This window comes from Pelobates fuscus, chromosome 2 (genome assembly GCF_036172605.1).
Source record: "Pelobates fuscus isolate aPelFus1 chromosome 2, aPelFus1.pri, whole genome shotgun sequence".
In the NCBI taxonomy this organism is placed as follows: Eukaryota; Metazoa; Chordata; class Amphibia; order Anura; family Pelobatidae; genus Pelobates; species Pelobates fuscus.
In genome coordinates, this window is record NC_086318.1 from 41352451 (window position 1) to 41640808 (window position 288358).

Here is a 288358-nt window from a genome sequence, read left to right on the forward strand (position 1 = left end):
TTCACTATCATAGTGTAACATACATTATTCACTATCACAGTGTAAAATGTAATAATATTCACTATCATAGTGTAACATACATTATTTACTATCACAGTGTAACATGTAATAATATTCAATATCACAGTACAACATATAATAACATTCACTATCATAGTGTAACATACATTATTTACTATCACAGTGTACATGTAATAATATTCACTATCATAGTGTAACATACATTATTCACTATCACAGTGTAACATGTAATAATATTCACTATCATAGTGTAACATACAGTATTCACTATCACAGTGTTACATGAATCATTCACTATCACAGTGTAACATGTAATAATATTCACTATCATAGTGTAACATACATTATTCACTATCACAGTGTAACATGTAATAATATTCACTATCATAGTGTAACATACAGTATTCACTATCACAGTGTTACATGAATCATTCACTATCACAGTGTAACATGTAATAATATTCACTATCATAGTGTAACATACATTATTCACTATCACAGTGTAACATGTAATAATATTCACTATCATAGTGTAACATACATTATTCACTATCACAGTGTAACATGTAATAATATTCACTATCATAGTGTAACATACATTATTCACTATCACAGTGTAACATGTAATAATATTCACTATCATAGTGTAACATACATTATTCACTATCACAGTGTAACATGTAATAATATTCACTATCGTAGTGTAACATACAGTATTCACTATCACAGTGTTATATGAATTATTCACTATCACAGTGTAACATGTAATAATATTCACTATCATAGTGCAACATGCATTATTCACTATCATAGTGTAACACATGATTTACTATCACAGTGTAACATGATCTAGATGAAATCTTAAATAAGTTAACACAAAGTAGGAAGCTTAGGGCATTTTTTTCCCCACCCTTCTAACAGGGACTTGGATCTAAGACTTTGAATTTTTGTAACTTTCTTTGTACTTTGTGTTAACTTATTTAGGATTACATCTCGATCACGTGTTACTTATGAGGTCTGTGAGTGTGTTCTGTACCATTTTGCATGTTTTTTAATAAATGAGGTACTTTTAAGGATCCACCTTGGGGAATGATTTGGATCTTACTAATTACAAAGTGTGGTTCTTTTTTGGAATTGTGGTGAAGATGGAGTTGTGGTATAAAGGCTGAGCGCAGAAGAGATATTCTACTTTTCCGTATGTTTTTTGTTTGGTTTTATATTCGAAACACCACACAGATGAAACTTGGTCATCCGAACCAATTTTTATTTTTTGGAGGAGGGGACAAATCAATTGGGACAAAACAAAGTTTTTTTGCTGTGCACAATTCTAAAGTTTATATTTCTAACTGCTCTTGAAGTGGTTGATGTGGGCTAGATCATGTAGGAGGGTGAGGAAGAGAGAGACAAGAAAAAAACTGGGAAAAGAGATATACACATGTCTGTGGGGACAGATGAAGGGACAAGGAAGGCCGAACGTGTACGATTTTCTGGGATAGATAGACAGTAAAAACTGGATGATGGATGTGTCGGAATAAGTGAGTGTTGGAGAAGGGAGAGAAGAGAAAAGCGGAGAAGAAATGAGCGCTCCTATGCATCATGGAATTAGAAAAGAGTAAGTGTCATCCCTATAGAAGTGATGGTAACAAGGGGAGGTGGAGTCTCCAGACAGCCAAGGATCTCACATTTTGTGGAAGGCTTTGGGTGTGTCATGTAATTGAGCAGAGTCTATCCATCCCTATAGCCTCGTTTATTCGCGTGTGACCATGTTAATACTTGGAATGTCATCTTTGCCCATAATTCTCCAATGGCCTTACATATTGATAGTGCGACTCTCGCTGCTAGTTTGTTCTCTGCCCTTAGTAAAGAAGTCAAGGGGCTTACACAAAACCAATGCAAAAACAATGCCCATGGGTCCATTGGATAGGGTTTTCCCAGGACTTGAGTAAGTAGAGAAATGACTTGCTTCCACAATGGTATAATGCTAGTATAGGACCACCAGCAATATAGAAAGGTCCCTGGCTCAGTTTCCAGCAGAGGTTATTTCGATGCATTGCAGTTGAGCAAAGCTGAACTGCTTTAAATACCAATGAAATAGCATTTTAAAAGTCTGTTCCTTGTGAGTTATGCAAATGGTGAAAGAGGGCACGGCCTCCCAGATTTTCAACCAGTCATCTGTTTCTTTTTAAGCACGTTTCATCCACATTAAAGGAACACTATAGTCCCCTAAATTACTTAAGCTAAATAAAGCAGTTTTAGTGTATAGATCATTCCCCTGCAATTTCACTGCTCAATTCACTGTCATTTAGGAGTTAAATCACTTTGTTTCTGTTTATGCAGCCCTAGCCACACCTCCCCTGGCTATGATTGACAGAGCCTGCATGAAAAAAAAAAAAACAGGTTTCACTTTCAAACAGATGTAATTTACCTTAAATAATTGTATCTCAATCTCTAAATTGAACTTTAATCACATACAGGAGGCTCTTGCAGGATCTAGCAAGCTATTAACATAGCAGGGGATAAGAAAATCTTAATTTAACAGAACTTGAAATAAAGAAAGCCTAAATAGGGCTCTCTTTACAGGAAGCGTTTATGGAAGGCCGTGCAAGTCACATGCAGGGAGGTGTGACTAGGCTTCATAAACAAAGGGATTTAACTCCTAAATGGCAGAGGATTGAGCAGTGAGGCTGCAGGGGCATGATCTATACACCAAAACTGCTTCATTAAGCTAAAGTTGTTCAGGTGACTATAGTGTCCCTTTAATACTTTTTTGTAAGTCTGCAGACATAGAAATAAGATATATAAAAAAGCCCTTTAAAAAACACTATAGTTCCAAAACAAAATGCTAATAAAAAGGAGAAAAGAAAGGCAAGAAGTAGGTTTGCACAATATATATATATTAAGTGGATCTCACCACTAAGTAGTCTCTGTGACCTAGGTTAACAGTTTTGAAAGTAGAATCTGTCCCACAGACAGAACGTGGTATGGCGACTCTCAATAATGGTTGACATAATGCCATACTTTAATTCAGGTAAGAAAACGTGCCACGCTCTGTATACGGGACGAACTCTACTTGACGCAGATGACGTAGATCCATCTAATCTATATTTTGTGCCAGTTGTTTTTGTTTTGTCTTTTTATTTTTTGCAACGATATAAGATATCACTATTCCTAACTAACCTGGTGAGTTGTGTGAAGGGACACTATAGTCACCAGAACTACTACAACGTAATGTAGTGGTTCTGGTATTTAGAGTCTGTCCCTGCAGGCTTTTCAATGTAAACACTTTACATTGGTGCCTAGTGAAACCTCTAGTGGCAGTCGCTCAGATGGCCACTAGAGGTGCTTCCTGTGTCAGAGCTGCAGCACTGGCATTCAGCGTCTTCACTCTAAGCATGGAGACGCTGAATACTCCCCATAGAGATGCACTGATTCAATGCATCACTATGAGGAGCTATGGGAAAGCACTGGATTGGCTGAGATTATCAAAACTGAGTGTAGCAGACCACGGGTAACCCGACTGGTTACGTCCGCTATTACCTTCCTTCAGCCACTCTGGAACAAGTAAATACCCATTCCCCCAGTAACTACACGAAACATAGTCCTGGGAGTCAACTGAAGTTTATTGGAACACACACGGCTTTTATGCACAGACCACTACATGGGGTTTCCCATACAATACAGGGCTTTTCCTCCCAGGATCCTCTACAGAAAAATATACAATATTCTAAAACCCTCCAAAAATACATTTTCAAAAGGGGCTTATTTAATAGCATGGGAGGTCAGAGCTTACAATCCAAATTCCTCTTTAAAGCTGGGACCCCAACTGAGCCACTCTGCAAGGTGTGCGAAGTCACACACAAGTGGCCTGGAAGTCTGGTTTCAGTATACTAACTCTCTCACTTGCCATATGTCCTGATTTCCTCCTAGATAAGGTGTCCTTTGATATGAATAGTCATCAGCCCTCAAGAAAACCCCCTGTGCTCCAGTATCATATCCAAAAGAGACAGTAACACTTACCCACAGATTAATAACTACGCTGCCTCATTTCTATTACATTCAGAATGCAACAAGCACAATCTTCTAATCAAGCCCAAACATGATTTGCGAACAAGGGGAAAATCATACGAAGGAGTAGTAGTTCTGCCACACCGCTCTCCCTTAACCACAAGCCGGCATACACAGTCTGATCCCAACGGATTGGTTTGGGGATGTCCGGGGGAGTACTCACAGATTACTTTTCCAGTTCTGTCTGTCGTGATAACCCGTTGGCATTCCCATTTTTCTTACCGGGTCTATAATGAATGGAAAAGTTGTATTGGTTGAAGGGCCAGGCTCCACCGCAGTAACCTAGCATTGTCTTTTTTTTTTTTTTTTTTTTAAATTCTTTATTTTTGTTGTGCACGTTTAACAATCGCAAGACATTGATGCCACAACAGCATTTTTAGACAACGTTCACATACAAGAGTGTATACTGTTATGTAGCATTTAGAAGGTACGCACATATTTTTTGTATTGTGATAACAAAATCAAGCTGGGTACATGTTGGTGAGCCTTAATGACTTCTTCTATCGTTTGGTTACATTAGCGTAAGGTAGACTGTGGCAGGCGTGGATATAACGATAGCTATACAATCAAAAACAGTGCCCGGTAAATTTTCGTGGTATACAGGCTATGGCTTCAGCATTCATCATATGGCAAAAGCCAGTTGTTGCAGACTAGTCAGCTATTCTGAGAATACATTACATTAACTGTGAATGGAATCCTGTGGGAGTAATTTCCACACTAAGCAGTATCAATAAGGGAGATCAGATATTGGTATCCAAATAGCAATATTCAGGCTTAGTCTAGGGAAGAGGCAAGATTGTTACACTGGCCCTAGCTATCCTCATTGCTATGCTCTTACTATGTTAATCTCAGTAGCAGGGGTTAGCAAGGTGTAAGAGGACATAATACATAATACATGACATTCAAGCTTCGGTGTGTGACTTTTAAGGGCTAAATTAGCAAACCAGGTCGTTGAGGAGAGAGTCCAGACCAGTATCAGTCCCACATGTTAGCTTAGCTGATTCCGTCTGGTATGGTGTTCTGCTTGCCAGTAAAATCGCTGTGTATGGTTCTGTCCCTGTTCTTGTCCCAGTTCACAGAGTGCTGCAGGTTCCATCGGCTTTGCAGTGTCACTGAGTTGCTTGGTGTTAGTTCGTGCCTCGGTTAGCGGTGTCTAGGTGTGTGCGGGCGTTGAGGGTAGTCGATGGGCGTTGTGGCTGTGGTGTCGGCTCGGGTCAACAGGTTAGCAGGGTTACCGCCGGTGGGCCTCTTCAATCGGTCCTTGTCAGATCCGACCACAGGGACATAGAGTGGGTGAGTGAGTGGAGCTTCTGAGGGCCCCTCCAGCCAGCGCTACCCTCCACCTCCAGCCCCAGCCCGCCCGCCTCGCAGTCGGAAGGCAGGATTGTTTGGGTGATGCTCAGCTAGGTGGTTCCGTCTGCATACAGGCGAGGCCGCTTCAACCATTGTGGGCCGCAGCGCCGCCATTTTAGCGCCCTAGCTTAGTAAGGTGGTGTGACCCTCCGCTGGGGACCGGGATAACCCCCCCGGTCCATGGGGGGGGAGGCGAGGCCCTCGAGGCGCATCCCAAGGCTGTCACAGGGTGGCCAGGTTCGCAAGCAGGACGGCGGCCGTCCGTCCCGCTCTCCACCCCCGTAGGCCGCAGGCCCCAAAGTCCCATATCGCTCCCTGGGGGCTCTGGAACTCCCGATCTCAGGGACTGCGGTGGCTCCGGCTTCTGCCTGGGTGCTCATGACTGCCTCCGGTCACTCAGATTTCGGTGATGGAAGAGTTTTGTGCCATTGGGGACCAAAGTAGCCAGGAGCCTCTCCGGCCTGCGACCGGTCAGCATGGCGGTCAGGCCCCGCCCCCTCTCCCTAGCATTGTCTTTTACATGGCCAATAGTCCTTGGGCAGGAGGCTGGCCAGCAGGCTCCTCCAGGAGCTTGTGGCAAACGTACGGGAAAAGGAACGTTTGCCACACTGAGGACCTCAGCAACAGAGGCGGAACCAACCGCAGTGTAAAAAAAGTAAATTCACCTTTTTTAGAGTGATCTAAGGGTGGCAGAGACTTAAATGGCCACACAGCACTATAGTGTCAGGAATACAAGGACTTTGCTTTGTATTATACACTGGGAATATACTGATTATCCTATCTCTGTTATCTCTGTGGCTGACAGATATTTTGCATGGTGTGCTTATGCCGTAAGCGATCTGGGTTTTTAGTCTGTATTTTTCCTATGTGCTGATTTAATATTTTGTCTCTATAAAATAAAACTTTTTTGGTATACGGTTTTTATATTTATTTTTGAGTTTAACCCCTTGGAGATTGAGGATTTCTCCATAATACCTGTACCATAAACATGCTCGTTGGTGCCACTCAAACTTTGATATATTTTTTCTTATAATTTGAAGTCCTAAACGTTGTTACTGCAAGGTTTAGCATACTCACCAGGGGTAAATTTCCACTTGCCTATGGCTAGTGACAGGTTGATATTTTGAGCCCTGATTTAATATCTGTATATAAATGTGTGCACGTTGATGTATTTTTGTAACAATGAATACACTGCTTGTATACAAAGTGCTTGCCATGACATTTTAAATGACAATTTTATTACCATGGTAACCAGCACAGGCCTTTTCCTGGCAAATGACCTATTCGCAAGTGAATACACTGTTAATTCAATCACTTATCTCACCCATTTTCTCATTTGTTGGGAGTGTCCCTTTAATGATTTTTAAAAAAGATTAGAGATTACAAATTGTATTTATTTATTTTTTGCATAAAAATATTTCCAAGAAAAAAAAAATAAGTCTTGAAAGTCAAAGAAATACACATTCTGATCACCAGAAATGTAATTTATAATAAATAAGAATATATTTCAAACAGTTGGTAAACAAGGGCTAAATTCAAGATTAAGCGCTGCGGAATTAGATGGCGCTATATAAATACCAATAATAATAATAATAATAATAACCAAAGCTTGGAGCCAACCAAATATGGGAGCGACACACTATAATACTATAGCATAACACTATTTATAATTTTTCTCTTTGTTCAGTAAAAGAAAGCTATTAACCCCTTAAGGACACACAACGGAAATATTCTGTCATGATTCCCTTTTATTTCAGAAGCTGTGTCCTTGAGGGGTTAAAACATACCTGAACACTTAAACTTGGCCTGCCTGAAGACTTCAAGCACCATAACCACTGAAGACGTATGTAGTGCTTATAGTACTAGAAGTGCTCTTGTGCAGTAGCAGTCAGGGCTGCCATCATGGGGTGACAACCTTGACGGTTGTCACGGGCCTGGCGGTCCTGGGGGGACCGGATCTCACTGGTAATCCTCTGCATGTCCGGGCCCCCCCGCACTCCAATGTGCATCTACACATAGCTAGTACCGCTCTACATATATGCCCCTGTGGGCCCTGCTGACTTCCAAGTGGGGCCCAGGATATACTGACCTCCCTCTCCGGCACTCTTCCGAGCTGCGGCTGTAAAGCATTGCCGCAGGTTGCCGTGACAACGCTCACGACTCGCAATGCATGCTGGGTTCGCTACAGAAGTATAGACTGCTGAGCCCCTCTTTGCTGGCCTAACCAGCCCAGCTGAGCCACCCAACCAACAGGGAAAACAGTGCCCCGCCTCCCTGACTACAGGTAAGAGGCAGGGAGGGGGGAATTTTTTTTTAACCCCTTAAGGACCAAACTTCTGGAATAAAAGGGAATCATGACATGTCACACATGTCATGTGTCCTTAAGGGGTTAAAAAGATTTAATAAAAATTTAACAGTAAAAAAATACCCCCAAGCACACACACACCATCAAACAGACAAAGTTCATCCACTACACAAACACACATACATCAACAAACAGACAAAATGCATACAATACACAAACTGCATCCACCACACACACAGCATCCGCCATATATCATGAAAACAGACAAAATGCATCCACTACACAAAATGCACCACCACATAAACACACACAGCATCCACTACATACACACACACACACACACACCATCCACCACATAAACACACAAAATGCACCACATAAACACACAAACTGCATCCACTACAAAACACACACACACACATCATCCACCACATAAACACACACACTACATCTACTACACACACACACAATCTGCAGTCACTGTGTACACACTAATTCCACTACACAAACATTTATTAAAAACTCTGCATTCACTATACACACAAACACTACATCAACACACTCTGCATTCACTATACACACACTCTATCCACTACACATACATACAATCTGCATCCACTATAAACACTGCATCTACTTTACTCATGCACTTTGCATCCACTACACACACACCAAATTCAGTACACACACACTGTGGTAGACTCAGGATGGGTCCTGTGGGTGGATCTGGGGGTGGGTCATGTGGGTGGACTCAGGAGCAGGCCCCGGGGGCCCAGACCTTGGGCTGCATCAGGGGCCCTAAATTTCTGATGGCAGCCCTGGTAGCAGTGCCCTGCGGACCCAGGTAAGCTTTGAAACCGCACTAAAATGTTAATATAATTCCGCATTTCCTATCCTGTACAGTGAAAGGAGAACCAAAATTGCAGAATTCAGACTAAAGTCAAACCATGTGGACATTTTCTAAATTCACCAATGTGACCTGATTGTTTACCTGGTTAGTGAATTAACTTTCACGTTTGACACCCTTACCCAGTACTTTTGGTGCATTGTGTAGGTTGGGTTTCAGTTAGCTATGTTAAAAAGAAAAACTATTCGGTTTGCTCCATTGTTTTACCTTCCATCCTGCAATGGATTTTGGCTGCAGTAGTGCTGCTGTACATGAGGTCATGAGCTGGAATGGTCTTCCACTTTCTACTGTAGAAAGCCAACATCAGAACTACGACACCTAGAATTCTTACTGATTTGTACTAAAACAGTCCATATCTATTTCCAGTTCTACTTACTCGACAAGAATAAAAAGATAAATTATTGCTCTCTGACATACAATTCATTTTTATAGCTAATCCGAGATTACCAAAGCATGTGGCCACTTATGTGTTCTTCTTAGGACCTAAAAACCATCTATCTCATCAAATACTTCTTCCAACTTAACAAGAGTTTCCAGTAGCCGATCCACATAACACTACCGTCACTCACTACCACTTGCTTGTTCCTTTTAAATGGATTGTACAAACCATCCCAGCAAACGTTACAATCAAAATATCCACTGTTAAAGAAGAAAGATACTTTTGCTTGTAACCCTATACGCACACACTTGTCTCACCCGTTCTTTCAAAGGTACACTATAGGGTCAGAAACAGAAACATGTATTTCTGACCCTATAGTGTTAAAAACCACCATTTAGCCCCCCTGCTCCTTAAATATAGTAAAATCTTACCTTAATTACAGTCTGCTGCTGCTGGCTCTGCTCCTGATCTGCCTGCTTGGCTGACATCATCAGAAGTTATGTTCAGAGCCAATCACAATGCTATCACATAGAAAGCATTGGATTGGCTGAGCTTGTCAAGTATCAAGGGCAGAGCCAGCACAAGTCAAACATAGCCCTGGCTAATCAGCATCTCATCATAAAAATGCACTGAATCAATGCATATCTATGAGGAAAGTTCAGTTTCTGCATAGACACTGCATAGACTATGATGCACAGTGCATAGCACTGCCCCAGGAATCACCTCTAGTAGCCATCTGGGGAGTGGACAGTTGGGGTGTCCCTAAGCTGTAATGTAAACACTTCATTTTCTCTGAAAAACAGGGTTTACTGCAAAAATCCTGAAGGGTATGATTTTATTGTAATACACAGAGGTTCATATCGGTTATTCCTTTCTTTACTGTCCACCAATAGCAGCAAAGAATACAAAACATAATGAAAAAATAATGCATTTGTAATAACATAGGCCACTCCCAGACCAAGTCCCAGTATTATAGCAGGCACCTCCCTAAGACCTTCCTCTTTCTTTGCTGCTGCACAGTGAGATAAGCACATATTTTCTATGTTCTGTGGGTTTTAGATTTATTATGAGTTGTTTGCTATTTTGCATGTCTTACTGATTGTTGTTTGCTAGTGTTTATGATAGCCTCAGGGTCCCAGACCAGGTAAGGGTCTCTCTCCCCTGTAATGTTGGGTGTTTTTTGTTTCACCCCATGTCCTTTTCCACATTTCTCTGTGTTTTGTCCCTGCTTGCACGTCTTTTGTCCTGGACCTGTGTTCTATCACTTTTCTTTGTTAATTCTACTGTCTTCCCCTGTTTCCCTCCATTTTTGCGGCTCCCTCTGGTCCCTGACTGTTTTGATGCCATTTGGCGCATTTTTCGTACCGCTGTTCGTTTCTTTCCGGTCATTTCGGGACAGGTGTTCAGCAGTAACCTTGCACGAATGCCAGAGACACTTGGTTCGTAGCTGCATTTGAAAATAGTTTTTGGTCCGTTCGCGTGTTTTGCCACACAGGCCGCGTTTGGTCTGCGAACACGATTAATTCACGAACTGAACGTTTTAGGGTTTTTTTGTGCTTTACCTTTGTTTTTTTTTCTTTCCCCTCCTTTATCTTTGCATTTCCTGCCTCGTGTAGCTACTGCTGGTCTGGGCCCTGGTGAAATCTTTTCCTATTTACACTTCCCTGGATTGTTTAGTTTGGGTGATTAACCCTTACTATTCTGTTTTGCTTTGCAGCTATTTAGGTGTTAGTTCCTATAGCATTTTCATTGTTTTGCTGCATAGGGTGGGTCATTCTATCATGCCTAAACCTAAGGTGCCTACCTGATCCACCCTACCCCTGGGGGGATGGATACCCCACTTGCACTGCAGGAGACCCAAGCTACCTTGGGATCCCCGCCCCTGTTGGTGGACCTATATGGCCATGCTGAGGGTGCTGAGGCTTAACATAGAAACATAGAAACATAGAATGTGACGGCAGATAAGAACCATTCGGCCCATCTAGTCTGCCCAGTTTTCTAAATACTTTCATTAGTCCCTGGCCTTATCTTATAGTTAGGATAGCCTTATGCCTATCCCACGCATGCTTAAACTCCTTTACTGTGTTAACCTCTACCACTTCAGCTGGAAGGCTATTCCATGCATCAACTACCCTCTCAGTAAAGTAATACTTCCTGATATTATTTTTAAACCTTTGTCCCTCTAATTTAAGACTATGTCCTCTTGTTGTGGTAGTTTTTCTTCTTTTAAATATAGTCTCCTCCTTTACTGTGTTGATTCCCTTTATGTATTTAAATGTTTCTATCATATCCCCCCTGTCTCGTCTTTCCTCCAAGCTATACATGTTAAGATCCTTTAACCTTTCCTGGTAAGTTTTATCCTGCAATCCATGAACCAGTTTAGTAGCCCTTCTTTGAACTCTCTCTAAGGTATCAATATCCTTCTGAAGATAGGGTCTCCAGTACTGTGTACAGTACTCCAAGTGAGGTCTCACCAGTGTTCTGTACAATGGCATGAGCACTTCCCTCTTTCTACTGCTAATACCTCTCCCTATACAACCAAGCATTCTGCTAGCATTTCCTGCTGCTCTATTACATTGTCTGCCTACCTTTAAGTCATCAGAAATAATCACCCCTAAATCCCTTTCCTCAGATGTTGAGGTTAGGACTCTATCAAATATTCTGTACTCTGCCCTTGGGTTTTTACGTCCAAGATGCATTATCTTGCACTTATCCACATTAAATGTCAGTTGCCACAACTCTGACCATTTTTCTAGTTTACCTAAATCATTTTCCATTTGGCTTATCCCTCCTGGAACATCAACCCTGTTACATATCTTAGTATCATCCGCAAAAAGACACACCTTACCATCAAGACCTTCTGCAATATCACTAATAAAAATATTAAAGAGAATGGGTCCAAGTACAGATCCCTGAGGTACCCCACTGGTGACAAGCCCAAGCTTTGAATATACTCCATTGACTACAACCCTCTGTTGCCTGTCACTCAGCCACTGCCTTACCCATTCAACAATATTGGAATCCAAACTCAAAGATTGTAGTTTATTGATAAGCCTTCTATGTGCAACAGTGTCAAAAGCCTTACTGAAATCTAGGTAAGCAATGTCTACTGCACCACCCTGATCTATAGTTTTAGTTACCCAATCAAAAAAATCAATAAGATTAGTTTGGCATGATCTCCCTGAAGTAAACCCATGTTGTCTCTGGTCTTGAAATCCATGTGTTTTTAGATGTTCAACAATCCTATCCTTTAACATGGTTTCCATCACTTTCCCCACTACTGAAGTAAGGCTTACTGGCCTATAGTTGCCCGACTCCTCCCTATTACCTTTCTTGTGAATGGGCACAACATTTGCTAACTTCCAATCTTCTGGGACTACTCCTGTTATCAATGATTGGTTAAATAAATCTGTTAATGGTTTTGCTAGTACACCACTAAGCTCTTTTAATAGCTTTGGGTGTATTCCATCAGGTCCCATTGACTTATTTGTCTTTACTTTTGACAGTTGAAATAGAACCTCTTCCTCTGTAAACTCACGTGTAATAAATGACTCATTTATCCTTTTTCTTAACTGAGGTCCCTTTCCTTCATTTTCATCTGTAAATACCGAACAAAAATATTCATTGAGGCAGTCAGCTAGACCTTTATCCTCATCTACATACCTTCCTTCTTTTGTTTTTAATCTAACTAATCCTTGTTTTACTTTTCTTTTCTCATTTATGTATCTAAAAAAAGTTTTGTCCCCCTTTTTTACTGACTGTGCTATTTTCTCTTCTGTGTGGGATTTGGAAGCTCTTATAACTTGCTTAGCCTCTTTCTGCCTAATCTTATAGGTCATTCTGTCTTCCTCACTCTGGGTTTTTTTATAATTACTAAATGCTAACTTTTTGTTTTTTACTATTTTGGCCACATCTGCGGAGTACCACAGTGGTTTCTTGAATTTTTTGCTTTTACTGACAAGCCTAATGCAATTTTCTGTTGCCTTCAGTAGTGCAACTTTTAAATAATCCCATTTCTTTTGGACTCCATATAAATTGCTCCAGTCTGATAATGACTCCTTTACACATATTCTAATTTTAGAAAAGTCTGTTTTTCTAAAGTCTAAAACTTTTGTTTTTGTGTGGTGTGACTCAGTCACTGTTCTTATATTAAACCACACTGACTGATGATCACTGGATCCTAAACTTTCACCTACAGTAATATCTGATACCAAATCTCCATTTGTTAACACTAAATCTAGTATGGCCTCTTTACGAGTTGGCTCCTCAACGACTTGTTTTAGAGACAATCCCAGTAGGGAGTTTAGAATATGTGTGCTCCTGGCACAAGTAGCTATTTTTGTTTTCCAATTCACATCAGGAAGATTAAAGTCACCCATGATGATAACTTCCCCCTTCATTGTCATTTTAGCTATTTCTTCAACTAGTAGATTATCTAACTCTTCAATTTGTCCTGGGGGCCTATAAATCACACCTACACGAGTTACTGTGTGATTACCAAATTCTAACGTAACCCAAACGGACTCTATGTTCGCCTCACTAACCTTTATTAGGCTAGATTTTATGCTATCCTTTACATACAGGGCCACCCCTCCCCCTTTCTTGCCTTCCCTGTCTTTTCTATATAAAGAGTACCCTGGCTTCAGTGCTACAGTGCTCGGTGACGGGTACCATTATGGCTGCCATGGGTTACATGTCATCGGCCCTGTCTAAGACTAAGACTAAGACTAAGACTAAGACTAAGACTATCTCCAAGGCCCTGCTCATGCGTCTTTGGATACGCAATTTGATGGATCCACAACGCTCCACTCGCATCCTGTAGTGGACCTTTTAGGTGAGGTACCCAGGAATGCTTAGGTACCTTAGGTGAGGCACCCAGGAAGGCTCAGCATAAGTCCAAACATACCTCCCCCTCTGCCTCCAGAAACCCTATGACTGGCGTGCCGTTGGTTGCCCCAGAAAGCATGTCCCAACCACGCAAGAGAGCCTTTCTGCGGCAGGAAGAATGGGTGCGGTGATGGAAATGTGCGAGAGCACAGCGAGAGAGCGACTCCTACGCAGAAATCGGGTCTAGTGAGGAGGCTTGTGTTGAATCTGATAGTGACTCTGAGAGGAATTCTGCTGAGTTGGGCCTTGACCTCTTTTCCTCTGCTCTGGCGGAGATGTCCAGAGGCGATCTTGGGGCTGCTTCTCCGGCGGACGCGGGGACTGCCCTCATGGATCCGATCGGTGAGCCCTTGTTCGACCCGGATGTGGTGTCTAGTAAAGTGTGTAACACCCCAGATGTAGACCCTAAAATTGGGTTCAAACCCACGCAAACCGTGGCCGAACCTTCTCAAGATCTCCTTCGCTTCCGTTGGATAGAATTTGTCGCTTTACAAGTCTTCCTTTTGGTCTCTCCTTGGCGCCCTGGTGCTTCACAAAGCAGCTGCACCCAGTGATGCCCTGGCTACGCAGTCAGGCCACATGCCTGATCGTCTACCTGGACGACATACTAATCATGGCTCAGGAGCACTCCATCCTTATGTAACACCTACAATGGACCGTAGATCTACTCTCACGATTGGGATTCATCATCAACTGGGAGAAGTCCTGCCTGACTCCATCCAGGCGCATGGAATTTTTAGGTTTTCCTCGTGGATTCAGAGGAGGAATCGTTGAGCCTTCCGTCCGCCAAGAGTTAGACGTTTCGCAAGGAACTTCTGAGGGGCGCTTTCCGTCCGCAAATCACCCTATGTAATTTGGCGTGGTTCGTTGGGCTACTGGCCTCATCTATCTAGGCAGTGTTTCCGGCCCCTCTCCATTACAGGGCCCTTCAGCGACTGAAGATAACTCACCTTCGATAGGGCGCGTCTTACGCGGACCTGGTTACTCTGGATGGCAAAATGAGGTACAAACTGCAATGGTGGATCCTAAATCTGTCTGCATGGGATGGCAGGGCGATTTTTCGTTTGCGACCGGAGTTCACCATAGACTCGGATACGAGCCTCCATGGCTGGGGTGCCCACTGCGAAGGTGTGTCGACAGGAGGTCGTTGGTCGGAATCTGAATCCCGGCTCCACATCAATGCGTTGGAACTCCTGGCGAGTTCCTTTGCGATCTGGAGTTTTGCGAGGGAACACGCACATGCATGCATTTGCCTCCGCATGGACAACACCTCAGCAGTGAGGTACGTCAACCACATGGGTGGCACCCTGTCGCCGGTCCTAGCCAGATTGGCAAACAAATTTTGGGAATTTTGTCTAAACTTGGTGGTCCAGGCGGTATATCTACCAGGTCTGCACAACGTCCAGGCAGATTGGAGTTCACAGTATCTCTCAGACAGCAGCGACTGGAAATAGGACGTGTTCTCAGCTGTGTCGTCTCTGGGGTCCTTTTGTTATCGAACTATTCGCATTGCGGCTCAACACCCAACTCCTGCGTTTTTTCAGCTAAAGACCAGCCAAGACAGCGGAGGCAAGGGACGCTTTCCTGCAGGACTGGCAATGGGACCTCCTGTACGCATTCCCCCTGTTCTCCATGATTTCCTGCACGCTCATTTAGGTCCACCGCCATCAAGCCGAACTTGTCCTAGTGGTTCACTTTTAGGGGATGCAATCGTGATTCCCTCAACTTCTGGAGATGTCGGTGGATTGGCCCAGACTGTTACCATCTTTCCCGGGTCTGCTTCACAATCCGTCGGGAAGTTGTCACCCTCTATTGGTGGAAGCTCCCCTCCTTGTCATGGCGGATTTCAGGGGACCCTGGGAGGTCCAGGTAGTTTCGGAGACTACTCAACGATTGTTGACGGACGCATGTGCTCCCGGCACTAGACTATCACATGGGTCAACTTGGCGATCTTGGGCTGGCTGGTGCCTGGCTAGGGACATGAATCCCGTTTCAGCACCTGTGACAGCGATTCTGCAATTCCTGACTTCTCTATTTGAAGCCAGCAGGTTTTACTGGACTATCAATCTGTACAGGTCGGGGATATCTTCGACCCATCATGGTTTTGATGGATGCCCCGCAGGCCGACATCCTGTGGTGTGTTGCCTTCTATGAAGTTCCCATCTCTCTCTCGTCCGCCTAGGCCTTGTTATTCATCTACTTGGTTCTGTTGTTCTGTTTTTTTTAACACTGCCTGGCCTTCTAACCCGGATCTCTCGTTACGCCAGTTGTCGGCTAAATTGCTTTGTCTTTTTTGCTCTTGCAAGAGGGTGTCAGATGTCCGTGATTTGGATTTTGATGCCAAGTCCTACACCCCGAAGTGTGTGACTTTCAATATTTCTAGGAGTACGTAGATTTCTATTAAAGCCGGTGTCAAAGAGAATGCTGGATATGAAACCGACTTATGTCTAATGGCCTGCTTATGCGAATATGAGGAGCGTACCATACCGCATCGCTCCATGGCTACACCCCAACGTTTCTCATCCACCCTTTGCTCCGGTAGTAAGCGCAACGTTGTTCTGCTGGTTGAAGTGGAAATTGGGTCAGGCTGGTATCGACACTTCTGTTTTTGGCGCTCATTTTGACAAGGGTGATTCTGCCTCTTCGATTATGGCATCAGGTGCACAATAGGAAGATCTTATGAGGATGGCCGACTGGTTGCGGGAATCAACATTCAATGAATTTTATTTTCGACCTGTTACTCATGTGTTTTCTGTGGTAGTTGGTCAGCTTTAAACTTGCAATATGAGCCTCCGTGTCTTGCAATAAAATTACGTGATTTTGCCATTACATGATGAAAAGTCATGATTTTATCAAAGACACAGAGGCGAGTATTGTCCCACCGGATATGTAAATGTTGTCAGCTAGTATTTCTATGTGTTTTTTCCCCCACCCATGTTGCTCGTTGTATGTGATTGGATGCAAATGTCTGGTAATTTGGGGGTTGTATTTATGGGGGTTTGGTTCTACCTGTTTGGCGTTTTGGAATTTGACTATTAAACATTTTGGGAGGTAGATTAATTCCTGTAAGTTACCTGGCCTTGATGTTGGTATATAGTACCAATTTAACCCTTGGGCTCCTGTTTTTTTTATGTTTTCACAGCCTGATCCCAACCTGTTTGATGTTCATTTATCTGCCTTTGAGGAATGTCTTCTTGGTTGGAGCGGTCCAGGATTTGTTTCCTGTTATTGGTTCTATGGTCCAGTGTTAATGGTTATGGACTTCTAGGTTTCATTTCCTGACGGATTACATCTGCTAGTTTCCTGTTTTGCAGACTTTCTGTTATGGTGTGTCGCATCATGGGGTTAACGCTCCTCCGGTATACCTCATTATTCGAGGCAGAACCGCGGCACCTGATAGCGCTGTCCCTGCAGCTGTGTTTGCTCTGACAGGCTGTCAGAGCGAGCACATGTGCTGCAGAGACTCCTGGACCGCCTCCCTGCACTTCTGTGGTCAGGGTGAAGTGCAGAGAGACGGATCAGTGCTGATCTACTCCGTGCAAAAAAAAAGGTAAAATCGCACCCCCCTTCACTGCCATTTGCTCACTGACTACAGTGGTCAAAATACAGATCAGGGTATTTTACTATGACCTGATTTTTTTATTATTATTTTAACCACTGAGGGTTAACTTAGTTTTTTTTAACCCTCAAAGTTATTTTATTAATTAATTTAAATATTTTAAAATTAGATATATAGTGAGCTGGGGTGAGTGGAAGTAAGTGGGGAATTGGGTGTTAGGCTAGCTAGGGGTTAACATTGAAAAAAGTTTTTTAAAAAAAGCTTTAAAAACAAGTTTTAATCACGTTTAAAAAAAAAAAAAAAAATTGAAACCCCCCCCCCCCCCCTTTACCCAGTCCTAAAAAAAAAAAAAAAAAAAAAAAAAAAAACTTAAACCTTTCCCTGGCAGTTGATCACTGCTTACGGTGATCAAAGTATAATACTGTGATCTGTATTTTTTTTTTTTTAACCCCCTGAGGGTTACATTTTATTATTTTTAACCCTCAGGGGTTTAATGTATTTAAATATTTTAAAATGATATATTTTGCTAGCTGGGGTGGATGGGAGTTATGGGAAATTGGGGGATTTACGGTTAGTGCTCCTTACTGTTGGTAAGGGGTTAACATTAAAAAAAAAAAAGTTTATAACAATTTTAAAAGTGTAAAAAAGTTTTAAGAAAGTTTCAAAAATGTAATAAGTAGACAAAAAGGTTTAAAAACAAGTTTTAAAAAGTAACAAAACAAACATTAAAATATGCTCATTACCACTACACCAGGAACAAGCAAAAAAATGATCCCACGCTAAGGTTCAAAATATGCCTTTTGAATTACCCCGGGGTGTATTTTTTTTTTTTTTTTAATTCTTTATTTTTGTAGTGCAGATATATGGTACAGACTGACGAGCGGTACCCCAAAGGCAATCCTCTGGTCTTTCCCTCGCGTAACATGCGGGGCATATGAATAACATGCACAATTTTTTATTTTACTCAGGCTTATACATTTGGGTTTAAACACGGTTTCCCGGGGTGTATTCTTTAAGAAATAGTATGTGTTTGTGGGGAAGTTTGAATAACCAACCAGCTAAACTACTCCGAAATGAAATACACACAACGTAAAACTTCAAAATTAGAAAAAAAACCTGAATGGCTGCGTCTAAAATGTGCCCCTTCAGCATCCACATATACCTGGCAAAGGTACATACAGGGGTATTGTTGTACTCAGATGACATATAGCTGAGCAACATATGAAGTATTATACAACTGTAGCACACATAAGGTTTGTAAAATATACTGTGCAAACTCACTTTGTGTGTCAAAAAGGCAGAATAAATGCTTGTTACCACTACACTTGGTACAAGCTAGTGGAAAAATGGTCCCACGCTAAGGTTCAAAATATGCCTTTTAAAATACCCTGGGATGTCTTCTTTAAGAAATGGTATGCCTTTATGGTGTAATTTGAATATGTCGCTTGCTGAAATGCTCCAGAATGGAATACGGAGCCATCAAAACCATCTATGATAATTCACACTTAAAAATCTGAACTTGTCACGTCTCTTTTACAGCACTGTAACTTCACAAAATAGTGTCTAGGTCCGACATTGAGCATATTGTTTTACTCAGAAGATGTAACTGAGCATTATTTGGGGGATTTTAGGACAGTGGCACATATCAAGTGTAAGAAATACTCAGAAAAAACATTTAGACATTAAAAACAAAGTAGTATCTAGTAGGGATGCACCGAAATGAAAATTCTGGACCGAAACCGTAAATTCAGAATGCCCTTGGCCAAAACTAAAATAAGTTTCTTCCTAGAATTTTATTAATATTGGACTTTGTATCAATTCTTCCCTATGGGGATTTAGCAAACGCAGGATGTCCTCCTGCACATCGTGAGGACGTCCAGCATCAGTTAGGCAACTTTTGGTCGCCTAACCACCCGGAAGCCCCTCAAGGTAATTATTGCAGTTTCTGAAGAAAAAAAAAAAAACGCAATTTTTTTTCTCCTCACCACAAACATTGACATAAATTGTTGAAAAAAATCGTGACAAATTAAGGCACAATATACACCATATAAGATACCCTGTGGTGCCTGCTCTCACAAATGGAAGCCCTTTGTAGGTTTATTATAACATTTAAACTGCTATAATGCCACAAAAAGAGACATAGGCCCGTCAAATCAATCTATGAAAATTCTAACTATAGAAATAGCCTTTCATGGCATTGTAGCTTCACAGAATAGTGCTGAAGGTATACAATGGGGGTATTGTTGTACTCCGCAGATATAGCTGAACACAATATGGGGTTCTGTACAGGAAGAGCACACACCAGCTTTACAAAATACACATTACAGACACAGGCAGACCCAGAGGGCATTGGAAAGAGGCCCCGGGGGGCGGCGAACCTGGAGCGGCGACGGGGGGCGCGAACCCACTGACCCACGAGACCTCCCCTCCCCCACACTGACAGACAGACAGAATACAGGGCAAGGACCTCAACCGCCTATTACGACCCAGACACACCACTGCACTACCCTAACCGCATTTCAGCGGGACCCCAGAATTGAGCTGGGAGGAAACATACCATCCACAGACATTTGACAAGCCACTAACACCGCAACACATACAACCAAGACCCACGGTCGTCCACATCACCACACATGATCCAATCACCGACCAACTACAAGATTCAATCCGGACAACCCACACACCCACAACAAAACCGGGTCGGAATAGGACCCAGTAGAGTAACGAACAGCACCCTGCCACCCGGACTATTAGATGCAGGCACACAATGTAACCTGCCCCCACTGCCCAGACGTCCCACACGACACGGGAGCAGACACATATCCAGCACCCGAATTGCCACATCCCTACTCGACACATGAAACACAGACCAACACACGCCAATGGCACCTAACTCCTGAACAATAGGACCATGCCCGCACAATAACGCCTGATATCCTACTGGACGCCATCCCTCACAGACACCGAGGCGTGGGGGGGGGGGGGGGGGCAGGGAAATCATACACACCAACAAGCACCAAAAAAAAGCTACGAGGGAAGACACCGACTGGCCCCAAACCAACCAAACCCAACGAACGAAATACCAGGGCACGCGGCGCAACAAGTCCTCAGAGTGCCAAGGCTCACCAGGCCAAATAATGAACCTGACGACAACGACACCTCAGACTGCTATATTACACCGAATAGTGGAACTCAAAAGGGATCAAACGCCCAATCAGAAAGATCCCGGGAACTCATACACTCAATACCATAGATCTTCCAAACACCACACGCCGACCCACACATGACTATATAAGAGTCAACCATAGCTGCGTACTGAAATAGGTCAATGTTGAAAATAACCGAGTTAATACGCTGATAGCACATAGAACACTACGAAACTGTAAAGTATAGCTAACAGTTAGCCTCTGCGTAGGCGCTTTTCCTACTACCTTTGTTACACAAGCAGAGCCTCTGCGTAGGCGATGATGCAGTAAAAGTTTGAATATGATGTATGTACACCTAACTTATGCAAACGTAATAAAAACAATTCAACACAAAATACACATTACAAAAACCTTGTTACAGGTGTATATGCCAAAATAAATAAAAAAAAAAACACAATTATACTCCAATATTTAGCAGAGATTAGCGATGAAATGGCTACGTAAAAAGTGTCAAAATAACCTGTGATGTCTACTTTATATAAATATATACTTTTGTGTGTCAATTTAGTTTTTTCTGAAGGCTACTAAACTTACAAGACAAACATACCAACTTCTAAAATTGCTTCCCATTGAAATTTTATTTTAGTCCTTGTATGATCTGTAGCTTTCAAAATAGTCTGAAATCCTATACATATTATGCACTCTATAAATCAAGACACATAAATTAATTGATTTTAAAATTACTTTTCCTAAGCTGGACATATTATGCACACGCTATTAATGCCTAAACTGTGGAGGGGAAAAAAAAAAAAAGTGTGTGTATGTATATATATATATATATATATATCTCACCTTAAATTAAAGCCCTTTTTGTCCTCTAAAAATGGTATATAATAAGTGCAATAAATGAGAGAGAGATGCAAATTGTGGTTGAACACAAACAACAAAAAAATGCAAAAATTGCTTGTGTCCTTAAGGGGTTAAAATGACGCCAGAGACCAAAAACATAAAATTGCTTTTAATATATACATATAAAAATGAAACCAAAGAGATTTCAGTTTTGCAAAACATACTGTAAGATATCATGCAAATATGGTCTGATCTATAAAAAAAAAAAAAAAAAAAAAGCCATTGTAATAAAACAACTAGTCCAGGGAGATGAACTTTTAATGACTTTGGCAGGGGCTAAAGCACCAACACAAAACTGTGCGCCCATTCTTGGGAATAAGTTGCTTCGTCTTTTCATAAAAACTCAAAATGCCCTGAATTAAAGGGACACTATATTCACTAGAACCATTACAGGCTCAGCAATGAAAACACTGCCTTTTCAGAGAATTGCTGCATGGGAAAACCTCCAGTGACGGTCACTCAGACGGCTACTAGAAGTGCTTCCTTATCTATGTTCTACGCTGTACATGGAGACGCTGATCGCTCCCTAAAGAGATGCATTAATTCAATGCATCCCCCACGAGATGAAGATTTACGCAGAGCGCCATTTTGCCACGCATGCATGATAACCCCACAATGCTTTCCTATGGGAAAGTATTGGATTGGCTGAGCTCATCAAGATTGATGATCTCAGCCATGGAGGCGGGGTTAGCTTCGGTAAGATTGGTGCGGCATTGGAGAAAAAGTTTAATACTTTTTCACTGAGCTGAGAGGGGGACGTTCACCTAAATATCCACTCATGTTTGTATTCCTATAATTATAGTGTTCCTTTATATAACAATACTTAAAATAAAGTGCAGTAACGTTTGCATCATGATATGTCTTAATTAAAACTTCCACTTAAAGGCGTATTCACTAAACTGGAGATTTTGTAGAACTGACAAGGGGATTCTACATTTTAAATGCGCTGGAAACCGGCCGTTGAAACCGGCCATCCTGGTATAAAAAGTACTATTCTTATGTCAAATGACTTAAATTTAAGTAATAATTTAATAGGCTGATAAAAATCTCCCCACTCTTATTGCCTAATGGGACAGTATGCACCATACTTCCTACACTAAGTTTTGGTGGTTGTGGTGCATAAACAGGCTATGCCATTCTACAAACCATTTTGGATCACTGGGCTCTCCAGCCCCCTGCGCTTACAGGTCATCGCTGAACTTTAAGTTGAATAAAATGGATATTAGTAATTTAGTAGTGTCAATTATGTATTATTTATGTGGCTGAAGAGAGGTGGCTTATGGGTGTCGGAAAGAGCCCTAGGTTTTGTCAAACTGCTGCAAAATGGTTTGAGTCTAGGCAACATAATTACTACACCAAACTGTAGTGTGTTTGGTGCTCAGCCTGTCCCTTTAACATATGTTAAAGGAATTCTCTGAGCACTACAACAACTTCATCAGAATTAAGAAGGTTCAACCGTCTATAGTGCTGTTCAGCTTAGCCGAGTCCGATGATTGAAACAGGAAGTTTCGAACTGGGCACAATCAATTGTCCGAAGGCATCAATTGATGCTCTCAGACTAGCAGCGGCTCCCCATTCACAAAACTGCTTGACAAATGAAGTTGTTTTGGCACACGGAGTGTTACTTTAAAATAAATAAAATTTCAGTTTTCCTTTAGGCTTCCAAGGGATTCTAAAAGCCCTTAATTTATACCAATAACAGTATTCTATAGAAACAGCACACTGGATTATATAACACACAAAACAAACAAACAAAAACAGACTTTGCAAACAAACAAAATGTTCCTTTTTTAGGGAGTGGGAGGAGTAGATGAAAGACAAGATACAGGGAGATTTAAAGGAACCTCTTTCTTATTTTCTTCCCACTAGTAAAACAAGTGGAAAAAAATGTAAAAAACTACAGAACTAAGTAGTCAGTGCCATAAAATACCCAGACATCACTGCAAATAGCAATAGTCAGAAAGGCTTGAAAAGGGGGCTTTCAAAAAAAAACATCATTTAGAAAAGAAAAGGGGGTCCTGAGCAAAATCTCCAAGAGGCAATTTAATTGGCTGTTACAATGTCTTAGGAATGCACCCCACTGCACTCACCAGAGCTCTCGGAGTTTATCTAAGGCAGTATTGCAAGTTTCAATCCCTTCACACATGCCTCCAAAAACACAAAGAAGGCGTGCTACTAATCTAATGGGATACTACAAGTCCATTCACAGTGCTTTTTCATATTGACAAAATTAAATAAGCGCAACATATACTGGAACTCCAAGGCTCAAATCGCCGTCTGCTACATGGTTTCAAGTTCAGCATTTTGCAGAAAGCTAGGAGTCTCTGAAAGGCTCTGTGTTATTTTGTAGTTTCTGCACCAGAACGCTGTTGTGCAGGCATGCCTCCTGGAGAGTCATGGCCTCATCCAACAGCTCACGTAAAGGGAAGGAGGTTGCCAGCGTGAAAGCCGCGTTCCCGGGCTTACGGGGAAGTCTCTCGAGAAAATCCCGTACATCACTGATCCTGTGGAAATAAAACAATATAAAATTACAATCTAAGATTCTCGGGGAACATGGGTTTATCAAGATATTTCAGTGTTGAAAAAATACTAAATAAATTAATACAGCTTAAAACAACTTTTCTAGAAGACTAGATTTTATCATAAAAATGTAAGAATTTTTTTTTTTTTTTTAATGTTGCACATTAGGAAGCTGTACATCTGATGCCTTTTTACAGGGCAAGTTATAGTGATCATGGTGTTAAGAGGCAGCAAGCATAATCCCGTGGTTCTTTATCAAAGAACTTGAACAGTTTATCTTAAATCAAGCCCCTTTCTCACTGGATTTTTAATGCAGAGGTCCCAATTCTGCAATGACTGTTTCATCCAATGTTGGACAGCACTGACCCACTGAGCATGTCAGCTGATTCTATCAGCAGATCAAAGCGGCCCAAATTTGGATGAAAACTAACATCGCTAATGTGGAAGTGGAACTATGCATCAGCATTCTGGCAAGAAAGGAGAAAGGACACAGGCACCTGGGGAACCCTTGGTTTGTGTCAAGCTGCTCAAAAATGGTTTCACAGAACGGCAGGATGGTACTTACAGCCTCCAAGCACTATAACCATTTCAACATACATTAGTGCTATGGTACTTATGAAAGTGCAACATAAAATACAAGGTAATACCAGTGTATATCGAATGTCTCCCCAATCCATACAAAGTACAATGTCAAGTGGTGCACAAACTCAATGGTAATAAATGTCCATACTCCGAAAAAAGGGATCGAGAGAACTCAAGCCCTTTGGCACCAAGTACCAGAGAAAATAAAGGGGCAACTGTGCCATCTCCATCAATTATAGTAGAGATGAAGAGAGGTCATCAATAAGAAGCATGAAAACAAAAACACTGTAAAATATTTTTACAACTCACAAAACAATATCTTCGTCTTCTGCCCAAGGAAAATTGCGTTCTTTAAAAATGTAAAGTCTTAGAAAAATAAAAATGTAAAATATAAAATAAAATCGGGAACGGACTGAATATGACATTTTGGTAGGAAATAGATTTACCAAAATTAAAAAGACAGAGTGCAACACTGCGCATTTCTTGTACTCAAGTACAATTGTCATTGTGAAACATCCGGCCACTGTGTATGGTGACGTGTTGTCAGTACTTCTCCTGGAATGCAGAGGATGGCACACACCTGTATTTCTGCTTCTCTAAAGTATGACGGGATGGAATAATTGCTTCTCATTATAATGCCCGGCAGTGCCTAGTGGTGTCACACACACAATGAACATATTGCAGTGCCTAGTAGCAAGCGGGTTAAACAGTCACCACTGCTCAGATTATACAGTAATGAAAACCTTCCTTTAATACACAGAATAGGTTAAAATGGCATCTTTAGGGGGTCCAAAAAGGCGAGCCAAGACAAGTCTAGTTTAAAATGACACAAATACTTTGGAACCATTTACAAGTTTGCTGGAGTTTAATAAGTAACCTGCTGATTAAGCAAAGTGCGTACATCTAATCAAACACAATCAGTAAAACCATTCTCCGTGTCATTAAATAGACAATAACAGCAATTGGGTGATTAATGGGCCATGAAACAGGAGTCTGGAGGATTTTACATACACAGTGATATCTCTGCAAACGCTCTGCATTCCTTCCAATCAAGCATCCTCAGGATGAGACCAATATATCAAACGAATCCTCAAAACAAAACTCGGATTTTATTGAAGGCATCGAGAACAGGACTGCCGGCAAACAAAATCTCTCCCAAATTACAGCAGGACGTACAGACGGACAATATAATTGCCTCGACACTGAATCCCCATATTTATTAGCTATTAAGTAGCCTTGTTAAATGTAAAGCTGTATTTTTGTTTGTGTGTGCTCTGTTCCTTTAACTGGAATTTGGGATTAGGTCATAGTCACAAGCTGAATTAGGGGGGGGGGGAGAGAATATAAGACTTCCTGCCTCACTCCCATTGTATTTACTTATTTGTCGTTATGGAAGCAATGCGGGCAGAAAGGCCGCCTCAAGGTCAAGTTCTGAGAAAGTATATAGTGGTAAATGGTTTTAAATAAAAAGGTGGTCAGGTCGTCCAAAACTCACTGGCAATTTGGTGGTGTTTAGCAAAATTAAGCTATGTAAAGCATGGGTCGTCAACCTGGTCCCTACCGCCCACTAGTGGGCGTTTCAGGATTCCAGGTGGGCGGTAGGGATTTTCAATTTTTTTTTTACAAATTGGGCAGGCAGGCGGGCGGGCGCGAGGCGGCGGTACCGCTGTGACAGGGTACCGCCATCACCACTTGCGGCCCCCGCGGCAAACCGCCAGGGCCGCATATGGAGGGGTCCATCGGGTGCCCCATGCTGTCAGGGCCACCCGATGGATGTGGATTGTGAGGGGGCCCGGTCAGCGCTGGGCGCTTTAACAGCGCGACCGGGCCCCCTGTGATGACATCACAGAGCTGGGAGGAAGTGATTCCCCGGTCACTCCTCCCAGCATACAGAGAGCCGCGCGGGAGGAAGGAGGAGGAGGGAGTCAGAGTGGGGACTCTGACTCCCATCCACCTGAGCCACCCCTGGACCCCAGGGAAAGTCACCCTCCTGCACTTTAAAGGTAGGAAACAGGAGGGTGACTTAAATATAATCTGTGTGTTTGTTTGTGTATGTGTCTTTGTATGTATGTCTTGTGTGTGTCTGTATGTGTATGTCTGTATACATGTGTCTTGTCTTTGTATGTATGTCTTGTGTGTGTCTGTATGTGTGTCTTATGTATGTTGTCTTGTGTGTGTGTGTATGTCTGTATATATGTGTGTCTTGTCTTTGTATGTCTTGTGTGTCTTATGTATGTGTGTGTGTGTCTGTATATATGTGTGTCTTGTCTTTGTATGTATGTCTTGTGTGTGTCTATGTGTGTCTTATGTATGTGTCTTGTGTGTGTGTGTATGTCTGTATATATGTGTCTTGTCTTTGTATGTCTTGTGTGTGTCTGTATGTATGTCTTATGTATGTGTCTTGTGTGTGTGTGTGTATGTCTGTATATATGTGTGTATGTCTTGTTTGTTTCTGTATGTGTGTCTTATGTATGTGTATGTCTGTATATATGTGTGTCTTGTCTTTGTATGTATGTATGTCGTGTGTGTCTTTGTATGCATGTCTTGTGTCTTTGTATGTATGTCTTGTGTGTGTGTGTCTTTGTATGTATGTCGTGTGTGTGTGTGTCTTTGTATTATGTATTGTGTGTCTGAATGTATGTCTTTGTATGTGTCGTGTGTGTGTATGTCTGTATATATGTGTGTATGTATTTGTGTCTGTTTCTTGTGTCTGTATGTGTGTATGTGTCTTTATATGTATGTCTCGTGTGTGTGTGTGTGCCTGTATGTATGTATGTGTGTCTTGTGTGTCTGTATGTATGTATGTATGTATGTATGTGTGCCAGTCTGTTATAGTGGGATACCTAGCTCAGCCTGCCTACTGGGCATTGCTATAAGGAAGGTAAAAAAAAAGGGGGGGGGGGGGAAAGGTGGGGAGGGGAATTGAGGAGGCAGAAGAGGGGAGCTGACGCACAGATGAGAAATCATATTATGCGCAAACAGCGAAGTCGTCTGAATATCACCGAAAGAGGAGACCTTCGTTTGTTCATTAAGAAAATCGAACCAGATATCAAATATTTAGCCTTGCAGCATCAACCTCAAGGATCTCATTAATCACTAGTAAAGGTAATTTCAATTTACTTTGTTTTCTCATTAAACTTTATAAAGTTAAAAACATTATAAACATGCATTAATTGGAAATTAAAAAGGATAAATGTACGTACATTTATTTTTTTTTTTAAAACACCCTCCTTTCGAAAAAAATATTCTGCACTTGCGCGAAAACTGGTGGGCGGTAAGGAAATTTTTTCAACCAAAAAGATGCATTAGTGGGCGGTAGGTAGAAAAAGGTTGACTACCACTGATGTAAAGGGTTAAAAGTTATAGGTTTTAAACGTTTGAGATTTATGGTTGTAGGCCACTTATGCGTAAACACCACAACTTAGCCTGCTCAAACGTTAACAATTTGTGTCTGTTTTTATTGTGTGGTAGAATATTGCCTACTCTACATATCTTTTATCCACACGTGTCAGAATGGATATAAATACATGGTTCTATGCAAAACAAAATAAAAATATGCTCCCTGTCTAGTACAATGCAGAGGATTCTCCCCACCACCAGGCATTCCAGACACGGGCTCCCTTTTCCAGATAGTCCTCAAGGCATATTAAAAAAAAAAAGGAAAGAAAGAAAGAAAAAAAGAATAAAAAATGTCTTCAAATTTGCAAAAACACTTTTTAAAAAAATGTAACAATTGATGACAGAAATGTTGAGGTAAAAGTCCTGAAAGAGGAAAAGTCACCATGGAAACAAATTGAGTGCTCTTGCCAATTGCTCAACTTTTTCAAAAACAATGTGTCAGTGAAATTTACATTCAAAGCCGTCCAGTACTAGAGGTCTGCATTTACTGCGTAGCAGCAAAATCTGATTTATTAGGGGATTTAAAAAAGAAGGAACATAATCTGACGGGCCCTGCCACAGGCTGCCAAATCATATAAAATCCTAAAACGTAATGGGGGAGAAAAAAACCCAAATATAAAATAGGAAGGTGTAACACCATTACAGTGAGACTGAACTTTAACACTGGCATATCTCCACTAGGTGGCACTGTTTTGCCTTACAAAGACATTGTAAACAAATAATATTTCTTAACCCCTTAAGCACACATGACGGAAATATTCCGTCATGATTCCCTTTTATTCCAGAAGTTGTGTCATTAAGGGGTTAATCACTTACCTAATAAAAATGTATTAAAACAAATGCCTCCCTTTATAAAAAAAAAAAAAAAAAAAAAAAAAAGGAAAAGAAAGGAAAGACACTAATCAACAAAACAATTACATCTTAATGTAGTGGTTTTGGTACCTAGATTCTGCTCCTTTTTCTGGCAATGTTAAACACTGTGGATGCAGAGAAATAGCACTACTGACATTTTGCCTAGAACACGTATCTAGTTGTCAGACAGACCGTCACTAGAGGTGCTTCCTCCTTAAAGGCCAACACTCTCAGCCAGCGAACACGGTTTGCCTGGTATGATAATGAGGAAGCATGAATGTCAACACAGATCAGAAGAGCCACGGATGCCTGACACAGCAAGGTAAGGGTCAAATAGTTATTATATGTTTGAGAGATTGTGGGTAGAGGTGCCCAAAGACTGCTGGCACAATAACATCAACAGTGTGCTGTAGTTATGGTGCATAGAATATCCCTTTAAGATCTTTGATTGTCGTCTCCTTCAGAGGCATCACACACAGGACAAGGATTCCAAACATTGTTAATATTTCTCGCATAGAATCCTTGGATGCATTCTTTCAATGGCACGTGTGTGGCCAATCCAATGCTTCTCCTATGCTATGTGTGATGAAATCGGACGTGAAGACTTTCAAGGTCTTAAGGAGGAAGAGGATCTAGTGTTCTTAGGAACAGCAATGTTTTACACGGAGAGAGAAAAGGGATTAATGCTCCACAACCACTACTACGAAGTTAGAATGTTTTTAAATCTAAGAGAATCCCTTAAAATGTAAACAGCCAACTGACCAATTCAAAATGATTATCTGCATAAATGAAAACGCTTCTGTAAGGTTACAGGAATGAACGTTCTCCTGGGCCGCTGAGGTCACAACCTACCAATGTCAGGCTGCTATTGTAGTGGGGGAAGGTGAGAAAGCAGAGGTGGTTAGGGAAAGGAAGAGGAAATGCTGCTGATCACCATAGAGATGCAGGTGGAGAAGCTCATACTGCAACTCCCGTCTGGCTCACAAGACAATTTGTTTACATTGCTTATAAATTTAATCTAGATCTAAATGATCAGTAATTAGATGTAACTGTAAGTATTCCATTACCTATGAGATGTGTTGAACCTCTGCACAATCTGCTTTCCATCTGCCAACCAAATCTTTAGGCTGGTCAAAGGCTCCAATTCATTCACTTCGACAGATGGCAGAATATCCCCATTTTCCAAGCCATTAAACTCTTTGGTGATGATCTTGGGAGTGGCACTGTGACAGAGAAAGTAACAAGAAGGTTTCTACCCGCCGGAAAACAGTTTCTTTATCTCTTTGCGCTTAAATTAAACAGCTTATTGGTTTTGTACAATATGACTTTTGTATGGGTGAGAAAAATTCAGTTAGTCCAATTAAAAAAAAATAATAATAATAATTTGGCCAAGCTGAATTTCATCCATTGAGAGATTCGGATCATGTGAATTCCATCCAATAAATGTCGTTTTTTTGATTAAGACTAATAGAATTACATGTTTTCCGGCTTTACTTGTTAATACTCTACTTACAGACTATCCCACCTCTTTTTTTTTTTTTTTTTAAACCTGCTACATTCTGGCTTCCACTCCCAACAATCCACTGAGACCGGTCAGACCAAGGTGACTAAATGACTTAGCGACAGCTAAATACAAAGGGTATTCCTTATTCTGCTCGATCTTTCTGCCACTTTTGACTACCCGCTTCTCCTTCTTAACCTTGTCCATGGTGACACTGTTCTTGTTTGGTTCTCTTCCTACCTCATTGACTTGACCTTTAGGTTTCTGTACCTCTCCTGTTTGGAGTGCCTCGAGGCTCTGTTTTCAATTTAGACTGCATGCCTTGGTGACCCAATACCATTCTATGGCTTTCAATATCACGTGTATGCCGATACCCAAATCTACCTCTCCGCATCTTTCTCTCGATATTCTGAATCGTGTCATAGACTGCCTCTTCTCTATATCTGACTGGATGACTTACCGATTCTTAAAACTCAACCAATGCAAAACTCGCTCTAAAGCTACGTTTGTGCCCGTTTTCTTAAAAGGTCAACAAATCTATCATAACCATTACCCTGCAGGCAGATTGCCGTGGTCGGTCATGATGCAGAAATTTCCTTTGCTTAAAAAAATAAATAAATAAACTGAGCCCCTGCTTACAACGACCTGTTACTGTTCAATTCTCACACCAGCACCCCAGACTCTCTCCTGCAGGGTTGTCCTCTCCTTATGGAATGCCCTCAGTCAGGACATCTAACTGTTCCAGACACTGCAGTCCTTCAAAAACCATTCCTAAAAATACACTTCTTTAGATAAGGTTCCTTAACTCCTCATCCCCTACAACCTCGTTCTGCAGTCTCCCACCTACTGTGCTCCCTCCTCATGAACACCTTTTCATCCTCAGGAACATTCAAATCACTTTATTCTCATATCTTCCTTGGGTGTTTGTCCCTCATCCCTTTACATTGTGAGTGTAATTGGACAGAATTAAATCTTACGTAAAATGTTTTTCATCGATAGGCAATGTCTAGAAATTACTTTTATATTAGGGGAAGCCAACATTTTGTCTTGACTAATTAGGGGGATGTTAGCATGTTGTCTAAATAACCAGGGCAGAAGCTTGCATAGTGTCCAAATACCTGGAGGAAGCCAGCATATTGCCTTAAAGTGTCACGGTACAGGAGTCGTTTTTTTTTTTAAACTTAGACCCATCCCCCACCTGTTATGCCAAAGATTTGAACCACAAGTGAAAGCAGGAGAACCCTCCTACATGAATGTCCATTGCTCCCTGTTACTGCAACCACACTGCAATACATATTGCCTTAATAAGCAGGGAAAGCCAGCATATTGCCCGTAGTACTACATTCGGTCGTGTTTTTACCTTCCAAGTCTGTGACCCAGACCAGAGAATGGATTAACTTGCAGCTTCCATAAAGAGTAGTCTTCAGTTTTCCTGTCCTCAACATTTACAGCTAACTCTTCTTTCTCAAATGTTCTCTGCAGCTCAGTGGGCAACTCCCTGGATATTGCCAAACACAAAAAGTAAAACATATTACTGACACAGTGACATTAGAAGACTTTTGGGTAAGTGATCACAAGGATGTGATAAATGATTAGTTCCAGAGCATCACTGGGATCAAAAAAAATAAAAAAATAAAATAAAAAAGGGACTAGGTTTGTGTGCATTCTAATTCTCAACCTTTGTTTACAATCATATAACTTTACTTAGCATTATAGTTACATTGGCAGCTGTAACATAATATCACCAGAATATATATATATCAAGCAATTTGAACAGGTGCATCTTTTCTAAACAAGGTTTTCAAAAACAGCCATTTTCTGTCCCGCTATATATTCAAGTGATTTTGTAATAAACATTCAAATTAAGTAACCAGTAATGTGCTGTCAATCACAAATGGCATCAAAACATCCTAAACCCCAGTATTACACATTATGCCTAACTGTTCACTCCTTATTGCCCTGCCAATAAATATCTTACTAACTGCAAGAATAGTTCTGTTATCTTCAGGGTTCTTGATGCATTTTGTAAAAATCCCCAATAGTGACTTCCATGTTTGGGATATGGTAACCACAGGCACCACCATCTTTTTTTTTTTTTTACCTCGTGGAGGTTCCATCAGACATCTGCCAACAGCCAAATCAGTTGTTTAATCTTGTGCATTTATGAAATTAGAACAATGATGTTTATGACAGATTCTATGAGACTGTGGGAGCTTCCAGAGAGCAATTCTCATGACGAGTGAGAGGAAACCTGATTCCTACAACTGTGGGAGTGGACAGAGCTTGAAAGTGGAAGCTACACTTTCGTTACGTGTTACATTTTCAATGACAATGTTCTGAGTTCCTATCAATTGTGTACGTTTTACTTTTGGGAAACAGGTCTAAAGCCATGGTATTACTGCTGCATTGCAGAGTCTCTAAAGTATAATTCATATATTATTAATTTGCCACAAGAAGATATTTTGTTCCACTTGCCCTTTCCGCATAGCATCCATGAACTGGCGATTTGCAGAATCTCCGTAGTCCCTGAGTTGGCCATCATTGATAGTGAAGCCGTTTTTCCACATTTTGATAACAACATCTACCTGTGGGAAGAAGAAAGGGCTTAGATTTAAAGGAAAACTTCAAACACCTAAAGCACTTTAGCTTGTTGTGTGCTTTATGTGTGAAGAGCATACAATGGTTCGAACAGTATGTCTTCCAATAAATTAAATTTACTCCTTAGTCGATAGTCTTAATTCTGCACAATTTGTATGTCAATCTCTCAGTTTAAAGTGAGTCTACACTTTGATTGGCTACAATACATATTGTTTAGATTGGACTGGTAGGGGTGGTTATGGCTGTGTCTTGCAAACCACAAAATGCATTAACATCCCTCTTCTCAGTCCCCCGTCTCCCCTGCACATTATGTTCAAGTATATATTTGTTTTTGAATAAAGGCTGATTTTAATCTGATTGATGGAATAATGATGGAAGTCCGGAATGCAGAATGCCGTGTTAGTGATGTATTGTTTGTCTATTTAGAGGAGAACCCACCTGTCTGCACTCACACAATAAGACCATTTGTTTTTTTCAAAATGCTCTGCCATTGCACTATTTCAGGAGAATATACATCCAAGGTAGCAGAAATCAGGTTTATCGAAAAAATTGGTAAACTGCACTTGAACCCGAGAAAAAAGAAATTGTGAGATATCACATCACGCTTCCTGGTAGACAGGAATGTGGGACAAAGAACAGACACCACCTTAGGACAGGCATCAGCAAGAGGTGGCTATGTAAACACTCAAAGAAGGGATAGTCTTTACATTGGTCCACCTGCTGATTAATTCATTTGTCCGAATGCATAAACAGCAGGATTCGTATTACAGATTGCAGAGCATGACCTTCTGGAGCAATGCAAGGAGATGGACAACTTTCTCGGTCCTAACAGAAATCATTTTTATTTAGTTATTGTTAAGGGAAGGGCAACGTGAAAACACATTTATAGTAATATGGACACAACAATGGGGTACTTCATAACGACAATACTTTTATGAACAACTCTGGCAAAGAATACATATAGCAAAATTACAACCGATTCCAAGACAGAGCAAAGCAACCAGTGGCTTCCAATAAGAGGTCTATCCATCACATGGTCTACACAGTAAATTCAGAGAGCCACAGACTGACACCACATGTCTTGCATTAAACGAGGTCCAACAGCAAGGAGTTAAAGTGGCTCTGTCACAACAGACTTTCCTTTGTCCCATTGTTTCCTCTTCTCTTTTGGTTTTTCTTAATTTCTGATCTATTCCTCTTGACAAATCTTGAAAATGGGTAGAGCTTAAGGAAGCTTCATGGTCTTGGAAATGGAAGCTTTACTATCTTGGAAGTGGAGCTTGTCTTATGCCTTAAGCGCCACCTTTTTCAAGACTACCAAGCATAGGAAAAATAAATACATAAGGCAAAGTGATCCCTAGATCAGAAATGAAGAAAAGAGGAAGCAATAGAAGAAAGGTAGGTTTGAGGTAACAGTCACTTTAACAGAACACCTTCACTGTTTCAGAAAACACACAGTTCTGGCACTTTATGTCAGGGATTAAAAAGAAATAGGAAAGGGGTGGGGGCGAAGGATAAATAGCTATAGTCTGGTATTTACAGTTAGCATGGCTCACAATTTCCACACCCAACGAGTTGAGAACCAGCAGTGCTGGGCAGAAGTTCAACCCTGGTAAATGTGTCTCTCCAGGCTTGCTGTGGTGAGTACCTTAAGCCTGTGTAGTAGCAATTTTGTTTGTGGATTATAGAATAAGATTAATAAGCTAACGTAAATTATGCGGTGTTCTTACATGACTCTCAACATCTTCTGGAGAGGCATTTAGTCCGCCACCATCTTCTGCTTCTTCAAAGAGGCTGTTGATAAACGAATCGCAACGTTTGCGTTCAATGCCCCTGCCCCCCGATCTGGACATCCTTAGAAAGGAAATTACAAATATGGCATAAGAAATTCTGTAATATGAAGACTTGTAGCATTAAAATCAAAAACAAAATGAAGGCTCAGAGAGGGTTTACTTTCATAAAAGAGTACTCCACGTAGTAAATTTATTTATGTTTAGATAAATAAGGAAATATATTATATGAGAAATATACAACATATATCATAAGCAGCCTTCCCCTGAATGACTAAAGATTTTCACAAACATTTATTGACCAGAATACCATACAAAAAGCCACATGGCCAGTGTAAAGTTTGTGCTGTGTAACCTAGCAAACCGTATTGCACAATGAAACACATGGTCATTGCTCTTTGGAAGATAATAAAAGAGTGTTGGGAAAGTTATATTGTTGCTATTTTACAATTATGTTTCTGGGAACTGTTTTGGTTTGTTTTTTCTTCTTGTTTTAAATGTCTCTCTAATTTTTGTTTTTCTAATTTTGTGCCCCATTCTTGAGTTTTTGCTATTTTCTGTGTCTCCTTTTTGCAAGTCCAGACCAGTTTAAAAAGAGTATTCATAAAAAAAAAAGGAAAATAATGTTGATCAGGAAAAGAAAACATGATCACAGTTTTCCTTTAAAAACAGCTTACATGACAACACAATTTCAAAAATAACATCTTTTGAGGTACATGAAGTGCAGTAGAGCACCTGGCTCTCCCCCAGCACATTCTGTTTTAGAAGGACACTCTAGAACCCAAACTGACAGTTTATAAACGTTTATAAACAGCTTGACTCTCACCTTGCTGTATGAGGTGTCCAGGGTTATTCCGGTCTGATAAAAATCAAGTTCACCAAATCATACAGACTTGGCTGAGAGCACGATGTAATGGTCATGGTGCTTAAAGAAACATGTGGCTTCCCATGTGATCGCCCTTAACGCATACTGAAAAGGCTCTGACTCCATCCCAGACAGATCAAATAGATTTGCTGGAGAGGGCATGGTAAATCTTGTGAGCCCATTAATAACTATTGCCTACTGGATTTCAACACATTTAATGCACAATGTTTTTATGTTTTTGTTGATTTGTTCGTGAAGAACAGTAACTTGGTATCTAAAAGAATATTTTAGAATACAAACACACACAGGTGATGATAATTGTAGTTATGGACATGTATAGTATGTGGTAAATGGCTATAAACTATGGAGACACTTATTTTAAGGGTCAGCAAATAATGAAGAAGTAATAAAATCGGCAGTCACATACTATACTGCAATTTGCATTTTAACAGCCATAATAAAAAGAATCTACCTCTCATGGGACTTCATAACGTCTCTTCTGCCAGCTTCCCTCATTGTTGGACCGGTTCTTCCTGTTGCAAATAAAAGGAATATAAAAACCACATTAGGCATGAGGAAAATTAACATTGTTAGACTGGCACCTTAGCAAAACAGGCAGTGCTGTGTAACTTTTAAAGGGAATCTATAATCCTACAAATAACAATAATTATTTCTGGACTATAGGTTCCCTTCAGCGCTTCTTCCGAATTTTACTGTTTGAGACCTGGCCAGTAGCATAGATCTTGAAATGTTAAAGGAACACTATAGTCACCTAAATTACTTTAGCTAATAAAGCAGTTTTAGTGTATAGATCATTCCCCTGCAATTTCACTGCTCAATTCACTGTCATTTAGGAGTTAAATCACTTTGTTTCTGTTTATGCAGCCCTAGCCACACCTCCCCTGGCTATGATTGACAGAGCCTGCATGAAAAAAAAAAACTGGTTTCCACTTTCAAACAGATGTAATTTACCTTAAATAATTGTATCTCAATCTCTAAATTGAACTTTAATCACATACAGGAGGCTCTTGCAGGGTCTAGCAAGCTATTAACATAGCAGGGGATAAGAAAATCTTAATTAAACAGAACTTGCAATAAAGAAAGCCTAAATAGGGCTCTCTTTACAGGAAGTGTTTATGGAAGGCTGTGCAAGTCACATGCAGGGAGGTGTGACTAGGGTTCATAAACAAAGGGATTTAACTCCTAAATGGCAGAGGATTGAGCAGTGAGGCTGCAGGGGCATGTTCTATACACCAAAACTGCTTCATTAAGCTAAAGTTGTTCAGGTGACTATAGTGTCCCTTTAAGCCCCATTAAACAGGTAAGAAGATGACAATGACTGGCTGTAGGGTAGAGTAAAAGTAACACTTACAAGGACCATAAGCACTACAGCACACTATAGTGTTATGGTGCTTGTAATGTTCCTATAACTGGAGGCCTCCCAACCAAGTATTCAAACCATTTGACTTCTTATCTGGTGTCCACTTAATGCCTCTCTCTCCGCCACTATAGCCAGCAGATAACCAGAAGCTCTCAGAGCTAAGCCCAGCTGACATGGTCAGCCAATGAGTTAGCCCTGCACTGCAGGTCTTAGGTCAGGAGAGTTAACGGAAGCGACTAAGCAGGAGCTTCTGATCCTCTGGCGGATGTAGTGGAGGCAAAGAGAGATAGAGAGACACGCTAAGCAGAACCCAGGTAAAAGATCAGGCCGTACTGAAAGCGATCAACAACTTACAATGGGGTTGCGCCAGGGAAAACTGATGTGGAATTCACTAAGATTTTAAATGGTTCTTTAAGCCAGATACTTTATTGGAATACATTTCAAAGAAATCTGTACAAATTAAGAGGCAGATAAAACATTATAAATGTAAGCCTGCACAAAAATGTATGACGTTGAACCCAGCTGAATACACAAATTGTTTAAAAAAAATAAAACCACACACAAATAAAAAGGGACAGCAGCGGCCACCACTGTACGCCTATTGCCAGCGTGCTGATGTCAGACGTCCAACGTGCACAGAACTGACACTTGTCATCCGGAACGCTGCTAATGACACCCAAATGGTGCTGCTGGAGATAGAGTGGTTAAACTCTGTATGTGCACTGAAGTGGTTATAGTGCTTGGAGAAACCTTTTAAAGTTGCATGCTTTTCCAATGCAAAATAGATTTTAAAAAAAACAAACAAAAAACATTTTAATCTTATTAAAAAAAAAAAAAAAAAAAAAAAAAAAAAACAACACACCTTTTAGCAAGCTTTTACAAACATTTGTAAATTGTTCTAAACCTTGACCTCACTGTCACAGATTTAGAAGGAAAAACAAAATCCACCACAAACATGACCTGCATTGGAAGGGTTACACTGCACACTGATTAGCAAATAAATCCCAGGACAGTAATGAGTGGATGACACACTGTGTCCATTAAGCAGTGCACAGCACAGCACATCTATATTTACACACAGCCGCCTAGGACAACGCAATAATATTTAGACATTTTACCACCAGGACAAACAGTAACAACGTCAGAGCCACGAATAGTATGATGGGCGTTTTCATAAAATGCCAGGCCTAGCAAGGGCACCATTACAAAGCATTTATATTATTAGCAGCATTATATAACACTAATATTTTCTGCAGTACAATTAAACAATGGGGTTATTTAACAAGTTACTAATGCCTCGTTTCCACTGAGCGGATCGGTTCGGTTCAGTTCGGTACGGTTCGCTATTTTGGGTGTTTCCATTATGAAAGTAGTCCATACAAGCGAACCGTACCGCACCATTCAGGGTCCTGCTTCAGATGTGGGCCATAGAAAATGGAACGGTTCGGTTAGGGCGGAACTACTATACAATCCATTGATTGGTGGACAGGAAGAGCATTTTTTCTAAACCCTGCATGGTCCTGAAGGTCTGACTTGCAGTGGAAACGCTCACCAGAATGGGCTGGCCCATTCTAAACCTTCCAAACTGTACCAACCCGAACCGATCCGCTCAGTGGAAACGAGGCATAACAGACACAAGAGGCGAACAAGGACCTGCTCATAAGAGCTTGCAATCTGGGATCTGGTTGTACTGAGAAATTACCACGATAAACCCACAAGAGACGTTGCTAAATAAACCATGTAAAAACAGAGAATTATTATGGTTAGTGGTTTTATTTCCTTTCTAAACATTGACACACCGAACAACAGAACAGCATTACAAATATTACATGAAATATAGTATTCATAGGATTTGGGCTGGGGATCTGTGTTTTAGCTTCATCTTTTTGGTACACAAATAAATGTATAAAGCGTCATAGATCCCAGGCTATTATCTGCAGCTAAATGAAAGACAGGTACTGGGCTGGCCTTATGGATGACCCGTTACCTTCTTCAATGCATCACTGAAAGCAAATCCTGCAGGTTAAAGCCCCCACTCCTCACCTTGTACCATTATCCTCTCCACTTCTCCAGCTTATTAAACCATTGCGCAGATGTCTGTGTTGTACAGTTGCTCGTACAGACAGGAATATTTCTCATACCCTTTCCAGGAAGTGCTTGGTGTCAAGTAACATGTTCTACCTGCATGACTCCACCTCCATACCACAGTTACAATTCAATATAAAGTACACTCCTTCCTCTGGCTAATGCCAAAATGTATTAACACATTCACTCAATTGCTTCACTATGCCAGCTTTGTTTGTAGGGATCATTCTAGCTCACACCAACCTACTCAAAATTATGGCAAGACCAAGAATTCTTCTGCATCAGTAACCTCTGTTCTCTCCCAATGTATACCTTCTATCTAGCGTATATCTTGTTGCATTGTGTTTGTTGTAGAATTATTAGCCCCTTTGTTTAAAACTATACCCTTACTGGGCCCCCTTTGAATCTATACTCTTATATTCCTTTCATAGGCCTCATAGTTTAAATCTTACAAGAATGCTTTGTTCATAGAAATAGTGTGTCAGCAGGAAATGCTAGGATCCTGTTAAGTGAAACATTGTAGCAGATAGTCTTAATAAAATGTATAATTGCTAAAAAGGCCTCGAGAACTAACCTTGAAGAGACTAACGTGACAGTTACTCAAAATGGTTGCTAAAGCCCCCTCCCATCGAGTGAGCTCCTCGTGCTGGCAAGATGGTGCTGGAATCTGGAGGAGAACTTCATGACGACAGTAATGACATAAGATGGCACGCCCAGTAGGGAGGGCATTTGAACTAACCACTTAACCAATTAAGGATTTATAATTCTATGTTATCTTGAATTCTGTAGTGATGTAATAATGCCTTTATAAGGGTCTGCGCACCCATTTTCTGTGCTCTTGCCATTAAATTTCCTGAAGTGCTTTCATTTAACCTGAACCTCGTGTCAGTGTGAATTTACTTCTGCGTGCACGCAATTTAATTATTTCTAATTTGGTCAGGAACAGATAGTCATTCAAACTTATTGGTTTGCTGAAAAGAATACTATATCATGTTCAAATTGTACTTACCATCCAGGATTAAAGGAACACACACTATAGACCCCCCCAAGCAGGTTTATATTTGGCTCAAATAGTTACAGGGTCGTTTTGATTCCAGTGCACGCCTTTTTAGAAAAATAAAAAGACCTCTAATTCTGCGCTGAGATAGCCTCTTTGCAGCACTGTAAAGAAGCATTGTGGACATAAGGCACATGTGTGGCAATTACCACGGTCCGCCTATCAAGCGATTTTCAATGTCATGTAGGTGTGCTCACATGAGAGCTGCATTTGTTGTACTGATAGAACGTTCAATGTCTTCTAGCAATGCAAGAAAATGTTGAACATCAAGAACAGAGTCTGACTTGTTTCTAGTGGGTGACAATTGGTGAAGGTGTGTTTAGACCCGCAATGTAGAAATTGCTATATTGAAACACTGACCCAAGAAACCCTGCATCAATGAAATTAAAGTGGTCTGGATTCTTAGTGTCCTTTAAATCCACAACCTGTCAATATGTTCAATCTAGAGGGCAATGAGGCCAAGGGCACTAGTCTAACTAGCACCGGAGCTCTTATGATAATGTCAATAAACATACACCTGTAGTACAGATGTCATGAGTTCCTTAAAAATCTATATACATTTTAAATTATAATATTGCTGGATTTTGTATAATAAAGTGTGACGCTGAGATTTATGCAAGTTATTTGAATGTTCTCTTTGTTGAATCTATAGCTGGATACTTGCATTGGGATTTCTACAGAGTTATTTACCAAAGTGAGTATTGTCAGGAATTCAAAGTGAGTTCAACGTGAATTCCACATTTTATACCAAAGCAGCTGATCCACATGGAGAATTTTTCCAATTGAGCTATTTTGGCCTTAAATTTGAAATTCACTTTGAATTCCCAACAATGAAATAACCCTGATTATGTTTGGAGAGGACAAGCATAGAGTCCGCCCTACATATAATGAACAGTTATTGTTCAATGTTACATAAAAATACAAGTCGATCTCTGCTAATGCAACCACAGGTATGTCATGCGCAGTGACTCACAGGCCAAGAATGCCAGTACCGGTAAGTTTCAGTATGGAGTATGATGCATGCCATTAAAATTATACTAGCTGAATAAGAAGTCTGACTCCTTCTTTACCTGTAAAGGTAACAGACTTTATATTAAAAACAAACATTCCAACCACCATTACTAGGATTTCTCCTTGCATGGGTTATGGCAGCTTTGCCGACAGTCTCTTTTTAGCAAGTATAATTTAATGATTTTCAAAAAAACTGTTAGCTACCACATCCACACTCAAATACCAAAGAAGATCATGTTTTCCCCTGGCTGTTCAAGTACTTGTATGGAGTGTCTATTATTAGATCAAACAGATTAATTCAACTATAACCCAGAGTGAGTGGTTAAAGACGGTATTCCACCTATTATTCTGAATAACTGCAATTTTACTCAACGTAAATTCCTTTTTCCTTAATATGGTGGCAGTACAATAGGGATGTACTCTTCCCATAGGCAAGCATCTGAAAGAAATCAATTAACATAAAAAGTTCCTCCCCTTACCAGGTATAAGAGACCCTGCAGCCTTAGGACCTCAGTACGTGTCAAGAAAACCACAGTGGAAACACAAAAGCCTAAAAAAAAAAACTTTATTAATTAGATAAAGGGAGGGTGTGCTGTACTGCCACCATATTAAGGAAAAAGGAATTTACGGTGAGTAAAACTGCAGTTTTTCCTGGCATATGGTGGCAGTACAATAGGGATATATCGAGATCCCAAGTAAGGGCGGGAATTAGTCCAAAACAGATTGTAACACCTTGTGCCCGAAATCAGCGTCAGAGGCAGATAATACGTCTAGCCTGTAATGCTTCACAAAGGTGTTGAAAGAAGACCAGGTAGCCGCTTTACATCTCTCTTCCGGAGATGCACATGCTTTTTCGGCCCAAGACGTAGCCATGGCTCTAGTGGAATGTGCTTTCAAGGAAGCAGGTATAGGAAGGTTCGATGAAGAATGAGCCAACTTTATAACCTCTACCAACCATCTTGCCAAAGTGGCTTTGGATGCTACTTGACCTTTGAATTTTCCAAAGAAATTCACGAAAAAATTATCCGTTTTCTATATGTAGAGGAGCGTTCTAAGTAGATTTTAAGCGACCTCCCTACATCCAGTAGGTTCCAATCAACTTCACAATCCGGCTTAGCCGGACCAATGAAGGAAGGCAGACAAATAGGTTGGTTGATAACTTTGGAGGAGATGACTTTCGGAAGAAATGAAGGCTTAGGGAACATAACCACTTGATCCAGATAAAACATAGTAAAGTCAGGCGAAGAGGACAGCGCCTGCAGTTCCCCAATTCTCTTAGCTGAAGTAATTGCTACTAGAAACAGGGATTTTAGGGATACCTTCTTCAAAGAGGCATTTTCTAGCGGCTCAAAAGGTTGAGAACAAAGAAATGTTAAAACTAAGGACAAATCCCAAGAGGGAAAGCAGACTTTTATAGGAGGCCTTAAGATCCTTAATGCTTTTTAAAAAAAAAAAAATCTAATGAGAGGATTAGAAGCCCAATTCTTTACCAAAAAATGACTTGGAGCAGAAACTTGGACCTTGAGGGTAGACCGACTAAAACCCTGTTCAAGACCATCTTGCAAAAAAAAAAAAATGAAGGATTGTGTCAGCAGACGGATGGGATCTAATGCAATCTTTAGTAATGCACCAGTGAAGAAATCTTGTCCAAATCTTCAAGTATATAGAAGAGGTAGAGCTACTAGTGGAGTTTAAAAGCAATTGAAACCTCTTTTTTTAATACCCTTATGATGCAGAATCAGCCTTGCAGCAGCCAAGCTGTCAATTTGAACATCTCCAATACTTCCACTGGGACATCCGCGTTTTCCAGAAGATCCGGTGCAACCGGAAGAGTCCAGTACTTTAAAGTCATATTCCTCAAACCCGAGAACCAGCTGCGATTTGGTCAGTACGGCAGTATGGCCAGGAGACGTGCCTGATCCGAAGACACTTTGTGTAGAATTCTCGGAATTAAGCTTACCGGGGGAAAAATGTAAGCAAGGGGAAATTCCCACTGGATTGAAAGACCGTCTATTACCAGAGGCCTGTCTACCCTGAAAAGGGAGGCAAACGCTCTTACTTTTGCATTTGATCTTCTTGCCATAAGGCCTAATCTCCCCACCAGCTGAGCAAAGACTACTTGATTGAGCGACCACTCGTTCTGGGACCATTTTGATCTGCTCAAATAGTCTGCAACAATGTTGTCTACCCCCGAATGTGAACGGCTGAAATGTCTTCCAGATGGTACTGAGCCCAGGACATAATTCGAGAGCAAAGAAGGTACAATTTTTTTTACTTTTGTACCGCCTTGTTTGTTCAGGTAGGACACGGTAGTCTGATTGTCCGACTGGATCTTTACAGCTTTCCCGAAAATGAAAACTTCGAACTGTTGAAGGGCGTAGAAGACTGCTAGCATTTCTCTGAAATTTGACGATTCCTTTGTTTCGTCTTTTGACCAAACAGTCTTAAGTGATAATCTAGGTGAGCTCCCCAACCTGTTTTTGATGCATCTGTTGAAATTACTACCCAGGATCTTAGGTGAAAGGACCGGCCTTTTGTAAGGAATTTTTCCTGCAGCCACCAAGAGATTCTCTCTTTTGTATGATTTGATATACACATGATTGCATCCAAGTCTTCTTCCTTTTTTGACCACTGCGTAAGTATTTCCCATTGTAAGGGCCTTGATTCCGCTCTGGCCCATTTTACTGCTGGAATCGTAGAGGTCAGATGACCCAAAACCTGCATGGCTTTTCTTACGGAACATTCTTATGCCTGAAGAAGTTTCGTTATCAACCTCTATCTTTGTCTTCTTCTTGCTTGAAAGATGAATTGACAGGGTATCTGACTTGATCAAAAACCCTAAAAATAGGATGGACTTTGAAGGGGTAAGATGTGACTTTTCTAGATTTATCATCCACCCATGTTCTTCCAGGATTTTTAGAGTGTAGGCCACAATCCCCCTGGCAGCAACCCATGTGCCTCACCACTGCTCTCCATCTTCCAGATGCCGACCGTTCCTGTTGGAACAAAAAAAGAGAACGGAGGTCCTAAGGCTGCAGGGTCTCTTCTACCTGGTAAGGGGAGGAACTTTTTATGTTAATTGATTTCTTTCAGATGCTTGCCTATGGGAAGATTACATCCCTATTGTACTGCCACCATATGCCAGGAAAATAAATGTTACAGCAAATTACTGCATTGATGGTAAGCTCTTTAACATTCTTCAGAGCCCTTACCTCGAAATAGTTATTTATATAGCTCAAATTTGATTAAATATCTTCTCTATTTCTGCTTAAAGGGACTTTACAGACCACTGAAGCATTTCAATTTGCTGAAGTGAGTTGTGTGAGGAGAGTGTGTCCTCTTTTTTTTCTTTTTACAAGAAGTGCAGATATCAATATAAAATTGGCAAGATGGCAACGTTAAATTAGATTACTGTGTTCATCATAAGAAAGCAATGTTAATAATAATTCAAAGTCTCATTAGATAGGACAAATAATTGGTAAGATCATAAAATCTGTTCTGAACGAGATCTTTAATAATTTAAACAACATTTAAATACTTAGCAGTTCATGAGAAGGTACTATAACTATCTGGCGAGCAAGAACACTAGGAGCTTCAGAAATTTGGAGTGCAAAAATAGTTACACACTCAGCAATTATGTCCACATGCAATTAATTTACAGGATACAATTAATTGGAGTTTAGTGAATAAATCCCACCTTGGTTTAAGTTTATGAAGTTTTTAAAAGGGCCATACTGTGCCCACCCCCCCATAGCTAGAGCAGATATTTCCATAGCAGACTGTAATCCCCCCACCCCCCATGGAAAGCATGGACACTGCACACCTGGGGGAAACAAACACAACGTCATCAAATAGCTGCCCCTGTGACGCAGCCAGCATGACGTCATTTGACGCTAGGCACCCAGTCCGCACTCACCATCATCGCCCACACACTCGGCAGCGTTCGCTCAGGCTCCTGTCTCTCCCTTTAGCTGCCAGACACAGCGATGACGTAAGAGGGGAGGCTGCTCATTCATCTCCCAGTGCGCCTGCGCCCGGCAGCCACGGCTCTCGCGAGATCATTGCTGGTGATGGCGGAAGCTGGAGACGCCATCTTTGTTGTGGTCATACAGGTTTCATGGTGGTGCTATCCCAGAGCATGAACTCTTGGGAAAATGTCATAAACAAAAATAATAATAATATGAGGCTTGCAAGCCTCTATTAAAAAAAGGGTTTCTTATAATAAATGTGAATTATATATTTAATATATGTTATATATTGTGTATGGTTTACTATATATTGTGTATGGTTTATTATATATTTATTATATGTTATATATTGTGTATGGTTTACTATATATTGTGTATGGTTTATTATATATTTATTATATGTTATATATTGTGTATGGTTTATTATATATTTATTATATGTTATATATTGTGTATGGTTTATTATATATTTATTATATGTTATATATTGTGTATGGTTTATTATATATTTATTATATGTTATATATTGTGTATGGTTTATTGTATATTTATTATATGTTATATATTGTGTATGGTTTATTATATATTTAATAAATGTTATATATTGTGTATGGTTTATTATATATTTATTATATGTTATATATTGTGTATGGTTTATTATATATTTATTATATGTTATATATTGCGTATGGTTTATTATATATTTATTATATGTTATATATTGTGTATGGTTTATTATATATTTAATAAATGTTATATATTGTGTATGGTTTATTATATATTTATTATATGTTATATATTGTGTATGGTTTATTGTATATTTATTATATGTTATATATTGTGTATGGTTTATTGTATATTTATTATATGTTATATATTGTGTATGGTTTATTATATATTTATTATATGTTATATATTGTGTATGGTTTATTGTATATTTTCCATAAGAGAAGCAACACATTACTATATTATTAAATCCCAAGTGTTTTTATTAAGACATCAAATTCCTTATGTTTTAGGTATACATAAGGGATGATCATTTTCAGTGGAAACTTATACTTAACGCACATTCAAGGTTTGGTTTTGTTCAGAATTTGGACAATTGCCTCTGTCATTAAGGAGTTAAACTACAAAAACAATGTGTTTAGAAAACAGTCTGTGCAAATACCATACAGTCTTCTTGTTCTAAATTACATTTTAATTGCATAACGTGTAATTGGTAAATGACCTCAGAGCAGCCCGCCCCTGGCCACCACTCCACTCACACCCCTAACATGAAAGTGTCCCTCTTGATCAGTATAAAATGTTGGAAATTATGGGATTTCAAAAATGTGTTTGTAAATGAATTACAGTAGAGTATAGAATAATACACAGCAGCAATTCTGATTTCTTAGAGGAGCGTCACATCAGAGTTGATGATCTCAGCCAATCCATTTAAACCCCCATTTAAAGAGCTGTACGCGGCGCTCTCTTTGAGCGCTGAATACAGCTCCTCTGTCAGTCTGCTAATCTCACTTTCACCAAAGCTGAGTGCCATTTTTTAGAGCTGGATACAGCTCATCTGTCTAGGACAGGGGTTCTTAACCTGTGAGTTGTGCCTCCCCTGGGGAGTTGCAAAGGTGTTAGTGGGTGAGGTGTGACATTTTCTTTTAGAATTTAGTTTAGATACAGCAGAGTCGCGATATCCGGATAAAAAAAAAATGTCAGAGGCATCCGGATAATCAAAAATCGTGTATTCTAAGCGTTGCTTTAGTGTTTGGAATACAAAACTATATTCCTAATACTATAGTGTCCCTATATTATTAGTGCTTCTGCGGCCCTTCCCCCCAGGTTTCTCCCCATTGAGATGAAGTGGTCTGGTGCCTGTAGTCTCCCTTAAAACACGTTCACACACCAACAATTTGGAGCTCCTAGAAAGGGGACACAAAGGGATTTAGACCCAGTGTGACCTGACAGGTGTGTTTCTACAATGAGATTAGTAAACTGCAAGTTGTGTAATTACAAATGACAGTATTTGTCTGGCTGAGGATGATGGGAGTTAACGTCATTGAAAATTAATCTAGGTCGTAATTTGTCCCATCCCTTACCCACAGCACTGATGAGATTTGCCTTCTATTTTATGTTTTTGTTCTAAAACAAAATTGCATAACCAAGGCCACAAACGGTGAAATAGCCAAAGAATTCTGCAAAAATGCTTAGCTGTGCAACTGCTGAAAAACCTGAAACTGCAGATATTAAAACAGGGTTGGGGAAACCTACTTCCTGGAGGGCATCTCCCGCCTCCCTTAGATTATCACAGTTGGATGAGCGTCATGGGAATGGCTGTCCACAACAGCTGCGGGGTGAAAGGTTAACCAGTAGCCATCTCTGATTTATCTGTTCCAAGAGGAATCTAGAGCTTTATGGTGTAAGAACAGATGTTCCGCTGATTCTCCTTATATTCTGGAATCAGTGAAGTTTTAATCATGGGAAAATGTAAAGCTTTTTGTTTGTCAGAAAGCGCAGAAATAGGATTCCTATAGCTCTTATCTTTTTCTGCACTCCTTTTTCCCATTGGGATAATAATGCACTTGTTTGCATATAAAGCTTGTAGAAATTCAATCTGCCAGGCGTCAGTGGGCAATTTTAACCTCAGTGACAGATGTAGTGAGCTGAAATTACACATTCCATGCATGTCAGGAGCAACATAAACTGTATGAGCTGCAAAATGCTTTCTATACAGGGTTTTAGACAGTATGCATTCCTAGATCCACAAGCTCTGTGTCTGTGAGTTTAGTGTATGTGTAGTGGGTGGGTAAGTGTAGTGTATGTGTAGTGGGTGGGTAAGTGTAGTGTATGTGTAGTGGGTGGGTAAGTGTAGTGCATGTGTAGTGGTTGGATAAGTGTAGTGTATGTGTAGTGGGTGGGTAAGTGTAGTGTATGTGTAGTGGTGGCTAAGTGTAGTGTATGTGTAATGGCTGAGTGTTATGTTTGTGGGAAGCAGGATGTGTGTTCTGGCTGAGTGCTATGTGTGTGTCATAGCTGAATTTTGTTTGTGGAGAAATCTGATTGTTGTGTGTGTTTGGGTGGAGAAGAATATGTCTCAGTGTTGTGTGTGTAATGTCTGAGTGTGTTGGGAAACAGGGAAAGTTTTAGATTTTCCCCCATCTTGCTTACCTTATGGCTGTCCTGGCACCCAATCAATGACTTAGAATGCTGGCTATACATAAGTGTGGCCACACTTTTTAAAATTTTCATTGTGATGTGATTCCATGTCCCCCTTTTTTTTTTATAAAACTAATGTATTGGCAAAAAGCTGTAGATTATTCACTTTAAACATTTGAATTTAATCTGAGAATCAAAGGATCAGAGAAACTCAACTTTTATAAAAGTTATGATTATTTAAATATTCTCACGACCTATTTAAACCAGCACTATCACAGTAGAAGAATTAAAGCATCTCTGTCACCTTCTTGGGACTTTACCTATTTTGCAAATGTGACAAAGTGCCCTTCGCCACTTGGGCCTGGAGAGGACTGCTTGCCAGCCTCTTGTCATGTGATTATGGTCCCTGGGAGGTTTGGCCCTTTAATAACAAGATTTGGGCACAATGGATTTTCGTTGTGCTGCTGCTGGCCCTTTAACTTCCAGAGGAAGGGTTTGTACTTTTAAATTGGCACTTCGGATGCAGTCGAAGTGCCGAAGTCGTCGAAGTGGCCGCCATTCGAAAATCAATCACGTGGCGGCGGCCATTTTAATTTAGTCGAACACGGTCAGCGGTGCGTGCTAGTAAATCGATGGAACTAAAATCGTCTACGTTTTTGCACGAACACCGCTGACCCTTACCTTCTCAGGAACTTCGACACTTCGGCTTGAATCGAAGTGCGTTCAACAATTCGAACACACTGTTAGACATTTGTACGAACAGCCTCGTTCGTGCATTCGAATGGGACTTAGACATTTTTCTCTGTGAAATTGACCGATCACACAGCCCAACTCTATGGAACTCTTTCTGGGCATGAAAATGTGCTTGAAGTCGGTCAAAAGTGACTTATAACTATCTCCCGAACGGCTGAACGGATTCAAATGATTTTTGGGTATGTTTTTATTTGGAATGTGCTGATTATGAATATTTTCATTTTATTAATATTGGATGTATAGTTTGAGAGTTATGAATGTTAGGTAAAAATGTTAGGTAAAAAGTATGTTTTAAACGGTACGTATAATTGGGTTACCTCTCAGGCTAAGAGGAGGAGATGTGTGGGATGTAACCATTGTGTGATTGGGTAAGTCATAATTGTCTGTGGGCGTCTCTCTTGCATGGGAGAATTGCATAAAAGCAGAGTGTGTGTCTTGTTCCAGCATTAAGCTTTGGCTCATGTGTGGATTATTTGGCGTTACCAGCGATTTATTACTCTGTGGATTACTTGGTGATTTTATTTTATGGGAAGAAGGGAATGCTTGACGTAGTAAAGGATTGTACCGTCACAGCACAGCCCCGATGGTGGCATTGCTGCTTGGTGTGCAGTGGCCCGGAGTTTTAGGAAAGGTTTCACTTACCTGAAGTTGTTCCTCAAGGACATGTCTGTGGCAAAACTAGCCACTTCTGGACTGTAGTTATTAAAGGTTGTCCGTAGGCTGAATATGTACTGTGTATTTTAACCTGTGTATGTACCGTATTGTGGCCGTTCGCATGCTGGCCGCCGTATGCGGCCAGCGCACCAAGCATTCATACGACAAAACACGGCTGTTCTGGCCGTTCGCCGTACGAATACGGGCTCCCCAGGTCGACCACACATTCCCAAGTCGTGTGATACCAATTCACCGATTGCAACATTGTTGCAATCGGTAATTAAGGGCTCTCCGAGGTGGCCGTCGATCTACTACCGACCATGCGGCGGTCGGCCATCTTGGATCCTTTGTCCCTGCAGCGGTGTTCGGTCGTCGAGAGCCTGGAACCGAAAACGGCTACTCGATGATTTGAACGCTGCTGGACTTCCAGGACGTTCGGGAGCCCCGCGTTCGGTCCATTGTATGTCCCGTACTTATTCGGTACTTTTAAACTCACTTTAATGTTTTATTGTATTATGTGCGGCGTTCGGTCAATTCAGCTGGGATCGGAGCGGTATTCTCCCAAAGTGTGCGCTCCGACCCCAGCTATCTACCGAACGTTCAACTATTGCAAAGTACCGAATATTGTGTAATTTCTGTATTTTAATGTCAATTGTCGGTTTCGCTGCACGAGGAGATAATCCACTTAGTCGTCCATTTTAGTGGGAGTATCTCTCTCGTGCAGCAAGGCCTGTTGGGAAAGTCACAATGCATGGTGGGAGAAATCCCCTGGAATTACTGTCTGGAAACCCCTTGCATGGGGAACTGTATAAATATACTGCCTGTGAATAAACCGAGTGAGTTGACTCCCAAACTGTGTTTCGTCCGGTTATTGGGAGGATTGGGAATATTGCCTTGCTTTCTACTCTGACTGTGGATTTCCTAGATGTACCAACGGATATCGTATGCTGATACATTGCATTCCGTTACAATTGGTGGCAAGCGACGGGATCCGAACCTTACAGCCGAAAAAGCAGCGTTCGTGGAAACTGGAACGACCGAACAAGGAAAGCAAGGGCAATTCGTATGGAGATTGACTATACCATACTAAAACGACAAACTTTAAAAGAGCTACTGGAAGCCAGGGGTAAGATAGCCAGCAACAAGTCTAAGGCTGTGCTGATCGCTGAACTGATGGAGGGAGACCGAGCCCGCAGCGCTACACCCCCACCAGCCAAGGAAGAGACCCCATTCCAAAAAGAGCTGCGAACCAGATTGGAGTTTTTACCGCAACCAGTACCGCTGGAAATATTGACCGTGATGGTATCAGATGTACAGGATTATCTGATGGCGACCAGCACACCAGCAACCCCGCCTAGGGCAGAGTCTGTTACTGCCTCCACCTACGGACAGGTCAAACCCAAAGTCCCACATCACGCCTTTAAAGCGTTTTGTGAAGAAAAGGACGAAATCGATGGGTATTTGCAGGACTTTGAGCGGCTGTGCGATCTGCACGATTTGGAGCCCGCAGTATGGGTGCCGCTGCTGGCAGGCAAATTATCGGGTAGGGCAGCTGAAGCCTACCGTGCTGTACCCCGAGAGGACAGTAAGGATTACCCTAAAGTAAAGAGGGCAATCTTGGAGAGGTATGCTATTACCCCAGAGGCATACCGGCGGAAATTCCGGGGCTTGCGCAAGCCTGAGAAAGATTCTCATGCAGAATGGGCGCACAAGTTGGACCAAGCATCGCTAGGCTGGATACAGGCCAGCAACGCCACTAACATGGAGGAGTTGAGGCAGTTAATGCTGCTGGAACAATTTTTTAATGGTTTGTCCCCAGAAGCACAAGAATGGGTGAGAGACCGGAAACCACTCACCCTACCCGAAGCCGCTAATTGGCGGATCAGCATTTTGATGCCAGGAGACATCACGGGGCCCAAAATAAGACTCTCCCTCGGATTACAGGGCCACCCAATAATTTTACCCCTACCGGCCCCACCGCACCCCTGCACAGACCGGCACTGAATACTCCACCAGCCCCCTCCCGATACAACGGCAGGGCTAACATTCAGTGTCACACCTGCAAGCAGTGTGGGCACATTTCCCGAGAGTGCACCCAAAACCGGAGCCGGCAAGCTTGGAATCAGGTGCGACAAAATTTGGCACCCAGGGCTGCTGCGCACCATTATCAGGTAGCACCCGCCACCCAAGACGTGCTGAGCGCTCAAATTGAGGAGCCTCTAGGGGTGCTGCACGAAGTAATGTCAGTCCGAGCCACCGACAACCGACAGCACCATCGGCAGCTAGTGACCCTGGAGGGAAAAGAGGTGCAAGGGCTCCGGGATTCGGGAGCCACTTTAACTTTGGTTGCACCACATTTGGTACCAGGCGCAACCCACACTGGCGGCTCCGTGGCAGTACGGGTGGCCGGGGGAGCAGTATACCGGCTACCTACTGCCAAAGTTCATTTGGATTGGGGTGTGGGAGAGGGGACCGTAGAAGTAGGGCTGATGCAGAATTTACCTGCCGATGTTGTACTGGGGAATGACTTGGGCCAAATGACTTCCGCTTTTATTCCCCAGACTCCGTACCAAGAGGCCCTTCCCGTAACCACCCGGCAACAGGCTCGCACCACGGCTACACCAACGCACTCTGAGGCTCAGGTAAGAGACCATGTTCCCCAACTGACCCCCATGTCCTGGGATACCCCGACTACCTTTGCGACTGAAGTCCAGACCGATCCCACTCTCCAAATATATAGGGACCGGGCACAAACCGACCAAGCAGGGTTAGAGGGGGAGCGGTTCATCTGGGAGAGAGAGCTGCTATACCGTGTCACGGCCAAAGATGTGGGGGGGTCTGTCACCTTAACTAATAAGCAACTAGTGGTACCCCAGAAGTATAGACAGGAGCTGCTGCGAATTTCTCATGACATCCCCTTGTCAGGACACTTAGGGATGACCCGTACCCGGTACCGTTTGACCCATGCCTTCTTCTGGCCCGGGATCTCTCAGGACGTGCGCCAATATTGCACCTCCTGCGACGTCTGCCAGCGGGTAGGTAAACGAGGGGATCGCCACAAAGCCAGATTATGCCCCCTGCCCATCATAGCCGAACCCTTCAGCCGAGTAGCAGTGGATATCGTAGGACCCCTGCCAAAACCCAGCCCCTCTGGCAAGAGGTATATCCTAACTATAGTGGATTACGCCACCAGATACCCCGAAGCCGTGGCCCTCTCTAATATTCACGCTGAGACCGTAGCCGAAGCATTAATGAAGGTATTTTCCCGAGTAGGTTTTCCCCAAGAGATAATCTCGGACCGAGGTACCCAATTTACGGCCGAAGTTACTCAACATATGTGGAAGGTGTGTGGCATTAAGCCAATCGTTAACTCCGCCTACCACCCCCAGTCCAATGGACTATGTGAGCGGTTCAACGGGACGCTGAAGCAGATGCTTCGGACGTTCGGGGAAACCCACAAGGACTGGGAGAGGTTTCTGCCTCACCTACTCTTTGCCTAGAGTCGACAGGCTTCTCCCCGTTTGAGCTATTGTTTGGGAGGAGGGTGCGAGGACCCTTGAACTTGATTAGGGAACACTGGGAGGGAGAGAGTACCACCAGCGAAACCCCTATCGTATCATACGTCCTGGAGTTCCGGGACCGTCTGGAGGCGCTGACTCAGGCTGTACACACCAACCTCCAGGCGGCCCAACAACGCCAGCGACGCTGGTACGATAGAGGAGCCAGGGACCGCAGCTTTCAGGTGGGACAGAAGGTTTTGATCTTAAAACCCGTCCGCACAGATAAGCTGCAGGCCATCTGGCAAGGCCCATACCAGGTAGTGGAGCAGCGATGCGACACTACCTATGTGATCGGCCCCTGCTCAGGGGTAGGGAAGAGACGCATGCTCCACGTGAACATGCTCAAGCCCTACCATGAGAGGATAGAGGATGTGACGGCAATCTGTGCCTCCTCCTTAGAGGATCAGGAAAATTTACCCTTACCCGACCTACTAGAACCCGAGGAGCAGATAGAGCCCTCCCGGGGAGTTCAGCTGGGGGAGCGGCTAAGCCCCCAGGAGCGTGCCCAGGTACAGGCGCTGATTGTCGCCAAGGGGACTACCTTCTCCAATTTACCTGGATACACTCCGCTAGCCACCCACCGAGTGGAGACCCCGGGGCAGCTCCCTATGCGCCAGGCCCCATATCGGGTTCCAGAATCCGTCCGTACCCATATGAAAGCCGAGCTAGACGAAATGTTACAGCTAGGGGTTATCGAACCCTCCGATAGCCCCTGGGCATCGCCGGTAGTCCTGGTACCTAAAAAGGATGGCACCACCCGATTCTGTGTTGACTACCGGAGGCTAAATGACAAGACGGTGTCTGACGCCTACCCGATGCCCCGGATAGACGAGCTGTTAGACAAGATGGCACGGGGCCAGTATCTCACTACCATTGACTTGTGTAAGGGATACTGGCAAATTCCCCTAGCCGATGATGCCATTCCTAAGTCGGCGTTTGTCACTCCGTTTGGCCTGTACCAGTTCAAGGTCATGCCTTTCGGAATGAAAAACGCTCCGGCTACCTTTCAGCGGATGGTAGATCGGCTACTGGATGGTTTTCAGGAGTATGCCTGTGCCTATCTCGATGATATAGCCATTTTTAGTCAGACCTGGGAAGACCACATACACCACATAGGGGCGATCCTAGATCGCATTGGGGAGGCTGGGTTAACCCTAAAACCTAGCAAGTGCCACATAGGTATGGCCGAGGTGCAGTATCTGGGCCACCGTGTAGGGTGTGGGCAGCAGAGACCCGAGCCAGCCAAGATTGAGGCCGTAGCCAAGTGGCCTACCCCCAGGACGAAGACCCAGGTGCTGGCGTTCTTAGGGACAGCCGGCTATTACAGAAAATTTGTCCCTGACTACAGCACCCTCGCCAAACCCCTAACCGACCTGACGAAAAAGAACCTTCCCCGACTGGTTGTCTGGGCCCCAGAGTGTGAGCAGGCATTCCAACAACTCAAGACTGCTCTCACCAATGCTCCTGTGTTAACTGCTCCTGATCCAACTAAAAGATTTCTTGTTCACACAGACGCTTCAATGTTTGGATTGGGGGCAGTACTGAGCCAAGTGGGAGCCGATGGCGGAGAACACCCCGTAGCATATTTAAGCCGCAAATTGCTGCCTCGTGAAGTGAGCTACGCCGCCATCGAGAAAGAATGCCTGGCCGTGGTGTGGGCCCTTAAAAAGTTACAGCCCTATTTGTACGGACAACCTTTTTCCTTACTCACCGATCACAACCCGTTAGTGTGGCTAAACCGTGTGTCTGGAGACAATGCCAGGCTGCTGCGCTGGAGCTTGGCGCTGCAGCCCTTTGACTTTACTATCCATTACCGGCCAGGAAAACAAAACGGTAACGCTGACGGGTTATCTAGACAGACTGAACTCGAGAAGTGATCTGTGAGTACTCTCCCGGACATCCCCAAGCCGATCCGTTAGGATCAGACTGTGTATGCCGGCTTGGTTCTGGGGGAGCATTGTGGCAAAACTAGCCACTTCTGGACTGTAGTTATTAAAGGTTGTCCGTAGGCTGAATATGTACTGTGTATTTTAACCTGTGTATGTACCGTATTGTGGCCGTTCGCATGCTGGCCGCCGTATGCGGCCAGCGCACCAAGCATTCATACGACAAAACACGGCTGTTCTGGCCGTTCGCCGTACGAATACGGGCTCCCCAGGTCGACCACACATTCCCAAGTCGTGTGATACCAATTCACCGATTGCAACATTGTTGCAATCAGGGCCGGACTGGCCCACCGGGATACCGGGAAATTTCCCGGTGGGCCGTCGGCACCTGGGGCCGGGCAGACACCTGGGTCTGCTGGCGGCCGCTGGGGGACTTGCACTGGCGGCCGCTGGGGGACTTGCACTGGCTCTGCTCTCCCAGCGTGCAGCTGAATGAGACCGGTGCCGGAATATGACGTCATATTCCGGCACCGGTCTCATTCAGCAGCGCGCGAGGGCGGGAGAGCAGAGCCAGCGCAGCTTCCCCAGCGGCCGCCAGTGCAAGTCCCCCAGCGGCCGCCAGCAGACCTGCCCCAGCGGCCGCCAGCAGACCTGCCCCAACGGCCGCCAGCAGACCTGCCCCAGCAGCCTCCTGCACTGCACGACCCCCTGGCAGGTAGGAGTAATGTGTGTGTGTGTCTGTCTGTTTTATGGTGTCTGTCTGTGTCATGGTGTCTGTCTGTATGGTGTGTGTGTCTGTCTGTGTTATGGTGTCTGTCTGTGTCATGGTGTCTGTCTGTATGGTGTGTGTGTGTGTGTGTCTGTGTCATGGTGTGTGTGTCTGTATGGTGTGTGTGTCTGTGTCATGGTGTGTGTGTCTGTATGGTGTGTGTGTGTGTGTGTCTGTGTCATGGTGTGTGTGTGTGTCTGTATGGTGTGTGTCTGTGTCATGGTGTGTGTGTGTCTGTGTCATGGTGGGTGTCTGTATGGTGTGTGTGTGTCTGTGTCATGGTGTGTGTGTGTGTCTGTGTCATGGTGTGTGTGTGTCTGTCTGTGTTATGGTGTCTGTCTGTGTCATGGTGTGTGTGTCTGTCTGTGTCATGGTGTGTGTCTGTCTGTCATGGTGTGTGTGTCTGTGTCATGGGGTGTGTGTCTGTCTGTATGGTGTGTGTCTGTGTCATGGTGTGTGTCTGTATGGTGTGTGTGTGTCTGTCTGTGTTATGGTGTCTGTCTGTATGGTGTGTGTGTGTGTGTGTGTGTATGTCTGTGTGTGTCTGTCCGTCATGGGGTGTGTGTCATGGTATATGTGTGTCTGTCTGTATGGTGTGTGTGTCTGTCTGTCTGTCATGGTGTGTGTGTATGTCTGTGTCATGGTGTGTCTGTCCGTCATGGTGTGTGTGTATGTCTGTGTCATGGTGTGTCTGTCCATCATGGTGTGTGTGTCCGTCATGGTGTGTGTGTCTGTGTCATGGTGTGTGTGTCATGGTATATGTGTGTCTGTCTGTGTCATGGTGTCTGTCTGTATGGTGTGTGTGTGTGTGTGTCTCTGTCATGGGGTGTGTGTCTGTCTGTGTCATGGTATATGTGTGTTTCTGTGTCTGTCATGGTGTATATGTGTGTTTAAAAATAGTGTTTTTGCTCACCTTTTTTTTCCCACGCAGCGAGCTGGTCTCCCCTCGACTGGCCCTGCCTCTATGACTGAGATCATCAAGCTTGATGATCTCAGCCAATCCAATGCTTTGCCATTGGATTGGCTGCAAAACGTTACACCAATCAGCCTCTCCTCATAGAGATGCATTGAATCAATGTATCTCTATGGGGAACGTTCAGCACCTACAGAGTGTGGAGGCCCTGAATGTACATGCACTGACACAGGAAGCACCTCTAGTGACCGTCTGAGTGACTGTCACTAGCGGTGTCACTTTGAAGCAATGTAAACACTGCCTTTTCTCTGAAAAGTCAGTGTTTACGTTGAAAAGCCTGTAGCGACATGCATATATATATATATATTACTCAATCATCTGTCATGGCAAGACATAGCCTTACATGTTACACGCAACAATATATGGCGCAGTGACTTATGGGGCTGGCATAAATTTTTTATCCAGGGCTGCTTTGTATCCCCAGTCCGGCCCTGGTTGCAATCGGTAATTAAGGGCTCTCCGAGGTGGCCGTCGATCTACTACCGACCATGCGGCGGTCGGCCATCTTGGATCCTTTGTCCCTGCAGCGGTGTTCGGTCGTCGAGAGCCTGGAACCGAAAACGGCTACTCGATGATTTGAACGCTGCTGGACTTCCAGGACGTTCGGGAGCCCCGCGTTCGGTCCATTGTATGTCCCGTACTTATTCGGTACTTTTAAACTCACTTTAATGTTTTATTGTATTATGTGCGGCGTTCGGTCAATTCAGCTGGGATCGGAGCGGTATTCTCCCAAAGTGTGCGCTCCGACCCCAGCTATCTACCGAACGTTCAACTATTGCAAATTACCGAATATTGTGTAATTTCTGTATTTTAATGTCAATTGTCGGTTTCGCTGCACGAGGAGATAATCCACTTAGTCGTCCATTTTAGTGGGAGTATCTCTCTCGTGCAGCAAGGCCTGTTGGGAAAGTCACAATGCATGGTGGGAGAAATCCCCTGGAATTACTGTCTGGAAACCCCTTGCATGGGGAACTGTATAAATATACTGCCTGTGAATAAACCGAGTGAGTTGACTCCCAAACTGTGTTTCGTCCGGTTATTGGGAGGATTGGGAATATTGCCTTGCTTTCTACTCTGACTGTGGATTTCCTAGATGTACCAACGGATATCGTATGCTGATACATTGCATTCCGTTACAATGTCCTTCTAGGGAATCCTCTTGCATATGCAATATTTATGTCTATTGAGGCTCCCGCATGATCACGGGAGCCTCCACAGACAGTGCCTTTTTCTCATAGTTGTCACCAGTGACAGTTTGGGGAACTAACAAAACTTAATGGTGGTAGCCGCACAGCATTCTCCTGCTTGGCAAGACACAGCAGAACAACCTTAAGTCTGTAACAATGCGTCTTGGCGTCCTTGCGATAGGGGAGACACTGCACGATACCCACTCTTCACTAAGGAAGATTGAGGCATCCTCGGTTTGAGAATGGGGCTGGTGCAGGCATAATTAAAGACACAGGACGCACATACACATCATTTTATTATAAAAATTACATACTGTGACGAAACCAACCTCGCCACGTGTCCTTGGAGGGGGCTGCTTGCCCACCTCTTGCCTTCTGACTATGGCCCGGGAAGATGTGGCCCTTTAATTACAAGATTTAGGCATAATAGATTTTTGTTGTGCTGTTGCTGGCCCTTTAACTCCCAGAGAAAGGATTTGTACCTTTAAATTTGCACTTCGAATGCTGTCGAAGTGCTGAAGTGGCCGCCATTCAAAAATTGAACACGTGGTGGCGGCGGCCATTTTAATTTAGTCGAACGCGGTCAGCGGTGCGTGCCCTTGAATCTATGGAACTAAAAACGGCTACACGTTTGCACGAACACCACTGACCGTTACCTTCAGGAACTTCGACGCTTCGACTGGAATCAAAGTGCGTTCTACAATTTGAACGCACTGTTAGACTGGGCTATTGGCACGAACACACAGCCCAAATCTATGGAACTCTTTTGGGCATGAAAATGTGCTTGCGGTCGGTCATAAAGGACTTCCATCTAACTTTTTAACCCCTAAACCGATTGCACTGATTTTTGAGTATGTGTTTATTTCCCGCATGCTGATTATGAAAATGTATGTTTTATGTTTGTGGCATGTATATTTTAGAAGTTATAGATATTGTGTAAAAACTGTATTCCTCTGCCTGTGATAATGAGATTACCCATTTTGTTCAGTAATCATATCACAGGGAGGATTTTGTGTGGGAGTGTCTGTGTGTATTGCACTGATTGATTGGTTGTTCTGTAAAACCCTGTGGGCTGTACTGTGTTGTTGATTGGGAATAAAAGAGGCTGTATGTGCCAGTACAGACAGATTCTGCTTGACCCTCAAAACAAAGTGTTGTCTCGTTATTGGGGGAATTGGATTGTATGCTGACTGCCAGGAGTGTAAACCTTTTGTATGTTTTTTCCTGTTCGGCTGTTTCCAGTGTTCCTGTGTATTTAGTTCGGGAGATTGGTGCTTGCAGTAGCTGTCGGTGCATCTGAAAAGGGGAATATCGCCTAAACGGTTTTTAACCTCTGGTGAGCAAAACGGTCCGTTACACATACACCATTTTATTTTTACTACCAGTGTTTTCTTTCATGACTGTGCATTAGTGTGTACATTTGAATGTATTGGGGTAATGGCATTGAAGGAATACAGCTGAGCACTGCATGGCATTTTGAAACTGTTTTTGGGTAGGTGGGTATTGGAATCAGTATATCAGTTGTGAGATTCACCATAAAAAATTAATTGGGGGTAGGGTATAGTTGCCCTTTATGCTGTAACATAGTCAGGGGGTGTTGTGTCAGATGGAGATAGGGTTTGCTGTTGGGGGCAGTAATATTTTAAGCCCCAGTACAAGCTGTATATCTGTAGAACACTACGCGACTAAACATCAGAAAAACAAAGGGCCACCCCACGTTTTCCAAGAAATCACATGCCCTTCTCCCTTTAGAACTTGACATATGCATAGTCGCCTTTTCCGGCATATGCTTAACAAACCCCAAACGCCCCCAAAGATACTCAGACACCTCTGTTTTGGGAAAATTATCACAGCTTTAATAATATAAATAGTACTTAAAAAGTTTAAAGGTCATTGTGGTCATTGTCCACATTAAACATAACATAACACCCAAACTCCTTTAACAATATTACCCCAGACAATGACCGACATCACAATAAGTAAAATCACTTTATAACATATAATTAACATATAAACATAACCATTGCCACCGAGGGCATGATTTCCCAGGTTTTTCCATGTAGGTATGGGTATACCGAAAAACACCACACATACACATGTTCTGGACCAAACTAAGTGTTTGTTTATTTGAGTATCTTCCCCTGTCCAGATTGTTTAAAAAAACTGCGTGCCCGCGGAAGTAAATCACACTGAGACACAAGTTTCAGGTTAATGAAAAACTTCGGAATGTTTACTTAGAGGGGCGGCAGACCCCTTATAAAGCAGAAAATACATCATATGCAAAACATGAGATAACAAAGAGTATACATCTTTAATTGGTCGAGTGATAAGTGTCTTATCTAATGCACTTTCTCCAAAGTGTGATGCCACCATCATCTCTGGATTTTACTCCAGATGGAGACGCCATCTTGTTGCACGAGGTGTTTGGTCGATGGGAGGGGGTGCTTTAGCAGCCATTTTGAGTAAATACTGAATACAGGTATACATAGTAAATAGACATTTTAACTAAGTGTTAGTTTCTATCCATTACACACGCACCAGGTTCGGAGCTACCAACGCGCTCGAACCTACGAAGCTGGCATGACATGTAGATAGAGGATAGCAGCGTCTTAAAAGGCAAACTACCCTAGAGTCCCACGGACCCCGTAGGAAATAGAATGGGCCTGACAGTATGGACTTAGAAACACAATTAGATAGAATAGCCTTTTCTCTTCCTTTGCCCCATGTGTGTATGGTTGGAAGGTACAAATCAGAAAGTATCAGCCTCCAAACCCAAAACATAGAATGAGAAGATAATATTTTATACAGTGGTTCCAAGCTCAAACACTGGCGTAACAGTTTGGGAACCCCTTTATCACCATTTATTTTCCTATTTGTTATTTCATATTTTGGAATTGATTTGAGTTGGTGAAAATATTGGATTACTAGCTGAACTTACTTACCTTATGAAGACCCACTGCTGCTTAACCTCAATAGATTGGGACTCTTGGTATTTGTATTAAAATGTGATATTAATTTTGCAACTTCTTATCAAGTACTACCGTCACTTTATTTGGCGCAACCTGTTTTTCTTTTTCTTCTTACTTGTATTTTTGGGTTGTTAGGGTACCCAACCCTAGTCAGGGCTGTATCTATTCCCCCTAGTGTTTAATCTGCTAATTAGCCTGGGCAGGGCCGGATTAACATAGGGGCTGATGGAGCTGCAGCTCCAGGCCAAGGCCCATGGAATAGGCCCATTTAAAAAAAAAAAAAAAAAATTGTTTTAGTTTTTTACATTTTTTGTTTTTGCACTCTACTCTTAGGTTTGCCACCTGACTGGTATTTTACTGGCACAGGTGGTATTTGAGGCTGCCTGGCCATGCCGAAATTGCAGTAATACCGGCAATACAAATGCAGATATTTTTCTCAGTATAAACAGAGATTACTCTGCAATACCAGCACCAACCAGTAGTGGTCAGTGTGTGTGGAGAGAGGCAGGGATAGGAAGTTACAGCATATCCCCCCTTGCCTCTCTCTACTCCCTAATCCGCGGGGGAGCAGCTACAGAGAGTCCAGACAGCAACTCCCAGCCTGCAAAGACAGCCTACAGCTTAGGGAAGTGAGGGATGAGGGGAAAGGCTGCAGGGAGACATTGGGACACTGAGACACTAATGGACACTGGGGACACAGACACTTGGAGACTGTAACGAGTATATACCCCTACACGCAGGATCCAGCCAAACAGAAGACAGCACAGAGGAGAGATACGTCTACCGGACCTTAGAGTGGCCGGACTCGACGTAAAGGAGAAGTACAGAGTCAGGAGCGATCCGAGGTCAAGGGCACAAAGAGACAGCGTAAACGAGAACTAGCCGGGGTCTGGTACACAGGAATCAGCAAGCCGGCAAACAGTACAGACAAGGATAAAGCGAAAACGAAGTCAGAATACAAAGCCAAGGTCAAGTACGTAGAAACACAACTGAATACAACAAGCACTAAAGGGAACTGTAGCAGAAACCACGATAGGGCAAGGAACTAAGGGAAAAGGGTAAGTATAAGTAGCCTTCAAACTAATGTGATTGGCTCCTGTCACTTCCACTCCCCCAACAGGTAAGTGTATGGGGTGATTGGCATGACAGGAGCCAATGGGAGCCTTTTTGCAATTTAGGCTCCCACTGTCTCTTTAAGAGCGCGCCCGAGTTCGCGGCGCGCTCTTAGCTGCAGGCGGGACACGTGACCGCTTCTTGCGGTCACTGCCCGCCTTCCTGTTTGAGCAGTCGGATGAGCCGCGCGCGGCTCGTGCAGCCGCAGGACCGCGCGCGGCTTGAAGAGAGGACCGCGGCCGGCCCCCGGATAAGGTAAGTACCGCTACAGTACCCCCCCCTGAGGACACGCCCTCTGGGCGGGCAGGACCAGGCCTGGCAGGAAAACGCGAATGGAAAGAACGTACAAGGCGGGGAGCATGAACAGCATCCGCAGAAATCCAACTGCGCTCCTCAGGCCCATAACCCTTCCAATGTACCAAGTACTGAAGCCGACCCCTGAGGAAACGAGAGTCAATAACAGCAGACACTTCGAACTCCTCATGACCCTCCACAGAGACAGGAGGGGGAGGGGGAGTATGCCGGGTATAGCGGTTGCGTACGTAAGGCTTCAACAACGAGGTGTGAAATACATTGGGTATACGCAGATTCTTAGGCAGACCCAAGGCATAAGAAACGGGATTAACCTTATGTATAATGCGATAAGGACCAATGAAGCGGGGAGCCAATTTCATAGAAGGCACCCGGAGGCGAATATTCCGTGTGGAAAGCAAAACCCTGTCCCCCACAACATAGGAAGGAGCCGCTCTGCGATGCTTGTCAGCCTGAGCCTTCTGGCGGGCAGCAGAGTCCACCAAAGAACGCTGAACCTGCTCCCAAGTATTACGCAAACCAGCCAAATGCTCATCCAGAACTGGCATGCCCTGTGAGGAGAATGCAGCCGGAAGAACAACGGGATGCTGGCCATAGACAACGTAAAAAGGGCTTTTGCCGGAAGAATCATGAGTGGCATTATTCCGAGCAAATTCAGCCCAAGGAAGCAGGTCAGACCAATTGTCCTGATGGTGAGACACAAAACAACGGAGGTACTGCTCCAGAGACTGGTTGGCACGTTCAGCAGCTCCATTAGACTGGGGATGGTAAGCGGAAGAAAATGAGAGGGAAATACCCATCTCCGAACAAAAGGCTTTCCAGAACCTGGAAATAAATTGGCTACCCCTATCGGATACAATAGATAAGGGAATACCATGTAATTGAAACACTTCTTTAGCGAAGATAAGAGCCAGTTCCTTGGAAGTGGGCAACTTGCGAAGAGACACAAAGTGAGCCATTTTGGAAAACCGATCTACTATCATTAGGATGACTGTGTTACCATTCGAAGGGGGTAATTCAACAATAAAATCCATTGATAGATTAGACCAAGGTCTCTCGGGAACGGGTAACGGATGCAACAGCCCACAAGGAACTCTACGAGAGGTTTTCATACATGCACAAGTAGTACAAGCACTTATATAGTCAGTAACATCCTTACGTAAGGTATCCCACCAGAAATACCGAGAAACGTCTGACACTGTTTTGGAAATACCAGGATGTCCAGCAGTCTTAGTATCGTGATACAGTGACAGAATATCCCGTCTCTCGGGAACGTCAACGAACAATTTATCATTAGGCCTCTCGCTAGGTGCCATGCTCTGTTTCGCTTGTATGGCTTGCAAGAGGGACGAGGAAATAGACAATATAGTAGTTGCTATTATCCTGTCTGGGGGAATGACAGGAGTGACATCAATCTCCTGTTTGTCAATAGTTTCGAATTGTCTGGACAGAGCGTCCGCTTTAGTGTTCCGGTCACCTGGCCTATAGGTTATTATATAATTAAAATGAGACAAGAACAGTGACCACCTAGCCTGCCTTGAAGACAATCTTTTAGCTTCGCTAAGGTAGGATAGGTTCTTATGATCTGTAAATATGAGAATAGGATCCTTAGTTCCTTCTAACAAATGTCTCCATTCTTTGAGTGCTAAAATGATAGCAAGGAGTTCGCGATTACCCACATCATAATTCCTTTCTGCTTTGGACATTTGTTTAGAGAAGAAGCCACAAGGATGCAATGGCTTGTCAGGAGACTCTCTTTGGGATAAGACAGCACCTACCCCTATATCGGAAGCATCAACCTCAAGTATATATGGCAATGAGGGGACAGGATGCTGTAAAATAGGGGCAGAGGCGAACGTAGTCTTAAGAAAGTCAAAAGCCTGAAGTGCCTCAGTAGACCAGACATGTGTATTGCCATCCTTTTTAGTCATACGAGTAATAGGCGCTACTATAGACGAAAAACCTTTGATAAAACGTCTATAATAATTAGAGAAACCCAGAAAACGCTGGATGGCTTTCAGACCTTGCGGCAGAGGCCATTCTATGACCGCAGCGAGCTTCTGGGGATCCATCCGAAAACCCTCAGCGGAAATCAAATACCCTAAAAACTGGACCTCGGATTGGTCGAATAGACATTTTTCTAATTTGCAATAAAGACCATTAGCAAGAAGGGTCTTCAGAACTGTCGTAACATGTCTGTGATGAGTGTGAATGTCTGTAGAATATATTAAAATGTCATCCAAGTACACAATAACAAATGAGTGAATAAAGTCCCTTAAGACATCTTTAATAAATTCTTGGAACACTGCTGGGGCATTGCAAAGCCCAAATGGCATGACGGTATACTCATAATGACCTGACCGAGTGTTAAAGGCTGTCTTCCATTCGTGGTCCTTTTTTATACGTATCAAATTGTATGCTCCTCTAAGATCTAATTTGGTGAATACCGTAGCATGTTTGAGCCTGTCAAACAATTCTGTTATTAATGGTATAGGGTAAGCATTTTTGATGGTGATTTTATTAAGACCTCTATAATCAATGCAAGGTCTTAAATCACCCTCTTTCTTAGATACAAAGAAGAACCCCGCTCCAGCCGGAGAAGAGGATCTCCTAATAAATCCCTTTTCTAATGATTCTTTACTGTACTCCTCCATGACACGGTTTTCTTGAACCGATAGGGGGTACACCCTGCCCTTGGGAGGTATAGTACCAGGCAACAAATCAATAGCACAATCGTAGGGTCTGTGAGGCGGTAATTTGTCAGCCTCTCTTTTATCAAAGACAGTCTTTAAAGTTAAATACTGAGAGGGTATAGCCGTAGATAAAGGAGGAACAGTAGGAACGTTAATAGAATTCACAGGCGTGACTTCAATAGTACATGACTCATGGCAGGCTTCACTCCATGATTTTATCTGCCCTGTCTCCCAGCCAAAAATGGGATTGTGGGCACGTAACCATGGATACCCTAACACCAACTGTGAAGAGGGAGAGGTGATGACCTGGAACCGAATGGTTTCATAGTGTAGAACCCCTGTGTACATGTGTAGCGGTGCAGTCTCGTGAGTAACAACAGGAGATATCAATGGTCTACCATCTATGGCCTCAACGGCCAAGGGTATCTCCTTCTCCCTGATGGGAATATTGTTTTTCTTTACAAAACCAGAGTCTATAAAATTCTCAGCTGCCCCAGAGTCAACCAGGGCGTATATGTTTTCAACTATACAACTCTCTCCCATATGTAAAGAAACAGGGAGAAGCAGTCGGTTAGGAGGCAATGTAGGAGACTTAGAAATCACACCCAAGGCCAGTCCCCTATAAGGTCTTAGGTGCGAGAGTTTTCCGGGAGCAGAGGACACTCCTTTACCATATGTTCTCTCCTACCACAATATAGGCAGAGTCCCTCCCTTCTCCTATGTAATTTTTCATTATCAGAGAGTTTGGCAACCCCTAATTGCATTGGCTCCTCTTCAGATACTTTTACACTCTCCGGTGTATTAACTCTGGGGTGAATAGGCGTAACAAAACGTCTATTCCTGTTCTTGGTATAGAGCCTGTCCCGAATCCTATTATCTATATCGATGAGGTAGTCAATAAGGTCCTCTAAGGCAACAGGAAGTTCCTTAGCTGCTACCTCATCCAATATAGAATCTGATAAGCCTTCCATGAAGGCAGTAGTTAACCCATTATTGGTCCAATCGACCTGTGAGGCAAGGGTACGAAACTGTATAGCGTAATCAGCCACAGACCTAGAACCCTGTTTAACCCTCATTAATGCTCTAGCGGCATTCTTAGACCTTTTCATAGTGTCAAAAGTTCTGCGAAAAGCTGTTAGGAAACTGTGAAAGTTATGCACCATAGGTCCATTAGCCTCCCAAATAGGGTTTGCCCATTCAAGTGCTTAGTCGGTAAGTTGGTGCATAAAGAACCCAACTTTGGACCTCTCTGTGGGAAATGAACGTGGATACATTTCAAAATGAAACTCTATTTGGTTAATGAACCCTCTGCATGTCTTAGAATCCCCTCCATACCTAGGAGGAGGCGTTAAATGTGCTGTAGCATTAGGCATAGTCGATACTTCAGGAAGCAGGGTTGTAGGAGGGTTAGGTGCGGTTGCTGGAATGGTTCTAGCTAAGAGCGTCTGGAGAGCCTGAGCTATTTGATCCATACGGTGATCCTGCTCTACAAATCTAGCCTCATGGGTCGCCATCTGTTGAGCTAAATCTGCGGGGTCCATGGCCCTATCGTAATGTAACGAGTATATACCCCTCCACGCAGGATCCAGCCAAACAGAAGACAGCACAGAGGAGAGATACGTCTACCGGACCTTAGAGTGGCCGGACTCGACGTAAAGGAGAAGTACAGAGTCAGGAGCGATCCGAGGTCAAGGGCACAAAGAGACAGCGTAAACGAGAACTAGCCGGGGTCTGGTACACAGGAATCAGCAAGCCGGCAAACAGTACAGACAAGGATAAAGCGAAAACGAAGTCAGAATACAAAGCCAAGGTCAAGTACGTAGAAACACAACTGAATACAACAAGCACTAAAGGGAACTGTAGCAGAAACCACGATAGGGCAAGGAACTAAGGGAAAAGGGTAAGTATAAGTAGCCTTCAAACTAATGTGATTGGCTCCTGTCACTTCCACTCCCCCAACAGGTAAGTGTATGGGGTGATTGGCATGACAGGAGCCAATGGGAGCCTTTTTGCAATTTAGGCTCCCACTGTCTCTTTAAGAGCGCGCCCGAGATTCGCGGCGCGCTCTTAGCTGCAGGCGGGACACGTGACCGCTTCTCGCGGTCACTGCCCGCCTTCCTGTTTGAGCAGTCGGATGAGCCGCGCGCGGCTCATGCAGCCGCAGGACCGCGCGCGGCTTGAAGAGAGGACCGCGGCCGGCCCCCGGATAAGGTAAGTACCGCTACAGAGACACTGGGAAACATGGGGACACTGAGACACTAGGGGACACATGGGCACACTGAGACACTATGGGACACTGGGAGACCTGGGGACACTGAGACACTAGGGGACAGTGTGAGACATAGGGACATTGAGAGACACATTGGGACACGGAGACACTAATGACACAGTGTCTCCATGTCTCCCAGTCAGTGTCCCTAATGTTTCAGTGTCCCCATGGCTCCTAGTGTCCCCTAATTTCCCAGAGACTGTGTTCCTATGTCTCTCAGTGTCCCTAGTGTCTCAGTGTCCCCATAGCTCCCAGTGCCCCCATGTCTCCCAGTGTCCCCATGTATCCCAGCCAGTGTCCTTAGTGTCTCAGTGTCCCCATGTCTCTCAGTATCCCTAGTGTCCCCAAATGTTTCAGTGTCCCCAAATGTTTCAGTATCCCCATGTCTCCCAGTGTCCCCAAGTGTCTGTGTCCCCACGCCTCCCAGCCAATGTCCCTAGTGTCTCAGTGTCCCCATGTCTCCCAGTGTCCTCTAGTCTCCCAGTGTCTGTGTTCCCATGTTTCTCAGTGTCCCTAGTGTCTTAGTGTCCCCAAATGTCTGTGTCCCCATGTCTCTGTGTCCCTAGTGTCTGTGCCTCCATGTCCCCAAGTGTCTTAGTGTCCCCTGGTATCCTAGTGACACAGGACACACAGAGACATGGGGACACTGGGAGCAATGAGGACACAGACACTGGGTGACATGGGGACACTGACACTTTGATACATAGGAACACTGTTGCCAGGCTGGCCTTCCAATTCTTTGGGCAGACATGCCCACTTTTGGGGCATTTTTGCTCCTTTTGGCAGTTCTGGTCACGTGATTCGTGTCAGTGGCCCACCCTTTTACACCGCCCATTGACTTCCTGCTTCACTGGACACTGCTGTTAGGGGGAATGGATTTACTTGAAAGATGAAAGAATTAATATGAGAGATTTTAGCATATTTTAAGAAAATCTGCATTTTCTTATTGCTGGATCCTATGAGTTTCCCTCTGGCACCATCTCCACCAGATACATAACGCTTGAGAATGACTGTTTTAGTGTTTTTGGTCTATAAGATTCTGTAATTAGGCCCCTCATAATTGTCAGCATCAGGCCCACTGGGCTCTTAATCTGGCCCTGAGCCTGGGTTGACATTTGACAATCACTTTCACATTTACCCAAAACTTTTGATCACAAAATCCTTACCAATCTATGGTCAGTAAATCACCGCTCCAGTTACGAAAAAAGTATTTGTAGTGTATTACTAAAAATATTACTGGGTGTAATAACATTTGAAATAGGCGTTGCTGGTATAAAGTCTTAGCAGCAGTCTTTTATTAGGTTACATTAGGTCTCTGCGATTTAATGGCTTGATTCGCTTAACTACAATAAACTAATATCTTTTTCATATTTCCCCCGTTTCTGGCAGATGTCCAAACCATTAGCAAAATCAACCATCTGCATGAAAATTGCAGGCAGCATCTGGGGACTAACATCATATCTGATTTTATGCACCTTTAAACTGCTCATTTATGTTACCCATTTCTTATTATTTTCATTTACAGACAGAGAAAATGGACTTAACGCTTAATACAACAGGTTATTATTAGCTCCCACATAAGGATAACAAATTAAGGTGCTATCTATTAAACAGCTGAAAGACCAAGATTAAGAAAAGCCCTTTACTTAATTTTAATATTTTAACTGTTTAGTAGATATATCCTAATTTGTTATTCTTATGTGGGAGCTAATAATAACCTGTTATATTAAGCGTTAAGTCCATTTTCCAAAATTAGGGAGCTATCTATTAACAGATAAAAGCTCAAAAACATAAGAGCTTTTTTTCCCCTTAAATTTTATATTTCTGCTGTTTAGTAGAGAACTCCCTTATAATTTGAAACCTGGCCGCATATTATCTAAACAAGTCCATGTTCATTAAACAGATGCAAATGTTTTTGGTAGGTGGGGCTACAATAAAAAAAAACGTATTGTTATGTTAAAGGGACCCTATGGTCACCAGAACAACTACAGCTTAATGTAGTTGTTCTGGTGAGTATAACATTACCTTAAGGTATTTTCATGGAAACACTGTCTTTTCAGAGAAAAGGCAGTTTTTACATTGCCTCCTAGGGACATCTCCAGTGTCCACTCCTCAGATGGCCACTGGAGGTGCTTCCTGGGGCAGTGCTGCACAGTGTGACTGGCATTCAGTGTCTCTACCCTCTGAATGAAGACACTGAACTTTCCACCGTAGGGAGCACAGGCCACATTCCACCTGTGTGCCACTATCCATCAAGTGCCAACTTCCAATATGTGCCCTGAATCCTTGGAGTTTACCAAGGGAACTAACACAGCATCTTCAATTCCTCCACACTTATACAATACACCATGGCCTGCTTTGTTGCTGTAATTTATCTGCTGAGTGCTGGTGGAGAGTGTTGAAATCAAGCCCTCCCACCCCCACCCCACAAAAGTATAAAACCTTACAATTGCACCTACAATTGCAATACTACCAAACTAAGATTATGTTCAAATTCCTATCACTCATGTTACTTGCCCTTGCAAATGATGTAGAGTTTAACCCTGGTCCCCCAACAGATTCCATTCCTAGCTTTCCAGCTAACTATCTGACCCCTGATCAATCAGGTTTTTGCCTCAAATGTACACATGTACGCAGACGACACAGTAATCTATGCAAGCAATTCCGATCTATCGCACCTTGAGGCTGTGCTCCAAGACCAGTTTACAGAGGTAGAAAGGTGGATCGCAGAAAACAAACTCTTCCTAAACACTGACAAAATTGTCACAATGATCTTTGGAACAGTACCTAAATTACACAAATTACACAAATCCTACCTATCCATCAAAGCAAAATCAAATAGCACACTGACCGCAGTCCACTCTATCAAATAATTGGGTATGTTGCTAGACCCCAATCTATATTTTGGCCTCCACATAGAAAAACTTGCATCTAAACTTTATCCAAAACTAGGTGCCCTGTACGGAAACAAATCCTGCCGTAAAGGAAAAGATTGTACAGCAAATGCTGATGCCCATCATTGATAATGGGGATGTCAACCCCCCTTAATAAACGTAATACATTGTATAACTCATTCTGCCGATTTGTGCTACAATGTAATTACAGGACCCACCATTGTGACATGCTAAAAGAACTAAACTGGCTGTCGCTGGAATCCAGACGCACCCTTCATCTTTCCAGCCTTGTGTTTAAAGGACCACTCTAGTGCCAGGAAAGCATACTCGTTTTCCTGGCACTAGAGTGCCCTGAGGGTGCCCCCACCCTCAGGGACCCCCTCCCGCCCGGCTCTGGAAAGGGGAAAACGGTTAAAACTTACCTTTTTCCAGCGCTGGGCGGGGAGCTCTCCTCCTCCTCTCCGCCTCCGATCCTCCCCGTCGGCTGAATGCGCACGCGCGGCAAGAGCTGCGCGCGCATTCAGCCGGTCACATAGGAAAGCATTCATAATGCTTTCCTATGGACGCTTGCGTGCTCTCACTGTGATTTTCACAGTGAGAATCACGCAAGCGCCTCTAGCGGCTGTCAGTGAGACAGCCACTAGAGGAAAAAGGGGAAGGCTTAACTAATTGATAAACATAGCAGTTTCTCTGAAACTGCTATGTTAATAAAAAAATTAGTTAACCCTAGCTGGACCTGGCACCCATACCACTTCATTAAGCTGAAGTGGTCTGGGTGCCTAGAGTGGTCCTTTAAGACCTTTTCTGGGAAGCTCCCTCCCTACCTGAGCAGAATGCTCTCCCCTGCTGTTCCCTCCTCCTATAACCTCCAATCCAGTACCAGCACTTTATTTAGCCTACCTCAATACAAGGAAAGCGGCCTTTTCCTACAGAGCACCGCAATTATGGAATGACCTCCCGCACACTTTGAAATCTTCCCCAAGCCTAAAATCCTTTAAGAGATTAATCTCTACATATCTCAAAACAGAATGCACGTTTCATGGTTGATTATATATTTCCCTTTGGGGCTAAACATGGCTAAAAATCATAAATTCTCATGATATCAGCAAGGGGGTTTGGCCATCGTCGACAGACCCACGCGGCGCTGCAAATAAGGTAAGTTTTGTTACCTTTTAAGGTGGTTAACTTGGGGTAAGCCACCTAAATGGTGGGTTTAACACTATAGATGATGTTCCTGGATAGAGGTAAACAGAGGTGTGGATTTCTGTACTTGATTTTAATTTTCAGGAATCACAAACACATTTGTTAAATATAGGTGATAGTTAAACCTAATATTTAAAATCCTGGGAAGTTGCAGTTCTCCTTCAAGGCAATTCTGTCACGTTCTGGGGTCTCTGCATATTTTGCAAATAAACACAATGGTGACATTGCTGCTTGGTATGCGATGGCCGCGGGATGCAGGTACAGGTGAGTTTTACTTACCTGAAGCAGTCGAGCTGCCTCCAACTTCTTCTTCTTCAGATCTTTTTAAGCTCCTGGCGCTTCATCTACCAGGTACCCAAACCAGTGCTCTACTCTCATGCATGTACGAGAGCACGACACTGATATCTAAAGGGAGGATCTCGTGAGACAGTGGACTGTGAAATTCCAACACAGTCAATGGTAATATTTCATAAAGAATGAATCTTTATTAAACACAATTTTTTTGGGGGGGGAGGGGTGACAGAACCACTTTAACCCCTTAAGGACCAAACTTCTGGAATAAAAGGGAATCATGACATGTCACACATGTCATGTGTCCTTAAGGGGTTAAAATCTCGCGGATGTACATTAATCCATGCTTCCTGCTGTTTCACTTCCCATATCCTCCTTTAGATTGTAATATTTCAAAGTACATTGTGTAAAAGTGTTATGTATGATTTTAGGTTCTTTTTTTCCTCTTGTTTCAGTTTTCTAACCATAAATTGTCTTCAGCCCCTACGTTTGGAGAATGTACCCAATGTGGAAATGTAATTTGATAAATAAAAATAGCCTTCAAAGAAATGGGGGTGACACACTCACATCCTTTACGTAGAGGGCAGTTTTGGGGAACTATCACTCCTGCGCCGCTATGTTCCTGTTCTCCTGCTTTCTATGTACTAATCTTTTCACACGATTTAAACAGAATTTCAGGCCCTAGGGAGAGTGCGCAGCTTAACGGACAAGGGCACATGTGGGATGCATGAAACCTGATTGGCTGTTTGTTATGTGTGGGAGTATGGTATGTGAGGAAGTGGGTGGTGACAAATCAAGCTGACCTCAGTGCCACTTAGGAGCCGGGCCAGCAACAGTTTGTAATTCCTCCTGTTGTTGAGACATGTAGGTGATTTCGGCATGTGGCATGGATGTTGAAGCCATCCTGTTAGCCCTCAGGGCTGAAGCAGCAGTGGACGGTGGTCGCCAACTCCGCTAGCAATTTGCTTGCCTTCTCCAGCCTCGGCGTTGCCAGTCGCGTAGGGGGGGGGGAGCAACCATGGGGATTTATAGGGGCCGACGGGTGTCGCGGATGTGGTGAAGGGGGCTGCTTATATGTGCTGGTCAGGCCCCCTGGGCTTACATCTGAAGCCGGAAATTAGGGAGAAGATCTGGAAAGTGTAATTTGTTGAGATATTTTCCCTGTTGCCCTTGGAGGACGCTCCTCCTCTGGGGGACAAGGATGGGAAGGAGTCGAATAAAGATAAGGAGAAATTTCGCTATAGGAAGATTCCCAAGACTTTCGAGAACTCGGTTCAGGCGTTCTCCATCTTGGCGACGTGATTGGGGTCAAGGCTCACCAGCATTGCTCGGCATTGTTCTGTTATCAGGGCACCATTTGGAACACCTGTCGTACTTATGGTGGCCTGGGTTGGTGGTGATATGACGAGCAATTTCGTCAATAGCTCGCGGTCCGCCCCTCTCTATCATGGAATCAGACCATTTGATGTCCCTCCACTGACCAATTTGCCATGTCCCATTTGGGCGTGGTGCCCAAGAAGGAGGCAGGGAAATTTCGCCTAATTCATTATTTGTCATACCCTCAAGGGGATTCGGTGAATGATGATATCTCTGCGGAGCTGTGTTGGGTGTTGAATTGGCTTTTCGCTTATTACCCGTTCACTCGGACTGCCATCACCCCCTCGGTTCTGTTTTCGATGGCCGGTATTACGTGGATATGTGCCTCCCGATGGGTTGTTCCATATCCTGTTTTTACTTTGAATGCTTCAGCACTTATCTGGAGTGGGTGGTGCGGCAAGCGTAGGGGATAGACTCGCTGCTGCACTATCTCAACGACTTTCTGTGTGTGGGCCGGCGAATTCCCTGGCATGTCGAATCTTGCTCGACACGGTGGAAAGGGTGTTTGCCCGCTTCGGGGTTCCCCTAGCTCATGATAAGACGTGCCTTAGCTTCTTGGGCATCGAAATTGATTTGGTGGCCATGGAGTGCCATTTGCCTCAGGATAAGGTGGAATGCTGTACTGGGATGTGGCGGTGGCTTGGGGCTTGCGGAAGATATGGTTGTGCCAGCTGCAGTCTCTTTTGGGGAAATTGAATTTCGCCTGTCGTATCATGCCCATGGGGCGGGAGGTCAGCAGGCACTTGGCAGTGGCGACCGCTGGGGTGGCAAGGCCTAGCCATTTTATTCGGCTCATGCAGCAGTCAGGGCCGACACCAGAAATTTTGGGGCCCCTGACAAAGCACAAGGTGTGAATGCAGAGTGTGTGTTAGTATAGTGAATGCAGTGTGTGTGTGTAAGTGTGTGTTTAGTAGTGTATGCATGTAAATGTAATCTGTCATTCCCCCCTCCCTGTTTCTTACCTGGTTCAGGGAGGGGGGAAGAATCTTTGATCCCTGGTTGTCCCTGCATTGTGGGCCCCCACCCCCCCCCCGGCTCCATATACTTGCAGAGGGGGCCCAGCGGACTGCAGCTGTACTTTACAGCATTTCCCTCACTCTCACTCCCGCAAGATGTGGTGTGCGCGCTGCGCGGAGCGTTGCCATGGTAACACATGGCAACGTTCTAACGGCCGCACGTCTCGCGGGAGTTAGAGCGAGGGAAATGCTGTAAAGTACAGCTGCAGTCCGCTGGGCCCCCTCTGCAGATACAGGGAGCCGGGGGGGCCGCGTCTGCACCTAAATATAGCGATCATCTCTATATATAGGTGCAGAGAGTAATTGTGGGGCCCTGGACTGCCAAAGCAGTCCAGGCCCCCCAGGACCGCCGGGCCCGTGACAACCGTCATGGTTGTCACCCTCTAATGGTGGCCCTGGCAGTTAAAATAAACCTAGAGGGAATTAACTCTCTTGGGCATAGTTGGGAAGAAGGAATTAGGAATGAGTAAAGAGTGCGATTCTACTAAACAACTGATATGAACAGCCCACACCCTAGGCTGTATGGATATAAAATGAAAAAAGAAAGGCAAATAAATCAAGTCCAATGCCTAAATCAGGAGTAAAAATTAACACTCAGACATATATAGAAGAGAAACATATATCAATAAAAATTCTTTTCTTTTCAGTATTTTTGCGGGGGTCCACCCTGCACTGTCTGGCCTGCTACTGGTGCACGAGGGGAGCTTCCTCTTCCATTTTCGTTTAGGGTTGGCTGCATCGGGCTTGAAGAGTGCGGAGTTTGGGCACTCTTTCCGAACTGGGGCTGCGACGGAGGCTTTTCAGCTGGGTATGCCAGATCAAGAGGTGCAGAGGATAGGGAGGCTTGTTTCCTATGTGCATCCTGCTGGTCTGCTAAGCTAAATGTTTTTCCTCCTCAGGTTCGGTTTCCCCAGGGTCTGGTGGATCGGGCACTCCTGCATCCACTGGTCACGGCAGCAAGCAGCGGTCCGACCGGGAGGGGAGCTTCTCGGTTTTACGCCTTCAACTTCGGTGGTTCGTGCCAGGGGCATGAGGTGGGCCTGGCTCCTACCGGAATTGGTCAGGCTGCTGGAGGCGCGGTCTGCTTTGGTCATCCATCTGGGGGCAATAACCTAGGGACCGTGCGGGTCGGGGGTTTGGTGGACATGCTCAAAAGGGACTTGGCCCAGATATTGATCTTGTTCCCTGACGTCTGTATCATCTGGTTTGAGGTAGTGGCTAGGAAATATTGGCGGCAGGCCCACAGCCAAAGTGCTCTGGAGCATTGCCGCAAGAAGTTCAATAGGCGGGTTTCGAAGTTTGTTGTAGGGGTTAAGGGTATCCCCATTCACCATCAGGAAAAGGAGGTGGCAAATTTATTTCGACCGGATGGGGTACATTTGACTGAGGTCGGGCTCGACCTCTTTAATTTGGCGATCCAGGAGGCAGTGGAACAGGCCTTGGTTGTTTGGGTGGGGCCCACGCTGATTTTAGGAGTAAAACAGCGGGGTTGTGGCGGGGGGCATATCCTTGCCAAATAGGGTGGGAGATGGTTTGCAGGTAGATAAGTAAGGGGATAATGGTCGGTTCTCATGCTCCCCTGTCTCTTATGGTGAACCCCAAGGGGTGCCAGGTTAGACGTGTCCCCACTGAGCTAAAGCCGGCTGGTGGGGAGCATTATGGTCGGGTTCCCACCGAGTTAAAAGACGGCTTGTGGGTAACTCAAAAGGGAAGAGGAATTTATTATGCCGAGGGGGGAGGTGAGAGCCTTTGAGAAGTAGTGTGTTAGATGGGCAAGGACGTTTTGGTTACATTACTGTATGACATTATGCAACGTTATTTATATGTTAATTTATGATTATCTTGGGTTAATAGCTGTTTGATCCAAGGAGACATCTGACTGCTATTTTGGGGTCAAGAAGGAATTTTTTCCTAATTTGTTGCAAAATTGGAAGCGCTTCAGACTGGGTTTTTTTTTGCCTTCTTTTGGATCAACAGCAAAAACATATGTGAGGAAGGCTGAACTTGATGGACGCAAGTCTCTTTTCAGCTATGTAACTATGTAACTATGATCGTTTTATTATGTACAGTTTTATATGTTTGGATGCGTTATAGAGTATTTGGTTTTTTTACTAAATGCTGTGGCCTTTTATATCCAAGTTTTAGTGTCTGTCGTTATTTGGGAATTCATGGTTAGTTTGATGGGAATATCTCATCCAATGCCCACTATGTACATGTGAGGAGTGCCCTATATCCCAGCCCCTTTGTTTTCATTTAGATACTTAGAATTGTCTCAGAAGAAATTTATGGTTTTCGTCAAGCAGGAGTCCTCTCAATGGGAGAGATGAACATCGCCATGTAGTGGTCCGATATAATTTAAAGGAATACTATACAGACAGACACACACACTACACACACATACACTCCAAAACACATACACTTACAGACACACATACACTTACAGACACACACATACACATTCAGACACACACAAATTATTAATATTAATATATTAAAGTGGCTCTGCCTCTGTCCCTGGTGTCCAGTGGGGCTTCAGTGCGGTGGGCGGCAGAGTTCCTGTCAGACGCGGCGAGGGAGCTGTGTTCTCTCTGCTCTGCTCCCTTGCAGGCTGTCTACTGATGACATCATATTCCGGCTCCAGGCATTAGTAGACAGCCCGTGAGGGAGCAGAGCAGAGAGAACACAGCTCCCTCTCCGCGTCTGACAGGAACTCTGCCGCCCGCCTTGGAGGTCCATTAGGTGGCCATCGGGCCACCTCTTGGGCCCCCCTGTGACAGGGGGAACACGGAGGGGGCGGCATCTAGGCAGCCCACGGGTGCAGGGGTTGTGGCTGCAGCCGGGCCCCCTGCAGTGAGAGGCCCGGTCGCAGCTGTGACCCATGCAACCGTGGTAGGTACGCCACTGATTGTGGTGGTATACTGTGTTACAGTAAAATAGAATTATTGGAAAGATTTATTTAAAACTTGACATTGGGAATAACAATTTGTATGATTATAATGGTGTTACTTTTGTCGTAGAGCAGGGAAGGCAATCTTCGGCAATCCAAATGTTGTGGACTACATATCCCTTGATGCTTTGCCAGCCCCTGGATGTTGGGCTAAGGTAACATCCCCAGCACGTACTTGAAAACCAGAGTAATCTGAATGTACCTTTCCTGGTTAAATACTTTGTTATTATTATTATTATTATGGCTGTAATAGCATTATGAGAGATGTAGTCCACAACATCTGAAGTGTTGAAGGTTGCCTACCCCTGGGGGTTTAGACCTAATTTGTGACCCATCTTATTCCATACATTTAATGAATAGGAAGATATTGGCAGAAGAATAAAGTTTATTTGGACTGAAACATCTAAACTATAAGAGGAAGCATAATGTTGAAATGTGAGATATAACAGAATATTTCATGTCTACCCAGTTTAAGAGTTGACACGCTTGCATTAAGGATGCAGCGTAATATTTTAAATTGGCATTTAAATTCTGCCTTTAGAGTGGGATCTGTAGAGCATGGCTGTGGGATCATAGACCATAAAGGGCTCAGTGGTTTGAAGAGGTCATTGTGCTCGGAGTCTGTATATGCAGTGTTTTAGTTTGAAATTTTGTATACTGATATTTTTGTGAAAATCTCACTTTTACATGTGGCTGAGCAGCCATGCTGGGTCATATTCAACTAAATTCCAAATTCGGCTCACTGCCCACAGGTTGCTTAATTGTATTTTTAACAATTTTGTTGTTAGTTGTCTACAATCCTGTGCTCACCCTTAGCCCATCATAATTTAACAAAAGTGAATTAGAAGATGCGGAATGCTTGACAATTGCGCCACTTATACTGCCCTTAATTTGCGTCATATTTGATGCTGAAAGATCCTGAGTAAAAATCACGTACTTGATCACACACGGACGAATAGAACTCAAGACTGGGGTGTATATACTTCCAGGTTTCCTATTGTTCCTTGTCCTGTCGTGGTTCCTGTATACAGGAGAGCACGCTCCTTGTGTCTATTGATTATTTGGATACTGCCTCTGGCTTGTTTGACTGCTCTTGTCCTCCGTTCTCTTGGCTTTGGCTTGTCCCTCGTTATTGTGTCTTTCTGTGCTTATTGACTCTGAATTGTTCATGTTCTGTTTGCAAACCTTATGTTTATCTATCCTTATTACTATCCCAGCCATTATAAGGGCCGGTACGCATTTCTGTCCTGTCTCTGCCTACAGTTATGTTAGCCTTGACAGCTACTTAGTATACCAAATCAGTGTACACACATGTTAAATAAAAAATATAAAAAGATAGAAACTCAAAATAATGTATAAAAAAAAAAAAGAAAACACACACACTGGAACAAAAATAACACCAGTATAATATTACAAAAGGGAAGGAAATTATAATAATAAAGCCAGTTGTGCCGTATGATCTTTGGTCATGAATTAATGGAGTAAAATCATTTTTTTCATGCAGTCCTCCAAAGGACATCATTTTGAATTAGTAAATCCATTTTGACTCTAATTCAAAAATCGTTAATTTCTCTATTTCTTAAAACGACAAAGTAATAGAGTCTGCTGCATGGTTTGTTCTAACATGTCGTACTACAGTATTGATGTAATAATATTCATATTGGTGACATGCTGAAATTCCGGTAGATTGTCCTTATTATTATTATTATTATTATTTTATTATTTATATAGCGCCAACAAATTCCGTAGCGCTGTACAATGGGTGGACTAACAGACACATAATTGAGATCAGACCACTGGACGTACAGGAACAGAGGGGGTTGAGGGCCCTGCTCAATGAGCTTACATGCTAGAGGGAGTGGGATATAGTGACACAAACGGGTTAAAGTAGGGGAATTAAATAGTTTGTTAGAGAAGGGTTTATTGAGTGCTTGGTAGGTCATTTTTGACAGTTGCAGGAAAGGAGTCATGGGGTGGGGGATGAGAAGCCTGCTGACAGTTTAATTGATACGCTTTGATGAAGAAGTGAGTTTTCAAAGATTTTTTGAAGGAGTGGAGGCTGGGTGAAAGTCTGATTGAGGAGGGAAGGGAGTTCCACAGAATAGGTGCAGCCCTAGAGAAGTCTTGAAGGCGAGCGTCAGAGGTGAGGATCCGGGCAGAGGATAGGCGTAGGTCTTGGGATGAGCGCAGGGGTCTTGACGGGACATACTTGTGTATGAGGGAGGATAGGTATGTTGGAGCAGCATTATGTAGGGATTTGTAAGCAAGTGCCAGAATTTTGAATTGGACCCTATATCTAACTGGAAGCCAATGCATGGACTGACAGAGCGTGGAGGCGTGGGAGGTGCGACCGGACAGGAAAATAAGCCTCGCAGCCGCGTTCATTACAGATTGCAGCGGTGCAAGCTGGGAACATGTAAGACCGGTGAGAAGGGGATTGCAATAGTCAAGGCGAGAGAGAACAACAGCATGAACCAGTATCTTAGCCGCGTCCGGCGTTAGATATGGGCGGATGCGCGCTATGTTCTTGAGTTGGAAGCGACAGGATTTGACTATTGATTGGACATGGGGAGTAAAAGAGAGGTCAGAATCGAAAAGAACCCCTAGGCAGCGAGCCTGCGAGGTAGAGGTGATAGTAGCGCCGTTGACTTGGATGGAGACAACAGGAGTAGCAGCACTTGAGGGAGGAAAAACTAGAAGTTCTGTTTTGGACAGGTTGAGTTTAAGGAAGTGAGCAGCCATCCAGTTGGAAATAGCAGAGAGGCAGTCAGAAACACGAGTCAAGGTGGGCGGAGAGAGATCAGGGGAGGACAGGTAGATTTGCGTGTCATCTGCATATAAATGATATTGGAAACCAAAGGAGCTGATGAGTTTACCAAGGGAGGCAGTATAGATAGAGAACAATAGGGGGCCGAGGACAGATCCTTGGGGGACGCCGACAGAGAGGGGTTGGTGAGAAGAGGCAGAACCAGAGAAAGAAACACTGAAAGAGCGCTGGGAGAGGTAGGAGGAGCACCAGGAGAGAGCAGTATCCCGTAGACCAAAGTTACGAAGAATGTGAAGAAGCTGTTGATGATCAACAGTGTCAAATGCGGCAGAAAGATCAAGGAGGATTAGGATAGAGTATTGGCCGTGAGATTTAGCAGCAATTAAGTCGTTGGATACTTTGGTCACAGCAGTTTCGACAGAGTGACCAGCGCGGAATCCAGACTGAAGGGGGTCAAGCAGAGAGTTGGATTCGAGAAAGTCTGTCAGTCTGGAGTACACGACTCTCTCGAGGATCTTGGAGGCAAATGGCAGTAGCGAGATAGGGCGGTAGTTGGATGGGGAGTTGGGATCAAGGTTGGGCTTTTTCAGAATCGGGGTTACGGTTGCATGTTTGAAGGGTGAGGGAAATGTGCCAGAGGAAAGGGAGAGATTGAGCACTGTTCAGGTTTGTTAGAAGTGGTCTTTTAAAACTCTGACTGTGGGAGACAGGGATGATAGGGTCAAAACAGGACTGCAATAAAATCTATGGAATGGAGATGCACAGAAGAGGTGAGGATTGGTCAAGCAAGACATTTGGGTGGGTATCAATAAAATAAGGGGGGGAGAGCAAAAATAACAGAAAGTCTTTAGAGATAAGCAGAATGTTAAATAACATTTAAGTTAACAAACCAGTGATGAGCAGGGCAGGGAGCAACTAGCCTTAGCATGCAGGGCAAGATAAACTGCAGAATATATGCATGTATGTATGAGCAAACACACACACCTATATATATATATATATATATATATACATACATCTATATATCTATATATACATACAAATACACATACAAATATTAAAGAACAAGCACACCCAGTTAAGATACAATGACAAGGAAATGGTGGTTAGAGATACATAGTTTAAAAGTATGCAGGTGGTTACAATTCAATACAATTATAGTGTCCAGTATTAAGAGTAGATAGTTTCCTCCATAGTCTACCTTGCAGAAACTAAGACATGCATAAGGCCTTTTCCTTCCAGCTGTAGGTGATCTGAGCACTGTTCAGGTTTATATACAGGTTTATATACTTATATACTGCAGTCCGCAGCTGCAGGTAGTCAAATAATACTGAAAAGTGCAGTTACAGTTGACAAACTTATCGATGTAAACATTTACAGAGCTCTGTGGACATGTAGGTCATGCAAATTCCTGCACCTCCTTGCAGTAATCGATGGAACTGTGGTGAGCACCTCTTTAAGGCTTATATAATGCAATAAAATGGGCAAACCTTGGAAATTACAGTTCTGACCGGATCTCAACCACAAACAGAGGTACGTATTGCACCGATGATGGGTCTTGGGTTCTCAAGTCTAATGATCTATCTATCTTGGTCATCTATCCCGTGAACAAGCCCGTTGAAATTTTTTTTCCAAAATCTTGTGATATCCATGTGCCTTCATATGCAAGCACAGGTCATTAGCTTTCTTGAGGCAGCCTCGAGAGAGTAATTCCGTATATGGGATGTCGGCTATTAATTTATCCGAATAATCGATTAAGAATAGTATTCTCTTTGGAGACTCATTTCAAGTTCAAGCTTCCCATTATCAGACAACAGAATCATGAGGTCCAAAAAAGACCCATTCATGATCATCGATAGTTAATAAATATTACTCTGGCTGTAATATTAATAGGCCTGGTACTATTTATGTATTTTATTTAAAAACTTACAATCATGGGTATTTTTTACATGATTAATAAAAATTAAGTTTTATTAAAGGTCCTGAGAATCCCATTTTAATTTATTCTGGTTTGAGGTTAGTTATCTCTATTTCCCAGAATCATATCTATATTATCTTTACTAAACTTTCTGGTAATTATAACCTATAAACATATTGTTTTACAAATAAATAGCTCAACCTATAGGCACACCATGGGTGATACACCAGGCAATAACTGTGGGGCAGCCATTAATTAACCAGGGAAGCTCTCCCAAGATTATTTTATTTCCCTCCTGCACACTATTAATATTTATTAGCACAGGGACACAGCTCCCATGAATTTCCCAATCCCTATTTAGAAGTGGTATCAGGCCAAGGTGGCTCTGCCCACTGCTCTGCCAGGAACAAAGATGGCGGCCCTGGACGTTACGTGCAGCGGCCATCGCTGACCATAGAGTTCGGTCCGGGGGTTAGAGCGTCTCCTAGCGGCCGCTGTGAGGAGCGGCGCGTCTGACAGGGCAGAGAAAGGGAAATGGCGGCCGGCGGCGGCTGTGCCTGATCCGAGGAGCCGGGGGCCGACGGTCAGAGCAGTTCAGGGGAGGCAGGGCGGAGCTCGGCCAGCGGAGAGCAGCGGGGAGGGAGCCGGTCACAGGATGGTAAACACCCGGCGGAGCGCAGGGAAAGGCCCGGACGGCAAATCCATCTCATCCCGAACCCGGGCTGGACAGAACCGGCTACGGAACCGGGCGGAACCGGCACAGGTAGAAACATACCGACACTATATAAATATACACTGTGTGTACTGACACTATATATACACTGTGTGTACTGACACTGTATATACACTGTGTGTACTGACACTATATAAATATACACTGTGTGTGTACTGACACTGTATATACACTGTGTGTGTACTGACACTGTATATACACTGTGTGTACTGACACTATATAAATATACACTGTGTGTGTACTGACACTGTATATACACTGTGTGTGTACTGACACTGTATATACACTGTGTGTACTGACACTGTATATACACTGTGTGTACTGACACTATATAAATATACACTGTGTGTGTACTGACACTGTATATACACTGTGTGTGTACTGACACTGTATATACACTGTGTGTACTGACACTGTATATACACTGTGTGTACTGACACTGTATATACACTGTGTGTACTGACACTATATAAATATACACTGTGTGTGTACTGACACTGTATATACACTGTGTGTGTACTGACACTGTATATACACTGTGTATGTACTGACACTATATATACACTGTGTGTGTACTGACACTATATATACACTGTGTGTGTACTGACACTGCATATACACTGTGTGTGTACTGACACTGCATATACACTGTGTGTGTACTGACACTGCATATACACTGTGTGTACTGACACTGCATATACACTGTGTGTACTGACACTGCATATACACTGTGTGTACTGACACTGCATATACACTGTGTGTACTGACACTGCATATACACTGTGTGTACTGACACTGCATATACACTGTGTGTACTGACACTGCATATACACTGTGTGTACTGACACTGCATATACACTGTGTGTACTGACACTGCATATACACTGTGTGTACTGACACTGCATATACACTGTGTGTACTGACACTGCATATACACTGTGTGTACTGACACTGCATATACACTGTGTGTACTGACACTGCATATACACTGTGTGTACTGACACTGCATATACACTGTGTGTACTGACACTGCATATACACTGTGTGTACTGACACTGCATATACACTGTGTGTACCGACACTGCATATACACTGTGTGTACCGACACTGCATATACACTGTGTGTACCGACACTGCATATACACTGTGTGTACCGACACTGCATATACACTGTGTGTACCGACACTGCATATACACTGTGTGTACCGACACTGCATATACACTGTGTGTACCGACACTGCATATACACTGTGTGTACCGACACTGCATATACACTGTGTGTACCGACACTGCATATACACTGTGTGTACCGACACTGCATATACACTGTGTGTACCGACACTGCATATACACTGTGTGTACCGACACTGCATATACACTGTGTGTACCGACACTGCATATACACTGTGTGTACCGACACTGCATATACACTGTGTGTACCGACACTGCATATACACTGTGTGTACCGACACTGCATATACACTGTGTGTACCGACACTGCATATACACTGTGTGTACCGACACTGCATATACACTGTGTGTACCGACACTGCATATACACTGTGTGTACCGACACTGCATATACACTGTGTGTACCGACACTGCATATACACTGTGTGTACCGACACTGCATATACACTGTGTGTACCGACACTGCATATACACTGTGTGTACCGACACTGCATATACACTGTGTGTACCGACACTGCATATACACTGTGTGTACCGACACTGCATATACACTGTGTGTACCGACACTGCATATACACTGTGTGTACCGACACTGCATATACACTGTGTGTACCGACACTGCATATACACTGTGTGTACCGACACTGCATATACACTGTGTGTACCGACACTGCATATACACTGTGTGTACCGACACTGCATATACACTGTGTGTACCGACACTGCATATACACTGTGTGTACCGACACTGCATATACACTGTGTGTACCGACACTGCATATACACTGTGTGTACCGACACTGCATATACACTGTGTGTACCGACACTGCATATACACTGTGTGTACCGACACTGCATATACACTGTGTGTACCGACACTGCATATACACTGTGTGTACCGACACTGCATATACACTGTGTGTACCGACACTGCATATACACTGTGTGTACCGACACTGCATATACACTGTGTGTACCGACACTGCATATACACTGTGTGTACCGACACTGCATATACACTGTGTGCACCGACACTGCATATACACTGTGTGCACCGACACTGCATATACACTGTGTGCACCGACACTGCATATACACTGTGTGCACCGACACTGCATATACACTGTGTGCACCGACACTGCATATACACTGTGTGCACCGACACTGCATATACACTGTGTGCACCGACACTGCATATACACTGTGTGCACCGACACTGTATATACACTGTGTGCACCGACACTGTATATATATATATATATATATAAATATACACTGTGTGCACCGACTCTATATAAATATACACTGTGTGCACCGACTCTATATAAATATACACTGTGTGCACCGACTCTATATAAATATACACTGTGTGCACCGACTCTATATAAATATACACTGTGTGTACCGACACTATATAAATATACACTGTGTGTACCGACACTATATATATAGTACACAGAGTGCACCTGTCATGGTTGAATATATTTATCACCTGTTATATGTGCAATATATATATATATATATATATATATATATATATATATATATATATGTGTTTCCATAAATCTCAGTTATGTTTCCATAGATCTCAGCTGGCGGTGTCATATCATGTTTATATACTGCCTGATCAGCTGACTGGCGGTGTGATGTCATGTTTATATACTGCCTGATCGACTGGCGGTGTGATGTCATGTTTATATACTGCCTGATCGACTGGCGGTGTGATGTCATGTTTATATACTGCCTGATCAGCTTGCAGTGTCATATCATGTTTATGTACTGCCTGATCAGCTATTGGCATCATATCCTTTTTATATACTGTCTAGATCATATTGATAAACCATGTTACTAATGTTTACATATCAGATTGGAAAGCTGACTTCTTTGAATGGTTGTTTATGTAAACTTTATCTGTTGGATGTGGTATATGTCCTATACTTTACTTTATACAGCGAATGAGCCTGAGCTATGGAATGTGATATGTTCAGTGTTATAAAAAAAGACGTATGCTATTTATTTAGGATTTAATTCATTTAATTTATTTATTACTGCTATTTATAAAGCGCCAACAGATTCCGCTTTATAAAGGGATTAATATATACTTTTTTATCTTTGTATGATGCAGTTTGTGTTGCAAAAAAATCTAGTAAAGTAATATGCGTGTACTGTATAAATATACTTTGTATGCAGCTTGTTTGAGTGTCTATTAAGTGACCGTTTGGGCCATTCTGATAATAACTGGTGTGTTAAAAACGCTTTAATTGAGCTTCAAGTTTACTGTGTTATGTGGGCACTTTAGGTAGAAATACACAGTACAGTATGTCTGAGCTGTTACAGGTGGTACAGTGTGTGACTGATGAAATTTGGCAGAGAGCAACCTTTCTGTTATTGGGCCCATACTAGCAGCTCTTTTGCAGATTAAGATGCCCTTGTTTGACACATTATTGGTTCTCTTCGCAAATTGACTTGATGCACATCCCCCCATATGTTGGAATATACACCGTCTTCTCAGACACTCCCTGCAACTTGAAGCTGAGCACAGATTTCCCAAGATATACTTTGAAACAGCCAACAAAACAATCCAGCAATTCAAGCCTAGCTGTCTTTAGCAGGGGTATCAAACTGCACCCTTTCATAGCTGCTGTTGGACCCCAGCTTTCATAAATCTGTCAGCCAGCACTACAGTTCCCCAAAATATTACAATTAACCAGTTTCAAGGGAACCAAAAGTTCAACACTCTGGGAAGTTATTTGCAATGTGTTCAGATCCCAGACCTTCTGATATTGAGTAATACAGTGGGTAAAGTCGACTTGTAAGTGACTTGTGAGTTTCAACATGTTATGTTGTGCTTTTCCGGAATAACCACCCTTTAAATACACGTCATGAACAAAGTTTGTGTGCTTTCACACGCACAGTAGCACCCACTGCTGTAATTGCTTGGTGAGGCTCTGAATTTAATGTGAAGTTTCTGATCAACGTACTTTTTAAAAGGACATTCTAGGCAGGCACGGGACAGGTTTTCTTTTTTTGTGCATAGTAAAGGCATGAAAAACAATAAAAATGCTGCTCATGCTGCAAATTCCCAGTCTCTGCAGTAAGCTTTCAACAACCTAGATTATTTGTAAATTTACAAATGCCCCCGCTATGGATTGGCTGAAAATAATTAAGTCCATCTGGAGGAATTTGGACACTGAAATTCAGGGTGTGATTACAGTATTCCTCACTGACAAGTTCTTGGCATTCAGCATCAGAATAGATATGAATGTCCACTAGATTTTCATTCTGGATACTGAATATGTGGAGCATTTGCCTTCTAACCGTGAGCATGCAGTTAAAAACAAACAAACTTGGAGATGCTATATTGATGGCTGGCCAGTTCTCACAAGCCAGCTGCCACAGTAAAATGTGTGAAAACAAAATAAAAATTCCCAATTCATGTAAGGGTCAATATGACCTCCCTATGTCTATTGTAAGGACAAAGTCTTCCCTTAATTAGAGCTGACCTCCCTACCAGGAAGAGCTGCACCATTAAGAAGTGTCTCATTATGGGTCTATTCATATGTAATAAACAGATGTCTTGCAGGACTTTTTGGGATACATCGATTATCACACAGCAGTTCTACTTTTTACTTAGGCAAAGTTGTGATGGTGCTTAGAGTGACCTTATAAAGGAATACTTTCTAAGAAATATAGCTTATTGTACAGGTTATGATACAAGTAGCCTTTTGTTGCTACAAAGGGCTCCCCCTGACCCAAAAGATCCGCATCTCTGTTGCTGTTCAGCTAATAAGGATCTCCAAATCTGTCCAATTTATACTAAATACATTTTAGTGGTAACTAACATTATAGTGTTGATCAATGTTTGCAGACTGCATCTATTGCTTCCTATAAGCTTGTTTTCTCCTTCACATTCCTAAACACAGCCAGCCAGACAGGGAGGCTGTGTTTAGGAAGTTCTAAAGATTAACACTGTACCGGATTGTTCTTGTAGGCCGGTACAGTGTTAATCTTCAGAACTTCCTAAACATCGAGTACTGATGAATTGACAAACACTTTGCAAAATTCACCAACTCTGCTCTTTTACATCTGCCGTTCTTGTCTAACTTTTTAAACTGTAGTGCCAAGCCATCACAACTCACTGTTTAGTGAATAACACTCTTTTAATACCCTGCAGGGCTAACAATACATTCTCACATCAGGTCCTGTAAAGTTTTTAAATACACAGTACTTTGTTCCATATACACAATGCAGTGGCTGGATGACATGCCACACTCCCTTTATTGTTGCTGGGGCTCATTATACTCTTTTGTCACAGTCATATAGTCTGTTTGCTGGCAGAGAAGTGCTTTAGGAGCCTTTTAATTGTCCTTGGCTGGACTGTGATAAGCAAGCAGCACAGCAAGTCTGCAGTAAGACACATCTCCCAGTTGTTTTGCTTGTTAATATGTGATCCAGCACACCATTCAAGTTCATCTGGGGGCAGCGCATAGTTCTCTGCATGGAGTGTAAACAAAGACCAGCTGGAGAGCAGACTAGCAGCATAGCTGGGACAGCTTCCTGTGGGGTGGGGAGACTCCTAAGCCGTAAGGGGAGCATGTAGGGTGTGGATTTATTGTCCGGACTAGGTTAAAGCTTTTATTTTTAATCTGAATGACATAAAGTACCTGCCTTTCACGTTTAACTATTAGATGATCTATTGCATGGTATATGCCTTCCGTATCAGCAGATTTCTGCATTAAAGATTACTGATGTCAGCGTTGGTTAAACACGTATTGGGGTGACTTATATTGTACTCCCTTTACATTAATAGCTACCATTAAGAAGATCCTGCAGACTTGTCCATTGTCGTCTCTCCCCATCTGCTAAAGATTTATATATATATATATATATATATATATATATATATATATATATATATCCGTGACAACATTTGTATGTAAAGAACATCTACAGGGCTCACTATCTTAATAAAACACAACAATTCCAACAGTCCTTAAATCTGACGCCTAGTTGGATGGGTTCTGAAATTGACAGTGCTGTCAACAGGTTACACACATTGCTTTAGCAGTTCTAAGTGTGCCATTCCCTGCTCCTATCTGGCGTTTACCAGGCACAGTTTATTCTGTTTGGAGAGTGAGCCTCTTGCCTGGCTGGCTTTGTTTAGGAATGTGAAAGTGGGTTGCTTAGTGAATTGGCTGTGCTTGCTTTATTTTTCTGCCAAACTATCTTTGTTGACATCACTTCTGTTTACATTTTTTTTTCTTTTTTTGTGTGCTGTCCTCATCAATTCACATTTGACATCTTTTAGCTTCTTTTCCTGTGTACAGCTGTCACGTATGCCTAGGTGATTGTACAATGGCTTGATGATTATCACTTATACAGTGCACTAAAAAAAGTATTCACACCTGTTAATTTTTTTTTATATCTTTTTTTATTCCCCAATTGTTTACATTATTTTTCATGTAAATCTACACTCAATACCCATAATGAAAAAAAACAAAACAAACAGATCTAACTGAAATATCTCTGGCATAACTATTCAGACCCTTACCTCAGTACTTAGTTGAAGCACATTTGGCAGCAATTATAGCCTCATGTCTTTTTGGGTATGAGGCAACAAACTTTGCACACCTGGACTTAGTTAGTTTCTACCATTCATCTCTGTAGATCCTCAGGCTCTGTCAGGTGGGATAGGCTGTCGGAGGGCAGACTCTCAAGTCTCTCCAGAGATGTTGGAAGAGCTGTAGGAAGAGTCCTGGTTGTTCCAAACGTTTTCCATTTATGAATCATGGAGGCCTTTTAAGGGAGCAAAATAAAACAAATAAAAAGTGGCCTTTCTTATAACTGTGCCGCGACATTCCTGTCTCTGAGCTCACCTGGAAGTTGTTTTGATCTCATGGCTTGGTTTTTGCTCTAATATACATTTACAGCTTTGAGACTATATATATTTAGTTAAATCAATTGAACTTGCCACAGGTGGACTCCAATCAAAGTGTAGAAACATCTCAAAGATGTTCCAAAGAAATGGGATGGTTATGAGTTTACGTTCATATGTCTTGTCAAAGAGTCCGACTACGTCAGTGTAATATTTCAGTTTATTTTTTTAAATAAAATTGCAAAGTTTTTAAAAATGTTGTGTTTTTTTTTGTCATTATGGGCTCTTCATTGTAGGTTGACATTAAAACAATGTAATTTAAACAATTGTAGTGTAAGGCTTCAATATAAAAAATGGTCTGAATACTTTCTGAATGCATTCCATACGGAGTTTTTGAGAGCTCGCTGTACAAACTGTAAATCATTATGGATTTGTTTCAGATGTAGGAATTTCAGGGGTTAGTATCTGTTATTTTTTAATTTCGTGCCCATTTTAAAAACATTATCTGTGCAAAGCTCCTGGATAGAGCCTGTACCTGTAAAAGACATTTCGGATGCGATCACAAGGTGTTCTCGTAATTGATAAAATAACCACATTGCAGTGAAATTTTTTTGTTCACTGTAACATTGTCATTCTTGGTATTTTGGTGAGCTGCACCTGATTGTAACGCCTCGGTGCTAAGACAATGCATTGATCTTAAACCTTGCCCTCCCTGATCTTACAATGTGAACACCTAACATGTTCCAGCATGTAGAAATGTGTGCTAGCTCCAGCAGCCGGTCTCTCAGCGAGTACAATGTGTATATACAATGAAATGGTTTTCCTGGAGAGTTGCAAGTTTTGGATTGCAGCCTGTGAGGTCATTTAAGGATATGCTTCTAGTGCTGTGTTCAGTGTCTGGCCGTAAATGCCCTACTTTAACTTGATGCAATGTATGATTGCATTGTTTAATATGTACATGCAGGGTACGGAACTGCTCAATATATGGATCAACGCAGCACCGATTTTAAATTAGTTTATAAGACAGATAAAAGGAAATATAAGGGAGGGTTACATGCATTTATAAATCTGTAAGGAAGACCCTGCAGTGACTGGAACTTGATTAAGACATTAACCACAATATTTTCTGCTATCCTTATTGGACCCTGTATTTTCTAGGCTCCTTTAATGCTACTGCAGTAATGGGTGTGATTAATCAGCTGATTATTTAGGTTTTGAAATTACTATTATTAGGATATCTTTTTTCTTAAAGGTGCAGTGATGCCTTATTTTTCAATAAAAGCAAAGTGAGTGCAGTTCAGATAAATATGTCAACTGTATGTTTGCTAAAATACACTCTATACTGTACTTTAGAAAAAGCACATGGTGTTTTTTGGAAGAAATAAACAATGGGGATAAAAAACAAACCGGTTTAAATCTTTGCAATATTCTTGTTAGTCCTACGCTGGTCGCCTAGGACAGTGCTTCTTTGGAAGTTTAGCTCCGTTCTGGCTGTCCAGCCAATGCTCCAGTGTGACTTGTAAATGACAATATTCTCATATAAGGATATGTTACAAAATGCAGACTTCTTTTAGTAAGAAAGGTAAAATTCATCTTTCAGTTTATTTCCTTGTTCCATTTAACTCTCGTCAGCGAATTAGCAATACCTAACCATAGCACTGTATGAAGTCTGCCCATTTATTAAAAAAAAGTGTGTCCTAGTGTACAGTTATGAAGAAATTATTGAGTTGTAGCTAAAATTGTAAACTTATTTTGTTTGTTTTGTATTTGTCTATTATACTTTTTTTTTTTTCTACAAAATAGACACATCTCTAGGGAGATTCTGAACCTAACATCCATATATGTATTACATTCTCAAAAAAGCACTAGTTAGGACAAACTGTTTGAAATCTTGGAATCACAATGCCACCCTAGCACCATAAACATCACAGTAAGTGGTACAGGACAGCTGATGTTAAATAAGCTGGCATGATACTGTTAAAACCAGATAGCTTTCATGGAAAACATTCTCTCTGGACTTTTAAGGGGTTAAACAAAACTCTTTTCATAGTTTCGAGTACTGCTGGAGTAGAGTTTTCTCATATAAATATAAAATGAGAAAGGAACACAATGTGAAATTGCTGTTCCCAAATCCTTAGTCATACAAGTTCATCTGTTTGGCTCGCTGCCACAAAACAATCTCTGGTTGAGTAACGAAGTGAAACTTGAACCAGATCAAATTATTAAAACACAAAAATACTTCTGTGTCATCGACCTACATTCATAGGAGGAAGAAGGGTTTGGAATGAGATCACACTGCCGGTCAACAACCGAAAGTCTGCTCAGTATTGATTGTCTGCTGAATATTGCTTATGTCTGAATTTTGGCGCGGCTAGTATGTCTACAGTTGACAGTTAAAAAAATAAATAAAAAAAATAAATAAAAAATGCTGGATTATAGAATGAAAACAGGCAGAAAACCATCATCTCCGACTCTCTGAAACTCATTTAAAATGTCTTTTCCCACTTAAGATGCAACATCCAAAATAATTTTCTTGATTTTTTAATCGCATCTTCATGCTACTGGCCAGCAAATGAAAAGTGTTGCCCTGTAATATGAAGCATTCAACATAGTTTGACTTCTTACCTGGGGTCTGCTGGACATCTTTTACCGCCCCACATCATACAGGAACAATAAGTGGTGCAGGGTTTAACTCATTGGCTGAGAGAGATAAGCTGACACTAATGTAGTGGAGATTGAGAGTGATGCCTGGTGGTCCTAGGTAATTAAATCCTTCTAAAATCGGTTAACTCGGGGCTTGACAAATTTGCTTGAAATCTAGGAGCCAGGTTTTTCAAAGTCAAAAATACAATTCTTAAAGGACCACTCTAGTGCCAGGAAAGCATACTCGTTTTCCTGGCACTAGAGTGCCCTGAGGGTGCCCCCACCCTCAGGGACCCCCTCCCGCCCGGCTCTGGAAAGGGGAAAGGGGTAAAAACTTACCTTTTTCCAGCGCCGGGCGGAGAGATCTCCTCCTGCTCTCCTCCTCCGATCCTCCTCTTCTCCTCCCCGTCGGCTGAATGCGCACGCGCGGCAAGAGCTGCGCGCGCATTCAGCCGGTCACATAGGAAAGCATTCACAATGCTTTCCTATGGACGCTGGCGTGCTCTCACTGTGAAAATCACAGTGAGAAGCACGCAAGCGCCTCTAGCGGCTGTCAATGAGACAGCCACTAGAGGACATAGGGGGAAGGCTTAACCCATTCATAAACATAGCAGTTTCTCTGAAACTGCTATGTTTATGAAAAAATGGGTTAACCCTAGAAGGACCTGGCACCCAGACCAGCTCATTAAGCTGAAGTGGTCTGGGTGCCTAGAGTGGTCCTTTAAGGGGACAATATAGTCACCAGAACCATTACAGCACACTTTTGAATGTAAACAGACTTTTCAGACTAAAGTCAGTGTTTTCATTGCTGTTTTGCAGTGACTGGGTGACAATCACTCAGACGGTTTCTAGAATTGCTTCCTGGGTCAGTGCTGCACAGTGTGCTCCGTTAATGCTCTCCATAGGGATGCATTGATTTAATGCATCTCTATGAGGAGAAGTTGATTGTGCAGCAGGGCTTTTTGCCTCGCATGTGCAATAGTCTTTCAATGTTTTTCTATGGGGATTGAAGATCTCAGCCATGGGGGTGAGGCCAGCCTCGGCATCACCAGCATGGCTTGGAAAAATGGTGAGCAAAAACACCTTTCCCATGTGATTGGATGGGGGCAGGTCATCTAAACATACACACGCGTGCACACACACACACACACACACACTGATTTGAGACACAGAAAAACACGCAACACTTACACTCACTCACAAATCATTACTTTTTAAATTTTAAATCCACCCAGCCTCCCTAACTTTGGGAGAGCTGGCGTGGGTCAGCTTTTCCTGGGGTCTAGTGGGGCAGCTGACATCTCCGTGCTCTGCTACGTAGAATGCTGTTTAGTGATGTGGGGCCGGATTGATGTAATAATCCAGCTACCGGCATCACTGGAGGGCGTTCGAGAAAGCAGAGCAGGGAGATTATAGCTCCATTTCCGCTGCTGCCACGCTCATTCAGCCGCCCGCCTCCCTCCCTGAGCTCTACGACCGTCTGCCTGCCTGCCTGAACCCTGCATGTGCTGACTGCCCGCCTCCAATGTCAGCCTGTCATCTTAGGGGCTGAGCAGGCTCACAAATCCCAGGCGACTGGACAAACTTCCTGGTTGCCAAGGCGACCAGGGGCTTGGGACTTGTTGAGCCCTGGTTTAACTACTTACAATGGAGATGGCAGCACCAGGACACTTGGTTCAATTCATATTCATGAGGAGATACTGACTGATGCAGCGTGGCATTTTGCTGTGCATGTGCAATTGCTTCACACTGCTTTTCTATGGGAAAGCATTGGATTGGCTGAGGGTTGAAATACAGTTCACTTTATAGTTTATTGTTAAAGGGACACTATAGTCACCAGAACAACTACAGCATTGAATTTGTTCTGGTGAGTAGAATCATTACCTTTAGGCTTTTTGCTGTAAACACTGTCTTTTCAGAGAAAATGCAGTGTTTACATTACAGCCTAGTGATAACTTCACTGGCCAGTCCTCAGATGGCTGTTAGAGATCCTTCCTGGGTCATGGCTGCCTAAAATGCATCCAAACATTCAGTGTCTCCACCCTCTGCATGCAGACACTGAACTTTCCTCATAGAGATTCATTGATTCAATTCATCTCTATGAGGAGATGCTGATTGGCCAGGACTGTGTTTGAATCATGCTGGCTCTGCCCCTGATCTGCCTCTTTGTCAGTCTCAGCCAATCCTATGGGGAAGCATTGTGATTGGATCAGGCTACCACTTCTGATGATGTCAACAGACTGCTTGTTTTTCTGAGTTTAACAGCTTGCAGAGTTACAGCTTCAGGCTTGAATAGATGGTGGTTTTAACACTATAGGGTCAGGAATACATGTTTGTGTTCCTGACCCTATAGTGAGCCTTTAATAATTACTTGGTTTGTCAAATAGTAAGCTTTGCATGTGAAAAGAACTTCCCTCCACTGAATGAATCAGTTAGTAATCGCCAACATCTTGTTGTTCTTTTCCCTGATTCATATGTCATTACATCTGTTATTCATTATACTACAAAGGTACTGTAAAAATAACACATAAATATGTGGTCTATGTTTCTATCTCTGTACTTGCAAATGTCTTAATATATATTTTGTTTTTGCAGAAAGATACGTACAGTGATGGCAGTTTGAGTGACAGCCACTTATCTCCTCCAGCCAAACGATCTCGTAAACATGCAGAACCTGTGCACAGTGAAAGCCCAAAGGCACGAGCTGGCAAGCCACGAGAGGGATGGGGCATTGCCACTCGTCGATCCAGGTAAATGAAATTTTTCCACCTTATGTACATGGTGGTTGCAATTCGTTGTTACGGATTATTATGTTAGATGTTGCAGTCAGTGTGCAGAGAGGAGATGTCAGCCTATTCCAGCAGGAATTCCCACCTCAGTCATGCGACAAATAAATTGCAGATTCTTAATTTATATTAAAGGAACTCTCTAAGCACCAACACAACTGTAGCTTAGTGAAGTGGTTTTGTTTTGTAGATGATGCCTCTATAATCTCACTGCTTTGTTCTCTGCCATTTAGCTGTTACAGCAGATGTCACTTTTTTTTTGTTGCATTATTTGTACAGACCCACCAAGGTGACATCGCCTGCTAGAGCCTACAACAGATTTAAATTGATTCAGCAGAGAAGGAGATAAGAACCTCTCAAGTAAACACATTGTGCTGTAAGATCCTATTGAATATGTAACACCCCCACCCATCACAGAGCCTGTGTGAGTCACAGCCAGCAGAGGAGGTGTGGCTAGGTCTGCATAAACAAAAGTGATTTCACTCCTAAATGGCAGAGAATTACGCAGTGAGACTGTACGGCATGATCTGTACACCAATTACAACCTTTATGTAGTGACAACCTATTGTTGTGCTGCACAGTAGATAAAAAAGACAAACATTCCATTCTAAGAAAACATGTCGGACATTCAGGAACAGCTTACAATCTACAGACACCAAAACTGTTTCACTAAGTTAAAGTTGTTTTGGTGTTTACTATACCTTTTAATGTGCCTTTAAGTTAGCTGTCAAAAGGTGAACTGGCAATATTTTGACTCCTAATATAAATTGCCTTATATTCTTTGTCTTATTCTGGTTAAATTATAGATTCATTTCACATTTATGTTATCCTTAAACCCTGTTAAATGTGGATGCCTATTTCACCTAATGGGGCTGCTTAGCCAATGTCTGCTTCACAGTTGTTGGTAAATTTCTGTGAATTTTGATTGTTCTTGGGCACGTATGGATAGAGATGGCAGGCAGAAGAACTTTATATAAACTATTAAAAAAGAAAATATTGGGCACTTGCAGTAATGTTCTACTACTGCCCATTATTAAATATCTCAGTCAGTGTGTCCATTAATCAGTATCTCAGTCAGTGTGCCCATTTATCAATATATACCAGTCAGTGTGCCCATTTATCAATATATACCAGTCAGTGTGCCCATTTATCAATATATACCAGTCAGTGTGCCCATTTATCAATATATACCAGTCAGTGTGCCCATTTATCAATATATACCAGTCAGTGTGCCCATTAATATATACCAGTCAGTGTGCCCATTAATATATACCAGTCAGTGTGCCCATTAATATATACCAGTCAGTGTGCCCATTTATTAATATATCTTAGTCAGTGTGCCCATTTATTAATATATCTTAGTCAGTGTGCCCATTAATAAACCTGTTAGTGTGGCCATTTATCAATATCTCAGTCTGTGTGGCCATTTATCCATATCTCAGTCACTGTGCCCATTTATCAAGATCTGTCACTGTGCCCATTTTTATTTATTTATTTATTTATAAAATATTTTACCAGGAAAGATACATTGAGATTTCTCTCGTTTTCAAGTATGTCCTGGGTCCACAAATCATTGCATTGTTACAGTTAGTGTACAATAAAATACAAAATTAATATACAATATATACAACATTTAACATAGAACAGGTAGGAAATATATAATCAACCATGACAGGTACATTCTGTTTTGAGGTATGTAGAGAAGGATCTCTTAAAGGACTTTAAGCTTAGGGAAGATTTTAATTTGTGCGGGAGGTCATTCCACAAATGCGGTGCTCTGTAGGAGAAGGAGGATCGGGCTGCTTTCTTTTTATATTGAGGTAGAATAAGTAAAGTGTTGGTACTGGATCGGAGGTTGTAGGAAGTGGGAACAGCCGGGGAAAGCATTGCGTTCAGGTAGGGTGGGAGTTTCCCAGAAAAGCTCTTAAACACAAGGCTGGAAAGATGAAGGGTGCGTCTGGATTCCAGCAACAGCCAGTTTAGTTCTTTTAGCATGTCACAATGGTGGGTCCTGTAATTACATTGTAGCACAAATCGGCAGAACGAGTTATACAATGTGTTGAGTTTATTAATGTGGGATTGCGATGCAGATGCATATACTACATCCCCATAATCAATGATTGGCATCAGCATTTGCTGTACAATCTTTTCCTTTACTGAAGGGCTTAGGCAGGATTTGTTTCTGTACAGGGCACCTAGTTTTGGATAAAGTTTAGATGCAAGCTTTTCTATGTGCAGGCCAAAAGATAGATTGGGGTCTAACATCATACCCAAGTATTTGAAAGAGTGGACTGTGGTCAGTGTGCCATTTGAAATTGTTTTATCAATATCTGTCACTGTGCCCATTTATCAACATCTGTCACTGTGCCCATTTATCAACATCTGTCACTGTGCCCATTTATCAATATCTGTCACTGTGCCCATTTATCAATATCTGTCACTGTGCCCATTTATCAATACCTGTCACTGTGCCCATTTATCAATACCTGTCACTGTGCCCATTTATCAATACCTGTCACTGTGCCCATTTATCAATACCTGTCACTGTGCCCATTTATCAATATCTGTCACTGTGCCCATTTATCAATATCTGTCACTGTGCCCATTTATCAATATCTGTCACTGTGCCCATTTATCAATATCTGTCACTGTGCCCATTTATCAATATCTGTCACTGTGCCCATTTATCAATATCTGTCACTGTGCCCATTTATCAATATCTGTCACTGTGCCCATTTAGCAATATCTGTCACTGTGCCCATTTAGCAATATCTGTCACTGTGCCCATTTAGCAATATCTGTCACTGTGCCCATTTAGCAATATCTGTCACTGTGCCCATTTAGCAATATCTGTCACTGTGCCCATTTAGCAATATCTGTCACTGTGCCCATTTAGCAATATCTGTCACTGTGCCCATTTAGCAATATCTGTCACTGTGCCCATTTAGCAATATCTGTCACTGTGCCCATTTAGCAATATCTGTCACTGTGCCCATTTAGCAATATCTGTCACTGTGCCCATTTAGCAATATCTGTCACTGTGCCCATTTAGCAATATCTGTCACTGTGCCCATTTAGCAATATCTGTCACTGTGCCCATTTAGCAATATCTGTCACTGTGCCCATTTAGCAATATCTGTCACTGTGCCCATTTAGCAATATCTGTCACTGTGCCCATTTAGCAATATCTGTCACTGTGCCCATTAAGCAATATCTGTCACTGTGCCCATTAAGCAACATAACACATTGTGCCAGTGTGATTAGGAGGGTTAATGTGAGTGTGACAGTGTGTGTTAGGGGTTACAGTCTGGGTGGGTGACAGTGAAACAAGCCTCCACACACTATACCTTTTTTCTTTTCATGCAGTAAAATATATCCTGATGGTTTATTGGTCTCCCTACCTGGTTTTCTGGTGGCTTTGCTACTGGTTTGCTGACCATGTGGTTGTTGTCTCGTAAGCTTTGGCACTGGAAGTGTCAGAGCATTGCCATGATAACATTTGGCAAAGCCCTGATTGGCCAGAGCTCACTGACACCTACCTGCAGCATACAGGGTAAGTCACCGCGCCCTTGGTCACAGACTGTGGACCCCAACGATCAGTCTGTCCTAAGGATAGTGAGGCGACCACAAGGCCTAAGAAGGCCACTTACTTAGAGAGTCGCCTCTGAGTTAATGTGTACAGGGTTGGCAAAATAATGCTTGGGGCTATTCTTGCCCTCAAGATGTTTGTGGCCTACAACTTAAAGAATCCTTGCAATAGATTGCCATAGAAGCATGGTAGTTGTATTTTGAGTTTGTTGCCTAATGTTTACAGTTTTAATGAAATATATTCTTCTCCTGTTTTAAACTCTACAGCTCTCCGTTTTTTTGTTTTTGTTTTTTTACATAAATACGTGTTCGAAATTTATTTTCATGTTCTTGAGAGCCTCTTAGACATACTGTTGTTTATCAGTGTTAAAAATGCTTATAATTTATTTTCCTTGTTTTAGGTTACTGTCTCAGACTGGTGCTACATTACCAAACAGCCACAGTAGTTTATGTGAGTATTAGAACTGGCTTACTTATTGGCTGGTGGAGTCTAAAGGCAAAATATATCTGACCCAAAGAAAGAATTTAACAGCCGATTAACCACCTATATTGTTGTATTTCCTACTAAATATTGTACAAAGCTTTATGTATGTCATTGAGTAGCCAGCAGCAATAATACCACAGCTTGGCAGTGAATGGTCCATGGTTCTTGAATGTTAGCATCCAGTAAACCTGAAGAAGAAATTTAGCCCAGCCATTTACAATACTTGCATGCGTGGGATAGGCATAAGGCTATCCTAACTATAAGATAAGGCCAGGGACTAATGAAAGTATTTAGAAAACTGGGCAGACTAGATGGGCCGAATGGTTCTTATCTGCCGTCACATTCTATGTTTCTATGTTTCTATGTTGAATAGTAGCCATCTCTCATGGAATCAACATGCAATAATTCCAGAATAGGAACATAATGTAACAATACACTCCCTAGCATGTCCGAAAGGTACAACCAACACTTTTAAATGAAAATAGAGAGTCAGCGCTAAGTAATGGATAAGGCAGCAACCACAATGGGAATCCCTCAAAGTCCCCTTCAAACACAACAGGAGAGAAAATAAAGAAAGGAGTCTGCGCCACACAAAATCAATATAATAGTATAACAATAGTATACGTATCCCCCCAAAAAAGTCTTAACTTGACAGTTCTTTCTTTAGGTCAAATGGTCTGTAACGTGCTTGGTCAGGGATAGTGTCCACGTGGGCCTTCCCCGGAAAGATCAAATAATATGCAAAGACAAAAGCTAGAACCAAAATCGTGCAATATATCCAATAGGGTAAAATAGAAGATAAAAAGGAAGATGGTAGTGCACTCACATGAGTAAGAGCTATAGCTAGCTCTAGTATGGACAGCGTACAGCGGTACAATCCCCGCTTATGGGATATGGTGCAGGTGTCTTGCTTCAAAGGTATGTTCAACACTCAAAGAGAATAAAAAAGAGACAACCAATAGTGCTCTCCGAATAAAACAATGGTGTTAGGATATATATAAAAAGGTACTCACAAGGGTGGGGCAGACAAACTGCCCACTGGTATAAGCATTGGTGGTTTAATCCCTGTGACGAACCCATCTGTATAGACTTGTATTGCTGGTTCGTCTGTTTGCCTTGAGTTCGTGGATTTCCTGTCCGTATGCCCTTGTTCGTATGTTTCCCTTAGTACCGATTGAAACTACCGAACCAACGGCCACCCAGGAGATGAGTGTGCGGCTTGTTAACACCTTGACCACAATTAGAACGTTGTGGTTAACACCTCTCCATTCCATTCGTACGGGTGGTCGTCGTTCGTATGCCGAACACGAGGCGGCGGCCATTTTGGACACGAGGCGAATCAGCAGTGTTCGGTGCAAAACCGATGGATCTAAAAACTGACTCTTTATCTACCGAACACCGCTGGAGACGGCCGCCCCCCCTTCTATTTTCCTTGAGGCGTACGAACACCGGTCAGTTCGGGAGTTTCTCTAATTCGTATGGACTTACCCAGGTAGCCGTCCCATGGAGTCATTCGTATACCGAAGGACTTATGAGAGACTTTGACTCCATGGCGATTGGACTATGTACATCGGACCTGAGCGCTATTCGGTAGGAATATGCCCTCAGATCCAGGCTATCTGGGGATACGTTGCACGAACACTATACAATCGGTATTTCTGATTTTATGTATTTTATTGTAGTTTTCGTATTATGTTTTAAAATGGCGATGGTCTCTATCCTCGGAGATAATTAGGTTTCTCCCTAATTATCTCCGGGATAGAACATAATGACTTATGGGTAAAATGGGAAGGGCTTGTATTGAAGCCACTGCGATTGGCTACTGTATAATATATTTTACAGTCTTCCACAAGGTCCCCTAGGGGAGTGTCTACCTTGTGGAGACCTGCATAAATACCGGGCAGGTAGCCCCCATTAAACACATTCCTGTTTGACCTTCAAGATGGAGCTTTGTCTCGTTTGTGGAGGGATTTACTATTGGGACAGCGTTTTCGTTTATTTCTAGCTGTCGAAGGATTTCGGATGAATTTCTGATCGGGAGTTGCCGTATTCGTATGCTCCGTTCGGGAGTTTTACAATCGGTTGGACTAAAATTGCATTTCTGGAGAAAGGGGATTCTCGACTAAACGGCGGCTTCATTCCCCTGGCGGTGAGTGTCTTAACAATCCCCACCTAGGATTTCTTGGAGTCCACAACGATAAAAATGCCAGGTAAAAAACAAAAAATATTATAGAGTGTATAAAAGATGATTGGCACAAATAAAACTAACCAAAAGATCTTTAATAAGTACCGTAAATAAGTATTGGAATTAGCAATTCCATATTGAGAAAGCCTTTTTAGGCGAAACGTGTTTGTGGATTTTATATTGTGGATTTTACTTATTAAAGATCTTTTGATTACTTTTATTTGTGCCAATCATCTTTTATACACTCTATAATATTTTTTGTTTTTTACCTGGCATTTTTTTATCATTGTGGACTCCAAGAAATCCTAGGTGGGGATTAAACCACCAACGCTTATACCAGTGGGCAGTTTGTCTGCCCCACCCTTGTGAGTACCATTTTATAAATATCCTAACACCATTGTTTTATTCAGAGAGCACTATTGGTTGTCTCGATTTTATTCTCTTTGAGTGTTGAACATACCTTTTGAAGCAAGACACCTGCACCATATCCCATAAGCGGGGATTGTACCGCTGTACGCTGTCCATACTAGAGCCAGCTATAGCTCTTACTCATGTGAGTGCACTACCGTCTTTTTATCTTCTATTTTACCCTATTGGATATATTGCACTATTTTGGTTCTATCTTTTGTCTTTGCATATTATTCGATCTTTCCGGGGAAGGCCCATGTGGACACTATCCCTGACCATTTGACCTAAAGAAAGAACTGTCAAGTTAAGACTTTTTTTTTGGGATATACTATTGTTATCCTATTATATTTATTTTGTGTGGCGCAGCCTCCTTTCTTTATTTTCACAACCAACACTTTTACCTGGGCTCTTTGTCTGAGAGCCTCCAGCTTACCTTTTTATATTGTAACCTTTGCAGGGAGACGGGTTGGAATTTAATAAAGAATATTGAAAAATGCTGTAATACAAGGGGCATAGAGTGCAGCATAAACAGGTAGAGGGGTAAAAAAAAAAATAGACCATGAATTTGTGGAAGAAATTGGAACTGGGGAAATCCATGTGGCTGTCCTATCAGTGACAGCACTGGGATGTAACAACTAACAACAAGCAAGTACCCCTGATTAGTGTTAAGGCTTCAGACTCCAAACATTGTGCATTGCTATGCCTATGTGTGTATCCAACTCCTACATGGGGAAGACCTGCCTAAAACAGCCAAAACTGGGTGGTTCCATGCATTGTAGCAGATCCCGAGACTCATGGAAAAGGGATATTGATGCATAATTTCAAGGTCATTGTGACAGAGCTCAGTACTAAGGCTCAGTACCTCCTTCTGAAGATCCTTTTTACAGGAGAAAGTCGAAATCCATCCAATCACAGTGCTCTGTGTCATTTTACACAGCGTGGGAAAGTTCTTTGGAATCTTCCCACGCTGTGTAAAATGACAAAGAGCATTCTGATTGGCTTAAACCAGCCAATCAGAGTGTTCTTAGCCTAATTGCAGGGCGTGGCAAGGCTTTATAAGCCTTCCCCCGCCCTGCAGAGCTCAGTCTGCGCGGAGCCCTCCATGGGTGAACATGGATTTTTTTTTTTTAGCGCTTTAGGGCCCCCACCCACCGCTCAGGGGTGGGGGCCGGGGGGGGGGGGACAGTAGGTCCCCCCCCTTATTGTTATTTTTAGAGCCCCCACCCGCCGCACAGGGGTGGGTGCCGGGGGGGGACAGTAGGCCCCCCCCTTATTTTAATTTTAGGGCCCCCACCTGCCGCTCAGGGGTGGGGGCCGGGGAGGGACAGTAGGTCCCCCCCCTTAGGGCCCCCACCCGCTGCACAGGGGTGAGGGCCAGGGGGGACAGTAGGTCCCCCCCCCTATTTTTAATTTTAGGGTCCCCACCCACCGCTCAGGGGTGGGGGCCGGAAAGGGGGAGGACAGAAGGTCCCCCCCTCATTATCTTCATGGCCCCCACCCGCCGCCCAGGGGTGGGGGCTGGGGGGGGGGGGGAGGAGAGTAGGTCTCTCCCCCCCCCCTTCAACCACTATTGTGGCCAGAAAGAGTCCCTGTGGGTCCTCCTCTTCGGTCTTCAGCTGTCAGCTGAAGCCACTCCCACAGCAGAGCTGACAGCCTCAGCACACAAAGCGCGTTCACAGTGCTTTGTGTGCTGATAGCCCATCTGAAGTATTCACCCATGCGTGAATACGTCAGACGTGAATGAGGCCTTTTTAGGGCCTCTGAACTCGGAAGTCCCTCTGGTGGCCGTCTGATTGACTGCAACAAGAGGTGTTCCAAGCTTCCAATGTAAACACTGTATTTTCTCAGAAAATACAGTGCTTACAAGAAAAAGGCTCCGGGAAGCTGTAGCACTCACCTGAACAACCTCATTAAGCTGAAGTTGTTCAGGTGACTAGTGTCCCTTTAATTATATTTGTGTAAATGCATTACTGTGCAGGATGGGGACAGAGAATAACAAGGGCCGAGGACCACATGGGAGATTTAAAGGAGTGGCATGGCAACCGCTTAAACTGATCTGGACGTGTCCCTGGAATAATGGAACAATGCCCTGCTGGGAAAAATAAATAAAGAAAAAAACTAGCAAACAAACGGTCCATCTTCCGTTCTAAGTGATGGTGACTACCTTCCCAGTTATATCCTCTGGGTTGAATAAGATCAAGGGTAGAATTAGTTAGCTCAGTTATAATAACACATGAGAGCTGCAATTTCTAGTCATTGTTGAAGCATAAAGGTGGATTACCTTTTATTAATTTATTAACTGAGTATTAACTGATGTTGCATTATTTGCATTGTCTGATTAATTTTGACAATGTTAGGGAAATAGTCTTTGTAATGGGTCAGTTGAACTGAAGGTGAATTTTGTATCCCCTTCCCCCATTCTATTTTATATTTTCTCTGGGCTCACAGTCCTCTTTGCATAGTCACCAAGAGGGATATTATTTTATCATTTTACAGCCATCCCAGTAAACAAATTTAACTTCACAACTGACTTCAGGTTTGACAATTCTGAGCATTTCAGCTCTTTTGGAGTGACTGTCTGTTTGCTCAAGGTCCACAGGAGGATTTGTCCATATCTGGAACATGCCCATTGCAGATTATCCTTACACGTGGTCATAGGTCAATTCTAAAACTTTAAGATTTGTTATAGACTACTTTTTTGAGAAACTTTACAAATCAATAAATATAGTGTAATATTTTAAGTTTATATTAAACTGTATCCACCTGAATAAAATACACGTAACAGAAATAGTTTTTCATTATTTATTTTATTTTTTTGTATTTTATTTATGAAAAATCTAAAATATCACATTATAAATTTTAACTGCAGAGATCTAGTAAATGTAATTTTTGCAATGGATCAAACCAACGTATTATTGGTTGATTTCCTGGTAAGACTCAATGCATGTAAATTGGAAACTGTCATTTTCCACATGCTGATGTGGTTTGCTTTCTTCCATTAGCTCTTAGAAGTCACCCACGTCATGTCCAAAAGGAGGGAAGCAATGACCATGCCTGCATCACTAGCGATCGTGAAGTTCGAAGAAGCTGTAGGTCAAAGAGTAGTCAGTTTGAAAGTTTAAACCAGAGCTTGCTGTTTGACCAGCTGGTTAACAGGTATGTAACCAGTTAGCCAGTATCTGGCCTGCCACCTGTCTAACTCTAAACAGTGCTTCAGAAGTCTTCCAATTGGTCTGCAAGCCAGGGACTTTATTGCCTTTCATCATATTAAAGAGATATGATCAGTTTGAAGTAGAACTATGGCTCATTGTTGTGCAATTAAATGGACTCTCCAGTGCCAGGAAAACAAACCGTTTTCCTGACATTGCAGGTCCCCTCTCCCTCCCACCCCAGGTTACAGGGAGACCTGAAGCGCACGCGCATTCTACATCCCCATAGGAAAGCATTGAAAATGCTTTCAATGCTTTCCTATGGGGATTTCAGCGACGCTGTTCTATAAACCCGGAAGTGCCCTCTAGTGGCTGTCTAGTAGACAGCCACTAGAAGAGGAGTTAACCCTGCAAGGTAAATATTGCAGTTTATGTAGGGTTAAGGGTAGTGGGAGTTAAAACCCAGACCACTCCAATGGGCAGAAGTGGTCTGGGTGCCTGGAGTGTCCCTTTAAGTCAGGAATTGTTTAGTGAATATTTCAGGGTTTTTTTTTCTCTCTATGTATTCTTGGGGCTTGGTATTTCTTCAGTTGGTTATGCATTGCAATGTTTGATAATTATATATTATCCTGGTGCAGAACATGGGTTAGTTACCTAAAATTCAGTTTATTAAACATTGCCAGTTCAGTTTCATACAATGGCATCTCTCATGAACTGGTACTTGCAAAATATGGTAAACATATAGAATAAAGAGCTAGCCTTGGGCAGATAATAAGGAGTTGGTTTAAGTGTGTGCAGTTACCAAATACTAAAGTGAGAATAGCTGTCTTCCCTTAAGGGGTTAGCGGTTTAACCCCTTAAGGTAAAACATTTCCCAGGACCTCCAGGAACCATAACAACTGAGATAAAGTCGTTTTGGTGACTGGAGTGTTTCTTTAATTTTTTTCATTTTATAGAATCTCATTTTAAACCAGCTAACCAGCAGTTATTCCACTTGGTTTGCAATTAAAAAATAAATAAATGAAACATATAAATGTTTGCATGTAATGACACACCTCTTTTTGATTAAAGGATCACTATAGTGTCAGGACATTTTTGTTTTTCCTGACACTATATAACCCTCAGGGTCCCCCTCCCTTGGTGCTGAAGTGCCATGACGCATTCAAACTGTCAATAGGAAAGCATTTCTCAATGCTTTCCTATGGACGCTGTGCATGCTGCACGCGCAAATCGCATCCAGCGTCGCAGAAGCGGCTGTCAGGAAGACAGCCTCTAGAGGTTGGATTAACCCCGCTATGTAAACATAGCAGTTTCTCTGAAACTGCTATGTTTACATCTGAAGGGTTAAAACCTGGGGGACCTGGCACCCAGACCACTTCATTGAGCTAAAGGGGTCTGGGTGACTATAGCGTCCCTTTAATTGTTTAATTGCACACAATATTTGCCTTTAGTTTTTCTTTGGTGCTTACAGTGGGGATATGTTAGTGTAATTACACATTTTATTAAACAGGGAAAGTTCTCTTGGATAGAATAGTTTTTTTAAATATTTTTTGTATTTATTTTAATAAATTAAACATTAAGTGGTACTTCCATTTTAAATTAACTTTACTATTATTTAGGTATGAAATAACGCAACTTTATAGTACACACAAAGTGCTGTCCCATTGCAAACATTTAAAATTGATAAAAACTCAAAGCTTTGGGATTATAATGGGGACTTGGTTACAAAGTAGAATTACGGTATACACTTTGTAAGAAATGTTCATTGTTTTAAGTAGTTCTAGCCTAACCTAATAACCTCCGGTATGAAATAAACCCAGTATAAGTTTTAATTATATATAGGAGACTGTTGTCTTTTTTTCTCTCACATAAGTAACCGTTTTCTTTACTTAAAACTGGTAAACATCAGCATTAGATGTCTCTAAACTACATTTCCTATGGTTTCCAGCTAGCCTTAAAACTGGTTGTGTCTTCGAACTCTGGTTCAGATATTCTGCATTATTTCTCTTACACGAGCCACACAATTCAGCTTTTGACTCTTGTAACCAAAGGATTTAAAATCAACATTGAAAGGACAATGTGCCATCCTGCTGTTTTATTAATGGTTGTGTAAATGCTGTACGCTTACTGGAGATTTTCTAACGCAATGTACCATTGTACCATCTCATTGAAGCACTGCTGAAGCTGTCCTACAGGAAATGGACAACATCAACATTAGACGAAGCGGGAAATCCAGGGAGGTGGAGCGGTTACGCATGTGGACAGACACCGAATTTGTGAGTATTCTTGTATTTGATTTTGCATCTTGTGAAACCGAGTTGGCTGCATATAAAATTAATACTTTTAAATTTGCAAGTTAAATGGAATCAACACCTTGGTCAAATACTGTCTTTGGCTATCAGGAGTAAAATGTTTTTGAACACTTATTCTGATCTCCCTGACATGCCCAGTGAGTTTAAATTAACAGAATAATACAAGTTTTGGGTGTTCTGCACATTGATCAGCCTTAACATTAAAACCCACACAGGAAGGTTTATAGCTATCGGGTGCTGATGAGGTTAAGGAGGCAGATCGACAACTCAGTCTGGAGTCTTTCTGGCTAAACTAGGAGATACTTGTAAGGATGGGTGGGAGTAGTGCTTTGAGGTGTCCTTCGATGGTATATGCAACAAGATAATGGAGAAGTATATAGTGTACTACATTGTTTTTTGAATGGGGTATGGAAAGAAGAGATGTACTTATAGGATATTGAGCTGTCAATTAGCTCTGGTTGATGCATATCTCTTGATCCAAGGGAATAGTTCAGAGTGTATGCAATAAAAACAAAATAGACACTACATGTGCAGAATGTCAGGGCAATATAAATTGGTAGAATAAGTAGATGGTGTTGCACGCACATATGATGGAGCCTCCTGATGGCTCATTTTAAAACATTGTGGAGTGGCATAATAACCACTCTATGATACATTGGTGTCTTCTCCATGAAATGTATACAACAGAACAAACCACAAAAGCATACTGCACACTGTATGGAAAATAAGTGCATATAAATGAAAATCTGCTTAAGAGCAAATGTAAGGTTTTGCTCAATAAACAGAACCTGGGTGGTACATTCCTAATGTTCCACCCAATTTCTATGGGTTGAGCAAAAGTAAGGTTTGGTAACGTACTAGACTATATACTCCTCCATTGTCCCATTGCTCTTGTTGCATAAACCATCTGAGGACACCTCAAGGCACTAATCCCACCTTTCCTTAAAACCACCTGCATAATATTGTGTAAGTCCCCCTTGTGCTGCCAAAACAGCTCTGATTCATTGAGACATGAATTGCACAAGACCTCTGAACTTGTCTTGTGGCACCTATCACTAAGACATTAGCAGCAGATCCTTTAAGTCCTGCAGGTTACAAGGGGGATCCTTCATGGATCAGATTTGTTGTTCCAGCACATCCCACAGATGCTCAATCGGATTGAGATCTACAGAATTTGGAGGCTTAGGCAACATCTGGAACTCTTGGTCATGCTCCTCAAACATTTACGGAATACTTTTTGCAGTGTGGCAGGGCGCATTATGCTGCTCTCAGGGAACTCCATTGACATGAAGTGGTGCACGTGGTCTGCAACAACTAAATCACAGCCTATCATTGCATGTAAACTCATGTCACACATGGCTGCCTATTGAGGAGCTGGAACTATTTCCTTATGACATCCTCAGGAGTGGAGCTAGGCTGTAGATGTCAGGACCATTTTATGTCAATGCAAATGATTTTACAAAAACTAAAGGGACTTTACTCATAGACTCATATTACCATACCCACTGCAATTATCTGTAAAGGTTATCCTTGATGGGACACTAGGCACCAAAGCAATTTAAGCTTTATGAAGCAATTTTGATGTATAGATTATGCCCCTGCAGTCTCATTGCTCATGGCAATTTAGAAGTTAAATCACTTTTTGTTAATACAGCACTAGTCACACCTCCCTGCGTGTAACTTACACAGCCTTTCTAAACACTTCATGAAAAATAAATAACCTAGATATCCTAGGTTCCTTTATTGCACATAATGCTTCATGTATCAATTCTTTTCTCCTGCTCTGTTAATAGCTTTAGACCCGACAGGACCCTCCTGTGTGTGTTTAAAGTAACTTTTACAGAGCAAGAGAATTAAGCAGGGAGTGATCATCTATACACCAAAACTGCTTCGTTAGTCTAAAGTTGTTCTGATGTCTATATTATCCTTTTTTGAGTACAGTGCTTTTTACCTAATTAAATGCAGTGTAAACATGTTGTTGAAGTCTTTTTTTATTTTTAGTACTTATGCTAATTATTTAACCAACTTTGTAGGAAAACATGGACATGTACTCCCGTGTAAAAAGGAGACGGAAAAGCCTAAGAAGAAATGGCTATCAAATCAAAAAACACCATGAAGAGTCCTCTGAGGGGGAGGAGGAGGTTTCAGAGGGTAAATGCTTGTATGTTCTATACGAATGATGGCTGCAGCCATCTAATAGAGCTAGCCCTGCACTGAGCAATCAAAATGTGTGATAAGCACTGCAGGATGTGGCAAAAGTATGTACATCCAGATAGATCAATACTATTTGTTTAATTAAAGGACCCGCCAAAGCTCACATCCATTTACTAACCTTAAAACCAATTTCTCTGCATGTTAAAAATAAATATTTTTTTCCTCTTCTTTGTATTTGTGAGTAATTGTAAAACATCATATTTTTCTTTTGTTTCTGGGCTGGACTGCTCTGTCTCACTCACAATGTTTGTTTGGTAAACCCACAATTCTGCCCTCTTCTCAAATCAGAAGCCTGCCCTTGATCTACCTTTTTTATTGACGCATAGAATCCTCTGCCAAGTCTCATTTTAAATCTTTGCTGGTTTGTTCACTAAAGTATAAATTCTTGGGAAATCAAATTGTAAACTCCAATAGCCGAATTTGGAAAACCTCCTCAAGTCCACTATGTTTTTAGGGTGCTGTCAGCATCATTAGTATTACCCTAATTCTCCCAATTCACACAGATAATTGTTACTGTATGCCTTAGAATGCTTACACAATGTCTGCATTTATTTCTACAATATTATGCTTCCTTTACAGCTAATTTTATAAAAATGCATAACAAGTAAGGAATCAGAAAGGGTCCATCACGGATTCTCTCTTCCAAGTCAAACTTTGTGCTGTATCTTTATCAAGAAACACACAAATAAAAAGGCTTGGTGTGGTTAGTTCTAGTGCCTCTGCTGCGATCACAGTGCGTTATAGGTGAAATGATATGACCTGGAATTTATTTATTTATTACTGGTATTTATAAAGCGTCAACAGATTCTGCAACGCTGGACAATTAGTGGAGAATGTACACTATACCCAGACAAATACAAGAGGTAGAGCGTGCCCTGTCCGTAAGCTGATAACTAGCAATTGGAGCTCTTTTATACAAAGTGCTTAGCTAGATAGCCCTATTATGCAGTCATTGTAAAAACACCTCTGTGGAACCAAAGAAGCGAGGAAAGTGTATTTTTAGCTTCTTAAATTAATGTCAGTGTTTGAATGTCGGTTTAATGTCAGTGTTCTTTCTTATTAACCCCTTTTCTGTGCCATTACTTACTGCATCATGGAATTATGAGGATCTTGTTCTTTAGATCCCTTACATAAAACACTACAGAATGTTTAATGTAGTTACATGCTGTACTAGACAGTGAGGACATCCCCATGCTTTATTGGGCAACATGGAAAGATCCCAAATTAATCACAAAGCAGGAAGCAATGAGGGGGGTAGGTGGGGGGGGGGGGGGGGGGAGGGTTCCTTCTGTACCTGCATGTCTAAATATCTACATCATTCTTTCTATAATTCTGAAGGTGGGCAAAATTACAGCTTCAAATAATATATTATTACATATCAAATCTTCAGAAGGGTACAAAGATGCCCTCTTTTATTAAAGAGGAGCTTTCACAAAAAAGCAAAGACCCCCTAAACTGATAAGTTTGTTTATATGGTGGCACTCCGAACAAGACGTTGAAGGTGGATATAATTACCAGAACCTCTTTGTCCATGGAGCTATTATCTTTTTTTTGTATTTTGTTTCAGCCTTCAGCAACTGTCAGTATCTGTCCACATGCGCAATAGCTCCACCTCCCTTGATCACATGTTCAACAGGGCTGCAATTCAATATTAAAAGGGTTTGAATCAATAAACTGAAGTGGTCTGGGTGCCTTCAGTGTCCCTTTAAGGATTCAAACCCTTGTAATATTGAATTGCAGCACTGTTGAAGATGTGATCAAGGGAGGTAGAGCAATTGCGCATGTGGACAGATACTGACAGTAGTTGAAGTGGTCTGGGTGCAGTGTCCCTTTTACACCTAGTGCTGCAATGTTAAAAATGTTTACATTGCAGCACTAAGTCAGCCACTAGAGGGCTTCCTGTAATGAAATGGACTTTTGGTCTGGTGTCTGACGCTGAACTTCCTCCCGTTCTGAATGAGGACCCCCAGCATCAGAATTTTCCCCATAGGAAAGCTTTGATTCAATGCTCTCCTATGGGAAGGTCTAATGCGCGAGCGACATTTGCTGTGCATGCGCATTAGCGCTCACTCATTGCGGGATGCCGGAGGGTGCGGCGCTGGAATCAGTCAAGTAAATAAAGTGTTTTCAATCCTCTATTTACCGGGGAGGAGGCAGGGGGAGTGATAGTGCCTGGAATACTACTTTGTATATTTGCCACTTTAGTATCCCTTTAATAGATGTGCTGTAAAAATACAATTGCATAACCACAGCCAAAATTATACGTGGTAGTGAATCTCTGCCAATTGACACATTTTTTTTCCATGAGATGGTTTACCACACCTCTTGATTGTGTTGAAATTTCAATGAATTCCCAATACGGCCTTTCTGAATTTTTCATAAAGATCCCATCTATATGGCTGCTTCCCTTTAAGCAATCCTAGTTGCAATGTGCTTTGTAGGCTTTTTTAGTTTCAAATATTGAATTTAAACTCTAAACGCAACTTTTTCAGAATCCCCAGAAGAAGGCGAAGATGGAGATGAAGAAGCTGAGGTGGAAGAAGAAAATGACCGACCGTATAATTTGCGGCAAAGGAAAACTGTAGACAGATACCAAGCCCCTCCTATCGGTTGGTAGTGCATGCTGTGGTTGTGTTATTGTAGAATGGTGATGACTATCTTTTGTGTTGGAAATATTGGCTGGATGAAGACCATATCGGATATAATTTCACAAACAAATTCCATGCTAAAATTTCCAATCAGTTTCCTAGAGAGTGCATTTTCCTAGGAAATGGTGCTCACAGCATGGTGCACCCTGCATGTCTCTGTACATTAAATTAAATTAAATTAACCAGAATAAGGTTTCTGGTGGTGTCCACTTTTCCTAAACGCCATGGCTGAAATAGGTCAAGTAATGTTATTTGAATTTCAAAACTAACTTATATTGTCTGTAAAACTGTGCTCAAACTGACAAGTCTTGTGCCACTAGGAGGCCTTAGAGTTACTTTCTGCTGAGTCTACACACACACCTCTCCCCCTTCTCCCCCCTCACTCCACTCTCCCCCCTTCTCCCCTTCCCTTCTCCTCTCCCCCTCTCCCCTCACTCTCTCCCCCCCTCCCCTCACTCTCTCCCCTCCTCTCTCTCTCTTCTCCCCTTCTCCCCCCTCCTCTCCCCTCACTCTCTCCCCCTCTCCCCTCACTCTCTCCCCCTCTCCCCTCACTCTCTCCCCCTCTCCCCTCACACTCCCCCCCCTCCTCTCTCCCTCTTCCCCCTCCTCTCTCCCTCTTCCCCCTCCTCTCTCCCTCTTCCCCCTCCTCTCTCCCTCTTCCCCCTCCTCTCTCCCTCTTCCCTCTCCTCTCTCCCTCTTCCCTCTCCTCTCTCCCTCTTCCCTCTCCTCTCTCCCTCTTCCCTCTCCTCTCTGCCTCTTCCCTCTCCTCTCTGCCTCTTCCCTCTCCTCTCTGCCTCTTCCCTCTCCTCTCCCCTTCTCCCCTTAACACCCCCCCCTTCCTCTCCCCTCACACTCTCTACCCTCTCTCTTTCTACCCTCTCTCTCGTCCTCGCCCTCACCCCCCCTCTCTCGGCTCCTCTCTAAGCCTTTATAAAGTTCTTGCACTTCTGTTTTCTTCTGCAAACAATCATGTTTAATGAAAACAGGCAGCATTGCATTTAGTGTGAGTGGAACATGAGTGTACATTAATAAGAGTTTAGCTGGCATGTTTGAATGTGTACATGTTAATAAGCATTTTTTTTGACTCATTGAAGATGCATTTGGGATGTGTAGGCATTAATGTGCACAAGTATGATTGATGGGCTATAATAAGAATAGTTGTAATATGTGGGTGTTAAGGTTAGTCATGCGCATCTTCTCCATTGTTTTGTCGAAACTTATAGCTTGTATATAATTTTTTTCTTTCTTTCTTTTTTTTCTTTTTCTCACAGAGCCAGCACATCAAAGGAAGAGACAGAGCACTTTATTTGACACCCACAGATCCCCTGCCAGGAGAAGCCATATAAGGTCAGAGTCTGGTACTGGAAAAAAATAGGTGTTTTTTTGTTTTTGTTTTGTTTATATAACCCCCCCCTTATAAACTTTATTTTTATTCAGTGATTTCTTTAGTATCTGCAGGAAAATTAAAGGCGTAAGCTGGATGCCAACCCCACCGGTAATGGCTCAGAATGTCAGCTGAACAATGGCCAGTTATGCATACAATGTGCATATAATTGACATTAGCTAGCCTGGAACTGATTGAGGACGCTTCTGGAGGTGGAGTTACACCTATGGAGCAATCTAAAATGTTTCAGTATGTGCAGCCTTTCAAACTGATCACCATGACCACTTCAAAACAATAAAGTGGTTATGGTGCTAGGGCTAACACTTTTTGCAATGTATACCTGGCTATTGCTCCCCTTTTTTATTTTTACTTTTTACGACTTTTAAATTTTTAGTGTTAATAGCTGGTGAGAGTATTGCTTGGCAAATTTTTTTTTGGCAATTATATATATATATATATATATATATATATATATATAATATTTTTTTTTTTTTTTTTGCTAAATATTTTTTATGTTTGGTTTTATGGCGCATTTTTAATATTAAACTTAACTTCCACAAATAAATAAGGCAAGGTGGTGTCTTAAATGCCCCCAAGTTGTCTTTCTCTCCAGTACTCTGAAATTACTTTTTTTTTTTCCCCCTTTTTTGTTTTTTTCCTTTTTATTTTCAGATATTTTTTATCTTTTGGTTATGTTTATATCATTTTTACAGACGAAAAAAGCATGCCATTCACAGTAGCGACACAACGTCGTCTTCTGATGAAGAACGGTTTGAAAGAAGAAAATCTAAAAGCATGGCCAAATCCCGGAACAGGTATTAAGAATACAAACTGAAGTGATGGACCCCTTTTTTAACCGGTTTATATGAGTGAAAAAACATCATATGCGCTTTACTCCTTTGTAGTAACGTCAGACCCAATTGTATCACATCCTTTGTCACTTAATTGATAGAAAAAATCTCAAATTACACCAGTTGTGAAAGAAACAAAGGAAGCTTTGTTAAGCTTCATAACCACTTCATCTCATTAAAGTGGTTATGGTGCCAGGAATTCCTCTGCACCGAACATTAGCTTAAGTAGCGATGGGCAATATTGACAGGCTGAAAGCATCTGCTGTGTACTCTGAGCCTATCACTGCCACACACACTGGGTATTGTTTGGTATTACTATACACTCCTCCTTAGCTATGTCTACGGTGGCTACTATACACTCCTCCTTAGCTATGTCTATGGTGGCTACTATACACTCCTCCTTAGCTATGTCTACGGTGGCTACTATACACTCCTCCTTAGCTATGTCTATGGTGGCTACTATACACTCCTCCTTAGCTATGTCTACGGTGGCTACTATACACTCCTCCTTAGCTATGTCTACGGTGGCTACTATACACTCCTCCTTAGCTATGTCTACGGTGGCTACTATACACTCCTCCTTAGCTATGTCTACGGTGGCTACTATACACTCCTCCTTAGCTATGTCTACGGTGGCTACTATACACTCCTCCGTAGCTATGTCTACGGTGGCTACTATACACTCCTCCTTAGCTATGTCTACGGTGGCTACTATACACTCCTCCTTAGCTATGTCTACGGTGGCTACTATACACTCCTCCTTAGCTATGTCTACTATACACTCCTCCGTAGCTATGTCTACGGTGGCTACTATACACTCCTCCGTAGCTATGTCTACGGTGGCTACTATACACTCCTCCTTAGCTATGTCTACGGTGGCTAGTCAGATTTGTTAGATTTGTTCATGTTTAATTTTAGATTACTGGGTCCCACCCTTTAAAAAAAAAAAAAAACACCTAAAACTACCGTAAAACTCAATTCCAATGCTAGGACAGACTTTTCACTGCTGGCCGATTCACCTCTGATGAAGTCATGATGACTATTGTACAATGGGATGCTTAGTATGGCAGTTTCCTTAATCAGCCAACCCAAGCACTAAATCCAGTGTTTCTCATACAGAAGCATTGGATGCACACAGTTTGCATGCTGAGGCTGAACGTCACGTAGATTCAATTATTAAATGGTTTTCTGTCAGAAGCACCAAGTGTCTGTCTGTTACTAGGTAATTGTAAGATGAAAACAGTACCATTTACTTCGGAAAGATTAAGTGATTTTGGTAATTAGACTCTCCCTTTAAGAGAATCCCAAAATATGCACTAGTCCTTTAAGGTTTACCAGCCCATTCATTTAGCCAGAACGACCTATACTTTGTAATATATTAAAAAGGAAAAATGCACATATACAAGTGATGGGGAATAAATGTATTCTGCGGAAAAGCAAAAAAACCACCATGTTGTGCATAAAGTATTAATGTACTTCCAATAGTTTTCTAGAACTGTTAAAATATTGCTTGTAAGTATTGTAAGTAATGTTCGGTTTTTAGTGAAGGAACAGAACGTTCTGCAAACTTACTGTAATACCATTTACTCTGTATTTAACTCCTTTGTTCCAATTATACTGACACGTTTTGTGTTTCTGTGCAATAGGTGTTTGCCAATGAACCTCAGAGCAGAGGATTTGGCAAGTGGTATTTTACGAGAACGAGTTAAGGTTGGAGCCAGTTTAGCTGACGTGGACCCCATGAACATTGACCGATCGGTGAGTCAATCCAAGCAATGTTTTTCACATTTTAAGGAAATGTCTCCTTTGTTTGTAATTTGGTAAACAATTTTAGAGACTGGATGCTTGCTGGTAACAATCCTGCCGGTGATTGCCTGCTAATAATGATCAGTGATGAGCGGGAGTGGACATTCTGCAGTAGTATAATTGTGAGACGGGCAGAAGCTGCTTCTTAATGGCTATGGCTGCCTGGCATATTATAACTAGTTGAGAGCAGGCCAAGCAGAAGATATTAATAAAAATTGTCTCCATGACTCCCTGTCAAGTATGGACCATGTCATATGAAATATTGATACTAGCCAGGAGCTGCTTGACGGAGGACTGGCTGCTGGATAGGAGCTGGTAGTTGCCAAACCTTATCGATTAGAGATATCCAAATTCTTTTTATTTTTTGAATAATCCGTTTTTATTAAAGTGTGAATAAGATAAAGTTTAGGCTCGCAGGGCCCGCATTAATAAAAGAATGCAAGAGTACAATATAAGAACAGTATATATCCATAAAGAAATTACATTCAGAGACAGTTTCATTTTAATGTCAGTTTACATCAAATATCACGGCGCCTAGAGAGATATCAGCTATGCCTCACTGATGATGCCTAACAAGGCTGAAACGATCGTCTGGGGTTGCTGTATCTCTCGTGCAGAGGGAACTTGCTGGCATTTCAGATCTGGACTGCCCGTATGGGTGGGACCAGTCTGATATGCTTCAGATATGTTCTCTCTGTAATGGCACAAGATGAGCTAAAACCAGCTTGAGTTCTGAGTGGGGACCCACCGAAGGGCAGGCTATTTCAGCTGCTGTCCATTCTCAGAATACTCTTGCGACCCGTTTTTTGCTCTACATCAAATATCATGTTTCAGTTGTAACTGCGTTCCTCAGCAGAAATTGCAATGCTGTGTCGTGTTAATACCGTGGGTAACCAAACAAGTCCCTCAAGAACTAGATTAATGTGGACATATTAATGTTCAAAATTTCCTTGAAGTTGCGTGTTTACAAACGATTACTATAGTCAATTGTTGTCGATAAGTGTGAAAGTGTGACGTATTGTATTGTGTTGAGTTGTGTTATGACCCAAAGGGGTCTGATATCCAAATTCTTTGCACTTTTTCCCCCGTTAAACCAAGGTAACTAAGTATATCTACCATGATCTGTTGCTAGTTAAATATTTGGTGCTCTTCTTCCTCACTCTGAAATCAGTGTGCAACTTAATGCTGCCGAGTTTCCAAAAATCTGTTTATAACCATATGTTTTATGTGGTGATCATCCAATTCTCATCTCATGTGTCTAGCTGTTTAACAGTAATTCCTGCACTTGTTTCTGAATAGAAAAATAAAACGGTTTCTCAAATCTATGCAACTTTTTAAATTTATTACAAAAACATTTCTGTTTTATAAATTTTAGTTTCACTTAGTTATTTATGTAAAATGTCCTGTGCTCCATTAGAAGTAACTTTTGCAGTGATAATCTCTGGAGCACTTATATAATCCGATTATTTAGTTATGAGGTTAAGAACACTTGTGTAACATAACCTTTCCATACATCGGGAGAGTTGTTCAGATCTTTAAACAATAAATGAGAAAACATGGCATGAAAAAGGATTTTGGCTTTGCGGAATATATTATTTTGTCCTATCAATTGAACTTCACATTTGCTGATTGGAAGCTAAAAGTCTGTTGGAAATTGTAAAATTGTACATTAAAATCCGTTTGAACACTCATGCAAACTTCATGAACACGTTTTTTATTTGCTTTTATTGCTACATTTTTCTTATAGGTTCGTTTTGATAAAGTTGGCGGTCTTAGTCAGCACATTTATGCATTAAAAGAAATGGTAGTTTTCCCTCTTATGTATCCTGAAATTTTCGAAAAATTTAAAATACAGCCACCAAGGTAAGTGCTTGTTAAACACCTTTCATCTGTCACCCAGAAACCTTTCAAGGACATCATGTGGCTTATCTAACATAGATAGGGCTCTTCAACAAAGTGAGAACGGCTGGGAATTCAAAATGAATTTGGGGGCGACCAGGGGTGCTATTTGATGTATTAGATTCGGGAGGGGGGGAAGCATAATTGAAATAAATAATTTTTCCATTTTGTCCAGTTTGATCTTGTTCACTTAGAATTCTCACTTTAGTGAATAACTGAGAGCATTCACGGTAGGAATTGACACAAACAAGAATTGACACAAATAAAATCCTTCCCCAACAGAGCAGTTGTATCTACTTGGTGTCAATCATACAGCAATATGCATCGGAAAAAAGTACAAAATGGGATCTGTATACATGTTTACATTGAGACAAACTTATCTGTATTGTTTACATATTGGAAGAGATTAACCCTATGTATACATAGCAGTTCAAGGAATGCTCCCATATTGGCATTTATGCACTTCCCTCTATATCATGTCACTCTTTTAGATTAATGGAATACCTCGGGCACTTCTTTCAGATTCATTTGTTATAGTACCAAGAAGTCCCTGGCGCTGGCTTACCTTCAAGGCTTAAACCGTTAATGAACGATTTACACTTAAGTCTTCTGTCTGCGCCTGACCGCTCCGTCAGGCGCAGACACTGGGACTGGCCCGTATTGGGTGCTGTAAATACTATTGCAGCTTTTATTAGGGTGAACAACATTTGGCTGCAAATTTTGGGTAATTGTGCTAGGTTGGGTGTACTCCTGCAATAATGGAGAAATTCCGTATGAGCGTGTGTGCTCCAGCCGTGCGGTACAAGCCTATACCTGGCAAAGCATGTAAAATAACAAAGCTAGCACAGGCAATATCTAACTTTTAGCTTGCTATTTGCTTGTGCAAAAATCACAGAAGTGACCATTCCTCTTTAACCAAGCACTATGTATAGGTTGTATTTAGCTTGTTTTAAGGTTAAATATTCATCCATACAATTTGTAGATGATAGGCTTATTTTAATATCAAGTGAAGAGTAGAGGGCACTGTTGCTTTACAGTACCTTTGTGGTAACCAGGGAATTAATGCACTTAAAAAGAGAGTTATAAATTGAGTCTTATTGTGGATGCACACATTTTATTGTGAGGTTTCATTAAAATCTGTTTAATGTTCCCCTTTGGTAAAGTGTTCGGTCTCTGAGCAGCAGCTGCTGTGTTTTGCATGTTACAGTTCGCCAATATGTGATCAGCAGGGAGAGCAGCGTTTTGTGACAGCACAGTCATTTTTCCGGGCCGTGTGGATTAGCTGCTCGCATAACAGATGGCAGACTCTAAAGCCCTTGCCTCAATAAAGACATATTTGTAAACCTTCCTCTTAATGGATTAAAACACACTCACTTGTTGTTCAGAATGACAATTAGCTACCAGCATCCAGAAGCAACTAAATAGTATGTTTGGATCACATTTGAAAAATATAAGCCATAGTTACCTAGCTAGGGAAGAAAATATCTTTATCTCAAATAAGTTGGAGTTTATTTTTTTGCCAAAGTGTGCCTAAACTTTTTTGAGTCCATCAACAAAAGTGTAGTGATTAAGCCCACTTATTGACCAAGCATTCTCTGCTTTTGGTCTCTTAACCCCTTAAGGACACATGACATGTGTGACACGTCATGATTCCCTTTTATTCCAGAAGTTTGGTCCTTAAGGGGTTAAAGGGATTCTCCTGTGCAAGGAAAACATATGTTTTCTTGGCACTGCAGGACCCTGTAGTGCCCCTCTCCCACCCCCCATCCCAATTTGCTGAAGAGGTTAAAACCCCTTCAGTGACTTACCGGAGTCCAGCGCCGATGTCTCTCGGCGCTGGTCAGGCTCCGCCTACTCTCCTCCCCCGCCGACGTCAGCCAGCGGGGGGTGACATAATGCGCACATTAGACCTCCCCATAGGAAAGCATTTTTCTATGCTTTTCTATGGGGATTTCGGCAATGCTGGAGGTCCTAACATAGCGTGAGGACGTTCAGCGTTGTTTAAAACACTTTTCGTGTTCTAAGAACACGGAGGTCCCTCTAGTGGCTTTCTGATAGACAACCACTAGAGGAGGACTTACCACTGCAAGGTATGAAAACTGCAATAATTACACTTGCAGGGTTAAGGATACTGGGAGTTTGCACCCAGACCACTCCAATGGGCAGAAGTGGTCTGGGTGCCTGGAGTGTCCCTTTAAAGGATCACTACAGGGTCAGGAACACAGACCTTTATTCCTGACCTATAGTGTAAAACCACCATTTAGGTAGCTGACTCCCCCTCCCCTTAGTCCCCCTATAAAATAAAAAAAACTTACCTTATTTATAGTACTGCCCGGGTTTGCCGGTACTGACCCCGCCCCCTCACTGACATCATGGCAATTTACGATTTTTAGCCAATTAAATGCTTACCATAGGGAAAGCATTGGATAGGCTGAAATTGGCAAGTAGGCAGAACTGGGGTGGGGCCAAACGCTGGCACTTGTTTTCTTTGACTTTGTCATTCCTACAATTCCTGGAATCAATTCTTCTTTGAACTATAACTGGAAATAATGTAAACATTTCAAGTTTATTGGGAGAACATTTCTCTCATATATAGAGGATCCATTTAAAATGAGTTTTTTTTAATGGAAGTTTTACACATTCCTGGTTCGTTTTCCAATTATGTATTCTTTCCTTTACTCTGCAGGGGTTGTCTGTTTTATGGGCCACCAGGAACAGGCAAAACGTTGGTTGCTCGAGCTCTTGCTAATGAATGCAGCCAGGGAGATAAAAAAGTGTCTTTTTTCATGCGAAAAGGGGCAGACTGCCTCAGCAAATGGGTCGGCGAGTCTGAACGGCAGCTACGGCTTCTGTTTGATCAAGTAAGTTCTCAGGAAAAATGAAAACACTCACACACTGTACATGTGTTGGATAAAGCTTGGGTGCAAGTCCAGTTAGCATATCCTACAAAAATAACTTTACTGAACTGCAAAGCACACAACATCATATCTACTCTAGCTAAATGGTTGCTAGTGAACTGACTGTTAAATACATAGCTCAAATGTTGATTTGACTTAAGGTCATTTCCTTCTTACACTCCGTAAATGCCTTACATTGTGCATTTCAGTGAGCACACTCCTGCTTGACCCCTTAAGTACCAAACTTCTGGAATAAAAGGGAATCATGACATGTCACACATGTCATGTGTCCTTAAGGGGTTAAACTTCATAATATGTTTAACATGTTGATCTTTTACATTTTCAAAATATTGTCTTAAAAATCGTACACATTCATTAGTGCTCTTTACAGTAAAACAGGATTAATAACAAGTGAACGTATATGTAAATCTACATGGTGAAAACTTGAAGCCGTGCTGTTCGTTTTCGTATTTATATTCACAAACCATAGTATTCATTGTTTTTGAAATGATGAAAAGAAAGATCATTTCAATAACTGAGGCATTTTTGCAAAGCCTGCAGTAATAAAATAAGGTTACAGTACCCCCTAGAGCAGGGGTAGGCAACCTACGGCACTAGTGCCATGCACGGCACTCAAGGTGTCTTTGCACGGCACTCAAGGCTGCTAGAGCCAAACATGCTCTGGCCTATCAGGAGTCCCAGTGAAACTTCAGATATCTGCTAATACGAAGAGGTGGTGAAGGACAATCCTCAATTTATGCATTGCATCATGTAGAGGAAGTGATCTCAGATAACTATCTCATATCACTTCCTCCCAGCACTTGTAAATGGGAATCCACACTGTAGTAGAGCAGCCCGCAGCTGCTGTTGCAGCTCCTGTCCTTGACCTGTACCTGGCCAGCCTGGTCCCCACTGGAACCCAGGGAAGCCACCCACACTGCTAGATATACACAGAAATGCACAATAACCCTCCCCTCATACAAATAATACGAACAGCCCACATACAAACATACACAAAATCCGCATAAACGTAACCCGCTAACAATCCACATACATGCACACAACCCCACATGCAGCCTCTCACATGCAATACCCCAAACAACCCCCACACATACACACACTACCAAACACACAATGTGACTTATCCATCCACACACACAATTCCACAAGCAGCCCCCATACACAGCCCACAAACGATACCACAAACTACTCCTTTACATTTACAATATAATAGCTCATATACGCACAAATACAACGATACAAAGCAACTGCAGTATAAATAACACAAGCAGAATACGACAACATACACACCTCAATTTAAAAAAAATAGGACCGGCACGCTACGGGACATCACAATCCTATATCGGCACAGTGCTGCTAAAAGGTTGCCTACCCCTGCCCTAGAGGAAGAGGATGTGCTTAGCAGAGCAATAGCAGAATCATTCGCTGGTTAGAGGATATCTGTATGCAGCATGAAAGACCCTCAGAGCTAACTGCATATAACATGGAATGATAGCTCTGTTTTCTTCATAACTTTTCTAAAGGCTGTGGATTACATTTTACTTGTAAACCCTTCCTCCACATGCCAGATGCGACTGTTAGGCTAATAGGACCCAGGACTGCCAACATTTGCTGGTGGGAAATCCTAACATTACCCTCAAGCTTTTGGTGTGTATCTATTAACACAGACACTAGCTGTGATGCTCTGAATCTAAGCACAAGTGAATTATGGATCTAGAGACCCTGGCTGCAAAGGGAATGCTGCGCACACACACAATAACAACAATGAAACAACGAGAAAAAATTGGAGCCAGTCAAAATAATTAATGTGCGTATGTCAGGTGTACTGAAAGGGCTAATCAGTGAACCTTGAATTCTACCAAATTATCAGATGACAAAATCAAGCATAAAATAGATGATGTGATAAAATTATCAAACCCAACTATAGTGACAACTTGGCTGTTGTAGCCTGAATTTTGTATTTCAGATTTTAATTCTCTGCAATTTAGACGTTCATGAATAACCATGTTAATATTTTATTCCTAAATTACTCCCTAGCCTCTTTGCTTATTTATTTATTATTATTTTTTTATTCCTCCTATGTCTGACTTCTGTTTTCTTTGGAGTTTTTTTAAAACTAAATTTAGGGAGATTTTTAAGTCAACAAATAATGTTTAATGAGTAGAAATATTAAATTAGAAGAAAACAAGAATCTGAGATTGTGAGTGAGATTCTATGATCATAAAGACTTTGAAAAATATAGTAAAATAGCCTGATGAAATGCTCATAAAGACAGGGCAGCAAAGATCTTGGTTAAACTAGATGAATAGAGTGTGTGAGACAGACCATGAAAAATGGGATTGTGAGACACGAAGGACGGGGATTGGCAAAATGGATCTTTGCCTGGGGCATATAAAATCCTTTTACCAGCCTTGTCCTTCCATTCTGTCTATTTTTTTTTTGTCTCTTTCTCTCTCCCTCTCTCTCTCCCTCTTCCTATTATGAAATGCTGAGAAATATGCTGCTATAAATATATAAATATAGTAGTAATAATGATAATATTGCTTAGTGCTGCCAGCCTAACACTATCTGTGAACGTTATTTCATGTCTTTTGCATTTCAGGCATATGTCATGCGGCCATCTATAATATTTTTTGATGAAATAGATGGGCTTGCTCCAGTCCGTTCAAGTCGGCAGGATCAGATCCACAGGTGAACTTGTCATGGAAGCTGGTTATAAAAATATGTAGTACACAAACTGATGCTTTGATGTTGTGATCTCTGCTGAATATTAGTGTAGTTTTAATAAAAATATATATGACAAAAATAACAGAAATAAATTGTATCTTTATATCTATCATGAAGATTGTAAAATGTAATAAACCTTTTTTTTGTTTTGTTTTGTTTTTATTAAAGCCATATGCTATTGGTAGAAAAGAAAATCCATTTGAGAATTTTGTATTATGGGCAATTATGTTGATCTGCCTCTTTCTCATAGTTCGATAGTGTCAACGTTGCTTGCACTCATGGATGGATTGGATAATCGCGGGGAGATCATTGTTATTGGTGCTACCAACAGACTTGATTCAATAGACCCAGCACTCAGGAGACCTGGTCGATTTGACAGGGAATTTCTTTTCAGTTTACCTGATCAGAAGGTGAGCATCAGGTCTAACTTCCTGCTCGTGACAAAAATAATATGCTAAACCTTTGGGCTTAAAATGACTCTGTCGTGGTTATATTTTTTTGTTCTTTCAGTTTTCCTTTCCTTATGTCTCTTATATCTTCATAATAATACTTTCCTCTTTTCCGCGTGCCTCATCTTTTTATTTCAATATTTGGGCATCTCCATTTTGTTCTTGTCTGTCCATGATGTCTGCACTTTGCCCTTCTGTGGGTTTCTTTCGACTGATGGATTGTAGGTAAATTAGATTAGCAATTGAAATGTAACTTTGCTCAAGGTTCACCTACTGAAAAAAATTGCCAAAAAGATCACACTCCCCATGAGAAAAGTAGTTTATTTTTTGCGTATAACAAAACAAGCACATTTAAAAAAAATTAAAGGACAAATAAAATGATGAAAAAGGAATAATATAAAAGTAAAACCTATACAGTGATCGAGCCGCTTAAATTATTGGGACGTGCAAATATTACACTGCTAGAAAAAAAATCCTTCACAAAATGAGTATCAAAATATACTTAATGAGATGATGCTGTATAGTGGTGTTTCTTGGCCTGCTTTGCAATTTTAGAAAACCTCACCTTATCAGATCTGATAATGTGTCGACATGCATTCACAACAGTGGTAAAATGTTATTTTAATTAAAACATGTTACAGACTTTCTTCGAACATGTTGGGTAGCTTCTGGTGCTCTGCAGGACATTCTCAGAAATGTGAAATAATTTAAGCAACACGTCTAATTAAAAACAAAAATAGAGAGATTTTTATTCTTAATTTATGTTATGTTTGTTTGTGGAGTTGGTGCTTTTTTACCACTTGACTGTAAATGGTAGTTATTGAAAACAGTCTGAAAGTGATTGTACAAGTGTTTTTTTTCTGCATAGACAATCCGTTTCATTTGCTGTGTGTAATTCCCTATTAGGCATACATATAGTTGGAAAAAAAACATGGAGTTCAGAGTTCCTTATTAACCTGCTATTAATTGATACATTTTGTTTTCAGCATGACACAGACATTTCCTGTTTGTTTTTCTCTGTACCAGGCAAGAAAGCACATTTTACAAATACACACCAGGGACTGGAACCCCAAACTGTCTGATGCATTCCTAGAGGAACTAGCTGAGAAATGTGTTGGTGAGTTTAACAGCATTTTTTTTCTCCCTGGTGAACTTGCATGTGTTTTAATAATCTTAATATTAATACGTTGTCGACCTTTTTTTTTTTTTTTTTTTCAAGTAATCAAATCTTAATTTTGAAAGTTTTAAATAACTTGTTTTGCAAATACTGTAGTTGTGTGATATCGCCATAATATGCTTAGTTTGCATGTATTCCAGACCATAACATTTATTGATAAGCCATTCAGGCCCATGAGATAACTATTTAATTTCTGTCTTTGCATGAATGACATAGTTTGGCTGGGGGGTGCTGGGCGAATGAGACCCCTGGGGTGCTGGGCGAATGAGACCCCTGGGGTGCTGGGCGAATGAGACCCCTGGGGTGCTGGGCGAATGAGACCCCTGGGGTGCTGGGCGAATGAGACCCCTGGGGTGCTGGGCGAATGAGACCCCTGGGGTGCTGGGCGAATGAGACACATGGAGGGAATCAGGCACATTAGGGAGATGAGATGTAGGGCTGGTGGGGACACAAAGTGACATAGAGGGGCTGAGGGAGAAAGAGACACACAAAGGGGCAAAAGAGACAGATATAGACTTTAACTTAACCTATTAGATTTTAGTCATGTTGACTAAAATGTACTGTAGATTTAGTCGACTAAAACTAAAGCAATTCAGATGACTAAAATGGCTTTTCTCAGTCAAAAGACTATGAATAAAACTAAATTGAAATTTACTGCCAAAATTGACACTGCTCCACACTGATCTATTAGCAACTTCTCAGTACACTTTGGATTTTTTTTTTTTGGTGTTTTTTGCAGAAATGTTATGCTTGGCAGGCATTTTGCAAATGTTAAGATGTTTAAACAAACATTTGCTTTTATTAGCTAGATAAGAAAACATTGAGTTTAATAGCCTTTAAGATTTTGTAAAACGTAACATATGCCATAAAAGTATATTGCTTTATCCACAGTAAGTGCACAGGTCACGCCTGATTTCTGGTTATACATGTCAGAGCAAAACTACCTATATTTACCTTTATAATGACTTTCTAGAGGCTCCAGGTGACATATCTATTTTGTTTTTGTTGTGTTCTAGGTTACTGTGGCGCAGATATTAAAGCACTTTGCACTGAGGCTGCCTTGATCGCCCTTAGACGGCGCTACCCCCAGATTTACGCCAGCAGTCAGAAGCTACAGCTGGACATCTCTTCTGTTGTTCTTGGTGCCCATGATTTTTACCATGCAATGAAAAACATTGTGCCTGCTTCTCAACGTGCTGTGTTGTCTTCTGGGCATGCTCTGTCTCCTATCATTAGGCCACTTTTAGAGAGGACCTTCTCAGATGTACATGGTGTGTTGCACAAAGTGTTTCCTCACGCTGAGTTCAGCAATGACAACAAAAAAGAGGGTAGGTCACTATTCTGTTGGCAATTTCTTCTAATTTTATGTTAAACAGACACTATAGTAACCAGAACAACTACAGCTTATTGCATTTGTTCTGGTTAGAAGAAGTATTCCCTTGAGGCTTTTTTTCTGTAAACACTGAGAAAAATGCATTGTTTACATTACAGCCTAGTGATACCTCCACTGGCTACTCCCCAGATGGCTGCTAGATGTGCTTCTTGGACCAGAGCAGCACTGCCATTCAGTGTCTCCACTCTTTGCATGCAGACACTGAACTTTCATCATTGAGATGCACAGCCAGGGCTGTGTTTGATGTGTCCTGGATCTACCCCTGATCTGCCTCTTTGATAGTCTCAGCCAATTCTATGGGGAAGCATTGTGATTGGTTCAGACCACCACTTCTGATGATGTCAGAGGCAGACCGGGGCAGAGCCAGCAGCTGCAGACTTAAACACAAGTAAGAATTTACTGTTCATAGGGAGGCAAGAGGAAAACGGGGGGGGGGGGCTTAATTTAAGGTTTTAACACTATAGGGTCAGGAATACAGGTTTGTGTTCCTGACCCTATAGTGTTCCTTTAATTGTGTATAAAATAATTATTTCTGGTAGCTGCACTCCATAGAACTATGAATGGAGCATTCATTAGCTGTATAGTAACCACATTGTTGCCAATAAATGATTTAATTTGAAAGGGCACTCCAGCAATAGCTGACCACTCTCAGCCAATCAGTGACTCCATATGCACAAAACTGGCTTGAGAAGAAACATACCTTTTTCAAGCCAGCTTTGTGAACGTGGAGTCAATGATTGGCTGAGAGCATCAGCTGACCACTTCTAGCCAATCAGCGACACTCCCTGATTACTGAAACTAAAATTTCATAAGCCGGATGCCGTCTGGGGGGGAGTTGAGATCGGTTCTGGAGGCAAGTTTGGGGTTAAACCGTACCAAAATGGCTTAACCCTTGACGGTAAGAGTGCATCCGGGTGACTCCTGGCACCATAACTTGATTATTAAGTTATTATGGTGCCAAAACTACCTAAACTGTCCCCTTAAATCAATTTACAGTTTATATGGTTTGTCACTATTTTTGGGCAAACATTTTCACAAACTTTTTAAGTTAGTCATTGTTGGAGACTCATTCCAGTATATATGTGGTCCTCATTGTTTTAAATGAGCATTATCACTATGGTAAACTATTTATTGTGGGCAGTTTACTCGAACCCGATGGATTAAAACCAGTGCCTCTACATAATATGGGAAGAGGACGATTTTTGGATCACAACCAGGGAGTGAAAACCCCCATTGATTTAGTCGCTCATAAGTAAGTCCAATAAAGCAAAGGCTTACTGCTTACTAGATGGTCCATCGGTTATTTTATTTATCTGGAAATACGTTATTTAGTGTTTAGTACCTGTGTTTATTATGTTCTCCTTCTGTAGGTCTTCTCCTAGATGACAGTGAAGATGAAAACACTTTGTCAATATTTGATGTGAGTTGTGTCTCGGGATCACCAAAGAATCATCCTGCTGCTCTCCACAAACCCTTCCTCCACTTTACAATGTGAGTGCTATACCATGTCTAAGGCCTTTCTTTGGGTGGTTGTCACAATGCTTAGAATGTTCCTTAAACTGCACATATTTCACTTCATTATTGGTATGGAATGTGACGGTTACCAGCACAGTGAATTAGATGGGGGGCGGTGTTCTGTTATCCATAATATTTCCAACCTTAGTCATTGCTAAATAAACCTAGAACATGGCTTTCTTTATAAAATGTGATCAACATAACCGAGCCTTTAACTTTAATATGATCCACACTGGGGACACAGTAGGGATATTACTAGGGGATGCTGAGTCTCTGCCGTCCAGCAGTTACAATGTCCACATTATTACCAATATAAAATACATCAAACAGTACTAAGACAATGTCTTATCACATTTGTTAATAATTGCCTTACAGACATGTATGATGTGGTGACATTTTATGAAACACATTTGGGTGTACATTGTCAATTCTGGTTACATATTTTTATGAATGCGTGTGTCCCTAATTATGATAATGCCTTTGTCCACCTGATTTGATTCCAGTTCTTTATACATACTAACTGCAACCTTTCCTTTTGTAGGTCAGCATGTCACCAGCCAACCTCTTACCGACCCAGGTTGCTCTTGTCTGGGGAGCCTGGCTCAGGTCAGACTTCACACCTTGCTCCTGCCGTGTTGCACATCCTTGAAAAGTTCTGTGTGCACAGATTAGACCTTCCAGCACTTTATTCAGTCAGTGCTAAAACGCCAGAGGAGTCGTGTGCACAGGTCAGTTTTATCAATTTACATGGCTTTCTTTAAAGCTGTAATGGTAACACTTTTGATGTTCCTGCCTTAGTGGGTTATATTATCTACTCTGCTCTAATGTCTATTTTGTTGCCTGATTGTCAAGTGGAACATAACCCACAACACTAGATCTCAAAAAGGGAAAACATTTCTTAAAGGGAACTCTTAACAATCGTATTTGGTTCAATATCCACAACACAACATGCCCTTCTTACAGATTAGATATATTGTTTTGTAGAGTATTGTAATTGCAGTTCAAAAATTATTTGACAATGTTTTTATGTTTTTGTCACATTTGATGACTCACTGAAGTTAAACAGTAGAGAAACCAACTTTGTTTTTTTTCTCTATAATTTCACATTGACGTTAAGATAACTACAGCATGTTACATTCAGTTTGCAACGTAAGACTCGCCAAGCAAATCCCAGACAGATCTTTTAGTTCAGGTGTGGATTGAAAGAATTTTAATTCTGACACGGCTCAAACACATTTTTGCACATATGTACTGATTGAAAGAGGTATTGCAGCTAGTAAAGTTGGCGGTTAAAGTGCAAATAAATCTGGGAGCTCTGCATTCTCTACAATCTAGTCTCAATGTGTTGAATTGATGAGCAGCAGCAGTACAAGATCTTTGTGTCCTCATGCTTTAATTTTCATATTCTAAACCTGGTCTCATTCAGACTGCATTAATACGATCTTATGTTGTAGCTCCTTCACAGAGCTATAATATGTCATATTCCAGCTCTTCCGGAAAGCTGGGTCCATGCCACAAGGGAACATTTGTCCTGTATTCCTCTCTTTTAAAATATATGCATTAAAAGGGCACCGATATGGTGTAGACCTGCAGATCAATTCCTAGACACACTGTCAACACTTTTTCCCCTCTTTATATGCTTGTTTCAATTATCCTTCATACCCGTATGATCGCTTAATGATTTATCCTCCAAATGCAGTATCTGTTTAACAGAAGGTTCCTGGCAGGGTTTGACTGACCATTCACTGAGGATGATAAAATGAGTACGGTTCAGTTTTTCTCTTATTATATGTAGCACTTTAATACGGAGTGCTTTAGTAAATTAATTTTATAATTCCGTCATCTTGGCTCCAGTGATCTTTAGTACCAGCAATGGAGAATACAGTGGCTGTTAATGGCTAATCGCATGTCCTAATACAAAGTCACCTATGTTTTAATTAACGTACATCCGCTCCCTACAAATTGTGGATGACAGGTACATATACAGGTAGTTTAGATCTAATTATACACTAAATAAATGGAATTGGGAGCACAGTCAGAATGTGCATTTCTAATCACTGATGCTCTTGTAAAGACCAACATATATACAAAATATAGATTAACCCCTTAGTGACCAGGCCACTTTTCAATTTTCTTACCGTTTGTGAATAGGTCCATTTTTACATTTCTGTTTGTTTTTAGCTGTAATTTTCCTCTTATTCATTTACTGTATCCACACATATTATAAACCGTTTTTCTCGCTATTAAATGGTCTTTCTAAAGATACCATTATTTGCATCATATCATATAATTTACTATAAACATTTTATTTTTATAAAATATGATGGAAATAATTAATAAAAACAACACACTTTTTTCAGCTTTGATCCCCAAAATCTGTTACACATCTACAACTGCCAAAAAACACCCATTCTAAATAGTTTCTAAATTTTGTCCTGAGTTTAGAAATACCCAATGTTAACATGTTCTTAGCTTTTTGGGAAAGTTATAGGGCTCTAAGTACAAGTAGCACTTTGCTATTTCCAAACCATTATTTTCAAAATGAACGCAAGTTACATTGTAACACTGATATCAGGAAACCCTGAATAACCCTTCACATGTATATATTTTTTTTAAAAGAAGACAACCTAAAGTGTGTGTGTGTGTGTGTGTGTATGTATGTGTATATGTATATATATATATAAACACTCAAATATGTTTTCAGCAACATCTCCTGAGTACAGTGAGATCACCCATGTATAGGCTAAAATACCTTATTTGGAGGGTGCGCATTCCAGTTTTCCAACTTGGAATTTTCACAGCTGGTCATCATTCACCCATGTCCTATTTGGGAAATTTTTGAAGCTGGTCAATGTAATTTACCCCCATCAAACCTTATATTTTTGAAAAGTAGACAACCCAGGGTATGTCCAGTCTTTTTTAGTAGCCACTTAGTCACAAACACTGGCTAAAGCTAGCATTTATATTTGTTTGTGTGTTAAAAATGCAAAAAAGGGGGGGCGGGGCCTGACCGCAGAGCCGCACGGACGCAGGCAGCAACAGCTCCGGTACCAACCGACAAATCAAGTGACTACAGCCAACACAGACTCCCAAATCGGGCACCTGGACGCTGATATCGGGCAGAGGAACCAGAGACCTACATGAGGATACCTCACATACCGGTACCATGCTCGGCACCAACATGCGTCCTACATACACTGGCAGCGCGGGAGGGACGGCCGCTCTCCTGCCGCCTTTCTGCCGCCTTTCTGCCCGGCTAACACACCGCAGAGCCCACAATCCCCCGCCCCCCACGGACCGGCGGTGGTCATCCCGGTCCACATAACGCAAGGCCACAGGCTCACACCAACACCCACGACCGCAAACAATCCGCAACTGGCGGCCGCCGACTATGCTCCTGGGCCTACAACCACCCAACCTACACAAGTGAGGCAAGCAAGCGAGTATCCCCATGAGGACCACATAGCAGCAGCCTCTCTTTTGGGCACGACTATGGGCCAAAATGGCACAAACTCCAACAGCCAAAACAGCCCAAACGCTGCACAGCAATGCAGAGTCCCTAAGCGGGATGAAGCAGGAGAAGAGAGCGAAGGCTAAGCCCCGACCCACAAGCCGTGGACCACGCATCGGACACCGCCAACCGGGGGCCCTACACAAGCAGAGGACCCACATACACGGCCACTTGAGCTACGGAAACACACCCAGAGGGTCCGTGTCCGGCCTATGGCCGGCAAAATCAAGTTGGACATTCAGAGTACTAACCGCCCAGAATCCTGCAATGCCGCTACAAGTGCACAGAAGGGCTTCAACTCTCTAACAGGAGATACAACTCTGCTATTAACCCACAGAGATACAAGGAGGGTGGAGAGGCTGGCATACCACCGAGAACACGCGCCCGCCACACGAGACACCCACGGAAGACTGGGAAGAAGCAGCGGAGCCCCTTTGGCTCTCTCACTCAGCAGCGGTGCCGGAGTATTGCTGAGCCGGGACTGTGGCATCTGCTAACGCTCTGACCGTGGACTTACTTCAGGCTCACTTGCAATCTGAGGCTATACTACACTGTATTAGGTTCTCGCGGGCACTGCTGATTTTTAGTATGATTTAGATTTATAGTGTTTTAGTATTCATATCCTGCTGTTATGGTAGAGAGTTCCCGTACACTCAGTTGTTACTTTTAATGCAAAAACCAGGCAGACACCCCAGACTACCAACCTACCTAAGAGCTATACCTCCTGCTGCGGCAGATATATTTTGGCTATAAATTGGCATGATAGGCCACCCAGAGTCCTAAAATCTGTTTTTATTACTTGTCAGTTCCCTAGTCCTGACCCACTCCTACTGTAATGGAAGCCAGTGTCCCGTTGGCATAACTCGCTAATCTGCACCTACTAACAAAACTTGCCCCGCACGTACATGCAGAATGCTGTTTTTACACTGCTACACTGTTGGACTAAATATGCCTAGATTCTAGCTTGTTTTACTTAAATAAGCCTATCTAATGAAAATCCAGCTTGACGCGTTACGACTTTCAGATCTTAACGAGTTAACTTGTACTTATGCAAACAATTACTAACCTAAGCTATCAAAATCATTTAAGCCTGTTTAATGTTTAACACTAAAATTGTTACATACTCTAATTATCAAAAAATGTGCAATATTTTTTCAATGCCTTACCAATGTTATAATATTATGTCTTCATACCCGCTTGCACCTCCTGTCGGGACAGTGCAAACATACATGTTGAAACTATGCGCGAATAAAATAAAGAATTGAAGAAAAAAAATGCAAAAAACAATTATGAACGCTAACTTTGGCCAGTGTTTGTGACTAAGTGGCTACTAAAAAAGACTGAACATACCCATTTGCAATACCTTGTGTTGTCTTCTTTTGCAAAAGGTATGCCATCATGGGGGTAATTCTCATTCCTTGTCTACCATACGCTCTCAAAGGCAACATAACAAATCTGGCAAATTTAAATGTGAAAAAACAGCCTCATATTTGACCCTGTAACTTTCAAAAACACTATAAAACGTGTACAAGTGGGGTACTTGCACTGACAATATCATCGCCGTGATATGTTTTACTGTTTTGAAACACCAATATTTGTGTTCAACGAAGTCTACCGAGTAAAACCATATTCCCCCCCCCATGTACAGGTTTTAGGGTGTCTTTGAAAGTTACAGTGTTAAATATAGTGCTAGCAAATTAATTTCTCTGGACTTTCTGCCTGGGTTGTCAGGCAGATCCCACAAATTGCAATCAATAACATTATGTAAAAATATGACATAAATATGCACTTAGAATTTCATTATATATATACATATTTATATATTTGAAGTCTACGTGTATATTTATAAAATGTATATGGACATAAATATATTTCGTACTATTTTATATATATATATATATATATATATATATATATATATACACAATAAAGAATATATGATGCACTCACAGGACTTGGTGAAAAAAATCTTCTTATTTTATTTAATCCAGGTGTAAACCCAAAACCGAAGTTTCGACCTCTGCAGGTCTTTTTCAAGGTTACTAAAACAAGCAAAATATTGTCTTTATATACATAAAGTATAAGTGCACTTACCACTCAGTTGCGTTGTGACTCCCTTCACCGAAACCCGGAAGTGTGATAGGACCGCCCACGTTACGTCATTACGTGCCGGCGGAAAGCTCAATGGTTGCTATGGGGACGTGTAAACTACACATGTGCAGTGTGTCTAGGGAAAGTGCAAGCAGTATAATAATGAAGGAGCCAGCAAGATGGAAGAAAATACGAGCGTAAATAAAGTAATAAGAGAGATGCATGCTTGACCACAAATCACCTAAAAATGTGCAAGTGACACTCAATATTTACAATAAAACGTGAATCAGTGAAAACATCCCTGTGACAAATCAATTTAGTGTCAAAACACACAATGTCAAGGCATCAACATAATATCTTAAGAAATAGCTGGTCCCACTTTGTAAAAAACAAATCTTAATCATAGCAGTTTATAATCACTTATTCTATGTGTTTTATGTTGTCCACTAAAGTAGACAATCCGCTAATGCTTAATGGATATTCCAAGTCATGCTGCTTAGAACAAAATCAGAAAAATAAAAAAATAATAAAAAAAGAACTATCCGCTAAACAAATGTAAAAAAGGAATCAAAAAATGATTCCAGAAAACTAAACTGAATATTTATTCTTATGGAGGCATCCTGCTTGGCAGCAGATACTATGCACAATTCCTCTGGAATATTCTAAAGCATAATATTCTCAACATTAAGGAAAGGGGGCTTATTCACTAAACCGAATTTTTTTAAGAGAACCAGAGATTTGAAAAAATAATGAATAAACTGGATAAACTTAATCAGTTGATCATTCTAAATGCTCTGGATATGTCAAAAATACTTAAATGGCATTTGGTAACAACCTACATCTATAGAAACATAGAATACGTAATGTGTTCATTAAGTCCCTTGGGGGATGCTGTGTCCAAATAGTGGATCCAGTACGCTTCCTTCTGTAATAGTAGTTTTGATCTGTCACCTCCTCGAGGTGGAACATGGTCGATCGCGATAAACCTCAATGTGGGCAATCGATGTTGAAAAGCCAGATAGTGTTTGGCAACAGGTTTTTCAGTGTGTTGATCGCAGAAAGCTGTAGTTATTCCTGAGCGGTGTCCTCTTATTCTGTCCCGAAGTGTTAGGTCTGTCTTGCCCACATATGATAGGCCACAGGGGCACGTGATCATGTAAATGACGTGATTCGTCATACAAGTAATGTAGTGCTGAATCAAGATACGTTGGCCAGTCTGTGGATGGGCAAAAGATGTACCCGCTACCATGTGGCTACATGTGACGCATCCTGTGCATCTGTAGCAACCTTTTTTCTTTATTGCTTTGGTTTGTTGGTAACAGTGTACTGAATCATTTCGGACCAACATGTCTCTCAGGCTCCTATTCCGTCTATAGCTAATGACTGGTGGTGTTTGAAAAATTGGCGACAGGTGCTTATCAGCTTTTAGTATGTCCCAATGTTTATATATGGTATTCTTGATCTGTGTTGTGTTGGTATGAAACGTCAATGGAAGAAATAATCGTTCCGTTGATCGGTCACTGGTCCTGCCGGAAGTTTTTTGAATTCTTTCCTTAGCTTTGGCCTCAGCCTGAGTAAGTATTTGAGGTGAATAACCTCTATCTAGAATTCTCTTTCGCATTTGTTGTAATTGAGCGTTCATTTGAACTGGATCACTGTTGTATCGTAGTACCTGAATAAACTGAGAAATGGGTAATGAATCAATGAGATGTTTAGGATGAAAGCTGGTGGCCAAAAGCAATGTATTCCGATCTGTGGCCTTACGGAAAAGGGTATAACCAATGCCTGTGCTGGTTTTAAATATTGATATATCCAAATATTGGATAGTCTCAACATCAATTGTGGAGGTAAGTTTGATTGGAGTATGTAAGTTATTGATAGTGGTGACCATGTCATGTAGTTCTTCTTTGGTACCGTTCCAAAGTAACAAAATGTCATCCACAAATCTGAAGTACTTCAGTATTTTGGTGTGAAATGTGGGAAAAATGTACTGTTGTTCAAACCAGGCCATAAATATATTTGCATATGAAGGTGCCATGGCCGCCCCCATCGCTGTCCACAAGGTTTGTACATAAAAGGAATTCTCAAATTTAAAATAATTGCAAGTGAGTGCAATGGTTAACCATTCAAGCAGGTATGTATATATATATATATATATATATATATATATATATATATATATATATATATATATATATATATATATATATATATATATATATATATATATATATATATATATATATATATATATATATAGAGAGAGAGAGAGATATTATATATATAGAGAGAGAGAGAGATATTATATATATATAGAGAGAGAGAGAGATATTATATATATATAGAGAGAGAGATATTATATATATATATATATATATATAGAGAGAGAGAGAGAGATATATTATATATATATATATATATATAGAGAGAGAGAGAGAGATATATTATATATATATATATATATAGAGAGAGATATTATATATATATATAGAGATATATGTGTATATATATATATATAGAGAGAGAGAGAGATATTATATACATATATATAGATATATGTGTATATATGTAATTTCATTCTAAGTGTATTTTGAGATAGAGATATATATATATATTATCAAAATACAGTTAGAATAAAATTACATATTTATTTCATTTAATTTTTTTAATTATTTTTTATAGTATGTGTGTGTGTATATATATATATACGGGTGTAATTTTACTCTAAGTGTATTTTTATATTAATGTATGTATATATTAATAAAAAATACATAGTATGATGTTATATATGAGATAATATAGATATATATGTGTGTGTATATGTCTCTCTCTCTCTCTCTCTCTCTCTCTCTCTCTCTATATATATATATATATATATATATATATATATATATATATATATATATATATATATATATATATATATATATATATAATGTGTTTTTTTTTTTTTGTGTTTTTTTTTGAGTGCCTTGACCCCTCGAGGCACTAAGCAGACAGGCAGAGCATCAGAAACCTGCCTTAACGACTGTTTGTTTGGCGTACTCTGTACGTCTGCAGTCATTATGGTCTTAAGTAACAGCGCACACAAAAATTATTTTAAAAATACAGTTTAAAATTTTACAAAGCTACTTAAGATCACCTATCTTAGCAAACAAATATGAGGATTCAATTACACCATATGGCCATATCTCGTTAGTCCCACTAATACGCAACAATACACCAATTTTTGGGGCACTAACAAAACATGCATTTCTCAGCAGTGGTGCTGCTGTAAAGACCAAAATATATACACAATACAAAGTCACTAAGTCTGTAAAAGATGTACTTACCTAAAGTTCACATACAACATACTTCTTGCCACCCACACTCAAATGTTTTGATGAATATCCTACTATTCTTAGAGTACAGTTGTGGGAGCCAACTTTTGTCCATCGGGAGTGGGGTGGCTCTTTGCATGTCATGGTGTCAACAGATGTTGCACAGTCTTTACTTCTGTGCCTTTATCCTAGTAGTAAAGTCCTGCAAGATCATTACATAACCTCATAATAAAGATGGGAAGTGCTGTTCCTGATGTATATGTGCCTTAGCTTTGGATTAGACAAACTGCAGGTTGACTTATTATGTAGGTTTCATTTAAAGAGTAATACTGAAATGAATGGATAGTCGGCTCAGGTTTCTTCTATCGATTATTTTATTTTGTATATAGTAATTAAGTGGGATAATTTAGAATGAATGTGCTTAATATTTTAGTTCATATATTTTATTTAAAATTTGTTTAAACACAAAAATGGAAAATAACCTTAAAGGGACACTAGGGGTGAGAGGGAGGGGGCACTGTTTTCCTGGCACTATATAATCCCTTTAATGAACAAAGAGTGAAATATATAATGTGTCTATATTCAGATATATAAGGTTTCTGCAGGGCACAATTATATCCAACACTTACATCTTCCTGTAGTGTTTCATGTCCTTCACAAGACTGCCATAGGTAAGTTTGTTACAGCTGTGGCTGTTTTTTTGCCTTTAGTTTTCCTGTAAATATAGAGGTCTATATTTTAGGCTTCCAGAATAAGTTTGATAATATTGGATTGTATGCAGCACAAATGGATGCCTGATAATTATACTGAAGCTGCCAGCCGTGGTGTATCTGTGCTATACAATTAACTTGTGCTGGATGTAGAATGGCTGCTGTGTTTACCATGGGCATTTTCATGTTCGTTTCACTTGATGCTCAGCTATTTATTCGCATGGCAAGTCAAGTTAAAAACAAAAAGTCAAGTCTTGTTGATTATATAGTTATGGATCACTGATACAGTGTAAATCCTGACCATCAATATTGTTTAATATGCCTGTGCTCAGTCCGGATAGTAGGGGGGGGAGGGGGAAAATCGTGGCTATGAGACGTTCTTCTGTCTGTGATGTGTTTTATTCTTACCATCCATTTCTACAGGTGTTCTTGAATAATATTTATACTTGAGATATTTCCTCCTTTTTTTTTTTTTTTTAAAAGGGCTGTCATCCACTTAGTAAACCGAAATAGAGAAGACATTTGATCTGCAAATCACTCCAGCCAAACATTTAGTTGAAGGGATACTATAAGCATCAGAACAAGCTTAGCTTAATGAAGCAGGTTTAGTGTATATATCATTCTCCTGCAGTATCCCTGTTCAATTCTCTGCCATTTAGGAGTTAAATCACTTTTGTTTCTGCCCACACTGCCCTAGCTACACCTCCCCTGGCATTGATTGACACAGCCTCCTTGCAAAAAAAATTGTCTTGTTTTCAGTTAGCGGTTAGCTTGCTTTATAAGTTTTTATCTCCTGCTCTGTAAATTGACCTAATCACACACAGGAGATTCCTGCAGGCTGTTGATGGCTATTAACAGAGCAGGAGATAAGGAATTCTGAATTAAACAGAACTTGCAATATAGGAAGTTTAAACATTACATCTTTTTTACAGGAAGTGTTTATGAAAGCTTAGCAGGAAGGTGTCAGGGGCTGAATAAATTAAGGGATTTAACTCCTAAATGGCAGAGAATTGAACAGTGGAACTGCAGGGGCCTGATCTGTATATCAAAAGTTGTTTTGGTCCCTATAGTATCCCTTTAATCTATAGATTAGAAGATGGTTTTATCAGCTTTCTTATGCTTGAAATGGATGTGCCCTTATTGTTGTGCATTGTGGAAGCACCACGTAGCCTGCTCACTGGCACATAGCTGTAAATCAAATAGCATGTTTTGAGATGTACATATTCTAACAATATAGCTAACCCAATAATTTTTATCAAATGTTTTGTTAAGTGTACTACAGTGGTTCCCCCTCTCCCCCCCATGAAAATGTATTGGACAAATCCCATTATGTCATAACAGATTACAGATATTCGTTATTCGGTGCCAACCCTTTGTTTCATTATACAGCACCAAGGCTAGACTTGTGATGAATGGCTTGGTTCAGTAATTTGGCATACTGTCTTTCTTTTTCTTTATAACAGTATATCTGTTTACCTCTACACCTTGCACATCCACCAATCCAAGACCCCTTTTAGGTGAGTATTCTTACAGTTAACCCAATGGAATAAAATTTCCATTTCAGACCGCTTCTTAATCATGCCAGCACTTTTTTTTTGGTTATGCTTTGCTTCAATCATATATGTTAAATTGCGTTATGTTTTATTTTTTCTATTTCAGTCCCCTTTCTCTTGCACCCCAGTCCCGCACCTTGCCACGTTCTTGTTTATTCAGCATGGAGACAAGTTTTCAATTTGCAGATTATTTTGTCAAGCTAGCGTTCCTATTTGTTAACGCTGTTACTCATACTACAAGACTGACTATATACATGCACTGCAAATTCAGGAATCTGATATTGGGAAACCTGTTCGTAGGTTGGATGCTAGAACCACTGAGAACCATATGAGTCGGTGGCATTGCTGATGAATACCATGTGCACATAATTTAATGGCACATTGATTATATCATTGAAATGTAACTATATACCTTTTCATTTTAGGTCTCAGTACAACGTTAGTTACTCTTCCAGGCATTCGTTACAATTATTTTAATGAAATCCTGCCCATGATACATGGAAATGCCGTAAAAATCATGCAAAACATTTGTTTATTTTATCAAAGCAAAAATCACCTGGTTAATGCTTTAATTCCTGAATATGTTGAAATACATGTAATTGTAAACTTTTCATATGCAGCAGTTTTTAAAGGCAACAGAAAAAAAAGGGAAATTAAAGGGGCACTCCAAGGACCTTTTGAACCGGTCAATCTTCCTTCTGTGTCTGTATTACAGCTGTAACAATTTAAATAAATCACTGCAGCTCTAAGTCTGCATTCCGAAAGACAATTCAGAATTAAACTATGCTTGGTATGTGCCCACAAAGCAAATCTTTTTCTTTAAGATGATGCATTGTTTATTGTTAGAATCCAGTGAATTTGTATCAGACGGATCATGCAATTCAGGCTTTAATGGGGTAATGCTATCAGTGTTTAACATGAATCAGTGATCCAAAAATACAGAGGATGATATGGCTCCTCTCAGGTAAGTAATTTCAGTTGAATCTTTTCAGTGTCCTAGAGTATTCACGAACAATTCACATAGAATAACTATAACAGCCATAAGCACATTTTCTATTTAGATAACCCATGCCAGCTGTGTGCTGTTTTTGGCTTACAAAGAGTTTTGAGAATTGTTGTTTGTTAATCACAGATAATGAAGTATTCTTTATGTAGGTTATAGGGTCCTGTAAATGCATTTTGATTGGTTGTCTTGGTTAATAATTTGTGACACTAGGAATTTACATGTGAGTTTATGCCTGGATTAAAATGCCTTTTAACCGCTAGAAGGTCAGGGCATAGATGAAAAGAGTTGTTCAATTGGGAAATTATTGATTGAAGTACAAACCCCAAGCCCTTTTTTATTTCTCATTACCTCAAGTTTTTGCACCTGTCAACCTCATTTCTTCTTTACTTTCTTTTATTTCTCAAAATAAAACTGTGGTTTTGCCTGAGCAATATCCCGCACAGCGGGACGTTAATTAGCTTTACTTCTCCATACCTGCATTTCATCTTGTAGGGTAAGATAAATAGCCCTATTTTTATGTCTTGTTAAGAAAATTTGAAAATAATTAAAGCCAGGCCACCTGCAGCTTTTCTTTAAGTTTTATTTTATTTTCTTTTTTTGTAGCAGATCACTTTGATGCCCCATACATGTGTACTTCTTTTGTTGCCTGTATTACAGTGCCAGTGAAAGATATGAGGCGTCTGTCCTAGTTTAGTCGTAACCCATCATACGTCCCTACCATCCCCTTGGTCTCTCAGTGATTTTATTTCAGTAGATATTGACAGATGTTTATTTTGATAAAATCATATGTCACTTGGAACCGCCTTTCCATAAATACATTTAAGCAACAATGGGGGCCATGTCTGGATTAAGGCATTGGGGGAAATGGTTAGTTTGGGATATAGGAGGAGTGTCTAGGTTTAATATTCGGTAATGATGTGAGAAATGGTATTAAAAATTTAGGAAACTGTATTATAAAAAGCTTGATAATGAGTTGGGGTGTTGACATGTAAATTAGGAGAACCACAGCCTAAATTGTGCACTTGCTTTAACTGCAAACAGAGAACCAGGGTCTGGCATCCAAACCAGTAGACTAACGACCTGCTCGGATGGCATGATCCTTAAAGGGTTACCACATGCATCATTACCACTTCAGTGATTTGAAGTGGTCATGGTGCCTGGAGTGTGAATGCATGTGCAGTGTTTTTCACACATATGGAGATTAACCAATCCACCTCCAACTGTGTCATAGGACGTCATCAGCCAGCCCAGGTCAAGCGCTCTGGGCTGGCTAATATTGATGCACAGATGCTCATTGATTGTGGTCAGCTGACACTCTCAGCCAGTTGGTGAGCAGCAGAATTGGCACCCAGATTCTGCTGAATGCTGATTCCAAAAGGCTAATGCTTGCAACACTATGCTTTGGTTGTAGTAAGCTGTAGTTATTAAAGGACCACTATAGTGCCAGGAAAACAAACTCGTTTTCCTGGCACTATAGGGTCTTTAGGTCCCCCCCACCCTCATGACCTGCCCGGCTGAAGGGGTTAGACACTTACCTTTCTCCAGCGCCTTGCTCCCTCGGCACTGGGGAACTCTTCCCTATCCCGATGTCAGCTTTGAATGCGCATGCTAGGCAAGAGCCGCGGTCGCATTCAAACAGTCCATTGGAAAGCATTTCTCAATGCTTTCCTATGGACGTCAGAGTCTTCTCACTGTGATATTCACAGTGAGAATCGCGGAAGCGCCTCTAGCGGCTGTCAGTGAGACAGCCACTATAGGCTGCATTAACCCTAGTGTAAACATAGCAGTTTCTTTAAAACTGCTATGTTTACAGCTGCAGGGTTAACACTAGAGGAAACCTGGCACCCAGACCACTTCATTGAGCTGAAGTGGTCTGGGTGCCTATAGTGGTCCTTTAACTCACCATGATTTTGACCATACGCACCAATTAATTTGAAATTATATCACGCATTTAAAGGGACACTCCAGGCAACCAGACCACTTCTGCCCATTGGAGTGGTCTGGATGCCAACTCCTACTACCCATAACCCTGCAAGTGTAATTATTGCAGTTTTCATAAACTGCAATATTTACCTTGCAGGGTTAACTCCTCCTCTAGTGACTGTCTACTAGACAGCCACTAGAGGGCTCTTCCGGGTTCATAGCACACATTCCGTGTGCTATAGAGTCGCTGGACGTCCTCCAGCGTCGCTGAAATCCCCATAGGAAAGCATTGAAAGACACGCACGCGCATTAGGTCCCCCACCCCCCCCCTGCCGGCGGCCGCACATGTGCAATAGATCTCCCCCGCCGGATGGCATCGGCGGGGGAGGTGCGTGGGCAGACCCTGAACCAGTGCCGAGGGACATTGGCGCTGGATAACAGGTAAGTCACTGAAGGGTTTTAACCCCTTCAGTAACTTGGGATGGGGGGTGGGAGGGAGAGGGGACCACTGGAGAGTCCCTTTAACAAAAAATCAAGTCAAGACATACATCAATATATTAAATCATAAAATTGAAGGTTATTTTTGATAAATTGTGCTTTATGCTTTAGAGAAATGTGCCAAGCCAGCTGTGTTTTCAGCTCTATTTTGGCTTAAAACTCTAAAATCCCTGACAAATTCCAGTTTAGTGACTAACCATGTGTGCTATATGCTAATGGTAATGTGCTTGAATTTCATGTATTGCAAGTAATTAGTGGCGGCTGGAAGACCTGTACGGAGGATTGGTGGATGTGCAAAGCCGAACTTATTGGTTTCACTTTCCAAATTGATGTCTAATATCCAAAAAAAAGTTATTTGCATTATTTATTTTGGGATATGCTTGTGAAATGCATATTTATTAATAATTAATTTCCAAAATAAAAATTCAGTGTAATCAAGTTAATAGTTAAAATACTTAAAAATTGTGTCCATCTGTAATAGGTTAACACAGCTTTGTCCAGATTTACCAGGAGGTCGTGTGTGGATATGTGTGCATAAGTTTATTTTTTCTATGTGCAAGAAAACTACAATGTATAAAGTTGTTTAATCCTACAATGACGATGAATAAATTAGTCGAGGCTGGAGCATGCAAAGTCCAACCAGTCATCCATTGACCAGTCAAATTTGTTATTCGGTGTAACATTTAATAGAATACTGAAAATCTACTGTGTTATCTCTGATACAATTTAAATCAGTGAGCAGGGGTGGGTTCAGATACTCTTCCTAAAACTTGCTTCTGGAAAGCATATTGAACAAGTTGAGAAATCTGGCTGCAGAGTTATTCCGTAACAATACTAGATTAGACAAGGCGATGGATAGGACATAATTATGTCTGTATATTTATGTATTGCAAAGTCTTATAATGATAGAACGTTTTTACTGGCATTTATATAGCACCAACTTAATCTGCAGTACTTTGCAATGTTGTTGGGAATTTAACAACAACGAGGCAAACTGTTACCAATTCTGATTGGAATGATAGGTTTTTGAGGACCCGCTCAAATCTGCTTACAATCTACAGGAGGTAGGGTATGAAGACACAATAGGAAGGACCGCATGGTGGGTAAGGACTAAATGACAGGGTGGGAAAATAAGAGGAATATAAGGTTAGAGTGACCTATGAATTAAGGTGAGCGAGTACTATATAGATTTGAGTTAGTGAACATTTGCAGTGTATGGATCAAACATTGGCAATGTATACACCTATTCCTTCAGTGAATGTCCAAGAACTGTAGAGTTGTTGACTCGGTCATACAGTGTATACTCACTCTTTCTATCCCACAATACATTGCATGATATGTAAAAACAAAACAAAAAAACAGTCCCCATGGTATCACTTTCTGAAATGTTTCCATTCCCTCACTTTAAACTTGTAGCTATGCTGGTGCAGTATGTTGGCTGATAATTGTATGACAAATAAAAGTTTTATGTATGGTTGTTGTCTGCTCTCTGTAGAATTGTAATGAGTGATAGGTTTTCCCTTTTACATCCTTCACATGGCTGCCCAGTACAGCTTACTTTAAAGACAGTAATAGCAATTTGCCTGTGTGTGTTGATTTGACTGGCAGTAGTTCTGTTCCAGCAGTGGCATCGTCTGATAACCAGGAGAAGCACTCTGTTCCCGTTATGCACATAAAACACATTCTGATTGAAGCAGTGAATTGTGGAGGGCAGGCTGCATAGACTTAGTTAAGGATGAAATTGACTTCTTTAAACCATTCCAAAAAAAAGTTCTCTAAATTCTCAGCTGTAGGAGTAAGTCCTGATGGCAGCACTGTCTGTTTTTCTGAGCGCATAATGCGTAGAGGGATGCCATAGTATAAGAAATACAAATTGTAAAAACTTTTTATTTACGTGCTGCACCTCCTCCTCATCCAAAGGTGGGGCTAATGCGCATGCCCGTTGAGCACCGCAAGTGTAGTAGGCCCTTCGCATAGGAAATTTGTGACCAAATTACGCCTATCAAGCAGTTTTAGCTTAGTCCTGCAATGTAATTAGTGCAGTTTCTCTAAAACTGTAATGATTTACATTGCAGGACTAAGGGGGCAGTGATATTGCACCCAGACATCTTCAATGAGCTGAAGTGGTCTGGGTGCCTATAGTTTCCCTTTAATAATAAAATAGTTTGTAATGCTCCCAAAATTACCAATAATTTTCTTTGTACCACCAGTAAGCCCTGTTTGCAGCTAATTCATCTGTTGATTCCTATGACGGAGCTCCAGTACTCCGACCGAGTATCTCCGCCAAGTCTGCTTCCTCATAGCTGTCAGGGACCCTGGAGCACGTCAGACCCAGTCGCCGAGGCTTGACTGGGATCACTGAGGACCTTTTCCACCCTGGACCAAATACCAGTCGACCCTTGGTGAAGGTTAAACAACAACTAACTTTAATAGACATATCACACACATTTAAGCCCCCAACAGCCTCATTTTCATACAATAGGGTACATAGAGCATTGTAGTACAAGGAAGGGTGGGGTCAGGCAATAGCAAAGACTGATGGGAGATTAAGGAGGGACAGATCAGCTAGTTTAAATTGGGCTGGCAGTGTCCCTGGGACAACACCCTGCTGGGGAGACAATAGGGCAGGAAAAGGGGGAAGAGGCACCGACTAGCAACGCATTCAACATACCCTGCACCAATAGTTGGCACAGGGTGCCCAAATCACAAAAGGAATGTGGGGACCCACACATAGTGTCTGTCTTCCATCCCCAGTGATGGTGACTACCGACACAGTTTCAAAACACATTGTAAGATAGAGGATGTCAGTGGCCGATCAGGTTAGTAGGCGTATAGAAGTTGTCAGGCGCCGTTTCAATTAGCTGGCGTGTAGAGGATGGTCTGGGGACAATTCGGTAAGCTGTAGGAGAGAATGCTGTTGCCAGATTTAGTAAGTTTGTGTAGAGGATGCTGATCATAGAGTAACCTTGAGGATGCAAGGGACAGGTTTGGTAAGCTGAAGGAGAGGGTGCCAGGGATAGATATGGTACTGTGATTGGTAAAGTGGACCTTATATTTGTGTGTATGGATATTATAATGCATGATCTGCCTGTTATTTTAATTGGCAGATCATGTTTTTTTTTCGTTTTTTTTTTAAATTCTTTATTTATTCCAGTACAAGACATCACAAGCAGTTCACATACAGCAGCTTATTAGTTTGAGTAAACAAGCATGTATACTGTGATAACACGTTACATTAGCAAAATTAGTTAACAGTCAGGTTCACCCATATCCAGATACTGCAAAGTGCCAGTATGTCTCTGATCCTCAGAGTATACCGCAGCTCAATGGAAGCTTGGATATCCCGCCTGGGTTTTAGTGGTATATAAAACAGTAAACAGATGACAAATGATAAGTGATGACCGCTCTTATGTTACAAAGAGAATAATAGGGATAATATGACTGTGCGTAGTACAAGAGCATAACACTTTCCCATAATTCTATCGCATCCCATTTGTATTTCCAACAAGTGCGATCGGGCCCAAAATAAAGATTTAAGAATTGAAAGAGAAAGGTAGAATAGAGGAGGTGCCCTGAAAGTCCGAGGACTTAGAAAAGGGGATGGAGGAGGTAGGGTGATTCCGAGGAATATTACCCGATAAAAGGGTGACTGGAATATTTTGCTATTCTGTCCTCGCTTTCCCTCACAGGAGTCTGTATCGACTGTCCCCGTGGCCGGTTCGAGTTAATAAAGTGCACCGCCTTTCTTAAATGACCCCAGAGGTGTGTGTGGGAGCTCTAACTCACCCTACCTATCTCAGACGTTCGCAGTGCTATTTGTCCAGGGCTTCCAAACTTTATCGAATTTCTTTGATAAATGCTTAAATGCTTATCCATCAGGAAAGTGTCTTTAATTTTCTGTTTTACCATCGCTATGGTAGGCGTCTCCCTCTGCAGCCACACCTGCGCCAGGGCTCTTCTAGCCGCTAGGTTTATTTTTTGGACGAGGGTTTGTTCTGTTTTTGTCCATCCCTCCATGGATCTGGACAACAGATACACCCACGGGTCCAATTTTACCTCTCTATCAAAAACTTCTTGCTGCAGAGCAGCAATCCGTTTCCAATAGGTTTGTGCCTCCTGACATTCCCACCACATGTGTATATATGTTCCCCTAAGACCACAGCCTCTCCAGCACAGGTCCGTCGGGTTTATACCCATTCGGCACAGTTTCACTGGGGTGGCGTACCACCTAAATAATGTCTTATAGGATTGTTCCTGCAAGGAAACACACACTGAAGATTTTGCAGCAGCCTCCCATATATCTTTCCATTCTATACCGTCCAAAACCTCATTGAGGTCTGCTTCCCATTGATCTGTATATGTGAGATCTCCCCATTCAAGTGTGTGTGTGTGTGTGCTCAAATGGGAGTACAAACAGGAAATGAGGACAGTTGGGAATTGTTCCCTCTTACACATCTTTTTAAAAAAAAAAAAAAAACGTCAACTGTGTCAGCGCGGCCGCTTTGACCCGGGGGTCTCTGGCAAAATCCCTAAGCTGGAGATACCGAAAATAATCAAAGGGGCGTAGTGGAGCTCTGCTTTGTAGCGTATCGAACGTGATGAAGGAGCCGTTGTCAAACATTTCGCACAGTCTTTGCATCCCCGTGCTTTCAATACCTTTGAAGTCTCGGGGTTGCATGCCCGGCCTTGTTTCGTAGTAATGGGGTCATGGGCGACAGGGCTGAACATCTTAACGGAGTTGCGTATCGCTGGGCATACCACCTGATCAATAGGTCTTTGTTCCTTAGGGGTCCACATAAGGAACTGGGGCATGTCTGGGCCCATCATGGGGGATTCCAGATCCACCCACCTCCTCTCATCCGGGGGTGAGTGCCATAATGCAATTTGGGCCAACTGGGCCGCCGCGTAATAATAGTAAAGGTTTGGAAGGCCTATGCCTCCTCTATCCTTAGCTCTATAGAGAACGTTGCGAGATATCCTATGCCTTCTGTTCTGCCAGATAAACCTGCCTATAACCTGTTGAAGCGGACCCAAGTTAGATTTAGTCAGGTGGACCGGAAGAGCTTGGAATAAGAAAAGTATCCTAGGCAGCACATTCATTTTCACTGAATGTATTCTTCCGATCCACGAGATCGGTTTGTCAATCCAATTCTCCATATCGCTTATTAACTGTCTAATCAGCGGGATATAATTTTGCTGATATAGTTGGGAGGGGTCTGCCATCAACCAGATGCCCAAGTATTTGATCCGGTCCCTCTCCATCCGGATGTGATAAGTCCTCCCTATAGTCGATGCCTCGACTTCCGTCATACCTATGGGGATCGCGCTTGATTTGCATAAATTGACTTTATAGCCAGCTACCTCTCCGTATTCCGTCAGAATCTCGGTCAGAGCTGCCATGGAGGCCCTCGGGTCTGTGAGCGTCAGCAATACATCGTCTGCGAATCCCGAAACTGCATACTGCATCGAGTGATAGCATCAGTGTCGGGGTGCCCTTCGTAGCCTGTCTCCCTATAAGGTCTACATTCCGTCTCGTGTTCTCAAACCGTTGTCTGCCTGGTATAAAGCCCACTTGATCCGGGTGTATCAGACCTGCAAGGATTGGGTTCAATTTGCCTGCTAGAACTTTAGCTAAAAGTTTGGAGTCGTGGTTAATTAGAGAGAGAGGGCGATAATTCTCCGGGGCCGAGTCGTCTTTACCTGGCTTAGGTAATAGAACGATATTCGCTAAAGACATATCTCTATCAGGCGTCCCCCCATCCATCAAATCGTTGAACCAGGGTTCCATGTGAGGCAGGAGTTCCTCCCGGAAGGTTTTATAATAGCTTCCGTCTAAGCCATCGGGTCCCGGCGCCTTATTGCTTTTCAAGGCGGAAATCGCCGCATCTATTTTGTCGGCTGTAATAGGATTTCCTAGGGCTGCCAAGGCAGCCACATCTAACTTGGGGAGATACGGGCGTTCCTCTCTCGGTCGCATCTCATCCAATTCCTGCCCTGTGTCCGCGGTACCAGTTGTAGAGTGGTTGTAGTACCAGTTGTAGATTGGTTGTAAGATCATGTTTTTATATGGTGACATTAATCCAGTAAGAGTTCTAGTCCGGTACAGAGAGCTCATCAATTGTTCCAACAGACCCAGTGCTGCCGTTGCTGTAAAGTCATCCACTTAACCTCTGTATTACCCTAGCACACTACACATTAACCATTACACTACCATAGTACACTACACATTAACCATTAGAGTACCATAGCACACTACACATTAATCACTACATTAGCATAGCACACTACACATTAACCATTACATAACCATAGTACATTACACATTAACCACTACTCTACCATAGTACACTACACATCAACCACTACTCTACCATAGTACACTACACATCAACCACTACTCTACCATAGCACACTACACATTAACCATTAGAGTATCATAGCATACTACACATTAATCACTAAATTACCATAGTACATTACCCATTAACCACTACTCTACCATAGTACACTACACTACACATTAACCACTACATTACCATAACACACTACACATTACATTACCATTGTACACTACACATTAACCACTACATTATCATAGTATACTATGCATTAACCACTACATTATCATAGTACACTACGCATTAACCACTACATTACCATAGCACACTACACATTAACCATTACATTACCATAGCACACTACACATTAACCACTACATTACACAACCACTACATTATAATAGCACACTACACATTAACCACTACATTACACAACCACTACATTATAATAGCACACTACACATTAACCACTACATTACACAACCACTACATTATAATAGCACACTACACATTAACCACTATATTACCATAGCACACTACACATTAACCATTACATTACCATAGCACACTACACATTAACCACTACATTACACAACCACTACATTATAATAGCACACTACACATTAACCACTACATTACACAGCCACTACATTATAATAGCACACTACACATTAACCACTATATTACCATAGCACACGAACAGTTACACTAACTCTAACCTAAAAATATCCTGTAATGTAAAATATATATAACAGTAAAGCATGTATTGGGGAAATACCATCTCAAGGTTCTGGGGCCCCTTACAAACCACTATACTTTCAGTCTCTTGCTTCATTATCATGTCTCCAGAATCCCTCAATGGCATTAGTTTCCTCTAATGCGTGCTTCACTGTTATGCTGTTGAATATATGTCACTACGTATACTTATATCCAAACAACCAATGATATTTGTGCCCCTAAAACCGCTTTACTGGCAATGCTCCCTTTAACAGTGCTGTTCCACTTAAATAGTTGAACCCTTAAACCGAGCCATCACATTGCTCTTTGCTCAAACCTTTACTTCTTATTGGAATCACAAGCCATTACACCTATTGGTGCTCTGAGTGTCACGTAACCAGAGGCTAGGATCCTATGGCCCAACAAACCTATAATCATTAGGGCTCCCACTTTATAAGTCTCATATGCATGCTTTTACAATTTTATTATTACCTGCAGCTGAAACAATTATTTAGGGCTATGTGTAAATAGAAATTGTGCAGCAGTGTTGCATTGTGTTTATTATTATTTTATATCAAAAGGCATTTTGGAGAAGTTAAAGTTTATATGTAACTGCTGCAGTGTGGACTAAAGCAAGTGTCTCTCCTACATCTAGAATAAAGCCGATGGATTAGCCAGGGTTATAATCTTTTCCAGTCAACTTAATGTAGTCTTCAGAATTGGACCCAAAGGAAGAGACCTGTGTCCTTCCCTCAGACAGCTAAGTACAGGATGTGTAATTTATAGCAGTCAGTCTGAGTAAATAAGTTTTAATCTCTTTTAGCCTTCTAGTTCCCAATTGTAAACCCCATGCTTTGTTTTCCAGATTTTCAGAGAAGCCCGGAGAACAGTACCCAGTATAGTTTACATGCCTCACATTGGAGAATGGTGGGACGCGGTCAGTGACACTGTGAGAGCCACTTTCCTCACCCTCCTGCAAGACATACCATCTTTTTCTCCCATATTTCTACTGTCTACCTCTGAAACTGTGTACAGCGAACTGCCAGAGGAGGTAAGCAGCCAGGTGTTGTTGTTTTTTCTTTTTATTATGCAACAAAAATTAAAGGAAACAAATTTAAAAAAAAATAAAAAATAGTGACGGGTTTCATTTTAATTTCTCAATCCGTCATACACTTGATTTGTATCCTTCCCACAGCAGCTGTAGCATGTCAATGGCAATGGAGGCAAGCAGAAGCATGTTGGAGCTCTGCCTTTTGCCAAATTTTGGCAAAACGTGTCTTGTGTAAGATAAATTATTTTCTGTGTCTCCTGATTGCAGTTTAAAGGGACACTCCAGGCACCCAGACCACTTCTGCTCATTGGAGTGGTCTGGGTGCCAACTCCCACTACCCTTAACCCTGCAAGTGTAATTTTATGGCAAGACAGGAGGCTTCATATTTGCTTATCTTTCTTTACTGAAACTCCCAGCAGCAAAGAAACAGTTAACAGCAGTGTAAAAAAGTTTAACCAATCAGAGTGCATCACAGCAATATAAACTGTCATCAGGCTCCTCCCAATTCCTCTTTCTTTGCTGCTTAGCCTCCCAGGTGAGTCTATTCTAATTATACTCCTATTTATGCTCAATTTTTATATATATTTATATGAGTATATTACTTTAATATTATATATATTTATTCATTTACTTATTCTAGTATTTTCTCAGCCTTTCTGTGCTTTTACACACTGCTTAGGTGACATGGGCTGACTCCCCAGTCAACCTATAAACACAATTGCCTCTCTTATTTTTTCTACCATACTTGTATTCTTATACTCTTTGTTTAACTGACACACTTTCCCCGCAGCGCCCGGCATTTTGCCGGTCCGCTCCGCTCAGTTTTTTTTCCCTCACACACTTCGTGTGTTGCCTTGCGTCTCCATAGAGACGTTTCCCGCCCTTTTCTTTCCGCGGCCATTTCTATTTACCTTTTCCCGGGCTTCCTCTCAGCGCCATCTTGCGGAAATTTTATGCGCGGCGGTTCACTCGCATTTCAGCTCCCACTGCAGAACAACGACCCAGCTGTTCGGTAAGTACTTTTTATCCCTTAAAGCCCCAGACCTTTTTATTTTAAATCATTAAGGATACATACTCAAAATTTCCCCTTTTCTTGACAGGTTTTTTCAACTTAAAAAAATCCTTGCTTGATACTGAGGGTGAACCCCTCAAGCCTTTATTCAGAGGGTGACCCCCTCTAGCCTTCCTTCAAGGGTGACCCCCTTTTTCTGCCTCTATACAGGGTAATCCCTATTTGATGACACAGGCACATACCTGTTATTTGATTTTGGACATTTCATTGTCCTTCCTCTCTGGGTGAACCCCGTTGATGTATTGTGGATGAACCCCACTGTTACAAAAATTACTTTTCTGTATAAGTCCACCGCCTCATTGTAATTAGTTTGTCTGCATACCAAAATTAAAAATAATTAAAAATAATAAAAATTTAAAAAAAATAAATAAATAAAATAATAATTTTAAACTATATATATATATTGTATATTATATTATTCTCTTTGTGGTGACCCCACTGTTATTGACATTATGTCTGATGTGCCAGAACCAGCAGTTTCTGCCGAACTTAAGGCTTGGCTATTCAATGCCATCACTGAATCCATTCCTAAAGCTTTAGCGGCTTTCAGCGAGCAGACAATACCAGCCCCTACGGCGGCCATTACCCAACTCTCAGATTCCGAAGATTCTCACACTTCGGAACATGAAGGAGCCCCTCGCAAACGCCCTTGGAAGGGCGATAGCGCCACCGCCGGTAAAGGCAAAGCGCCCGCTAAACACCCTAAAGTGCCCTATTCAAAACCCAAACATGATAAATTTGACGCATTTGAGGGTTCTACCTCTGATTTTAACCTCCAAGTATTAAACGAATACTACGCAGAACACTCTGATACTGAGGCTCCGCCTCATAAGACATTCCGAGACCTTTATCCATCCGATTCTGCAACTAATGAACCCCTCATACCTCTAGAGGAACTCCAATCGGAGTCTGACCCCATAGATACCTTATTTGACACCTCTGGACGCCCTCTATTTGACCCCAGGTGCATTAAGCACCCTAGATCGGCCGAATGGACACCCCCAGACCACATAGCCAAATACTGTAGAATGTGGCTCCGTCGGCCTTTAGAAAAAGAGGTAAGAGCCAAATTAAGGGCTGAATGCCCACGCCCCACCATCCCAGACAAGGTGGCCAATACACCAGAATTTGACCCCTTCCTTGTGACCTTTCTAACCAAGTCAGGGAAAGACCCCCGTAAAGGTCTAGAACAGGGTCTTAAAACTGCTCAAGACAAGTTGATGGATGTGGCGGGCCCGCTCACACAAATCTTCATTATTGCAGACGAGGCTTTATCAGGTGGCACATTTGACGCACATATGGTGCGAGAGTGGGCACAAAGGGCCTTATGCCTTTTAGGCAATGCCAATGTGGCAATATCAACAGAGCGGCGGAAAGCCGTCCTTTATAAAATTGATGCTAAACTTGCCGAACTAGGCACCAAAGAACTTGGTCCAGAAGCTCAAGGCATGTTATTTGGAGACAAGTTCATAAAAGAACTAAGTAAACACGTCTCTGTTTTTACAACACTGACAAAGGCACAATCCTCTATTCGCAAGGTATTTCGCTCTCAGCGTTTTTCTGGAAGAGCTGGTCGCTATAGAGGCCGAGCGACTGGCAGAGCCGCCTTCACAGGCTACAGGCCTCGACCTTCAGACACCTGGAATTCGGGCAATACCCGATTCCAACACAGACAATTTTTTCCCTCTCGCGGAACAATCCGAGGACGTGGATCCGCTTCCCTACGCGGTCGCTCTGCTACAGGTAATGGACCTTCCTTATTCTCTTATTCCTATTGCAGGCCGGTTAACCCTTTTTTCCCAACAGTGGTCTCAACTAACTCAGGATCCTTGGATCCTTCAAACGGTGTCCGGGTTCCACCTGGATTTTTCAGTCGAACCAATTCAAAATTCCCTTCCTACCCCAATAAAAATGTCTTTGCTAGACGAGTCGACTCTACGGAGCGAACTCAACGATCTATGCACCAAAGGTGCGATCGAACGAGTTGTGGGCCCACAGGTCTTCGTAAGCAACATGTTTCTGGTAAAGAAAAAATCAGGGGGTCTACGACCAGTCATCAACCTGAAAGATCTGAACAATTTCATCGTATACCGTCACTTCAAAATGGAAGGGATCCATTTATTGAGAGACCTACTCTCCGAGGGAGATTGGTTCTCTCGCTTCGACCTAAAGGATGCATACCTCACGGTGCCGGTAACACCAGCACACCGCTGCCTCCTTCAGTTTCGTTGGGAACAGACACTATGGCAGTTCACCTGCCTCCCCTTCGGCCTATCTTCCGCACCCTGGTGCTTTACCAAACTAATGAAACCAGTGATGGCCTTACTGCGGTCCCAAGGAATCCGCTCCATAATCTATCTGGACGATATCCTTCTCATGGCACAGGACCAGGAAACCCTCCTCCATCATACAAACATGACCTCTGCCCTATTGCAGAATCTTGGCTTCGTGATCAATCACCAGAAATCATCTCTAACACCGTCCCAGACGATACAATTCCTGGGATTCCAGATAGACTCCGTTCAAGCAGTCCTTCAACTTCCGGCACCCAGAATAAAATCCATAAAAAGAGACATTCGGAAGTTACTGATATCACCACACCTTCGCCTACGGGATCTAGCCCGCACCATCGGCTTGCTCTCCGCCTCAATACAGGCTATATTCCCTGCCCCACTGCACTACCGGGCACTGCAACGATTAAAGACCCAATACCTACACCAGTCGACATCTTACGACCAACAGATCACACTCACGGACGAGGCCCGGCTCGAGCTCCATTGGTGGCTACAACATATGGATGCCTGGAATGGAAGAGCCATTTTCGGATCCCAACCAGACTTCATCCTGGAATCAGATGCAAGTTTGCTCGGATGGGGCGCAACCTGCTCGGAAACCTCTACAGGAGGACTCTGGTCCCACTCAGAACGCGCACTTCACATCAACTGCCTCGAACTGATTGCAGGCTCATTTGCAATCCGCAGCTTCGCCAAAGATGCCTACAACTGTTCAGTTGTGCTGAAAATGGACAACGTGTCCGCAGTCCGCTACGTGAATCATTTAGGAGGTTCCAAATCAAAGATGCTCTCAGACCTGACCAAGGAATTATATCAGTTCTGCCTAGACAGGAATATCTCCCTGCGAGCGGAATATCTGCCGGGAACAGACAACCTCGTCGCAGACTGGTTCTCCCGCCACTGGAGGGACTCCAGCGATTGGCAACTGAATCCACAAATATTTCAGCATCTCCAGATTTGCCGGGGACCATTCAACCTGGACCTCTTTGCATCTCGCCTCAACAGGCAGACGGACGCTTTTTACAGCTGGTTACCGGACCCAGCGTGCCTTGCAGTCGATGCCTTCCTACAGAAGTGGCCGATGTCAGGGGCATATGCGTTCCCTCCATTCTCCATGATTCCACGCACGCTACAACTTCTCAGAACTCAAGGTGTCAAGATAACTCTAGTGACCCCGCTATGGCGGGCCCAACCATGGTACCCTTACCTACTGGAAATGTCAGTGGACTGTCCCCTGCTACTACCCTGCACCCACGACCTCCTCAGAGACTCGATAGGCAACTTTCACCCATTGGCGATCCAAGACTATCTCCAACTAGTGGCTTGGACCATTTCAGGGGATCGTGGAATGTCTCAGGCCTTTCGACAACTGCTCAGGGACTCCTTTGGGACTCATGGGCCCCAGGAACCAGACGCTCTTACATCTCTGCATGGCGCCTATGGAGTTGCTGGTGCTTGGAAAGGAACCTTGATCCCTTTTCAACACCTATAATTAATATTATTAACTTCCTGTCGTCTTTATTCGACCAGGGTAAATCCTACCGGACCATTAACGTGTTTCGGTCTGCTATTTCTGCAGCGCACGTTCCTATAGAAGGATCTTCGGTGGGCAAACACCCGTCTGTCTGCAGACTTTTGCGGGGCATCCGCATCGCTAGACCCCCGAATCCCAAATATAATCAATTCTGGGACGTTGCCGTCATGCTCACGTTCTTGGAAGCTTGGCCGGACAACGAAGCGCTTTCCCTACGCCAATTATCAGCCAAATTAGCTCTCCTCCTCTGCTTGGTCTCCTTCCGAAGAGTTTCCGACATCAGGGCTTTCGACTTTCACGCCCTCGATTTCACACCAGAGGGGGTACACTTTCACATCACTAGACGCACTAAGACCAACTCATCTACCGTGAGCTACCCTTACTTCTCGGAGAGACCACTCCTATGCGTAGCCCGGTGCATAAGACACTATATCGCTCGCACTACCCTTCTCAGAGCACCTACCGGGCCCCTCCTGGTATCCTATGTACGGCCTCACAAACCAGTTTCGTGCCCTACCATTGCACGCTGTATCAAATGGCTCCTAGCCCTGGCTGGCATTGATGCATCTTTCGGGGCTCACTCGGTTAGAGGTGCAGCCGCCTCTTCAGCACTCTTAGCTGGAGGTTCCTTAGCGGAAATTCTATCCTCCGCTGATTGGTCTAGAGAATCCACCTTCCGTACCTTTTATTTTAGACACTCTCCTCACGTTTCTCTGTCCTTACTATCTGTGCGTTAAAATAGCAAATATGAAGCCTCCTGTCTTGCCATAAAATTCGGGATTATTCGAGCTCCTAGTGACCGAATAATCTAAATTTTATTAAAGACAGGAGGCGAATATTTTCCCACCCTAGTTTTCTCTTCCCACCCTTCTAGGTAAGTATCCTGTACTACCTCCAATTTCTAACTATGACTTACATCCTGTCTTTCGCTAACCTAGACTCATTAGGTCGTTATTATTATAACCCGTTTTTTATATTATATTTAGTTCATCAAATTCTAGATGGTCATTTACTGTTATACCACTCTGTTATTACCATAGTTAGAGCTTGCACTAAATTGGAAGTCAGTTCACTGCATTTATTTGGTTTTCTTTTGCCAAAGAGACCATACTTTCACGATATTTCTCCTTCCTCCTAGTGTGAAGATCGCTTGCCTTCTGCCTTGACTCTACCTGCGGGTTGATCACTACCTTCATCCTTAAAGATACCTTCACCGTTACCTGTTCATCGTTTTAATGACTACTTTTACATGGTTGACTCTACAGCTGATCGGCTACATCAAGAAAGAGGAATTGGGAGGAGCCTGATGACAGTTTATATTGCTGTGATGCACTCTGATTGGTTAAACTTTTTTACACTGCTGTTAACTGTTTCTTTGCTGCTGGGAGTTTCAGTAAAGAAAGATAAGCAAATATTCGCCTCCTGTCTTTAATAAAATTTAGATTATTCGGTCACTAGGAGCTCGAATAATCCCGAATTATTGCAGTTTTTCATAAACTGCAATATTTACATTGCAGGGTTAACTCCACCTCTAGTGGCTGTCTATTAGACAGCCACTAGAGGTCACTTCCTGGGTTCTAGCACAGGTTTCCTGTGCTAGAGCGTCGCTGGACGTCCTCACGCTGTGTGAGGACCTCCAGCGTCGCTCAAAACCCCATAGGAAAGCATTGAAATGATTTTTCAATGCTTTCCTATGGGGAGACGTAATGCGCATGCGCGGAATTTCTGCGCATGCGCATTAGGTCTCCTCGGCCGGTGAGCGAGATTAGTCTCGCCCACCGGCCGACGTAATCACTAGGAGGAGCGTCGCGGAGGCGGAGACAGCGGCGAGGGACATCGCCGCTGTCCCAGGTAAGTCACTGAAGGGGTTTTCACCCCTTCAGTAACCGGGCATTGGTGGGTGGGTGGGTGGGAGGGAGAGGGACCCTCCAGTGCCAGAAAAACGGATCGTTTTTCTGGCACTGGAGTTTCCCTTTAATTTCAGTGCAGTTCCAAAGCAGTGCATATGGTTGGTTTTTTTTTTTCTCTTTTCTTAAAACATACACTTATGAAAATCCAAAATTTCCATCTCTTTAATATGGAATATTATCAGGATATACTGAAACAGTTCTTGTATTTATTGTGAGGTTTATTCTTGAGTGATCTTCGCATAACTATTTCCTGGCTTCCTTCTCTTCACTGATGTCTTGGGAGACATGATGGAGTAAATGGGCACCGAGAGGCAATCCCTTTTCGCCTTTGTAATTATGCCATGTGTTTGAATTGTATAGGACTCTGTCAGGATTCTGCTCTAATAAATGCTTCTACGGCATACACAACCACCCCACTTACCAACGGCTGATATTGTTGACATTTTGTTGATCAAGGCTTTTAGTGATAGCTGCCGCTGATGGAGTTGTTCTTTCCAGTCAGTTAACTTTCCTTCCAGGTAGAAAATTAAATGTACAGTGTTATATTGATTATCTTAGCCTAAGGTATTATTTATACTGTTAGGAGCATGGGTGGTTTTTGTATTGTCAAAAGGTTGGGTTTTTTTTTCTTTGTGGCATTTGCTTATTTCTCAGTAACCATATAAAAGAGCTGCTCTTTGCACCACTTTATTCTCTTTCTGTCTTTTTAGAGGGCACAGTTTAAGGTTCTTCTAAAGAGAAAAAAACAAACTAAACAAAATTTACATTTAATAAAAAAAACGTGTAGTTTCAATTATTTTTTTTAATGAAATTTACATTTTTAGACACTTTACTAGCATAAAACCACATTGGCGATTACAAATGTATCCCTGGAGAGTAGAAATTCACCCCTTTGAGGCCTGGCTAGTAACATAGGACTACAAATATTAAGCCAAGCTAAATTTAGCTTTACATTAATTTCATTAGAATGTGTGCTGCTATCTTATTGAGAGAAGCAAAATCATTTATTTCCTATTATTTTAGGTTTAATATATTCTGTATATTCTGTAGATGAGCAATACATTTTTATGAAAGGGGTACTCTGTGCACCATAACTACTACAGAACTTATAGTGCAAATGGTCTCTTGGTGTCATTTTTTATTTATTTTTTGTCATTTGGAGGTGACCTTGTAAGTGCCTGGAAAAAAAAAACATTTGAAAGGTAGATATCCTGCCCCAAGCAGATTGGCAAAGTATCGTGGCCTCTGTAGTTCCTCAGCAATTTGAGAGTTCCCCGTTGGTTACGTGTAGGAATGTATTATCCATACAATACAGATTTTTGTATTTTGTATACTTCTGTGCATTTAGCAGCTTTATGTCATATTTTTTTAAAAAATATTTTGTATTTTATTGCAGGTGAAATGCATTTTCAGGATCCAGTACGAAGAGGTTTTTGTCATTCACAGGCCTAACCAAGAAGACCGCTTAAAGTTTTTCGAGGATATGATACTCAAGCAGGCAGCCACGCCACCACCAAAAAGGAAAAATGCTGGTAAGCCAAGCAATTGCAGAGGCAGGGACCTCTGAACTGTATTTATAGGTAGTATGTTTAATGCACTATTTACATTGTTTGTACAGTTTAATAATAACATGACTGAGGTGGGTGTTTTTAACTTGTTTTGTAAATAATTCTAACAAAGCTGTTAACAGTACTAAAGTTCATCCTGCTCTGTTTCTCTGAAACACTGTGGTAATGTGACAGGGTGACTGTTTGCTCTCAGTACTCTGTAGGGATGCACCAAAATGCAAATGCTGGGCTAAAACCAAAAATTCAGGATGCCCTTGGCCGAAAACCGAAACGGAAAATGACCTTTTTCCACAAATGAGTTAAAAAAAATGTTTTTTTCCTATAATTTTATCAAACTACAAATCCCATGCTCCATAGTGGGGAATCTATGTTTGGTCGCTGGCTCAGTTGATGTTTTAGTGTGATAAAACCGCTAGTTTTGTGCCAGGATTTGGTAAAATACACAGTTTATTGTAGTGGTTAGTCTGCAAGGGGTAGCAGTGGATGACTGTCGGTGACTCAGCCTAGTCCGAGCAGGTTTTTATTGAACCCAAAGTTTGGATGGCTTAGAACAGATTCAGAACTGAGGCTGGGCTTTGGGTACCAGATAAACGTTAGTGGTTATAATGAAAAGTGTCCATTTACCCACATGTCAGCCAAATATGCTTCCATACATTTTAAAAGCTGTCTTTAGGGGAATCATACATCATTCTGCTCTATTTTTATTTTTGTTCTTTTTAGCACAGCAAGCTCTGGAGGTCCTCCCACCCGCTCTGCCTCCCCAAATTCAACAACTGTCAGAGGTGGAAAAGCAGAGAATGGAGGACAATGAAGAAAACACGTTGAGGGAGCTGCGTCTGTTCTTGAGGGATGTTACAAAGCGCCTGGCCACGGACAAGCGTTTCAACATCTTCAGCAAACCGGTGGATATTGAAGAGGTCTTGTTTCAGTAACGCCACAACAGTGAAGCGGATTGCATTGATTAAATCTACTGTGAAATTGGTCACTCTAGCATTCAAGCTAGCTCATTGTTGGCTAGTTAGCATGTTGGGGTGACCTACCAAAATGTAAAGCTTATCTTACTATAGATTGAGCCTTCATTCATGTGACCAGGCTTTGGTTTTTACCATCATGAAAACACAATCTTGCTGACAAATAGAATTTGGGAAAGTGTAAGGTCATAACTGATCTATTCTTGATGTTATGGCTGCAACTTAATAATTAGAAGTCATTTTTACAATACAGTTAGAATTACAAAAAACTGCCTGCACATTAAGCACCAGATGTGTCATGTTGTTTGTGAGCAATTTGTCCAAGACTCCCACAGCACCTAAAGCTCTTGGCCTCTACCAAGATGTGGAAGTGATCCGATTCGCATTATCAGTCCAACCTCCGTTATAGTTTGTAATAGTTGGGTTATCCCATCCACATAACTTGCAGCATATCATATAAGGCAAAAAAAAAAATGAGACTGTGAAACTAAGTAACTGCTCACTGGATTCCTTGTCTTCTTACAGATTTCTAGAAGCCATTTTTCAGTACTATTCCAAGAACATTTTTATTTTAATATTTGCTTATTTAAAAGTAGCTAAATGAACATGTAAAGACCCCGAATCATATTGTTATTGCAGTTTGATATTGTCATACAGAAATATTTGTACAAATGGTACTTTTAGATTCCATCTGATTTTCATATTAAAGCCATAATTAGCAGTGCATATGAACTTTTAAGATATATGTACAGAGTGAGTTAGAAGTCAGGAACCATCTTTACTGTGTAATAGACCAGTGGGTGTGCCTATATTCCCTTCAATTTACATATCTGTATCACAGGTCTTACAGTAGGGTTGGTTCTTTAACTGTACCTGACTTTTGAATAATAGTAACAATAAATGATATCAATCAAATAATTCTTAAACTCCCAAAAACTAGATGTCTAATGTAAGCTACACAGATTTTTGAAGATTATTTTTTTTTTTTTTAGAAATGAGCACATCTAAAGATATTCTTTGTGTTTTCATTTTGTGTAAACAAGACATATGTTATAAGATTGACACTGATGGTTAATCTTTGGCACTTGTGCCATTGTGGGCAGTGGTTCACATTATCCGATCCTGCCACTTTGCTGAGCATTTTTGGAAGCTGTCCAAGTGCAAAAGATTAGGAATCGCTAGAATATGGCGACAAAGGCCAAACTGTTAAATGACCAACTGAGGCTCGCTGCAAAATTTGCTGAATTTTAGAATTGGGCATTAAACTACGGTGTATGTGCAAAGGAGTTCTTAATAAGATAAATAATTCAATCTCCAAAAGCAAAAATTCTAGACTTGTTTAATTGTCTGGAAACAATCTCCGCTTCTGTGCATGTCGTTGCTTCCTAGGGTTATAGGGTTTTCACCTGACTCCAAGACATGGAAAGGAACAGAGTTCATCATGTTTCTATATATACATATATATATATATATATACACAGAGCATTTTGTATAGATCAGCATGGCACAATATCAGATGTATTAACGTGATGAAGTGTGACATTCTGATCGTTCTCTGACCCTGTAGGACCTTTCTCCTTAAGGCAGAAGCGCAGTAAAAGAAAGGAATCTATGATTAGTTTGAGTGTTTGCCCACAAACTGAGTCTGCAATGCCAGTGCATAGACAGCAGCTCCCCAGCATGTTTATGAGGCCTCTGTGGGGGAGATTTATTAAGGAGAAAACAGGTGCTATTCCAGGACACCGCTAAATTAGCAGTGATTGCCATGGGAGCCAATAAAATGTGTCTTGGCATTTACCTCTTTGCATCCAAAATAGTCTTGATAAACCTCCCCCTACTGAAATATCACTGTAGGGAGAAAGTTAGTACTGTTCTCTTTTCTGTATGTATGTGTGTGTGTATATATATATATATATATATATATATATATATATATATATATATATATATACATATTGTTTAGGCTTTTATTAAATGTAGAGATCATTATTTTACAGAGAATTCACGAAGGTTGTGTTTAGCCTAGACAAGATGTGGCTGTGAATAGGGTATAGTTACATGCATGTGTACTCTAGATCAGTAAAAATAGACTCCGTAAATCCGTTCAATAACAGGGCTGTCAAAGATTGATGAAATGGAATAGGGCTCCTTACTGCAGGTTCTCTCAATGTTAATCCCCAAGTACCACAGGTCATAAATGATGTCCAGGGTGCCCTGACACCCTGTGTTTTTTATTAGGAATTCCTAAAAAAAAAAAAGTCTATTTGGCTAGTGTCAACCCAGCCTAACATTGCCATCAAAGCTGGAGAGTTAATGTGATCCAGTTTTTCTTAAACAATTTAAGCAGTTTTCACCAAGAGGGAAGAGAGCACTGATGGCTGATTGTACCAATGATTACATTGAGCAATAGTGGTCATTGTGCTTAGATCCATTTAAAGGATATGAAGGCAACTGTTCCCAGAGTTGGAAAGGTGCAGTAATTAAAAGTGGTTATGGCTCCATTCCAGCATAATCTTTCAAACTCTTTAGAACACTTTGACACTTTTTATCCTACTATGTGCCCTACTGCCTCTGGTATTCTCCTGGCTCTCGGAGCTTGCTGTCCTCTATACCCGATCAGCTCAACCTATGCTAAATCCATTGTATTTTGTATCTTCCGGATTCTGAATTTAGTATGATTCTTTCAAGGGTACTAAAGGGAAAAAGGTTTTGTAACTTAAAAAATTACCGTGTAAAAGAGAGAGGCAAGGATGAGTGTACTGGATTTATATTGTGTTCTCGCCATTAACCTTTTGACTGTGAACAGACTCTCACAGGGTTATTTGTTAGCATTAGCCATCGTGCCGGGGTTTAGTAGTCTGTGTTAATGTCTTGGAGTCAGATGAGGTCCCCAGCACCGTGTACTTCATCATTGCTTTCAAGTTGTTTTTGGCAACACATTGCATGTGATGGTCATAAGGTGAATGTTCAGCATGTTGTGGTGTGAATACATTCTTTGGATTGTTTGGTATCCAGTAAAAAATAATTTTATACAAACTATTTCACACACATTTAGGGTGGTGCTAACAAACATCACAGGTAATAGCAGGATACCTGTGACCTGGTAACCTGCTGCTCATATGTCTGTCTCTGTTCAGCTATGCTTGAATCGTTACTCCAACCAAAAAAGTGTTTAAATAAAATACTGTTTGTGGTTAGTGTAACCCTACCTAAATTAAAGGTAATCTAGAACTCCCCTCCGTTCCAGCGCCAAGACCACCTTCTCCCATCGGCCCGATCCTCCTCCATTGATGTCACTCAGATGTCATGAATGAGAGGTGAACTTGTGTGACCCAAGTGGGGAGGGGGCGGTTGGGATGCCACAATTGGACACCTGTCACCAGCATGCTGACATCAGACGTAGCTCTGCAAATGTTGAGGGCTTCCATTTCCTTAAGATTCTTCTGACATGATGAGACTTATAGGAAACATCACCTACAATGGTCATATCCTCATCATTGGAATCTTACGGGTTTATTTACTAAGCTGGGAACTGTGGAGAACTGGAAAGTAAAGTTCAAAACATCTGAATTGGAAAGATTCTCCAACTCATCTAGTTTTTTTACCTCGGCTAATTGGGACTGGCATTTGCAGTTCTCCTACTCCCGTGCTCATACTACGGTGATGAAAGCTTATTGCATCGTTATTGGTTGCTTGGGGCCCAGTCATCACTGCATCTCCTATATTACATCAGTGAGCACTGGATGCCGTAATAGCAACACATTGATTAACTCCAATACCTTCTGAAAGTTACCTCTTTAAACGAATGCCTGGGGTTATTTTGCAGGTTTCTGATTACCTGGAAGTTATCAGAGAGCCCATGGACCTTTCTACCATAATGACCAAAATCGACAAACATCGTTACCTGACGGCAAAAGATTTCCTGTTGGACGTTGACCTTATCTGCAGCAATGCTCTGGAATACAATCCAGACAAGGAACCTGGAGGTAATAATGAGCACATCGAGAGATAGTGCTCTCACAATTATTATTATTTTTTTTTCTCCTCTGTCTTCAGGCTGTATTGATTTTAAACCTTTCTCTGCCAGAAGCAAGATGTGTCGAGTAGCAAGCTCATAATTACTGCACTCTGCCAGTCAAGAGAAAAATAGCGAGCTGAGACATATGCCATGTTTGCCGGCGTATAAAAATTATTTGTTAAAAAAGAACCAGCGCAGGTTTTATTTATTTTCACCCTTTTAAATACATATAGTTTTTTTATTTTCCGTGACTGATTGACATACTGAGTGAAGAAAACGAAATCCGCTTTTTAAATCTGTACTGAAATATACTACCTGGCTGCACGCTGTGCGATGGCTAACCCTGTGAAAGTTGGAACAACATGAAGCTTTGACTTCTTACATTGGTAAATAGGTATAAATAAACCATGGTTGTTTTTACATTGTAACATGATCCTGTAACCTAGCAAAGGGTAACATTTGGCATATTTGCTGCTTTTATTGCTAACACCTGGATTGACACTGAAAGGATGCTTGTTTCTTTTTCACACAGTGAGTTATTTATGCCACACTGTTTATGGTCATATAAATGTGCATATGGGGAGTTGCAGACACTTGCCTTGTTTTGAACACACTGGTTTCTTAGACCACATTCCAGACCGAGATATGCCTGAAAAAAAATTATCTTAAAAAGGGGCAAAAATGTTATTCAGTAATATGGTCACATCAGGAAGCGACCACGCGGTGTGCCATGTGCAGCTGCAACCTCTGTATTATCCCAGCAGAGTGTGACATCCAACAGGATGTCGGCTACATTTGAAAAAGATTAATCAGGTGCTTCATCAAGAGGCACTGTCACGTTGGAGAAAATGGCACACTTTAACAACTAGCTATGATACCGCTTTATAAAGAAGGAAAAATAGGTTTAGGTTTGCACAGCCTGGGATTCTGTGCAGATTAGTGGGCAAAGGGGTCCATGAGTATTTCACATCCCTGACATCTTTGAATGATAATGCTGTATCCATGCCATCTGGTAGTCTGTGTGCTTTTACTTCACTTCACTGCAAGTTTGATGTACACACCCCTCCCGTTTATCAGTAGTATTTAATTATTTAGTATTATTTAGTATTCAAGTGCTGTTTGATTTGATAATAGAAATTACAATATCCAAATAAGTGAGCCAGGAAGGGTACATTCATTTTTGTTCTTTCAGAAACTCCTTGGATATTGGCTTTATTTTTGCCGAACTGAATGGTAATCTTTATCTCGAATCCTGCAGCATGACAGGCAGACATGACCCTAAAAGTAATCGAACCTGTGTTATTGACAGCTATGAAAAGTACCATGTGAAAATGCTATTTATAACTGAGCTGCAAAAAAAGGAGAAACATTTAGATGTGCAAACCGTTTCTGTTGCTATACAATCACTTAAAGGGTCTCTGCATTCATGTACCTTGAAATGATACATTCTGTCTTTAAATGGCTAATTTGAAGGATGATGTGTCTTTCTGGGTTAGGTAAGTATAGAGTGGATTTTATGGCCATTACAATAATAAAAATGTAATGTCAATATGTACAGTTTGACGTTTATGATTTATACAGTGTTTGGATGATTTCACTTTAAAATGTTACAATACAAGTACAACCACCACATATTTATTTATCCAAATGTTTTGGACTACATCTTCCATAATGCTTGTGCAGCCATTATGCTGTATAAAATATATGTTTTAACAGCCTGTTCAGTTCCGGGCCCTCGTAGTCACCAAACTATTTTTTTTTGCTAGTTTTAGATCCTCATTTTTAAATGCAAATTAACATTGTCTGCCACTCCTGTAGATGCTCGTTTACACTCCCTACTTATTAACAACATGCGTGGCAGAAATGTGAGCAAAACCTGCCTATCTTATCAGCTCCAATTTAGTTAAATTCACCCAGTCACACACCCTACATATCCTCATACAGTCACCCACACATTCACCCCACCCACTGATTTACATATATTTACCAACCCAATCACACATCTACCCATAGCTGCTCACACTCTGTTTGATGTTACCCATAATCCATCTCTGGGTTCACATATCCCTAACTTCCTAGTCACCTTTACCTACCACCTCACCCAGTCACATTGCACCCTGCATCCCTGCCACAACTTATATTTATCCTGCAACCAAGCCATATTCACGTATCCACCCATCATCCCACCAATCATCCCACCAATCATTTCCCACATATGCTTTACACTATTTCATATACGCACTATAAACAGGCACTCATACACACTTAGAGACCACATTTCTCTAGATTTTTGACGGTTTGTTTCCTAGCACCCATAGTGTAAATGGGGTGGGTCTTCTAAATAGAGCAGACATATTTCCATGATGTGGAAAGGGAAGAGCAGTTTTTCTACATCCATATGCAGCACTGAAAAGTCCTGCACCCCAGTGTCACCTGTCTGTTATCTCCTTCAATGTGAGTGACTGAACAGTCTAATTTAAAAAAAAGAGACACCCAACACTATGGTGTGTAGTATTTCATTTATATGCATCATTCTAACTGCCAACCACATGTTTGCACCTGTTCAGCCTCCAAGTTAGTGAACAATATGTTCGTTGTGACGTTTTTTGACTATCACAGACTTAATTGTGTTATCACTGTAATTTAGGTAGTTTAAGTATTTCTTTATGGTGGCAGAGATTAATTGTAAAGCAACTTCATAAAGAGTATCATTGAATAGACGGTCTTTTCAAATTAGTTGTTTTTTTTCATCAAAGTCAGCCAATTCAGAAATCCTCTGACTACAATTTATTTTTTCTTCATTTTATAGATAAAATTATCAGACACCGTGCTTGCACTCTAAAGGACACCGCGCACGCCATTATTGCAGCTGAACTGGATCCTGAGTTCAACAAACTGTGTGAAGAGATCAAAGATGCAAGAACCAAACGAGGTAAGCTGTAACCTTTCCCCCCCACCGAGTACTGTCAACATCATGACTCTCTGATAGATTAGAACAGGCTTCCCCAAACTCCAGCCCTCTAGATGTTGCTGAACTACAACTCCCATGGTTCTCAGCCTATCTATTTCATTCATAGAATCATGGGAGTTGTAGTTCAGCAACATCTGGAGGGCCGGAGTTTAAGGAAGCCTGGATTAGAGTATTTGATGCATCCTCAAAATACACAAATTTAAAAAGTAATGTTTCAAAATGTTAACTTAAAGAATCTATCTTATCTAGTTAAGATGCTCCCACTTACCCTATTTAACTGTACATTGTGTTTAAAAGTACACAAATCCTTTGAATCTTGGAAGATAACAAACACAATCTGTGCCCACGCACGCAGTAAAAGCCAGTAAATAACAATAATGTAATTGGAAGAACACACCAAGTACTTAGTATGAACTGGTTATACAAGAGCTTGATGAGCAAATGCATATGCAGTGCTTAATGTAACCTGACAAATAGTAAATAGCACTGGATTCTAGTCTTGGATAATTTGCTATTTTGAATTCTTTTAACATTCATGTATGTTTAGACCAAAAGTTCATAGTATTTTGTCTGGAAGAGCATTTTTATATATATATTTTAGTGTGCCTTCTTTCTCTAAAAAATTTAGTTAAAATCAATTTGTCCCTTTAATGTGTTCAGCATTTGCTTATGTCTGTTATCTTGCAGCAGATCAAATTTATGTTTAGTCTTGTGTATGCCTGCAGTCTGCATTATGTACTGCAGGTGGCGCTTTTTCCTCTAATTACATTTCTCTCACAGTCATAACTTATATTGCACTGCTGGGTTATAATCTCTGTAATAATAAACCTCTGTTTTATTAGTGTTGCCTAGAGGCATAACTATGAGCATAGGAAATAATAACACGTATGGGTGTGATTGGTCAGAGTTGTGGGAGTGCCAGAGTTTAAATGCGTATCATTTGTGATGTGTGATGACCAGATTGGGATTATGACAATATACAATCTAGTTTGACAGGTAGCATTTGGCCACTAATTGCACTAGAAAAAGGGCATCAACAAGAATTGGAATACTGGGAGAGGTGTCCTAGCAGGGTTAATAAACAATATTCACACTTTCACAACATTTACTCAAACAACATGCTAAATTCATTTAGGTAATTTTTGTTATTTTTTTTTTTTCAATAAAATGTTAAGGGTTTAATAATGTACTAAACTGTGAATTCTCTGCAAAATAATTAAATTGAAAACCTAATAGACATGGAGAACATTTCTAGTGACTATTTTGGGCCAAGGTTTGAAATGCAAGTTGATTTTCAGGTTCAGGCCCACTTTCCATTCCTTCCTGTACTTTATACGTACAGTTCTTATTTAAATTGCTTATGGAATATTATCCTGTAGTTTGTGGAACACGTAGTGAAAACCCCTCATTTTTTGTTGCAATTATATTGCTTGTTATTGCATTAATTTGTGTTTCTTTATGATGAAACCCTCAAACTCTTATTGCATTTTAACTGGCACAATATACATCTGAAATGTTATCTTTTAAATGCCACCATGCCCAACAGGTGCACTTTAAATAGTTTTTCGATAATTAAGTCAAGCCACATCCTATGCATGAGTGAATTTCCATTAAATTCTGTTGCATCCTATATTGCTGTGCTGTGCATCCTCTTGTCAATTGATTCGTACTTCTAATATTTTAATACATTTATTTTTTGCAGCGTTGTTGAAAATTGTTTCATGACTAGTTCAGTATGAAACCAAATTTTTTCTTTTTCTTTTTTTTTTTTTTAACCTCCGTATCAATTTAAAATGTGCTCTTATCTTACCCCTGCAGGTCTGCTGGTAACTGCAGATGACGTCATTCCTCAAAGCTCTGTTGCTCGCAAGCCTGAGAGTGGCGCCGAAGAAGCATTTCACAACAAACACAAAGCGTCACTAGATGTTGGGATCCACTCTGGAACAAAATGTGCATGTGAGTATCTTACGCTGATAATGTACATGTTCCATCTGGAAATATTAAGACGTCCTTGGAACAAAGATCTTACACTTGGAAGCCCATTTCTCAGGATGTAAGCATTCTCCAAAAAGGTGTTTACGAGGTGTTCTAATGTTCTTCTGGGCAACGTTCATGATCACAGTCCTACGTCCATTTCTACCTGCTCTCCTACTTTCCACTCAGTATTCTATTATTAGAATGTGTTTAGGGTGTAGACATTTTTTGCTTTTGGAATTTATTAATTTAGTACAATTAGTCTGCGGTAAAGGTTTTCAGGCAACATATAAATCATAGCTTTTATCATTCAGCACCTTCTGTTTCTGTATGTCCAGCTTGTCTTGTTTCACTTACTTGTATGTTAGTTCACCCGTATTACAGCACTCCAGTATTTGTTGACACTGTATAAACAATAATAAAAGAACACTCCAGGTATGTACATGGCTAGGGCAGGATTGTATGTTAGAATGGGCAAGATGTGGCAAATTGTGTTTATTCAGTATATTCGGTATATCTTTGATTATTCTAAAGAAAATACAGCTTATGAAATGAGCCCAAAACTATCAAATGACTTAAAGGGACACTATAGTCACCTGAACAACTTTAGCTTAATGAAGCAGTTTTGGTGTATAGAACATGCCCCTGCAGCCTCACTGCTCAATCCTATGCCATTTAGGAGTTAAATCCCTTTGTTTATGAACCCTAGTCACACCTCCCTGCATGTGACTTGCACAGCCTTCCATAAACACTTCCTGTAAAGAGAGCCCTATTAAAGCTTCCTTATTGCAAGTTCTGTTTAATTCCGATTTTTCTTATCCCCTGCTATGTTAATAGCTTGCTAGACCCTGCAAGTGCCTCCTGTGTGTGATTAAAGTTCAATTTAGAGATTGAGATACAATTATTTAAGGTAAATTATATCTGTTTGAAAGTGAAACCAGTTTTTTTTTTTTCATGCAGGCTCTGTCAATCATAGCCAGGGGAGGTGTGGCTAGGGCGGCATATACAGAAACAAAGTGATTTAACTCCTAAATGACAGTGAATTGAGCAGTGAAATTGCAGGGGAATGATCTATACACTAAAACTGCTTTATTTAGCTAAAGTCATTTAGATGACTATAGTGTTCCTTTAATAAAACTTGTTTTAGTGCCCAGCATGTCCCTTTAATTATGAGGAATGGAAAAAAGTATTTCTCTGTGTTTGTGTAGTCAATATTCGATACAGGGCTGTAAATTTTACAGTTTGCTCTCTTGATTTTACTATGCACATGTACATAATCAAGGCTATTCTGTTTCTTTAATTGATCTCTTAACTCTTTGTATTTGAATAATTATTGCACAGTAATAGAATTTTAGTTTCTGGTGTTCCAACACATATAGGTATACTAATTTCCTATAAAATCCCATGTACTGTTGAATTGCTTTCATTCATTTTTGGCATTGTTGCCTGCAATTATTAGTCATAATTATAAAGCTCTAACATATTCTGAAGCACTGTACATTCGGGCGAAATAGAAATTGCAATATAATGGAATTGAGGACCCTGCCAGTTAGCATTTGCAGTCCTTTATCCAAAGTACTAAGCTAGATGGCTCATGAGTTTACAATCTAAAGTTGCTTTGTTTACCTTTCTGTTGAGGTCTCAGTCAGGCCACAGTCCTCCAAATGTAATCTAGAAGGTTCTTCTCTTTTTAGGAGGGCATTTTCACTTGGACAGCAATATATCGTTAGGTGTCCACGATTCTGATGTCTGTGTCTGTATATGTGTATGTTTACACGCATGTATAATTATCTGCTATATTATTTATGCCAGACAGTAAACAGATACACAATCAGTTGTGTATACATGGTAGATTAGGAAGTACAACACTGTGAAATAATACCTGAAGATGGACCATCTGCTCTGACATCCTGGGGGAGTTTTTATAGAACAAAGTGAAATATATATGAAAGATAGCAGAGAGGAGAGAAAAAAGAAACAAAGGCTGATTGTAATATTATCTAACTGTACAGCATTTCGAAGTTTTTTTGATGTCTCGCTTATCACATAAACTACTTTCATACGCCAGTGATGTGTTAGGAAGAAGGAAAGAACCTTCATGTTTCTTGTTTTTGCCTCTTTGTCACATTTATTTTTTCCTTTTAACATAAAACTTTTAAGTTTTAAAGTAGACTTGTCATTTCATAATTACAAGATAATATACATACTCTATTTCTGCGTTTGATCAGCAAGAAAGAAAAATCAATTTGTACACCTTTCCAATTATGCCCCAAAATGGAAAAAATAATTCCTTTGTCGCTCCAAAAAGGCAATTACCTTTCTCTTTGGATCAACAAGATATTTCCCCACACATTAACTATTATATCCTTGAATATTGTTTTCCCAATAAATTATGATGATATATTTTTTAACAATGTCTGCATAAGATAAAAAAAAAATTCTTTAGGCCGATTATTCCAAGCCTTTATTGTTCTTACTTTACAGAATCCTTTCTTCAAATCTAGATGGGTGACGTCTTGTCCTTTAGGTTTAGGTTCGAACCTGTAAATATTTATATACTGCTATCACATTCCCTAGTTTTTTTTAGTTAAAATCTTTGCTCCACTCTGTAGCGGATGGCATTGGGCTTTCCTAAAAACTGCATTTATTCTTATGTGTTTGGTTGAATTTTAACATGTATATGTGAAGTGTATGCAGCATTCGCCTGATTGTTCGGTAAAATCACTCCAGTTATTATGCGAGTGAAACTACCGAACAATCAGACCACCCCAGGAGTAAGTGTGCCTCCAATTACCATTCGCAACAATGTTGCAAACGGTTAATTGGCAGTTCGTGTAGTGGGTTCTTTGTTCTCTGGGTGGCCGCCATTCGGGAGACGAACACGTGGAGGCGGTCATTTTAAACTCCCGAACAGCTGTGTTTTGCTGTCGAGTGTCTGTAACCCAAATCGAACACTCGGTTAGGCAAACACCGCTGAGACCTCCACACTGCTGCCAATTTGTGTACAAACTACCGAACGCTTCCCGTTTCGGTAGAAAGAACCCCATGAAGGGGATTTACCCGAATCCTCCCCAGCTCTCCTAACAGCTCAGCTCTCCTCTCTAAGCCATTCTTGTGTTTCATTCCCTTTTCTGTGACCGACCACAGGGCCAAAATACATGGAACCCTTTTCGGCTGTTAAACCCAGCGCGGTTGGTCTTTTTAGTACTTCCATAAATTTCCCGAACACCTGGTCCGATCCGGGTGATTTTAGGATATGTGTTTCCCCCAGATCAGGGCTACCTGGGGATGTAACATTTAAAGGGGTACCCCTATGTTTAGGGGTACATCCAGAAACCCAGGGAATTTGTGTCTTGTATAATGGGATTATGTGTCACACTAAGAGGAGGGGATGTGTGGGTGGCAACTCGTGTTTGATTGGCTACTGTAATAATTATTGTAAATCCCTCCCTTGCATGGGAGAATGCTTTAAAAGAAGGTTGAGTGATTAAAAGTTCAGTTCTGCTCCTGATGCTATGTGTCCAGTCATTGTGATCCGTATTGGGATATTCGTGGATTACCTTGCTTGCTTTGAATATTATTCTATGGTATTTTACTACTTGTTCCTGAGCCTTGCTGGGATCTTTAGTGGAGTTAACCTGTGAAAGACTAGCTCTCCGCTACACACTCCTTATTAGTAATTCCATAATATCCTTTTTTTTTTTTTTTATTGTAAGAATATTACAACCATTTGAAATAAACTGCCAATTAGTAAGAGTAAAGGAGAAGCATAATATATATTATAATTATGTTAAAATAAATAAAAAGAAATATAAAAAATCTAGCAAAACTAGTGGGAACATTATCGTGATACCCAGGAGTCTTTTTAACCAATATGTGTCCTCTTCTGTGAGTTGTTAAATTTGGTCTCTGTTTTGTTCTAGTGAAATTACCAGTTGACCTATTCATAAAACAATATATTTATATATTTTGGCACTGTTGCACATAGAAGGCTTATCAATAAACTGCAATCTTTGTTTGGATTCCAATATTGTTGAATGGGTAAGGCAGTGGCTGTGTGACAGGCAACAGAGGGTTGTAGTCAATGGAGTATATTCGAAGCTTGGGCTTGTCACCAGTGGGGTACCCCAGGCAGCGGCGTACATACCGCGGTCGCAGGGGTGGCAGCTGCGATCGGGCCCGCCACTCCAAGGGGCCCGGCCGCCCTGTGACCGGATTTCCGCCGCCATCATCTTTTGCGACCCCAGCCCACGCGGCAAACCGCCGGGGACGCCGTCCAAGGGATCCAGCCTATGCGGTCAGGGCCACCCGATGGATATGGATTGTAAGGGGGCCCGGTCAGCGCTGGGCGCTTTAACAGTGTGACCGGGCCCCCTGTGATGACATCACAAGCTGGGAGGAAGTGACCGCACGTCACTCCTCCCAGCTAAAACTGAGAGCCGCGCGGGAGGAAGCAGAGGGAGTCAGAGTGGGAACTCTGACTCCCATCCACCTGAGCCACCACTGGAACCCAGGGAATGTCACCCTCCTGCACCTTAAAGGTAGGAAACAGGAGGGTGACATAAACATTTTGTGTGTTTCTGTCTGTCTGTATGTATGTATGTGTGTCTGTCTGTATGGATGTGTGTGTCTGCCTGTTTGTATGTATGTATGGATGTGTGTGTGTGCCTGTTTGTATGTATGTATGGATGTGTGTGTGTGCCTGTCTGTGTGTGTATGTATGTATGTATGTATGTGTGTGTGCTTGTCTGTTTGTATGTATGTATGTATGTGCGTCTTGTGTGTGTGTCTCTGTATGTGTCTGCCTGTGTGTGTGTGTGTGTGTGTGTGCCTGTGTTTTTTTCTGCATGTGTCTTTGTATGTATGTGTGCCTGTCTGTATATATGTGTGTGTCTGTATGTGTGTGTGTGTCTGTGTGTCTGTATGTGTAAAATATAATAAACAGTATGGTGAGAGCACAATGGTGGTACATAAACCAGATGTGGATAATAAAACATGCAATATTACCATGTATCTGTATGACCTAAAAGTATAAAACACAAGACATAGTATAGCCCAGCGGTTCCCAAAGTGTGGGTCGCAGGGCGATTCCCAGTGGGTCGCGCTGACCCACACATCCAGGGCCGCCGGGCAGTCAGGCAGACTGACACCAGGAGGGAGCCCGGCGGTTTGCCCTGTATGCCGCCGGGCTCCCTCCAGTCAGTCTGCCCAGCAGCTCCGGTCTGCAGCTCCGCCGGGTGCAGAGCTGCAGACTGTGTGATAGGAGTCTCGCGAGCTCCCAGAGCGTTACCATGGCAACACTCTGGGAGCTCGCGAGACTTTTATTACACGGCCTGCAGCTTAGCACCCGGCGGAGCTGCAGACCGGAGAGTTACCCCACTGGACCACCAGGGAGACACTGGACCGCCAGGGATGTGTAATGAAGGTAGGGCACAGACCCCAAACAATGCCCCCCACCCTAATGTAACCCCTTCTCTGCCCCCCCACCCTAATGTAACCCCTTCTCTGCCCCCATCCCACTCCAATGTAACCCCTTCTCTGCCCCCCCCCTAATGTAACCCCTTCTCAGCCCCCCCACTCCAATGTAACCCCTTCTCTGCCCCCCCACCCTAATGTAACCCCTTCTCTGCCCCCCCCACTCCAATGTAACCCCTTCTCTGCCCCCCCACCCTAATGTAACCCCTTCTCAGCCCCCCCCACTCCAATGTAACCCCTTCTCTGCCCCCCCCACCCTAATGTAACCCCTTCTCTGCCCCCCCACTCCAATGTAACCCCTTCTCTGCCCCCCACCCTAATGTAACCCCTTCTCTGCCCCCCACCCTAATGTAACCCCTTCTCTGCCCCTCCACCCTAATGTAACCCCTTCTCTGCCCCCCCACCCTAATGTAACCCCTTCTCTGCCCCCCCACCCTAATGTAACCCCTTCTCTGCCCCCCCCACTCCAATGTAACCCCTTCTCTGCCCCCCCACCCTAATGTAACCCCTTCTCTGCCCCCCACTCCAATGTAACCCTTTCTCTGCCTCCCCCACTCCAATGTAACCCCTTCTCTGCCCCCCCTATGTAACCCCTTCTCTGCCCCCCCCACCCTAATGTAACCCCTTCTCTGCCCCCCCCACTCCAATGTAACCCTTTCTCTGCCCCCCCACTCCAATGTAACCCCTTCTCTGCATGCCCCCCACCCCAATGTAACCCCTTCTCTGCCTGCCCCCCTACCCCAATGTAACCCCTTCTCTGCCCCCCCACTCCAATGTAACCCCTTCTCTACCCCCCACTCCAATGTAACCCCTTCTCTGCCCCCCCCACTCCAATGTAACCCCTTCTCTGCCCCCCCACCCTAATGTAACCCCTTCTCTGCCCCCCCACCACTCCAATGTAACCCCTTCTCTGCCCCCCCCACTCCAATGTAACCCCTTCTCTGCCTGCCCCCCCACCCCAATGTAACCCCTTTTCTGCCCCCCCCACTCCAATGTAACCCCTTCTCTGCCCCCCCACTCCAATGTAACCCCTTCTCTGCCCCCCCACCCTAATGTAACCCCTTCTCTGCCCCCCACCACTCCAATGTAACCCCTTCTCTGCCCCCCCACTCCAATGTAACCCCTTCTCTGCCTGCCCCCCCACCCCAATGTAACCCCTTTTCTGCCCCCCACTCCAATGTAACCCCTTCTCTGCCTGCCCCCTCACCCCAATGTAACCCCTTCTCTGCCTGCCCCCTCACCCCAATGTAACCCCTTCTCTGCCTACCCTCCCCCCACTGTAACCCCTTCTCTGCCTGCCCTCCTCCCCCCACTGTAACCCCTTCTCTGCCTTCCCTCCCCCTAACCCCTTCTCTGCCTGCCCCCCTCCCTCCACTGTAACCCCTTCTCTGCCTGCCCTCCACCCCCCACTGTAACCCCTTCTCTGCCTGCCCCCCCGTAACCCCTTCTCTGCCTACTCTCCCCCCAACTGCAACCCCTTCTCTGCCTGCCCCCTCCCCCCACTGTAACCCCTTCTCTGCCTGCCCCCCACCCCCACTGTAACGCCTTCTCTGCCTTCTCTGCCTCCTCTCCCCCCCTGTAACCCCTTCTCTGCCTGCCCCTCCCCCCCTGTAACCCCTTCTCTGCCTGACCCTCCCCCCCCACTGCAACCCCTTCTCTGCCTGCCCTCCCCCCCACTGTAACCCCTTCTCTGCCTACCCCCCACTGTAACCCCTTCTCTCCCTGCCCCTCTCCCCACACTGTAACCTTTTCTCCCCCTGCCCCCCCACTGTCGACCTTTTCTCCCCCTGCCCCCCCCCACACTGTAACCCTTTCTCCCCCTGCCCACCCACTGTAACCCTTTCTCACACTGCCCCCCACACTGTTACCAGTACACACACTCCCTCCCACACTGTCACCCTCACCTCCTGTCTATGCGTGTCCTTTTGTGTCAGTGTGTGTGTGTATTTGTGTATCTGTGTGTATCTGTGTACATGAGTGTCTGTGTATCTGTGTGTGGGAAACTAAGTGTCATTGTGTGTATCGCTGTGTCAATGTGTGTATTTGTGTGTCTGTGTGTGTGTGTATACACTGCACACATACTCCATACAAAAACCATGCTTACATTGAAACACACATTGTGTATATGTATATTTTATAAACACAATATACACACACTGCATCCACTACACACACACACACACTGCAATCAAACGCAAACATTACATACAAATACACCCCTGCATTAAAACACTAAAATGATCTACAAACACCCCTTCATTCAAACACCAACACTACACACAAAAAGCACACCTGCATTTAAAGTCCTACACTACATATACAAACACCCCTGCATTCAGATGCAAACATTACAAACAAGTACACCACTACATTCCAATAGCAACAGTACATACAAATACACTCATACATGCACACATATACTTAATACAAAAACATGCATTCAAACACTGCTCACAAATATAACCCTGCAATGATGTGCAAATGGTAGATCTCCATCTGGCATATTATTGTTGAAGTTCTCCGACAGATGGAGATCTACCTTTTGGCCACACTTTCACTAGATGGGGGCCCAAAAAACATACTTGCACCACGGTCCTCTCTACATTAGTTCCACCACTAGGATAATCAACGTGAGGTGCCTGGATGAAAGAGCAGGACAACAAAATTTCTGATTCTGAGTTTGTGAGTAAGCAGTTGTATGTCTCTAAAACTGATTGCCATGATGTGTAAAGTTTCTGCCTCTAAAACTGCCATGATATATCAAAATTATGCCTCTAAAACTGCCATGTTATGCCAATTTTATGCATCTAAAGCTGATTGCCATGGTGTGCCAATTTTATGCATCTGACTGTTTGCAATGGTGTGCCAATTGAATGCTTCTGAAACTGATTGCCATGATGTGCCACGTTTATGCATCTAAAAGTGATTGCCATGATATGCCAGGTTTATGCATCTAAAGCTGATTGCCATGGTGTGCCAAGTTTATGTATGTAAAGCTGTCATGATGTTCCAATTGTATGCCTCTAAAACTGATTGCCATGATGTACCAATTTTATGCATCTAAAACTGATTGCAATGGTATGCCAATTGTATGCATCTAAAGCGGATTGCCATGGTGTGCCAATTGTATGCATCTAAAGCGGATTTCCACGGTGTGCCAATTGTATGCTTCTGAAGCTGATTGCCATGATGTGCCAAGTTTATGCATCTAAAAGTGATTGCCATGATGTGCCAAGTTTATGCATCTAAAGCTGATTGCCATGGTGTGCCAAGTTTATGTATTTGAAGCTGTCATGATGTGCCAAGTTTATGCATCTAAAAGTGATTGCCATGATATGCCAAGTTTATGCATCTAAAAGTGATTGCCATGATATGCCAAGTGTATGCATCTAAAGCTGATTGCCATGGTGTGCCAATGGTATGCATCTGACTGTTTTTCATGGTGTGCCAATTGAATGCTTCTGAAGCTGATTGCCATGATGTGCCAAGTTTATGCATCTAAAAGTGATTGCCATGATATGCCAATTTTATGCATCTAAAGCTGATTGCCATGGTGTGCCAATTGAATGCTTCTGAAGCTGATTGCCATGGTGTGCCAAGTTTATGTATTTAAAGCTGTCATGATGTTCCAATTGTATGCCTCTAAAACTGATTGCAATGATGTACCAATTTTATGCATCTAAAACTGATTGCAATGGTATGCCAATTGTATGCATCTTAAGCGGATTGCCATGGTGTGCCAATTGTATGCATCTAAAGCGGATTTCCACGGTGTGCCAATTGTATGCTTCTGAAGCTGATTGCCATGATGTACCAAGTTTATGCATCTAAAAGTGATTGCCATGATATGCCAATTTTATGCATCTAAAGCGGATTGCATTGGTGTGTCAATTGTATGCATCTAAAGCGGATTTCCACGGTGTGCCAATTGTATGCATCTAAAGCGGATTGCTATAGTTTGCCAATTGTATGCCTCTAAAGCGGTTTGCCATAGTGTGCCAATTGTATGCCTCTGAAGCGGATTGCCATGGTGTTCACTTTTTAAAATACGCATTAAAAGCAAGTGGGTCTCGAAAAATTACCATTTTGAAAAGTGGGTCTCGGCCCATAAAAGTTTGGGAAGCCCTGGTATAGCCTGTATGTAAAGATAAAAAACAAATGGAGAAGAAAAAATATCACTCACATATTTCTGAGCCGTTATAACGTTATAAGTGGCTCAGACTATAGGCGTCTTAATAGGAAACCAAATAGCTGGAATGGTGATAACAGGTTCAAATGCAAATCTTCCACTTTCCTCCTGGACGTATTTTTCATAAATACCAGACAGGGATGTAGATGCAAAAAGCAAAAATCCTTTATTCATAAAACACAGCTTAAAATCTGGATCTCCAGTGAAGAATATTGCACAACGCGTTTCGACCAAGGGTCTTTTTCAAATTGCAACATTACATACAATTTACAGAGTTTAAATATCTGAAAAAGGCGCCTTTTCCAACTTTGTCTTGATGTTTCCGGTTTCCAGTTGCATCATTTCTCCTCTGAGTACTTCCGGGTCAGCGGTCATTTTCCTGTCTCATTCGGATGACGAACTTCCGGTTTGACGAATGTTTTTTTTCTTACATGAAAAAAGTTCTCAATGCGCATGTGCGCTACGAAAGAGTCCAAATACAAATATCTAAGACTAATCATAGACACCATGTTCTATGTGCAAAGATACAAATTAATTATTAAAAATGATTAAAAATATGCTACATACGAATACATAAATCTACCTGATAACTCCACACATACAGGGAAGGGGAAAAAGAAAAAGTATATTGTTAGATAATTTTATAAAAAGCATAAAAGAAATTTTCTAAAATATATAAAATAATAAAAAGTGTATATTAAAAATTACTTAAAACACTTTAAAGAAGAATATAAAAAAGTCATAAAGAGGCGATTTCGAAGTCTACGTTTAAGCCTTCTGGAATCAAAGTGTTGAGGTTAAACATCCACCTCATTTCTGCTCTACTTAAAATATTATCCTTACATCCTCCTCTCCAGTGTACTTTTATCTTTTCTATACCTAAAAATGAAAGTCCTTCTGGACTGCCTCCATGATGTTCTAAAAAATGCTTGGAGACACTATGATTTAAAAATTTATTTTTTATGTTATTAATATGTTCACCTATTCTGATCTTTAATTTCCTGGTAGTTTTCCCAACATACTGATACCCACAAGGACAGGTTAAAAGGTATATGACAGGGATAGGCCACCTTCGGCACTCCAGATGTTTTGGACTACACCTCCCATGATGCTTTGCCAGCACTATGGGTGTCAGAACATTATGGGGGATGTAGTCCACAACATCTGGAGTGCCGAAGGTTGCCTATTCCTGGTATATGACGTTAGTTGTATTGCACGTTATTAATGTGTGGATTTTATATTCTTCCTCTAAGTTCCCCCTAGATGTAAACTTTTTAATACTTCTACTTAACCTACATCCTGTGCAGTCATTACAGTAATAAAAACCTTTTTGGCTGTCTAAGAAATGTACATGTCTGTATGTGTGCCTGTCTGTTTGTATGTATGTGCGTGTGCCTGTATGTATGTGCGTGTCTCTGCATGTGTGCCTTTCTGTTTGTATGTATGTGTGTGTCTCTGTATGTGTGCCTTTCTGTTTGTATGTATGTGTCTGTGTGTGTCTGTCTGTATGTATATATGTGTGCCTGTCTGTATGTATGTGTCTGTCTCTCTCTCTCTCTCTCTCTCTCTATATATATATATATAAGTGTATGTATGTGTGTGTGTGTGTGTGTGTGTGTCTGTCTGTCTGTCGGGGGGGCCCACGGATAATTTTTCGCACCGGGGCCCCATGGTTTGTGTGTACGCCACTGACCTCAGGGATCTGTACTTGGACCCATTCTCTTTAATATTTTTATTAGTGATATTGCAGAAGGTCTTGATGGTAAGGTGTGTATTTTTGCTGATGATACTAAGATATGTAACAGGGTTGATGTTCCAGGAGGGATAAGCCAAATGGCAAATGATTTAGGTAAACTAGAAAAATGGTCAGAGTTGTGGCAACTGACATTTAAGATAATGCATCTTGGACGTAAAAGCCCAAGGGCAGAGTACAGAATATTTGATAGAGTCCTAACCTCAACATCTGAGGAAAGGGATTTAGGGGTGATTATTTCTGATGACCTAAAAGTAGGCAGACAATGTAATAGAGCAGCAGGAAATGCTAGCAGGATGCTTGATTGTATAAGGAGAGGTATCAGCAGTAGAAAGAGGGAAGTGCTCGTGCCATTGTACAAAACACTGGTGAGACCTCACTTGGTGTATTGTAAGCAGTACTGGAGACCGTATCTTCAGAAGGATATTGATACTTTAGAGAGAGTTCAGAGAAGGGCTACTAAACTGGTTCATGGATTGCAGGATAAAACTTACCAGGAAATGTTAAAGGATCTTAACATGTATAGCTTGGAGGAAAGACGAGACAGGGGGGATATGATAGAAACATTTAAATACATAAAGGGAATCAACACAGTAAAGGAGGAGACTATATTTAAAAGAAACAAACTACCAGAACAAGAGGACGTAGTCTTAAATTAGAGGGGCAAAGGTTTAAAAATAATATCCGGAAGTATTACTTTACTGAGAGGGTAGTGGATACATGGAATAGCCTTTCAGCTGACGTGGTAGAGTGTTAACATAGTGAAGGTGTTTAAGCATGCGTGGTATAGACATAAGGTATAAGATAACGCCAGGGACTAATGAAAGTATTTTAAAAATTGGTCAGATTAGATGGGCCGAATGGTTCTTATCTGCCGTCACCTTCTATGTTTCTATATAATTGTGTGTCTTTGAATGCTTATGTCTTATTGCCAGAATGTTATGTGCTCAGTTCAATTTTACATTTGATATTATGGGATGTAACTTGGTGAAATCGCATTTCCCTGGTTTGCCTGACTGTAGTTTATGCCAGCATAGAGATATAAACTATAATATTTAGTATTAATCTACCCTTTATCAATATTTTTTTTAGCAGTTTGGCTGGTCGGCACTATGTCTGTAAAGTGCCACCGTGTAATTTTTGTCGTGGCAGGTTTTTTTTTTTAGTTGTTTCTGCAGATCTGCTTCTAATTGTTGCAGTGAATTCTGGGATTATGTAACTTGATGTACATTGATCAGATGCAGATGACGCAGCAAGTGCTTGTCAGTAAGCTGAGAGCCTGGGTAAGCTTCTCTCAGCAGAAAAACAAACTCAAGTCGTCTCTTATTGCCATCAAAGTGCACAAGACTGATCTGCACAGATTTTAATTATGCCAGGACTTGACAAGCCCTAAGAGCCATGGAAGCTTGGCGACTAAAAATATTATTGCTGGCTCCTAACTTCTTTGCGTCTTTGTAGCACCCTATTAATGTCTCTTTTTCCTGACTCCTATAGAAATTCGTTTATCCCTCAGTATATCAACGTAACTCTTACAGCTTTAATATAAAGGTGAACCCTGGGTAATGCAGTGCAGCAGGTGTCACCCTTTTGTTGGTTGCCTTTATGTTTTTGTAATTTCTTTGGGGTGGAGGGGATAGGCATGCTACAAAATCCATGAAATTTTTTGTTTATTTTACGAATGAGGTCTGTTACTGCTTTATGACGAAAAGTAACAGATAGAGTAAGTATGATCGGTGGTTTTATTTATATATTTTATTTATCAGTAGGTTTATTCATATGGATAAAGTAAGCTGAATACCCAGACTGGGACTCAACTAATGATGTGTCCAGGGGCGACCAAATTAGGGGTTAACCCTTACAAGTTTGTATAAATAGAAAAGCAGACCCAATGGGTCAGAGAGAATAGGGCGCCCCCTAGTGAATATCTATATATACATATGTACAAAGCATAAAATATTACTTTTAATAGTTAATGCATTAAAAATGCTTGCGGTAAGGACCCAGATACAGAAATGAAGTAAAAGTAAAGATAACATACAAAAAATAATAATAATAAAGAAAAAATAATAATAGATGGGAGGATATAAATAGACGTGAGAGCGTGCTGAATGGGGATAAAGTAACTTGAGGTGATGTCTCAAGAATTACTGTATGGAAAAACACACACACCCCAAACTGCTGTCTATCTCACAATGACACACTAAACTCTTGGTTAACTCGTGCTGTACACCCTCCGTATATTCCCACTAACAGTGTCCAGTACGGAATCTGATGGGGTAGAAACAGCGGCACACAATGATATGCCTCTGGAGAGGGGAATAAGCGCAACCAGAGAATAACAATAGGAGTAAGTGTATCATATAGTGGAGATCTGTCTCAGGATGATACTAGTGTATCTGTGATTGATACAGTTGTAGGAGCAATACCTCTGGGGTTGGGGAAAAAGTTCCGGTGAGGAGAAGGCAACCAACACTATTCAGACAGTGCTAAACGGCACTAACCACCCATTTATGTAGTGGTGTCTTGGAAGGAAAATCTCTCTCTACCCACCAAACGTCCCCCCACCTGCACCCCACTCAAGTAGAGATAATACAACTTTTGGAGATGGCTGCGGGAACAAAATCTCGATGTATAGAGAGCGCTCACTAGCTGACATGCGGGGTTACCGAGGACCAGATATGACCCGCCAATTTGCAGGACTTGGAGAGTGGTTTTGAATTTGTGAATTTTAAACACTAAATAAATTCCCTCTGTCCCCTTGTCGCATACAGCACCGGCTCAATACATCATTTCACCAATTCTGTCCCCTAGTCGCCACCCCTCTAAGTCGAAGAGAAACTCTGTAATACTTGTGAGGATCAATTACGATTTGCTCAGCTTACTACCTAGTTGTCCATACAGACAGACTCGTGAACATATCCTCCCTATCTGCCTGCCTGACACGTGTTTCGGCGCCAATACAAGCGCCTTCTTCTGAGGCTAAACGAAGAGTGAAGAACAGGAGCCCCTTAAATATCCCTAGAGGCTAGGTCCCGGCTGTGGGCGTGTTTGACATTTTTGCGCCCGAACACGCCGGGAACAGATAAGCCCCGCCCCTTAGCTATGTGTGTATAGCTGATAGGGTAGTGGTGCTGGGACTAACCAGGCCCATTAACCCTTTCAGTGCCGGTAGCCATAATAGGGTCCTGGAGTATGAAGAATCCTAATGTGTATGTACAGGGGAGGCTACTCCCGGTAAACAGTGCCTGTATTAACAGGTAATAGAGTGTCAATTGGTATGAAAGTACGGGCCCCGAAGAATACAGGGACCGGGGGTCATAGGGTAGCCTTCAGTCATACCGGTCCTCTAATAAGAGGCGACTACTACAGATCCATGGAGCGACCGTAGTGGGATCCAATCACAGGAGGGTTAGTCGGTAGACAATAAGGGGGATTAGGTACACCATGGGTTATTCACTGGAGTATAGGGACCCCGTTGATAAAACTTAAATAAAACAGTGATGAATGAAAATGAATGAAGTATGCAAAATGAAACAAAATATATATATAATAAATCAAAGTGGAAAAATGATGAATGGAGTGTAACGAAGGTATATACAGTCCCTAAAGGAAATATGTACAAATGTAAAGTAATCATTATGTTATTAAAATCCTGGAGTGATTATTTCTCAATAAAGGGGGTGAATGTAAATCCCTCATTTAAACCATTAGGGGCCAAGGTTTTAAACCTATAAATCCAATAACACTCTCTTTTGAGCAGAGCGTTATCCAGATCTCCACCTCTATGACCTACAGTCACTCGCTCAATACCCTTGGGGTCACCAGAGTGTTGGTTTCTGATGTGTCTTGCTACGGGTGTATCCCTCAGGTTCCTCACGGAGTGTACATGTTCCATGATTCACCTTTTAAAAGGGCAGATCGTTTTGCCCACATATTTAAGGCCACATTCGCAGATCAGGAGATAAACTATACCTTTGGTACTGCAATTAAAAAATTGTTTAACATTGCAGACCACCTGGTTGCTTGAGTCCATAAGATGTTTAGAGTCTTTGTAGATGTAGTTGCACGCAACGCATTTGCCACACTTGTAAGTGCCCTGTACTGAGAGCCAGTTTTGTCCAGATTTCTTGGAAGATAAATGGCTAGGTACTAGTGTCTCTTTTAAATTTCTACCTCTCCGTGCTGTTAGGGATACGTAGGGGGTGACTGTCCCCTTGAAGTGGGGGTCCTGTGATATAAGTGGCCAGAACCTGCCTAGTATCTTCTTGGCCTGGTTCCAGCCTGAGTCAAAGTTAGCGATGCAGCGAATAGGCGTTTGTGTGGCAATTGTCAATTTGTCGCTGAGGAGTTCCGATCTGTCACTATGTAGAGCCCTCTGGTACGCTTGTTTTAGACAGCGGTTGGGGTAACCCCTCTCTTTAAACCTGTGTCTGAGGAGTTTGGCTTGGATGGTGAATTCCTCCACGTTAGAACAGTTCCTCCTGAGCCGGAGATATTGCCCCACAGGGATGCCTCTCTTCAGTGCAGTGGGGTGGTGGCTCTCCCACCTCAACATAGTGTTGGTTGAGGTTGGTTTCCTGAATAGGGTCGTCTCTATGGTTTGTTTAGATGTGGTCGTGAACGTACAATCCAGGAAGTTCAAGGAGGACCCACCTATCTCCATTGTGAACTTGAGGTTAAGATCATTGGAATTCAAGGTCTCTACAAAGGATGAGAAGTGATCTCTCGTGCCAGTCCACACCACTAGTACGTCATCTATATAGCGTTTCCACATATAGATGCATTTGGTGTATTCAATGTTAGGGTTACTGAAGACCACGTGCTCCTCCCACCAACCCAGGTGCAGGTTGGCATACGATGGGGCACAAGATGTCCCCATAGCTGTACCCTGCACCTGGTGGTAGTACTGTCCGTTGAACAGGAAAAAATTATGGGTCAGGACAAATTGTAGTAGGTCTATTACAAATGAGGTGTGGGCCTGATGTCTAGGACCACGTGTTTGCAAGTAATGCTTGGTGTGTCTTAAACCCAGGGAGTGGGGAATAGATGAATAGAGTGCTTCTACGTCCAAGCTGCATAGAATGGCATTCTCAGGGAGGTTAATGGAAGCAAGACATTTTAAGGTGTCCTTGGTGTCCCTGAGATAGGAGGGTAATTGCTCTACAAAGGGACGAAGAATCTTGTCTATATAGACACTGGCTTTACATGTTAAGTTGTTAGACCCCGACACTATAGGTCTAGCAGACAGGACGTCATACTGTTTATGCACCTTTGGTAGACAGTAGAAGGTGGACACAGTGGGGCACTTTACGTATATATACGAATATTCATCTTTACCCAAGGTTCCCTCATCAAAGGCTTTGTCCAGGAGGTTTTTAAGTGTTCGTAGAAATTTGGTCGAGGGGTCTGAAGGTAGGTGTTTATATGTGGTACTGTCCTTGAGTATATTCAGGGCCATTTGTACATATTGTGTTTTATTCTGTACCACTATATTACCCCCCTTGTCTGCCGGCTTAATGACAATGTCGTCATTTGTCTGTAGTTCACAGAGGGCTTGCCATTCAACCCTTGAAAGGTTACTGTGTGGTCGAAGTTCGAGATTATCCAGTCTTAGATCTTGTATCATCTTACAGGACGACTCTACGAACATATCAATATTCTTATAATCCCTGATGTTCGGGGTGAATTTACTCTTGGTTCTAAGGTCGGTGTAAGGTAGCAATTCGGAGTCATCATTCTCGTCCAGTAAGGTTACTAGATCTTGGAGGCACTGATATTCCCTCATATTGAAACCCAGGTCTCTGGCTTTTTTCTCTTTCTCAATGAGAAAGAATTTATGGAGGGCCAGTCTCCGTCCAAAAAGGTGGATATCCTTTATCCATTCAAACTTGTTGAATAGAGGGACTGGGACGAACGATAACCCTTTTACGAGAACCTGGATCTGGGTTTCTGTAAGTGCCTTATCTGAGAAGTTGATGACTTTATTGCTGGGGTTTAATAGCGTTTGCGTGACCTCCCCCTGTATCGTGTCTGCCTGTATTGTGCTTGGGGTTCCCCCTCTCGGGGGTTTTGACCTAAAAAAGCCACCCCTTTTTTAAGGATGCCTCTTGTTTGAGGGGCATTAGAGGGTGTAGAACTAGTGTTTGAGCTTTCAGTGTCTGTATCAGAAGTCTCGTATTCTGATGTTGAGTATTGATCTGAGTCTGTGCGTATGTTTTTTCTGTTGAATTTTCTATAGACTCTACCATTTTTATAGTCTAGATTGTCCCTTATAAACTTTTTGTGCTTCCGATTTTTTATGGTATCTTTGTACTTGTTTAAGTTATGCTGGAGTTTCAATTCTTGTGAGTCAAAGGATGGATCATCTTTATGTTTTTGAACAGCTTCTACTGCTTCTTTAACATTGTTATTTGTGAGTTCCAATCTTTGACTCTCAAATTTACAAATAATATTCATAAAGGTGCGGGAGCATAGATTAGCTGCATCCTCCCATTCCTTTATGAGGGCTGTGTCCTCCATTTGCATATTGGGCAAGACTTGAATTCTAAGACCTCTAGGAATCATAGATTTATTAAGGTAGTTGTGAATAGAAGAAATTTCCCAGCCCAGTCTAATTTGTTGTTTGCAAGCATTGGAAACAACTCTGAATTTAGATTCAATGCTGGTATCTTGAGAAAGAAACACACTCTCTTTGTCTGTAAAGACATTTTCGGCATCGAGGCACCATTGGTTTGGATCCTTAAGTTGGTTTAGAAAGTTAGCCATTGTTTGTGAGAACCATACACACCAGGATATGAATTGTATAGTGGGACACAGATAGGTATTGAAACCTTGTTAGTAATAAGGATAAAGTAAGCTGAATACCCAGACTGGGACTCAACTAATGATGTGTCCAGGGGCGACCAAATTTGGGGTTAACCCTTACAAGTTTGTATAAATAGAAAAGCAGACCCAATGGGTCAGAGAGAATAGGGCGCCCCCTAGTGAATATCTATATATACATATGTACAAAGCATAAAATATAACTTTTACTAGTTAATGCATTAAAAATGCAGGGAGGTTAATGGAAGCAAGACATTTTAAGGTGTCCTTGGTGTCCCTGAGATAGGAGGGTAATTGCTCTACAAAGGGACGAAGAATCTTGTCTATATAGACACTGGCTTTACATGTTAAGTTGTTAGATCCCGACACTATAGGTCTAGCAGACAGGACGTCATACTGTTTATGCACCTTTGGTAGACAGTAGAAGGTGGACACAGTGGGGCACTTTACGTATATATACGAATATTCATCTTTACCCAAGGTTCCCTCATCAAAGGCTTTGTCCAGGAGGTTTTTAAGTGTTCGTAGAAATTTGGTCGAGGGGTCTGAAGGTAGGTGTTTATATGTGGTACTGTCCTTGAGTATATTCAGGGCCATTTGTACATATTGTGTTTTATGTCAGCTAGTGAGCGCTCTCTATACATCGAGATTTTGTTCCCGCAGCCATCTCCAAAAGTTGTATTATCTCTACTTGAGTGGGGTGCAGGTGGGGGGACGTTTGGTGGGTAGAGAGAGATTTTCCTTCCAAGACACCACTACATAAATGGGTGGTTAGTGCCGTTTAGCACTGTCTGAATAGTGTTGGTTGCCTTCTCCTCACCGGAACTTTTTCCCCAACCCCAGAGGTATTGCTCCTACAACTGTATCAATCACAGATACACTAGTATCATCCCGAGACAGATCTCCACTATATGATACACTTACTCCTATTGTTATTCTCTGGTTGCGCTTATTCCCCTCTCCAGAGGCATATCATTGTGTGCCGCTGTTTCTACCCCATCAGATTCCGTACTGGACACTGTTAGTGGGAATATACGGAGGGTGTACAGCACGAGTTAACCAAGAGTTTAGTGTGTCATTGTGAGATAGACAGCAGTTTGGGGTGTGTGTGTTTTTCCATACAGTAATTCTTGAGACATCACCTCAAGTTACTTTATCCCCATTCAGCACGCTCTCACGTCTATTTATATCCTCCCATCTATTATTATTTTTTCTTTATTATTATTATTTTTTGTATGTTATCTTTACTTTTACTTCATTTCTGTATCTGGGTCCTTACCTCAAGCATTTTTAATGCATTAACTATTAAAAGTTATATTTTATGCTTTGTACATATGTATATATAGATATTCACAAACTCCCTGTATGTTTATATATATATATATATATATATATATATATATATATATATATATATATATATATATATATATATATATATATATAAACAATACACAAGATCCAGCGCACTCTCCTATCTGCTAAACAGCAACTTCAATGTTGACAGATTTTATTAGTTTGTAAAAGTTTTTTTTTTTTTTAAACACCTAATCTAGGCAAAAAAAATGGGGATTTAGTTACATTATATGATCATACATTGCATAAGCCTGCCACAACGTCAATGTACCCCATCTTTGGCAGGTCCTACTCTCACAGTCTAATGTCTGCTCTTATGAGATTAACCACTTACTTTGGAAAAAATTCCATCTGACGCTCTCTGCAGTACAAGGCTAAATAGGGACCTGAGATGAGGCACCTGTAACAGCAGCACCCCATTTAAGCATGTTTAGGTGAGTGCAACCATCCCCCCATGTTTCCTATATATATATATATATATATATATATATATATATATATATTATTTTTTTTACCTGGCTTTCCTTGTTGGCTAATGTATTTCTGAATAATAATAAAGAAATGTGAATGTTTCTTTCTGGTAGCAGTACAAGTAAAACAAAGTGTTAGTATGGAGACTTTATTAAAAATCTTCTCATTTGGTAGAGCCACTCTGCAGCTCCCCATCTGCAATACCTATGTATCGTGTTCATATTCTGTTCTAAGTCACCATAGTGGGAGTTTAGGACAGCCAATGATATTCATGTTATTGCCTGAACTTCATTGGGGTTCTGGTTTAACATGGGAAGCACAGGACATTTATAATTAGAGGCATTAAAGGAGCCAGTAATGGCAAAAAAAGAAAACTTTAAGCAATTACTTTAGAGTGATTTTACATTGTGAGCTCTAGTGATGTCATATGTAATTACTTTATGTAGTAAAATTCCTATGTGTTCTGATTTCTTCAACTGTCTCGGTAGGACTAAAATGTTTGCGGTCGGCACCATTGCTTTGTTTTTAGGGCTATGCGTTTTTGGTGCTTTTTAATTTGCTAGGGGAGGGGTGAATGCTTTAACAAAAGTCAGTGCAGCTTTATTCCTAAACTTTTTTTTTTTCTTAAAGAGCCCTATTTTAGTTTGGGGAACTTGGGACTGCTGTCATACTATTCTGTTTTTTTTTTTATCTTGACAGGCAATAGTTGTCTAGGGATCCTGACGAATTTAGCCCTCGAGCTGAGACCAAGGAAATGTTGGCAACAATCCTTATAGCTATTTTTATGTGAAACCCCAAGAAATACAACTTCTTTAGTCAATTTGGGTTTATTGAAAAAAACACAGAAATAAATTGGCTCAACTGTCAAAATAGATTACTCAGAAATGCCCTATGATCTCTCTGTGTAGATGGCAAGGATGTCTCCATTGCATTAGTTTTACTGCTGTTTTTTCTAATCTGTTTTATCCCCCCTTTTCCTGTGTCTTGCCAGCACACTGCACAAGACCAGTTCTGTGTCCGTGTGATCATCTCCCCCCTAGTGCCCAAGCTGTGCTGCCAACATGCCCTGAAGTGTAAAATGACAGAGCGCTTGTGTGAAACTCGATAGACCATGATATAAAGGCCTGTACATTTGCGGGATGGTAATGGATCTGTGAGGCTCTGCATAGCTGGTAAACAGCTGAACTGAGTCTCATTGCACTTTCCAAGATACCAAGCAAGTTCCAAGCTGCAGAGGCAATTGCTTTCAAAACCTGCTCTTCCATTTATATTAAGGATAAAATAGGAAACAAGGGACTTTCTGCTTCACTGAAACAAAATACAAAGATTTGTGTGCAGCCACAGTCATGGTGGAAGTAGCTCTGCATGTTTTAGAATACGTCCTGCTTGTAACGGAGTTTTCTCTGCATATCTTGCTGATTCCCAGGCAGTAAAGAATAGCTTTACATTCTGTTATTCTTATTCCATAGTTACATTTTTACAGCATTTTGTGTATGCATGTGTGTAAAAAATGACCTATTCATCCATCATTCTAATGGCTGCAACAGTAAGTTAGCTTGTAAAGATACTCGGTGTTCATACCACCATAGAGCCTGTATGTAAACAATAAGCAATACAGTCTTGTTGTGTGATCCTGTGATTTCGGAGTCTACAGTGATGCTGGTATTCTTTAATTATACACAACAAGATGGATGTAGGAACTATTTTGTGCCTGCTTCTAACTCCATACCCCTGGGTTTTTAAATTTTTGGGTCAAGACCTAAACTGTATTCTTTGATATAGAAGAAGATGGCGGCATCCGCGAGGGACTGGTTCAGGTAAGTAAAACTCACCTTTGACCCCTGTCCACAGGCGCAGGAATGTAACATTTAGGGGTCTTTGCATAATTTACAAAGTCCCTAGATGTTGGCAGTGCTGGAGATGAGAAATTCTAAATCAAACAGAATGTGCAATAAAGAAAGTTTAAACATTAAATCTCGCTTTACAGGAAGTGTTTAGGAAGTCTTTGTAAGTCACATGCAGGGAGGTGTTTCTAGGGCTGTATAAACTAAGTGATTTTAACTCTTAAATGGCAGAGATTTGAGCAGTGAAAGTGCAGCAACATGATCTATACACCAAAATTGCTTCATTACGCTAAAGTTGTTTTGGTGCCTATAGTATTCATTTAAAGTGTAAATGGTGATATGTGGAGACAGATGTGCACTGTGTGCAGACTTTAAAGACAACTCTCAATATCTTGTAGCCACAGTGATCTGTTGACTGTTTGTTAGCTGTAATTAATGACTGCTTTTTAATAACAAGCATGGAAACCAGATCTAAGTTGATTATTGTAACATCAATGCTTGCCCAGAAGGTATTTTAGCAGTTAATATTAAAATATAACTATTTCACATATCTAATTTACTAGAAGAATTGTATCCTAGCTAATAGTCTGTACTTAATTTAGTTTCCTAAAAAACACTGCTGTACAGACTGGGTATGAGTGAAGGAAGGAGCAAGTACTGCCAAGATGTTGTTTTTAAACCTACAAAAACTGTATATACACGATCTGGTGCTCAAGGCACTATTTAGTGAATGGAATAATGTACAAAAATGATCTTGGACAAGGCAGTGTTTCTAGCTTCCAGATTCATGCAAACACATATAATGTCCCGTATTGCAAGCCCATTACAAATTAACTCATGAGTAGGGTTAAAATCTGTACTTTTATTTCCATTTTATTAAAAGCAGAAACAAGGCAATCCTCACATAATGAAGGATAAGAGTACAGCCAAACAATCATACATGTTTAGTCATTGTAGAAATGATGTAGCCAAGTTATTGAGGCAACTGCTCCAGTTTTAGAATGTTGCCCCAGAAATGAGCATTACATATTCTGCCAAGAGATTCAGTTTCGTAACTATAAAACGAAAGTGTCTAGAAGATGGGGGAGAATATTAATGGTACACGACAAGGTCAGGAACACACACATGTATTCCTAACCCTATAGTGTTAAAACCACCATTTAGGTGGCTTGGCCTCTTAGAAAAGGTTAAAACTTATCTTTCAGCTCTCCATGGGTCTGCAGGTGCTGGCCCCGCCCCTAATCCGCCTCTTTGGTTTATATCAGAATTGATTATTTCAGCCAATCCAGTGCTTTCCCACAGGAGGCGGGGCAGGGCCAAGCACAGCCCTGGCCAGTCTCTATCAGGAAAGTTCAGTGTCTCCATGCAGTGGGTGGAGACACTGAATGTCAGTCACACTGTGCAGCACAGCCCCAGGATGCACCCCTAGTAGCCATCTGAGGAGTGGTCACTGGAGGTGTCTCTAGGCTGTAATGTGAACACGTCTTTTTCTCTGAAAAGACAGTGTTTACTGCAAAACGCCTGCAGGGAATGAGTATACTGACCAGAACAAATACAGTACGGTGTATTTGTTCTGGTGACTAGTGTCCCTTTAAGCCCATTTGATTGCCCCACGGTTTATGTCATTTGGGCAGGATAACCTCTGCTATGATACTGTTGACTTAATGCTGTTAATGAGGCTCTTAAGCTTTGTTCATCAATTTATATCCTTCAAGCTTTCAGGCCAGCAAAATAACCCAGCCATTTCCTATACACGGAAGGATATGGAAGTATAAAAACAATGTGCTATATTCCTAGATCAACTGAATTATTTGTTCCTGTCCTGACCACCCACTATTCCTGATCTGCTGACTTTGGCAATGTAGCTGTCTGTCTCAAATCCAGACATCTGTGGTCTCAAAACTATCCAATGCCTGTTTACCCATTGTGAACAGTCTCTTCCAAACACACAAAAAATAAAATCTTTCCAAACCGGAAAAGATGTCTCCATTAAGACTTGTTCACTCTTGCACTCACAGCGATATTTATTTATTTTATTAAACATCTTCCCAAGAAGAATGGTCTAGTGTTAGCACCCAGTCTTTTATTCTGACTTCACGGTGTCCTGTATTTATAGACTGACAATCCGTTCTTTCTGCTGTGTACAATATATCGCTTTTCCTATTTCCACCTTTCTAGTACTGGCAGCAACTGAAAAGATAAATGTGTGACCTGCAGCCTTCTGTCCTTGGAGGCAATCATTACAATTATTTCAGGCAGGTGCGTTTCAAAGATTGACCAGCAGATGGAGTAAGAGGAGCACTGTATATGTTGTCACTTTCATATTTTTTTTTTGGTCTTGAGTCATGTCCAATTATGCTTTCTTTCTCACTCATCATTAAACTAAACAGTCTCCGTGCTCAGCTCCTGGGGATTATACAAAACTGAGGTTCAAATCACTGAATCCCTGGTACATAAGACTGCCGTCAGGTACCCAGGCAGCCATTTATAACACATGTATAATGTTAGTGCCCTGTCCTGTCTTTCTTTATAGTTTTCCAAACACGAACACCCGAAATACATGACCTTTCGAAATACCCCTTTTTCTGCAATTCAGTGGTTATTTGTTCTCTTCAAAACTATCCTGGGGCTAAATGTCCACGAATTAGAGATACATTGTATTTGGTAAACAATGTGCGTATTACTCTTCTACCATTGTCCCAAACAGTCACAGACTAACTGCTGTCTGTAGAATAGACAGGGAAATAACCAGAAACAGCAACTCTGATCTCTCTTTAGCTAAACAAATATGGTCCCAATGCTTTTGCATTGATCTTTTCTTTAAGTATCTCTCTCCCAGTGGTAATAAAATGTTGGTGAGACTGGCAATCAATGGTACTGTGAATACACAGTGTCTCTGCTCTGACAGTGCTAAAAGTATCTGATAGGTATGAAATGCATGCCACCTGTCACATGAACCCTTTACTTCCTTAATATCAACCATAGGGATAGTTCATAACAGTGAACACCTTCCTATGTTTTGGGCTTACTCACCCCTTGATAGGTTTTTTACCGGCATTCAAAACCTTGAAAGCAGCATACATTATCATCATTCAAGCGGTCCCTATATAAACAGTACAGACAGACATGATCTCATGCAGTGGAGGAGATGCACTTTATTTTGAATGCAGGTATTTAAATGCTATTCATGTGCTGTGTGAAGTAACCCCTTTATTGCTCGCCTTTCTGTCTGTTTAACCCTGCGATCTGCAGACTGTGTTGGCACTCCGGTAAAGTGGATTTGTCACCTGAGGAGAAAGCAATCACGTTAATCAATAGAGCATAGCAGCCTTATTATTGTTGTTAGAGTTTTGTTTAAACGGTTCGTTTGGTTTTAAGCTATTTTTAATAATACATTTGAGCCTTATTATTGAAATTCTTTATTCATGCAACATCTCCTGCACCTATCTAATTAACCATCAAGCTTGCTGGATAGACCTTGCCTCCTCTGATTTGTATTACTAGACAGAAATACACGGTACAGAAGGTTAACCCTTTAGGCGACAGTGACCTCCAGTGCATGTCCCACTCAAGGTTAAAACTGTGCCACCTATGATGACCTGTTTCCATATTACAGGCAGCACCATAGAAAGCAGGAAGCATTAATACCTGCATACGTGTGTGGGCGGCTGAATAAGTGCGATTGTGAAAAAGACTGTGAAATAAACAGGCTTATTCACTAAAGTGAGAATTCAAAGGGAATGTCAAATTTAAGGTCATACTAGCCGAACCAGATAGTCGGCTATGCTTTCAGATTGGCTATTCTGACCTAAAATTTGAAATCCAATATGAATGCACTTTAAATTCTCACTTTAGTCAATCTGATAGAAGTGTGTGTAAAAGAATGAGCCGTGAATATTTTGTCTGATATGTCGTGATGTGATGTTTTGGGTACCATTTGTAGTTTTAGTTATTTTTTGATTGTGTGTGTGTTGAAGCCGATTTATGGTCCAGTTTTTAATTTCTATATTTTTAATACATTTTATATTCTACTGCCCTTCTGTGCTTGATGTTCTGCTCTGCATATTCTAGTGCAGGGTTTGTGTTGCCAGTTCACCTGGTGCTACCCAGTAACTGCACATCTTGACCTAAAAACAGGAAGCAATTTGCCTTGTAATAAATATGGCATAGGAAGTATTCTTGGTGCAAGATATGGGCACATCAAAATATAAGATTGGAAATATATTAACCCATTCAGGACTGGGTTTTGGTAAACCTCAATTAATCATATTTGTCATGTTACTGACCCTTAACATCAAACTGTCCATTTTTTTTAATGTATACTAAGATTTAAAGTTAGTTTCGAATTGAGCCCTGCTGTCAATACATTGTTGGCTCTTTATTTCCACCCCTTGAGTTCCTGAATGCCCGTGCAATGCTCAGCTGATGAGTCTCCTACTTATGGCAGTTTGAATCCTCCCAGGGTCTCAGGTGTGTTCACAGCGTGCTACTGGGTGATAAATGTCAGCTGTAAAAATGGCATTCATTGTGTAAATGGTTTTGGAATGCTGTTTTTAATATCTTGCTTCTCAGTTTTAAGAAAAACCTGCAGCTAATTTTTTACATTTGCTTACTCCTTCGGACTTCATAGATCGGCTTTGCTTGCTCTGAATAGAACAGACTCTTGTGTAACATTGAGGCATCAGATCCCAGCTGTGGAGAGATTTTGAGAAGCAGATGGGCTGTCTGTTGATGTATTTAGCTAGCTTTGTGCTTGGTGTATTATTTTCGTTTTGTTTCTTTTCTTTTTTTTTTACTCAAATGTTGTTTTATAACTGTGCTCAACAAAGTAGAATCTGACTGAGAACCCACTATTACGTTTGTTTTTGTTTTAAAACAGTTCCGATTCGGAGACGGCAGCGTAGACGACCCACCTGGGGGAGAGGAATAATAAAGAAAAAGAAGTCCAACTATTACTTGAAAAAAGAAGAGGAGGAATCCAAGTTCAGAAACTATGTACATCCTGAGAATCCCCTAGTGAATGGAGACTTGGAGGTCAGCCCAGATTGCCTGGATGAGAATGGAGACCTTTCTGTTACCAATGACGAGTCCTCTTGTGATATCATGGATTGTGAAGCAGAGCATCAGAACGGCACTCTTAGGAAGGTCAGCTGCTTTGTGTCAACAGAAGACGACAGCTCTAATGAGTCCTTGCTTGTAAACACAAGTATGCCTCTGAAAGAAGGGTCTGAGTCTACAAAGGAGCCACCTCTTTCTACAGAATGTTTAAATGGCAATGCCTCGCTAGACAGTTTGGATAACATTCAGATAGCCAAATTGCAGAACGGTAAAGGAAAAACTGAAAAGAAGGTAGAAACCAATCATACAAATGTCCCGGAAAATGCCAGACTTCATGGTCACAATGTAGTAAGCGTGGATCGTCAGGAAGTACAAGAGGACACAGACCTAGGTCCTGATCAGGTTCCTGAACATGAGAGGATAGCAGAGGGCACTGAATTGGACAATCACCATGAAGGTAAGATCAATGATGGTACATGATAAAAATAAGATTATCAACACCATACAGGGCTCAAAACAGAACCGATAAAACACAAAGTGCCCAAAGAAGTGGAATACTACTATACGTAATAAAAAATAGGAGTAATATATAGCTGCTATAGAGTAGGTGTAATGGCAGTGTTAGAATTAGGGCTAGTGGAGTGATACGTTAGCCATTTTAAAGCTTATTGGTTGTGAACTGTGATCCTGGGCACTTTGGGGGAAAGAAAATAATTCAGACAATGAGAACGAGATACAAGAATGTAGAGCCTCTGGAATTATAGTGTTGGAGCCATATAACTAATTTTGTAATGTTCAATAAACTGGTTTCCTTTGATCCGTGGGGCTCTTTACTTACCAAACCTAGTGAGTCCCAAAAATATATTCACCTTAGCAAACAAGTTTGTCTCGACAGAATTGTTACTATATGTAAGAATGTATTTCAAAGGAAGATGATGGCACAGGCCAGGTGTGAGGCAGAATCTTACTTGAAATGGGGGGATTATTTCCTTTATTTCAAGAGATTAAATGTTTTGTTGGTGATGGAACATCAAAAAAAGATGATAAAACTTTTTTTTTTGTGGGAGTGGGATTTTTATGAATTAGTTTGTTTATAGTAAAAAGTAAAAATGTGTACATGATCGTGAAGGTATACCATATTCCATTGATATATAAAATATTACCGTGACCTTTTAAATATTAAAGGACCAATAAGGGGGCAGCATTGGAGTGTTGATTCTGGCCATTATTTCTTTACATTAGCAACACATAAGGCCCACATAATCCCCTTCCTCTAATCACAATCTAGTGATGGCTAACTCTGGTACTGCAGAGGTTTGTGAATTGCATTTTCTACGATGATTAACCAGCGTAAAAACAAGGTGAATGTTGTGGGGTAGGGCTTGACAAATTTGCTTGGACTCTATGGTCCAGTTGTTTTTTTTTGTTTGTTTGTTTTTTAACTAACAAAGTTTCATTTTCAATGCCAAAAATACAATTATTAAATGTACACTATATTTACCAGAACCACTACAGCTTAATGTAGTTCTGGTGTCTATATCCTGTCCATGCAGGATTTTCAATGTTAACACTGCCTTTTCAAAGAAAAGGCAGTGTTTACATTGCTGCCTGGTAACATATCTAGTGATGGTCACTAGAGGTGATTCCTAGGTCAGTGCTGCATAGAAACATAGAACATAGAAACATAGAATGTGACGGCAGATAAGAACCATTCGGCCCATCTAGTCTGCCCAGTTTTCTAAATACTTTCATTAGTCCCTGGCATTATCTTATAGTTAGGATAGCCTTATGCCTATCCCACGCATGCTTAAACTCCTTTACTGTGTTAACCTCTACCACTTCAGCTGGAAGGCTATTCCATGCATCCACTACCCTCTCAGTAAAGTAATACTTCCTGATATTATTTTTAATCCTTTGTCCCTCTAATTTAAGACTATGTCCTCTTGTTGTGGTAGTTTTTCTTCTTTTAAATATAGTCTCCTCCTTTACTGTGTTGATTCCCTTTATGTATTTAAATGTTTCTATCATATCCCCCCTGTCTCGTCTTTCCACCAAGCTATACATGTTAAGATCCTTTAACCTTTCCTGGTAAGTTTTATCCTGCAATCCATGAACCAGTTTAGTAGCCCTTCTTTGAACTCTCTCTAAGGTATCAATATCCTTCTGAAGATATGGTCTCCAGTACTGTGTACAGTACTCCAAGTGAGGTCTCACCAGTGTTCTGTACAATGGCATGAGCACTTCCCTCTTTCTGCTGCTAATACCTCTCCCTATACAACCAAGCATTCTGCTAGCATTTCCTGCTGCTCTATTACATTGTCTGCCTACCTTTAAGTCATCAGAAATAATCACCCCTAAATCCCTTTCCTCAGATGTTGAGGTTAGGACTCTATCAAATATTCTGTACTCTGCCCTTGGGTTTTTACGTCCAAGATGCATTATCTTGCACTTATCCACATTAAATGTCAGTTGCCACAACTCTGACCATTTTTCTAGTTTACCTAAATCAATTGCCATTTGGCTTATCCCTCCTGGAACATCAACCCTGTTACATATCTTCGTATCATCCGCAATCAGTAACCTTTTCCTACAGATGAATCGTACCTGTAACAGTAAAAAAGAAAACTCTTAGCACAACTCTTAGACAGTTGAAGCTTCTGTAAAACTCTCCAGAATATCTCCAACCACAGACACTTAGAAGCAACACTTAGAAGAAGCAACCAAGCTCTATAGCTCTGCACAGTGTGAAGCACCTATGTTCAGTATTTCCACACTCTGCATGGAGGCGCTGAATGTTCCCCATAGAGATGCATTGATTTCGATACATCTCTATGATGAGATGCTCATTGGCGCACCACAGCATTTTTCTGTGCATGCGCAATATCCTCCCAATATGAAAGAATTGGCTTAGCTGAGATCATCAAGATTGATGATCTCTGCCATGGAGGTGATACCAGCCGCAGCGAGACCAATACATTGTGGGAGAAAAGGCGAGTAAAAACACTTGTCCCATGTGATTGGAGGGGGCAGGCCTAAACAGACCCACACACTGACAAACACCCATGCATGATACCCATGATACCGACAGACACACACATTATCTCACACACTCACAAATAATGTTTTATTATTATTATTTTTTATTATTTAAATCCACCACCCAGCCTCCGTATCGGTGGGAGAGCTGGAGTGGAAGTTTTCCCTGGGATCCAGTGTGACTAGTCGCTAATCTTCCTGCAGTAGCTCCCGTGCGCCCTCTGAAGTGGTGCTGAGGCCGGAGTGACGTCATATTCCTGCTCCCAGCATCACTAAACCACGCACAAGGGAGCAAATAGAGGAACTAGATTCCCTTGACTCCCACTCCATCTGTCTATATTGTTCGCCGGCTGCCTCCATGCACCTTTGTTGCTCCAGTGGCATTCTGTCAGATTACCAGCTGTCTCTGCTGATGGTCTAACATTTTCCAGCCGACAGGACAAAATGTTTAGTCGCCATAGCGACCTGATACCTGAGGTATGTCGAACTCTGTTGTGGGGAATGAAATTCATTAATATCAGCAGTGCTAAGTAACCATCACTTCTACAGCCCGACAGACCTCCACACCATTGGTAAGGATAGGATCCTTAAAATTGCCTGTCTGCCACTTTAATTGGTTAATTTAATAGCATTGCTTTCTGTAGCAACTGCTTGAGAAGGTTGGGAATTTCCCATCTTCTGGAAACGTCTGGTGATAAAGTCTGTTGGACCCAGTTCCTGGGATGCTTCTCATTTTTGAAGAATGTCTCTATGGAAATAACTGTTCAGGCACATTATAGGCCGCGAAAGCACGGAGCCGCACGTAAAGGTTAGGCTCAAAGAATCCAGCTTCTTTTAAATGTTGAGCAGCTGCTTAATCAAAACCACAACTACTTTTGGATCCTTAATCAAACATAATCTTAAAATCTCAAATATCAAGATCCTGGGAGCAAAGCTCGGGACGCTCTTTACAAAATGTAAGAAGAATTAAATATCGGCATGTTAAGCATACTGTGTAAGAATTACAGGCACCTATTTTAATGGGATTAAATAGCCTTAATTCTAATGTTCATATTTCTTATGTGACCCTCTGCTACAGCTGATCCGTGCCTAATGTGTTCAGTGTACAATTTTCACCTTTTCTAAGAATGAACTAAGGAAGGTTTGGGGAATTAAAGCAATGTCCAAGGATTGTAATCCACATTTTTAAAAGTGGTTTCTCACGATCTTGCAGGTGAAGCAGGTTGCAAAACAGTGAACAGGGATCAGGATTTAGAGGAGACCACAGAACCAGAGCCACCCTTGATTGTTGACCATGACAGGCTTAAGGTAAACACATTTTCTCCGTGAAATTCTAATTCTTTTTTCATTCTGTTTTATTTTGCTTTTTTTTTTTATTGTCTTAATGCTAATACCATATACAGCTGTATGCGTTGTTTGGCAATTTAGTTAATGAAGTTTACGTTCTTGTACCAGGCTTTGCGGCTCATGTACAGAGCTCTTACCAGACCAACAAGTGGATTAGATTGGTGAAATTTTGGATATTGTAGGGCAGAGATTAGGGAAGGTAGGTATTACTTTCGTAAAGCTAAAATGACTGGTAATTGATCTAAAATTAGATCTAGACTTGGTAGATGTACATCCACTTCTACATTTGGGATTTACGCTTTTTTCATGGAACTAAGCAAAACTGGAATCCACAAACAGTACCCAGAAACTTGTATTTGTTTCTAACTGTGATATTTATTTATTTTGTATTTGGGCAGTGAAATATATCTACTAAAAGTCTACTAAAATGTTTTACATTGCAGGGTTAAAACTAAAGGACCACTAGTGGCCTTGTGTACCTTTAGTAGTCCTTTACATAGTTACATAGCTGAAAAGAGACTTGCGTCCATCAAGTTCAGCCTTCCTCACATATGTTTTTGCTGTTGATCCAAAAGATGGCAAAAAAAACCCAGTCTGAAGCGCTTCCAATTTTGCAACAAACTAGGAAAAAATTCCTTCTTGACCCCAAAATAGCAGTCCGATGTCTCCTTGGATCAAGCAGCTATTACCTCACTAATTAGAAATTGTATCCCTGTATGTTATGTTTTTGCAAGTATTTATCCAATTGCAATTTAAACATCTGTATAGACTCTGACAAAACCACCTCTTCCGGCAATGAATTCCATATCCTTATTGCTCTTACTGTAAAAAAAAACCTTTTCTTTGCCTTAGATGAAATCTCCTTTCTTCAAGCCTAATTGTGTGACCTCGTGTCCTATGTATATCCCTGTTTATGAATAGATTTCCAGATAATGGTTTATTGTCGCAAACTAAATAAAGAGGTGCAAATCTAGTTTTTAACCTAAAATTGTAACCATAATCCTAACTCTGTCATTGATTCTACAACTACCCATGATGCCAAATTGATTGGATGACTCATAGTAAATAGGCACTCATGCTTATTTGTAATTTATATGACACTTAAATAGCGCTGTTTTTTCCCCCTTTGAATTAAAGGAACACTATAGTGTTAAAAACACTATACAGTAAAAACTCACTTTTATTCCAGCACAGCACAGGTTCACCAGCACTAGCCCTGCCCCCGCCTCCTTATCTGAGATCATCAGAATTGATGATCTCAGCCAATCCAATGATTTCCCATAGGAAAGCATTGGATTGACTGAGATCATCAATTCTGATGATCCCAGCCAGGGAGGCGGGGCTGGAGCAGAGCCAAATGTCGTCCTAGGCAATCAGCATCTCCTCATATAGATGCATTGACTCAGTGCATCTCTATGAGGAAAGTTCAGTGTCTCCATGCAGAGGGTGGAGACACTGAATGTCAGTGCTGCCCTAGAAAGCACCTCTAGTAGTCATCGGATGGGTGACAAGTGCAGTTATCACTAGACTGTAATGTAAACACTGCTTTTTCTCTGAAAAGACAGTATTTACCGCAAAACGCCTGCATGTACTGACTATACTCAGTAGAACAAATACATCAAACTGTAGTTTGTCTGGTGACTAGTGTCCCTTTAAGATCACATTTTATACCCTAGTAGGAAAGCATTTCATGATTTGCACACGTAAGTCCAGAAATATTAATAATAAAAAATAACTTTTACCAGTGCTCAAAATTTCCACTACCCATTGGTGAGTGAAAATATGACCTGATGAGGGGGGGCGGAGCTAACTTCCGGGCTGGATGGACGTGCTATACCCCAGCTCCTGGCACAAACCACCGAAACAAGGGGTAAAACCCCAGAATAATGGCACACATGCTGCCTGGAAGGTGACAGCGACGACGGGCACCCCCGGAGGAACACAGCGAGACCAAAATCCAAACAAACAACCTCCGGGAACCCACACACACAGCATGGGGCCTACCTGCCATGAGGCCGGGGAGAGGCGGCCGCTCTCCGCACCGGCACCTGCGCATACCGACCCCTCTATATACTCACCTCCTACCCCCCCCCCTTTGGACCGATGGGGGATATCACGGTCCGTGCTGGAGGTCTGGAGCAATCGACCTGCCTAAAGACAAACAGCAAAACAGCAACGCATCTAAGCTCGGAGCACCCAAGATGGCGGCTGAAACGGAGGCACTGCTCACACACAACAGGCTGCACCAAGACACCATGCGAGGCATAGAGGACAGCTTCAACCGCTTTTGGGAACAGTTCTGGGAGAGGCATCTCACAGCCCAGCCCGCACTGACCACCCCACAGATCAATGGTGAGCAGAGCCACGGACGGAGGGAGGTGAGGGGAAAGTCCTTGGGCACAGCGACATTGCCCCCAATTAATCCCAAGCCACAGAGCCCACCCGGGTTGAAGGTCAGACTGGGGAACACCCGACCGCATCAACCACACAAATGGAGGCCCAAGCAGCACAAGCACACTGCCAAGCCCTCTATTAATCTCCCACGTGGAGGAAACTCTGCTTGCACCACGCACAGAGTTTGTGGCCGACGGATGCAAGACCTCACACAGACCCGGGGCAAGAAGGTAATTCCCATACACACCCTTGGGCCAGTGGCTCCCAGAAGATCTCGGGCGAGCCCTACAGACACTCGGAGAAACCACCCCAGCAAAGCGGAGAGAGCAGGAGGAAGGCAAAGAGGCCAAGCGTCTGCAATCTCCTCGCAAGCACCAGCATCCTCACAGCCGCGCAGGGGAGTCGGCTGACAAGCCGGCCGTGAATTGCGCTTCAGCCAGTAAGTGAGCATAGCACCCGGACTGGCACCCGGGGGATTCGCACCGACAATGCTGAAGTTGGACTTGCCCCCTATGGGGTCCCCAAAACCGTGAACACCCCCAACATAGCGGACTGTGTCCTAAGGTGACCCATAAGCCTGACATTTCCACTACACTGTCAATCCACGTCTGCTCATCCATGTTTTTCTTACTCTCATCAGCCTATTTCTACATGTTTGTACGTGTGTATGTTTAATGATGCAAGCCTGTTCATTCCATTGTGATCAACAACGTTACTTATTCTAACTTTGCTTGTACCATATACCATGTTTACTTTACTAAGAGTCCTTGACAAAAAGCATAGCACACGCATCTCTTTATAATTGTGCTACACTACCAAGCTTACATTATGCCGTCAATAACATGTTAACTGAATTAGCTATATCTGGCAAGAGGCACAGCAAACGTATTTCCTCATTAATCTCCAGCAATAGTTGTACCCAACCTGTATTACCGTGTTTATATAATATCAAAATGTGACAGTCTTTCCATGGGAATATATAATAAGCGACGCTGACACTTATGTTTTGTTTTATGCAGTTCTGATTCCCATTAATTTGTAAGCTGAAAATTTAACACTGTTATACCTGATGTACTTTGCCTGTTGCATAATTTAGTCCTGAGTAGACGCACTGTGATCCTAGCGGGTTAACCTATACTTAGGCAATCACCTAATAACTAATTTGATCGATGTGCCGCATAGCACAAGCCTGTTTAACTATGACTATCTCACCGATTGTATCAACCTGTTTGCCTCTTAAAATAGCATAACTAGTATGAGCCTGCTCAACCCTCACTAGGTTCTCGATTCATATAAGCCTGTTTTATTATTAGCAACCTTAAAGTTTAACCCTGTATACCTAGCCTTGTAATAATCGTTTTCGAGCTAACCTGATATCAAATAGATTGCCATCGTTTAACCAAAACTACTTAGCTTAGCATGTCTTACAAAAAAGAAAAATTGTGCAAGTTTATCATGCCACTGTTTAATCTATATGTATCTTTAAGTAAACAAACGCTGTTGTGGCGCATGACAATGCTCTGTAATCACCCGCACGACAAAAATAAAGAATTAAAAAAAAAAAAAATAAATAAAATATGACCTGATGAGTAGGAATGTACTCTCTGTAAGCGTGCCTTGCACCATCCAGATTTACACTGGCAAGTAACTTTTAAAACCTGGCTAGTAGCATAGAAATTTTAAGCCATGCCATACACTGATCAGCCACAACATTAAAACCACCTGCCTGTTGGCCCCCTTGTGCTGCAAAAAGGAATGCGTTGAGGAATGGCCTTCACAAGTCATCTGAACGTTAACGTTAGACGTTCACAGCAAATCCTTGAAGTCCTTCAAATTGTGAATTTGTTGTTCCAGCACATCCCAAAGATGCTCAATCAAATTGAGATATAAGGAATTAATAGGCCAAAGCAACACCTTAAACTCTGTCATGTTCCTCAAATTATTCCTGAACAATGTTTGCAGTGTGGCAGGGAGCATTATTTTGCTGAAAAATTCCAGTGCCATGAAGGTGTGTACGTGTAAAAGTAACATCCACATAAATGCCGGGATCTAAAGAACATTTCCCAGAACCGAACACTGCCTCCCCCTGCCTGCCTTCTTCCCACAGTGCATCTTGCCGCCATCTATTCCTCAGGTAAACAACGCACATGCACTGGGCCATCCACCTGATCTAAAAGAAAACTGGATTCATCAGCCCAGGCAACCTTCTTCCATTGCTCCATGGTTCAGTTTTGAAGATGCTTTCGGCGGTAGACAGGGTTCTTAATGGGCACTGATCGGTCTGTGGCTACGCAGCTCTATATACAGTTAACTGCGACGCACTGTGTGTTGTGACACCTTTCTTTCATGACCATTTAGTTTTTCAACAATTTGATCTACAGTAACTTTGCTGTGTGATAGGGCCAGATGGGCTAGCCTTCGCTCCCTCCTACATCATGGAGCCTTGGGTGCCAATAACCCTTTTGCCATTTCAACATTTGTTCTTCCTTGCACCACTTTTGGTAGATACTAAATGCTGCATAGCAGGAACACCCCACAAGACTTGCCGTTTTGGAGATGCTCTGACCCATTCGTCGAGCCATCACTATTTGTCAAAGTCCTTCAGATCTATTAGTTTGCCCATTTCTTTGCGTCCAACAGATGAACTTCAAGAACTAACTGTTCATTTGCTGCTGAATGTATTTCATCCCCTGACAGGTGCCAATGCAACGATATTATCAATGTTATCCACTTCACCTGTCAGTGATTTTAATATTGTGACTGATCAGTGTATACAATCTATGTACTCCACTGTGAATTTCTTCTTCATATATACAAGCTGTTTAGTGGTTTAACATTGTGCTGGAGGCTTATTTATATATTGGGAGAGATAAGATAAGGTATATTTTTGGGGCGTGAATCTATCTGCGATATTTTCAAAGGCAAGTTAAAGATATAAAGTATAATTATTTGACTGTATTCTAAAAGTAGTGCATCCAATAGGATCATCCTAAATGGTTCCCATAGTGATTGGTCTACTTTTAGAACTTTCCCCAGTATTGATGTTGATATGGATGTGTGAATTGTCAGGAATGTAAAGTGATCTTTACAATTTAGTTCCAAATTACCAAACTTAAAACACAGCTGCCTTGAAAAATCTTTCATAATTGTAGCCCAGAATTTGAAATCAAAATGTACTTTGCATTTCCAGTAATTCACACTTTATTGAAACAGTGTGTGTGTGTGTTTGTTTTATTTCTGAATGTGTTTTTACCATTATGACTTAACAAACCCACCATTCATTGACAACATGCGTTATTTTATCATCTAGAAACTTCTCCAAGTGTTGGTGATAAAAAGCAACAATTTAACAGTGGACCAGCTTGAAAGGTGGTATTCGGTTCTCAGTCAGTGCATCTACATGCACCGGAAAGATTATGACAAGACAAAACTCATTCAGGTAAGTAATAAGTCCTCAGACATCAGCTGAGGCGCTGACCAATCAGGTGTCAGTTTGTGTGGCAAGTTTTATACTGTTATGTCCTGGGGATCTTAACCCTCTTATCCTTATGGGGCACAAAATGCTGACCGTTATGGGCAAAAGGGAGTGTGATAGAAGCACCCAAGGAACAGTAAATGGATCTAGTCTGAGCTTTTCCAAAGCCTTTCCCCTGTTCCAGGGTGAACCTAGTAATTTACTGAGTTAGGAATAATTGTCCAAGGAATAGACTAAAATTGAGTGCTGACCACAGATAAACCGTGCCAACACTATTGTTTTCCTCTTTATCTTTTCTTGCAGGACATGGAAAGAACAGTTGATATGTTTGAAACATTCCTGTGAAAGCTGCCAAACCAGCAGGTTTCTCCCCTGGCTGCTCGTGGGACAGCAGTCACCACAAGCGATCAGATATTTATTACCAGTGGCACCAAGTCCACCTCTGAGCCTCACTCTCCAGTGTTTGACCTCTCTCTCTCTCCTTCACTGTAACACGAGATTGGTGCTATTGTCTCAGGTACCTGATGCCAACCAGCCTAACACAACCAAACAAAACTCTAAGTCACAGTGGAAATGTACCACCACAGCTTGAAATTTTGCGGTGCTATTTGGCGCGTGGAGCAAAAATGCACCACACAATGTCTACTCACTTTCTAGTGTTAGAAAGCCCTTGGCACCTACATCCACTTTTACCTTTAAATGGGTTTTACATTAATTTCATGGAACTGCGCAAAACTGGAACCCACAAACAGTACCCAGAAACTTGTATTTATTTCAAATTGTTTTGAATCATTTTCTGTGCATCACTCCTTTGCCATCTTTTGTTGTTATGGCCATGCAGTGTTGGCAAACCTATGGAAGACAAGTCAGCGGCAGCTTACTTAAAGACACATTACAGACTGAACACTGTCTTTCTGAGGGCTACGCTTTTTGTGCCTTTTTTCCTTTCCTTTTTCTTTATTTTGTACTCTTTGGTAGGATATTCATTTGTATTAGATTGTTTGAGGTGGTGGGAAAGAGTCTTTGGGAACAAACTTTGCCACAAAAATGCGATCTCTGCCTGATAAAATGACCAGATTCATCTCCAAGTGTGCAAATTGTTGTTGTAAAAGTGGAAGCCATGTATTATTTAATATGGTGCTGAGTTAACAAAGGCAATCTTGCATACCGTTTAAAATACTCTTAAACCTCTTCAAGGGCTTTCTGTCCCTTTACTAGCTGTACAAATGAGAGATATAAATTTTCCTGTATGTTAAATGACTAGCTAAATAATGTTCGACCTAGATGGTAGCAGCCCTGCAAGTGTATGAGACCTCTTCTCCTCTTAATAGGACTTGTTGACTTTTTGAGTGCCAGTGTAGCATGCAGCATATATTTTGCTCACCCTTTTAGTTTTACCAGGGTGAAAGCACTAATGATTGGCTGGCAATAACGGTGAGTGCAGTAAGGGATTCGATTTGTCATACACAGGTCACTTTATGCCAGAGCCCATTGGCACGTTTTGTAATTATTTATTGTTTTATTTAACTGTGAGAGCATGGGTTGTGCTACTGTTGTGCTTGACCCAGTGACATTAGGTCAGTAGGAATACAGCGTGATTTCCATAGTTTTCAATGTTACATTTCCATAAATCACCATTCTATCGATAGACCTGCAGGTTTTTTTGTTTTTGCTCTGCTTGATTATTATTACTTTGTTTTTACTTTTTTTGTTTGAATAGATCAGTATTGAACCAGTTTGAACAAGTAATTTTTTTTATTGTTTTTTGGTATTAAAACAAAGGAAGTGGAATCTGTGCAATGGATCGCCCTGTCTGCCTACGGCCCTTAGCGTTTAGCATACCACTTACTTGTTTGTGTCTAATGACTTTTGGATTTCAAATGCTCTGCAGTCCATTAAATAAGTAGCCCAACTTGCTTGTTACTGTCACACATAATCTTTGCCTATGTTGGCTGCACTAACATGTTTTGTTATTGCATCATTTGTGAACAAGGGTTCAGCCAAGAGTTTTACTAGCTGTTATAGTACTTAAAGCATTAAGCTGTGTCATTCAGCCACAGAGTGATCAATTAAACTCTTGGAGGAGGCATCATGACTAGTTGGCCATGTTTTTGGAATTTTTCATTTATTTTTTTTCTCCACAATAGTTTTTTTTTTTTTTTTTTACCTGCTTATTAACTGCTATGAAAGGAATCTAAAACCATCTGACAATAAAGGAACAAAACCATCCCCAAGAACATGGATCCTCCAACAAAATATGGCAAGCAGTCCACTGCATGTGGCTGATCAACATCGCCCAGTATCCTCCACGGAGTAGCCCAGCCACATCCAGAAGGAAAATTAGCATTATTAGGAAGGATTTTATACACTAGTCTGATTTCAAATAATGCTGGGTTTGCAGGCGGCCAAGGCACATCTTTAGTTATACTTTGGAATGTTTGAAGGTGTATAGTCCAGCTTATTTACTCCATTGAGAGAGATTGATTTCCAGTTCTCTGGGATACATGGAAATATTTTCTGATTATCCTAATACACGAAGACATTCTGTGTTCATCATCTAATAAAATTAAATTACATTTGGGAAACCATACAGACTGCGTTGCAATGTGGTGTGGAAGTCTTTGCTCCTCCATAATTAAAAAACATAATTTTTCAATAAAGCATATATATTTTTTATTTTATTTTTTAATCTAATTTCTCCAATCAAATTCTCCGAGAAGTCTGGCTTGACTGAGTAATAAAATTGCATTTAACCACTTTTTTGTATGAAACAATATTGTTAAACTTGAGGTTTTTGCAGTTGAATAAGAAGAACATGTTTTTGGTGAATTTTTTGAGGGAGGTTGAAGCATGAGAGCTTATTTGAAGCATGAGAGCTTATTTGTTATAGACCTTTTTGTATTTGTGTTTTTTTTCTAACTGGTTTTAACCTTTAGGTGTTGGAAAACTATATAAAGGCATTGCTGGCCCCATGGCATGTAACGGTTTCAATAGATATGTGTGTGTGTGTGTGTGTATGTATGTATGTATGTGTGTATGTATATATATATATATATATATGTATGTATATATATATTGTTTCCATTTCATATTTATCTTTTATTTAGCAGCAGTAATAAATAGGGATAGGTACACAAACTTTTTGAGGTCAATTTCTTTCCATCAGTTTATGCATTTAATTTTTTTTTTTTTTAAATTATTTATTTTGCATTCTTAATTGCTTTTTGATACTGTACATTTACGCAAGGCCAGCTTTGTTGAGAAAAAGAAAAAAAAAAAGCCTTTTTTTAAGGGATTGTTAATAAAGTTGTTTACCATTGAGCTGCTGTTTTTATTGTTGAATCTTTTCTGGGAAAGAATGAATATAATTTCTATAACTTCTGTTCTAGCATTCGACAATAGTTTAAAAAGAATATTAATGATACTTAAAAGGAAAAAAATGATCTATTTTACTAAATGGCTGCTTATTCCAGTTCTTTGAAAAGAAGCAAGTATACATGTTAAACCTTACATAGCAGTAAGCCAAACCAGTGTTTTTTTTGGTTTGTTCTACAGCTGTTCAATGTAATGTCACGCAAGCCAATAGAAAGCTGAGGACAATGGCTGGTTTCATTTCCAGAACCTTGAAGGAACACTCTATTATTATTATTATTTTTTTTCCAGTTTAGTTCATATACACCAAAAGAAAGTATGCTTTCTGTTTTCTTTAGGGGTTTATGAGAAAAACTAAACAAATAAAACAGCTTGCCAATGCTGCAGACCTACTGTCTGCATCCTTTGCAAGTCTTTTCCTCTGGGGAATACATCAATCGCCTCTATGCTGGAGCATCAAACAGGCTCTTGACCAAGGCCACCATGCTTCACAATAAGCTGCCATATAGCTCTTTAAAAAGGGTGAAGGGAGTCACGCTAGCCCAGTGTGTCTGCCACTTCTGTTATTTTTGTGCAGCTAAAGAAAGCAGCAGAATACCTTTTTTGACTATCTGACAGCTGCAACATTTTATAAAAGTGCTGATTTTCTTTTTAAATCTGCATTTTTATAAATTGTCACAAATATTGACAGACTCCAGGCGCACAAAGCACTTCAGCAACCTGAAATCTGGAGTGTTCCTTTAAAAGGAAGTGATCATTGTGATCATCGAACTGTTGCTTCTTTCAGAAGTGGTGAAATATGTGCTCATTAAATTAAAAAAATGTAAAACTTATGTTTTCATTGTCAATCATTAAAGGGACAATCTGAGAAATATGGCCTCTGCAGCTTACTTCTAGTTGGTGATGGTGTCTAGAGTCTGGGCACCATCTGCTTGTTTGATACCAAGCCATTTAGAAACGATAGGCCAAAAGACTGCAGTCTCCACTGCACCTGTAGCCCACCCTAACTGTGCCACACTGATAATACCTCCTGTTTGTCTGCATTGATAATGTGGAGTTGGTATGTATTATCACTGTCCATTTTGTACAACGTGGATTGTGATGATTAGATTAGAGGGCTGGGGAATTGGCCCAGCGCTCTCAGCCTGTCTGTCAATGATGGTAGTGTGGGGGGGATCTTCAGGTGCAGTGGAGTACCCCAGATCTTGTCAAAGAGCTACCAAACCGTTAAAAAGAATAAAAAAGCAGGGCATTGTGCAAAGACACTCTAGACAAAATAATCACTACATCAAGGTTTAAGGGTTATATGTCTCAAAGTGTCCCTTTAATATGGTTTGAGAGAGAACTTTTATTCTATTTTCAGTGTGACTTCTTTTGCCTAATTAAATCTATGGTGACGTTGTTTACTTGTTCTTAACTGTTTTGTTGAGTGTTTTGTTTTTTTCCCTCCCCCCTCCCCCCCCCCCCAGAAAAGATTAAATATATTTTTTTTATCGACGTTGTGAAATGAACATGTGTGCCGATTCCTTTCTGAACATTTATTAGAAATAAAAGTGGTTCTCTAGTTTTTTTTGTTATAACCCATTCAGCATTTTTGTTTTATGGTTAAGCCTGTCTTATTAGCTTATTGGCACTCAAAGGCTAGTTAGCCCATATCTAAACATGGCTGTGAAATGTTCACTTCTGCAGGAGTCTGTCTAAAACTACATTAAATGCTGTTTTCTAAGTAGCCAGAGCAAGTTTTTTTGATGGCATGACGAAATTAGAACATCTAGTGGTCTCTTTCTCGCAGCAGAAGTGTTCAGTCAACCATATCTTTCTCTCAAGAATACAATTTATAGTGATTACGGTTTTAAAAACAAAACAATATTTCGGACACCCCTGTTGTGAAAGCACAGAATCGCTGTACAGCCGGCTACTCTGCAGCAATCATACTAAACCACTCATCTTGTTTCCCTTATTGCATACCATTGGATTCTAGTTCAAAATGAATGTTTGGAAAATGAACCTCTGTATTTTCTATTCTACTTACCGTAATTCTGACCGAGCTATGTTTTGGGGCATATCCTGAGTGTCTTCATAAAAATCATTTCATACTTACATTGGCTTTCACTTTTCTGTAGAAGCACAATAGAGATCAGGATATGTAAGAAAAGATATATAGTTTTTTTTTTTTTTTTTTATATGTACCATTTCATACACATATTCTACTCAAGTGTGATAGTCTGTATCTGCAGAATCACCATCTTACAGCTGCGGATACTTTTATTTTCATGAATCGGTTCCCCACAGATTGTTTTCTGTAGATATTTAGGAGGTACCTTGTGTGCCAGAAAATAAAGTATGCCTTTTGTAAACAAAAACATATAATCACGCTTACCTTTCTGGCTTTGGTGCTGTCCCTTTAAGATAATTCTTGCTCATCAGTCATCTTTGCATTAAATCAGAAATATATATTTTTTTTTGAGCAAGCCAGCTTTTATGTTGTTTACCAGACTATTGCAGAGATATAGCTTGAGCACCTATCTATTAAATAAGACATTCATGAAAACATTGTAATGTGTTGTCTAACCAGGGTTCTATATTGTTTATAATTCACTTTACTAGTAATCCCAAAATTGTCACAAACAGGACTTAACAAGACGATCTGTGGGAATTTCTTATGGCTGCTCATAATAGCCTTAATTTGGTAGCGTTACGCAGAAAATAATTTTTAGAAAAAAAAAATACAGGGAAACGGTTTATTACAAGTCTGCAATTTCTTTTTCTAAATGCCCAGTTGAATATGAAGTGCAATTGCTTATCTCATAGGCTCCCTGTTTGTATATCCATGTACATTTAATTTGCTAATTTCAGCTTTAAAACAAACTGTTAAACATATAATTAACTTACGATGATAACTTTTTTTTTTCTTTTTACTTTTTATATAAGAAATATATTATACATGGTTATTCTTACATTCTTATTGCTCAGATTCCAAAGCAGAAGTCCCAGATACTATAAGGCTTATGTACTAAGGTGGGAATCTAATTCAACATTAGGTCAAAGTATTTCAGTCAGCTATTCTGTGAGATCGACAGCAATGGATTATAATTTGAAATGTACTTTGACATCTCACTTTAATAAATCACGCCAACATTAAAACATTCTAAACTCCGTAACCACTAACTTGAGCTTATTGAAGTGGCTGTTGTGCAGTCCCATCTTTTGATGCAGTCCCATTGTTTATTGTCAAACCATTTTTAATTGATTTTACAAACCGATCAATCTGAAGCACCAACATACCAGCCCCATTTGTCCTGCTGAGTTAATTTTTTTTCTCGTTATCTGCAAGTGAGGACAGCAGTGATAGGCGTCGATTTTTGGGAAGAGTGTTGTTGCAGTGGTTATGGTGCTTAAAGTGACCTTGTAATATGGACAGTAAGTGTATCTACACAAAATAATAATCATTCTAAATGTTTAACATCTATTAAATGCCTAAAATGTCTGTTTATTAAGTGTTATCAGCTTGATGTCCTACAATATTAGCATGGAGCACTAGTACCCAGATTTTTTTCAACGGAGCTAAATTCACTATAATCACAGTTCCGAGGATCTCTTCGATTTCCTCCTGAATACAGCAATGGTGCTCCCAATGCAGAGAGGTGCTTTGTTTTAAAGTTAGTCCATGTTAAATATATGTACCCATGAGGATTTGTTATAGGAGAACCATCACAAAACACATGTTCCACTTTATTAATATTTTACACTGGTAACTCATTCGGTAATGTTTAAAATTTTGACTGCTGTTTTGACCTTAAAAGTATCCTTGAATTGTACTAATAGCCGGTTCAAACCCCCCAAATAAAAATCTAATTCTCTTCCCCTCTTGACTTAGAAAAAAACGTTTATTTGCGTCAACAGTGAATTAACGGATTGTCCTATTTAAATGCTTGAATACCACCTAAAACTACCTTTCTGTGTTAATTGTTACTTGATTTTCTCATATGCCAATGTTTTAATATGTTGCATTTTTTATGATCCATCGTTTTCTATGTATTTTCGGTGTGTGTAACTTTCTTTATATATATATATATATATATATATATATATATATATATATATATATATATATATATAGGCAATGGCTGTTTTCTTGGTATTTCAGAGGCTTGGCTCAGGAGCTAATCATCAATTTATTGTGATCACACCATAAGCTTGAATTGGTTGGGATTGTCCCTTCACCTTTTTGTAACTTTTTGTCTTTTTTTTTTTTTTTTTTTTTAATCGTCCATGTTTGTCTATAGTCTGAAATTAGTTGAATGCTTCATTAACTACAGCATATTTACAGACTATTTTTTATTGAGAATTGTGTTTAGATGGGATAGGGGGTGTTTTTTTCCTTCATTTTATTAGAATTAATTTTCCATTAGTTATGAAGTAAGTTATTACATTTTTTTGGACTTATTGAATTTTGAAAAGAAAAAAAAAATACTGTAATTTGTAATATAACTGCTGTGACATACTTGAATAAAGATAATATGAGCAAACATTTGCTGTGTATCTCTGCATGCTTTCTTCTTCTTTAAATTAAAAGTTGCCAGAATTGGAGTTTTATTCCAAGGTATGCACCCAAAATGATCAACTGTACCACATGTGAAAAATACATTAAAGCGATACTATAGGCATCAAAAACATTAGCATAGGCATCAAAAACTGTTTAAGTGTATAGATCGGGGTAGTCAACCTTTGGCACTACAGATGTTGTAGACTACATCCCCCATAATGCTGGCAAAGCATCATGGGAGGTGCAGTCCATATCTGGAGTGCTGAAGGTTGCCTATGCCTGGTATAGATCATGCCCCTGCAGTCTCACCAGTGGCATAGCTAGGAGGAGGCGGTACTTTATTGGTGGCGGCTGAAATCCTGTGGCAAATCAGATCCCGTCCTGTCCTCCAGACTACAGTCAGAGTGAAGGGGAAGGAGCAGTGGAGGGTTTGCATGCTGAGGGGGTTCATCAGGTGATCCATGCACTTAGTGCCACCCAGTGGTAATGTGTCTTTAGGGCCTGGTCAGCACTGCGGCCTTTTAATAGTGCAACTGGCCCTCCATATTTATGTTAGTACGAAGAGGAAGTGGCAGCCTGTTACTTCCACCCAGCTATCACAGAGCCCTGCAAGATCAAGGCAGAGAGGAGGAGCATCGTCTGGGAAGCTTCTGACTCCCAGCAGCCTCTGCCAGCTGACTAAAGGTAGGAAACAGGAGAGTGGTTAAAATTGTCTGCATGTGTGTCTGTTTGGGTGTCTGTTTGTGTGTCTGTCTATGTGTATCTCTCTGTATATATCTGTTTTTCTATGTGTGTGTGTCAATGTTTGTATCTGTATGTGTTAGTGTTTGTTTGTGTGTGTTTATCTGTGCATATATCTCAGCATTCAAACAACACTATACACAAATACACCCCTGCATTCAAATGTCAACACTACATACAGACACAACCCTACATTCAAGAGCAAACACTACAAACAAATACACACCTATATTAAAATAGACTTACTCTGCAAAAACATGCTAACATTCAAGCTACAAACACTGCTCAATGCTAAACACAACCCTGCAAGAATGGGCAAGTGGTAGATCCCCAGCTGGCAGAGCATTATGGGAGATGACAGATGGGGATCTGCCTTTTGGCCATCGTTGCGATAAGGAGGTCCCAAAATAATTTTTGCACCAGGGCTCTCTTCTTTAGTTCCGCCACTGGGAAGGAGAGAACACAAAGGTCGGGTAGAGAGGAGGAAAGGAATGATGGCACAGGGGGGTAAATAGGTCTTTGCCCAGCCCTTAGACATTGTGCCTTCGGAATGCTAATAAGTGACCGCCAGGAAGGGAGCTCAGAGTGCTCCTCTCCTGCTGGTCAGTTAATGTAGTGTGGCGGAGCTCAGCCAGCACCTCCATCCAGCCAACCGACTCTGGAGTATGCCGCAGGCTCCGTGGATGAGGCAGGGATATGAATCATGTCATATCCCTGCTCCTTGTATTGCTCACAGGGCAGCTGACCTCACGATCACATGGACGGAATAGCCGTCAACAGCAGTGCCAGCAGGGCGAGTGCCTGGAATGACAGAAAAATAAAGATTAAAAACTGCTGCCTGAAATAAATTAAAATAAAGGTTAAAAACAGTGTAAAATAAAATATATACTTAGATCACATATATATATATATATATATATATATATATATATATATATATTAACGGCGTTCTATGCCGTCCCCATTATAATGGGCTTTAAAGCCGTTGTGGCGGCATAGAACGTCGTAACAGCTTAAGCCTACAGGAGCCATGAGAAACTTACCTCCGCCGTGATCCTCTTCGGTCGGACTGCCTGACAGCCCAGGCAGCCCTCCCCTGGCACATCAGGCCTCCTATAGCTGGCTGTGGATTTGCCAGCAGGGGGACAGTCATTTTAGTAGCCACTAGTAGTCACAAACACTGGCCAAATATTTGTTAATGATTTTTTTGCTTTTTTCACACAAAAACAAATATGAACGCTAACCCAGGCCGAAAGTCCAGAGAATTTTATTTGCTAGCACTGTATTTAACCCTGTAACTTTCCATGACATCCTAAAACCTGTACATGAGGGGTACTGTTTTACTTGGGAGACTTCGCTGAACACAAATATTAGTGTTTCAAAACAGTAAAACATATCACAGCAATGATATTGTCAGTGAACGTGATTTTTCTTCATTTTTCAAACACAAACGGCGAACAATACAAATAATGGTATGTAAAGAAAGCCCTTTATGTCCTGAAAAAAACAATTTACAACTTGTATGGGAACAGTAAATGAGAGAGAGGAAAATTACAGCTAAATACAAACACCACAAACGTGTTAAAACAGCCCTGGTCCTTAACGTACAACATGGCCAAAACAGTCCAGTCCTGAAGGCGTTAATTAAATATAAATATGTTAAAAATGAAAAATAAAAACAATTAGATGTGTAATTTCGTTCGAACTTTTTTTTGATAATATATATTGATATCAAAATACACTTAGAACTAAATATAGATCTATATAAATATATGTATATATGCCTATATATAAATAAAAATATTTTTTAAAAAATTTAATATTTTAATTCTGCATATATATTTATGTAATATTTTTTACATAATTAAGTCATTTTAATTACCATTTGCAGGACATATCTGATAACCCAGGCAGAAAGTCCAGAGAATTTCATTTGCTAGCACTATATTTAACCCTGTAACTTGCCAAGACACCATACAACCTGTACATGGGGGTACTGTTTTACTTGGGAGCCTTTGTTGAACACAAATATTAGTGTTTCAAAACAGTAAAATGTAGTACAATGATATATCAGCGAAAGTGACTTTTTTTGGCATTTTTCATGCACAAACGGCACTTACACTGACGATATATTTGTTGTGATACATTTTACGTTTTTGAAACACTCATGTACAGGTTTTATGTGTTTTCAAAAGTTAAAACTCAAATATAAGGCTTGTATTTCATTTTTTTTCACATTGAAATTCGCCAGATTGGCACTGACCAAAATTGGCGTTCAAATTAGTTTTTTGCATTTTTCACACACAAACAAATATTAACGCTAACTTTGGCCAGTGTTTGTGACTAAGTGGCTGCTAAAAAAGACAGGACATACCCCATTTGCAATACCTTGGGTTGTCTACTTTTGCAAATGGTATGCCATCATGGGGGTAATTCTCATTCCTGGGCTACCATACGCTCTCAAAGGCAACATAACCAATCTGGCGAATTTTAATGTGGAAAAAACTGAAAAATGAAACATGCTATATTTGTATACTATTTTACACATGAGACATCACTGAATACAAATATGTTTATTTTATTGCAGTAAAAGCAAACGGTCTTGTGACATTCACAGTTAAAGGGACACTGTACTCACCAGAACAACTACAGCTTATTGAATTTGTTCTAGCGAGTAGATTCATTCTCTTTTCAGAGAAAATGCAGTTTCCTGACCATTATTCATGGCAGCATTTACTCATGGGTAGCTCCTTCCCTCACAGCAGAAAGGACAGGAAACAGAACTCTGAAACTGGTATGAATAGATCCTCTCCCTTCCCATCAGGCAGCCTCAGTATATGTACCCACTATATGCTCTATGTATGAGTTACAATGAGGACGCTGCCTCATTTAATGTAACCACTATATGCTCTATGTATGAGTTACTATGAGGACGCTGCCTCAGTATATGTACCCACTATATGCTCTATGTATGAGTTACAATGAGGACGCTGCCTCATTTAATGTAACCACTATATGCTCTATGTATGAGTTACTATGAGGACGCTGCCTCATTTAATGTACCCACTATATGCTCTATGTATGAGTTACTATGAGGACGCTGCCTCATTTAATGTACCCACTATATGCTCTATGTATGAGTTACTATGAAGACGCTGCCTCAGTATATGTACCCACTATATGCTCTATGTATGAGTTACTATGAGGACACTGCCTCAGTATATGTACCCACTATATGCTCTATGTATGAGTTACTATGAGGACGCTGCCTCAGTATATGTACCCACTATATGCTCTATGTATGAGTTACTATGAGGACGCTGCCTCAGTATATGTACCCACTATATGCTCTATTTATGAGTTACTATGAGGACGCTGCCTCAGTATATGTACCCACTATATGCTCTATGTATGAGTTACTATGAGGACGCTGCCTCAGTATATGTACCCACTATATGCTCTATGTATGAGTAACTATGAGGACGCTGCCTCAGTATCTGTACCCACTATATGCTCTATGTATGAGTTACTATGAGGACGCTGCCTCATTTAATGTACCCACTATATGCTCTATGTATGAGTTACTATGAGGACGCTGCCTCATTTAATGTACCCACTATATGCTCTATGTATGAGTTACTATGAGGACGCGCCTCAGTATATGTACCCACTATATGCTCTATGTATGAGTTACTATGAGGACACTGCCTCAGTATATGTACCCACTATATGCTCTATGTATGAGTTACTATGAGGACGCTGCCTCAGTATATATATCCACTATAGGCTCTATGTATGAGTTACTATGAGGACGCTGCCTCAGTATATGTACCCACTATATGCTCTATGTATGAGTTACTATGAGGACGCTGCCTCATTTAATGTACCCACTATATGCTCTATGTATGAGTTACTATGAGGACACTGCCTCAGTATATGTACCCACTATATGCTCTATGTATGAGTTACTATGAGGACGCTGCCTCAGTATATGTACCCACTATATGCTCTATGTATGAGTTACTATGAGGACGCTGCCTCAGTATATGTACCCACTATATGCTCTATGTATGAGTTACTATGAGGACGCTGCCTCAGTTAATGTATCCACTATATGCTCTATGTATGAGTTACTATGAGGACACAGCCAAAGTATAAGTATCCACTATAGTCTCTATGTATGAGTTGATCTGAAGATTCCGGCTCAGTATGTGTGTTCTTCATATGCTGTGAAAAAACAGCCTCAGTAAATGCCCTCTACATGCTCCATATATGTAAGTTGGGGTGGAGACATTGCTTCAGTGTATCTGTTAACTAAATGATTGATGTATTAGTAGAAACACAATATATGTAAATGAAGCCCTGTTAAAACACAGCCTCAATTTATCTCCCTCATATAGAAACATAGAAACATAGAATGTGACGGCAGATAAGAACCATTCGGCCCATCTAGTCTGCCCAATTTTCTAAATACTTTCATTAGTCCCTGGCCTTATCTTATAGTTAGGATAGCCTTATGCCTATCCCACGCATGCTTAAACTCCTTTACTGTGTTAACCTCTACCACTTCAGCTGGAAGGCTATTCCATGCATCCACTACCCTCTCAGTAAAGTAATACTTCCTGATATTATTTTTAAACCCTTGCCCCTCAAATTTAAGACTATGTCCTCTTGTTGTGGTAGTTTTTCTTCTTTTAAATATAGTCTCCTCCTTTACTGTGTTGATTCCCTTTATGTATTTAAATGTTTCTATCATATCCCCCCTGTCTCGTCTTTCCTCCAAGCTATACATGTTAAGATCCTTTAACCTTTCCTGGTAAGTTTTATCCTGCAATCCATGAACCAGTTTAGTAGCCCTTCTCTGAACTCTCTCTAAGGTATCAATATCCTTCTGAAGATACGGTCTCCAGTACTGTGTACAATACTCCAAGTGAGGTCTCACCAGTGTTCTGTACAATGGCATGAGCACTTCCCTCTTTCTACTGCTAATACCTCTCCCTATACAACCAAGCATCCTGCTAGCATTTCCTGCTGCTCTATTACATTGTCTGCCTACCTTTAAGTTATCAGAAATAATCACCCCTAAATCCCTTTCCTCAGATGTTGAGGTTAGGACTCTATCAAATATTCTGTACTCTGCCCTTGGGTTTTTACGTCCAAGATGCATTATCTTGCACTTATCCACACTACCAACCAGATGCAGGCTATGTATGATTACTGTTTGAACAGACTCAGTATATGTAACTGATATATCTGTGCATAAGGTACTGTTAGAAATATCCACTATATTCTGTATGCAGGTTTATTCATAGCCTTGGTAGATTTAATAATACAAATGATCTAAGGTCTGGGTTTTGCGCTGAATTGTAATACAGCCCATTATAGCAAAAACAAATGCACTGTTGCACTGGGTAAGTAACTATTGCTTACTGTGGATTTTCTATTTCAGTTTTTTAAAAGAAGTAGATAAAGAAACATACTGCTTATGGCTTTGCGTTAGATTCTTTCTCCCTCAGGTGTTTCAGGATAAGCAATTAACACATGTTACCACTTCAGATGGATTGCAGGTGTTACTGAACCTGTCTGAGTGCCTCTCCCAAGAGAGAAGGAGACCTGAATTTCCAAAAGGGAGCATGGTAATGTTCAGAATTTTATGGCAAGACAGGAGGCTTCATATTTGCTTATCTTTCTTTACTGAAACTCCCAGCAGCAAAGAAACAGTTAACAGCAGTGTAAAAAAAGTTTAACCAATCAGAGTGCATCACAGCAATATAAACTGTCATCAGGCTCCTCCCAATTCCTCTTTCTTTGCTGCTTAGCCTCCCAGGTGAGTCTATTCTAATTATACTCCTATTTATGCTCGATTTTTATATATATATATATATATATATATATATATATATATATATGAGTATATTGCTTTAATATTATATATATTTATTCATTTACTCATTCTAGTATTTTTTCTCAGCCTTTCTGTGCTTTTACACTCTGCTTAGGTGACATGAGCTGACTCCCCAGTCAACCTGTAAACACAATTGCCTCTCTTATTTTTTTCTAACCATACTTGTAATTCTTATACTGTCTGTTTAACTGACACACTTTTCCCCGCAGCGCCCGGCATTTTGCCGGTCCGCTCCGCTCTGTTTTTTCCCCTCACACACTTCGTGTGTTGCATTGCGTCTCCATAGAGACGCTTCCCGCCCTTTTCTTTCCGCGGCCATTTCTATTTACCTTTTCCCGGGCTTCCTCTCAGCGCCATCTTGCGGAAATTTTATGCGCGGCGGTTCACTCGCATTTCAGCTCCCACTGCAGAACGCGACCCAGCTGTTCGGTAAGTACTTTTATCCCTTAAAGCCCCAGACCTTTTTATTTTAAATCATTAAAGATACATACTCAAAATTTCCCTTTTTTTCTTGACAGGTTTTTTCAACTTAAAAAATCCTTGCTTGATACTGAGGGTGACCCCCTCAAGCATTTATTCAGAGGGTGACCCCCTCTAGCCTTCCTTCAAGGGTGACCCCCTTTTTTCTGCCTCTATACAGGGTAATCCCTATTTGATAACACAGGCACATACCTGTTATTTGATTTTGGACATTTCATTGTCCTTCTCTCTCTGGGTGAACCCCATTGATATATTGTGGATGAACCCCACTGTTACAAAAATTACTTTCTGTATAAGTCCACCGCCTCATTGTAATTAGTTTGTCTGCATACCAAAATTAAAAATAATAAAAATTAAAAAATTAAAAAAAAAAATGTTAAACTATATATATATATTGTATATAATATTATTTTCTTTTGTGGTGACCCCACTGTTGACATTATGTCTGATGTGCCAGAACCAGCAGTTTCTGCCGAACTTAAGGCTTGGCTATTCAATGCCATCACTGAATCTATTCCTAAAGCTTTAGCGGCTTTCAGCGAGCAGACAATACCAGCCCCTACGGCGACCATTACCCAACTCTCAGACTCCGAAGATTCTCACACTTCGGAACATGAAGGAGCCCCTCGCAAACGCCCTTGGAAGGGCGATAGCGCCACCGCCGGTAAAGGCAAAGCGCCCGCTAAACACCCTAAAGTGCCCTATTCAAAACCCAAACATGATTTTGACACATTTGAGGGTTCTACCTCTGACTTTAACCTCCAAGTATTAGACGAATACTACGCAGAACACTCTGATACTGAGGCTCCGCCTCATAAGACATTCCGAGACCTTTATCCATCCGATTCTGCAACTAATGAACCCCTCATACCTCTAGAGGAACTCCAATCGGAGTCTGACCCCATGGATACCTTATTTGACACCTCTGGACGCCCTCTATTTGACCCCAGGTGCATTAAGCACCCTAGATCGGCCGAATGGACACCCCCAGACCACATTGCCAAATATTGTAGAATGTGGCTCCGTCGGCCTTTAGAAAAAGAGGTGAGAGCCAAATTAAGGGCTGAATGCCCACGCCCCACCATCCCAGACAAGGTGGCCAATACACCAGAATTCGACCCCTTCCTTGTGACCTTTCTAACCAAGTCAGGGAAAGACCCCCGTAAAGGTCTAGAACAGGGTCTTAAAACTGCTCAAGACAAGTTGATGGATGTCAAATCTTCATTATTGCAGACGAGGCTTTATCAGGTGGCACATTTGACGCACATATGGTGCGAGAGTGGGCACAAGGGCCTTATGCCTTTTAGGCAATGCCAATGTGGCAATATCAACAGAGCGGCGGAAAGCCGTCCTTTATAAAATTGATGCTAAACTTGCCGAACTAGGCACTAAAGAACTTGGTCCAGAGGCTCAAGGCATGTTATTTGGAGACAAGTTCATAAAAGAACTAAGTACTGTTTTTACAACACTGACAAAGGCACAATCCTCTATTCGCAAGGTATTTCGCTCTCAGCGTTTTTCCGGAAGAGCTGGTCGCTATAGAGGCCGAGCGACTGGCAGTGCCGCCTTCACAGGCTACAGGCCTCGACCTTCAGACACCTGGAACTCGGGCAATACCCGATTCCAACACAGACAATTTTTTCCCTCTCGCGGAGCAATCCGAGGACGTGGATCCGCTTCCCTACGCGGTCGCTCTGCTACAGGTAATGGACCTTCCTTATTCTCTTATTCCTATTGCAGGCCGGCTAACCCTTTTTTCCCAACAGTGGTCTCAACTAACTCAGGATCCTTGGATCCTTCAAACGGTGTCCGGGTTCCACCTGGATTTTTCAGTCGAACCAATTCAAAATTCCCTTCCTACCCCAATAAAAATGTCTTTGCTAGACGAGTCGACTCTACGGAGCGAACTCAACGATCTATGCACCAAAGGTGCGATCGAACGAGTTGTGGGCCCACAGGTCTTCGTAAGCAACATGTTTCTGGTAAAGAAAAAAATCAGGGGGTCTACGACCAGTCATCAACCTGAAAGATCTGAACAATTTCATCGTATACCGTCACTTCAAAATGGAAGGGATCCATTTATTGAGAGACCTACTCTCCGAGGGAGATTGGTTCTCTCGCTTCGACCTAAAGGATGCATACCTCACGGTGCCGGTAACACCAGCACACCGCTGCCTCCTTCAGTTTCGTTGGGAACAGACACTATGGCAGTTCACCTGCCTCCCCTTCGGCCTATCTTCCGCACCCTGGTGCTTTACCAAACTAATGAAACCAGTGATGGCCTTACTGCGGTCCCAAGGAATCCGCTCCATAATCTATCTGGACGATATCCTTCTCATGGCACAGGACCAGGAAACCCTCCTCCATCATACAAACATGACCTCCGCCCTATTGCAGAATCTTGGCTTCGTGCTCAATCACCAGAAATCATCTCTAACACCGTCCCAGACGATACAATTCCTGGGATTCCAGATGGACTCCGTTCAAGCAGTCCTTCAACTTCCGGCACCCAGAATAAAATCCATAAAAAGAGACATTCGGAAGTTACTGATATCACCACACCTTCGCCTACGGGATCTAGCCCGCACCATCGGCTTGCTCTCCGCCTCAATACACATATATTCCCTGCCCCACTGCACTACCGGGCACTGCAACGATTAAAGACCCAATACCTACACCAGTCGACGTCTTACGACCAACAGATCACACTCACAGACGAGGTCCGGCTCGAGCTCCATTGGTGGCTACAACATATGGATGCCTGGAATGGAAGAGCCATTTTCGGATCCCAACCAGACTTCATCTTGGAATCAGATGCAAGTTTGCTCGGATGGGGCGCAACCTGCTCGGAAACCTCTACAGGAGGACTCTGGTCCCACTGAGAACGCGCACTTCACATCAACTGCCTCGAACTGATTGCAGGCTCATTTGCAATCCGCAGCTTCGCCAAAGATGTCTACAACTGTTCAGTTGTGCTGAAGATGGACAACGTGTCCGCAGTCCGCTACGTGAATCATCTAGGAGGTTCCAAATCAAAGATGCTCTCAGATCTGACCAAAGAATTATATCAGTTCTGCCTAGACAGGAATATCTCCCTGCGAGCGGAATATCTGCCGGGAACAGACAACCTCGTCGCAGACTGGTTCTCCCGCCACTGGAGGGACTCCAGCGATTGGCAACTGAATCCACAAATATTTCAACATCTCCAGATTTGCCGGGGACCATTCAACCTGGACCTCTTTGCATCTCGCCTCAACAGGCAGACGGACGCTTTTTACAGCTGGTTACCGGACCCAGCGTGCCTTGCAGTCGATGCCTTCCTACAGAAGTGGCCGATGTCAGGGGCATATGCGTTCCCTCCATTCTCCATGATTCCACGCACGCTACAGCTTCTCAGAACTCAAGGTGTCAAGATAACTCTAGTGACCCCGCTATGGCGGGCCCAACCATGGTACCCTTACCTACTGGAAATGTCAGTGGACTTTCCCCTGCTGCTACCCTGCACCCACGACCTCCTCAGAGACTCGATAGGCAACTTTCACCCATTGGCGATCCAAGACCATCTCCAACTAGTGGCTTGGACCATTTCAGGGGATTGTGGAATGTCTCAGGCCTTTCGACAACTGCTCAGGGACTCCTTTGGGACTCATGGGCCCCAGGAACCAGACGCTCTTACATCTCTGCATGGCGCCTATGGAGTTGCTGGTGCTTGGAAAGGAACCTTGATCCCTTTTCAACACCTATAATTAATATTATTAACTTCCTGTCGTCTCTATTCGACCAGGGTAAATCCTACCGGACCATTAACGTGTTTCGGTCTGCTATTTCTGCAGCGCACGTTCCTATAGAAGGCTCTTCGGTGGGCAAACACCCGTCTGTCTGCAGACTCTTGCGGGGCATCCGCATCGCTAGACCCCCGAATCCCAAATATAATCAATTCTGGGACGTTGCCGTCATGCTCACATTCTTGGAAGCTTGGCCGGACAACGAAGCGCTTTCCCTACGCCAATTATCAGCCAAATTAGCTCTCCTCCTCTGCTTGGTCTCCTTCCGAAGAGTTTCCGACATCAGGGCTTTCGACTTTCACGCCCTCGATTTCACACCAGAGGGGGTACACTTTCACATCACTAGACGCACCAAGACCAACTCATCTACCGTGAGCTACCCTTACTTCTCGGAGAGACCACTCCTATGCGTAGCCCGGTGCATAAGACACTATATCGCTCGCACTACCCTTCTCAGAGCACCTACCGGGCCCCTCCTGGTATCCTATGTACGGCCTCACAAACCAGTTTCGTGCCCTACCATTGCACGCTGGATTAAATGGCTCCTAGCCCTGGCTGGCATTGATGCATCTTTCAGGGCTCACTCGGTTAGATGCGCAGCCGCCTCTTCAGCACTCTTAGCTGGAGGTTCCTTAGCGGAAATTCTATCCTCCACTGATTGGTCTAGAGAATCCACTTTCCGTACCTTTTATTTTAGACACTCTCCTCACGTTTCTCTGTCCTTGCTATCTGTGCGTTAAAATAGCAAATATGAAGCCTCCTGTCTTGCCATAAAATTCGGGATTATTCTAGCTCCTAGTGACCGAATAATCTAAATTTTATTAAAGACAGGAGGCGAATATTTTCCCACCCTAGATTTCTTTTCCCACCCTTCTAGGTAAGTATCCTGTACTATCTCCTATTTCCAACTATGACTTACATCCTCTCTTTCGCTAACCTAGACTCATTAGGTCGTTATTATTATAACCCGTTTTTTCTATTATATTTAGTTCATTAAATTCTAGATGGTCATTTACTGTTATACCACTCAGTTATTACCATAGTTAGACAGGGGTGTATTAGCCGCAAGGCAAACAAGGCATTTGCCTTGGGCGGCATTTTTCAGGGGGCGGCAAAAAAAGCCGCCCCCAAATGCCCAGGGCAAATGCCTTGTTAGCCTTGCGGCTAACAAGGCATGCTGGGCGGCCGGCGGGCTGCTGGGAAGTGCGGGTAGGTGGGCGGCCGGCGAGGGAGCACTTCCTCTGAGCGGTCTGCTCAGCTCCCTCGCGCGCCGCAGAGTGAGGCTGGGAGCCGGAATATGACGTCATATTCCGGCTCCGCCTCCCAGCATCACTCTGCGGCGCGCGAGGGAGCTGAGCAGACCGCTCAGAGGAAGTGCTCCCTCGCCGGCCGCCCACCTACCCGCACTGCCCAGCAGCCACTGGACCACCAGGGAGACAGATATCCCCCCCCCCCAGCTTTCCCAAAGGTAAGGAGGCTGGGGGGGGTTAAATTTAAAAAAAAAATAATTATTAAATATGTGAGTGATTGAGTGTGTTTGTATGTCTGTGTATGTCTGTTAGTGTGTGTGTGTATGTCTGTTAGTGTGTGTGTGTGTGTGTGTGTATGTCTGTAAGTGTATGTCTGTAAGTGTGTGTGTGTCTGTTAGTTTGTGTGTGTGTGTGTCTTTGTGTGTGTGTATGTCTGTGTGTGTGTATGTCTGTTAGTGTGTGTATGTCTGTTAGTGTGTGTATGTCTGTTAGTGTGTCTGTGTGTGTGTATGTCTGTATGTGTGTGTGTATGTCTGTATGTGTGTGTGTATGTCTGTATGTGTGTGTGTGTGGGTCTGTAAGTGTGTGTCTGTTAGACTGTGTGTGTGTCTGCTAGTGTGTGTGTCTGTTAGTGTGTGTGTTTCTGTTACCTAGTGTATGCGTATTTGTCAGTGAATGTGTGTGTGTATTTAGAAGGCGGGACGGGGGAAGGGTTCGGTGGGGGTGGCGCGGGTGGGGGGGGAGGGTTGGGTGAGGGTGGCGTGGGTGGGAGGGGGGCGCCTGAGTTTTGTCCTGCCTAGGGCAGCACAAAACCAGGATACACCACTGTAGTTAGAGCTTGCACTAAATTGGAAGTCAGTTCACTGCATTTATTTGGTTTTTCTTTTGCCAAAGAGACCATACTTTCACGATGTTTCTCCTTCCTCCTAGTGTGAAGATCGCTTGCCTTCTGCCTTGACTCTACCTGCGGGTTGATCACTACCTTCATCCTTAAAGATACCTTCACCGTTACCTGTTCATCGTTTTAATGACTACTTTTACATGGTTGACTCTACGACTGATCGGCTACATCAAGAAAGAGGAATTGGGAGGAGCCTGATGACAGTTTATATTGCTGTGATGCACTCTGATTGGTTAAACTTTTTTTACACTGCTGTTAACTGTTTCTTTGCTGCTGGGAGTTTCAGTAAAGAAAGATAAGCAAATATTCGCCTCCTGTCTTTAATAAAATTTAGATTATTCGGTCACTAGGAGCTAGAATAATCCCGAATTAATGCTTTTTTGTGTGCACACCTATGTATTTATACAGGATTTATGCTGGTTGCAGGAGCACACATTGGGCTATTTATTGATCTCACAAGTAGGTAACTCTGAAGCATTTACCTGACTGTTTTCACTGGTATATTTCCTTTCTTTCTAAAATCTAACTTCATATCATCCTTTTCTTTCACCTGGGCATAACTTTAGTATCATTGTATTTTCTGCAAGCTTCTACTCTGAAAACCTCACTACTCCTGGTCTGGTTTATACTTTTTATTCCGTTTTAGCTCCATTCTCTGGAATTGGTTTTAACATATTCTTTAGAACTGAGTACATTTCCTTAAAGCACAATCTTTATAATTTGGAGAATGTACTGAATTTTTATACTCAGTATTCTCTCTTATACCTTGGGGCTCTGCCATAGAACTTCTTCACTATCTGAAGATAAGGTAAGAGTAAGTATGCGGTTGTTTGTTCTCCTAAGGATAACAGAATATCTCCTACTATCCTGCTTATTATGTGTCGGTTGCCACAATGTATAATGTGCCTCTGGTTACAACCTTCTCATCAGTATCCTGCCTCTTCCATATCTCCTATTATATTGAAGCCCATGGAATAAGCAAAGCTAGGTGGAATGGGCCTTGACAGAGCTAGGAGGCAGGCCTATGGAGGAGTGTTCTTGATTGGTCAATTGTAATAAGGGGAGTGGCTTAGCCATATAAATATTCGCCATTTTAAAATTGGGTTCCATTTTAATTCGAAATCTTTACCTGTTGTTAGCTGTTGCTGGCTTCTGGTTGGGATTTCTTCTCTTTTGTCTTTCAGATGGATTCCGTGGCTGAGAGTGATATGGCAGCGATCCTCGAGGGCGTGAAGGCGGCGATCCGGCAGCATGGCACGGCTTGGATGGAGCAGCAGCTGGGGGCAGCACTGAGCATGGCGGGTCCGTCGGCGGCGCCGGCGCGGAGGACTTCGCGCCGGACCAGGCCTCCACAGCGATTGAGCCCTGAGGCCGGTGCTGGCGCGGTTAGGAGTCGCAGCCCGTCAGCAGGCGGGACAAGGACCGGCACTAGGAGAGGTGGTGGCCGGGCTAGGATCCGCGGAGGTAGCGGCCCGGAGGCGACCGCGCAGCAAGGTCGGCAAGCAGCATCTGAGGTGTGCGGTCAGGACAAGATGGCGCCTAGGACCTCGGAGGCAGCGGGCTCGTTATCGGCAGCGGGCTCGTTATCGGCAGCGGGTCCCGTTGGGAGCAGGGAGCAGCCTGCAGGACGGAGTAGACGCGGTGAGTCGCCCCCTGGGTCAGTTAGGGCAAAAAGGGGGAAGAAGCAGGGGTTGTCAAATGAGGCCCTCTTAACCCGTTCAGGTTCAGCGAATGATGGGGCAGCCAGTAAGGGCTTGGACAGCGGGGGACAGTCAGCACCTGCCGCACATTCCCGGGCGGGTGGGGCGGCACCCGGAGCACGCAGCGGGTTGCAGCAAGCGAGGGCTAGGCCGCAAGCGCCCCTTCCATCCGCGCAGCGGCCGCAGGTGACAGGTGATAGGACTGCTCATAAGGCACTAGTGACGGGTGGCGGGGTCGCAACAGGCAGTTGCATGGCCCCCTCCAGAACTGGCACTGATATAGGGCGCTGTAGGCCGGCGGATCAGCGGGCGGGCAGGGAAGGCCGCGCTCAGGATAGGTTGGACAGCCCCGTTAGTTGGCGCAGGGACCGGGGGGGTGATAGGGGATCCCGTCATCGCTCCAGGAGTAACCGGCGGAGCAGACAGCGCAGCAGCAGCGGGGAGTCGTCGGTTGGGCAGTACCGCTGCTCTCCCGTTCGGGGTCCAGTCTCGCGGGGGAGTGCATCTAGGTCGGCGAGCAGGGGCTCTCCTGACAGGCGAGACAGAAGTTCGTCCAGGGACAGGTGTGGCAGAAAGGGCCGGCAGGCCAGGAGTAGCAGTACGCATAGGAGCGCGAGGGTTGAGGTTAGGGAGGATTTGGATTCTGAAGACGGCCTCCCCAGTTGTGCTTCTTTCGTCCACAGGTCACGGGATGTCGGGTCAGCGGGCCGTAGGAGGCCTAAGGACGGCGGAGAATTCGCAGCAGCATCGCCAGGCCCATCGCATGGCGGAGTTCGGGATGCAGCCCCAGGATCAGCAACACCTCGGGGTTTGGTCGGTGAGTTGCACAGTACACCACACTCTGGGGATTTATTAGAGGGCTTAAAATCTTTCCTTACATCTTGGAGTTCAGGGCTGGATAAGGGGGCTTCTTTTAGCAGGGCTTGGTTGCCAGGATCGTCGGGTTTGGGGTCGGGGGCGCTTCTGGTCCCCGAGCGGGCTGGGAGCGGGGCAGGTGAGTTGGCAGCAGCGTTAGGGGGGTCAGTAGCCTCAGAAGTGGCTGTGGAGAGGGACACGCTAGTGGGGGAGATTCCGGATGCAGCACGGCAGAACGTACACGTGTCGTTTGCGGGTCCGCTAGGGTGTCACCTTAAGATGGAGGTTAAAGAAAGGTTGTGGAAGGGTGAATTTGTGGAGATCTTCTCCCTTCTCCCTTTAGATGAGTACCTGGATTTAAAGGAGGAGGATAAAAAGGACGCTAAAAAAGAGGAGGAGGAGAAGCGGCGTCGGTATAGGAAAATCCCGAAAACTTTCGGGAATTGGTTGCGAGCATTTTGCATACTGGCGAGTGTGCTGGGGGAAAAGGCCCCTGAAAAATGTTCCCAGCTGTTTTGTTACTTAGACGGGGTGTGGGAATCTTACCGCACGTATGGGGGGCTGGCCTGGTGGCGGTACGATGAACAATTTCGCCAGAGGCTATCAGCGAATCCAGGGATGAGATGGGACCAGATGGACCTACCATTATGGATGAAGCTGATGATGTCCCAAAAGGCGGCCCCCTTTCAGGGGGGGGCTGGCGCCGGTGCCTCTTCCACCGCGTCGGCTGGGCAAAAGAAGGGGTTTTGCTGGCTCTATAACGAGGACCAATGTAAGTGGGGTGCCTCATGCCACTTTAAGCATGAATGCTCCGGTTGTGGAGGGGGGCACAGTTACAACAAGTGTTTCAAGCGGGGTAAGTCTGCAGCACCTAGCTCGGCTGGAGGGGCTTCTGCACCATCCGCTGCCGCTGGGTCGGTCTCCAGTGAAGGTAGACGCGATGCTCCCGTGGCTAAACAGCTACGGTAAACGAGACGATGCCAGTTTGTTGTTTGAGGGATTTACGAAGGGTTTTATCATTCCCTTCCGGGAGCGGGTGGTGGCACCTCGTTTCCGTAATCTGCGCTCCGTTGGCGAACATCATGATGTAGTGTGTGAGAAATTGCTTCATGAGGTTCGCCTGGGCCGGATGGCGGGGCCGTATAAAGTGCCTCCGCTGCCTGATCTCAGGGTTTCCCCTCTAGGCCTAGTGCCAAAGAAGGAGGCGGGAAAATTTCGCCTAATCCACCACTTGTCATACCCGAAAGGGTCATCGGTCAATGATGACATTGACGGGGCGCTCTGTTCTGTTTCCTACGCATCATTCGACCAGGCGGTCGAGCTGGTACGGGAGGCAGGACGCGGAGCGTTGTTGGCTAAGGCGGACATAGAAGCGGCTTTTCGCCTTTTGCCCATCCACCCAATGTGTCACCACTTATTGGGTTGTTTTATCGATGACAGCTATTTTGTGGATCTGTGTCTACCCATGGGTTGCTCCATTTCATGTGCGTACTTTGAGAAATTTAGTACGTTCGTGGAATGGGTAGTGAGGAAGGAGGCGGGCACCAAGTTTGTGGTCCATTATTTGGATGACTTCCTGTGTGTGGGGCCGGCCGGCTCCGACGCTTGCCGTTTCCAGTTGCGGTGTTTGGAATGGGTTAGCCAGGTTTTTGGGATACCTCTGGCTCGCGACAAGACTGTGGGGCCTGTTACTTGCCTTAGTTTCCTAGGACTTGAGATTGACACGGTCGCCGGTGAATGTAGGTTGCCAGCGGATAAGTTGGAGTCCCTGCGCGACGCTATTTCAGAGTTGCGGGGGGCAAGAAAGGCGACCCTGCGAGATATTCAATCGCTGTTGGGACGGTTGAATTTCGCTTGTCGCATTATTCCGGTGGGTAGGGTGTTTAACCGGTTCCTAGCCAAAGCCACGGCGGGAGTGCGGTCCCCCCATCATTTTATTAGAGTCACCGCTCCGATCAAGGAGGACTTGGGGGTTTGGGAGACCTTCCTGAAGGATTTTAATGGGAAGGTCTTTTTCAGGGAAAAGAGTATTGACTCGCCCGAGTTGGAATTCTTTACCGATGCATCTGGGAGTGTAGGCTTCGGGGCCTACTTTGCGGGTCAGTGGTGTGCGGAAAGATGGCCTGAAAAATGGGCAGTCAGCCCGCTGATTCGGAACTTGGCTTTCCTCGAGCTGTTCCCATTGGTGGTGGCACTCTCGTTGTGGGGCCAGGTTTTACGCAATAGGAGAGTGGTTTTCTTTACTGACAACATGGCTGTTGTGGAGGCGGTGAACAACCTGTCAGCGTCCTCGGTCCCAGTGGTCCGCTTGCTTCGTCGGTTTGTGTTGTACTGTATGCAGTTGAACATTGTATTTCGTGCACGTCATGTCCCAGGTTTCTTAAACGTAATTGCGGATGCTCTTTCTCGCTTTCAGTGGGAAAAGTTTCGGGCGGAGGCCCCGACCGCACAGGAGGAGGGTCTGCCATGTCCGGATCAGATGTGGCGGCTCGGGACATCTTGCTTGGAAGACTGATCAGGGATTCGTTGGCCCCGGGCACGTGGGCAGCGTACAGTAAAGTATGGGAAAGGTGGGACGAAGCAGTAGGCTGTACAGGGGGCATGGTATCGGCAAAGGTACGTTTAGAGACTTTATTATGGTTACTTTGCCGGCTGTTCGCAGGGGGTGCTTCCCCGGCAGTGGTTGGTCGAAACTTGGCAGCCCTAGCGTTTCTCTTCAAGCTCCGCGGGTGGGAGGATTTGACGAAGTCGTTTATTGTACGGCAGGCAGTTAAAGGTTATCGCAAGGGGAGGTCTGTCCCTGACAGTAGACGGCCGGTGTCTTTCACGGTGCTTCTGCAGCTTCTGGGGGCCTTGCCAAGTTTGTGTTTTTCGCTGTTTGAGGTCTTGCTATTTAAGGTGGTTTTTGTATGGGCCTTTTTCGGGGCTTTTCGGGTGAGCGAGATTGTGAGTGGGAGTAAGCTTAAGCAAGGGGGTCTTCAGTTCGAGGACGTGGAATTGAGGGTAGCAGAAGTAGCTATTCGGCTACGGCGCTCGAAGACTGATGTCTTTGGGAGAGGTCGGACGATTAAGCTGTCTGCTATACCTCAAGTGGAGGCTTGCCCGGTGGGCTGTGCTCAGCGATATGTGGAAGTCCGCCCTGAAGGGAGGGGTTCCTTTTTTCGCCATGCTGACGGCTCGGCGTTGTCAAGGTTCCAATTTACCAGGGTGTTTAAGTTGGGTTTGGAGCGCTTGGGCATGGATCCCTCGCAATTTGGCACCCACTCATTCAGGATCGGGGCTGCCACGGAGGCGGCGAGATTAGGCTTGGGGGACGAGCTGGTTAAGAAAATTGGGAGATGGGAATCGGTTAGATTCCTTTCATATGTACGACCTGACCTGTTATTATAAATCATGTGGATGTTTTGGCGGTACAATTCAGGTTGGCCGTGGTTATAAGTTATTTCCTTTCTTTTCAGGTGGAGTCGCATGGATAGTAGGCCATTCATATGTCTACTGGGCTGAACGGAGGGCTGCAGTTCGGAGACAAGGCACGCAGCTCGGCTTTCCGTTGGAGGTGTTACGTGTGTTGTGGTTTGGCTTTCGGGGTTATGGTTGGAGAGATACGTGTTTGGATTTATTTTGGAGGATAGGGCAGGGGGAAGTCCCCGATTTGATATTGTTCCACACGGGGGGGAATGATTTTGGGTTGGTCCCGCAAAGGGAATTAGTTCGTGGAATTAAAAGGGATTTGGATAAGTTGAGGTCTTTGATCCCCGGGGTGGTTATGGTTTGGTCGGAAACTGTGCCGCGTTTCCATTGGCGTCATGCGAGGGATTTCGCAGCGATGGCAAGATATAGACGTAAGTTCAATAAGTTGTTGGCGATTTTTATTAAAAGATCTGGGGGGGTAGTTGTGCGGCACAGGGAGCTGGAGGATATGTTACCGGGATACTTCCGGCGTGATGGGGTGCACTTGTCTGATGTGGGTTTGGATTTCCTTAATTTGGGTTTTCAGGATGGTTTGCGACAGGCTTTGTTTGTTCGGGGTGGGGGCGCCCAGGAGGCTTGAGGGGTCAAGCTCTGTGCTGTGGCGGGGGATGGTTTAGTTTAATTGGGGGTAGGTCGGTTTTTGGTAAGTGGGATAGGTCAAGAGGAATACTTACCTTTAGATTTGGTGGTAGGTTCGAGCTCGGCGGTAGCTACGAACCTGGGGGTGTAGGGGTGTCTCGGTATGCCCCTACACTGGAAATGGATGCCCTTGGTGGCTGGGTCAATGGTGTAGGGGTGTCTTGGTATGCCCCTACAGTGGAAAGGGATGCCCTTGGTGGCTATGTGATGGTGTAGGGGTGTCTTGGTATGCCCCTACTGTGAAATGTGAAATGGGATGCCCTTGGTGGCTATGATAATAGTGTAGGGGTGTCTCGGTATGCCCCTACAAGTGGAAATGGTTGCCCTGGGTGGCTGTGTTAATTGTTATGTTATTTATGATATGTTATATTGTTATATGGTATTATGTAAATATGTTTGAGGTCATTGTCTGGGTAATTAGTTATGTTAATTGGGGGAACGTCTGTTCAAATGTTGGTGACAATGACCTCTTAAATTTTATATTTTAATTTATATATTTATGTAATTAATAAAGCCGTGGAATATTTTTGCCAAACAATCCTGGTGTCTGTGTTTATTGGAGGTAATTGGTTATAACTGGAATAGGCCAAAGAGACGACAATGCGCATGTCATGCACATCAGTATCTAATAAATTTCACTATACGGTTTAGCATAATTTGTACTATTTACAATATGTTTATATTTGAATGTAGGTACTGACGTGGTTGGCCTACTTATAATTTAGTAGTTGCCACAATTTCTACGGTTCATACCGATATTCCTTTTTCAACTAATCTTCAACTTCTTGCCTTTGCCCTAGGTTTATACCTCTCCTGTGACTGATCATTGCTGTATCAATTCATCCACAGTGTGAGGTAGTGTTGTGAGTCTGGTTTTGCAATACATAGTCATTATTGTGTTCTGCAAATATTGATTGGTTGCCTGTATCTACAGGTAAGTAAAATACAACCAGAAAGTAGTAGGATTCTCAGTGTAATTCTCCCCATGTTTAATAGCATGGTGTGACTGTTCTCATCCAATATTATCTGCTTGTTCCAGTATGATATCTGGAAGTTATGCCTTTATCAAGGTCCTGAATTGATGATGTCATCCATTGGTTTTAAATTTATATCAGAAGAGAACATTTTTTTTTTTTTTTTTTATCCATCACAAGATGGGTTCCTTATTGCTTACGAGAGTTTGTCTAGGTTTGACTGTCATGGCCTTAATTCCTATCTGGCCTTTTAAGGCTATTTCAGACATTTGAATGCCAGAAGGTTGCAGTCCTTGCAGCCGCTAGGGTAAATTACCTTGTCTGAACAGATTTTATAACAATATCCTATTGATTACGGGTTTAGCTTTTTTAAAGTCTTCTAAGGTTTATGGAGCCCGATAATGTTTTTATAACTATTTGCTGTTTTTGAACTCTGTCCCTCCCTCTATATATACTGCTTGGGTATTCCCCATGAGTAAAAGCTGCCATGAATAATGGTCAGGAGAAAGGAAAATTTGCTTCATACTTACCATAATTTTCTTTTCCTGATAATGTATTCATGGCAGCATTACGTTCCCACCCATATACTATAAGAGTTGTGTAGCTATATAACAAAGACTGCCTGATGGGAAGGGGGAAGATCTATTTATACCAGTTTCAGAGTTCCATTTCCTGTCCTTTCTGCTGTGATTGGAGGAGCTAACCCCATGAGCAAATGCTGCCATGAATACATTATCAGGAAAAGAAAATTACGGTAAGTATGAAGCAAATTTTCCTTTGTTTACATTACAGCCTAGTGATAACTTCACTGGCCACTCGTCAGATGGCTGTTAGAGATCCTTCCTGGGTCATGACTGCCTAAAATGCATCCAAACATTCAGTATCTCCTCCCTCTGCATGCAGACACTGAACTTTCCTCATAGAGATTCATTGAGTCAATTCATCTCTCTGAGGAGATGCTGATTGGCCAGGAGTGTGTTTGAATCATGCTGGTTCTGCCCCTGATCTGCCTCTTTGTCAGTCTCAGCCAATCCTATGGAGAAGCACTGTGATTGGATCAGGCCACCACTTCTGATGATGTCAAAGGTTAGAAGAAGTTCACAGGCAGAGGCAGCAGCTTCAGACTTGAATACAAGTAAGGTTTTACTATCTTTAAGGAGGCCAAGGGGGCTAGATAGGGTCAGGAATATATGTTTGTGTTCCTGACCCTATAGTGCTCTTTTAAAATGTCATGCATAACTAAAACAATAACAACATTTCTTAGTTTCTCACATTCTTTTTTATATTTTATTAATTTCAAATTGTTTCATAGCTAAATATTTGATGTTAAATGAAAGCCCTATTTCTCCTGAATAAATGACATGTAATAAGTGTGGGTGCACTTAATATGAAAGAGGTGAATTAAGGTTGTATACACATATAGTCAAATTCCAAGTTTTGTTTACGTTTTATTTTGATCAAAACATGTACATTTGGCTCAGTCCTTAAGGTGTTAATAGAGTTGGAGATAAATTCTAAATTAAACAGAATGTGAAGAAAAGGAAATTTAAACATTGCATGTCTTTTGACAAAGTGATTTAGCTCCTAAATGGCAGGGAATTGAGCAGTGAGACTGCATGTGCATGATCTATACACCACCTGCTTTATTAAGCTAAAGTTGTTATGGTGCCTATAGTGTCCCATTAAAAGGACACTCCAGGCACCCAGACCACTTCTGCCCATTGGAGTGGTCTGTGTGCAAACTCCCATCACCCTTAACCCTGCAAGTGTAATTATTGCCGTTTTATAAACTGCAATAATTACCTTGCAGGGTTAAGTCCTCTAGTGGCTGATTGAATTGCTGGAATCCCCATAGGAAAGCATTGAATAATGCTTTCCTATGGGGTGATCTTAATGCGAGTGCGGCCATTGCCGCCCATGCGCATTAGGTTTCCCCCGCTGGCTGACGTTGGCGGGGGAGGAGCGTGGGCAGTGCCTGACCCAGCGCAGAGGGACATCGGCGCTGGATTTAGGTAAGTCACTAAATGGGTTTTAACCCCTTAAGCAACATGGGATGGGGGGTGGTAGGAAGGGGGGCACTGCAGTGCCAGGAAAACTGATTTGTTTTTCTGGCACTGGAGAGTCTCTTTAAAGGTGTTCAGACCAATCCCTCTCAATGAAGTGGGCTGGGTGAACTGCCTCTCTTATTAACCATACAAATGAAAACATTGCCGTTTTTCAGTAAAGGCAATGTTTTCATTGCATGGTTAACATGACTCTAGTGGGCGTCTTCCTTACAGTCACCAGACGTGCTGCTGCTGCTACTATAACCAAGTCAACCTCGATTATAAATCAAATGACTCTCATTGGGAGCATTTGATTGGCGCAGTGTTTTGCCATGCATGTGCACTAGCCTCCCAAGCCCAGAGCGGCGAGGCAGTTAAGGTAAGTAAAAAGAGGGGCTCAGTGTAAATAATTAGTGCAACACTTTAGTGTTAGGAATACAGGTTTCTTTAATATTCCTGCAATTGCTAAAATCAAATTAGTAAGTCAAATAAAAAATACAGTTTTAAATATTACAAGGCTACTTAAAATCAAAGATAGATGATTTCAAATTGATAGCCTTGTCAAACTGAAAACTATTGTTGTGTGTGTGTGCAGTTCTTCAATCTGTATTTTGTATACATTTTGCTCTCTACAGAGATGCACGTTCTGGGTGTGCCCCTAAGCCCCCACCCACTTTTTTTTTGTTTGGAGCCCAGACCAGATTTCTTTTGGGTTGATATCATGGTACTGTGGTGTAGTGGTGGACGTAACACAATATGGCCATTAGTGATGTCCCGGACGGTTCGCCGGCGAACATAGTGTGTTCACGTTCGCGGCGGCGGGCGAACATATGCGATGTTCGGTCCGCCCCCTATTCGTCATCATTGAGTTAACTTTGACCCTGTACCTCACATTCAGCAGACACATTCCAGCCAATCAGCAGCAGACCCTCCCTTTCAGACCCTCCCACCTCCTGGACAGCATCCATTTAAGATTAATTCGGAAGCTGCATTCATTTTTGTGCATATAAATGTTACAAGCATATACTCCCCCCAGACACTCTGTATTACTGCAGATCCTCCCCCTAGACACTCTGTGTTACTGCAGATACTCCCTCCAGACACCCTGTGTTACTGCAGATACTCCCTCCAGACACCCTGTGTTACTGTAGATACTCCCCCCAGACACCCTGTGTTACTGCAGATACTCCCCCCAGACACCCTGTGTTACTGCAGATACTCCCCCCAGACACCCTGTGTTACTGCAGATACTCCCCCCAGACACTCTGTTACTGCAGATACTCCCCCCAGACACTGTGTTACTGCAGATACTCCCCCCAAACACCCTGTGTTACTGCAGATACTCCCTTCAGACACCCTGTGTTACTGCAGATACTCCCTCCAGACACTCTGTATTACTGCAGATACTCCCCCCAGACACCCTGTGTTACTGCAGATACTCCCCCCAGACACCCTGTGTTACTGCAGATACTCCCCCCAGACACTCTGTTACTGCAGATACTCCCCCCAGACACCCTGTGTTACTGCAGATACTCCCCCCAAACACCCTGTGTTACTGCAGATACTCCCTTCAGACACCCTGTGTTACTGCAGATACTCCCTTCAGACACCCTGTGTTACTGCAGATACTCCCTCCAGACACTCTGTATTACTGCAGATACTCCCCCCAGACACTGACACAGAGCAGAATAGGGACTGTTCCTCCTACATAGGGTCACTTGGCAGATATGGATTGCCACCTATTCTAAGGATTCCTGATACACACTGGGGGGGATCTACTGTCATCCCCCCCACCCCTGTGCGGTGGGTGGGGGCCATAAAAATGATGAGGGAGGGGACCTACTGTCCTCCCTCCCCAGCCCCCACCCCTGCGCGGTGGGTGGGGGCCATAAATCACAATGGGGGGACCTACTGTCCTCCCCCTGCCCCTGCACGGTGGGTGGGGCCATAAAAATAATGAAGGGGGGACCTACTGTCCTCCCCCCGGCCCCCACCCGTACGCGGTGGGTGGGGGCCATAAATCACAATGGGGGGACCTACGGTCCTCCCCCCGCCCCCACCCCTGCGCGGTGGGTGGGGGCCATAAAAATAATGAGGGGGGACCTACTGTCCTTCCCCCCTGGCCCCCACCCCTGCGCGGTGGGTGGGGGGCCATACAAATAATGAGGGGGGGAACCTACTGTCCTCCCCCCCTGGCCCCCACCCCTGAGTGGTGGGTGGGGGCCCTAAATAAAAATCCCCCCTCCAATCAAAGGTGACTAGGGGTCCCCAAGCCCCTAGTCACCCACCCCCCACCCCAATAGAAGTTACCCCCTACCTACCCCCCTCAACCTAAAAAATAGTGAGGGGAGAATAAAATAACTAACCTGTAAAGAAAAATTCAATTTACCATTTGACGTCTTCTTTCTAGAACTTTGGGCTAAGAACACTCTGATTGGCTGGTTTAAGTCAATCAGAGTGCTCTTTGTCATTTTACACAGCGTGGGAAAATTCTAAAGAACCTTCCCACGCTGTGTAAAATGACACAGAGCACTCTGATTGGTTAGATTCCAAGCCCACCAATCAGAGTGCACTTTGTCATTTTACACAGCGTGGGAAAATTCCAAAGAACTTTCCCACGCTGTGTAAAATGACACAGAGCACAGTAGGTCCCCCCCTTATTGTTTTTTTAGGGCCCCCACCCACCGCTCAGGGGGGGAGGACAGTAGGTCCCTCCCTCAATATTTTTATGGCCCCCACCCACCGCGCCGGGGTGGGGAGGACAGTAGGTCCCCCCCATTGTGATTTACGGCCCCCACCCACTGCGTAGGGGTGGGGGCCGGGGGGAGGACAGTAGGTCCCCCCCCCTCATTATTTTTATGGCCCCCACCCATCGCGCAGGGGTGGGGGCCGGGGTGGGGAGAACAGTACTACTTCAGAACTACTTCAGTTTTCTAAATGAAGATAAGAGACATATGCTGCCCTTTGCCTTTGCATTAGAATTCACATCCCACACCAAGGATCCGAGGATTGTTGCCATGATAACCCACTCCGCTCCAAATTGCCCAGCTCGTGGGAGGAACGTTAAATCTCCCCTCACTGTGCTACAGTGAAGTGCCTGTGGGCCAGTGAGGGAGATCTTTGATCTCCCCACCAGTATGTGAAGGTACACAGCAAGGCTGACACTTCGATAGCGCCGGTTTTGAATGACCCGACAGGGGGAGATTCTTTGATATTCCCTGTTGGCCTATGGCTATCGTGGCCCACTGGGCATTTGCTCAGTTTGTCCAATGGCCAGTCTGGGCCTGATGATGATTACTGGTTCTTTTATACTGCCTTGATTCCTACCTAGCATTATGTTAATCCAGAATATTCCCTATATTCGAATATCTTGGAGAAGAGGGTGGATCTGTTTATACCAACTTCAGAGTTCTATTTCCTGTCCTTTCTGCTGTGATTAGAGGAGCTAACCCATGAGTAAATGCTGCCATGTGCAATGATAAGGAAAAGAAAATTATGGCAAGTATAACATTAAACCCTGGATTTTTTTTCAGAAGAAGGTCCTTGAAACTTTTAGACATTCTACACGGACTGGCTGAGGTAGAGGGAGGATAAATGGTGCATTTATGCTGGGTTTATTGTAAATAAAATTGTGATGACGCTTTGCACAATGATTTTTTTTGGGTATCGTTCTGCATTCAAGCATGTTAATAACTACAGCCCCATTGTGTGTTTACTTCATCGTTCTGATAAAATCTCGTATACATTGCTATACTATATTTATAAAGCACCTTCGAACCAGTGATGGATACATTAAATATAGATTCATCCCTTCAGGAACAAGTCTATTGTTATTGTCCTGAAATGTTATTGCTCTTAAAATGTAATGTTGCTTCAGTATGCTTGAGGTCACTGATTATGTCCGGTATCTTTACACATTTTATGATGTTCTGTCTCCTTTAATAAACGAAAACTGATTTATTTGTATTTTACTCCCCAACCTATATAAAACATGAAAAAAGAACAGCATAGAGTTTAAGAGCATGGATTGTTATAATGAAGTTGACCATTTTGTTAAAACACTAAACCGTAAATAAGCTTGACCGGTGTATAGTCGCCATATGGGCTGGCGGAACCTTGGACAAAAACCCCCCACATACCTAACCCAATAACACACTGACACCTGGTATATGGGAAAATTTGTCCACAGCTTTATTAAATAATTTATAATATATATAACGATAATATTGCTTTAAATAAGTTAACATATAAACATGGGTCATTGCCCCCACCTTCCGCCCCTCTCATCCGTATCCTTCTTTTTAATAGAGGGCAATGACCCCCAACATAACAAATACAAATATGTAACGACATTTTCCAACCTCGCCAACTTGAACCGAACAAGTGCCAACCATAAGTAACCATGGCAGGGGTATACCCGGATACCCCTGCCCCACCAGGTTCTGAGCCACCTCCAGGACTCGAAACCACCATTGACCATAATTCCAATTTTTTCCATGTTCCTCACGTTCCTCATAGGGAGCCTATGTCCTCTCTCTCAGCTCCCTATCCCGCCGCTGTGAAAAAACGGGAAACCCTTATCTAAACATAAAATATAGGGAGGGTGGGCGGGACAAACTGAACCGGGTAGGAAATTAGAAGTGAACCTTACAAAATGGCTCCTCCCTTAAATAGCCAATCCCACATATCCCATAACCCACCTGTCCTGTCTGTTCCTCCTGGGCCCGCCTCCTAACCCCTGTCAAGGCCCTGTTCCGCTTAAGCTGCGCTTTGGCTACATGGGGCTACATGACCGGTGTATAGTCGCCATATGGGCTGGCGGAACCTTGGACAAAAACCCCCCACATACCTAACCCAATAACACACTGACACCTGGTATATGGGAAAATTTGTCCACAGCTTTATTAAATAATTTATAATATATATAACGATAATATTGCTTTAAATAAGTTAACATATAAACATGGGTCATTGCCCCCACCTTCCGCCCCTCTCATCCGTATCCTTCTTTTTAATAGAGGGCAATGACCCCCAACATAACAAATACAAATATGTAACGACATTTTCCAACCTCGCCAACTTGAACCGAACAAGTGCCAACCATAAGTAACCATGGCAGGGGTATACCCGGATACCCCTGCCCCACCAGGTTCTGAGCCACCTCCAGGACTCGAAACCACCATTGACCATAATTCCAATTTTTTCCATGTTCCTCACGTTCCTCATAGGGAGCCTATGTCCTCTCTCTCAGCTCCCTATCCCGCCACAAGCTCAGACCTTGACCCCTTAAGCTGTCTGAGCTCCGCCACCCCGAAGAAGGAACGCCCTCCGCATCCCTTCCTGCAGACCCAAGTTCAGCAGGTCGTAGCCCACTGCCGAAAGGTGTACACCGTCCGAGCGGTAATACCCATCCAACCCCTCCTCCAGTTCCTGGTGCCTTACCACCACTCCCCCCAGTTTCCTGACAAAACTCGCCATCAGGCTGTTCACCTTACCCCTGCATCTATCAATGGCAACCGGGTCCCGGGCGTAACGCCACCGCTGCCTCGGAACAATCTCAGACCATACCAGCATCACCCCGGGAAGCAGATCAACCAACCGGTTAAGATCCTGCTTCATCCATTTTACCAGCCTCCGCTGCGGGGTGAGGCCCAGGTCATTACCGCCTGCATGTAAAACTAGCATATCCGGCCGCGCCCCGCCTGCGACCATACCAAATATTGCCCTGCAGACGTCCCCCCAGCAGAAGCCCCGATACCCCCACCAGCGCACTACGAGCTGGTCCTCCGGAAAGCCCAGCTGCTGGCCTTGAGCTCGAGCTGCAGCCCTCCGTCCGGCCCAGAAAATGAAGGAATGACCCACGATCCAAGCGACCCGGCCTGGGGGAGAAAGAAAAACACAGGATAAAACCACCCGTACCCCCCAGGCCGCCCCAATGCCCCTTAGTGTTCCAACAAACCCAAGCGTACATATGAGCGGAACCTAACAGATTCCCATCTCCCAATCCGCTTGACTACCTCATCCCCCAAACCTAGACGTGTGGCCTCCGTGGCCGCCCCAATACGAAAGGAGTGGGTACCGTATGTGCCGGCATCCAATCCCATCCGACCCAGACCCAGGCTGAAAACTTTCCGAAATTGGAAGCGAGAGAGCGACGAGCCATCCGCGTGGACCAACAGGGACCCGCCAACCGCGGGCCTCTGATCCAGATACTCCGATACCGCAGCTACCGGGCACAGTGCCGAGCCCGGCAGGGCCCCTAGCGTAATGTCCCGGCCCTTACCTTCCACATCCGTCTTGGACCTAGCCAAGTGCACTACCAGCTTCCCATCCAGTATACGTACCCCAGACACCTGTATGCCCCCCGTGGCCGCCCGGGTGTTGCTCACCAACTCCCCGACGCGGAACGCCCCAAAGAAAGCCAAAAGAAATGCCAGACGGAATAACGACACCTCAAATGCATTGAAACAAATGGTGGGCAGCGCCTGAACAAGCCCTTCCAGCACATGCACCGACACCGGGCGCCTAGCGTCGGGGGCCCTCCGAGCCCTCCGATACCCTTTGAGTGCTTGCCGGACGATAAACGCCTTGGTAAGGTCCGCTCCCCCATGGAGCTTGAACCAGAACGCCATTGCAGCCATGTTCCTGTCAATCACCGCCGGGGAGGCGCCCCCCGCCAGTAATTGAAAGGTAAACCACAAGAAGGCATCCAGGGGCGGTTCCCCTCGTACCCCTCGGCCCAGCCCGCCCCAGGAACGTTCCCATGAACTCCAGATCTTACTGTATGCGGCCCATGTGGCCGGTGCCAGCGAAGCCTTCACGAGTCCGCCAAGCAGGACGCTCCTAGCTGCCACATCTCGATCGGGCACGGCTGACCCCTGTCCTGGGCCTCCGGGGCCATCGTTCGAAACCGGGACCACTGAAAACGAGACAGAGCGTCAGCCACCTCGTTCAAGTACCCAGGCACATGGCGCGCGCGAAAGACCACGTTCAGGGACATGCACAACAAAACAAAGCGCCGCAGCAGAGTCACCACCGGCCTCGATGCTGCAGACTGATTATTAACCGCGTGCACCACGGACATGTTGTCCGAGAAGAAAACCACTTTCCTGTCCCTCAACCGGTCCCCCCACAGCGCCAACGCCACCACCAGTGGGAACAGCTCCAGAAACGCCAGGTTACGCATGAGGGGGCTCTGCCCCCATGCCTCCGGCCATTTTTCTGCACACCAGCTCCCGCTGAAGTAGGCCCCAAAACCCACGCTACCCGACGCGTCGGTGTACAGCTCCAGCTCAGCTGTCGACACGCCCCCTTGCCGAAAGAACACCGTCCCGTTAAAGTCCCTGAGGAAGGTATCCCACACCCCCAAGTCCGCCCGCATGGACGAAGATACCCGGATGAAATGGTGAGGGGACCTAATCCCCGCGGTAGCCGCCGATAAGCTGCGGCTAAACACCCTACCCATGGGTATCACCCTACAGGCGAAATTGAGCATGCCGACCAATGACTGCAGTCGGCGCAGGGTCACTTTCCGTGCCCGACGCACCTCTGCCACCACGCCGCGCAAACCTTCCAGCTTTGCCAGCGGCAGCCGACATTCCCCCCGCACTGAATCTATCTCCAGACCCAGGAAACTAAGGCACTCAGTCGGGCCCTCAGTTTTATCCGCCGCCAGCGGCACCCCAAAGCAGCCCGCCACCCATTGAATGGTACCTAACAAGTGCTGGCACGCGGGAGATCCGGCCGGCCCCACACACAGGAAATCATCCAGATAGTGCACCACCGCTTTATCTCCCGCTTCCGTCCGCACCACCCACTCGAGAAATGAACTAAACTTCTCAAAGTAAGAGCACGAAATGGAACACCCCATGGGAAGGCACAAATCCACAAAGTAGCCCCCCTCAAAGAAGCATCCTAACAGGTGGTGACACGCCGGGTGCACCGGAAGCAACCTAAAAGCAGCCTCGATGTCCACCTTGGCCATCAACGCACCACGCCCGGCTCTCTTCACCAGCTCGACCGCCTGGTCAAATGATGCGTAAGAGACCGAGCATAGGTCCCTGTCAATGTCGTCGTTCACCGACTCCCCTTTAGGATAGGAAAGATGGTGAATGAGCCAAAACTTCCCTGTTTCTTTCTTGGGGACCACCCCGAGGGGAGAGATCCGAAGGCCCTCCAGTGGCGGGGTCACAAAAGGCCCCGCCATCCTACCCAACCGCACCTCCTTGTCCAACTTCTCCCGAACCACCTCTGGAAACTCCACCACGGACTTGAGATTATGAGGGCACGCAGTGCCACCCCTCTCCCGAAACGGAATGACAAACCCTTGCCCAAACCCCGCTCTAAGCAGCTCCGCATCTGCCCTGTTACCGTAGCGGTTTAGCCAGGGCTCCATCGCGTCTAGTTTCACTGGGGTTAGCCCCCGAGGTAGTGGGAGACCCTCCACCGCCAACCGCGGCAGAGGCTCCCGTCCCCCCGGACTTCCCTTTCTTGAAACAACGTTGGAGCCCATGATCCCCACCGCAGCCCGAGCACTCGTGCTTGAAGCGGCAGGCTGTGCCCCACTTGCACTGGCCCTCATTAAAGAGCCAGCATAAGCCCTTCTGCGAGGCGGCCGACGAGGAGGACTGACCCTTAGCGCCAGCCGCGTGCTGAAAGGGCTGCGCCTTCTGCGCCATCATGAGCTTCATCCAGAGAGGCAGGTCCATCTGGTCCCACCGCATGCCCGGATTCGCCGCCAGCCGCTGCCGGAACTGCTCATCATACCGCCACCATGCCAATCCGCCATAGGTGCGGTATGCCTCCCATATGCCGTCCAAGTAGCAAAACAGGGACGAGCAGGAGCCCGGCGATTTTTCCCCGATCACGCTGGCCAGGATACAGAATGCCCTTAGCCAGTTACCAAAAGACTTCGGTATCTTGCGATACCTCCGCCGTTTCTCCTCCTCCTCTTTCTTTTCGTCCTTCTTGTCCTCCTCCTTGAGGTCAAGAAAGTCCTCCAAGGGAAGAAGTGAGAAGATCTCACAAAATTCCCCCTTCCAGATTTTATCTTTTACCTCCTGCTTGAGGTGCACCCCCAGCGGGCCCGCGAAGGACACATACGCATGTTGCCTCGCTGCTTCCGTCACCCCCCCCGTCAACTCCGCCCGTTCGCTTCCCGCCTCACCCACGCTGGAAGCCGACACAGCTTCCCCGCCCGCAACTCCCGCCAGGGTCCCTAGACCGGGCCCCGCCTCGCCTCCCCCTTGCGTCCACACCTGCCCTACGCTACCTTGTGTGCCACCCCCCGCCCCCAGTGAGTGGAGTAGTGACTGCAGTGTTTGTACTAGTGCACTGGACTGTAGCGATTCAATAGACTCACCGGCCAAGCCCCTGGGGCCGATGACACCCGGGGCTGCGCAGTCCGTCACTGCTCGTCCAGGATGAACGCCATCCGCCGATGTCCCGCCAACCAGGGATCCCACCCGGTGCCTGGAAAATTCAGATGAGGAGCGACTCCGGGACCTGGAAAGAGGAGAAGAAGTCCTGGGCAAGGCGTACTGTTCCCCCACCACCTTCCCGTCCCGAACCGGGGAGCGCCTGCTAACCGCCAAAGCCTCCCGCCGGGTATCCTCCCGCCGTCGCGCCCCAAAGGCCCTGAGAGCCCTGCCACGTGGACTACGACTCCTACCATCGCCTTTGGATGCCAACCCCCGTTGAGGCAACCTGGGGGACCCGGACCCTGCCGAACTCCCTGACATTGCCCGCCTGCGCCGGGGCCTCCGTCTGCGTGTCCTGGGGGCCCTAACCGGCGAGGGGCTAGCACTACCCGACTCCGAACTAGACCCACCCTCCCCGCTTCCTGCCCCGCGCCCCAACCCCGCTGCAGCCCGACCTACCACTACACCTACGGAACCCGGACCAGGGGCACCTCCCCCGGGGCCCTCCACGGACGCGGATGGTGACACCCCGCTCCCCGAGACAGTTATCCCCGACCGACCGGACCTCGGAGCCTTTCCTTTCCCCTTACCCTCTACCACCCTCCTAACATCCATCGAACCCGCAGACACTACCTTCCGCCCCGCAAGTGAACTACCGAGGGACCCCCCATCCTCCCCCACGGAAGCCCGCCCAGTCTGCACTCCGCGAGACCCCTTCGCAGCATCCCGCACCCCCCCCAGGGGCCCTCCGCCCGACCCCTGCTCCCCTTGGGCCGCTCGCCTACCCGCCCCCCCGTCCGCCCGCTCCCTGGAATCGGGCCTCACTCCCCGCCTGCCCACCACGCCAAGGGGACCCCCGGAAGGGGCCCCTGCACTTGCCTGCTGTACGTTGGGCCCGTCGTGGACCGTCCCAGTCCGCGTGCTGCAGTCCACCGCCAAGACCGATGGGGGTGCCCTCCTGGGCCGAGACCCCGCCCCGCCAGGCCCCGCACCAGGCCGTCCGGCCGCCATCTTGGATCCTGCTCCGCGCACGGCCCCCTCCGTGTTATGGGTTAGTGCAGCGATGTCCAGGGCAGCCGCCCGTCTCGACTCACCACGCCGAAGCCCCGGCCGCACACTGGGAGGCAGAGCCTCAACCAGGCAGCTCCTGGGCCTGCTACGACTTCCACTGGCTGTCTCCTGCACTCCCGTGCCACCGACCTCCGGTTCTCCTCCCGGGCTCAAACGCCTCGGGGGCCTCCTGGCCCTCGCCGGGCGTGAGTCTCCGGCCTCCTGTCCTGCCGCCGCAGCAAGGACCGGGCCCAGCTGGGCCTGCACCCAATCCGCTCCTTGTTGCCGCGCCGCTGTCCTGATCCCCTCCAGAAGCTTCTCCACGATATCCATGGCCCTGCAGAGGAGACAAAAGAGAAACCCTACCCAGAAAGTATAGAGAGCACCGGGATGCACACAAACTGAACCGGGTAGGAAATTAGAAGTGAACCTTACAAAATGGCTCCTCCCTTAAATAGCCAATCCCACATATCCCATAACCCACCTGTCCTGTCTGTTCCTCCTGGGCCCGCCTCCTAACCCCTGTCAAGGCCCTGTTCCGCTTAAGCTGCGCTTTGGCTACATGGGGCTACAAGACACAAAGTCCCTTGCGTAGGAATCCAGGATTTAAACATTAAATGTTTATTTTGTGAAGCTATGAAACCATGGTGACATGCATGCATGTTTCAGCTTTTCGGTGAATGCCGACGTCAGGTACTATAACAACAAAGTATTTAACCAGGAAAGGTACATTCAGATTACTCTGGTTTCCAAGTACGTCCTGGGGATGTTACCTTAGCACAACATCCAGGGGTTGTTACTATCACCCAATTTAATGGTACTCATTTTATCTACCTCAGAAGGATGAAGAGCTGAGTCAATGCTGCTGGGATTTGAACCTGCAACCCAAGGGTTAGAACAGATTCTGCTGATGTATTAGCCCACTGAGCTATATTCACACTCTGTAGGATTCCCTGAGAATGCAGAGTTAATGAAAACTGCATTGGAAGCTGATCATTTCATGGAGCTTAACCTTCCAAAGACACCCGACCAAAGAGTTAACATGGGACATCTGCTCGCAGTATGATGGGCACCTCCTACTGACACTTTCATTAAGAAACTGTTACACTTGGTCAACGAGAACATTCTCGCCTGTACTATACCTTTTTAGAACCTCCAGAATTCATTTGTTCCTGTGTGTTAAAAATTAGAGTAATGTGTACAGTTTATATGAAAAAATGAAATTGTGAGAATAAAGCTGATTCTATTGGGAGATTAACAACGCAATTGATACAGCGATTACACCAAAATAGCAATGCCCTGTGGGTTAGAGATGTAAAATACATTAAATATAACCACAGCGTGCTAAGAAGATTACAAAGACTGCCCAAATACATAAAAGTCACTGTTTAGTTGATGTACACCAAATGAAAACTTGCATGCATTTAATTATTGTAAAACATGTAGATCTCTTGTCTGCTGCTTTTGCAAGCCCTCCCCTTCTAACCCCGCCCAGACTTTCCGTGGCTGTCCAATCACAGACTTCCCAATGCAGCTCAATTAAAAGTATTCGCAAAGCAGGTGCTCTGGACAGTTGCTGCCTCTTGAGGTCGGCTGCATTGAGCAAACCAAGCCAGGAAGTAACAGGACCAGTTGTCTGCTTGAAAAGCCAGGGGGGTGTGACCAGTATAATTTATAAAAGTGTAAATTTGTATTGAAATGATAAAGATTTTCAGCAAGCAAAAGTTGTTTAGGGGTCTGGAGTGCCCTTTAAAATAAAAATAAAAAAGCCAATGATTAGCATATTAAATAATTGAACCTACCTTCACCCTTTTTAATGGGATTACGGAGAGAGCTTGGGTGCTTCTTTAAAATGTAGGGCGTGGATCATAAAGATGGTGGATTGTGTGTCTAAGCAAAGAAAAAGTGAACTTGGCAATTATCCTCCTTGCTAGTGGCCCAATATATTAATTGGAGTGGATTTACTAATAAATTAAAGAAACACTATAGGGTCAGGAACACAAACATGTATTCCTGACCCTATAGTGCAAAAACCCACCATTTAGGTGGCTTGACCCCCCCTCAATCCCCTTAAAAGAATAAAACTTACCTTATTTACTGACCGGAACTGGCCCCGCCCCATTGGTGACATCACAAGAATTACCGATTTTTAGCCAATCCAATGTATTCCAAACGCCATTTTGACCAATCAGCACCTCCTCATAGAGATGCATTCAATCAATGCGTCTCTATGAGGAAAATTCAGCGTCCCCATGCAGAGTGTGAGGAAGCTGAACGGCAGAGCTGCTTACTGTGCAGCCCTGGGCCAGGAAGCCCCTCCAGTGGCCATCTGAGGAGTGGCCACTTGGAGGTGTCCCTATGGGCAATTTAAACACTGCCTTTTCTCTGAAAATGCAGTGTTTGCATGAAAATGCCTGAAGGGAGCTATTATACTCACCAGAACAACTACATTAAGCTGTCACTATCCCTTTAAAATATTAGAAGAAATATGTATGGAATTTTCATTTAGCATTATGTGCCAGACTTCCAAACGAGGATACAACAGGAATAATGATCAGCTAGGTAGATGCCCAAATAACCCCACTCAAAGCAGTAACCTTCCCCACTCCCGTAAAGTGTTTCAAAACTGCTATAAAGGTTAATTGCACTGATTGAAAACTTTAAAAATACACAGTCTGCAAACTTAGATTTCAATAAGTGCAATTTCTGCTTTCCTTCAGCTCAGCTGTATTTTAGGGATATTCATTAAACTGGGAACAGAAGAAAACTGACAAGGGACTTGCAAAATTTGAGCCAAAATAGTGAGCAGAATATATATATATATATATATATATATATATATATATATATATATAATTTGAAAATTTCTCACTTTCTTAAGGTTGTCCTTCTTAAGGTGGCTGGCTAAATAATAACTTTACTGTACGTCAACCACTAAGTCATTACTGTTTGAAACTTTCACTTTGTGAGTGTGATAGTGGGTGAGTGTTAAAGTGAGTGATTGTGACAGGATGTTGGGGTTGTAGCGGATGGCATTGGGCTGTCCTCAGAATTATGTATATTCGTATTTTTTCAGTTTCATTTTGCCAAGTGTATGCAGCATTCGACTGATTGTTCGGTAAAATCACTCCAGTTATTATGCGAGTGAAACTACCGAACAATCAGACCACACCAGGAATAAGTGTGCCTCCAATTACCATTTGCAACAATGTTGCAAACGGGTAATTAGCAATTTGTGCAGTGCGTACTTTGTCCTTTGGGTGGCCGCCATTCGGGAGACGAACACGTGGCGGCGGCCATCTTAAACTCCCGAACAGTGGTGTTTTGCCGTCGAGTGTCTGGAACACAAATTGGACACTCGGTTAGGCAAACACCGCTGAGACCTCCACACTGCCGCCAATTCTCCCCGTTCGGCTCCCTGTTCGGTAGAAAGAAGCCCACGAACAAAGGGATTTACCCGAATCCTCCCCAGTTCTCATAACCCAAGCCATTCGTGTGTTTCATTCCCTTTTCTGTGACCGACCGCAGGGCCAAAATGTATGGAACCCTTTTCGGATGTTAACTCCAGCGCGGTCGGTCTTTTTAGTACCTCCAGGAATTTCCCGAGCCCCTGGTCCGATCTGGGTGATTTTTGGATATGTGTCTCACCCAGATCAGGGCTACTAGGGGATGTAATATTTAAAGGGGTACCCCTATGTTTAGGGGTACATCCAGCAAACAAAGGGAACTGTGTCCTGCATAATGGGATTATGTGTCATACTAAGGGGAGGGGATGTGTGGGTGGCAACTCGTGTATGATTGATGTATTGTGTAATTACTGTAAATCCCTCCCTTGCATGGGAGAAAGCTTTAAAATATGGTTGTGTGATTAAAAGTTCAGTTCTGCTCCTGATGCTGTGTGTCGTCCAGTCATTGGGATTGATGTTGGGATATTATTGGATTGTCTTGCCTGCTGGAATTATAGCCTTATGGATTTTTAACACTTGTTCCTGAGCCTCACTGGAATCTTGAGTGGAGATAACCTGTGGAATATCAGCTCTCCGCTACAGGGGTGAGTGTAAAAGTGAGTGATTGTGACAGGATGTTGGGGTGAGTGTGAAAGTGTGTGTTTGTGACAGGATGTTGGGGTAAGTGTGAAAGTGAGTGATTGTGACAGGATGTTGGGGTGAGTGTGATAGTGAGTGATTGTGACAGGATGTTGGGGTGAGTGTAAAAGTGAGTGATTGTGACAGGATGTTGGGGTGAGTATAAAAGTGAGTGATTGTGACAGGATGTTGGGGTGGGTGTGATAGTGAGTGATTGTGACAGGATATTGAGGGTGAGTTTGGTAGTGAGTGTTTGTGACAGGATGTTGGGGGTGAGTGTGAAAGTGTGTGTTTGTGACATGATGTTGGGGTGAGTGTGATAGTGAGTAATTGTGACAGGATGTTGGGGGTGAGTGTGAAAGTGAGTAATTGTGACAGGATGTTGGGGTGAGTGATTGTGACATGATGTTGGGGTGAGTGTGATAGTGAGTAATTGTGACAGGATGTTGGGGGTGAGTGTGAAAGTGAGTGATTGTGACAGGATGTTGGGGTGAGTGATTGTGACATGATGTTGGGGTGAGTGTGATAGTGAGTAATTGTGACAGGATGTTGGGGGTGAGTGTGAAAGTGAGTGATTGTGCCAGGATGTTGGAGGTGAGTTTGAAAGTGAGTGACTGTGACAGGATGTTGGGGTGAGTATAAAAGTGAGTGATTGTGACAGGATGTTGGGGTGGGTGTGATAGTGAGTGATTGTGACAGGATATTGAGGGTGAGTTTGGTAGTGAGTGATTGTGACAGAAGGTTGGGGGTGAGTGTGATAGTGAGTGATTGTGACAGGATGTTGGGGTGAGTGTGACAATGAGTGATTGTGACAGGATGTTGGGGTGAGTGTGACAATGAGTGATTGTGACAGGATGTTGGGGTGAGTGTTTGTGACAGGATGTTGGGGTGAGTGTGAAAGTGTGTGTTTGTGACATGATGTTGGGGTGAGTGTGAAAGTGAGTGATTGTTACAGGATGTTGGGGGTGAGTGTGAAAGTGAGTGATTGTGACAAGATGTTGGGGTGAGTGTGATAGTGAGTAATTGTGACAGGATGTTGGGGTGAGTGTGAAAGTGAGTGATTGTGACAGGATGTTGGGCGTGAATGTGATAGTGAGTGATTGTGACAGACTGTTGGGGGTGAGTGTGATAGTGAGTGATTGTGACGATATTGGGGTGAGTTTGGTAGTGAGTGATTGTGACAGGATGTTGGGGTGAGTGTGATAGTGAGTGATTGACAGGATGTTGGGGGTGAGTGTGAAATTGAGTGATTGTGACAGGATGTTGGGGTGAGTGTGAAAGTGTGTGTTTGTGACACGATGTTGGGGTGAGTGATTGTGACAGGATGTTGGGGTGGGTGTGATAGTGAGTGATTGTGACAGGATGTTGGGGGTGAGTGTGAAAGTGAGTGATTGTGACAGGATGTTGGGGGTGAATGTGAAAGTGAGTGATTGTTACAGGATGTTGGGTGTGAGTGTGAAAGTGAGTGATTGTGACAGGATGTTGGGGTGGGTGTGATAGTGAGTGATTGTGACAGGATGTTGGGGGTGAGTGTGAAAGTGAGTGATTGTGACAGGATGTTGGGGGTGAATGTGAAAGTGAGTGATTGTTACAGGATGTTGGGGTGAGTGTGATAGTGAGTAAGTGTGACAGGATGTTGGGGTGAGTGTGATAGTAAGTAATTGTGACAGGATGTTGGGGGTGAGTGTGAAAGTGAGTGATTGTGACAGGATGTTGGGCGTGAATGTGATAGTGAGTGATTGTGACCGGATGTTGGGCGTGAATGTGATAGTGAGTGATTGTGACAGGATGTTGGGGTGAGTGTGATAGTGAGTGATTGTGACAGGATGTTGGGGTGAGTGTGAAAGTGAGTGATTGTGACAAGATGTTTGGGGTGAGTGTGATAGGACTGGATGGTGCATGATTGCTCCGAAACCAAAAGGGAGTGGAGCTGCACCATGGACCACCAGAGAATAACTTAATAAATGGCTGCTCGAGGTGGGCCCAATCAGAGCTCAATCCGGTTCTTGTGTGGTGCCCCCTTCAAGTGGCGCCTAGAGCATATGCCATTCCTGCTAAAACCTAGGTCCGTCAATGGTTGGAGTACAGGGCTTATTTCTGTGTGTTTTTTATGCAACCGTTTAACCTACTTTAGTATAACCGACACCTTGCTGTATGTGTAGGTGCGTGTGCGCATGCTTTCATACAGCATTGCTCTGTCAATACCTATGTGTGCATGATCCCCAGTACCACTTCAATAAAATTTACTGAGCTGACAAAATGAAGAATTGTTAATGCACATCTTATTGCTCTCCAAAACGAAATTCAAGAGGCATGGAGAGCCCAACTCTTGATTTTCAGTGGGTCTCCAAAAGCTCTTTGAGTGCCTAGACATCTTTATTTCTTTAGACAAGAAGGTACTGGCTGACCAACCGGACATTGTGGTGGTACACCAGGAACAGTGGTGGTGGATGTGGCACTACCCAGTGACCATAACATGAATAAAAAAGGAATATGAGAAGGTAAACAAATTCTAAGTGATGGGAGCACTTGGAGGTGTAACCCCAAGTTAAAAGAGTGGCTTCAGCAGATTTCTGTTCAACATCTGAGATCAAAGTCCAGAAGAAGGCATTTCTAGGAACAGCTAAGATATTGCTCAGAAACATCAGACTGGTAGAGGACAAGAGAATAAAGAATACACAAAATACCACCAGGAAGGGCGAGAAAGCACCGTTTTATTTTATTATATATGAATATATGTGTACATTTAGAAAGTCATTCAGGCACTTCAAAGTGTTCCAAAAGATAGACCATTTTTATTGGACCCTAGAACAAAAATACAACGTTTCGACCCCTTAAGGCCTTTGTTGTATTTTGCCTATCTTTTGGAACACTTTGGAGTGCCTGCATTACTTTCTAGATTTAAACGATACATTTGGTCCATTGGTACTGGGACTGATCCGGTCAGCACCCAAGGATTCCAGGGTGAATGGTTTGAGTGCAGTTCCACTACCTGTACATGGATGTTTGTGTATGTGTGTCACAGAATGATTAATATAATAAAAAAGCAGTGGCAGCTACAGCTCTCTAATTTAATTTACCAAAATGGAGTACATGGTGGTGATGAGTTCCAAGCCGTAACTTGATCACCTGAAACAGTTAAACGACTGAGAGAAAAAAGATTTACAGTCCAGTTTCTTCAGACAAAAGTTCTAGAGTAAATTGTTTCCTTATTAATTCACCCCACTTCACACAGGCTGCCTTTGTTACGGCGTTCAGATCAGTATTTTTATTTATTTCGCGCAAACTGCCTTGACATTCACTTTTTCACCCTGATCTTTCCTTTCATTTCAAAATGCTTTGGGCATGTTCTAGTTTGGAAAAAATACTGAAGTGAGAACATATTTGGAGGGTGTTTGAAAAATAATAAGCATTATTTCTCTTCCTAACATTCCACTTGCTGCACGCAGCCATTACTCCTAAAATAATACTAATTTAAACACGCTCCTAATTATCATCTACTGCGGCAGGTGACAATGCTTGTATTTCTTTACTCTTTTGTTCATTTTAGTCAATGTTGTTTAAGAGGAACCTGTGCCATATTATTTTTATTGTCCCGCTGAACTCACACGATGCTTTGCCAGCTCAGAGACATCTGTTCTACTACAGCTTATGCTAACTAACCTGAAGGCCTAAATATGGCTGACTTAACGAGGAGGTTCTCTGGGTTCCTCTCTGGGAGCACGGCCAATGGGCTGGTGAAGGATATCTTTGATGTCCCCACTGTCCCATAAAGCCTCCTTTAGGGTGCCTTTATGGGACAGTGGGGACATCAAAGATCTCCTTCACCAGCCCATTGGCCGTGCTCCCAGAGAGGAACCCAGAGAACCTCCTAATTAACATGGGCCAGTGATGCACATTTTAAGGTTGTGCTACTGGCCCTGCATAGAGGGGGGGAAAAAGATCCAGGCTAGAGAGCCCCACATTGGTGGCTCATGCCCCCCAGACCCTTCCCGTTGCATTCCCTGACAGAGATAGAATGAAATAGAGTATCATAGCACATATAGCGACCATTGTTTATTGTCCTGATTAGCACCTTTATCCTGATAACCCATACAGATATTCAAAACATCATATTGACAAAACATAAATAAGGCAAGTGGGTCATCAGTTAGGTATACAGTTAATATATATCTATACGCATGGATTGCATGATTTCATTAAAATTATGGTTTTCTTAAAAAAAAATAAAAAATTATAAATGTGCCTCAAATACTAATGATGGGGCAGATAATGGGTGTAGGCAGAAGTGTCTGCAGAAAAATGTTCATTTAACTCAAAGGAAATACAAATTCTTCACACTTGCCTCCTCTTGCCCTATGGTGTGGATGCCGATGCCCATGGGTGTAGGCACCATCAACCAACACCTACCTCATCCTTTCTTGGGGGGCATGTGTGGCAGCACAGAGAATAACACAGCATGAACATCTGCAGAAGAAACTAAGACATCCTCTGGGACTGTTTGTCTTGCAAATGTGTACTCTAATGGTCAAATCCATTTACTGGATGGGGTCAGGAAGCTAAGGAATCATTCCACAGGTCAGGACTAGATGCAAACAACATTAAATGGGAATACTGGGTGCAAAGAATACCATGTAGGACAATTCCAGCAAAAGGCACTGGAATTAATCTAATTGTCACGGATAACACATCACGTACAGCTCACTGCATTGCGTAGGTCAGGGTTCAAATTTTCCACTTTTCCACTAGCCATTGGCGAGTGCAAATTCACCTGGAGAGCATAAATTCTCCAGGTTATGTTATGTGTTATGGATCCTCCAGTCTTGGCCTGGATAGTAGTGTAGCCATCAAAATGGTGATCCCGGCTGTACATGGCACAGACAGAGCTACCTTGGCACTGTCTTATGGTTTTAGAAGTGCACACACCATTTCTTTATGTACTTTGATGTTAAGATACCCGCACTGGGCTGTAATGTCCCAAAGGTGGGAGCAAGGCCTTCCTGCGAAGCCGTAGGAAAAGCTTAAGACAATAGGCAGGTCCCGAGACAGCAGGTAAATGGCACCTCCGTGCATTGTGACAATGGGAATGGCCATCTGAGGACTTCTTTTCTGTTTCTATACTGAGCTCTGCTAAGAAAAAAAAGCTTTGTAGTAAGTGATAAACACTATAAAAACTGCATGGATTGAGTTATCATTTTCAACCGTCTGAAATGAAAGGTTGGCTCTAAGTGGCTCCGATGGGACGAGAATAGCAACATTTTCCCATTTCTTAAATGCTCAGAGGTATGAAATATTTTATTCCCTGGTTAACCGGGGTAACATGAATTTATATTCACTCTGCAGATGTGGAAAAGGGAATGTACATTCAGACTGTCTTACGAGATTCTCTGTTTAATCATGTTCTCTGTTAAGAAATTGCTGTGCTGGTTGCAACCCAGATTTTGCATACATTTTCAGCTGTAATTAATATGTGAAATAAATGAACCCTTGGCTGTTCCCTTCTATGGATCCCATGTGGTATTAGTGTCCCAGCCGCAGGCCAAACATTCATTTCACAGTAGTGAAAAACCCACGGGCTGCTCTCCAATTAATCACAGGTAAACCAGGGGGAGCCAGGATTCCATTCTTTGCTCCAACACAGGCAAGTGCACTGCAGCAATTAAACCCAACCAGCTGATTTCTTTTCCTGATGTGCCTGTATGGAGATTTTGTATGTTATTGATATAATCTTAAGTGCTTGGAATAATGATACCATCAGTGGAAGCTGGTCGATAGGAACAGGTGGGGCTACAACCCACAGCTTTGGTGGCAAAATAAATAAATCTAAGGGCTACTGATAAGTGTTAAAATAAAATATGTCTGTCATAATTATATCTGCCGTTTTCTTTCTCTCCTTTATTGATTACTGAAGCTGCAAATGGTTTTGGGATTAAATAAGAGTTGGGGGAAACCACAAAGTGTTATTAAGAAACGTACTGACAATTTTGGATGAAATGCCAACACAGAGAAAATTCTCCCCTGCTTTATTAGCGTACAGTGGTCCTGGGGACCCCTGGCCATTCTTTGTTCAAAAACCACAAAGCTGTTGAAGCAGAAGGAAGAGAGGGGAGCACACTGCTGCCCCCTACTGTACATTTATAAATGTACTGCTTTGGTAATTGGGGGATGGTGCATTTGGCTGATTAACCCCTATTGAAAATAGGTGTATAATGCCTCTCTAGCATATGTTGTGAGGCAGAAAGGAGAGTGGTTGATTTTTTTTTAACTGTATGCATTCCAGTACAGTGATGCCAGTGTGATTCACTTAACAGTATTTGTATATTTATTTCTATATTTCCTGAGCAACACTTTATTTAAGGTGATTTGATTTTAACACAGATTCATACCAGCAATGGGCGCTGTGATAGGTTGAATGTAGTCAGCTGACACTCTCAGCCAATAACAGTCGTGCATTACTGCTCAGCCTAATGCTTCCTCATTAGCCCACACAGCACAGAGGGGATGGACTACTGGTTACTTTTGTTTAGCATTAAAACAAATATGTATTCCTGACCCTTAGTGTCAAAATCACTATCTTGTCCCCCCTTACCCACTATATATAGTAAAATCTCACCTTTATTTCAATGTCGTGTGGGTCTGCAGGTGCTAGCTCCGTCGCTATCCGACTCCTTGGTTGACATCATCAGAAGTGATGATATGAGCTAAGCCAATGCTTTCCAATGCAAAGCATTGTGATTGGCTGAGTTTGTCAATTCTAATGCTCTCTGCCAAAGAGGCAGAACGGGTGGGCGGAGTCAAATGCCACCCTGGCCAATCAGTTTGGAGGGATGCAAACCAAGGGGTGAGCTGGTCTCTTTTAGACATAACCTTACTGTTGATACTGATTTCACTCACACTAGCCCACCTGGGCAGAAGGCCACCAGGGGCATGACCCGAAAGCATCGCCCGCACAGATGGAGGGCCGCTGGTGGCTCGAAACCATCAGGGCCTTCTGTGTCAACTATGGGATGGACTGGAAGCCAAAGTGGAAAAATTCTCCAAGTCAGGTTATGTTTTCAACCTGGCTATTTTTGCCTTGGTCTCACTTTATTAAATAACCCTGTGTATAACACACACACATTGTACATGAGACTACGAGACTCATTCTATGACAATGTTGCTGTGGAAAGAGATGGTGAACCTGTTGCCATAGTTACTACTAGTGTTCCATTTCCTTCAAAAGGTTGAAGCCAGCCACGTGTACTAACTGTGTATATTATTTATACATTGTGCTGTCACTTTGGAAGTTCGAAATACTGAATAAACCTAAAAAGAAACAAAAAGCTTTTTAACAAACCATGGGGCATCAACATCCAATTACAATGAGCTGTAGTGGTTATGGTGCGAAGAGAAAAGTAGCAGCCAGAGAGCCACAGGCACACTGATTTATGGTAGGTAGCTCAGTAATGTTTCAACACAATGTGGACTGTCAGGAATCAAATAGAGTTGGTTAAGATTTAAAAGTTTACACAGTGAGTCAATTGTCATTAATGGAAGATTCCAAGCACCATAAACACTAGAGCCCATTGTAGTGGTTATGGTGCCAGGTGTGCTATAGCTCCCTCCCAGGGCAAGTAGTCTACGAATGGTATTACAACTTACCTGCCCCCTATGAACTGATATCTCCCCTGAGCTAAGCATGGCCCAGTACAGGTTCAAATAATAAAAAACTGAGTTTCTAGCGTGTACAGTGGAAAAAGGGTAGGCTGCTCAAACACCCAAACCAGAGTCTCTCTGCTCAGGTCCAATAAAAGGTACGAAGAATAAGAAGAGGGAGCAGCCCCTTGATAGGTTTCTGAGGTAGATGCATTCTCAGGGGGTAGATGATATGTGGAGACAGAAAGGTACAGCAGAATATAGTGTAGTTTGTCCCACATACAATGGCAAAATATGAAGTAAAAACACACTCACAGATTTAGGAGCTAAAATTGTTCTATAATGATGCACTCCGGAGGTACAATCCCCTCCTGGGGATATTTGGTGTCTTCTATCAGTTACAATACTTCTGTGCAGGAAACCTCCAACCAGGAATGGTGGTTCAAGATGAGTTACACCCACCACGGGGTCTCACAGGCTTCCACTTCTCCTTCTATGGCCCAATACATGGCCGTGCAGATTGGCTGCGGGTGCTCAGTAACTTTAATTTAATTTGCAGCTACAAAATAAGTGCTGGGGAACAGATCTGTGCATCATGGCTGGGCGGGATTGCATTAGAATCTAATGTCTGTCCTGTATGTGCTTAGTGCCAGTCGGGTTCGGCCCAAGACATTGCCTGGGACCAAGGATGAAATGCTGCCCCTCCCCTCCCCCACCAAAAAAGCCCCCATGTATGCTTCTGCAATAATAGTGTCTCTATTTGGGTATGCTGGGGATAAAGTGTGTGCCTGTGTTTGTGCTGGGGATGTAGTATATGTCTGTGTGTGCTGGGGATGTAGCTTGTGTCTGTGTGTGCACAGCAGCCAATACACTTACCTATACACTGTGTCTGGGTATATGCATGTGTGTCAGTGTATCAAAAACTGACACAAATACAGATGTTCAGACACACTGATACGCCTGCAGATACACAGACATACATGCAAACATACACACAGACAAATACAGACACTGACACATACAGATGCACACACTGCCACACATGCAGATACACAGACATACAGATACACATTACACACATACACATACACAGATACTACACACACACACAATATACACACACTATACATACACAGATACTACACACACACACAATATACACACACTATACATACACAGATACTATGCACACACACAATACACACATTACACACATACACAGATACTATGCACACACACAATACACACATACACACACTACACATACAAAGACACACACAAACACACACATTACACACATACAAACACACAAATACCCACACTACATACAGATACACACACATTAAACACATACAGATACACACACTACACACAGATACATACAATACACACACAAACAAACAGATACCCACACACATACAAACTGTCACGATTCGGGGAACCTAACACGCTAACAGGTCACAGAGAGGAAAAGGTGCAGTACGGTCCTTAGAATGGCCGGGTTAAGCACACCAAGAGTAGTCAGGAGACAAGCCGAGTAAGGGGAGCCAGGAAACAGGAGAACGTGAAACAAGCCGAGGTCAAAGGGATGGAGAATAGAGGAGAGTCGGAGGAACAAGCCAAATAATCGGAACCAGAGAGAAACACAAGCAAACAGCAATACAGGTAACCAAAGACCAGGGGCGGTGCAAGGATTTTTGGCTACACAGGCGAAGATGAATTTTGCCGCCCGCCCCCCCCCCCCTCCCCCCACACACACAAATAAGATGTATCTTTAGCAGTGTCTCATATCCAGCCTTTTGAAATCCCCATGTAGTGTATTGTACCCCCCTTTAGTGTGTCTTACACCCCCATGTATGTCTCTTACAACCCCCATGTGTATCTCCTTTCCCCCCCAGCCCCTTTGTGTGTCTTTCTTTCCCACGGCCCTTTTCTGTGGGTCTCTCCCCATAGCCTGTTTTTTGTGTGTCCCTCTTCCCCTCAGGCTCCTTTGTGTAACTTTTCCCTCCCAAGCCATATAGACATAGATATATAGCTACACACACATACAGGCACATAGTCACAGAAATATGCAGGCACACAATCAAACAAACACAGCCATACAGGCAAACAGTCATACAATCAACACATACAGGTACACAGACATACAGTCATACAGACACATACACAGAGACATGCAGACACTGGCATATAGATAAATAAAGACACATTTATACAAACACAGACATACAGAGACATGAAGATGCAGGCATACAGAGACATACAGAACAAGGCATACAGATACATACAGGCATGCAGGGACATATATACACAGACAGTCACACAAAGATATACAGAACAAGGCATACAGAGACATATGGATACGGTCATACAGAGACATACAGACACAGGCATACAGTGACATTCAGAAACACACGGACACAGTCATAGAGACATACAGACACAGACATACACAGACAGACATAGTCATACAGAGACATGCAGACAGGTATACAGAGCAGGGGCAGATCCAGAACCTAATCTTGGGGGGGGGGGGGGGTTAGTGAGTTTCAGTGGGGTAATAGGGGCTCTAATTGAGGAGTTAGGGGCTGTAGTAGGGGGACAGGGACTGTAGTTGAGAGTTAGGGGCTGTAATTGGGGGCTTAGGAAATGTAGTGGGGAATTGGGGCTGTAGTAGGGGGTTAGGGACTGAAGTAGGTTGATGGCTGCAAGTGGGAACAGGGGCTGTAGTGTGGGGGATATGGGCAGCAATTGGGGGAGAGGGGCTGTAGTGGGGGTAAGGACTGTAGTAAGGGAATAGGGGCTGTACTGGAGTTATGGGGTGTAAAAGGGAGTGGAAGGGATGTGAAGTAAGGGAGTTAGAGGCTGTAGAAGGGAGTATAGGGGCTGTGGTGGGAGCAAAGGGGCAATGTGGTTGGAAACGGGCAGTATGGTGGGAAACAGGGGCAGTAGAGGGGGACACGGGCAGTATGGTGTGGGCACAGGCTGTAACGAGGGACACTGAGGCAATAAAGTGGTGTCACAGGGACAGTATGGTAGGGGGTAAATGGGAAGTAGAGGGGGGGACAGGGGCTGTTGAGGCGGGTAGAGGAAGTAGAGGGGGAGACAGGGGCAGTAGAGGCGTGTGAAAGGGGGGCAGAGGCAGGGGCTGTAGAGGGAAATAGAGGAGGCACACGGGATAAAGAGGGGGGCACAAAAGCAATAGAGGGGGGCATGGGCAGTATAGTGGGGACAGGGGCTGTAGAGGGGGGCATGGGCTGTATAGGGGGCACATGGGCAGTATGGTGGGGCAGAGGCTTTAGAGGGAAAGAGGGTCTGTAGAGGGAAATAGAGGAGCTGTAGAGGGGCAGTATGGTGGGGCAGGGGTTATGGAGGGAAATAGAGGCGCTGTAGAGTGGCACAGGGGGCAGTAGAGGAGGGCAGGGTCAGTATGGTGGGGGCAGGGGCTATAGAGGTGCTGTAGAGGGGCACATGGGGCAGTATGGTGGGGCAGGGGCTATAGAGGGAAATAGAAGTGCTGGAGAGGGGCACATGGGGCAGTAGAGTGGGGACAGAGGCTATAGAGGGGCTGTTAAGGGGCAGGGGTAGTATGGTGGGGCAGGGGCTATAGAGGGGGCAGGGGCAGTATAGTGGGACAGGGGCATAGAGGGGCTGTAGAGGGGGCGGGGGCAGGGGCAGTATGGTGGGGCAGGGGCTATAGAGGGACATAGAGGGGTGGGGGCTATAGAGGGGCTGTAAAGGGGGCAGTATGGTGGGGCAGGGGCTAAAGAGGGGCTGTAAAGGGGGCAGGGGTAGTATGGTGGGGAAGTTTGGAGGGGCAGGGGCTGTAGAGGGGACAGGGGCAGTATGGTGGGGGCAGGGGCTATAGAGGTGGCAGGGGTAGTATGGTGGGGCAGGGGCTATAGAGGGGGCAGGGGCAGTATAGTGGGGCAGGGGCATAGAGGGGCTCTAGAGGGGGCGGGGGCAGGGGCAGTATGTTGGGGCAGGGGCTATAGAGGGGTGGGGGCTATAGAGGGGCTGTAAAGGGGGCAGTATGGTGGGGCAGGGGCTAAAGAGGGGCTGTAAAGGGGGCAGGGGTAGTAAGGTGGGGAAGTTTGGAGGGGCAGGGGCTGTAGAGGGGGCAGGGGCAGTATGGTGGGGGCAGGGGCTATAGAGGTGGCAGGGGTAGTATGGTGGGGCAGGGATAGTATAGTGGGGGCAGGGATAGTATAGTGGGGGCAGGGATAGTATGGTGGGGGCAGGGGCCGTATGGTGGGGGCAGGGGCCGTATGGTGGGGGCAGGGATAGTATGGTGGGGGCAGGGATAGTATGGTGGGGGCAGGGGCCGTATGGTGGGGGCAGGGGCCGTATGGTGGGGGCAGGGGCCGTATAGTGGGGGCAGGGGGAGTATGGTGGGGGCAGGGGGAGTATGGTGGGGGCAGGGGGAGTATGGTGGGGGCAGGGGGAGTATGGTGGGGCAGGGGGGAGTATGGTGGGGGTAGGGGCCGTATGGTGGGGGCAGGGGCCGTATGGTGGGGGCAGGGGCCGTATAGTGGGGGCAGGGGCCGTATAGTGGGGGCAGGGGCCGTATAGTGGGGGCAGGGGGAGTATGGTGGGGGCAGGGGGAGTATGGTGGGGCAGGGGGAGTATGGTGGGGCAGGGGGAGTATGGTGGGGGCAGGGGGAGTATGGTGGGGGCAGGGGGAGTATGGTGGGGTCAGGGGGAGTATGGTGGGGGCAGGGATAGTATAGTGGGGGCAGGGATAGTATAGTGGGGGCAGGGATAGTATAGTGGGGGCAGGGATAGTATAGTGGGGGCAGGGGGAGTATAGTGGGGGCAGGGGGAGTATAGTGGGGCAGGGATAGTATAGTGGGGGCAGGTATAGTATAGTGGGGGCAGGTATAGTATAGTGGGGGCAGGTATAGTATAGTGGGGGCAGGTATAGTATAGTGGGGGCAGGTATAGTATAGTGGGGGCAGGGGGAGTATAGTGGGGGCAGGGGGAGTATAGTGGGGGCAGGGGCTGTAGAAAGGGGCCCCCACCCCCACCCCCACCCCCACCCCCACCCCCCCCCCCCCTTCCCCTCCCAGAAGCTTACCTTGGGCCAGGGAGGGAGAACCTTTCAACTGGTGGTCGGCTGGGAGGCTGGAGCTGCAGTCAGGACCGCTGGGGAGTCTGGGAGCAGAAGAAGTCCCGCCCCCTTCTGACATCATCAGAGGAGGACGGCTGACTTCACTGCCCTGCTCCTGCTGTGTGCTGGCTGCAGGGAGAGAGGTGAGTTTACAAATCCGAGTCTCCAGCCAGAGGCAGGAGATTTGGATTTTTGCGCCCCCCCTCCTCTGGCGCCCTAAGGCGGCCGCCTGTGCCGCCTTATGGACGCGCCGGCCCTGCCAAAGACCACAACAGGGCACTGAGGGACAGGAAAGGTAAGTATTAAAACCCTGTGGTTAATTCTGATTGGATAACTTCCAATCAGAATTAACAATCACACGTGGGAGATATCTATACCTCCCACTGTGATTGTCATACTATGACTTTAATGCCGGGTCACGTGGCTGACCCCGGCGTTTGCAAAAATGCGCGGTCTCCCAGCGTGCAGCGTTATACACGCTGCCGCCGGGAGACGAGAAGGAGGATGCGAGCGGCGTCTGAGGCTGGTAGGACGCCGCTCGCCAACAGGCATAGGAAGAGGAGACCGTGGGCAGCTAAGAACCAAGGGTGAGTGCTGCGAGCGGCTTGCAGCCTCCCCTCACAGCCGGGACCCTGACACAAACACACATTAAAAAAATTAAGCCATCCAGCAGGTTCTTACCTTCTGCTGGCTGTGGCTGGGGACCTGCTCAATCCTCGCGGCTCCCTCCTCTTCCTCCTCCCGCGTGGCTGTGTGAGTGAGCTGGGAGGAAGTGATATGCTGTGCATGATAAAAGGGGCCCGGTCGCACTGTTAAAGCGCACCACCGGGCCCCTCATTGCATGTCCATCGGGTGGCCCTAAGGGCATGGGTAACCCAATGGACCCTCACACAGGTTCACAACCCATGCGGGGCTGCTGCATTGCCGCCATGGGTTGGGAACTCCTGTTTTAGATTGTTACAGTTGCTTCCAGGCTGGCTGGAAGTTGGACCGTAGAAAGGATGCTCCTAGCGCTCACCTAAGGACCATCGTAAGCACCGTAGACACCATAACTACTGCGTAGACACCATAAGTACTGCAGACTCCATGAACCGCCACTGCTGGGCTAGGATCTTGCCGTCCGCTATCCACCCTGGACCTACAACCAGGCTCCAGGTTCCAGTAGGTGAACCTCTTCCTTCTGTAGAGCGAATCAGCATCAGGAACAAGAGCTCTTACAAGAGCTCAGTAGCTAAGGGAGTATGAAGAGCATAGCAATCCCTGTAGTGATTATAGCTGTCCCCTACAAACATGAGTCCAGGCTGCAAGTTAGAGGGTCAAGTCATTCTGTTTTATTGGCACCCAAAGGGCTTTCTTTTATGCAGGTTTCCCTTACATAGGACCACCCACAGGGTTTTATAGAACAACCAATAACACATGTACATTACAGAAAACACTCCCAGCAATTACACACAAAATCCTCCCCCTCTGCCTGTGATATAATTATGGTACACAATGCTTAACATAATTATCACAGGCAGGAAAAATACAGTTTTTATACATATACTGTAACTTTAAAAATATACATTCAGTCTTCATAAAAATTACATATTCAAACTCAGCACACTTTAAACATAAACACTCTCAAAGATCATACAAATCCCTCCAGCAGATCAAAAGTTAGACGGAAGTCCTTTATGGCCGACCGCAAGCACATTTCCCTGCCCAAAACAGTTCCATAGATTTGGGCTGTGCGGCCGGTCAATTTTATGCAGAAAAATGAATCTTCGAACGGGACTTAGTCTCTGCAGCTGAAAGTTCAGTGTAGGAGAAGGTAAGGGTCAGCGGTGTTCGGTGAAATGTGTAGCCGATTTCAGTTCCATGAATTTGGCTACACATACCGCTGACCTCGTTCGAATGAACAAAGATGGCCGCCGCCACGTGTTCGTTTGCACGAACTGCGGCCACCCAGCGGTCGGCAATTTACCTACAGCAGGCTCCCAGCCTGGGAGGTAAATTGCCTGAGCACTTCCACTTCTGGGTGGTCCGTCTGTGTGGTATTTGGTTCAGTAAGCCCCATTTACTGAACCAAGTGGGAGAAAGCCAGGAACAAGTTATTTTACAGGTCTGGGGACATAGTCTTAAAGGGGCATTGTTCAACAAAGTCACAATACGTCCCCAGACGGTTCTTAAATGGCCATACACACCCAATAAAAGTCCATAAGTTTTCAGGGCCACAATCTCCCAGGGGCCATAGTCATGAGAAAGGAGGCTGGCAAATAGGCTTCTCCACAACCCAGGGAAGCAGGGCAATTTGTCATTTAAAGGGCCAGTTACAAATGGCAAAATGCCGCCCCTGTCAGAGTGCCACCTGGAGCCGTGGCTCCCCCGCGGTCTGGTGCCAGTTATGTTTCCAGAGAGCTCCCAGTGTGTGTCAGCCGGTAGTGAAATCATTGGCTAAATTAGCTAAGCTGTGACTATAGAGAAGTTGTAGAAACATTCCAAAATTTGGTACTTTGGCCTAAGTTATGCAATTTGCATTTTCATTGGATACAAGCAGGGCCGGATTTTCCTATAGGATAACTAGGCTTCAGCCTAGGGCCTCAAGATCAATACATTCAAATTGTTAGCAAAATTAAAATTACACTATTCTAAAAACAGTGAACACTAAAACACTGAACCGAAAATAAGGAGAAATTCTACGCATATGATATGACCAGTGGCGTATTAAGGGGGGGGCAGGGGAGGATGGTGGGGTGGGGGGCGGTCCGCCCCGGGTGCCACTTACTAGGGGGGTGCCTGGGGCAGACTGTAATGCCCCTCCTGCCGCGATCGCCGAGACCAGCGGTCTGCAGCTCCGCAATGTGCAGAGCTGCAGACCATGGATCTCGCGTGCCCTGCCCAATCAAAGCGTTGCCGCGGGTTACCACGGCAACGCTCTGATTGGGTCTTGCGAGATCCATGGTCTGCAGCTCTGCGGAGCTGCAGACCGGAAATTAGGGCCACCAGACCACCAGGGACCCCACCGGACCACCAGGTAGCCCCCACTGGACCACCAGGGATTTAAGGTAATTTTTTTAGTCACCCCCCCTCTCCTCATCACCCCCTCCCTCTCACAATAACCCCCCTCTCCTCATCACCCCCTACCTCTCACAATCACCCCTCCTCATCTCGACTTTTTAAAATTTATTATCCGTGCCACATTTTTTATAAAGGTTAGTACCAATCACAACATGTTTCATTTAACATATTGATATATATCACAGTAATGATGTATTTTATTGTCTCTCATGTAATTTACAAACTTAAAAATGGGAGGTGAAAGGGCCTCATAAGTGGAATAGCCTAGGGCCTCTTTTCATCTAAATCCGGCCCTGGATACAAGTCACCACATCGTGAATAACTTTTTTTGAGGAGTCTAGAGACATCATTATATTATAAATATGAGATTTCTGAGTGTATTATGGATTTCTGCATGCATGTTCATTTATGTGAATCAACATATCTCTATATTAATATACCTGTACATATGTGTATATGTGAATAATATATATGAATTATTTATACTTTTCATATTTTGTTTAAAAATTGAGCTAAAAATTGATTTGCGTAATAAATGCATTTTGGCACATACTCTCAATAACACACAGCTTCTCAAACCAATACACACACTTACTAACAAAAAACAAACAAACAGACACACACTCATTGATCCATACACATAAACACACACACACACACACTGACTGATCCAAACACACTCATTGATACATATATACACAAACAACTCCCCCCCCACACTGGCTGATCCATACACACACTGACACACATACTAACTGACACACGCTCATTGATCCATATATACACAAACACACACTCACTCACTGACGCACATAGTCACTGATATTACATACATATGAACAAACACACACACACACACACAGGCTGATCCATACACACACTTAATCCACACGCATGAACACCCACCCACTCACTAATCCATTCACACAATCTTTGACACACACTCAGTGAACCATATATCCACGAACACCCACACACTCACTGATCCATACACACAAACACAAACCCACTGACTGATCCATACACACACTCACTGACGTACACACTCATTGATCCATACACACACTCACTGACGCACACACTCACTGATGCACACACACACATACTCACTGACACACACACTCACTGATCCCTAAAAACACTTGCTGACGCACACACTCACTGATCCCTAAAAACACTCGCTGACACACACACTCACTGATCCATAAAAACACACGCTGACGCACACACTCACTGATCCATAAAAACACACGCTGACGCACACACTCACTGATCCATAAAAACACTCACCGACACACCCACTGACTGATCCATACACACACACAGCACAATCCCATTTAAAACTCTTTTCTATCTGGAATCCTTACTAGGCTGGTAATGGGTCCGGTTCCCTACTCGCTCCATGTGCAGAGCCAGAGTCTTGGTATAATGTATCATGGTGGACTTAAACTTGGTGCGTATTGTGAGGAGCATCTGACTGCAACTGCTCTAACACTTCCCAAAACTAGCAACGCCTCTCCGCTTATTGCTCTGATATTTATGGTTTGTGTCGAGAGCCAACAATGTACCATTATACATACCCCCTCCCTATATTTCACCTCTGTATATATCCAAGCATTAGTGAATAAAATCACATCGCAAGAGATCATTGAATAGAGGAGTCAGTCCCTGAAAAGATTTTCCGCTGAACTCTCAGCATGATGGAGTAATGTTTTCATTGCAAAGAATAATCAGCTTGTGGTTTGTAAATGCCTGACAATGAACCTGCCATTTGTAAAGTGTTTGCGTGGAAGAAATGAAAGCTAAAAACAAGCGATGATGTGCTAAGTCCCAATAAACAGGCAATGATGATCGTTAATGTAGAAAGCGCTCGCCGTTAATTCATCCTTACAGCAGCCATGCCACATACATCAATGTCATCCGGATCATGGTAATCACTGTGACGTGACCGTCCATACCTTGTTCGTTATTGAAATGCGCGTTTAGCTGCCAGGAAGTTACATATTGAGAGTGCAGTCATTTCGTTTTTTGCCAGACTGAACAATTAAATGCCAAAAGTTAAATTATCATTCAGAAGCACACATCGCATGGCTTTGCTCATCCGTATGAGATTAGGCTAGATAAATCTGGACAAGGCAAGCACCACTCCCTTTATCCTTTGCCAGCGCAAAGTTTTGACATGAACCCTTCCCTATGGGATTGCATCACTAAACGGTGGCTTGTGGTTTAAAAACAAAAATAAAACACAATATCAAAAATAGGCCAAGATAGACAACCTGGGAATAAAATGAGATGGACAATTTTCCCAGTACCACTATTTTCCTCCAAATTCTTCCATTCTGCGTTTCAAGAAAACTGCACTTGACAGTTTAGTGCATAAATATCTCAGGTTTGCATTCCAGGACATATCTGACAGATTCTTTACAACGAACGATAGAATAGTACTACGTTTTTCATGCATTTCCTACAGCGTGCCCCCCCAGGACTGGCCATCGGGCAAACCAGGCAAATGCACAGTAGGCCACGATGGGCCATGCAGGGCAGCACCTGCCCTAAGAGACAACACTCCCTGCACTCACACACTCTAAATGCCAAGCACTCACACATAGTACACACACGCTATACTCAGTGGTTTATCCTGGTTTTGTGCTGCCCTAGGCAGGACAAAACTCAGGCGCCCTCAGACCCCCACCCAACCCTTCCCCCCGCCCAGCCTTCTAAATACACACACACACATTCACTGACAGATACGCACACACTAGCTAACAGAAACACACACTCGCTAACAGAAACACACACACACTAACAGACACACACACTCACAGGCAAACACACTCACACTAACAGACACACACACACACACACTCACTAACAGACACACTCACTCACTGACACACACAGACACACACTAACAGACACACACACACACACACACACACTAACAGACATACACAGACACACTAACAGACATACACACACACACACACACACACACTAACAGACATACACACACTCACTTAAACAAAAATATATGTTCTCCCCTCCCACTCCCCTGTCCCCTAGTGTTCTTTCCCCACCCTCCCCTGTCCCATAGTGTTCTCCTCCCTCCCATAGTGTTCTCCCCCTCCTCCCCTGTCCACTAGTGTTCTTTCCCCACCCTCCCCTGTCCCCTAGTGTTCTTTCCCACCCCTCCCCTGTCTTATAGTGTTCTTCCAATAGTATTACCCCCCCTCCCCTGTCCCATAGTGTTCTTTTCCCCTTTCCTCTGTCTCCTAGTGTTCTTTCCCCACCCTCCCGTGCCCCATAGTATTCTCCCCCCTCCCCTGTCCCATAGTATTCTTTCGCCACCCTCCCCTGTCCCATAGTATTCTTTCCCCACCCTCCCCTGTCCCATAGTGTCCTTTCCTCACCCTCCCCTGTCCCACAGTGTCCTTTCCCCACCCTCCCCTGTCCCACAGTGTTCTTTCCTCACCCTCCCCTGTCCCACAGTGTTCTTTCCTCACCCTCCCCTGTCCCATAGTGTTCTCCCCCCTCCTCTGCCCCATAGTATTCTTAACCCCCCTCACCTGTCCCATAGTGTTCCTTCCCTCCATTCCTTAGTGCCCCTCTCTGCCCCCCTAGAGTGGCTGAGTGGAGCAGTGTGTACCGCGGTACAGGAGCTGCAGTTTCCTGTACCCGGCTGGACTGACAGGAAGTATTCTCCCAGTGAGCACTGCCTTTCAGTCAGGCAGGGCACAGGAAACAAAAGTTCCTGTACCGTGGTGCGCAATGCTCTGCTCGGCCATGCTACACAGAGTGACAGGTAGGAGGGAGCGCTGTGCTCGCATCTCCTGCCAGTCACTCTATTCTATCGTCCCCGGGCCGGTGCGCCCTACGGGGGCCGCTTGTACCACCTTATGGACGCACCGGCCCTGTCCCTATACACACTCTACTCCCCTATTTACACACTATACACACATTGCCGCACTACAACACCTATATGCATACACACACTACAGCTCCTAGATACACACACAATGCAACCCCTGGCATCCCCTAGATATACATATGCAATACAGCCATTACATGCACAAACAGCACCTCCTTAGCCCACACACTCTACAGGTCCTATAAACATGCACACACATACTTTACAGCCCAGAAACACACATAATACAGTCCGTAGCCACACATTACGCCACAAACAGACCCATTTACACAAACACTACAACACAAATAGTCTTCTCTATACACATGCAATTGTACAAGCATCCTCCAAACCCAACGCCACAGGGAGCATCCACACATACGCACAATACACTTTAACAGCCCTGTTCCACTTTTATTTTCTGGTATCCCACTATTGAGGACACCAGAGACAAGTCACTAGCATATGCAGCACAGGACATTAACTCCACTCCAGAGCACTGCATGTTCTAGAGGGGCATCACACTAACATAAATGTGCCCCCTCTGACCCAGCTCCTCACAGTGGGCTGTTCTGCACTTAACTGCCCAGGCTGAATTTGTGTAGCAGTACGGATCTGTACCTTTCCATCAAGTTCAGCCTCTCTCAGATCTTTTTTTGCTATTGATCCAAAAGTAGGCAAAAAACACAGTTTGAAGCTCTTTCCATTTCACTAGTTCGGTGCATAGATTAATGTCCTTTCTCGCCTTGACTACTGCAATCCGCTTCTCAGTGGTCTCACGTGCTCCCAACTTGCTCCATTGCAGTCTATAATGTATGCGGCGGCAAGGCTTATCTTCCTGCCCGCACCGCCCATGCCTCACCCCTCCGTCAGTCTTTATTGGCTTCCCGTAAGATATAGGGCTCAATATAAAATTCTGGTTCTTGCTTTCAAATAATGCTTCTCCCACCTATCTATCCTCCCTAATACACAAGTATGCCCCTACGCTCTGCCGTACTCCCACCTCTGATGCTCGCCTTCAAGATTTCTCGAGAGCTTCAACTCGCTTCCCTCCTCCGTTAGATGCTCACCCAGTCTCCACTCCTTAAAAAAATCATTAAAAACGCACTTCTTCACAAAAGCGTATCAATTAAACTGTTAATGGCTCCCAACTGATTCATCCCTGCAACTGTCATAAAAACAAACAAAAAAAACCACACTAAGTCTTCAGTGAATACTATTCTAGCAATATAGTTCCCTTACCTTTTGTGTCATTTACCCCCCTCCCTCTTGCATGTAAGCTCATTGAGCAGGGCCCTCAACCCCTCTGTTCCCGTGCGTCAAACTTGTCTGGTTACAATAACACATTTGTTAGTCAAATATAAATATAAATATAATAATAATAATGCACATTTTCCCATGTTATCAATGGGTCCCAAATGTTCTAAAGGGTGGGAAGCGTGTGGTTGCATCTATTAGACATTTTAATCTCCTGAATGGTTTCCTTTACCTCCTCTACCCCATTCAAAGTGAGTATTTTGTCAGAATTCCAAAATGTGACTATGGATTTTTTTTAGTTACCAGGAATATGTGGCATCGAGTTTGTTTCTGAGGGTTGGGCATATGTGGCGGGAATATATGAGGTAGTGCCGTTTGTGGATTAGGGGTTTTCTGGATCCCTGTCATGTTGTGTACCATATTAAAGACCTTATTCCATAAGGGTCGAAGATGACTGCAGTTCCACCATGTGTGCAGCAAGTGTTCCACTCTCTCTGCTCCCCCTCCAACAGTCCCCCTGTCACCCAAGGTGTTGTAATATTGCAGGCACCATATACCATCTTGATATTTTTTTTTATATATTAATTCAATATGCGATGTGCAATGGGTTAGGCCCTTTAATAGACAGAAGGGGAATGCCAGTCTTCTTCTGTAACGTGCTAAGCAGGTCCCTCTCCCAGATCCTCTTAGAACATTGCCAAGGGTAATGCTGTTGGAGGAACACTTCATAACTTATTGATATGGCAGGAGGCACATTGTGTGAAGAGTATGGTGAGGCAGGTCAGGCCCAGGGGAAATTACATCAAAAATAGTGGGGTGCTTGTAGAAATTTTTAAAAATTCTCTTTTGGGTAACCCTTTCTGTTCAGATAACGTCATATAAAGTAATGATATTATGTGTTCTCCAAGTATGGAGAGATAGCTCTCCAAAAGTGTGTTAACCAGGGACAGGAATATGGATGTTAGTTTGCCACACACCTTTAAGGATAGTAAGGTTGTTGAGAACAGGGTGGTCACAAGAGGACTGTCTTGTTTGGACACGTGGAACAGGAACTGGAACTCTAGTGGAAATGGATTTGTAATCACTTATGTCTGTACATGGTTTGCCATAATCAAATTGAAAAAAATATTAATAAACTTTCAAGTAGGAAAAAAAAAAGGTATGAGCTAATATCTATTACTAACACGAATTGAACTGAGAATAATGTTTATTGACTTGTGCAAAATTAACTACAACAGTAACACAATGCCCACCTATTGATATTGTTACATTTTCAGATATTTGATGTAATTTCCGTTTCAGCGATGGTAGCTGGGGTCTGCCTTGATTAAGTATTGATTTGCAGATAAAGGCTCACATACCACTGCAAGGAGTCTCATCATAAGTTTTTAACTTGCTGCCACAAGGAGGGCTGGCAGGAGGGGCAATGGCACTCTGGGCAACTTTTATAACGAGATTGAAAGCTGCAACTAGACGGCATCATTCTGCGGATTAAAACCGGTGTTAAACTTTGTGTTGGCACAGTCAGACCAGGATTAACCATTAGGCAGCCAGAGGTCAGACAAGGCCCCTGTGCGATCCTCATACTTCTCTGGGCACAGTACTGCAGGAGTGAAGCAGCAGGCAGGAATTGTATAGGACCTTTGGCCCTCTGAATTATTTTTTTTTACTGGGATTGCTTTTTCCTTGCCAGCCCTGTCCTCCTACTGCCTGAACCAGACTTGCTGTAAAATGTTCTGACAAGCACAGACCATCAAGTAAAGTGTGACCATCTGGCCTCCGTCCTACCAAGATATACAGGAGGATGGGCTTGGTGCTCAGGCTGTAATGATGCTAAATTAAGTTTCTTATTTTCCTCGAGACAGGATATTTTTTTTTAGCGCCTGACAAAACTGTGTGCGTGTTGAACATGTGCTGATAATATGTGGGAGGTTCAAACATTCTCCCTGCAGTACTTTATAACGCTGCGTCCTATAAATAAATGTTGACTTTTTCTTGAAATATAATTTAGGATGTTTTGCGGCAGAGGACATTGAAGTCTTTACATTTAAAGCAAAACCGAAACTCTTGACTTTGAAGCTGTAATGAAAGGTAATTTGTGCATCAATATGAACAATGGCAGTGTCTCAGGCTGTCCAAAATCAATTGGTCCAAAGACGGTCAGAATAGAAGATGCTGATCCTATTTATTTATTTCTGTTTGCTCGACATGAGATCTTACTAGCACTGTTTTCAAAACTTTTAAAAGCCCACGTTTGTTATTTTGTAAGCTGCAACGTCTCGTTTTGCGACGATGGTTTAGCTTTCTTTAGATCTTGCTATAAGAGAAATTCACAAGTGGATTTTACACTCCAATAATACTGGAGTCGATTTTAGTAGACGGGGCCGTCCACTTTTTTGTGCTGCAATAAAGCCGAACAAAATTAGATTTACCAACTTGTGTCTTTGCTTCACTCGCAGTCAAAAAACAAATAAACATATGTCTTGTACATAAGTCTTTTCACTTTATATCCTATACTTACAGGGCTATTTACCAAATTTGAGAATTCAAAGTGAATTTCACATTTAAGGCCAGAGTAGTCACATTGAAAGTATAGCTGATTTAGAGGATTTTTCCAGTTCGGCTACATGGAAATAGAAATTTAGTTTGAATTCTCATTTTAGTGAAAAACCCTGTTAGTGAAGTTGGTTTTAAACGCAAGGGGGATTCCTCCGTTTTCTTCAAACCATGAAAGAAAGGCGGCTCCTCCCATAGATTCATCGTACTATAACCACTACAGGGGAATTCATAGTGAAATTCACATTTGAAGGCCATAATCGCCAAATTGAAATCAGTACTGAGTTAAAGAATTTTTTAAATGTTACTATATATAATTTGACCTAAAATCTTGAGTGTGTGTATTATATCCTCAAAATCTACTGTATTTCTACTACATATAAAGAAAAAAAAAATACAGTCGTTAGTCTAGGTCTATAAATATATTTATTGTAATATAACAAGATTTTAACCATTAACATAAACTATGTACAGTACCATTACAGATAACCCTGTTTTTTTTTATTTTAATAATTATTCACAGAAATAGTTCATTTTGATACAGTGTGAGTAAAATGTAACCGATATTGTGTATTCAATTTTGTCCCTTGTCTGTCAAGGTTAAGCTCACTGTATATTCCAGCTGTAGATGAAACTAACAAGACACCCCATGATCCTTTGCCAGCGTTGTCAGCCGGAGAGGTGCGGGTCTCCTGCTCCCGCTGTATATGAACACCTCCTTTGGAGGTAAAACACACACTGACCTGACGGAAAAAAAAGAAAGAGTCCAGGCTTATTGAAGTTGTTGGTTCCAGTTGATAATTACGCCTTAGTAGTACATTGAAGGTACTTTGAATAATTGTGCTTTTTCTATATCAAGAACAAATATTACATGAAAAAATGCATAAAAATGATTAAAATCCCTCACATCCAGAATAACAGATATTCTTTACCAGGAGTCCATGAAAAACCTGCTTTTTTGATTTTCTTTTCTGCAATTCCAAAAATATCTTCCAGTCGATAGGTGGGTCTCATCGAGTACAAGAGTTATTCTTGGAGTAGACACGTTTTTTTTAACCAAGAGTCAAAGGTTTATGATAAATAGCTAATCCGTTTCCTAGATGGTGCCCCAATGGAATTCTGGGGCAATATATTGTGCGATAACCACATAATAAAAATGCATTAACATGTGAAAGTCTTCGACAAAGAAATTCTTTTTTTTTTCTTCTAACAAATAAACTCTTAACCCCTTAAGGACACATGACATGTGTGACATGTCATGATTCCCCTTTATTCGAGAAGTTTGATCCTTAAGGGGTTAAAGGGGAACTGTACTTTTTTGGGGGGGGGGGATAAAACATTGGAAATCATCTATAACGTGTTTTGACCATTTTTTCCTCATTAAATGCTCCATTTTCTTTGAGATTTATATTAAAGATTTAGCAAATGACATCATAATCCAGTTCAGTCCAAACCAAATTCAGGGAAAAACATAGCAAAATGGAATAGAAATATTTATTGTTTTCTCTGTATAATTGCTCTATGTTGACTGTCAGGTGCAAATGACAGAGATTGTAACTATTATTATTATTATGATATTTATAGAGCGCCATCAAATTCCGCAGCGCTTTACAATGGTAAACTATGATTGACAGGGAGCTAAAATGGAGGCGCCCGATTACAGGAAAAAAAAGGTGTGAAGTTCTATATTTAATACATTTTTCTCACCTGACAAATGTATATTTCTTAAATATCGGGATAATAAAACATAATATTAAACTCTAGTGGAAATGCTTTGAGGCAAGTAACAGGTCCCCTTTAATGAAGCTTAACTAATTGATTAATTAATGCAAATCAAATGGGAAAACTCATGTCATCATTTTTGTGTTGTAAGATATTGCAAATCTAATTCCGTATATCTAGAAGTGATAATACTGAGTGGTGTGTAATAAGTAGTCTGTCCAAAAGTTCCACGGAATCTGATTGATACATTGTCAGTTGTAGGGTTATTATGGAAGATAAAGTCACTTTAATATATGTTCACAAATTGATCATCAGTTTTAAAAAAATTCAATTCCCCCCCCTAAATATTTCAAAATGCTAAGACATGGGACAGAATTCCCAATTATATTATAATTAAACATATTAATTCAAAATATATTGTTAATTATTGATCAACAGTTATAGGAAAAACATATTTTTAGAGCAAACCATAAATATATATAAAGATGACATTCTAGTATATTTTTACTGGCCCGCACAAAACAGATAAAAGTTTTTGAAATGATTTTCCATTCGTGTATACTTTCGCATAATCACATTCTCCTCTTAAATGTCTAATGACAAATAGAATACAAAACCATTTGATCTGAATAATACGTCAACATAAATATTCTTTGCATAAAGTAAAATTTAAAGAGTACCTGATCTTAAAATGCAAAAAAAAAAAGTACATTCTAAAAGGTGAAATATTTGCAGTTATTTTTTGTTTTGTTTTTTAACATCATAGTAAAGTTACTCCAAAATTGCTGTTTATTAAATGGCAAAATTTTGCTGCGATTCCAGACGGTAAATTGTTGGGTCCGCAGTATGAATGATCAATTGGAAACCATGGGAATCATGATGACATTTACAGGGTTATTCACTAGAGTGAGAATTGACGTGAATTTCAAATTCAAGGTCAAAGTAGCCGAATTAGAACATTTCTCGAAGTCAGATAGCCGAGCTTTCGGTTCAGCAGCTCTGGCCCTGAATTTGAAATTCACTATGAATTCTCACTATATTGAATAACCCTATCGGTTTTCACTAAATAGGGTGATGGTTTTATGGGCTCATAAAAAAGCCCCTTTTTTTTCTGGCAGAAATGCAATGACTCATGAGACCAAATAAAAAGAGTATTAAAGGAAACCGATAGTGCTAGGAAAAAAAAGTTGTTTTCCTAGCACTATAGCTCCCTATTGTGTCCCCCTCCCTCGTGGACCCCACCCTGTGGTGCAGAAGGGGTTAAAAATATATTCTGTCACATACTTTATTCCAGCACTGATGTCCCTCGGCACTGGTTCAGGCTCTGCCTCGGCCTGTGTCAACTGGCGGGTGGGCCTAATGTGGATGCGCGGCGAGAACTGCGATTGCATTAGCACGTCCACTGTAGGAAAACATTGTATAATGGGGTTTTGGGTGATGCAAAGCAGGAGGACGTCCAGCTTCAGTTAGGTTACTTTTGGTCACCTAACTACCTGTGAGCCCCTCTAGTGGCCGTCTAATTACAATTGGAGGGTCAAGGGGCCTATAGTACCCCTTTAATGACAATAAAACGCCATGGTGGGTGGGGTATAAAAGTCAGATGTTATGACAGGGTAGAATAGTGTTAATAACCCACGGTACCTTCAGAAAACAAGATTTCGTAGACAGGAACTATTGTGAGTTTTATGGAAAGCGTGGCTATCCCTCCAAGTACAATTAAACACCAACGATTAGCAATGCATTCAGGACTATATTTTGATCTTTGCATTTGCTGTCTGCAGAGGGCATGGCCACCTCAAGATTTTTACGATAGGTAAATGGTTTGTGTAAGATAGATGGACCTTGGAAGCAGCAGAAGTTCTGTATTGTAAGGCCTTAGGGAAAATATAGTTTTTGGCCAAAATATATCGAGACCACGAAAGGCTGTGAGACTTATAGCATTTTGGAAACTCAACATTTTTTAAGCATCGTGAGATTCCACACAGAGATCATTTAAAATAAGACTTCTCCAACACAATAAAATCTCTATAAACAACATGTTCATTTGAACCAGATTATAGCAGCTAAATAAAAAAGAAAAAACGAGTTCTAATATTAAGACAATTTAAAAACCATTTACCAAAAATCCCCATTCTGATATACTTGTTTTCTAATTTTGTCAAAACTTGGCTTCAATAATTACAATTGTAAAAAGGTTGAAGAAGAACACAAATCAGCTAATTCAATGGGCATCTGAAATATTATCAGTGTGTCTATATTCTGGGTAGATACTGGTATATAAAATAATGGGAAAATCACATAATGGAAGAGCTAGAGGAAGACTAACGGTTTACAGTTTGCGGCCTAATTATATAGATATATATATTTTTTTTATGTATTCAACCAACATAAAAATGAAAATTGTTAAAACATAAAAAAAACAAAAAAACAAAAAAACTAAAAACTGTTTCTCTCAATACTTAAAATAAATAAATAAAATATTTACTGAAAGTGATATGAAGGTCACACAATGCAAACAATTGTCGGTAGGTACCAGATGTCACATGATATATGGCTTGTAGATGTGCCTAAAAAAGAAGAAGCTTATTGTGCCTTAATCAGTAATGAATGCATTATTATTTTGAACGGATTGTAATCAATAATGCTAAATACAACTTAATATCCTAACTGAATGAATGTGTACCCAAACTTATATTACAACAGGCAAGGCAGGCACTATTTTAAAAAGACGCAGTCGCGTTTGACTATTGATCTGTTGTGGCACAATGCAGATTCATATCTGATATTATGAGATATTATTGCATTATCAGAGATTTTTCCAAAGGAATTTAAGTTCCAGAACACTTGCATATTCAGTCTCTACTGAAATATTTGTGTTTACTACTCTGAATTATTCAGCTCTATGTTTCCATCTGATCGGAACCATGTTAAGATGAGATAACCGTGAGCTATACTGCGTGAGTTAGTATTATGAACCAAACACTCCAGGCACAGTAGCCCACTTTATCTCAATGAAGTGGTTATGGTACACAAAGTGGCCTGGGTCTATTTTACCTTCAGGTGCTGGTACTCTCAGTGTATCGCTCCTGTCCCTTCGCTGCTCCAGATAATGTATCCACATTAATCAGAGCACATGAGGAGAGGCAGCAGACCGGCAACTGGGGACATATCTTCAGTGTTTAACGGTTTTGAAAATGGTTTAACAGTTTAAGGCGAGATGAAGTGTTTACTGTGCCCGAAGTCTTCATTTAAAGGTTACAGTAAGTTTTACTGGGTGGGTTTACATTTTTCTTCTTAAGCTTTTTAAAAAGAATGTGCCACTCTAAGCTCATCCGTTCGCCTTCATTCTCAGCCTGCGGTGGTTATTCTTTTCTCCATTAACACAAATGTACTTGATGACCACTTATAGTCTGAGTACACCACAAGTGGCATTTGTACAGCCAATGTTTCTTGGCAGCTGTCAATGGGACAAAACCAAAATGGCCATAGAAAGCTATTGAATTACTTTTAAACTCTAATTTTTGGTATATGTACTATTATGCATTAATCTATATGAAGCATTCCACTTATGTTAGCTCACCATAGAATTACGCTGTCCGTTTATTGCTTATGTCATCATTTGAGGTGCACTCAGTATGATATTGTGATCTTGAATTAGGACAGTCTATGTGTTCTTCATAATATTACTTGTAGTTCTCGTTAATTTCCTAATTTTATGTTGTTTTATGGCACATTGATCAACATAATCCTTTTAAAACTTTTACACCTATTCTAAAAAAATGCAAATGTGTCTTACCCATCAATTATTTTCCTTTTTTCGTTTAGTACAGCATTGAGTTTTCAGTGGTTCCATTTGTATGTATTGAGTATGTATGCGTAAGAATTATTCCAGAGCTGGTACCAGGAAATATACTTAAAGGCAGATATGTTGTGGACAAACTACTGGAAGCAACAAATAATATATTGACAGCTGGCACATACCACTAACTGGTAATCAATCTAATTAGATCAATCTTTTTAGTTGCAGTTGCAAATGTGATTTAGTCATATCAAAGTAAAACTTATTTTTCATGTCGTCTTTACATTATTTTATGCTACTCTCATCTGGACCTTTCTGTAGTTAAGAGCATTTAACCCCTTAAGGACCAAACTTCTGGAATAAAAGGGAATCATGACGTGTCACACACGTCATGTGTCCTTAAGGGGTTAAATATATATATTATTTCAGTATATATTACAGTAACAATAAGGGAGTCTTTTGAAAATAGCCAGTCTTGGTATCGTTCGTGTGTTCTATCAGTGGCACTTTGTCACTAATTATTCAATTGATGGTTGTTTAATAGCACTTCTTAAACCAGCTTGGAAGGGACCACCCAAACACCTAGTTTCCTTAATATGGACTTGTAGTGGGTCTATGATAGTTTGTTTTCGAAACACAAAACACATCTGTTGATAACTTATCTGCATTACATGATGATAAAAATTCATACTTCGTATCATAATTTTGACAAACTTGTTTTTTTTTTGTTTATCTCTTGATAGCTAACTATATGCTATGTGATGTGAGAAGAAGCGATGATAAAATAAAGATTTCAACATAATATAAAAAAATCATCTCTTAAGAACATTCTCATCAAGGAGATTCTAATAGGACTGTTATGAAAAGATCACCCACAAAAATTCCAACCCTCATATCTTGGAGAAAAATACAGATCTTCAACCCATCACCATTCACCCGAATAAAAAATATGGGGATCTATTGCACCTAGTTCCAAGTTTGGCAAGCCCAAGTCTCTCCAGTTATAACATGAGCCTAGAGCCACAGGTTGCCCAACCCTGGACTAGTGTGACAACAAGTGCCACTACGATACCTAGTGGCAAATTTGCCGCCTGATTTGTTTACAGTATTATACATAGCGAGGAGCCCAACGCTCCGACATCACCCAAAGGTGAGGATGATTTTCTACATTCAATGTAGACATTATTCAAAAACATGTGGAGGAAACAAATGTTCTGTTTTTGTTTTTTTCTACTTCTTTAAAAAAAAAAATGCTGGTAAAGCAGGGAAATATATGGTTAAACTTGCATGTCCACCATTGAAAGGTAACGAAAAAAAATAAAATAAAAAATGAAAGGGAGAATGCTCTGGTTGTACATAAGAGTTCTTTTTTCTTTGTCAACCACTTTGAATGTATTTTTTTATGACTACACATCCGTGGCGGAAGAGAGGACAAGGCATGTTGGGTAAAAGAGTCCATGTGTTTGATTTTGGGTCGTAATATTCCATGTTTCCGAGAGCAGGTCCCTCACTGCTTACAATTCCACCGGTTGCGTATATTTTCCCATCCAGAACCACCGCACTAATGAAGAAATAAAAAAAATAAAAGTCAATGCTTTGTAATAACATTTACTAAAGCACAGAGACACTCCAAAATAAGTACATTGTAGACAGTGCGCAAATAACAAAATTTAAGTTTCATTTTAGCAAGTAATTACTGTAGGAAAGGTAAGTGGCACCTGCTATACTTTCATGTTTATATATCTAGCAAACACTGTGTATTGTGGTTCTAGGTTTTTAGTGATACCAGAGAATTTTTTGACGTAATTTATAAAGTCGAGATATAGCAAATACGTGTATTATTCCCATTGTGTTGTACACATGCAGTGATTTGAAGATAGCGATGATATTTTGCATTCTCCGTGATGCCGTTAGGGTACGGTAATGGGTGATTCACCGTAGCGCGAGTAATGAGTTTTTATTTAGAATTTGGTGCAAAAGTAAAAACTTTGTTTGTTCATTGTGGGTTTTTCCTAAGTCTAGACCTCTAAATATGAATTGATTTATAAGCTTATTCACCGTGTGTAATAGTGAACATACATTCTGAGTTTGTAAGCTTTTTACTTTCAATCTTTTATTGTTTTCAAACAGAGCTGGAAACAAAATTCCATTTCAGCTGAGTTATAGATTTGTTTTCTGAAGTTGTTGCTCTGGACAAAATTTGTGATTTTTTTCATTAAATCTGCCCAAAATAAATATTTATCCAGTCCTTTCAAGACCAATATAACAAAACAAAAAAGTGCTACCTTTTTCAATCGACAGCTAATAATACGAAGAAATATAGCACAAAACTAATCCAAAGGAGAAAGTTATTTTCTTAAACATTTTTTTTCTATATTAAGTTCTTTGCAGTCATGAGGTGACTGAAGTAGGAGTCCATAATTTGGGAAAGATTGGCGTGACTGCACGGAATGACATTTAAAATCTCACCATATAAAATTACCTCCATCTCTGCTGCTGAAAAGCAATTTCAAATATATCATTTTTCGATTAGATATTTGCTTGACTGTAATATATTAAATCTGGCATGCACCGTTATCAGTCACATTTATATACTCTCATCATGTAAGGGGTTAAATAGCTTTTTTGGTACTTAATAAACTATTTGGGGGAACAAATAAATGAATTAATTTGTTCCGTTGACATGCAAACGGTTGTGTGTGTCCAAATCTAGAGATTGAAAAAAAAATGCATGTATATATATTTATACGCTATATGGACAAACGTATTGGAACCTCTTAATTACTGAATTCAAGTGTTTAAATCACACCCATTGCCACAAGTGGATAAAATCAAGCACCTAGCCATGCAGCCCACATTTACAAACATTTGTGAAAAAATGGGTCATTCTGAAGAGCTCCGTGAATTCAATCGTGGTACTAAATACCAGTAATAATAATAATAAAATAATAATACTGTGATAGGATGTCACCTTTGCAATAAGTCAGTTTGTGAAATTGTATCCCTGCTAGACATAGTGGAAGTGTTTAGGACAAGCAGCAAATCAGTCATGACGCGGAAGACCATGTAAGTCACAGAGCGGGGTCACAGTGTGCTGAGGCGCATGGTGCATAAAAGTTGCCAACTCTCCGCGGAATTTATAGATGAAGAGTTCCAAACTTCCACTGGCATGAATATTAACACAAACACTGTGCGGCGGAATTTTCATGGAAGGTGTTTCCATGGCGGAGGCATGTAAGCCTCACATCACCAAGTACAATGCCAAGCGTCAGATCGAGTGGTGAAAAAGACAACGCTACCGGACTCTAGAGCAGTGAAAACATGCTGTGTGGAGTGTCGAATCATGCTTCTCTGTTTGGCAGTGTGATGGGTGATACTGAATTTGGTGGATGCCAGGAGAACGTTACCTGCCTGACTGCATTGTGCCAACTGTAAAGTTTGGTGGAGAAGGGATAACGGTATGGGGCCCTTTTCCAGTGAAGGGACGTTTTAATGCTTTAACATAACAAGATGTTTTGGAGAATGCTAAGCTGCCAACTTTGTGGCTGACCAGCACAGAGCCCTGACTTCAACCCCATCGAACACTGAATGGGTAAAAAAAATCCCACAAAAGCACTCCAAAATCTTGTGGAAAACCTCCCCCAAAGAGGAGAAGCTGTTATAGCAGCAATTAGGCTACCAACTACCTATTAATGTCTATGTATTTGGAATTTTTTTGTATTTATATGCAATGTCAAAAAAGTCCCTGTTGGTGTAATGCTCAGGTGCCCCAATACTTTTGTCCAAATAGTGTGTGTATATATATATAGGTTCTTGTTGAAGTGCACTCACAGGACTCAATAATATTTCTAATTGTGCTGTTTATTCAAGCATCAAGTAATACAAAGACACTTCTTTGTATTACTTGATGCTTGAATAAACAGCACGATTAGAAATATTATTGAGTCCTGTGAGTGCACTTGAACAAGAACCTATATATACTTATGGTCGGAGTTTGCACCGAGACATTAACAAGACCGGGAGCAGTGAGTGCGGGACACGTGGAAAGTTTTATATATATATATATATATATATATATACACATACACCCTGGTGAGTACAAATTCACCAGTAAAAATATTATGGTTTGCAGAGGATAGTAACTTTTAAGGTCTTTGTTTGGGAATAATTAAATAAATGAGAAGTATGATGGAAACTGCGTCCATGGAACATTGACCAAAGTTTCAGTCCACATTCAGAACAAAAATAATGTAAGATTGCATTATGCTGTTGGGTGAATTTCTTCTTTCTTTTTTTTTTTTTAAATTCTTTATTTTTTTGTGCACATAATAAGACAAGGTAGCAGACAATGCCACAACAGCTCTTGCCCGTCGAGATGTCAACAATCAATATCACAGGTAGCATCAGTAAACAGTGCACATTTTATATTTATATTCAAGTAAACATTCGTGTCGGTCAGCGCTTCTACCCTATGTGAATGTTTGTTCTCGGTTATATTCTTCGTGTACTCAAGTCACCTAGGGTGTCTCCCCTTTCCAGTCAGGCCGGTACATGAGCGTAGTGGTGAGGCCGTCTGTTTAGTGGCATGGGGAGGGGTTGTTTGTATAGTAAGTATGCGTGGCTAGGAACAGTCTCGTGTTGTGAGGTAATGTGGAGGCCCCTATCTTTGCAACAGTAGTCTTCGTGGTTTGTGCGTGCAGTTGTCAGAACAGATATGGTGTGGCCATATAGGTGACAGTAGGGCCCCTTGTGGGGGGAGGTTATCAACCTTTAGAGGAGTAAGTGAAGTGGTGTAGACAGTCAGTCTGGTTTGCATCAAAGAGGTAATAATAACTATGATAATTGAAAACCAACAGAAAAAACAGAAAAAAAAACGAGTAAGAAACATCAGTCTCATTATTAGCTATATAAGTCCCAAGGTGTGTTGGCTACGTTCATTCTGGGCAACGGAGCAAGTTGTTCTCCTGAGTCGGGTGCCCTGTCTCGCTTCAGGTCGTGCTCTTGGCAGGTGGTATTCCCCGAGACTCCCTTGGAATGAATTCCGGTATGGTTGCAGGGTTCAGCTTGGACAATCCTGCTCTGGGTGCCGGTGCTGTGTGAGTGAGTCCAGCTGCCGCCAGGATGGATTCCAATTCTTCGTAGCTTTGAGCCTTGTGGGTGGTCCCATCACGTGTGAAGGACACTGCTCGTGGTGTTCCCCAGCGGTAGGGTGTCTCTATGGCCCGGAGGTGCTGTAGAAGTGGCTGCAGTGATTTTCTCCAGGTGAGTGTACTCCTGGTGAGGTCCGGGAAGAGTTTTAGTTCTGTTCCCTCAAACATCAAGGGGGTTTTCCCCTTTGTAGCAGACAGGAGGGTAGTTTTATCCGTCAGCGTCTGGAATCGGAGTATTATATCCGCTGTTGCGTTTACCGGAGCCCTTGCTGGCTTCGGAATGCGGAAGAGTCCATCCAGCTTTATGGACCTGACCTGCTTAAGGGGTAGCAATGTCCCGAGGAAGCGTCTGATATAATGGGGTAATTCCGGAAGAGTTATCGTGTTCGGTATTCCCCTGATTTTGACGTTATATCTCCTTCTCAGATCTTCTAAGGCGTCCAGCCGGTCAGTAGTGGTGGTTTGTCGCTTTTCTAGGTCCAGCACCTTTTGTTCGAGCTGTGAGAGCCTGGAGTCTTGTGTGCTCGAGTGTGTTTCAAGTTTGGCAATTTTAGCCGTGGCTCCTTCCATAGCCTCTTTAAAGCAGGACATGTCCGCCGCCAGATCCTTGCGTAGCTCCGCCAGCATTGTTTTTATTTGATCTGCGGTGACCGGGTCCCCGGTTGGCCTTTTGTTGCGATCCGGTTCGGGTCTGAAGGCTGCACCTTCCATTAGTTCTGCGGTGTAGTCCTCCGAGGAGTAGGAGGAGAAGTCATCTGGCGGCGCCATCTTGGGCCATGCGGCCTGTTGCGCGTTCCGCAGCATGTCTCCGATATCCCTGCCAAGGGGGCCTTTATCCGCCTTCACCTTTTTATTCTTTCGGCCCATAGTTAGCCTGTTGTTATCAGTGTCGTGTGTGGGTTTTAGAGGACCCGAATCTCCGGTATATGTATAATCTCGGTTAGTGCGAGCCGGAGCTCCAGGAGATGCGACCGCTCCGTTGCGCTGCTAGCTCCGCCCCCCGGGTGAATTTCTTCTTTAATAAATAAAGGAGCATTTTCATATTGCAAAGGAATTGTTTGTACAAGACAGGCACAAAACACTGTGCTGCACATGTTCAACGACAAAATTCCCCCCTCCTTACATTTATCAAAATCCCTCCAACATTTATCAAAATCTCTCAGATAGTTAAATTTTTTTTACAGTGGACCTATAACCTTTTCCTATCAAGGTACACGCAATTGAAATACATTTTACAGGAACACTCCATGCACCATAACCACTGCAGGTAGCTATAGTTTTTATGGTGACATGAGTGTCCTGGCCCCTCCTCAATGTAAATAGTCAACCGGCTTGACTTTTTACCTGCAGGAAGTTAGAGCTGGGAGCTCCTGCTTTCCAGACTTTAGTTTTGCATCACTTCATATTTTGTTAGCATCACGTTTGTTTATAAATATATCATCAAAGAATTGGCGCACTCACAGGTCATTTGTGCAGAAAATATAATCAATCAGCGAATCAACGTTACATAAAATTTAATCAACTTCTTTATTAAGAAGTATTTATAAAATACGCTTTATTTTTAAAGGGAACCTATAGTCGCTTTGCAGCTAACAATGAAAGTTAAAAAACACTACTGTCCTAGTTTTCGGCACACTTCCCCTGCAGCAACCTTCTCTGCGTCTGACAACGTCAGCATGCCAGCTGGGATTTCCACAATCTCGTCATATAAAATGCTTATAGAGAAGTATTGCATCAGAGTTACGAATGATGGCCCAAACGCTGCACTCCGAAGAGCAGTGTTTGATAGCAGGACTATCAGAGTTCACTCTGTTCTACGAAACCGCATTGCAAGGTTAAACCTACAGGACCACTGCACATAGAGCACTGCATAGAAATAAAGTGGTTTGGGTTACTTTATTGGTCCTTTAAGTTGGGTAAATTTAGGAACTGGTTTATATAATTCTATGTATCATTAGTTATGCAGAATACGAAGTATCATTGGCATCTGTATTGCTATTCTCTAAATCCAGAGATTGAATAATCCATGCAGTGCTGGGCCTTAGGGAGCCCGATGGATGCTAATAACGGTTGTTAATTCATTGTGTGGAAGTTATTCATTTTACTGTCAATCTCGCTGTGCAGCTAACGCACACTAGGAATCTGTAGCAGACTGTACGCATGGGCTTCAAACAGCACGGTATCCCATTACAGTTACAAACATCACTCACAGTTGTGCTATTAAAAAGACAAAAAAAAAACAAGCAAGCATTAGTGATGTCCCGAACGGTTCGCTGGCGAATAGTTCCTGGCGAACATAGCGTGTTCACATTCGCCACAGACGGCGAACATATGCGATGTTCGGTCCGCCCCCTATTCGTTATAATTGAGTAAACTTTGACCCTGTACCTCACAGTCAGCAGACACATTCCAGCCAATCAGCAGCAGACCCTCCCACCTCCTAGACAGCATACAATTTAGATTAATTCGGAAGCTGCATACATTTTTTTTGTATTTTTTTTGTGTGTTTATTATACATTATCCT

The 288358-nt window shown here is 42.6% G+C and overlaps 3 protein-coding genes across 4 annotated transcripts in view; 1 reads left to right on the plus strand and 2 right to left on the minus strand.

The window, feature by feature from the left end:
- Window positions 1-23311: 23311 nt before the first annotated feature.
- Window positions 23312-45160, minus strand: UBXN2A (UBX domain protein 2A). Of its 2 annotated transcripts, none has more exons than XM_063442116.1 (7): window positions 45089-45160; window positions 36111-36171; window positions 34714-34837; window positions 32861-32970; window positions 31746-31883; window positions 29952-30107; window positions 23312-24035 (listed from the first exon to the last, which is right to left on the minus strand). In XM_063442116.1, exons 2-7 carry the CDS (start codon window positions 36152-36154, stop codon window positions 23846-23848), a joined length of 762 nt encoding a protein of 253 aa, XP_063298186.1. In that variant the 5' UTR covers window positions 36155-36171; window positions 45089-45160; the 3' UTR covers window positions 23312-23845. The 2 variants fall into 2 exon arrangements, with proteins under 2 accessions (XP_063298186.1, XP_063298185.1); XM_063442115.1 differs by lacking the exon at window positions 45089-45160 and adding an exon at window positions 39063-39153.
- A 37211-nt stretch (window positions 45161-82371) lies between these two features.
- On the plus strand, window positions 82372-208579 carry ATAD2B (ATPase family AAA domain containing 2B). Its single transcript, XM_063442117.1, has 28 exons — window positions 82372-82598; window positions 94873-95027; window positions 99053-99102; window positions 104731-104884; window positions 107051-107153; window positions 109223-109340; window positions 111896-112012; window positions 113323-113398; window positions 114149-114250; window positions 115933-116044; window positions 117840-117955; window positions 120678-120852; window positions 123512-123600; window positions 123887-124046; window positions 125112-125202; window positions 126279-126590; window positions 128026-128146; window positions 128712-128898; window positions 150703-150888; window positions 159095-159230; window positions 159987-160183; window positions 164064-164223; window positions 167065-167187; window positions 169045-169182; window positions 195990-196625; window positions 200418-200512; window positions 206256-206384; window positions 206724-208579. Exons 1-28 carry the CDS (start codon window positions 82491-82493, stop codon window positions 206763-206765), a joined length of 4188 nt encoding a protein of 1395 aa, XP_063298187.1. The 5' UTR covers window positions 82372-82490; the 3' UTR covers window positions 206766-208579.
- A 72520-nt stretch (window positions 208580-281099) lies between these two features.
- KLHL29 (kelch like family member 29) overlaps window positions 281100-288358 on the minus strand; it is an 830662-nt gene continuing 823403 nt past the window's right edge. The window contains exon 15 of the mRNA XM_063440860.1: window positions 281100-282245. Within this exon, the coding sequence (XP_063296930.1) occupies window positions 282062-282245 (184 nt within the window). The 3' untranslated portion in view covers window positions 281100-282061. The remainder of the gene's footprint in view (window positions 282246-288358) is intronic.

Excerpts from the sequence above, each read along its gene's own strand:
- UBXN2A (XM_063442115.1), bottom strand. Across the intron at positions 34,838-36,110 it reads GTTATGAAGTCCCATGAGAG|GATGTCCAGATCGGGGGGCA; the intron begins GTAGATTCTTTT and ends TTCCTTTCTAAG. Across the intron at positions 30,108-31,745 it reads CTGGGTCACAGACTTGGAAG|TGCCACTCCCAAGATCATCA; the intron begins GTAAAAACACGA and ends TCTCTGTCACAG.
- ATAD2B (XM_063442117.1), top strand. The coding sequence starts at position 82,491 with ATGGTAAACACCCGGCGGAGCGCAGGGAAAGGCCCGGACGGCAAATCC. Across the intron at positions 95,028-99,052 it reads ATTGCCACTCGTCGATCCAG|GTTACTGTCTCAGACTGGTG; the intron begins GTAAATGAAATT and ends TCCTTGTTTTAG. Across the intron at positions 116,045-117,839 it reads CCATGAACATTGACCGATCG|GTTCGTTTTGATAAAGTTGG; the intron begins GTGAGTCAATCC and ends TTTTTCTTATAG.